Below are 202,625 nucleotides of genomic sequence, written 5' to 3'. Positions count from 1 at the left end.
GGTGTAGGAAAGGGGAACAGTGAATGGATGCCATTTTTCCAATCCTTGCACTATGCCATGTCACTTGCCCCACTTTAGGTTGCTGTGTGATTTCAAAGGCTACTTAAGGCCCTGATACCTACAGAATATCTCAGCAACATAGTCTGTGCATCTGCCACCTTCCTTTCCATCTGCATTGACATTCCCACCATTAAAGTCACTCTCTGGAGGTAACGAAGATGTGGGCAACATCTCCAAGCACAGGCCCTGGTGCATCTTCTCTCGTCTTTTTCCATTATCACCTTCTCATGGATTCATTGTCATCTTGGAGGATGAGTCACAAGGTACAGATTCACTAGGAGCAAGGAGAGGGGAGAAGGAACACAGGTAAGCACAGGGAGCATGACAACAGAGGAGGAGTGAGCTGAATGTCAGTGCCTGGAAAGGGTGACTGAGCAACTGAGGCCTGGTCCAGGGATGGCAGCCCCGGATGGGGAGGGCCTGGGGTGCACACTGTATGCAGGGGATGGAGACATTGCAAGAGCCTGGAAACTCTCTTCTCTGGCTTGGCCATGCTGATTCCCAGTGGCACAACTTCCTGTTGTGACTGCCTTGGGCAGCCACAAAGTCACTTCTCTCAGCCTCAGTTTCCTCATCTGTAACATGATGGGATTGGCCCCCAGGACTCTTAAGATCCTTCCCAGCACCAGAATTTAAAGATTTGAAAACTATTTTGTGAACAGAACAAGGTGAGGGAAAGTCAGATGGAGAACCTGACTTAGAATAAAGGCATCAAGATTTGTGTGCAAATCTTGACCTTGACACTTGGCAACTTGTGATCTTGGACAAGTCTCATAACCCCTCTGAGTCTCAGTTTCCCACAAAATTGAAAATGCCTCCTTCATAGAACTCATGTGAGGATTCTACAAAATAATGTCTACAAATTGCTTATCACAGTGCTTAATACATGACACACAGGCAACGCATGTTGTTTCTCTCTCCCTCCCAGGGAATGCATCACCACTGTGTGCACCCCTAAGAAAGAAAAAGCTGCTGATAAAGAATAACGTCAGACCATTAATTATCAGGCATATCCTGATTTCAAAGGTATTAAATGTAGGGAAAAAATGTGAGTCTGAGAATAGAGGAAGCAAAGTCTTTGGAGTCTAAGAGACCTAACAGCATCCTGAAACCAGGGGAGACACAGGTGGCCACCAACCAGGCTCCCCCAGCCAACCTGTGGTGCTCTGATCTGACAATAAAATTAACAACATGTTTTCCCATAGGAAAAATGTCTGAAGTGTTACATATAATTTTTAAGGTCCAAATCTCATACTTTGGAGGTACAAGCTTTACCCTGCTTCCAAAATTCAATATATTAGTAAATCTTCATAAATACTCCCAAACAATTTCAGTTCTGACCAAGAATGGAGTCCAACTAACTGAACCAACCAAAATGTGCTGAGCACGCACTCCGTTCCACAGGTATGGAGGGCCCCTAGGAACCAAGCTATTTGCTGTGTCGCCTACAATGACCTCTTGAGAGTTTAGAAAAGATGGACATGCTCCGATATGTTTTTCCTCATTGTCCTCTCAGAATACATAACACTCTGTGCAAGCGTCAAATTAATTAGCATTACGCCTCCTGTGGATGAATAGAAAAGCCACAAATGAAGCTATGTGTCTCAAGGAAGTAATAAAGTAGTGATTTTCTGTAAACAGACACAACGAAGTTCAGCTGTGGATTTTACAAAGTTGTGTGCCGCTTTTAATATCCCTTATTTACAGGGAAAAAAAATTTCTGGGCTTATGAATTGAAGATGAATGGTGAAGTCTTGGGAGAAATTAATGTTATTGAAAAATCATTTCGTCTGTTCAAAGCACTGGCTATTCGGGGGACAGCTCCTCATTTTATCAACTTGAAGAGATAACATTTCCTCTAGATGATGGTGCAGTTGCTATGGTAACTTTTTTTTTAACGAGACTAAAAATAATGAAGCCTGTGTCTGATTTACTAGGACAAGTCAAGTCTTTCTCCACAACTGTCTGAAAGAAGTATCTGTCAGTTGTCACAGATTTATTTCAGATTAAGGGGCACATGGCTTAGGCACTGAAGTGGAATGTTTTTATATCCGCCTGACTCTTCCACTTTTGAATGTCATAGCTTTGCAGGGCATGGCAGACACATGCCTAATAGAGAGGAACAGAGAGGAGCTTAATGAGCCACAAAGAAGCATTCTTTATTTCAAGTGCATCCTGTATTCTCATTGGAATGAGTCCACAAAGCTGCTGGGTCCCCAAATCCTTCACTTGTAATTCCCCAGGCAGTCACACAGACAAGGCCAAAGGTGTTGTTAGCTAAGCTTCGAAGCAACAGCACCTCATTTGTTAGCTATTGGCTTTGTTCCAGACAAAGATTCCTGGGATCATGGCCCCAGAGAGTGTGTATGTGTCTGTATATGCCCGTGCTTCTGCGTGAGTGATGGAGCAGGGTGATGGGAGGGTGAAGATGAAGAAAAGGAGAGCTGTTCTACTCTCCAGAGTATTTGTTACATAATTTAACACATTTATTAAGCAACTACTGTGTGCCACACACTGTCCAGCACTGGAGTGACTGGGTTCATTAAAAAAATTAAAAGGTGATGTTTGGAGACACGGGGTGGAATAGCTAACAACTGACAGAAATAATACATTTCTTTCCTCCTTCTGTTTCTTTTCTTTAACCCTTCTTTCTTATTTCTGTCCTTCCATACTTTATTGAGTGTTACCATATGTCAGACACATGCTAAGTACATGTAATACGAATCTGAACACAGCTAAGAACCCGCCCTCAAAGAGTCAATAGTCTAGTGAGGATGATAAATAAGCCAACATATGTATGACCCAGAAATTGCACTTTTTGACATTTATCCCAGACAAATGGAAATTTATGTTCACACAAAAACTTGTACACAAATGCTCATAGCAACTTTATTCATAATAGCCCCAAACTGGAAACAACTCAGGTGTCCTTCAACAGGTAAAACAAACTGGTACATCCATGCCATGGAATACTAGGCAGCAATAAAAGGGAATGAACCCAAAACTTGTAGGAATCTCCAAAGAATCAGTGAAAAAAGCCCATCTTGAAACACTGCATGATTCCACTTATATAACATTCTTCAAATGATAAAATTATAGAAATGGAGAACAGACTAGTGGTTGCCAGGAGCCAAGGAGACTTGTGGGTAGGAGGGAAGTTGGTACAATTACAAGAGGCAACAAGAGGGATGTTCGTGGTGATGGAAGTGTTCTGTCTCTTGACTGTCGTGGTGGTTACATGAAGAAGATGTAATAAGATTGCTTAGAACCAAATATTGCATAGATGTAATAAAATTGCATAGAACCATAGAACTTGTACACGAATACAAGTAAAACTGAGTAAATCTGAACACGACGGGTGATTGTGTCAATGTCAATACCCTGGTTGTGATATTGTACTATAGTTGTAAGTATAAAAAACATTGAGAGAAACTGAGTAAAATGTACACAGGATACCTCTATTATTTCTTCCAACTGCATATGAATCTATAATTACCTCAAAATAAAAAGTTAACTAAAAAACAAATCAACATTTTATTTCGGGGGTGGGTGAAATGGGTGAAGGTGATCAAAAGGGACAAACTTCCAGTTATAAGAAAAATCCGTCATGGGGGTGTAATGTACAGCATGGTGAGTGTGGTTAATAACACTGTATTGTGTGTTTGAAAGCTGCGAAGAGAGTAGATCTTAAAAGTTCTCATCACAAAGAAAAGAATTTGTAACTATGTGTGTGACAGATGTTAACTAAACTTAACCTGGTAATCATTTCACAATATATACATGTATCAAATCATGATATTGTACACCTGAAGCTAACACAATGTTACATGCCAATTATATCTCAATTTTAAACAAAGGATTATTCTGCATTAAGAAAAACAAAATGAAGTTCATTTTTAAGTATTACTGTTGAGAAACTGAATTAAAACAACTAGAATATTTTAAAAAGTAAACATAACACGAAGTAGGATGAGCCTATGATAAAAATGGAGATAGAATGCTATGAGCTTAGATGATGGATGTTGTCAGGAGAAACTTTCTATAGAGATGACTCCAGTGAGTTGGGAGCAAATTAACTCCAGGCAGAGGAAGCCACACATTGACTCCCTTTGGAACTAAGAGCAGAATCTTTGTCTTGTTCACTGCTATTTCCCCAATGCCTAGAACACTGCTTGGCTCACAGTTAATTATCAAAAACTGTTTGTTGAATGAATCACTGAAGACATGGAAGAGGGTGTGGTGAGCTTGGGAAGCTGCAAGGAGGCATCATGGTTGAGCATAGAGTGTGTTGAGGAGGGACAGGGATGAGCATGGTAGCAGGAGATGGGCTATGGGCCGAGTACTCAGAAGGGTTTTCAGCCTTATTCCAGCGTGAAGGAGGAGCCCAGTCTGTGTTTTAAGGATACTGTGGGGATAAGGAGGAGATAGATTGGAGCAAAAACACCAGCTGAGGAGGCTGCTGTGGCGATCCAGGAAAGTCCTTTGCTTACCACCCCAGATGTTGGAAGTCCTTCAGGATAAGTCCTATGTCCAAAGCAGAGGTGTCCAATAGAAATAGAATTCAAAGCACAAATGCAATTTTAAATTTTCTAGTAGCCATATTAAGAAATAAAAGGAAAAAGGTGAAATCAATTTTAACATTAATCCCAGTGTAAGTGCTAAAAGTAAGACTGTATTTAACACAATATTATCCAAAATGTCTACATTTCAACATGTAATCAATAAAAAAAATTATTAATGAAATATTATACACTCTTCATATGTCCTTTTCTTTTACTAAGTCTTTTTACAAAGTCTTTGATCTGTATTCATGCATATAATTGACAGCAAATCTCAATTCAAGCCAGTCACATTTCGAGTGCTCAGAAGCACCAGGCAGCAGCTGCCACACTGGACAGCGCAGGTCTAATGCATAGAGGGTGCTACCCAGTGGCAAGGAGTAATTATTTGAATTCCTTCTGGACCCTTCTCATGTAGCAGGTCTGTTAATTCTCACGACAACAACAATCCTATGACATATTTTTATCTGCCCTTTATGATAAGGAAACTGAGGCCCAAAGAAGTTAAACGAATTGCCATGGCCTTCCAGCGAATCAGTGGTGGAGGCGGGATTCAAATTCGGCTCTGACTGACTGATTTTTCCAACTCCGGCTGCTTCGGCCACTCGGCCAGGCTGTTCCAGTGAGAAACCTTGGCGTCCCGTGAGGGGATGATTAGATGGATCTTAGAGAAATCTTGGAGCCCTCGCCAGCTGAGCCCGTGCAGCTGATACATGTGAAATTTCAAAGCTTAACGCAGCAGAGTCCATAAAAGAGATTTTTTTTTTTTGTATTTCATCAATATGCTTATTTATCCAGAACCTGACTTCTGAGCTGCTGAGCCCCATTACTTGATTTGAGAGTCTCAATCTTTGGAAATGTACTGGTTTGCCTGACTGAATCACTGCTTCTTACCTTAACATCACTGAAGAGCCTGCCTCAAAATAAATCGTGGGGAGAAATTTCTCCTAAGCAGAGATGGCCTCACATTTAGTGAACGATGAAGCCTGAATGGTAATCAGGTCCCAAGCAGAGAAACTAATATAATCAAGGGGATGGGAGAATTTCATAATAAAGGATGGGCTTGAAAAAAATCACCAGCCTAAAGGATGAGCTGACAGGCAGAGGCTCGGAGGAAGGAAAATACAATACCATATCTTGAAGCCATGACAGCTGTGGGGATAGCGAACAGCAATTTTTAGCGCTCCCCTACCACCCGTTTCTCTCTGTAGCTGCGGCCCCTGGGTCCTGGGTGTCTCTTGGAACCCAGTGTCTTGGAACCAGTGACGCACCTTTGCAAAATGCTAGCCAAGGATTAAAGATGTAGTTTGAGACTTTAAGAGCTGAGTAAAGGAAGTCTCAAACCCATGATTTGGAGTTAACAAGCCATGGGTGTAAAGAAAACTAGGCCCAGAACAAAGCGGAAATGGTCGGAAAATTAAGTATATAAGCATCTAATACCATGCGTTGATTTCCTCACGATCTATTTAACCTCTTTACTTGGATGTCACAGAAACACCTCAACCTCATTATGTCCCAAAGTTAGTTATCTTTTTCTCTAGGCTCTTTCCCACGCCTTCATCTGGCATTTCCCATCCCTGTAAATGAAACCCCTTGACATTCATTCTGGGCACCTTCCTCATACCACACACGCACACACACACAGACACACACACACAAAATTCTGTCAGTTCTATTCCTAAACACTTTGTGACTCGGTTTCTAATTCAGAACCCTTGAAGACCCTTCTTACTGCTGCCTCAGACTCCCTCTCTGTTCACTGTAGCTGGAAAGGTCTTTCGTAAATGTCAGTCTAATCCCGATTTGTACGTTCTGGTTGAAACTCTTCGCTGCTCCCCATGGCACCCAAGAATAAGATACAAACTCCTTGACAAATCACCCTCCTTGGCCCCGCTCTCTCTTCTCCTGCTGTTCCCCACTCTCCCTCCGAGCCCCCCTCTCTTTCTCACCTGGACTCCGCGCTTGCCCTTTCCTCTCCCCAGCCCCTCCCTCTGCTTCACCCCCTACTCATCTTTTAGGACTTGCCGTAGCTGCCACTTCCTTCAGGAAGCCTTCTCTGACCCTCAGAGTCTGAGATGAGTGCCCAAGACATGTGCTTTCATTACACCTCCTGCCTATTGCAGCTGCTTTCACATGGCATTGTCATCGACAGCTCACTTGTCTCCAACCCTACTAGATGGTTAGCTCCAAGAAGCTGCCCTATGACTCTCCTCTTCACCCTTACATCCCCAATGCCCACACATAGTAGGCAATAAACACTTAAGTAAGTGAGCAAATGACTGAATGATTGTGGAGAACACCAAATATCACTTATTCTCATTTTCCCCCAACTCAAAACGTTGTCAGTCTCCATTAAAATTTGGCAAATATTTCCCGCAGAGCAAATAGTCAATCCAATCAGACTTGCCTTCCCATATCTAAATGAAAATTTAGTGGGCCATGGCAGGTGTCCTCACAAAATGTCACAAGCTTCAAGTTGGTGCAGTCTGGGGCCCACATGTGGGAGTGTGGACTTACCCAGGCAACCACAGACCTGGATGCATTAGGCCCAGGGAGCAGGGTCCATTCTAACTTCTCCATCGTATTCTTTCCCATACATGACACTAAACCTGATGGCTTCCACCCCCACCAATTTGAGCAGAGTCCCCCATGTGAGTGGTCAGGCAGGACACGCCTGTTTCTTGGTACCCTTGGCACCTTGATCTGGTTGGGTTTTATGACTAACTTCAATTACTCGGAGGGGAAAAAACATTTTCCCTCTTTGCAGCCTGAAATATCGCATCAAAGAAATGTGGAGAGTATGGAAATTAGATTTGATTGGCAGCCAGCTATTTGCTTTAATCACTTCTGCTATTCTGTAGCTCTCTTTGGAAAAAGGAGTGTGGGTTTTTCTGACAGCCTGATGGGCAATGACATAATTTTAATAATCTTCTCCCCTCAGGGGCAAAAGTAAAGCAGGAAACTTCATAATGAAATTAGTGTGCCTCAAAGATGGAGTCACTAGATTTCATCCTTTTTGCATTGTTCGTGTCCAGGACTCTGGAAACAAGATGCGTATTTCAGGCATGCCTAACACTGTTGTTAATGCTCTATTTTCTGAACTCCCTTGAGATCGATGAGGCCTGCAGCAGAGTGCGACAAAAGTGTGAAGTCTTAGAAGTACTATCAGAATACACACCAACACACACGCACACTCAATTCAACTCTGTCCATTACATAAAATTGTGGATCTAATTCCTCAATTTAAAAAAAACTACAAGATCCTTTTTTTAGACTCCATTCTAATCTTTTCAGTCCTATGTTATAATGAGGGTTGGTTGGAGCAAGGAGCACTTAACTCCCATTCTCACTTTTCTGTAGTGGGCAAGAGGGAAATGTATGGATAAAACACTCAGGTTTCTGTCTCCACACTCCCACCCTGACTCTCTTATCTGATTGATGGATGAGATTGGGAAATAAACCTGGTGTCTCAACATCTTGGAGGTTTAGAGGTGGGATAGATTTATCATCTAGGATGGTTTGGGCTGCAAATAACAAGGGCAAGCCACTGAAGGTAGCATAAATGTACTTATGCTGAAGTAACAATAAGCCCAGAGTCAGGGCAATTGGGCATTTGTGTGGCTGTTCAACAATGTCATCAAGGACCCAGGGTCATCCCATCTTTCTGGTCTGCCACCCTCAGTGTATTGACATGCTTTCCTTCATCACCTGCCCCAGCTCCAAACTTAGTGTCCTTAAGCCACAGTGTCCAACAACAAAAAAAGAACAGGAATAAGGAGATGAAAGTATCTTGTCACAAGCATTTATCTTTTAAGAGATGAAAGGTCTTGCAGAATTTCCTGCCGATTTCCTCTTTAATCACATTGCCCAGGATCAGGCCACACGATCATATCCTAGCTGTCTGAAAGGCTGAGAATACATTTGCAGCCTCTGCAATGGAAGATCACCTCTGCTGGCAAGGGAGAAAGGCAGGGGATACCTGTAAGGTCGACAACTATTGGTGCCTTCAAATGGTTAGTTCAATTCAGAGCAAAGGCCATTTGACTACATATCAAATTGTACTCTCTACTTTAACTTCACTCAGGAAGAAAGCCAATATTTTTACCCCCTCTTGTCAGATTCCTCTGTCTTATTTTTCTACTAGTTCCAAGCTCAGAACAAGGAAAGAATCATGACTACTTAGTACCCCCAAACACTAACAATTACCACGAGGAACATTGCTGATTATAGGAAAATCAACCACCACCACACCTTTGGACCTCAGTTTCTTTATCTGGAAAGCAAAGGGGTTGGATGAGAGCATCTCTAAAGCCCCCTTCCAGCCCTGACACTCTGTGGTTCCATGACTGTGCATTCAAATGCCTCCGAGCAGTGAACCAAATCACAAGTAGCCCAAGAAATGTTATGAAAGGATGAAATTTGACTCACATTGACTTACATTGGCCTTGAGGAATCAAAACTAGTAAATAATGATGAACTTTGACGCCAGTGTCAGTTTAATAAAAATAAGAACTTGTGAATGTGCTGCAGGCATGTGATTGAGGGTAGCCACGTAATGGGTTTACAAGAGTTTAGGAAAATTGCTTCTCCCTTGAAATTGAGTTTTATAAGACAAGCAGAATGACAAGGCACTAAAAATGGCTCTCTCCTTCATCTCTGTATTGAAACAATCTCAGTGTCCACAGGGTACAGCTCAAACATCTTGACATAGCTTATAAAAGTTCCTTCCCCGGGCTGGCCACGTGGCTGAGTGGTTAAGTTCGAGCGCTCCGCTGCAGGTGGCCCAGTGTTTCGTTGGTTCAGATCCTGGGTGTGGACATGGCACTGCTCATCAAACCACACTGAGGCAGCGTCCCACATACCACAGCTAGAAGGACCCACAACAAAATATACAACTATGTACCAGGGGGCTTTGGAGAGAAAAAGGAAAAATAAAAATCTTTAAAAAAGTTCCTTCCCAGTCAGTCATCAGCCTACATCTACACAAACTCGATAATAATAATAACTAATATTTTTAAAGTCTTACTCTGTGCTCAATATGTACAAAGCACTTTACACTTCATTGTCTCTTTTAACCCTCACAAGAATGTTGTTATCTCTATTTTGCCTATGGACAAACTGAAGTTCAGTGAATTGCCCAAGGTCACACAGCTAAAGGTGGTGGAGCCAGAATTTGAACTTAGGCAGTCTGTGCCCAGAGCCCATGCCCTTAAGCAGTGATAAGGGCTATGACAGAGATACATAGGGGGCTATGGCTTAGGAGGGACATTTAAGCCAGCCTGGAGGATGAAGGAAAGGCTTCCTGGGATGAGGACTTTGAGCATGTGAAGGACCTAGGAGTGAATATGTTAAGAGAAAGGAAACGGGCATTCTGCATGGAGGAAAGAGCATGAAAAATCCCAGAAGTGAGAGAGAACTCAGAACAGTCAGGGAATCAAAAGTCATTTGGGCATAGGGAAGAGTGATAGGAGATGGAGGGCACATCCAGCGGGGAGCCAGGGTCAGTTTCTGCTGACAGACATTTGGGGATTTTATTCAGAGGAATGATATGATAGGATATGAGTTTCAAATATACCGCTTTGACCTGGAGAACTGAAGTGTGTGTGTGTGGTAGGGGAAGAAGGGGGAGGTTGGAGAAAGGAGACTCTGTGACCTAACATGAGAACATTGAGGTAACGAGAGGAGAAATCTTGAGACTGTGGACAGAGACAATGGAAGAGAGCAACCGAAATCTATTTGAGAGGTTAACTAAATGGACAGCATCTAGTTGTAAAGGAGGATGAAGGAGGGGCGGCATCTCAGACAGCCCAATGGTCTGGCTCTGCTGACTCGGTGGATGGTGGTTCCACTGGCCAGCGGGAACACTGTGGCAATAGGCTTGGGGACAGGAGAGTTCACTTCGTGTTGACTTTGAAATATCTGCCAGGCTTTTGAGTAGAGATGTCTACACATGTAGACATGTAGATCTGCAGTCCAGAGAAAGGTCAGTGCAAGAGAGAAAACAATTGAGTTGTCTGCACACAGAGGTGATGGAAGTCCTCAGGGATGAACAAGATGTCCCAGGAAAGATATGCAGTAAAGAAAATGGGCAAGAAGTCAAGTAAGGAGCCTCACAGCTTAGTGCTCAGCTCATTTGGACCAAAGTATTTATCTCTTCAGGGTTTCCACAGCACCTTGGACCAACTTGAAGGTAGGAATAAAATCTTATTTGATTTAGTAACCCTGGGATCAAATGCACAACTAAGAATATTCCACATGTTCAATAAACGGTTATTAAACAATGATTGTATACTCATATGCTTTATGAAAGAGGCAAACAATAGCAAGTCTGATGTGCTTCAAATTCAGGGAAGCACCAGGCTTTAGCATGTCACTCAAGATGAATTTTTCTTTTATTGAGGACATAGTTTATAACATTGTGAAATTTCATTTGTACATTATTTTCTGTTTGTCACCATATAAGTATGCCCCTTCACCCCTTGTGCCTACCCCTCAACTCCCTTCCCCTTGGTAACCACTAATCTGTTCTCTTTGTCCATCTGTTTGTTTATCTTCCACATATGAGTGAAATCATAGGGTGTTTGTCCCTCTCTGTCTAGCTTATTTCACTTAACATAATACCCTCAAGATCCACCCATGTTGTTGAAAATGGATGGTTTTGTCTTTTTTATGGCTGAGTAGTATTCCATCGTATATATACACACCACATCTTCTTTACCAAATCATTATTTGATGGGCACTTGGGTTGCTTCCACATCTTGGCTATCGTGAATAATGCTGAAATGAACATGGGGGTGCATAAGTCTCTTTGAATTGTTGATTTCATGTACTTTGGAGAAATATCCAGTAGTGAGATAGCTGGGTCATATGGTATTTCTATTTTTAATTTTTTGAGAAATCTCCATACTGTTTTCCACAGTGGCTGCACCAGTTTGCATTCCCACCAGCAGTAGATGAGGGTTCCCTTTTCTCCACAACCTTTCCAACGTTTGTTATTTTTTGTCTTGGTGATTATAGCCGTTCTAATACATGTAAGGTGATATCTTAGTGTAGTTTTGATTTGCATTTCCCTGATGATTAGTGATGTTGAACATTCAAGATGAATTTTAATGTAAGAACACATTTCCTCTTTCTGTGCACCTCCCTTCTATTTACTCACTCAAGAGCAGAAATCTGGTTTCTAGACTCTACCGTTTGCTTCCTTTCATCACCAGAAAAATAGGAGTATTAGTTTCTTCTGGATTGCCTGGGCTCACTTTTAAAACTAAATTTTAAAGCCAAAGAAATGGTTGATTGGCTTCTGCTCTCCAGTTAATCCTTCTCTGAGCCCCCACAGGTGAGGTGAGATCAGTCTTCCTCCTGGAGACACCACCTGTGTGGCAATCCCAGCTTGAGGAAAAGTGAGCATGGTTATTCTCTGTGAGGCTTCTGTAATCAGAGCCTCTCCCTGGGGACAGTTTACTGACATTGGAAATGTGTCATGGTTACAGAGTACTTTGATTTCACAAAAATAAGAGGTCTTCTCTGCTGAGATGGCAAGTAGTATTTGTTTTATACAGATTAACTAGGGAGGAACCACAACTCAGCATCAAAGAGCCAAGACTTTTCTCCCCTCCTTGAGCCAGCTACCAGCCTACTCAGAAGAGAGTGATTTGTGTTTTTAGTCCCTAAACTAGAGAGTTTGAGAAAAAGTAAAAATGGAAGGCATTTTGTCTTTGAAAAGAGGCTACCAGAGGCAGGCTCCTGCTCCATCTGCCTATAGAAGTCCTCATGTTCCCCAACCATTGTGTCCTGGTTGGTAACTAATGAAGCAAACACAGTTAAAACTTTGTGCTTTGCATATTGTAGGAGCTCAATCAACAATAACTAAAAAGCAAAACAAATAAAAACAAAAAGGAGACAAAGTCTGAGTTCCAGGCTTTGGCTTCAGTTGGTACAATGCAGCCATGAGCTGGGGCCAGAGTCCTAGACAAAGTCCAGGAGTAACTCTTCCTACAGCTGAGAAACACCAGCAACTAAATCAACTCTGGAATCTCAGTGGGATGGTCAGCATTTAATGGAAAGTGCTCTCCTCATTCTCCCACCTTTGATACTGGAGACTAAATGTTTGCGGTGCCATTTCATACATACTAACAGAAAAAACATAGACAAATAACCCAATACTGACAAGGATGTTGTGCAAACAAGGTACCCAAATTCTGGAGCCCTCATAAGTTGGTACAATACTTTTGGAAAATAATTTGCCCATACATCTCAAAAGTCATAGAAAGTTTTCTACCCTCCCATTCCTGGGAATTTATTCCAAGGGGGAAAAATTCTAAAATGAGAATACAACTTATGCAAAATACACTTACTGCAGCATTATTTTACAAAAATAGCAACAGGAAATATCCTACTCGTGCAAGGAAAGGAAAGTATTAAATTATGGTTCACCCACACAATGGAAGAGTATTTCTCAAGTAAAATTACTATAAAGACTGTAGCATGTGGAAAAGCATTTGAAATAAAGTTAAGGGGGAAAATCAGAATGCAAAATTGCACATAATAAGTGGTATAACTACATCTGTTTAAAAATTATGGAAGTCTATGGACAAAATTGGAAAGTGTGTGAAAAATAATTTTCAAGGTGAGTAGATTATCTTAACCACAAAACTGAATTATTTCAAATCCTCAAGGAAAGAAAATTCTGACACTATTTAAACAATTCCAGAGAGAGAAGAAAAACACCCCAATTCTTTTTACAAATGCACTAATACTAAAACCAGAACAAGAGAGCACCAGACAAGAAAGGTATAATCTTATTTCTCTTAGGAATACTGATGTAAAAATGATAAATAAAATATTAGCAAATTGAATCCAGTAATGTATTAAGCAAGTAATATACCGTAGCCAGGTTGGGTTTATTCCAGAAACACAAAGATGATTCAGTAACAGGAAATCTGTTTATATAATTCTCCATATTAATAGATCAAAGGAGGAAAAACACATGATGTCATCTCAACAGAGGCTGCAAAAGCATGTGATAAAATAAATACAACAGTTATTCCTGATTTAAAATAATATTTAAATTCTTGGTAAAATAGGTACTTTCTCAATATCATATGTATGGCCACGCACATATATATGTAGTTATACTGAATTTTGGTTATTCGGAGCTATAAAAATGTGGCAACAGTTAGTTGGATCTGATGAGTTCCTTGAAGACTAAATGGATGTGATGACCATTCAAAGACTCAATGACAAACCTCGATATCAAAGTGCCCTGGTATTTACAGATTGTGTCTTCAGGTCCAAGTTACTTTCCCTGTGTACCTATTGTGATGCTTTGAGCCGCAAATAACTCCCATTCTGAGTATTCTCTCATAGCTTCCCATCACACAGACAGGCAATTCCAACTTCCTACCACAGCCTCTAGGAGCCACATGTTCTCACTACTGTCTTCCTCTAATCACCAGTCTCCATCTCTGTCAGCTGGACCAGCCTCCTGGTTTTTTCTAAAACACACCAAACACATTTCTGCCTTGGGACCTTTGAATTTGCTGTCCTCTTACCTGGAAAGTTCTTTCCTCAAATGTTTTAATGGCTCATTCCCTCAATTTATTCACTTCCCTGACCAAATAGCATGCCTCTTAGACATGCAACTCCCCAACAATACTCCCTAACTCCTTACTCTGCTTGATTGCCTGACATCATATTATGTATTCGTATGTGTATTGTTTTCTCTGCTACCAGAAGGTACATTTCATGAAGGTGGGGACGACTCTGACCATATTGTTAACTGCTGCACGGCCAGTACCTAGGACAGCGCCTGGTACATAGTACCTGCTAAGTAGATATGTGTTAAATAAGTTGTTGAAACAAGAGAAAATCTGACTAATATAGATTTAAACAATTAAGGAGTTTATTATCTCACGTAGATAAGTCCCCAAGGTAGGACAGGCTCCACGAAAAAGCAAAGGTTTTTCTCTTTTTCTCTGCAATTCTTTGTTCTTCCCTCTTTAGCATGCCAGCTTTGTCCTCATACAGAGGCTGCCCTTGTGGTCACAAGATGGCTGCAGCAGCAACTGCAGCCATGTGTTTTCTCTTTCATGTCCATTTGAGAGAGAGCAACTCTCTCCCTATATTAGTCAAAGTTCTCTCGAGTTAGTACATAATAACCATCACATCCCCATCATGGAATAAAAGTCATTCCCTTTAGTCTGACTGAGGCTCTTTCGTTCACATGCCCACTCCTGAACCAATCACTGAAGAGGAGGATTGAACTCTAAGATTGGCCCACATGAATTGGGACCCACCCCTGGGGAAAGGCTGGAGTCAGTCTTCACTATAATACGTAGATTGCATGAGGAACGAGTGGTGGATGCTTGTCCTGGATAGACAACCAACCATGATCACTACAATCTCTGACTTCAGAGGAACTCCTTAATCCCAAGGAACGCTTTCTGGTAGAGTAACTGGCCTCTTAGGATCTTTAAACACAATCATTTCCTTGGAATATTTCTTGAGTTAAAGACCACTCTTAGATCGGGGAGCTGCCTCAAATATTTTCCTCCTGGGAGAGCCTGAGCACTGGGAGAAAGGAAGCTAAATACATCCCTTTCTTAGGAGGGAGAAGGAGATGGAAACAGCAATGCAAAACACATTTCACCAGGGAGCATTTTTTGCACATGGGTAACAAAACATGAAGCATCTACAAAATACGATATTCCTCTACGGAAGCTAAAGGTCATTTAACTCATATTCAGGCAATGTGAAAAGAGACAGCAATTCGGCACAGGAGAAAACATTTTGAGAGCAAAATGAGCAGGGTTGTAAATTTCTGAGAACATATCACCAGCCAGATACCCTAAACTAGTAAACAAATGGTTTGACTAAAAGCTTGCTCTGGGCACAACTCTTGCGTTAAGGTGATTTACAAGGAAATAGAGCCTCAAGGAGACATTGAAAACCATCTGAAGTACAGCATTATCTGCCCTTTGAACAATGTTACAAGATTCTATTTCACCTACCGCAAAAGCACAAATTGACTTCTAATGTGTTATCCCTAAAGGATGTTTGATCATTTTTTAACATTGTGACTCCTTCACTGAGATGCTTTAAATCCCAAATAATTATTTTCTTTTTAATTAGCTGTTGTGTTATCTCTTACTATATTACAACGTTTTGAGGTGACTATTTCACATGCCTTGAAAATGCTGCTTTTCTCAACATTAAATACACCAACACTGTTATAAGTTGGCCTCCTTCCCCCACCCCCAATGCTGGAGGCTGCAAGTAATGCATAGCAAAGACAAGCCTTTTGTTTCTAATACAGAAATGATAAGGCTTTGAGTATAACTTTCTTACTTCTTTCTAATTGTCCTGCAAAGCTATCTTCTTCAAAAGGGTTTCTGTTTACTCATGTTGCATAAGCCCAACATTATCCAGAATTTAAAAGCTCTTTCATGAAAAATATCTACTCATTTTGCAATGAAAGAGAGGGAAGAGTAGAAGATTTGAAGATGCAAAATATTGCATTACTAGCCAGGAAAGTAGATACAATTTGCCCCAGAACACACAACCATCCAGGAGGACAGCTGGGAGCAGACTCTAGGATGCCTACTCCCAGGTCAGGGCTCCTTCTACTAGAACAATGCTCCTGCTGTGGGAGGTTCTCCCCACAGCCAGGTGGCCGAGTCTCTTTCTGGTGTGTCTTGCTGTACACACAGTGGGTTCCTGCTTTTGTGCTACAGTAAAGCAGAAATTTAGCCCCGAGGTTTCTTTCATCCAAAGCAAAGGTCTAGTGAAGATTTAAATATCTCTAACTATATATATGTATACATCCATAAGGATATATCTAGATATGTAGATAGATCTGAAATAAACTTGTTGAAAAGAATCATAGCTACCTCGTTCTGAGACCTGAAAGAACTTTCTCCCACCATCTGTTATGAAGCATCTGATACAATGAACAGTGACCCCACACCATCTCCATAGAAAGTACAAGATTAAGTATTTAGGCTGTGTCTCATGCTGTTTCTTTCTTTTTCTTTTCTTCCTTCCTTCCTTCCTTCCTACCTTCCTTGCTTCCTTCCTTCTTCCTTCCTTTCCTTCCTTCTTTCCTTCCTTCCTTCTTCCTTCCTTTCCTTCCTTCCTTCCTTCCTTCCCTCTTTCTTTCTTTCTTTCTTTCTTTCTTTCTTTCTTTTCCTTCTTGTGGTAAGAGTACTTAACATGAGATCTAACCTCTCAACAAATTTTTAAGTGTACAATACAGTATTATCTACAGGTACTATGTTGTACAGCAGATCTCCATAACTTATTCATCTTACATAACTGAAACTTTATACCTATTGAACAACAACTTCCTATTTCTCCCTCCCCTCATCCCCTGGCAATCATCATTGTACTCTCTGCTTCAATGAGTTTGACTATTTAAAATATATCATGTAAGTGGAATCACGCAGTATTTGTCCCTCTGAAACTGGCTTATTTTACTTGCATAATGTCCTCCGGCTTCAGCCATGTTGTTGTGTATGGCAGGATTTTCTTCTTTTTTAAGAGTGAGTAATATTCCGTTGTACATATATACCACATTTTCTTTATCCATTCACTTGTTGGTGGACATTCAGGTTGTTTGCATGTCTTAGCTATTGCAAACAACGCTGCAATGAACATGGGAGTATAAATATCTCTTTGAGATCTTGATTTCAATTCTTTTCAATATACACCCAGAAGTGAAATTGCTAGATCATATGGTAGTTCTATTTTTAATTTTTTGAAGAACCTCCATACTGTTTTCCATAGTGGATGCACCATTTTACATTCCCAAAAAGAGTGCACAAGGGTTGCAATTTCTCCACATCCACTCCAACACTTGCTATCTTGTTTTTTTGACAATAGCCATACTACCATGTGTGAGGTGATATCTCATTGTGGTTTTGGTTTGCATTTCCCTGATGGTTAGTGATCTTGAGCACCTTTCTGTGTACTCATTGGTCATTTGTATGTCTTTTTTGGAGAAATGTCTATTCAAGTTCTTCGTCCATTTTTTAGTTGGGCTGCTTGGTTTTTGCTACTGAGTTGTAGGAGTTCCTCCTATATTTAGAATATTAACCCTTTATCAAACATACAATTTGCAAATATTTTCCCCCATTCTGTAGGTTGCCTTTTCATTTTGTTAGTTGGTTCTTTTGCTGTGCATAAGCTTTTTAATTTAATCTGGTCCCACTTGTTGATTTCTGTTTTTGTTGCCTGTGCTTTTGGTGTCATATCCAAGAAATCCTTGCCAAGACCAATGTCAAGAAGCTTTTCTTCTACGTTTTCTTCTAGAAGTTTTACAGTTTCTGGTCTTACATTTAAGACTTTAATCCATTTTGAGTTGACTTTTGTGTATGATGTAAGGATCCAATTTCATTCTTTTGTATGTGAGTCTCCAGTTTTGCCAGCACCATTTGTTAAAGAAAGTATCCATTTCTCACTGTGTATTCTTTTTTTTTTTTTAAGAATGGTGACAGAGAGGTTTAAACTGAGTAAATAGACAGTCAGGCTGCGAAAAGGACTCAGAAGAGACTGAAACGACACATTAGCAGTGAAACAACCTCTCGGCCTGCATGATTTTGTTCAGCAGCTATCAGTGACCCAGGTCAGCAAAAGTGCAGAAAGCAGAGAGTGGAGGCAAGATTAGGAGGTTTCCAAACTAGCTGAAAGATAAGGGGTTTGAGAGTCTCGTCAACAAAGTGGGTGAAGATGAAGCAGAGGTCTGATCTAAATGGATGAGGGAGTAGGGGCCAAGGAGAGCTGACAGGCCATGGGGTCCTTGCAGCAAGGGTCACGTCACATTCGTCTTTGAATCCAAGCATCCAGCACAGTAGATGCTCAGCACATATTGAATTTATGTATGAATGAATGATATTATACACAACCATGAGTATACACACACACACACAAACAGAATGAGAGAGAGAGAAATCACCTTATATACTAGAAGACCAGGGTCGTCATTAGACAAAATTCACCATTATTATTAGTCCTTGTTACCTCATTTGAGTTCTTTGCTTCTCTTGCTCCACCCTTTCAGTTCTAAGACTGACTCTCAGCCTCTGCATTCCCTGGCGATCCAAGCAAAGGCAGACGAGTCTCCAGGGAGGCTTCTAGGAAAGAATTTCCTCTCTGATGAAGAGACCTATAAGGACAAATTGTTCTCCCTTCTTCTGGATGCAGTAACATGAGACATGATGCCTGGAGCTGTGGCAGCCATCTAGCAAGTAGGAGGAGACAAGTCTGCAAACAAAAGCCAAAGTGATGAAGACAGCAGCGTGATAAAACGGAAAGTCCTTGGATTCCATTGTTCCACTAAATTAACCAACCTTCAGATTTCTTATTATGTGGACTTGTAAATATTTGCATTATTTAAGCCACTGTTAGCCCAATTTTCTGTTAGTTGCAGCCCCATCCCACCCGACACAACGAGACCAACAGAGCGGAATCCCTCACCCGTAGGCTGTAACTCACACGAGGCTGCTGCGATGGGTCGGGAGCACTGAGTTCACTTAAATTGAAATATTCATGTATTTAGGTCAGGAAGTTCAGAAGCCCGATTACTTGGGTGGATTCATAAGTATATTGTTGATAATATTTCTGAGCAACTAATTCGGGAGAGACTGATGGAAACATAGATAAAATCTAAGCCTCATTTCAGCCAATAATTTGACCCTCTTTTTCCCTCAACCAACAAAACTAATTCACATAAAATGGTTTGCAATTCATATTCGTTGATCTTACTTTGTACCAGGCACTGTGTTGAGCACTTTACACATATTATCCCTTTTAATCCTCAGACCAATTCTATGAAGTAGGGAATATTCTCATTCTCATTTTATAAATGAGGACAGGCAAGCTGAAAGTAACCATCGGACTTCCACCTCGCTATAAATTCTTCTCTGCTATAATCTTCATGCTTTGGTGTAAATGTTAATGAGTAATGAAATACACAAATATCAGGAAGAAAGAGAAAGGAGACAGAAAAGCAAGGGACTCCAATAATCCAATGTTAGAATAAATGAGTCAGGGCTAAGGCAAATAAAGCCAACTTATTCAGAACTTAGAATAAGCTAATACGGAAAAACCAGCTTTACATGAGTTTCTTCCAATTCCATTATTCAATTTCTCTCCCGCAGGCTCTCAGTGGGTTTCTATCTCACTTCTCCCATGACTAGATACTGGGAAAGTTTCCTTCAAAAAGGATACCTACCTGTTAAGGAAACATTCTCCAGCCATTTCCAAAGTTTCCCTTAGAGAATTATCTTCTTCCAATTCATGTTCATAAACTGTCGATCAGATGTCCTCGATGGCAATGAAATCCATATCATTACAATATAAAACTTTTAAAAACACATCTGTAAAAAGAAACCACAAAGGCAACAAAAGACATATTTGTTTACTTTAGAATAACATAGTAACTCTGTGCTATTTAGTCAACTCTCCAACTAAACCAGGATTTCTATTATTCATTACCATGACATTTGATCAAAGGAAAACACTAGAAGGACTACATGTGGCTTATTTCTCCATGCTCTTTTCCCTAGTAGTTAAGCCAAACATAAGTTTCATTACCTGGTTTCTAGTCACAATAATGAGCCAGACTTTTCCGAAATCTCAGACTTCACAGCCAAGGATTTTTGAGAGGGGCTGTGAGTGAGTCTGAAGAAACAGAAAATAGTAGTAATTGTAATGGTTTTTACGAATAGTTTGTCAAGTGGAAGAAAAAAGAAAAGGCTGTGAGTAGGAATTTTTCAATGCAGTATCAATTCTGTAATCTCTCCCCTTAGGAACTTGTCACTCAAATTCACTAAGGTTCCAGGATAGCTTTAGGATAATGTGATGTCATAGCAGGTTTTCCAGCTCTCCATAAGGAACATTCTGTAGCTGTCTTCATCACTTTTTCTGTTTAGAAAAGCAACAAAAGTCATTGCTTAGGGGTTACCACTTGAATTCATTCTCTTTATGGGGCATGAAGAAAAATATCTAAAATATTCCTTACATGGAATTTTCATTTGATGAGGAGGAGGAAAGCCATAGGACTGCACATATCATATAGGAATGTGGTAGCAAAGCTACCAGAGAGGAATATAAGACCCAGATAAACTCAACATATATAAGCACGTTTATCCATCTACTTGAAAAACAATAGCCAAGACCATTGAGAGACAAGTGGAATCACGCCACACATTTTGCAGACATCATCTAATTCCAGCAACAACTCCTTGAAATTGGTGATGTTAACCTCATTTTACAGGAAAAGAGAAAATAAACTACCAAGAGTTATATTTAGAATTTTAAGTATCTCGAACATTGTCTATCCTGTGTACATATAAGTTTGTGCTTCACCTCAACTGAGGACTTTGAAATTAAAGACTTTATCATGCAAAATCACTGAGCACAAGAATAATATTGGATGTTCACACAAATGAACATAAACCACTGGTTCTCAAACTCTTTGGTTTCAGGATCCCTTTATTTTCTTAAAAATTATTGAGGACTCCCAAAAGCTTTGTTTATGTAGGTTCTATCCACAGATATTTACCATAGTGGAATTAAAACTGAAAATTTTTTGAACATCTACGTATTAACTTTAAAGTAACAATAATAAGCTTACTACACATTAACGTAAGTAACATTTTTATGTAAAAAAACTATATTTTACAAAAAAATAGTAAGAGAAACTGCTCTGTATCACACATTTACAAATTGCTATAACATCTGGCATATAGAAACGTCTGGATTCTCATAGGTATTTTTTTTTTAAAGATTTTATTTTTTTTTACTTTTTCTCCCCAAAGCCCCCTAGTACATAGTTGTATATTCTTTGTTGTAGGTCCTTCTAGTTGCGGCATATGGGACGCTGCCTCAGCGTGGCTTAATGAGCAGTGCCATGTCCGCACCCAGGATTCGAACCAACGAAACACCTGGCCGCCTGCAGCGGAGCGCACGAACTCAACCACTCGGCCACGGGGCCAGCCCCTCTCATAGGTATTTTTATGTTCAATCTGTTGTGATATGTTGTTTTTGTTGATGTATATGAAGAAAATCCAGCCTCATAATGAGACATAGTTGGGAATAAGAGGAATATTTCAATACTCTTTTCAGATCATGTGTGTTCTTTGATACTAAACCAAAACTCAACAAGTGGTAGTGTATTAAAAGTTGGTTGTAATATAGAATCTGAAACCATGTCAGTAAACTTTTCATGAGTTAACTAAAATCCGTTGCTCTATCTTGCACTTTTAATGGATTGTTTACTCATGTATGATATTGTAACATCCTGCATTGATCATTTAGCAGACATTAGTTCACTGAATTATGCAAATCTTCCATGTGGTCTCACATTTTATCATACAATGTATTAATTTCACCAGCATTCTCATCAGAAAAGTATTTAAGTTTTTAGAAGATGACAAGCTCACAGTAGTGGATACAAGTTTTCCCAAAATTCTAACTTTCCCTTAAAATCTCAAATCTCATTTTGGCAACCAATGCTGTTGTTTACTTTCCTTGAAGTGACAGGTTCACTTGGTTCATCTTCTAGAGAAGATATCTGCCAAATGTTCAATTCTAAATAACCACAGTTTGTCTGTCAGTCATTCTTTCAAGTAAAAATGTTTTCCCGTGACAAATGGTCAGCTCTCAACTCAACCACACAGGTGCTTTTCCTCAAAACAGCCATCATATTTCCATATGCAAAAGAAATGCTTTATGCCTACTTCACGTATCATCATACAAATATTAAAATAATTCAAGGATTGAGATTTAGTAAAATTAATAATTTTTACTGCTTTATCAAGGACATTCTTAATTGAAACTAGCATTATTTTTTAACTAAGAATGTGCGGTGGTGAAAATTTCAGTGACTACTGTTATGGTTTGGTGCCACTGCCTTAATTCCCACTATGGTGCCACACTTTTATCTTCCATTGATTTTACATCACCGGTGGAAATGTCAATACAGTGAAAAGAACAAATGACACTTTAATATTATTTGGAAAATAGTTTTTACCTTACCAATTCCTAAAAAGTTCTTGGGGTCCAAAGGCCACACATTGAGAAGCACCATTCTACCAAAAAGATAGACTAAATGTAAACTAGAAAGATAGAGGGCCGGAGGGGAAAGAGAGAGAGAAATCTGATGTTTGGTGAATTCATTTCTAGTGTTCACTATCATTGTTCACCTAAAGTTTTTCCATGATAGAACTAAAACAAATAAATCTCAATACATTTTCAATAAGGTAATCACCAACTTTCACTAATGGTCATGAAGTCAGTAACATATTGACTGCTACTGATAACGAAGATTTCTTCCTGAATCTCAAAAATCAAATTCCTATAGTTTTTAGGAAAGCCTAATTGAAAGAATGGTCTTTATATTAGGTGATTAGTCTGTTAACAGCGTTGTATTTCATTTAAGCTTCAAAAATTATTTTGCCCTCTAATATGGTCAATTCATGATGATTTGTGATATAGGGAGTTGCAAATCAATTCAGTTCACTCTATCAGTGAAATGGCAAAAAACAATTGAGTAGCAAAAAGTGATATATAGAAATTGTACTTAGTCCTTCCCCTTCTTAAACCCCTTCATTAACTTTGGATTGCTCTTGGAATAAAATCCAAACACTTTAACATGGCCCGCAAAGCTGCGTATGATCTAGCCTCCACCTACCTCACCAGCCTTGCTCCTTGCGCTCTCTTGGCTCTGGACATCCATCTTCTCAAGGCCTTTATTCTAAGTAAAAGATTAAATTGTCAGACTAAATAAAAATTTCTTGATAGATAAGTGATGATGATGATGCTAGATAGATAGATTTTATATATATTGTATATTACATTATATTTGGAGAAAGAGAACCTAAATCTTATTAATTCTTTCCTTCTCTTTAAAAAGTAACATATTTACATTATTTAAAAGCAAAGCAATGCTAAAGTCTTACTCCCACTCTGACCCCATCCACCCTGTTCTACTCTCACCCCCGACAGTAACAATTTATATTAATTTCTTACAGTATTTCATTAGGCAAATACAAGGGAATGCCAAAAAAAAATTCTTTTCCCTCCTTTTCTTTAACAAAAAATGTAAGCATACTTACTATACAAACTCTTTTTAATGCTACTTTTTTCACCCAACAATATATCCTGGAGATCTCAGATTATCAGTTCATAACATCTCCCTCATCCTTTATTACTCGCTGTATGGTAGGCTGTAGAATATTCCATCAGTCTCCTATTGCTTCGTCGTCTCCAATCTTCTGCCACCACAAACCGAGCTGTAATGAATAACTGAACACAGACAAGACTGCTTCTTAAAACTAGCCCTTCACCTCTTGATCAGGAGGAAAGTATAAGCACGCTTTTATTCGAACCCCATGACCAACAAATTAATCCCTTTATCTTATAGTCTTTCATCCTAGAACTCCAAGAAGCTTAATTTGAAACTAAATGCCAGAAAGTTTAATTTGTACAAAATTACACAATTGTGCAAACAAGAGAAACCAACTCTGAGAGACTTAGAAAAGAGAAGAAAGACTGAAGACCAAGCTCAGATATCAAGCAAAGCAGGAACAACCTGGCTAGAGTGACACTAGTCACAGGCCACCACTGGCACCACAGCCACTCGACACTGACCAGCTCTACTTGTGCCTCCTCCACTGGACACTGGATGTGTCCAGTGGAACCCCCATCACTAGATGATGAAAGGATGCATATTCTAGAAACATCACTCTAGATTCTAAAGCCCAAGAAAGGGGTGGGAGATAAGCTCTGTGGATTTTCCCATGCATAGGAAGGGGGTTCAGATGTTGTCAGTCAAAAACCTAACAAATGGGGGCCAGCCCCATGTCCGAGTGGTTAAGTTCATGCACTCCCATTCGGCAGCCCAGGGTTCACTGGTTCAGATCCTAGGCATGAACCTAGCACCGCTCATCAAGCCATGCTGAGGCCACATCCCACAAAGAAGAAGTAGAAGAAACTACAACTAGAATATACAACTATGTACTGTGAGGCTTTGGTGAGGAAAAAAAAAAAGAGGAAGATTGGCAACAGACATTAGCTCAGAGCCAATCTTCCTCACAAAAAAACACCCCTAACAAATGTGTGCCGAACACAAATTAGCAGAGCTGAGATTGGAACCCAGGTCATGTGGACATGAGTAAGTTATTCTCCCCTCCACCTTAATAAGTTGTTCCATTGCCTTGAAGACAGCACCTCCACACACTTGCCCCTGGCTAGAATTCAGATCCTGTACCCGCTCCAGCAGCTCTGATGATATCATTAGTGAAAGTCCATATATCCTCCGTTACAGCTGATCAGGAATGGAGAGTGGCCACTCTTTCTCTTTTCTCTATTAAGATTATCTGTTTTCAATTAATTTTACACTGTAAGAATCTAAAGGCGCCAGAGTTTGTAGGGAGCCCTGGCTGATAAAATGTCAAATAAATCAGCTCTCAACTTCTTTCTCATTAAGTTGTAGCAACTCAGCGCTAAGAGGGACTCTGCCAAGGCTTTAGGCCAGTCTTTCTTTTCTTTTTTTTGGCCCAATTTTTTTCATTATGGTAAAAAACACAGAAGATAAAATTTACCATCTTAACTATTTTTTTTAAAGATTTTATTTTTTTCCTTTTTCTCCCCAAAGCCCCCCGGTACATAGTTGTATATTCTTCATTGTGGGTCCTTCTAGTTGTGGCATGCGGGACGCTGCCTCAGCGTGGCTTGATGAGCAGTGCCATGTCCACGCCAAGGATTCGAACCAACGAAACACTGGGCCTCCTGCAACAGAGCACACGAACTTAACCACTCGTCTTGTAAAACTGAAACTCTATATCCATCAAACCATAACTCCCTTTGCCTCCTTTCACAGCCCCTGGCAACCACCATTACAGTTTCTCTCTCCATGATTTTGACTAGTCTAACTACCTCATCTAAGTGGAATCATACGGTATTCATCTTTTTGTGAATGGCTTATTTCACTTAGCATAACGTCCTTGAAGTTCATCTATATTGTAGCATGCGTCAGAATGTCCTTCCTTTTTGAGGCTGAATACTGTTCCACTGTATGTATAGACCACATTTTGCTCATCCATTCATCTGTCAATGGACACTTGGGTTGCTTCCACATTTTAGGCATTGTGACTAACGCTGCTAAGAACATGGGCATACAAATATGTCTTTGAGACCCTGCTTTCAATTCTTTTGAGTATATACCCAGAAGTGGAATTGCTGGATCATATGGTAATATTTGCAATATTTTGAGGAACCACTATACTAGTTTCCACAGTGTAGGCCAGTGTTTCTTAACACAAATACACCCAGAATGAGCCTGGGTACCTCTTTTCTGACCTGCAGTATTGCCTAGGACAAGACAATCTGTGCAAATCTCCTTATGCTTGGGGAGTCCTGGACTTACCTTCAGCCTTCTCAACCTGAGAACCACAGAGGGCAAGCTCTTGATCATGAAGTGGATTATGTCCCTTCTCTGTTGTATATACACACATGCAGTCTCTCTCCTTCCCAACTGGTGTACCCTTATCCTCTAGGAAAACCCACCCCTCATCACGTGAAAAATGAGGCTGAGGCTTCGGTCCGTATTTGTTTCTGGCAAAGTCTAGTCACATGTTAACAGACATTTTCCTTTCCACAGATCTTTGAGGGCTCCAAAGGGGAGAAGGGTGTATTCCAACCCTCTGAGTGAGAGGAAAATGGTAGTTTCCAATCCCAGTTCAGTCTTTCCACTGGCAATGGCTGTGATCGTTTTCCTCAAAAATCATCTAAGCACAAAAAACTCTCGTCCCAGTAAGTGTTCATTTTCCACCCAGACAGCATGGACCGGTCTCACACAAGAGACGTACAGCCTTTCATCCTCCCTCAGCCAACTGTCTGGTGTTATTGGATCAAGGAGACCTCCATCCCCTGTCTTAATCTCCTTTGATTTCAAAGGCCTTTCAATAGCCATTCTGGAACCATGACACCAGCTCCAAATAACCCTCTGGTCCCCAATTCTCTCTCTTGAAGGGAACCCAGATTATCTCATGATACCAAAATATACTGCAAATAGTAACATCTCACATCCCTGCTGCATTCCCTATGCATTGGTTTCCTAGGGCTGCTATAATGAATTACCAGAAACCAACAATTCCTTCTTTCACAGTTCTGGAGCCCAGAAGTCCAAAATCAAGGTGTTGGCAGAATTAGTCCCTTGTGGAGGCTCTGAGAGAGAATCCATTCCATGCCCGTCTCCTAGATTCTGGTGGCTGCCAGCAATCCATGGTGTTCCTTGGCTTGGAGCTACATAATGCCAACCTTCATCTCTGTCTTCACATCACCTTCTCTATGAGTCTGTGTCTTTGTGTCTGTGTCTCGTCTCCTTCCACCTTTCTCTTCTAAGGGCATCTGACAATGGTTTTAGAACCCACCTTAAATCCAGGATGTCTCATCTCAAGGTCTTTAATTTAACTACACCAGCAAAGACCTATTCCAAATAAGGTCACATTCACAGATTCTGGGGGACATATCTTTTGGGAGGCCGTCATTCCGCTCACTATACCCAAGGAAAAGAAAAGAGAGAAGAGCCCACCTGCTCTTGAGAAGAGGTGGGTAGGGATAAAGAAACAGTGTACTGGCCTCTGCTAAGCCAGCCTATCTTTTGCCTCTGGACAAGTTACACCCCAGGCTTGATGATCAAAAATAATGTGATATAACTTGAGCTGAAGAGGAACCTTCTCCAAAATAGCTAATAAAACAAGAATTACCTTTGTAAGTCCTTTTTCTTAAAGAATTGACATTTTCTACTCAGCAAGAGACTCTAAGACTTCCTGTTTCTCACATCAGCTGAAATTATTGTTACCCAAAGAACCTTGTCCCTGGGAACACTACTTTCTATCCACCCAAAACATGGAAAATAGATAAGAAGTTTTAATTAAAGTTGATGAGAAAGTTGGACAAAGGCTCTTGGGGGTAATTACAAGGCAGGGCCACCCATGATTGAAAGAACTTTCCTAATAGAGAAGAAGTGAAAATAAATCTTTCAAAAAAGAAAGAGAACCTGTCTACTTGACAGTGGAGAACAGGATCCTGGCTAGAACTGAGGAATATATTGACCTAGATGAAATGGAAACACCTATAAGGATGATGCTGCACATGCAGTAGCAATTTCCCATGCAGAAGAATGATTCACTCGGTCAACCGAGATGCAAGGACAACAAGATATAAGAACAAGCCTGTGGCATTCGTGAGATCATGCTGAATTAAGCTCATGTGACACATACCAAGTTAGACAGGCATGATCCTTAGGGCACTCAAATGTCTATAGATTTGCCATTCTGGTATTTGCTATAGAGTAACATTCCAGAGTTGCAGGAATCAAGCATGAATGCCAAGCAGCACTCAAGCTATGGGAGCCCCCAGATGGAACCCCAAGGCTCACCTTCAGGGTGTAACCCCAGAAGTGAACACAGTCATGGAATCTCACTGCCAACTTGGCTTGTTGGAAGCAGAACAGGGTTGCCAGGAGGGCTTTCTAGCCTGAAGCTTGTTTGTCATGTGTCAGGATGCTTGGGTACCCTAGCTGCCACCCCAGGGGACAGCCATCATGGGAACTGCTCATCCTGCTCAAAGGTCAGACTGCTGTAGGAAACATATGGGCAGTGGCCCAACAGTCTGCTGGGGAATCCACGTTTTCAGAGGGGTTTCAGATCACAAAGCACAGCCCCCATCACCAAATGTTCCATCCCTAATGCTCTTCTAAGCCATCCTCACTCAGTGGTGTCCTCCTTGATGCTGATATTTCCCAAAAACCCAGAACATAGAATCCACACCCAGTGGCTTGGCTTCAAGGAAACTTGCCCTACTTACTCAGCAGAGAGAAACTGAACCCCACACACATGTAAATGTGCAGAGCAAAGGAATCTGTCCGTGATGATGGAATAACAGAGTCAGAACAACAGTATCGACCTTGCCTAAAAGGTAACTGCCATCAAATAGTTTTTCTTATGCCTATCATGCTGCTGGGAGTGTGCTTAGCTTTCACTGAACACTTAGGGAGCCAAAGTGGTGGGAGGCACACACACAATCTGTCAATACAGATTTTGGTATGTGGAAGTGGGTGCTACTGTAGCAAATACCCAAAAATATCAGAGTGGCTTTGGAACTGTGTGGAGACTGGACAAATTTTGAGGAGCATGATAGAGAGAAAACCTAAATTGGCTCCAACAGATTGTTAGTAGAAGAGATTTTTGAGGACACTGCTGGTGAAGCCTCAGAAGGAAGCGAAGAACATGTTGGAAACCAGGGAGAAAAGGAGATGCATGCTGTGTAGTGGCAGAAAGCTTAGCAAAGTTGTCTCCTGCAGTTATGTGGAAAGCAGAACACGGAAGGAGTGACGTTGGTTATTTAGCTAAGGAAATTTCCAAGCAAAATGAGGAAGGCACCACTTGGTTTCTTCTTGCTGCTTATAGTAAAATGCACAAGGAGAGAGAAAAATTGAGGGAAAACTCTAAACAGAAAACCAGGACTTAATGATTTTGAAAATTATTAGATTTCCCAGATGGCAAAATACACTAAAATTAAGAAATGGCTTCCTCACAGTCAGGAAAATGTGGCATGGAGAAAAAGCCAAGATTGTGGCTATACAACCTTTTGTTAAAATCTCAAGAGAGATGAGAGGAGCAGAGCAGTATTCAGTCCCATAAAGGGTCCTCTCAAGGCAGTAATGTCGTGTCTCACAGGTCTTAATCAAAGCAAAGGGCAGGGCCAGTGGGAAGCTTAGGAGCCTTGTCCCTCAGCCATCTCAGCAGAAAAAGAAGAAGAATCATTCAGAGGATGGAACCAAGAACCCAAAGGACAGAGCCAAGGAGAATTATTCCCAGCACTCATTTATACCTCCCATTTCCCCCTTTTTGAACTGAAATGTCTATAGCTATTATTCTATCCTACCCCACAATTGCAGGTTGCAGGGGCAAGGGATGGACAACTTGTCTCTCTAGTTTTAAAAATTGATAAATATAGAGGAATTTCACCCAAAGAGTACACTTTCTGATTTATGTGAGGTTCTGGACTTTGAACAGATGCTGTAACAGGATGAGATCCTTGGCTCCTTTTGGAAGGAGATGAATGTATTTGGTGTGTGTGAGGGACGTGCGGGAGGGGGTGAATCATTGGGAACTAGAAAGTGGACAACGGTGAGCAGATTCTAACATGGCCCCCAGAGATCCATGTTTCCTGGTATTCACACCCCGTGCTGTCATCTCCTCCCCCAGGGTGCAGCCTGGATCCGTGACTAGCTTTAGACTAGAATAAGGCAAAAGTAATGAGATGTCACTTCTGTGATGACATTACATACGATGATAATGTCCATCTTGCTAGCAGACTCTCTCCCTTGCTTCTTTGTTGTAGCAAGCAGCCATGTTGGGGAGGTCCACGTAGCAAGGAACTAAGGATATCTTCGCGCCAACAATCAACCAGAAACTGAGGACAGCACCCAGCTGGCGGCCAGCCAGAAACTGAGGTCCTCCGTCTTACAATTGCAAGGAACTGGGTTCTACCAGCACCCACGTGAGCTTGGAAGTAGATCTTTCCCTGATCAGTCCTTGAGATCAGACCACAACCCTGGCCTGCACCCTGAGGATGGCCTCAGAAGAGACCGTGAACAGAGGACCCAGCTACGCCCAGACTCCTAGTCCACAGAAACCGTGAGATAATAAACGTGTTTTAAGTTGCTAAATTCGTGGTAAATTGTTATGCAGCAATGGATAACTAATAGAGATTTTAGTAACCTAGCCTGGGCTTTCCGGGAGTCTCCATGTTGAGCATGGCACTCAGACTTCTGTGCTCAAGGCCCTCTGGGGCTTCCAAAGAAGGAAATGGGCTCACTCCCTGCAGGTACCTTAGCCTAGTGATGTGTTTATTATGCATATTATTCACTCATTCATTTACTCATTTATTCAGTACATACTTAACTGAGCATCAACTATGTGCCAAGCACTTATTCTAGGGGCTGATTTATATAGCCATTAGTGAGACAGATAAAGTCTTTGCCCTTACAGAATTGACATTCTAGAAAGGGGAGGTAGTCAAGAGACAACTGAAAAAATAAACAAACAAATGAAAGGTAGTTTCAAGCTCTGGTAAGCTATTCAGTGAATAAATAGGATGATAAGATGGGAGTGATTCAGAAGAAGGGATTCTTCTATTTAGGTAGGACCAGTCAGGGAAGTCCACTGAAGAGGTGACATCCAAGTAGAGAACTGAAAGGTGAGAAGCAGCCAACAATACAAAGTTCCTAGGGCAGTGGAAACAGCAAGTACAAAGGCCCTGAGGCATGGCCAAGGAACAGGATGGCAGCTGGTGGAGTTATGATCACTGAGTAAAGGAGGGGAGCAGCAGGAGAGAAGGTCTGAGAGTTGGGTAATGCCAGATAACTTGGTGCCTTGTAGACCATGGTTGGGAGTCTAGTTTTTATTCCTAGTGTATCCAGTAGTGACAGAAAGGCTTTTGGAAGAGAAGTGACGTGATCTGATATTCAAAGCTACCCACTGCCTCTCCTTCAGGCTTCCTTTCACTTATCTGAATCAGTGGTGAGTCATGGACTGAAAACAAACCATGAGTTTCCCGGAAAAACCGTGGCAGGGTCTTTGTATTTATTTCCTTACTTGCTCATAGTCCTATTTCTTTTATAGCCTGCACCTGAAGACTTTTACTTTCTTCCCACAAAGTAGGTTGCTTGGTGCAACCAGGAAGCTGGCAGGACGGTGGATGCTGTGGGCATCCCCACAGGGGGTCAGGCCTCAGGCAACCCAGATTGGTCCTTCCAGGAGTGGAAACAATTCCAGGGAGATTTGCAGCCACACCTGGCCATCAGGTGTACACCGGAACATCAAGCCACTTGTCACTAGGTAGTGACAGAGCAGACTACAGCCTCTCCCACTGTTTCTACTTCTCACTCTGGTTTCTTGTTTTTATCTTTAAAAAGAAATCAGTAAACACTCAGTGAGCTGTTCATGTATGACGTGTGCACTTCTCTGCAAGAGTATTATATTTCCATAAACAGCAAAAGGAAAGGATACATGCGATTTCATAATGAAAATAAAGCCTGCAAAATTGATGTGCTTTTTATTCAGGAGATTTTTAAACGATTCTCCCCAGCGCTTCTCTTTCCTCTTCCATTGTTGTAATCTAGCTAAACTGTGCATGCAGCGTTGTATGAATCTTCAGAGCTTTCTCTCTGTGATAATTCCTCATCAAATTCCGAATAAGAAGAGCACAGGTCTACACCCGCACAAGAATACCTTGTGACCTGGGCCCTCAGGTTTTCATGGTCTGCAGAAACAACAGTGAAGGCTTGTCTCCCTGTCCTGACTGCTCCTCTCAGACCCTTCCTGGCTCACTGGACCTCCTGCAGCCAGCAGTGGGCTTTCTAAAGATACAGTGCTGCTCCAGAGTTCTAACAAGGAAGTCGGCCTGCCTTTGAGATTCCACAAGCTTGGTTCGTTTAATCACACTCATTTGACACTTCAGATTGCTCATAATGTGAATCCACCATTGTCTGAGACACTCCAGGTGCTGGAGAGCACTGGGGAACAGTGATAATGTCCTTTTTGTGTCCGTGAAATAGCCTGTAAACGCCTAATTGACACCATCTGATGTTCACATTTCCTCATTCAAGCAAACTAGAACGCTATTTGCGCCAGGTTTCTTTCTAATCTGGGATACAATAAACAGGGGCACAGGTCCATTCCTTGACCCCTGCATCCTCAAAATCTCAAAAACATAGTTATTTATTTGGGGGGCCGTCAGCTTGACCTGTTACTTCCTAATGCTTGAACTGGATCTGCTTTATCCTTATATTTGTAACCACTCAGGGCTCAAAGAAAACCTCTTTTATGCCAACAGGCATGTCTCAATCTGCTGCTGAGATCAGCTAAGGTCTGTTCCACTGAGCTTTGGAAAAAAGAATGCACACTATTGATTTGACCTATTTCTCAGGCACTGAGACCTTGGTAAAAGATAGTTATACCTCCTTTGCATGATCACTCCCTTCTCTCCCCTTTTGACTACTTTTAGCTAATTTTAGCTCCATGAGCTGTCAGTTGTTGCTACCACATTTCCCATTACTTATGCTGTTATCTGTTGATTTAGCAACTCTACAGACACTGTCGATTAAGGATTTAGCTTAATTTTGCACAAACTATGGCTCCCCTCTCCCATCCTACTAACATAGTTCTATCATCATTTTAATTAAATCAATAATCAGAGATTGTCTTAATACGACTATGTGGATATTCTCTGCAAACTAATAATATACAGGGCCATCACGTGCCCCCTGATGTCATACACTGAGAGAGAAGGATCATCTCTGAAGCACCCTTCCAAATGATGCCTAACATCAGTCTAATCATGAGAAAATATCAGAAAACCCAAATTGAGGGACATTCTAAAAAATAACTGACCAATGCTATTCAAAAGTGTCAGTCAAGAAAGATAAGGAAAGATTGAGGAACAATTATTACATACTGGAAAAGACTAAGAAGACGTAACAAGTAAATATAATATGGAGACCTGGATTAGATGCTGGAAGAGAAAAAGGACATTGATGGAAAAACTGAGGAAATCTGAATAAATTCTTTATTTTCGTTGATAGTAGTGTATCCAAGATAATATAGCAAGGATAAATGTTCCATGGTTACAGAAGATGTTAACATAAAGAGAAACTGGGAGAAGGGTACCTGGGAATACGTGGTACTATTTTTCAACTCTTGTATAAGTCTAAAATAATCTCAAAATAAAAATTTTAAAAAGCAAATAAATAAAATTGGACAAAAATACGTCATTTAAAAAATAAGCTAAAAAATTACACATAATATTACAAGTGGCAAAATTCATGACAATGATATGTAAATGACTGATGTGTGGGAAACTAAGCTTGACTTAGCACAATGCCTGATACGTAGAATAAACGTCCTTTGGGGTTGGGGGGAGAGAATCGCGGGTCTCCACAAGATAGCCCTCAGGGAAGATGTGCTTTCAGAATATCTGATTGAACAGGGTGATGTCAGAGACATGGCAGAATATCTGATTAAAATCCTACTAGACCTCCTCCTGCATATAAAAATGATGAAATCCAGAAAAAATACAGAGAAAGTGAGAGAGAGAGAAAGGAAGGACGGAAAGAAGGGAGGAAGGAAGGAAGGAAGACAACTGGGAAGTACCAAAAGGCGTTTTCCAGAGGGAAGTCAATCCTTGGGGGAAAAAATGACACAGAAAGTTTACGAGCTTTAGGCTAAAGGTTAACACTATGTGAAGCAGGAGAACACAAATAGAAAGATTGTCTTTCTGGACTGAAAAACCAGAGGATAGAGTTGAGGGCAACCACAGTCAATGGAAAGTGAACAAGTATCACAGAGAGGAGAGAACCAGAGAGGAGGAACCCAAATCTTGTGTATAACTCAGCCCAAATCTATGACCCTCACATGCGTGGAACAAACTCCTTGGAAGAATAAAAGAATTGGCCTGAGATTTGAATTATTACCAAGAGAAGGAGTTTGAAGTTTGAATCCCTCCAAGTTATTTTTTGCTAAAACAGAATAATTAATACTCTTTAGAGGAATGTTACATAATCCAGAGTTCCCATAATATAACATTCCAAATATCCAGGACAAAAATCCAAATGTACTCAAGGTAGGATAAAAACAGAAAGATGTAGGACTGTCCCCATGGCCAAGTGGTTAAGTTTGTATGCTCTGCTTTGACAGCCCGGGGTTTCACCGGTTCAGATCCCAGGTGCAGACATGGCACTGCTCAACAGGCCATGCTGAGGTGGTATCCCACATAGCACAACTAGAGGCACTCACAACTAGAATATACAGCTATGTACTGGGGGGCTTTGCGTAGAAGCAGAAGAAAAAAGAAAAATAAGGTTGGCAACAGATGTTGGATGAGGTGCCAATGTTTAAAAAAAAAAAAAAAAGAAAGATGTGACAAGTTCTCAAGAAAAAGACCATTAAAACAGACAGATTCTGGGATGACTCAGATGTTGGAATTTGCAAACAAAAATTTTATGAAAGCTACTATAATTATGTTCAATGATATTAAGAAAAACATAGTCATAATGAATAAAGAGATAGGAAATCTTAACAGAGAAGGAGAAACTATAAAATGAACCAAGTGGAAGTTCTAAAACCAAAAAATGCAAGAGAAACATATTTACTGTACAGGCATAACAGTTAATACATGTGATAGAGGAAAGAGCCAGTGAACTTGAAGGTAGATCGAGAAAAGTTATCCAATTTAAAGAATATTAAAAAAAACTTTTAAAAAATATTAGAAAATGAACAGCACGTCCACTAGGATGACTATAATAAAAAAAATAGCAGAAAATAACAAGTGTTAGTAAGGTTGTGGAGAAATTGGAACCCTTGTACATTTGCTAGCAGGAATGTAAAATAGTGCAGCTGCTGTGGGAAACAGTTTTACAGTGCCTCAAAATTTTAAACATAGCATTACCATATGACCCAGCAATTCCACTCCTACCTATATAACAAAATAATTGAAAATAGGTATTTAAACCAAAACTTACAATGAATGTTCATTCCAGCACTGTTCACAATAGCCATAGGTGAAAACAACCTAAATGTCCATCAACTGATGAGTGGATAAATAAAATGTGGTATATCATACAATGGAATATTATTCAGCCATAAAAAGAAAAGAAGTATTGATATATGCTACAACATGAATGAACTTCAAAAGCGTTATGCTAAGTGAAAGAAGCCAGACACAAAAGGTTACATATCCAGAATAGGCAAATCCATGAAGACAGAAAGCTGGTTAGTGGTTACCAGGGGTTGGGGAGGGAGGAATGGGGAGTGACTGTTTAATGAGCATGGCATTTCCTTTTGGGGTGATGAAAATATTTTCAAACTATATATAAATGACAGCTGTACAATATTGTGAATATACTAAACGTCACTCAATTGTATACTTTAAAATGGCTAATTTTATGTGAATTTTTCTCAATAAAAAGATAATTTAAAAAAAAAAATGAACAATACCTCGGTGATCTATGATACAATAACCAAAGTTTAAGTACATGTAATTAGTGTTACAGAAGAAGACAATAGAGACAATCAGGCAGGAAAACATATCTGGAGGAAGAATGACCAGAAATTTACCAAATCTGGTGATAGATATAAATTTAGAGATTTAAAAAGCCCAATGAGCTCCAAGCATGATAAATACGAAGAAAACCATTAGGCACATCAGAAGCAAACTGAAAACACAAAAGCTAAGGAAAATATTGAAAATAGCCAGAGGGAAATGTCACATTATATTCAGGGGAATATCAAGTTGAAAAGCCTCTGTATTGTCGGCAGAAACTATATATACAATGATATAAATATAGGAGAATACAAATAATGATCTATATATATAGTTTATGTTATATATTTTCTATAGTTATATATCATTTATCTCAGAAACTCAATGTAATTCACCATGTTAACAGAATAAAGGCAAATAATTATATGATCATTTCAAAAGATGCCAAAAAAATATGACAAACGTCAGCACTCATTCATGATAAAAAAAACTCTCAGCAAAGTAGAAATAGAAGGGAAATTCCTCAATCTGATAAGGGGCATCTACAAAAAACCTACAACTAACATCATATTTAATGGAGAAATAATGAACACTTTCCTTCTAAGATCAGGAAAAGGCAAGGATGCCCACTCTCACCACTTCTGTTCAGTATTATACTAGAAGTCTTAACCATTGCTATGAGGAAATAAAAAGACATTTAGACATCAGAAATAAAGAAGTAAAACTGTTTCTATTTGCAGATAACATGATTGTTTATGTAGAGAATTCTAAAGAATCTATAAAACAACTAATTGAACTAAGTGCTTTTGGCAAGGTTAAGGATGCCACAAAACCCAATTGTTTTTATATACTAATAGCAAACAATTGAAAAAGGAAATTAAAAAACAATTCTATTTATAATAGCTTCACAAAACATAAAATACTTAGTAGCTTAACAAAAGATGTGCAAGACCTCTACACTGAAAATTATAAAATGTTGCTGAGAGGAACTAAAGACTCAACAAGAGCTATACCATGTGCGTGGACTATGTCTCAATATTACGAAGATGCCAATTCTTCCCAAAATTATCTGTACACTCAATGCAATGCCAATCATAATCCCACCAGGGTTATTTTTTCTTTCATAGAAATTGACAGGCTTCTTCTAAATTTTATGTGAGAATACAAAAGACCTATAACATTGCAGAGAAATCTTGAAAAAGAAATAAAAAATTGAAGGATTTAACTTAATTCAAGACTATTTTAAAGCTACAGTAATAATGGCAGTGTGGTCTGGCCTAATGATCAACAAGTCAACATTTGAAGCAGAATAGCCCGCATTTAGATCCACATTTTTAAAGTAGCTTTATTTTATTTATTTATTTATCTTGGTGAGGAATATTGTCCTTGAGCTAACATCTGTTACCAATCCTCCTCTTTTTGCTTGAGGAAGATTGTCCCTGCGCTAACATTTGTGCCAATCTTCCTCTATTTTGTATGTGGGATGCTGCCACAGCACGGCTTGATGAGCATGTATGTCCAGGCCCAGGATCCAAACCTGTGAACCCTGGGCCACCAAAGCGGAGCACATGATCTTAACCACTACGCCACGGCACCAGCCCCAGAGGGTAACTTTATCTTTGACAAAAACACCAAAGCAATTCTTTGGGGAGATTTTTCAAAAATTGGTCCTGCAATAACTTGATATCCCTACAGGGAAAAAATGAATCTAAATTTCCATCTTACAACCTACACACACACACAAAATAATCCAAAGTGAATCATTGACCTAAACACAAAAGCAAAAATGCAGGAAACCATAAGAGAGTATACTTCAGCCTGGGGGGCAGGGGCGTAAGAGGTAGCAAGGAGAGAGAAAGATTTCTCAGGTCACCAAAAAAATAATCGTAAAAGAAAAAAATGTTAAAGTAGATTTTATTCTGCTTATCAGACAGGGAGAACATACTCACAAAACATATATCTGACGAAAAACTATTATCCAGGATAAACAAAGAGCCCCTACAATTCAATAATAAAAAGGCCAACAACACTATAAAGCAAAATGGGCAAATGATTTGAACAGATATCACAAAAGAACATACACAAATCATCAAAAACATATGAAAAAGTCTTCAATATAGTTAATCATCAGGAGAATACAACTTAAAACCACAATACAATACCACTATATACAATCATCAGAATGGCTAAAATTATAAAGAATGACACCACTAAAAATTGGCAAGAATGTGCAGCAACTGGAATTCACATGCATTGTTGGTAAGAGTGTGAAAAGCTATATCCACTGTGGAAAATGGTTCGGTAGTCTTTTTTTTATTACTATGGCAAAACACACATAACATTAAATTTACCATCTTAACCATTTTTAAGTGTACAGGTCAGTGGTATTAAATACATTCTCACCGTTGAGCAACCATCACCACGATCGATCCATCCTCATAACTCTTTTCATCTTATAATACTGAAACTATATACCTATTAAACAATAACTCCCCATTCTCTTCTCTCCTCAGCCCCTGGCAGCCACCATTACACTTTCTGACACTATAATTCTGACTACTCTAAGTACCTCATCTAAGTGGCATTATGCAGTATTTGTCTGTTACTGGCTTATTTCACTTAACATAATGTCCTCAAGGTCCATCCATGTTGTGGCATATTTCAGAATTTCCTGCCTTTTTGAAGCTGAATAATATTCCATTGTATGTATATACCATGGTTTACTTATCCATTCATTGGTCTATGGACACTTGGGTCACTTCCACATTTCAGCTGTTATAAATAACTATGCTACGAATATAGGAGTACTAATATCTCTTTGAGATCCTGCTTTCACTTATTTTGGGTATATACCCAGAAGTGGAATTGTCAGATCATATGGTAACTCTATTTTTAATTTTTTGTGGAACTACCGTACTGTTTTCCACAGCTGTGCCATTTTACATTCCTACCAACAGTGCACAGGAGATCCAGTTTCTCCACGTACTCGTCAACACTTGTTGCTTTCTGGTTTTTTTGACAGTAGCCATTCGAATGGGTGTGAGGGAGTAACCCACTGAAGTTTTGATTTGCATTTTCCTAATGATTAGTGATGTTGAGCATCTTTTCATGTGCTTACTGGCCTTTCATACATCTTCTTTGGAGAAATGTCTATCCAACTCCTTTGTCCAGTTTTGAATTGGGTTGTTTGGTTGTTTTTGTTGTTGAGTTTTAGAAGTTCTCTATATATTCTGGTTATTAGCCCTTTATTAGATATACAATGTGAAAATATTTTCTCCCATTCTGCGGGTTGCATTTTTACTCTGTGGATAATGTCTTTGGATTCACAAAGTTCTTAAATTTTCATGAAGTTCAATTTGTCTATTTTTTCTTTTGTTACCTGTGACTTTGATGTCATAGCCAACAAACCATTGCCAAATCTAAAGTTCTGAACCTTTTGTCATATGTTTCCTTTTCAGAGTTTTATTGGTTTAGGTCTTACATTTAGGTCCTTGATCCATTTTGAGTTCATTTTTGTATACGGTGTTAGGTAAGGGTACAAATTCATTCTTTGGCATGCGGCTATCCAGTTTTTCCAACACCATTTGTTGAAAAGATTGTCCTCTCCCCATCAAATGGTCTTGGCACACTTGTCAAAAATCATTTGAACATATATGTGAGAGTTTATTTCTGGGCTCTGTATTCTATGCCATTGGTCTATATATCTGTCCTTATGCCAATACCACCACACTGGTTTGATTACTGTAGCTTTTTAGTAAGCTTTGAAATCAGGAAGTGTGAGTCCTCCAGTTTTACTCTTATTTTTCAAGATTGAAAAATATTTGGGGTGTTTTGAGATTGCATGTGAATTTTAGGATAGGTTTTTCTACTTCTGCAAAAACTCTATTGGGATTTTCATAGTTATTGCACTGAATTTGTAGATTGCTTTGGGCAGTATTGACATTTTAACAATAGTAAGTCTTCCAATCCCTGAACATGGAATGTGTTTCCACTTATCTATGTCTTCTTTTTTTATGTGTGAGGAAGATAGGGCCTGAGCTAACATCTATTGCCAATCTTCCTCTTTTTGCTTGAGGAAGATTGTCACTGAGTTAACATCTGTGCCAATCTTCCTCTGTTTTATGTGGGATGCCATACAGCGTGGCAGGTCCATGAAGGTTTATTTCTGGGCTCTGGTTTGGTTCACAGGATCCAAACCTGTGAACCCTGGGCCGCCAAAGTGGAGAGCGTGAACTTAACCACCACCCCACCAGACCAGTGCCTCCATTTATCCATGTCTTCTTTAATTTCTTTCAGCAGCGTTTTTTAGTTTTCATTGAATAAGTCTTTCACCTCCTTCCTCAATTAATTCCTAAGGATTTTATTCTTTTTGATGCCATTGGTATATGAAATTGTTTTCGTAATTTCCTTTCAGATTGTTCATTATGAATAGAAATGCAACTGATTTGGTGTTGACTTTGTATTCTGATACTTTGCTGAATTGATTTATTAGTTATAACAGCTTTTTTGTGGAATCTTTAGGATTTTCTGCTTATAAAATCATATCTGCAAACAGATAATTTTACTTCTTCCTTTTCAGTTTAGCTGCCTTTTATTTCTTTTTATTGCCTAATTTCTCTGGCTAGAACTTCCAGTACTCTGATGAATATAATTAATGAAAGTGGGCATCCTTGCCTTGTTCATGATCTTAGAGGAAAAGCTTTCAGTCTTTCGCCACTGAATATGATGTTCGTTGTGGATTTTTCATATATGATGTATTATATTGAGGTAGTTTCCTTCTATTTCTAATTCATTCAGTGTTTTCATCATAAAAGCACTTGAATTTTGTCAAGTGCTTTTTCTGCATTAATTGAGATGACTGTGTGGGTTTTTTCCCTTCATTTTGTTGATGTGGCATATTACATTGACTGCTTTTGTATGTTGAACCATTCCTGCATTCTAGGACTAAATCCCACTTGATCATGGTGTATAATTCTTTTAATATGCTGCTGAATTCTGTTTGCTTGTATTTTGTTGAGGATTTTTTGCATTAATATTCATAAAGTATATTGGTCTACAGTTTTCTTTCTTGTAATATCTTTGTCTGGCTTTGGTATCAGGGCTATGCTGGCCTGATAGAATGATTTCTTCAATTTTTTGGAAACATTTGAGAAGGATTGGTATTAATTTTTCTTTAAATGTTTCATAGAATTCACCAGTGAAGCCATCAGGACAGGGACTTTTCCTTGTTGGGAGATTTTTTATTTCTGATTCAATCTCTTTACTAGTTATAGGTCTGTTCAGAGTTTCTAGTTCTTTGTGATTTAGTCTTGGTAAATTTTGTGTTTCTAGGAACTTGTGAATTTTATCTGGGTTATCCAATTTTTTGGCATACAGTTGTTCATAGTACTCTCTTATAATCCTTTTTATTTCTGTAGAATTGTAGTAATATCCTCACTTTCACTTCTGATTGTAGTAATTGAGTCTTCTTTTTCCCTTAGTTCATCTGGCTAAAGGTTTGTTAATTTTGTTGAAGTTTTTGAAGAACCAACTTCTGATTTCATTGATTTTCTCTGTTGTTTTTCTATTCTCTATTTCACTTATCTCTGCTCTAATCTTTATTATTTCCTCCTTCTGTAGCTTTGGATTCTGTTTGTTCTTTTTCTAGTTCCTTATTGTAAAGTTAGGTTACTGACTTGAGATTTTTCTTGTTTTTTAATGTCAGTGCTTATAGCTATAAATTTTCCCCTTAGCACTGCTTTTGCTGTGTCCCTTAAGTTTGTGTATGTTGTGTTTTTGTTTTCATGCATCTCTAAGTATTTTCTAATTTTCCTTATGATTTCTTCTTTGATCCATTTGTTGTTTAAAAGTATATTGTTTAATTCCAACAATTTTGTGAATTTTCCAGTTTTACTCTTGTTATTTATTTCTAACTTCATCCCTGTGTGGTCAGAGAGGTTGCTTTGTGTGATATCTATTTTTTAATCTATTGAGACAATTTGTGGCCTAACATATGGTCCATCCTGGAAAATGTCCCATGTGCCCTTGAGAGGAATGTGTATACTCTTGTTGTTGGGCAGAATGTTATGTGCCCGTCTGTTAGATGAATTTATTAAGTCCTCCATTTCCTCACTCATCTCCTGTCTGGTTGCTCTGCCCATTATTGTGAGTGGAGTATTGAAGTCTCCAACAAGTATCTTAGAATTGTCTATTTCTGCCTTCAATTCTGTCAGTTTTTGCTCCATATATTTTGATGGTCTGTCATTAGGTGCAGATATGTTTATAATTGTTATATCTTCTTGAGGTATTGAGCCTTTTATTAATATATAATACCCTTCTTTGTCTCTTGTAAACTTTTTTAAATTTAAAGTCTATTTTGTCTGATGTTAGGGTAGCCACTCCTGCTCTCCCTATTTGCATGGAATATCTTTTTCCATCCTTTCCCTTTTAAACTGTTTGTGTCTTTGGATCTCAAGTGAGTCTCTTGCAGATAGCATATAAGTGAGTCATGTGTTTTCATCCATTCTGACAATTTCTGTCTTTTGATTGGAGAATTCAATCCATTTACATTTAAAGTAATTACTGATAAGGAGGGACTGACTTCTGTCATTATTCTATTTGTTTTCTAAATGCCCTATAGTTATTTTGTCCCTCATTTCCTGCATTATTGTCTTCTTTTGTGTTTAGCTGATTTTTATAATGAAATGTTTACATTCTTTTCTCATTTTCTTTTTGTGTATATTCTATAGCTATTTTCTTTGTGGTTACCATGGGGTTTATACTTAAAATCCTAAAGTTATAACACTCTAATCTGAAATTATACCAGCTTAACTTCAATAACATACAAAAACTCTGCTCCTTTACAGCTCTCTCCTCACCCCTTTTGGTTGCTAACATCACAAAATTACATCTTTATACTGTGTGCCCAAAACCATAAACTAATAATTCTTTTAAATGCATTAGTCTCCTAAGTTATGTAGGAAAACAAGATTTGGAGTTACAAACCAAAGTTACAGTAATACTGGATTTTACACTGGGTTTTTTTTCCTTTAAATGTATTAATCTCTTAAATCATGTAGAAAACAAAGTACAGTTACAAGGCATTGATACAATAATACTAGCTTTTATAATCGCCATGTATTTATCTTTATTGAGATCTTTATTTCCCTATATAGCTTTCAGTTACTGTCTAGCGATCTTTCATGTCACCTTGCAAGACTTCCTTTAGCATTTCTTGGAGGAGAAGTCTAGTGGTCGTAAACTCCCTCAGCTTTTGTGTATCTGGGAATGTCTTAATTTCTCTCTCACTTTTGAAGAATAGTTCTGCCAGATATAGAATTCTTGGTTGATGGGTTTTTCTTTTAGCATTTTGAATATATTGGTCCACTCTTTTCCAGCCTCCAAAGTTTCTGATGAGAAATCCACTGATAACCATATTGAGGATGATTTGTATGTGATGATTTACTTCTCTTTTGCTGCTTTCAAGATTCCCTCTTTGTCTTAGACTTTTTATGGTTTGATTATGTCTCTCAATGTGAATTCCTTTGCATTCATCTAACTTTGAGTTTGTTGAGCTTCTTGGATATTTATATTCATATCTTTCAACAAATTTGGGAAGTTTTCAGCCACTATTTCTTCAAATATTCTCTCTTCCCCTTTCTCTCTCTCTTCTCTTTCTGGCACACCCGTGACGCATATGTTGGTCCACTTGGTGATCGCCCATAGTTCCCTTAGGTTCTGCTCACTTTTCTTCAATCTTTTTTCTTTCTATTCCTCAGCCTCAATAATTTCTGTTGTCTTATCTTCAAGTTCACTGTTTCTTTTGCCTACTCAAATCTATCTTTGAATCCCTCTAGTGAACTTATTATTTCTGTTCAACAAAAATCAACAGAAACTGTCGATTTATTATTTTCTTTTGAATGGGCTATACTTTCCTTTCTTTGTATGCTTTGTGATTTTTTGTTGAACAGGGACACTTGAATCTAATAATATGGCAACTCTGGAAATCAAATTCTCCTTCTCCAGGGTTTGTCATTTTTGCTTTCCTGATTGTTGAAGGCAGTCTCTGTGCCAAGGATCAGCCTGACTTGCAAACTTAATGTCTTCTTAGGTCTTTTCTGAGCCTTTCCCTGGACATTAGTGGTCACTTTCTAATTTCCCCATATATGCAGTGGTTTTTTTTAATGTCCTAGCCTCTAATGCCTGGCTCCTGAAAGGGGAAAAAGCAAAACATGAAAGGGGTATAAATTGGGTCCCAGCCTTTTAAATGCCCTGGAAGTCACTTCAGCCAGAGGGAAAGGGACTTGCAACATTTGGGAGAGGTGCAACAATGGCTGCCCACCTCCTTGTCTGCACCTCTGTGATCAGAAGCTGCAATCAGAGTACAGGTCCTCAAAATTTGGAGGACAGGGTCCCTTTTCCCACACTAGCTCCCAAATATTATGTGCAAGCTGCTCCAGGAATATGCACACAGCTGCCTGACATGTGCCTGGGGGTGGAGGGTGGGTAACTGCTATTGTGCTAAGAGCTGAAACTGACAAAATTAACCATAATTTACCCTCCAAACCTTTTCCTGGAATTTGCAAGCCTTCAATAGACTTCAGAGTTCCAAAATAGTTACATCAGACAGATTTTGCCAATACAATTGTTGTCTATGTGGGGAGACAGATTCCTGGTGCTTCCTACTCTTCCATCTTCCCAGAATCCTAGTGTCTTATAAAACTAATGTCCACTGTCATCTGACCCTGAAATTCCACCTTAGATATTTCTGCAAGAAAACTGAAAACATATGCCCACAAAAAGACTTGTACAAGAATCTTCATAGCAGCTTCATTCACAGAAACCAAAAATTACAAACAGCCCATGTGTTCATCAACAGGAGACTAGATAAGCAAACTGCGGTATATTCATATAATGGAATGCTGCTTACTCAGCAATAAAAAGAAATGAAGAACTGATACATGCGTCAACATGGATCAATCCCAAAAACCTCATAATGTGTGAAAGAAGCCTTACACAAAAGGGTACATGCCACATAATTCCACTTATATGATATTCTGAACACGCACAACTAATCAACAGTGAGAAAAATTCAGAAAAGTTGCTCCCTCAGGTCAGGGAAGGTTAAAGATTAACTGAGAAGGTGCTTAAGAAACTTTCTGGGATGATGGTAATGTTCTATATCTTGATAAGAATTTGGATTATACAGGCGTATGGATTTGTCCAAACTCGTTTCATTGTATGTAAACTTTACCCCAAAAGAAGACAACTGTAAACAAACATTGAATTCTGGTTGATATACATGATGAAGTATTTAGGATAATTACTTATGCCTGTAATTTACCTTGAAATGCATTTTTAAAGATTTTTAAATTTTTTTCCTTTTTCTCCCCAAAGCCCCACGGTACATAGTTGTATATTCTTAGTTGTGGGTCCTTGTAGTTGTGGCATGTGGGATGCCGCCTCAGCGTGGCCTGATGAGTGGTGCCATGTCCGAGCCCAGGATTTGAACTGGCGAAACCCTGGCCCGCCACAGCAGAGTGCGAGAACTTAACCACTCGGCCACCGGGCCGGCCCCTGAAATGTTTTTAAAATAAAATGGATTAATGGGTAGAGGGATGGATAAACAGATACAAATGTGATAAATGCAAATATGGTAAAATGCTAATGGTGAATAAATGATGTTCACTGTAATATTCTTTCACCTATGGCTCTATGGTTGAAATTCTTCAGAATAAAGTGTTGGGGGGGAAAAAAGGCAGAACAGTATGTAATCCCATCAGTATGAAATCCTTTTATAGATTTTAACAAATATATATATGCAGAGACATACATTAACATTTTTCTTGAAGGCTACAAAAAAGAACTTTAAAACAAAATATGGTAAACCCACAAAATGGAGTATTGTTCTGTAATAAAAGAAACGAACTACTGATACACACTACAACATGGATGAACCTTGAAAACATTATGCCAAGTTGAAGCCAGTCACAAACAACCATGTATTGTATGACTCCACTTATATGAAAAGCCCAGGACAGGGAAAACTCTTGAGACAGTAGATTAGTAGTTGCCTGGGGTTAGGGGGTCCAGGGAGGAGGAATGAGGAATGACTACTAATGAGTTTGAGGGTTTTTCTCAGAGTGATGAAAAGTGTTCTAAAATTACATAGTAGTAATGATTTCTAAATGTGAATATAATAAAAAATATTGAATTGTTTAAATAGGTGAGTTTTATGGTATATGAACTACATATCTCAATAAAGTTGGGTTTTTCAACAACAACAAAAAAGAACAAAAAAGAATTCGAGTAGTGGTTACCTTAGGGGAGAATTTAAGGATTTAGAGAAGGAAAGAGATTTGTATTTTATGCCTTTAGATAATGTTTGAATTATTTTCCATGAGAATATCATCTCTTTTTTTTAATATAATCTTAAGAGAATACAATTCATAGTGCACCAGAAAATAAGGAGTGGGATGCAGGGCCCTGTAAGGTGTTAACCAAGATTAGAAGAGACCTCTTCCCAGCGTGTTGGAGAAAAGCCTGTAAGGACAGGTGCTAAGACAGCTAAATTTATGAGTCAGAGGAGAAAGCTGAAAGAGTTTGTAGCTGATGCTCTAATTTTCTGCTCAAGTTAAACTGGGATGTGGTTGCGATGAAGGACTTGAAGAGCATGATAGAGAAGTTTGGGGTAGCTCCTAGGAGAATAAATAGGCTGGTGAGTGGGAATGCAAGGATGAATGAAATAAGGTTCTTTCTTGAAAGAAGGGAGAAAATTTCAGTCTAAGTTACGGGGCACAAAATTTGATGTGTACTCTCAGAAGCAGTCATCCTACTGTAGAGTGATCACTGTTCAAAGTTGGAGTCAGAATCTTGCTTCAATCCTTGGTAGTTGTGTGACCTCAGAAAGATTACTTAACGTCTCTGAGCCTCGATTGTCTTATCCTTATCCATAAATGGGGATAATAACAACTAATAATAATAATAATAATGCTTGTGAAAACTTAATGATGATCTAAAATTCTTAGCGCAAGGCATAGAGTACTTGATAAATGATAATTATAATTATTCATTCATATTTAAGTCACTACCATAAGTAATAGCTAATAAAATAAGCATTTATTGGAGGTAATAATTAATACTAATTGCAGGTTACCATGTGCCAGTTTTTGTGCTAATTGCTTTACATATATTATCTAATGTAACAGAACAACACTATAAAATAAGTACCATTTTACTTGATTTTACCAATGAAACTGAGGCTTAGATCAAGAAATTTTCCCAAAGTCACACAGCTGACGAATAGCAGAACCCAAACGATCCCAAGGGTCTCTGATTTCTAAGTCCACAGCTTCACCTTGGGGGACTCTGGCCAGACAGAGACATCTTGCCTGAAGTGCTTTTGGTGAGGACAAAGGGGGCCATGGCTGATATCCATCGCAGTTCTGAGGCCTCACGTCATCTCGCAGCAGCAAAGTTTGACTCAAAATTGTATGATCAATTCTAACCACGATTTCAAAAGAGGTGAACTAAATTAGAGATTGAAGAGACAGAAAATCTCAACATCAGGGAATGGGCAAGACTACAGACAGAGCCAATCAATAAACACTGGTCCAGTCAACGGACGAACTCATGTCTTACGTTGGACTTTTAAGTATGAGGAGCAGCATGGGAATCATCCAACTTTTTTTTTTTTTCAATCTTCCTTTTCAGGAATAAACTACACAATGAACATGTATCATCATCAGAAAAAAAATCAAATTTTAATTCCCCTTAGCTATCCCATACTTTAGTCCCAGTTAAAAAAAAAAAACAATCTAATATGAATTAGATCTAATAGAAACCACCAGGATGCACCATTATATAAAAACCTGGGAAACAGGAATTGGGCTGCACATTTACTTTGTCTCCATTAATATGAATATTTATTTACGAGCAGGAGGCAATGTTATACAAAGGATTAGATATTCAGTTGAAATCAACTTTTACATTTCTTTGAACCCTAAAATTTTTTGTTACAAGTTTCTTCTCCCTGTAACTTACGAAGAGGGTGATCCTCAGACGTTACGAATGGTTATGCTTTGAAACTCAGAAATGCTGAATTTACAAGGATTTTTCTCTCCCCAGCCCAGCTTAACGGAACATGAAACATTACTGGTTAACTCTACATGGTTCCAAATCTGATGTGATTTAGCCGAGAGACCCAAATGCTTTACAAAGAAAGTATCTCATGGTTGATTAAAGACGACACTCTCTCCTCATGTCACGGGGAGGTCTATGTTCCCTCCACCTGATTCTGAGCAGGCCCTGTGACCACTTGACCAACAAAATATAACTTAAGTGATTCCATGACAGTTTCTGGGCCCAGGCCTCAAAGAATTGGCAGTTGCCACTTGCTGTCTCTTAGAGCAATCATTCTTAGAATCCAGTTGTCATGCTGTGCGGAAGCCCCGTAAGGAAGCCCTATTAAGGAGGCCCATGTCACGAAGAACTGAGGCCTCCGGCTAAACCCCAAGCAACAGCCAGCACCAACTTGCCAGCCATGTGAATGAGCCATTTTGGAAATGGGTTCTCCTGCCTCGCCTGATAAACCCGAGTGGACACTCAAGGAGCAGAGACAAGACGTTCTTGCCAAGTCCTGCACAAACTATAAATTTGTGAACAAAATAAATTACTGGGTTATGCTAGTAAGTTTTGGAGTGGTTTATTACACAGAATAGACACTGGACCACTCCCCAACATTAAAAACCCCTAATCATATGCTGATTTTCTCAAGATGAAGGCCGGAACATAGCAGCCCCATTGCCTCACAGCTAAGTTGATCTAATCTGTTATTTGTATGGTTCAAAAAGGCCATTAAGGTCAGAAAGAAACAAACAAAACAAACACAGCCAGGCACCTGAAAACTCTTCATTGCTTCTTTATTAGGATGCGCCCACAGTACAGAGCCTCTCACACATCTGTGAAAGGGGAAGGTTACATTTCTCTTTGGGAGCACCGTCATTTTTGTTTCTGTTACCACTTTGATGAAAGTAAATCATTTTCAAAGAAAGACATTTTAAATTCCAAGTGTTTAAGACTCAGCTTGCATTTTGTTGTGTTTGAAAAGGAAGTAGCATATTTTAGCCAGAGCTGGAAGATTGTTTTGTGGCATTTTAACTTTGATGTGGATCAGAAGTCTTCGATGTCTGGTTGAACCAGTTTATAATTTTCATATGCAACTTTTCATATCAAAAATGTTTCATTTTTACCTCTACCCACAAACAGATGCTGTTTAAAAAAAAACACACACACAGCTAAATTTAAAACCCATCATGAACCATAGCATTTCTAACAGGGAAAATGAACTTTTGCTGCCCTCTCCTGCTAAAACAACAAAATACTAAAATACCGAAAGATTCATGAAGCTAAAGCGAAATCCTCAAACCAAAGCAATGGACATGTCATTCTCATTATACCTCAATCAAAAATCAGACGACAACCAGAAAATGTATGGGTAATATTTATATTTGAAAGTTCCCCATTGATACATGAGGTTTGGATTACAACTTATTTACAGTAAGTGATTTCAAAAAAAGTAAAGAAAGAGAAGGGAACGAAGGGAGGAAAGAAGGAAGGAAGGAAGGGAGGGAGGAAGGAAGGAAAGGAGGCAGGAAAGAAGGCAGGGAGGAAGGACAGGAGGGAGGGAGGAAGGAAGGGAGGAGAAGAAGGGAAGAGGGGAAGGAGGCAAAGAGGGAGGGAAGAAAAGGAAACCTATATTCATAGACATCATAATATGGGATGTTTATTTCCAAAAGAGATACTACTGCTGCTATCGTGCACAAGAAGCAGCACAAATTAACATTCCACTAGATCAAAACTTGCTCAACTTTCTCTCAAGATGCACAATCCTTTTAGCTTTTCAAAATTAAATACTGAGAAATATAAAATGCATGGCCGATATACCCACTACAAAACTCCTTTGTGGCTCATTTCTTAACTCCACTCAGAGAAGCAGCTGAGCCAGAATATAAAAATAAAAATATTGATGTGCAAATAAAACATCACTGATCATGTCTTTTTGCTATAGATGACTGTCACTTTGTGATAACATTGGTAATAGCATCAAAAGAGAGAATCTCTTCATTTCCTGGGCCAGGTCAGTGCATCCAATTAAAGGGAAAAAACAAAACAGGAGGAAAAAAAAAACCCCAAAAAACTCTGAACACTTAAAAATGCCAATAACATCCATACATCTTCCCTTCCCCACCCCCCGACCCCCACAAAAAAATAAAAAAGCTTTTAAAGCTCTAAATATACTTTTTTTTCTTTCCATAGTGTGATTGAGCCTGCGGCTACACGTTGAAGTATAGCAGGTGCAACTACAAGCAAATCCTGGCTCTGCACCCTGGACTGTCCCACGCACAGAAGGAGGTACGAAATAAATTAAACCCTTCCATTTAGGCAAGCAAGCCCAAGATGAAGGAGCATAACCCTGCTTGTGAGTATCCAACGGCATCGAGGGTATTATTTATTTCTCACTTTTTTTATTTTTTATTTTTATTTTATAAAAAACAGTCAGATGTGAGGGAGAGCAAAATATAATAAAATTTAAGAGGACAAAAACTAGACACTGAAGGAAAACAACTGGGGACACTTGCACAATGAGAAAAGGAATGCATGCTTGATTCAAAGGATGAGATGGGTCATTTCACTCACATGGTTGTTCAGGCCCACAGCCTAAGGCCTCGCATCATCCTAAACCACAGGGTTTTTGTTTGTTTTTTCTTCCAAAGACACTCTGAATCCTACCCCTGAAACCAATATGGTAGGGATAAGGTTGGAGTGATCATCACTCACTAACTACAATATTTGCTATTTAAAAAATATATTTATATATAGTTCTGGAAATTATGAAGCAAACAAAATATAACACAAAGATGCTTTTGTCACAATTAACTCAAGTTGCAGCAACAGCAGAAACGTGGGACGGGACAGAGAGGGCTGCTGCAAATGCAGCAAGTACGTCCTTAAATATGTCACATAGTGCGACAGTCAGATCACCTCAGTTACTCTGCGTCACCGGACACAACATGACAAATGTCACATTGTCACTTTCAGTTAAAAAAGAAAAGACAGTGTTTCTTCTCAGAAGTTGCCCTATGAATTTTAGACATATAGCTGTAATCGCCTCTTTAAATATGTCTAAAATTTGGCTTTATTCTTCTCGATTTGGAATGATCAACATACAAAATTGACATCAAGGATATCTGTGTAGTTCTCACCTAACTCTGAGGATAGGGTAAGACGCAAGAAGGGATCCTGGTCTTTCTCATTTCAAGTGACTGCATTTCATTCTGATTTCATAAACCTATGATTTAAATGTTCTCTAACTAAAAAGATGAATTAATGGCAAACAACAGATTATATTGTCAAAAACAAATGTAATACAGAGTCAAAACTAACAGGCTAAAATCAAAAGGGCTAGAGGAAATGATTTGTTATGAATTTATTTTTTGTCTGTGGTACTTGAACTTGCACCTTTGCTCCAGCACTTTCAAAGTAAGTTCTCTCATCTGTGGCAGCCTCTGCCAACCTTACATGGAATTCTCATTATTGTTCTTTTTTTAAAAAAATCTATTAATTCCATTAAACCATGTTGTGTTTGGCGTTGCATATGACTCTTTTACTGCTGTTTCTTTCTCAGAATTAACAATGCCAAATTTTTCTTTTGTTTTACAAAGTTATTGAGATGACAATATCCATAATTAGCTGGCTTTACACACAAACTGTGACCTGATAATCCTGAAACACTTGATAGGGGAGAAAGGTCCGCGGGTTTTTTTTTCCTTTTTCTTGGAAACAATAAAGCTGCATATTCTACTTTCTATTTAAACGGAAGGAAGAAAATATACAAGCCATATTGATATATTATTTCTATTAAGAGCAACAACAGTTCTTATGTTCATGTTGGCTACTATCACAATTCAACACATGAACACAGAATCAGCTCTCTACCACGAATACTGCTGGAAGTGATGGTTTAGGATTATCAACTCACTGCTGCCATGTCCATAACGAGCAAAAGCATCCTGGAAACAAATCCCAAAACATACATCTTTCAGTACATAATAATGCAACCGCATTAGGTAAGTACACACTGTACACAAGATTTATCAGCATTTTATCTCCCCAAGATGTAACACTCCAACTTTAAATACAAAGCAGAGCGCCAATACAATATATTTATAATACGGCCCTAGATTTTGTTTTGTTTGTTTTTTGTGTTTTTCTTAAACAATTTGGTCACAATGCACCTTTGATATAAAAGCATTTTTAAACTTTATTATTAATACTCAGGACATTAGGAATTTCCAGATTTTTTTCAGTAGCATTTGTAGAACCACTTTTGGTAACAAATACAGTAGTTAGGAATACGCATCCAATTCAGAATGCATAATGCTTATCCTGAATCCTTTCTGGCTAAAAACAGGGCTGGCGCTGGGACGAGATATAGAACGAGAATCTACAAAAAACACTGTAACAGGTTTGTTTTTTCCCAGAGGCTACATCCTCTTTTGCTGGAATACTTTATAAATACGTATTAAAAAGTAAGGCAACAACTCCAAACAGTCCAAGCTGTTTGCTCAACTCTATTCCCAATCAGATCCAAAATCCTGGCCGTCAATTTCATGGTTGTAGTGTTTAGTGTTTCTCTCTCTTATTTCAAAATGGTCCAAAAGGATGTTTTCTGACATTTCTAAAACATCTCTGGTACGTGTGTTCAATGATGTACACTACTAATACTGGTCAGGTACTGAAGCCTAAGATGTCCCAGTGCCTGTTTTCAAAGGATTCAAGACATTGATTTGGATTCACCATAAACTGATAAATGAATCCAACATTCCCTTCCCTACTATGTTTATCACCTCATCTCTTTTACTCCTAATTTTAAAACTAAAGGAGTACCAGGACTACCTGGTTACTGGAGAGATGTTCACTCCAGCAAACAAAACTTCTTATCAGGGACCTTTATAATTCATGGCCCCATTCCATGTGGACATTCAACTCATGAAGATGTGCAAAAGGAAAAGATGTCAAATTACAGTCAAGTTATCCAGAGGAGGATGTTATACACACTTATGAGGAAATGACAGTCTTTTTTTCTTCCTTTACTATAAATACATTTAACAGCTTAGCAGAAAGACAAGCTAAATTTAAGATTGTTCACATTTGAAAATTGTTTCATACTCTCTGCTAGTGATAAATAAGGAACTCTCAATAATGGAATTTTAACATAGCAACTTCATCAACAGATCTTTGAAGACTGCTTTCCTTTTTTTTTTTTTAAAGAGGGTTAGAACAATGATTACGTTTGCAAAGTTCTGAGAAGTTCATCTACTGTCCAAACTTTGGATTGAAGTCCTTATTCTTTTTCCTTTACTTAGAGACAGGTATATACAGTGCTGTTGTAATAATGAAACAAACGTGAAATCTACTGTAAAGTTGCACAATACAGAAAACTGTTGCTCCATCTCCTACTACATAAATGCGTGACTCCACAGGTTAGTAACGTTGTCATCATTATTTCTGTTAAGTTGGAATTATCCCATCAGGTCTAAGACCTCTCTTTAACTCCAGATCCTCCAGTTTTTTCCACAACTCTTCACGCTCCTTTTCTTTCTTTTTCTCACTGGGGAAAAAATAGAATACAAGGTAAACAACTGAGAAGGTTTAAAGATATTATCCAACAATAATTGCCCCTTTGACATACTTTTCCCCAGGTAGGTTTTGAAAAGTTTGGCATTAAGCTTATGGGTGTTTTTCTTTTTGGTTTTTCTCTCTCTTGCTCCTTTTTCTTATTGACATATATAGACATAAACGTAGTATTAATGAACAGAGTAGGAGATGACAAGAATATTGTAAGATTTCACATTAACATTCCTTTATACTTAGCTTAATAAAGAAAACTAACTTCAAAATTACTGAGAAACAAAAATGGGGATCCTTTCTACGTATCTGTTATCCTAAAATCAATGGCACACTAGTAATTTTTACTGGGAGTCTAGTTAAAATCTAATTTCCTCTTTGTCTCCAAATAGTTTCTCAAAGAGGTGCCAGAGATGACACTGATACGGAGAATGTCGTAAGTCAAGAAAATATATTTCCTCTTCATTATTATACATTTTTCCTAAATTATGTACACGGTATATGTAAACTCTTTAGCAGAATCTAATCTCAATATCAATCTGACTAGTGATTTCCAGACTTACAGATTTCCCTCTTTGGTAAAATTTTCCAAAAAACTAGATACCCAAAACAGGGTCAACAAATTTTATTTTGCCAAGGACATTTTTATATCACCATATTTTTATAAAATAAAGGATGTTAATTTTAACATCAACCAAGTATGAAATACATAATCCAAGAATACATGACAATACTGTAAATTAAACAAATTCACAGTGAAAATAATTCACAGCACTGCCCCTAGTTTCCTCATGTTGTGATGAACCAGTAAACTGCAGACCCTGATGACATTTGTGAATCCATAAATTCAGATAATTCCTGAAAACAGGGGCTCTGCCATCTCAGGCGTGGGGGACATGGTCCCTGAGCTACTTACCTAGTAAGGACTGAACTTCAGTTACAGTACATTTACTCGGGGAAATCCACACAGGTTAGGTGAAATTTGTATATAATTCCAGTGTCTCATTTTTTTAATGTCATCATCAATTTTTTTTGTTATACCGATATCTATAGCACCAGAAATTAATCTCCATCCCTCCCCAAAAATCTAAGTAATTTTATATTCTCATTCCATTAGAACCTTGAGGGAACAATTATATAATACGGTAATGAATATTATCATTTCATAATTAATATTTTGGTAATTTAAGCCTTGTTTATACTATAACTACTTTTAGCTATCTCAAATACAATCTGTACAAAACGAATTTCAGTGGGCACAACAGTTTTTCAAACAATTACCTATTTGGTACTTTTGACCCGGAAAAATTACATTTACAGGGTAATAAGCGCAGATGAGATGAGATAATTCACCAATCATTATGGATTCCAGATTCTTAACTGTAAAGCAAGCTGTTTGGTAAATTATCACTTTGGCTTTCTCAATACAGTTTGGGGATAACATTAGGTCAAAATATATGTTATAACAGAACTTTGATTTGAGTACATTTAAAGAAATTCTATAGATCCTGCTCAGTTTCAGGGCACATGATCTTTTTATTTGGAGGAAGAAGGTGGCAAGCAAGGGCTTAGAAACTTTCCTCAACTAACAGACAGCCCAAACACACGTTAGGCTCGTACTGCCCTTAACCTGCAGTTTAAATTAAGTGCTGACATCATTAAAACACTCATCAGCCTGTTACTGAACCGTTTCGCTCACACCTTTGATCGCGGGTGTTCTGGCATTCAGTGCCGGGTCCCGTGGGGCTTTGCTGCCAGATGAACTTTATGCTGAGTTATCATACATTTGTTATACTGACAACTTTATCTTCAAAAATTCTAAATATTTCTGAAATAGTAACTGTCACCCCCATTCTTTCCCACTTTTCTCTCTCCCTGTGGGTGGGAATTTTAAAACTTAACCACATTGTCATGCTAAGGATACTGTCAAATTCTCTTCCAATTCCGATTTTACATGGCACTAATGTTGGCATATGTATCTAACAGTGTCAGTTACTTATTCCACCCACCATTTTCAGATTTTAATACTGAAAAATGTGATCTGACCTGAAACAGTTACTAACTTCCTGCCATCCAGAAGTGAAACCCTCCATTCAGTTCTTCTCTGAGAGTACCAAATAAATCTCTTTATTTTCTTTTCCTATTTCCATATCTAAGGAGAAACCAATGTTTCCATCTATTCAGTACAACTTTCTATTGCTCATTTGACAAAACATTACCCTTGCTTTAAAAAAATCCTTGTCAGAGCCCAGCCCCGTGGCCGAGTGGTTAAAGTTCTGCACGCTCCACTTTGGTGGCCAGGTTTGTGGGTTCAGATCCCAGCCACGCTGTGGAGATGTCCCACATACAAAAAGATAGAGGAGGATTGGCACAAATGTTAGCTCAGGGCTAATATTCCTCAAGCAAAAAACAGAGCATTGGCAAAGAACGTTAGCTCAGGGCAAATCTTCCTCACAAGAAAAAAAATCCTTCTCTCCTTAAGAAAGTCCACTCGCTATAAGTCACTTTAATATACCAGATCATCAGAATGAACTTCACAGTATCTATTCCTGGTCCCCTTGGCTAATTCTTATCTTTTTCAAGGGTTTGGTCTATTTAGTTTAAATAATAAATGATCAGAAAACAGTTTTATTATTGAAGTTCAATAAACATTAATTTAATTCAACCAATTTGAATATTTTAGAAATAAGGTCTTTCTGATACTCTTTTTTTTAGGAAGATTGGCCCTGAGCTAACATCTGTTGCCAATCTTCCTCTTTTTGCTTGAGGAACATTGTCCCTGAGCTAACATCTGTGCCAATCTTCCTCTATTTTGTATGTGGGATGTCACCACAGCACGGCTTAATGAGCAGTGTGTAGGTCCACACCCAGGATCCGAACCCGTGAACCCCAGGCTGCCGAAGCAGAGCACAAGAACTTAACGACTATGCCACTGGGCTGCCCCTAAGGTTTTTAATACTCTTAATGGCATTTCACAGATTTAATCTTTATCCAACTGGGATAATAATAATGGGCTTTCAGTTGCTGTGAAAGGAAGGACATCACGTACAATGCACTCTTTAATGGTACGTCACAGTAAGAAAATGTGCCCTTTATCACTTTTACTTGCAAAAATAAAACTGTTAAAAGATTTTAATTTAAGTTTAGGACAAGGAGTGTTATTACAAATTTAATGATCTGCAACAACTGTAAATATAGTAAATTAAAAGTTCTTTAAATCGGATGGCCAGCCCTGTGGCTGAGTGGTTAAGTTCATGCGCTCTGCTTTGGCAGCCCAGGGTTTTGCCAGTTCAGATCCTGGGCATGGACCTGGCACTGCTCATCAAGCCATGCTGAGGCAGCATCCCACATGCCAAACTAGAAGGACCCACAACTAAAAGTATACATCTATGTACTGGGGGGCTTTGGGGAGAAAAATGAAAAATAAAATCTTTGAAAAACAAAGTTCTTTAAATTGGAAGTGTGGCCCAACATATTCCATAATTGATATTTATTCCAATATTGTATAAAAAGTCTCAGCCTCTTCTGTCTACAGTTAAACACTTAATATTCCCTAATTAAGTGGCTTTTCAATATACTACATCCTGGTAATTTAAAAAAATCATCGAGATGGTCCTTTGCCCCCTGCCACCAAACCTTTCCCCTCATTGCTTTTTATCAGTAAAATGCAAGTAGCATTCAAATTCAGGTAAAGCAAAGAAGCAGGGGAACCACAGATAGCCTTGCTCAGGAGGTTCAGCAAGGTCCTGGGTACGAATACTCTCACACACCTCTGGGATCCTCTAAGGTCCATGGTTTTATAATATACAAAGCTGACATGTGCTTCTGGATGATCAAAGCCAAACCAGGGGCCCACCTACTAACAAGCTCTCTAGATTTTCCCCAATCTCTCTAAGTACTTCAACGTCATGGTCTGAATGCTTGGGCCCCCCCAAACCTCCAAAGGTGACGGTATTAATTGTTGGGGTCTTTGTGAGATGATTAGTTCAAGAGGGTGGAGCCCTCATAAATGGGATTAGTGATCCTATAAGAGATCTCGCAGAGATTCCTTGCTCCTTCCGCCATGCGAGGACACAGTGACAAGGCACCGGCTACGAAGCAGAAAGAGGGCCCTCATCCAACCATGCTGGCACCATGATCTGGGACTTCTTGCCTCCAGAACTGTGAGCAATAAATTCCTGTTGCTATAAGCTACCCATGAAATACCCACATGTGGTATTTTCTTACAGCAGCCCAAAGGGACTAAGACAACATCTTTTGGAAAGTTAGACACACTGAATGAGAAATAACAAAATTGAAGAATCACGTAAATGAAATCAAGAAAGGCTTTACTAAGCCATAAGCATTTACTGTAAAGAGTTCAACTGGCTTTTGCTCCCTTTTGGTCTTAAACATTTGAAGATTTGTATAATATTAGACTCTTCACCTCCATGTTCTTTTCACTGCCCTTTAAATCGTAATGAATTTGTTGGGTCCTAGAGCCCAAAGTAAGTTCTGGGCCAAAGAGCTAAACCAAAATGGTGCCTCATCCCTCTTGCTGCTGGAGTGAAGAACAACATCAGCCCAATTCTAGCTCCGATAGGTTCAGAATGAGAGAGAATCCAGATGGCAAACTACTTGATGGTCCCCTCCAGTGGGCCTAAAATACCAGTTATGTGCCAGGCTCTTTACCCTGAGGCAGAAGAGAAACATCATTGAAGGGAAGGAGGAAAGCAGCCTTTCTCAAATGGCACTTTGTTACCCAGTGGCACACTAAGAAAGACACAGCTAATGAGCATGCAAAAACGAAGATATAAGGAAATAAAGTTATGCTGCTTATGATTTGGGACGCAATTAGACAACTTCAGCAAAGAGCAGGGCAAGAACTCAATAGTTTTATGCACAGCTGACAAAAAAGCTTTAAAAAGTTACCGCTGACGATCTGACTTGTATGTGGCTGTCAGCTCATCAAACATGGCGCTGTTCATTTCCATAAATGCCTTCAACACGTTGTACACTAATGCCACGATAGCCCTGGGAAGCAAGAGAAAAGGAAACATGGTGGTTAGTCTTAAAAAATGGGATGCTGCATGAAGAAAGCAAAAGCACAACCTTTGTCTGAATGAGCTCCTCATATTGCACAGTTGCCATCCCTTTCTTGTTGGAACAACTACAAATGACCTACAGTTCATTTCCACAGCAAGAAAGTTACACTCTTTACTGTTCAAGGCAAGATATCTTTCTGAGGGGTTGGCAGGATTAGAAAAATAAGAATCTAATTTCACCCTTTTAATTACTGGTACTCGGAATAGACTTGCCTGTGGACACTTGCCAACTTCATTTAATAAAAAGGCAGGTATAAATATAAAGCAACTTCACCCTGAAAAGGAGCACCTGTGGTAGGACTAACCTTAGAGACCTGAATTTGCATAGAATTTTATTTTTAAGATAATATGCATAATTCATCAAAATCAAAAGCGTTCCCAGGGAAACAAATAATGTAAATATATAATTCATATTCGAAGGTATGATACCAAACCCCTGTCAGTTGGGCAGCTTAATAAGAGTTATGGTTCTAGTTGTGATGTGCATTAGTCCATCCACTCCTGTTTAGTCCCCTTGCTGATCCAATACGTATGCCTGTAAGGTAACTGGCAAGCTGGTGATGGCTGCTATGAGCTGTGGAACACTAGACAGCTAAACAGCCACAATGGTAGCCCATACTTATTAAATGCAAGGGTAAGCTCTTGGCCAATGTGAGGAGTCTGCCATGATGAGCCTGATATCTTCAGACTAGAGTCTAAAGAGCATTGCCCTTTGCAAAAATATACATTACTTCCATTTTGCAACAAATGTGTTCCAAATACCACTGAAAAAGGCATTGATAAAAGTTAGGCCATATGTTAAATAAGTCATGGGTTTGATGTTTCCAAATCATTTAAAAGAAAGTGTACTAGCTGTGTGGCTTCTGCCCTGCGCACATTAAAAGGAGAACTCAAGCTCTCTTCTGCAGAGGGGAATGACCTCAAATATGATGGGCAGTGATGGAGAAAGGCCAAATACGGTGTACTGAGCAGATACAGACACTTGTTAGAACCAATCTCTAGGGCCTCAAGAAACCATCTACATGATGATACGTACTTGCTTACCAGCTCTTTAATTTTACAAGTTTTAGATATAAAATTTGGCAAATTTGAAAAATGAGAAATGTGGTATTTTACAGTTGTATGCAAAACTTTCAAACAAACATACTATGAAAATACTAAATTGCATCTACTAAATACTAATGCCACATTAAATTTTCTTTCTATTCCATAGAGAAATGCATAGAGCCATTCAAATACAGAATACTTTAACTTTCATAGGACTAGATGTTAAACTTCTCTTTGAAAATTTTAAACTTTTTTTTTTCCTAGAGAACACGTATAATGACTGAGCTGGTTTTTAGGAAACAAATCCTGCTAAAATGCAAATCAATTCAGACCTCTTCGCTCCTTACAGCTCTTCAGTGTTTCCTTTCCATCTACTTAGTGAAGACTCAGGTGGGCCACACACCGCTTTCTAACCTCATCTTCCAGGAACCTCCCCAAAGACTTGGTGCTTTAGTCCTCCCAAACCCACAGGTCTCAGAACTTACGGGTGCTTTTTACATTTTTGGGCCTTTTTATATGATGAATAGACTCACAATCTGAACGGTCTTCACCCATCCCATCCACCTGCCAAATCCCTTCAAGATTCAGTTTGAGCATCACCACCTCATCTATATCCAGAAACCCCTCCTCTCGTTCCAGAGCATCCCCAAAATGTCTGCCACATCACAGACAAGTCAGGACGCCCTCAAATCAACAGAAATTTTAACACAACAGCACTTAAAACACTGTCTTGTAAAACACCTGTTCACTTGTGGGTGTCCCCCATCAGTTGGTGAATTTCTAAAAGGTAGGAATTTTTGTCTTTTCACATATCTGACTCCAGCACCAAGCAGAACATCTGGCACATAATAAGCATTGAAGACATTTTATTAAGCAAAAGAGAAGGTCAAAGGAAGAGAGGGAGAGAGGAAAGAAGGGAGGGAGGGATGGAGGAAAGAAACTGAAAACCTACGGATTCCAATGTTCTTTTGAAATCCTATAAAGACTGGAAAACATGATGGGAAGGATGACATTAGAGTTTTCTTCTATCAAACTCATGATGTATTCATTATTCCAATAATAGAGGGCCCTTTCTGCCACCTTTGAGAAAAGAAAAAGAAAATGTTAAGAGAGAGAAAAAGACAAAGATAAAACAAAATTATAATCTCTCCAAACAAAAGTATTTTAAGACCATTTTTATATCATTTAATCAAATGTAAAATTACACATTAATCACACTTTATACTTTTGTGGCTTAAAATCTTTCAGCAAGTTCCAAAGTGGTTCATTAATTTGGGGAAGGAAAAGAAGTTTTCCTACCTATTTATTTACACTCTCCTTTAATACTGCCCATTTTATCTCACTCCCTATTTTCCCTACACAGCTTGCCAAACTCCAAACACCTTTACCTACTTCTACATACCACACTGTTTTCCCACCACTTTAACCTCCTTCCTGGCTCACCTCTTTCATCTCACACTTCAGATCAACCACAGGGCTCAGCACACAGCTGGCATGCGGTCAAGAGGTGCTGAGGAAAACCCAGTTGCCCATCACAGCAGAGAAGTCACATTCACTAAGCAGCCCCTACGGCCGGGCACTGCGCCTACACTGAGAGAGAATGTACCATTCCCTCCACCATCCAAGGGGTAGGCATCACTGTGCTCGCCGCATAGATGAGGACACTGAGGCTCTGAGAGAGACTGGTAACCTGGCCAAGGTCACAGTGCTAGCAGATGGTCAAAGCTGGGACTCGAGTCGACTGCCCAGACTCTTTCCAGACTTCATTTCTGGTCCCTTCCTTTGAACTGGGTAAACCAGGAGAAAGTCATTTGGTCTCTGGACTCAGGGACACTGGCTGTACATACATCTGCTGGCTATCTCAGATCCCTTTCTCTGACCACCATGCTATCAACTGACTCTATGAATTCAAAGGAAGGCCTCAAAAGAGTAATTTAAAATCTCTAAAAAGTAACCTAAAATAACAATTAAATTAAACCAACATCTCAAAAAAGTAATCTAAAATCTCTAAAATGGGTATACATATATATATAGATAGATGGGGAAAGGGAAAAAGTGTGGCCTCTTTCATTCATACAGATGAAAAAACTATGTTTTAACTTAATAAATTAAATTTACATTAAACTTAAACTTAATAATTTAATAAAATGGTACAAGATGTGCCCACCAATAGACTCTGAGACATCAGAACCTTTCATTTACATTATTCAACTTAGTTCAAAAAAATCCTGGGACTCGTGAGGCACTAGACCCTGAGAGTACAAAGAAAACAATGAATTATTATTCAGTGCGTCCTGTCTGCCAGCCACTGTGCTAAGTATTTCACATACATAGTGTCTCATTTAATCCTCACAACCAACCTACAGAGTAGGTACCATTATTTCTATTTTGCAAATGAGGAAACTGAGGCTCAGAGTAGATAAGCCATTGCCTCAGGGTGACAAGCCTAGCAAGTGGCAGGCTCCACAGTCCTGCTCTTCACCTCTTTACTCTCTTATCCCCACTGAGACATTTCCATTCCATATCTGTTCTATCAGATAAATAATAAAGTGCGAGAGGAAAGAATAGGAAGAACAACCTGGATAGCATGGCAGGGAGGAAGAGTGGCAGGAATGTTACACAGGAGGTGGCATCTGTGCTGGGCTCTGAAGGATGGAGGAAAGAAGGAAAGGGCATTCCAGGCTGAGGGAATTACAGAGAGGAGGGCAGAGGCACCAACATGGGCAGTGTGTCTAGAAACCATGGAGCGCGTGGTGTGGCTGCGGCAGGGAGAGCACAAGGCAAGGAGAGGGAGGGAAGAAGAGGAGGAATGGGGATGAAGCTACTCTGAAACTTACAACTGAAAGGAGGAATCTTAGACCACAGGAGGATGCTAGCAAAGACGTAGGGACCTGGGCTTTTCCTACATCCAGTTATGAGTCTAATGTTGACCTGCTACTTAACGCTAACAAGTTTCCTAATCTCTGCGTCTATCTGTCAATATGTAAAATCACTTACAGAAACAAAGTCAGTATCCAGCAAAGCCCCTTAAAGAGGAAAGGCATTGTTTACGCAGAGTAAAAATTAACGTGTCTGACACTAGGAGAGAACCACTACTTTCCCAGGACTGACTGTCTTCCTGCACACATGGTGGCAGTGCCTCTAATTTGGAGCCTTCTGACCCTAGTGCCACACCTGGGCCAAGTAGTGAGAGGCATTTAGCTACAGAGGGGCATTCGATAAATGTTTGCTGAATGAACCAATGAACACTCACCAAATGAATAAAGAACCTCTGCACTCTTCCTTTCTTCTGTTCTTAGTTTTACTTCTGTCAAATAATTTTAAATTCTTTTTCCTTTCTGCTATGGACTGAATTGTGTTCTGCTCTGCCCCCCTTCCCAGCTAAATTAATATGAAGCCCTAACCCCCCATTATGAGTGTATTTGGAGATGAGAGGTATTTAAGGTTAAATGAGGTCATAAGGAAGGGGTCCTAATCCGATAGGCTTGGTAGCCTTATAAGAAGAGGAATGAGATCACTTTCTCTTTCCACACACACACCAAGCAAAGGCCATGTGAGGACAGTGAGAAGGCGGCCACCTTGCTATCCACTGCATCAAACATCCTGACAGAAACTGAAAACTAAGGTAAACAATTGGGTGTTTGAGCAGCACAGGCCATGTGTGATATGTAAAACATCTACATAGTATCCTGCAACGGGTTTCTTTTTTTTAAATCTAGACATGTGCTACATCACCTGAATGTAATGATTCATGTTAAGGTTTCTACTCTTTTATTTTGGCTTTGTGGTATAATCACAGAACTGTCATAAGATCACTGACTTGACATACTAAGATGTCTTTAGGTGAAACATTAAAACAACAACAACAGCCAGTATCTCTAACTATGCGGCCTAACGACAGCTCAGGGAAAAGTCCACATCAAGTCCACCAGGTCAGCAGTGTGGTTCTGTGCTGCCAACTACGAGCTGAACGATCCCTTCAAATCGATGGGCAGTATAGAGTCACTTCTCTAGGTCTGTGGTCTGGACCTTTGGCGAAACAGCCAAAGGATAAAACCCAATGTGTTTTCACCCCAAATTACCCTCTTCCCTCCCATGTCGCTTCCACTTCACTGCAGCAATGGCCCCAGCTGAGAAAAGGCTGTCCAGGTTCGCTTCTCTGTGTTCTCCCGGAATGGCCACAAGGAGGCAGAGTGGGGCCACGGGAAGGTCACGGGCTTTCGCAAGGAGCTACACCTACTACGTCTACTCCCTATTAACTCGGGATCTCGAGCAAATCATTCTCTGAGTCTCTTTTTTCTTTTTCTAGAAAATGGCCAAAAAAAAAAAAAGAAAAAGCCTCATAGGATAACCTGAAGTAGGAATGTATGCAAAGCATCTAGCACAGTATAGAACATGAATGTTTTCTTTCTCTCTGAAGCTTTACTTAGCATTTTCTCTTACACGAACTCCACCAGCCCACCTCTGATTCAGCTACATTACTTGAGACAAGCGAGTTTACCACTTTGAGCCTCTGTTCACATCTGTAAAAATCCTACCACTCTCCCTGCAGGGTGGTCATGAGAATTAAGTTACTGGACAGAAAGCACCGTCACAGTGGCTGTCATGAAGTAGGTGCTCAAGTCAAAGGTGGCTATTATCAAAATTATTGCTATCATGTGAGAAAATAGCAAATAAAAACAAGTAGCTAGCATCCATTACGTTTCTTTCAATACAAATAAAACTTTACCATAATAATAGATGTTGTATAAGCCACTCTGGCCCATGCCTTCCTTAGTACTAACCTGAAAATGGGGGCTGGAGACACACTTGGCAATTTGCTTAAACAAAGGTTCTTGAATTTTAATAAATTGTGAAGGTTCAATCACATCCAATATTTCCTCCAACTCCCCAAGGAACATGACCTATAAGTACACAGAAAACACAAAATGTCAGGCACTTCATTAAAAAATCCAAATGAACAATGAGGATTCATCAGAGTTTGCAGTGTTCTAAGAATAATTTACACATAAAACCAAATATGAACAAATCAGGCATTAATTCATATTACAGATGTTTGTTTCACAAGGAATTCACCAGAGGGTACTTGCTAACAACAAACTCCCTACAGCATTGAAAATACGATTCTATTTACTTTGGAAAAATTACTCTATGTGGTACATCGATTACATGAAACAGCGGGCACTGACACACAGTGCAGCCGGGCCCCGGGAAAACAGGAAGCTGTGGGGCCTCCTCTCTCTTGCGACCAACCTAGGTATCTCCCCACCACCTGTATTTTTTAAACAACAGGAGAGTGGCCCTCCTGCATGGACGTACGCAAGTCCATCGTGGCACACACAGATATCGCCAACAGTTACAGCCCCTGCTATGGGGAAAGTGCTCCTCTAGGATACGCCAGCTAACAGAACATACAAAGTCAGAGAGACACAAATGAGCAGCTTCAGCCACAGGCAGGTATCACTCTAACACACACCGACCCAATCTCCACACTTGCGCACACTTACATACATAGACAAGGCACGTGCGCACAATTGCTCACTATCGAGCACAGTGAATCTTGTGGCCTCAGCACCATGTGCCTCAAGAAGCAGAGCCTTTAGATGACAAAATGGAGCCAAATCAACTGTATGGTCAATTGTTTTAAATATAACGGAAAACTGACAGAGAAACAAAAACCAGGTACCCATTCAGGCATGAAAAAATAACTACCTTAGAAAAAAATTAGGTATGCAATTAAAATATGAAAAATGACAATGTTTTCCTATCTTGAGATGCAACTGGGTGGCAATGCATACTTTAATTTTACCTAACGGGTATTAAGAAATTAGACGATTTTCTGAAATTGCATACTGTAGGGTTTTGGAGAACTGAAGCTGATTTGAGAAGAAGGATGTTTCTGTTAAGAGCAAAATATAGTAGACTCTTGCCATTTGTCAAGATACATACAGAAGTTCTTCCAAACTACTCCCAAAATGTAAAACTAACAGGTGACCTTTTTGCCTGGGGCCATTTTCCACATGGTTTCTGACCTTGCGGGAAGAGCGGATATGGATCTGGGGTCCAGCTAGGCTCACCTCCAAGCTAAGAGCTCACCCCTCCACAAAAACCTCACAGCGCACATGCCCAGGGAGGTCTTGGCAAAAGTAAAAACGATGGTAGGTTGGAGACTTCCAGAACCACTGTGAACAGCTGAAACTAAAGGTCTGTAACGTATTTTAAGATTGCACATAGTTAAGTTCCCAATTACATGACGCTGTAAAGTGGGTATTTGGGCAAGTTGCTCTAGCATCCGTTATAGTGACAGCAAAACTTCCACACTAGGAAGGTGGTCACTAGGAAAGTGACATCAAGAGAGCTAGACAGTTGGACACACGACCAGGCCCTGACTTGGGCTTCCCTGGGGCTGAGCAGCAGTGTGATAAAAGTTCAGGGTTCAGGAATCAGGGAGGCAGGTTCCGGCCTAATGACTATCCTCAGTGTGCGTGGGCAGGCTATTTACCCTCTCAAAGTGCCAATCTCCTAACTAGTAAAATGAGAATATTTACAGTCCTGCCTTAGAGAGCTACAATGAGGATTAGACGAGATAATGCATTTTTACACACGCTTATGAGCTCAATGCCAGGCCCTCAGCGGAGTATTTAGTAAGCTATTCACATACTGATATGAAGCACTTACCTCTTTTTGACTACATGTTTTGGGCCAAAATTTCATTAACCCCCTAATAACCTAAAATATAAAGGAGAAAAACAAATGGTACTTAATTTTTCATATACACTCCAGGAAAAGTGGTCTTTTCTGAAGTTTTTTGAAATTATGGAAAAAATACTTACTGGTTCTGTGAGTGAAGGATCTTTCTCCAGAAACTGTACTATACAATATGCCAACTAGATAAATAAGAAATAAGAAATGAAAAACAAAATTGGAAATTCTATATACTAAGGGCTCAAAAGACATATTTTTAAAACGTCCTAAAAAGCTTCCAGACTCCAATCTTAGTAACTTCACATTCAATTCACTTTAAAAATAAAATATATATAAGGCAAAATAAAAAGCTACTTTTTCAAGCCAAAGATTAACACTAATAAGGCTCCAGGGGAATTTTTTTTTAAATAATGTTGGGACACGAAGTACCCAGCTAATGAAAAGCAGAGGTGAAATCTCACATTCAGCATATTGAAAGCATCTCATCCACAGTGAGCTAGAGCTCATGGGCCTCCTTTCTCTCTTTGCTACATCAACAGTACTGGCTTCTACTGTGGTTCCAGAAGAATCCGAGATGAGATGATGGCACTTTCTAAAAACTGTGCTGAGTGCCTGAAAAGGCTCATGCAAACTAAAGCAGCTTCATGGAGATAAAACGTTGTACCTGCCACAGTCAGAAGCTGGAGAAATATGACGAGTTCTGCATCAGATGCTAACTCATCTAGGTAAAGATTCTTTTAAGTGATCACGAAATGTGATATCCTATTTCAAAAACTAGAGGCAAGATTTGTAAAAGGGCTCGTGAAGATTCTTGGACAAGAAATCCACTCTTGTGAAACAACACTTAATAGTGTTCTAAATTAGAAGCATATGGACTAATTTTTCCTCGAAATACAGAATTTCACATTTAAAGAGGAACACACTGCTCAGAAAAATGTGTTACATTTTTATGTAAACTCAAAACATTCTCACTGAGGGGAGAGGAGAGTCAGAAATTTGAAATACTAAAATTCAAATGCCACTATCAGTTATGTACCCCGTAGTGACATGTGAGGCAGTGTTAGTATGGAAATTAGAGTGGGGAAAAGACAGGGTAGGCTTTTTAAAGTAACGGAGGATAATAATAAAAAGATCTGAAAATACTGATTGATTTCCTCGTGAGAGTGTTTATTTGTGAATAAACTACAAGAGGGAGCAAAGGGCAGTGGATAGACTAATGCAAAACGAGGAAGACATAAATTATTTAAGAACAGGCAAAAATGGTTACACATGTCCAAAGATCTAAATTTGAAAAGCACACATACATTTTATATTATATGCAACATGTTCAATAGATAATGGTGTGAACTAGGGTGAGTCACCTAAGTTCTGTGTAAAACGAGATGACTACACAAATGCTCCTCCCACTTAAAAAATATTCCCGTGGTTCTCCTATGCATAGAAAAGAATATACACCTTTTTATCCTCCTTGGGGAGTATTTTAAACTTTAACAAGTCTTTTATTTTTTTTTAATTAAGTAAATACGAATAGCAAGAAACAGTGGGTTTGCAAACTTGACTTCCAAAAGCAGTTATACAAAATTCTACCTGGGCATGGAAGAGGGATAAGCTCCTGACAGTGTGTAAAGGGATCAACACTTTCACCAGAAACTGTTTGTGTTCTGCCTTAAGAGGTAAAGCGAAGCCATTGATAATACTGGGAAAAGAAAAGAGACAGGAATTAGCAACGTTACCACAACAAGCTAAACGGAGACAAACTCTTCTTTTGAGATCTCGTTAAATCTTCATCAGTTAACATGTGGTCCAAAACAACCCAAAAGCCACCCTAGTGGCATTCAAGACTTCACAGTTACTCAGAAGAATACACTTAAGTAAAGGGAAGGTTTAAGAGAAGAAAACTGGCTAGTGAAGCCCCAGCAAAGGCTCCTGTAACCTCACACCTCGCTGGACGGTTTCCAAAACCTTGTGTATCTACTCTTTATTTTTCTTTTCCTTTTTTCCTTCCCCAAATAATTGCCTGCCCTGCTCACTTACAACCCTTTCCATTTGCAGACATCATTCCTTCCTATCCTGAAATCTCTGCTCAAACCAAGAATACCCATGGATATGGAGCCTGCCTAGAGGTCACACCTCCCTAGGTGTGACTCTCTCTACGTGACTCCACCTTCTTTTTCTCCTCAGATTAGGAGGAGAGACCAAGTAATCACAATGTCCAGTTACATTAGCCGCCCTTGTGTGTAGAAACCTACACAACAGCTGTCTCTTTCCAATTAATTCCACTACTCTAGGCAGCAGCTGTTCAAGAACTACACCTGGGTACACAGTGCCTTGGAAATGGCAATCTTTCCAATTTATTATAAACTTACTTTCAAAAGATATGCCAAAAGACAAGTAGCTAGAAACTAATAAGAATAAGATGTTTTGGAGTAAATGGCCTGACTGCAATTAGATGTACTGTCTCTATAGCAATGCATAAACTGTTTGCTCTTTCCATCATTCCAGTCAAGTTAGAATTGCGCAATTGGGGAATAAGAAATTGCATCTCGTAGAGTCAGTTGGGAAACACACTGAAAACAGAAATGAGAGTCCCTGATGCAGACACAGCAAGAGATCTAGGTCAGCGTGACCCTGTGCCACCTGAACCTAAATTGCCGAATGACAGTCACCTGAGATTCGCAATTAGATAAAAATGTGCTTACCTTCCTAATATTTCCAGCAGTTCAGCTACACCATTGAAGTGTTCTGTTTCATAAACAAACCTTTAAAAAAAGACAGAAAGAATAAAGTCAGTACACTCTGTTCAAATGTCTGAGGTTTACTTAATACTTCTACAAAACCTCCAACTCTGCTTCTCCTTCTCCCCCACCCTCCACTTACCTTAGGAAAATATTGTTAATCTGTTTTCGGATAAATGCTCTAAGACCAAGAAACTTGCCATAAATTCTGTGTAAGACTGTTTTTAAGTAGTCCCGTTCCCGAGGGTCTTCACTGTCAAATAGCTCCAAAAGCTGTCATAAAAGAAAGACAGATTAGCTGTCAAAAGTGGTTTCAGGAAAGGATTTAGGATTCTGCCACTCGTTATTTAAAACCCCTTCCTTCCTTCCTTAAAAATTTACTGAGTATCTATTATGCGCCAGGCACAGTGCTAGTCTTTGGGAATACAGTGACAAAGTCAGAAAAGGGGCTTATATTCTAGTGAAGAGATGCACAGTAATAACAACAACCAGAACAACAATAATAATAACAGGTAACACACATATAGCACTTAGCATGATCATCAGGCAATTTTCCCATCAGGCAATTTTCTAAGCAATCTACTTTTACATTAACATTTCCCATGAGGTAGTTTTATCCCCATTTTACAAATGAGAAATCGCAGTGTAGAGATGTTAAGCTACTTGCCCATGGTCTCACAGCTAATAAGTGGTAGAGCTGGGATTTGAACCCAAGCAGCTGAGGCCGTAGAGTCCATTATCTCAACCACTGCCCTACTATAACATAAGCTACCTACTGGGCTTATGTTCCAAACATACAGTTAAGATAAGCCTTCAGCTCTACCAGAGCATACAGGCAAATGAAACAACCTAAACCAAAGCAAACGTCACAAAGTCCCCAATGATACTGGCAATGTTCTCCTTCTGCATCTTACTTCTTGTTACATGAGTGTGTTCATTTTCTCAATATTCATTGAGGTGAACATTTACAATTTCTGTATGTATATTATACACGAATAATATTTTTTAAGTTCCCAATCATTTGTAATCTAAAGTCAATAACTGAATCCTGTGAAAATATGTCAACCCAGGGGCTGGCCCCGTGGCCGAGTTGTTAAGTTCGAGCGCTCCGTTGCAGGCGGCCCAGTGTTTCGTTGGTTTGAATCCTGGACGCGGACATGGCACTGCTCATCAAACCACGCTGAGGCAGCGTCCCACATGCCACAACTAGAAGGATATACAACTATGTACCGGGGGGCTTCGGGGAGAAAAAGGAAAAAAATAAAATCTTTAAAAAAAAAGAAAGAAAATATGTCAACCTAAAAACTTGTACATTAATGTTCATAGCAGCATGATTCATAATAGCCAAAAAGTAGAAACAACCCAAATGTCCATTTGCTCCATTTCTTTGGGGGATGATAAAAATGTTCTGCAATTATAGTAGTGATGGTTACACAACTCTGTGAATATACTAAAAAACACTGAATTGTAAACTTCTTTTTTTTTTTGAGTAAGATTAGCCCCAAGCTAAGATCTGCTGCCAATCCTCCTCTTTTTGCTGAGGAAGGCTGCCCTGAGCTAACATTCATGCCCATCTTCCTCTACTTTATATGTGGGATGCCTACCACAGCATGGCTTGCCAAGTGGTGCCATGTCCACACCCGGGATCCGAACCAGTGAACCCTGGGCCACCAAAAAGGAACAGGCGCACTTAACCGCTGTGCCATAGGGCCAGCCCCTGAATTGTAAACTTTAAAAATGTGAATGTTATGGTATATAAATTACATCTCAATAAAACTTTTTTTTAAACGATAATAGGCAGGTTCCTGTGGCTGGAGAACAAACTTGGAGACTGGTTTGAATTTTACTGAGTTCTTCAAACATTCATTATCATCACAATAAAGCAAAACTCATGGTTCTAATGTTGACTTATAGCAAAACATTTCAAGAGCACACAGACAGCATACAAATGCACACAGGCTACCCTAATTATCAAAAAAAGCTATCAAGACACACCTAAGCACGATTTCAGGTGATTAAGACATGAGCTTGAGACTGACAGCAGAAGAATAACTCAGTGGGCAGTAATTAAATAAATTACGTACTTTTGTTTGGTGCTTTTCTTTGAATAAAAGACAGTTACAGAGAAAAAAAACATCGCCCTTTGAATAATGGCAGGAAGCACAAACTGAAGGACAGTCTTCAAAAATAGGCAGTGAGACACAAGCAATTTCTGGCAACACAATGCCATCCATTCATTCATTCAAAAAATAAATATTTCAAATAAGTATGTATACCTATTAAGAGCCAACTGCTGGGCAAGGTGTCAGGGATACAATGATGAGTAAGACAGACACAGTCTGCTTTCACAGAGCCTAGTCTAATGAAGGATACTGATAAATAAATAGCATGATAAGTGGTTCAGGATGTTATATAAACACATAGCAGACATATCTACTCTATTTGGGAGAAGTGGAGTGATCAGGGAAGGCTTCTAGAGGAAGTGACATCCAGGCTGAACATGAAGAAATTAGGAGCTGAGGTGGGGAAGTGTTCATGGCACATACAGTGTTCAATAGCACACACCTTCACCAGCCGCCTATCCAAACAGAAGAGGCTGTTAAAATACCTGCCATCTCTCTGCCCACTTAGCCATGCAATCAATCAACCAACCAATCAATCTTTGTATGTGCCAAGGATTGTCCTCATTGCTGGGCACACACACAGTAGTGAACAAACTTGGAGTCCACAGGGAAAGTAATGAGCAAGTCAACTAGGAATTTCCACAGGAAAGAGTCTAAGAAAGATATGTGAGTCCTATGGGCCAAAAAGGCCCCAGGGGCTCAGTCTCTCTTATCTACTACGTGCATAAAATGACATCAGATCTCTCAGCTAACCATTCCGTGCTAATGGAAATAATTAACCTTTTGAGTTCTATTTTTTTTATTTGGCTTCTATTTTTAAATGTAAAAAACGGCTTAATGAGTAATTTGCAACCAACATAAAAGGTTTGAGGGGGTGTACTGTTAGCAAAACTTGAATCAACTATGCTTACGTAGTGTTAATTTCAAGAGTTTAATGAAACTATAATAATTAAACAAAAATTACTTAACTAATGTTTTCATTAGGCCCTCAAGGAAAATGCATTACAAGGCATCTAACTTGAGTCATTTACAAAGCCACAAGCATTATATATCTATCATGTTCTATGAGAAAGAAAGATGAATGACAGTGTATAAATTCTTTTCTGCTGCTCTATAGAACACACTCAATGATTTTATGATGTATGAGACAACAGTATAATAGTGCACAGGGCAAAATAAGGGGGAGTAGGATGAGCTTTGATTTCCAAAACAGAGTAATATGTGCATGCTTAGTCAAACACTCCCCACAAAAAAGCAATGAGAAATCTAATCCAGCATCTGTAAATGCCTAGGCGCATGGTGCCTCCTACAATATGACAGGCAACTTGTTGTCTAAAAAAGAAGCTGGAGAGTTTCCAAAGTGATTACAGAGCAAAGACAGACCTGGCAATGTGCTGACTCCTAGTTTACAAAACCAGCCTTCCTGAAGCCAACAAACAGGGAGGAACTGTGTAGCGATTTAGCCAAAGAACCCTCCTTTGAACCTCATAACAAACCTACAGTGAAATGAGAAGGGCACATGAAAAAGACAGCAGGGGTCTTCCAGATAGACATGAGGGATTGACCCTCTATCCTCTAGAATCCTCACCGAAATGAAGGTACAGGAATAAAAATGGAAGAAGCCCCAAGGCAGAGAGGATTGGAGGGCAGATTAGACAAAGGTGCACACTTTTCAAAGACAGAAGGTGGATGGCAAGGGGTAATTGTCTTAGGTTTCCTCTTTCTCCACTCTGCTAACTGTTTTTCCATTCTGCCTGCAGGGAGGGAAGCCAACAAGAAGCAAGCCAATTCATACCAGAGAACCCTTAAAAGGCTTACGAATTGAAGGCATCAGATATATTTGGTGGCAAGGGTGTGAGGAGCGAAACACAGGAGGACTGGTTGAAAGTTTGTAGAAGGAGTAACAAGACTTCCCAGATCCCTGTCTCGTGCGGTGTGCTAAAGATCTACAGTCAAAGTCTGGAGAGAATAAACGAGCAAGTCTCTAGTTTTGAAGACATCACACACAGCTAAGTGAAGCACTTACTGAAAATAATGGGATTAAATAAAACCGCATGATGAAGAGTGAGACCTTTGCCAGCCGCCTTCCGTGTCTAAGCTTCCCATTCTGGATGAGGCAGAAGATTAGAAGGTCCCTTTTCAGGGAAACTGACAACCTCAAGAGGAAACACCTACAGACATACTAATATCTGAGGGTATCCAATGAAACAGTAAGGTCTAATGTGCCAAGTGTCTCCCACACACGCATGCATGTACACACACACACACACAGGTTCTAAGAGGCTTTTTGATAACTGACATGTAACTATAAATATGAAGTCAAGGATCACCAGATATTCTAACATAAAAGACAGAGACCAAAACAAACAACTATAAAGAACTCAGAGGAAATGGCCACAACGGAAAGAGGAGGGAAAAAATGCAAAAAAACCCCTATAACATCCTCAGAAATAAATAAATATACTGGATCTCTGAAACAAAAACAGAATGCTATTACAGATGAATATTCAGAAAATACAAAAGAGCTTTTGAAAATTCAAAATGTAACAGAAACAAAAATTTCAGAAGGGGCTGGAACATTAAAATGAGCAAATCTACCCAGAAAGTATAACCAAAAGACAAAGATAATACATAGAAGAAAGAAGATTAAAAAATTTGAGGATCAATTCAGAAGGTCCAACACATGACTAACAGGCATTCCAAACAGGTATGGAGATAGAAAAACAGAAAAAATGAAGAGAAGGAAACTATCTGAGGAAGAATTCAATCCAATTTTCCAGAAAAAAGGACATGAGTTTCAATGTAGACAAGGGCCATTATCTCCTCTGTACAATGAATGAACAAAGACCCACAGCAAAGCACATCCCTTTGAAGTTTCTGGACACAGGGGACAAAGAGTAGATCTCAAAAGCTTACAGAGAAAGCACGTCACTAGAAAGGATAAGGGGTTCAGCTGGCACAGGCCCTCTCAATACCAACACTGGAAGCTAGAAGACAGTGGAGTAATTCCTTAAAACTTCTGAGGGAGTGTGGGTCCCAATCTATGAATCTATATCTAGCCAAAATGTCAGTCAAGTACGTGGGTAGAATAAAGATGTTTTCAGAGAAGCAGGTCTCAAAAACCTTTGTAATTTATAATAAAGAACATATATTTAACCTTCATCCACTGTTTCTGGCACATAGTTCCTAAAACTCTTGGAATTTTCTGAGTGGTAAGAGCAGCAAAGATATCTTTTGTTATGTTAATGAGAGCACCTAAGGATGGAGGCCAACTGCCTGAGAATAAATCATGTGATTAGAGGCTTGGAATTTTCAGTCCCATCCCCTTGACCTCTGGGGAGGGGAGAGGGGCTGGAGGTTGAATCAATCACCATTGGCCAATGATTTAATCAATCACACCTATGTGGGGGTGCCTACACAAAAACCCAAAAGGGTTTAGAGAGCTTCCAGGTTGGAGATTTCCAGGACAGTGGTGAGCTTGGAGAGGGCATGGAAGTGCCCTTTCCCCATACCTTGTCCTATGCATCTCTTCCACCTGGCTGTTCCTGAGTTATATCCTTTTATAATAAACTAGTAATCTAATAAGTAAAATTTGTCTCTGAGTTCTGTGAATTGCTTTAGCAAATTAATTCACCCAAGCAGGGGTGGTGGGGGGAGGCGGCTGACATTGGATCCTCCAATCTATAGCCAGTCACTCAGAAGCACAGGTGATAACCTGGCATAGGGGCGGGGGCGGGGGGGGGGGGGGGGCGGGGGGGGGGGCGCAGGGGAGAGCGGCAGTGTCAGTCTTGCAGGACTGAGCCCTTAACCTATGCATCTGACAATCTGACACTATCTTCAGGTACGTAGTGTCAAAATTGAGTTGAATTGTAGGACACCCAGCTGGTGTCTGAGAACTGCTTGTTGGTATGTGGGAACTCCCACCCTGCACCCTCCTCCACACAGAAATTGAGTCTATAACCCCTTCAAATTTACATTCCATTCACGTTCTTTTAGGAAGCATCTAGAAGATGTATTCCAAAATAAGAGAGGAAACTAAGCAAGTAAAGACAGAGTCCAGTAGAGTGGCAAAGGAAGTCCCTGGATGACCACTGTGGACATAGTCTAGATAAGGCAACTGGTGCCAACCAGAGTAGGATGGCCAGGGCTCAAGGAAGGAGGCCCTACTAGAAAACACTGGAACTGAGAGTCTAGCTGATGCACACAGCCATACTGAGAAGAGCTGTACGGTGCTCTCAGAGGATTAACAGATGAACTAGTGGCCAATACAGAGGAAAGCAAGCAAGTGAAAAATAAGGCAACTATTAATTTCAGGGGTTTAAAAAAGGCACAGAAGAAATGCAATTGTAGCATAATATGTGCCTCAGCTGTGAATAACATGTACACAGTCATACTAATACAAACACTACAAATAGCTAGAAGACCTGAATGTGGTTACTTCTGTGGAATAAGACTCTGGCTGGGAAAGGAAGAGGCAGGGGATTGCTATTTTTAGTTAGAAACCATATAAATATGTTTGAATTTTTTAAATAGAAATTACTTTGTTAATAAAAACTATTTTTAAAAATTAAAAGCAAAAGACTTGAAACAAAAAGCCCAAGTGCCCTCTACTACAACAAAGAAGCAGTTGCCCTGCCCTATTCCACATACAAGAAGATCTTAAAGAATATCAGAAATCCTCAAGTAGACAATCAATGAAATCAGTATTCTAAACACTTTCATCCAAACTCTAATCAGATCTCTACATTTCTGGCTTTGTTTTTAACCTTAGCTATTCTACTACCTGAAAAATTATATCTTCCTAATACCTTCTCCTTGACCAACTAATGCACATGGAGAAAACAGCCCAGAATCAAGAAACAAGAGCCAATGGCAGTCGGACTCCAGTGAACCAACAACTCAAGAGGACCACTCTGGATGCGAAAGGAGCCGACCTAAGGGCAACCACTGAGAAAGCACAGGGGGGCCGAGGGATCAAAAGGTTGCACATCATAAGCTTCTAGCAATTCTGACTTCAAGACTCCCATGGAAATTCAGTATAAAAATTTCAGAGGTGTAAGTCATACAAATATGACAACTCTACCAACTCAACAATCTTTTATTTTCTTCCTAATTTCAGGCATTCTTCTCACAAACCAGAAGTCCCTTCTTTTCTCCCTCAAGCATTCATTCTATCTGATTCAAGAAAACCTTGCAATTTAAATCTTTAAGACAACCAATTTGGTCAGCATTTCAAGAGAAAGCAGTTATGCTACATGATGATGCACTTAGCGGGATGCAGGCAGGGCCTGGCTACAGAATTTGCAGGGCCCAGTGCAAAATGAAAATGCAGTGCTTCCTGGTCACAAATTAGTAAGAATCTCAAGACAGCAAAGCAAAGCGTTAAATCAAGCACAGGGCCCTTCTCAACAGAGGGCCCTGCACCACTGCACGAGCCGCATGCCCACGAAGCTGGCTCTGGATGCAGGAGTCAGAGCAATGAAGACTTTCTTTAAGGTTTTTGAGTTACAAGTTGGACAGGATAGGATGAAGTGATTTACTGTTAATTCATGATTAATTCATGATGGCTATCGGATAAAATTCCTAGTAGAAATAAATTCTCTAACGTATTTGCTACAGACTCTGAGAGAGAAATGTAAACATTCTGACACATTCAAGGAACTTGTTTAGAATAGAGTTCTTTGTATTGAAGCTGAGATTCAGGGCTTCACCGAATTTATTTCAGCTTAAAACAAAATTTTTTAACAGGTTGGTCTGAGTCATATCCACTTTGTCCTGAGTCTTTAAAAACACAATAACAAAAGGTCACTTTTAAGGACAGGCTGACTGATTTCAATAATCTGCATATAATTATGCCACCTTTCAGCTAAATATAACTGCAAATGTGAGGTACAAATTACTAAATAGCGATCTCTAGCAGTACATATGTTTATGGGGATACTTGAATAGTATGTCTCTTAGCAACCACTGACTGCTTTTCAGATTTGCAGAGTGGTTGAAAGCAGTCTCTAGAAATACACTGCTAAACTCTTGCCACAATCATGCACCCAATGAAATAATTCAAGGTTTGGCAATTCATTTTAGTCTGGGCAAGGCAGGGTAGATCATAAAGAAATCGTTTTCTCAACGCTCCTAATACAGATGAACATTATCTCTACTGGGAAAAGACAAAGATGTTCCATAAGCCTGGGCAAGCCTATACACTCAAAGCTATAGAAGGCAGTTACCAAGTTACCTGAGTCTGAAATCAACTACACTACCATAGACAGAACTGCACTATGTAATCAACTGACTATCTTTGATAAATCTCTGACAGCTTTCTTGTATAAAGACTTAGACTAAGTACACAAGAAATGCTAAAAGTTATGTAAATCTAGATTTAATAAAAATTACAACGCGATTTAAACAAGCCAGGCAGACTATTCTTAAATATAAAAGAGCAAATCCTTCACAGGTACAAATCACAGACTGTTTTGTCTGGTCCATACAAAACTCTGAATTTCCAGCTTCTCTTGAAAAAGCAGATCTAGCAACACTGGGCCCACATACCTACTGGCCAACAGTTAACAGGAGCAGAGGCAGCAGGATCCCAGCTCTCTGGGTCACCGCTGTTCCCATCGCTCCTTTTTGTCACATCCAGACTACTTCATTATGTACCACTTGTCTGGCCTCTGTAAAGATGTGAACGAGCCTGGTTCTCACATAACAAAAAGTACATGCTCCTGGCACTAATGAACTTTCACTTCTCACACTGACTGGAAGAAAGCAGCTGGTGAAGGGGAAGTGATGAGAATTCAAGGACATGAGGTACTACATTTAACATTTGAAAACAATCCCAACATAACAAAAGAAAAAATAAACAAGTGGGACTTCATCAGACTAAAGAGCTTCTGGAAGGCAAACGAAACCAAGATCAAAATGAAACAACAACCCAACAACTGGGAGAAAATATTTGCAAACCATATATCCAATAAGGGGTTAATTTCCATAATATATAAAGAGCTCACACAAATGAACCACAAAAAAACAAACAACTCAATCAAAAAGTGGGCAGAAGATATGAACAGACATTTTGCCAAAAAAGATATACAGATGGCCAACAGGCACATGAAAAGATGCTCAACATCACCAATCATCAGAGAAATGCAAATCAAAACTACACTTAGATACCACCTTACACCTGTTAGAATGGCTATAACCACCAAGACAAAAACCAACAAATGTCGGAGAGGTTGTGGACAAAAGGGAACCCTCATCCATTACTGGTGGGAATGCAAACTGCTGCAGCCACTATGGAAAACAGTATGGAGATTTCTCAAAAAATTAAAAATAGAACTACCATATGACCCAGCTCTCTCACTACTGGATATTTACTCAAAGAACTTCAAATCAACAATTCAAAGAGACTTATGCACCCCTATGATCATTGCAGCATTATTCACAATAGCCAAGACGTGGAAGCAACCCAAGTGCCTATCAACAGATGATTGGATAAAGAAGATGTGGTATATATATATATATATATATATATATATATATATACAACGGAATACTACTCAGCCATAAAAAAGACAAAATCGTCCCTTTTCAACAACATGAGTGAACCCTGAGGGCATCATGTTAAGTGAAATAAGCCAGACAGAGAAAGACAAACACCACATGATTTCACTTATATGTGGAATATAAACAAAACTTACAGACAAAGAGAATAAGTTAGTGGTTACTGGGGGAAAGGGGATGGAGGGTGGGCACAAGGGGTCAAAGGGCGTACTTTTATGGTGTATGACAAACAATAATGTACAACTGAAATCTCACTATGTTATAAGCTTTTATGACCACAATAAAAAGAAATTAATGAGAAAAAATTTTTTTAAAAATCCCAACAGCCAGAGAAGAACCATATGAGTGGAGTCCAAAAGGTTATTTTTAGAATGCAAAAAGTCAAAATTTCAAAAACTTCATAACATGCTAGGTAAGACATGACAGACTAACACCATATGACTTCATGGACTGAGCCTATTCTAGAAAATATAGCAAAAGAAGGTTCTCAAAACAAGATATGATTCTAATAAAAACAATAGTGACAGGAGCAGCATAACATTTACTGAACACTTACTCTCTGTGTCAGGAATTGTTCTAAGTGTTTGTATATGTGTTCACTTCGTAAATCTCCATAACCACTTTACAATGGCATTACTATTATATTATGGATGTTTGCATCTACTTTCCAGATGAGGAAACTGAGGCACAGAAGGTTATATAACTTTCCCAAAGTCACACACTAAAAACCGGCAGAGCCTGAATTCACACCAGTCAGGACACTTAACCTCTAATCTATACCACTTCCTGATGAGGAAGAAAAACGAGAGGCACTGAAAAGGGCTCTTGAAGGAACACAAGAAGCTTTCCATCAAGCTTCAGGTTTTAAAGGGACATCATCATACAAACGATGAAAGGAAGGAAACACAGCACATGTTGAGTCTAACAGAATGGCACAGTCTTACAAAAACAGTCTTCGGAAGGCTAATGCGCAGGATCAGCTGAGGTTCATTAAAAACTCAAGGCAACAAAACGAGAATGTACTTGTAACTGAAATATTTTTTACTATTCTTATTGATTCTAACATACACGTTCACTTTTTAACGCAAAAAATAGAGAAAGATAAAATTAGAACGTGACTATCATCACAACACATAATCACCTCCACCAGACAATTAACAACAATTTGCAGTATCTCCTTCCAAAATTTTTAGTGCATACACAAACACTCCTTTTCCCTAAAATAACAGACTCAGGTTCAAAAAATCATACTGTTCTATGATGCTCATGTTTCACTTACAAACAGTTCACGTGTAGCTCTATCTCATTCTCTTCACCAACTGATGAATATCCCATTACATGCATGTCCACAGTTTATTCAACCAATCCCCTACTGAGGGACTTCTAAACTGTTTCCAATTTTCTGATAATTATTGACAATAATGCATTCAATATCCTTGTACATTTATCTTTATAGACATATCTGATAGTTCTCTTGGAATTGCTTAGTCAAAATTTAGGTAGAATACTATCAGATTTCCTCTTCAGAGGATTGTAACAATTTTATATATATATATGCACCTACCTATTTATTGGTACATTTTTTACGGGTTTCTTGGCACAGTAGGAGAGTTTTTTCCACCCAAGCCTCTATTATGTTCTAGTCTCCTATACACAGTGTTTTAAAGTAACTATATAATACGTTTTAATATCTAATAGGTAAAGTATCATATCATTAGTTTTATTTTTCAAAAATTTCTATTTTATGAACTCTGAAATTTTCAAGCAAACTACTGAAATTTTAATTAGAATTACATTAAATATATGAATTAAATTGGAGATTCTATGGATATCTTTACGATGGCAAGTCTTCCCATCTAGGAATGTGTTACATTTCTAAATTTATTCAAGCATTCCTTTGCCAAATTTTATGTTTCATATAAATTCTTAAATTGTTTCAAAAGGTGGAGATTTTAAAATTAATATTGGAATCAAGAAAAATAAGACTCCCTACTAATGTCGGCAGAGAATATAACATGAGGAGGGCATGAAAAGAGGAATTAATATTTAATGAGCAACTACTATGCCCCATGCATGATACCAGCAGAAATTTTTATGTCATATCACAATAAGCCTAATTGTTGTAAGAGAGGTGACTGTTATTGCCATTTTACAGAAGAAAACACTGCAGCTCAGAACAGCCAATAACCTGTCCACGTTTTCCGTACCTGTTTAAGACTGAAGGTAGGGAGCCTGCCTTTGTATCCATAGTGCCAACTCAATTAAGCAGATTTAACAGTTGTTACTTTCGGGGTATATCCTATTTTACTTAACAGTATTTCATTTATCTTGTTATCCTCATGTCATGAATGAGGAAACTTGAGCTTGGGCAGCAAGTGTGTTAACTTGCTGAAAACCATATTGCAAGTAGGGAGAAAAGCCAGGGTTTGAATGCAGTTTCTTCTTACCCCGCAGCTCATATTCTCAGCTCCTACAATACTTAGAGTACATAGGGGAATCAAGATTCAAATCTAGAGCTTTCTAACTCTTTCCACCATATCATGTTAAAATAGCTCCATTCTTATTTTGCCTGTCTTTACTGACAGGGGAATGAGAGTCAGAATAGGGTGTAAAGAATGCAGCTACTGGGGATGGTCCCAGCGCCGAGTGGTTAAGTTTGTGCGCCCTGCTTCAGCGGCCCAGGGTTTCACCGGTTCAGAACCCAGGTGCAGACATGGCACCACTCATCAGGCCACACTGAGGCGGCGTTCCACATGCCACAACTAGAAGGACCCACAACTAAAAGTATACAACTATGTACCAGGGGGCTTTGGGGAGAAGAAGGAAAAAAAAGAATGCAGCTATAGAAAATAAGTTTAAATCTTATGGCTAGAACAAATTATGCCTAACTGAATAAAAATGTTTTGTTAAGATCACAAAAACCCTTTCTGAGATCTTTGAGAATCCACAGAGAATAAGAAATCTGCTCAAAGAAAAGGAATGAGGTAAATGTCATCCTGACTTGCAAAAGGGAAAAGTATGAGGGTTGTCATGTCACAGGAGAACCAGACTTCAGTACAAAACACACCAGCACCAGGTGGCACCATGGGAGCCTGCGGGGTAGAGAAACAAGCAGGGCAAAAGAGCAGGTGTGAAAAATGAATGAGCTGACTACACAGGACAGAAAAGTGAAGGATCTGCCCCCTCAGGACACTTAAGGCATGGCAGCAGGAGGAGGAGGGTGGGGTGGGACCGGGGATAACAGGGTGGAATCTCAGCAATAATGCCTCAAGCTCCAAAAGGTCCAAGCAGGTCTCAAGTCAGGACCAAACCTCCCAGGAAGGGAGCTCAGGAGAAGGAGACAGGAGATGGGCGCCCCACTCTTAGAAGGTGCTGGGATCCCAGTTAAATCATCAGCCGACTAAAGGATAGGAAAAGGGACAGGAGGCCAACTTTATAGGTTACCAGCCTGAATAAACAGGTATTCTGGAAAACGGCAGCTAACTGGTACCCAGGGCTCATCCCCAACATGACAGTTAATGCACTGGTTAGCCATATGATTACATTCAAGCACTACTCAGTGCTCAATGGTGCTGTTGATTCTGCCAATACCCTGCCTGTCCCTTTCAAGACTGACTCAGCAACTAGGGTGAGACCTGGTCTTAAAGTCGAGTTCATTAATAGACCAGCAGAAGAAAGGTAAAGAAGGCAACAGTTGTAAAAATGAGGCAGGGGCTAAAAATATACAGTAAGTGGACTTCACAATTCATACTTTACTTCTTAGCTCCTACAAAACTTGGGACAATCAATCCCATGGTTTGTAAGTACTCAGAGAAACACTACCAATAAATAGCAGTAGCCCCCAGAAGCACTACTGCCCCGTGGCAGACAAATGGCATTCCTTTTTATGATAAAGTTCCAAGGCCCATAGATGAGGGGATGCTGTAAACATGAAGTCCTAGCTTTTACCATAGCATCTGACAGAGTCTCTACACCCTCTTTATGAACAAAATCTAAACGTGCGAGAAGGATGATAACATTCTAAAGTAAATTTCTAACTGGCTCAAGGATGAAATTCAAAAACTGCATGTTGGCCCCGCGGCTGAGTGGTTAAGTTCACGCACTCTGCTTCGGTGGCCCAAGGTTTGGCTGGTTCAGATCCCGGGCGCGGACACGGCACCGCTCGTCAGGCCATGTTGAGGCAGCATCCCAGATGCCACAACTAGAAGGATACACAACTGAAATATACGACTATGTACTGGGGGGATTTGGGGAGAAAAAGCAAAAAAAAAGAAGACGACTGGCAACAGTTGTTAGCTCAGGTGCCAATCTTTAAAAAAAAACTGATTAATGAATCTGTGTTTAAATAAAGGAAAGTTGCTAAAAGCATGCCACAGGCCTCTATCTTCAGTCCTGGCTATTTTAACAATTTTAATCAATGCCATAGATGAGTAATAGTTAGGCCAACATTTAAGAACGTCACAGATGTGATAAAGATGGAAGACACAGTGAATAAGGTAACTGACAGAATCAAGACCCAGAAAGACTTCAAAAGGCTGGGTAGAAATGATATTCCATAGGAATATAGGTCAAATCCTAAGTAAAAAAGCAAACTGCATATAGAACAAGAACAAGGGAAAATATGGCTTTACGACGACATATATAAAGCTAAATTAAAAGTCAGTTAAGACCACAAGCTTAACATAAGTTAGCAGTGTCATGGAACAGAAAGAAAAGCTCATGAAACTTCCCCTTTAAGAAATCCAGCCTCCAGACAAGGGAAGAGAGAATTCAACTGTACACTGCGCTGGCCGGCCCGGGCTCAGGGCACTGTGTTCATAGATGGCATCCTTGAAGACAAACGGACACACGTTGAAGACTTCAAAAGGTGACAAATGAGCCAGGTTGACAGAACCAAGGACTCAGTCTAGAGCAGAGAACGCATATTGACAGCTGGTAGGCTAGGTGCAGAAGGCAGATGGGTTTAGTGCATCCAGAACAGGATTTTAGATCTATCAGAAAATTTCACATAAAAATCTGGATTTCTGTTTTTCTTGGGGGAAAAACAGTCTGGGAATAACTGGAGGAAGAGGGGCAGCCAGAGCTCCTTCAGCAGCAGCTGGTCTCCCTCCTATCGTCTGACCCCCAGACTTTCTAAAAATGAGCCTACAAGCACCTGAATTGCAACCACTATGCTAGAGAAAAAGAACCAAGAGGTAAACACAAAAGCTGTCTTATAAGACCTGAAAGGTTATGTCTGGACTAGTGATTTACTAAGTAAGGGGCTATTCTGGGGAAATAAGGCCAAAGGGTACAAGGTATAAGGAGGGTCAACATAAAAACGACCTTCCTAACAAAAATGAAACAATCTGCCTGTGTATACGGCCCTTCCTCACTGAAAAAGGGCAAGCAGAGGTCACCCCTTATCAGAGTCGCAAAGGAGACCGATTCACTGGGTAAAGAACTAGAACAGAGAACCCAAAATGTCCCTTCCAAGTCTGGGTTTCTCGGATGTTTTAATCTTATGAGCTTTATTATCAAGAGTACCCATCTACCATGGAGAGCACACTGAGCTGGGCCCTGCATGCTTTTCACGTAAGAAAAGCACTGGCTTCATAGCAAGATCGTAGGATTTACTGTTTCCATGTCAACTAAACACAGGCTTTACTACTGAATCATTATCTGATCCTCTTGGGCAATTTAATTTACCGTAAATATAAGAGAACCTTGTTATTTCATTAGTGTTAAGAAGCGACGGCTACTTCTGCCTTGAAATCATTCCAAGCTATAGTGAGGGGATCACAAGGAGGCATCATGGCATAATGGACAGAAAACCAGAATAGGAAATGTGCTTGGGAAAACTGGATAATCTTTTTAGACTTCTGTTTATTCATCCATAAAATGGGCATAACACTGAGCCATGTCTATTCTAGATTGTTGTACAAATCAAATTAAATAATATATGTAAAGATGCTCTGACAACTATACAGTGCTACATAAATGCAAGGACTTTCCAATAGAAAACACAGACCTGTTACGTCTTGCTTTGGTTTTGTCTGAAAAGCATTTTGCCTCCTTAGTATAAGGATCCGGATCAATCTACCTATTTACTCAGTGATCCATGTAGCCACCTCTCTATCCATACCTCCAACCTCACTTCTCCAAACCCTCTCAATCTAACACATCCAGAATTCTAAATTGATTAATTTAATTAAGGACAGGGAATGGCGTCATCATGAAGGTCAACCTTTATTCAGGTAAGGCACAGGAGATCAGTTTCCTGCCCAAATATTGTTTTAAGTTTGAAGTTCTGCTTATTGGCTCACTAGGAAATAGATTCTTATTCTTCTCTACATGAGATGTGCCATTAATCACCTACAAAGGAGCTACAACAGTCCAGACACCAGTTGGCTCAAGTACCCATTTTTATAGATGAATGTTAACAACAAGAGCAAGGAGATGTTACCTATCCATTCAGTGCCATAAAAGCACCCAGGTTGCAGATAAAAAGAAAGATGTGGTATATAGTTTTAAACGTAAAACGACACATCAAGAAAAATACATACCCTGAGTAGTTTCATACAGATAGGTGAGAGCTAATCCCTTTGGGAGAACTCTAAAGGGTTAAGCTGTGCTAATTCCCAGCTGTGAAAGCTCACCAGGACTGCCTGTGACTATCTGGCAAAGGTCACTTATGCTCTAGGCCACACTTACTCGATTGAACAGATCCAGGCAACAGTTCCTTAAGAATCCTTACGGAAATAGAAGTTTGCAAGTTACATAAAGATTCACACAAACTAAGCTTATGTAAATGAAATTCCTTTATAATGAAATTTTAGGAGAGAAAACTGCAGGGATTTAGGCATTAGCATTCCTCACTGTTTAAAATGGAATTAATCTCCAGCACAATAAATTAGAGAGGTGCCTATTACTATTAATGGGCAATAATGGAAACTGACTTATGTAGAAACATTTATTTACAAGGTGATACAACTGTCATTGCAAGATTTTTCAACAAACATCAAGAGAAAATGAGATAAAGTGTTATCAACTGAGTAACAAATACACACACAATCAGAAGAATTTGCTTACCTGTAAGACAAATTTCTGATCTATGTATTTTTTGGCAATGCTGGGTTGGAATTCTTGGCTTTCCAAAAATCGTATGAAAAATTCATATACAAGCTGCAACAAACAGATTATAGTTAATTTTAAAGTACAGTTCACTGAGAATAGTATCCAAAACCATAAAAAGCCTGTAACACTAAAACTGACAGGGCTTACAAAGTTGGGTTTTGATATCAATTGACTGACTATACTACCCTTTCCTGTGGCTCACAGCTGTATGTTTTTTAAACTTTTTAAATTAAAAATCTGAAAATACAGCTACAAAGCATATAAACATCCCCCATAATCTCACCATTCAGAGATAACTACTGTTAACATTTTAATGTATAAACCTCCTAATTTCTCTCCATACTTCTACAGCATATCAATGTACTATATTTTTATATAGTTTTCAAACTACTTTTACCATATAAACAATATATTGTGAGCAATTATGTTAACATCTAAGCCATCATTCTTAGTAGCTACAAGTAGTCCATAATAATTTATAATGAATAATTATTTATTCATAACTAATTTAACCAATCTCCTATACTTAGACATTTAAGCAGTTTCTGAATTACTTCTCTCTCAAATGATGCCACAACGTACCTCATATAACATACATCAGTGGGCACGTCCTCAATTATTTCATGAGGAAATATTTCTGGAAGTGGAATTGTTAAATCAAAAGATATCTAAACATTTCAGGATTTTCCACACTCAGGGCCAAATCTGCTTTCAGAAAGTTTATGGCAATTTACATTCCTCTAAGCAATATGTGATGGTGGAGGAGAATATCCTCATCTGCAGAGCAACCTCAAGTAACTGTGCTGATAAGCAGTGGGGGATCATGTTCATGTTCTTTGCAAAATAAATCTGTGTTAAAGTATACATTAGATCCCAGAGTAGTCTACCACAATGTACCAAAACCAGAACTTTTAAGAGACAGACACTGGCCTGGAAGCCTAGCTCTGTCCCTTACTAACTGTGTAACTCCAGGCAAGTTAATTTCTCTAAAGGTCTGTTTCTTCAAGTGTCTAATGGGGCTGGTAATCCCTAAGATTAAATGTGATAATATATACATAAACCCCTCTATACAGCGACTAACACCTACCACCACTGCCACTACTTAACACTGCGTTCTCAAGCTTTTTAGTCTCACGCCTCTACACTTAAAAATTATTGAATACTCCGAAAAGCTTTTGTTTATATGAGACACATATAATTAGAAATAAAAACTGAGAAAATTTAAATATGTACTTATTTCATTTTTAAACAATAGAATACATGTTAAAAATATTTTTGTGAAAAATAATTTCCGAAAAAATTATTGAGAAGAGCATTGTTTTTTATTTTTGTAAATCTCTTTAATGACATATTAGAAGACAGATTTTTATCTGCTTCTGTATTCAATCTGCTGCACTATATTGTTTTGGTTGACGCATACAAAGAAAACTAAGCCTCACAAAGATCTAGTAGTATGAAAAATGGAGAGTATTTTCACAGACTTTTTACTTAATTGTGGATATTCTTCTTTGATACTACACCAAAACTCAAAGCCATTTCTTAAAAATGCAACGTGGGATCTGAAACCATATCAATGAATGTGTCATACTCTGTCACACTGAATCCAGTCACCTGTCCCGCACTTTGAATGGATTTTTACCCAGGTGGTTTACCAACATCATTCACTGGACAGCTAGAAAATATTGGTTCACTGAGTTACGCAGATTTTTCAAATATGGACACATTTCATTATACAACATCAAAAAAAGTCACATTCCTTAATATCTCCAATTTTACCAAAAAACTCTTTAATCCTTGGGAAGCTATAAAGCTTAAGATGACAGATACAAGACAGTTACATGTTTTCCAAAATTCTAAGTTTTGCTTGAATGCTGTAATTTTATCAGTGGTAACAACTATTCTCTTCGTTTGTTTTAGAGAAAACATCTACCAAATACCCAAGTGGGAACAACCATAGTTTGTCAGGCATTCCTTCAAGTAAAAACGGCATTTCACGAAAAGACAGCTAGTTTGGCTCAGAGCTCAAAGAGTCACACCAGGGCTCCAGCACAAGACAAGCCTTCCACTTCAGGAAGCAGCAGACGCGCTTTATGCCTACTTCCCATAGCGTCATGAAGAATACTTTTTAAAATGTGTACCCTAAGGTCAAGATTTAATAAAACTGATAATTTTTGCTGCTTCTTCAAGAACATTCTTAATTGAAATTGGCTTTTTTTTTTAAATTGTAAGCGCATGACAGTGAAGAATACAACTACTAGGCAGGTTTGGCACAACTGCCTTGATTTGTGCTAACACAACAGCAGTTTCAACCACCATTGCTGTTACAACTATTAGTGCAAATTTCAGCACAACGAAAAGAGCTCAAGTTAGTATTATTGTAAAACCAGATTTGACCTTGCAGGCCACTGAAAATCAGGTCTCAGGAACTCCCTGAGGGTGTACAGACAGCACTAACCTAACGCATCTTCAGATGCTAACTTAACACTTGAATAGGTGTTCACAGTAAGATTTTACATCTTTATAAAACTATGTTTTTCTCTTTGAAACTCTCTGAAATCAGAAAAACTTCTTTCCCAATGATCTGAACATTGTCAAGCTGTACTTCCAGTCATAATGCCTGCATCCCAACACCTCCTAGAAGAATTGTTCTTTTTTCAATACACTAATCTTTCAACTCTTAGTTTTACAAATAGAATGTCAGCCTTATTCAAATAATCCATAAAAGGGGATTTCATCTCTCTTTTGATTCCCACAAAGTGGAGAGATTCTCATCTTTCAGGCCTGACTTGTGGGCTGGCAGGTTTTCCAGTGGAATTGGCAAACTGCTCTCTCTCCTCTGATCCCTTGAAAGCAGTTATGGTTTAAAACAGTTTGGTGGAAACACTTCAGACACATTTATTAATAAGCATAAATATTCTCTACACTTCAGAGACAGATTTTACCTCAGAATCAAAAATCTCCCTGGAGTTTCTGAAAGGAAAGACTGAGGACTGGGGAGGATAAATCGCTTTCCAAGGCCACAGAAGTGAGTTCTCCATGGAGTTTCTGAAAGGAAAGACTGAGGACTGGGGAGGACAAACCGCTTCCCGAGGCCACAGAAGTGAGTTCTCCATGGAGCACGAGTAAAAGACCTTAGCATTCCTGTTCTCAGTCTCAAGCGCAAAGTATTACAGACAATCCCTTAAGTGCAAATGGAAGTCCTGCAAGCTGTATTCTGCTGGGCAGACAGACCCAATTCCAGAAAACACACAAAGAATAACCATGGTAATTATGGGATACCAGTTTAAAAGATACCAGTACAGGTAATAGAAGAGACAAAGTAACACACATACAGTAGCCCCTTTGACATATTTGAACTAAAAATTTGTGGATTTAATACTTCTTCTATTTTTAAATATCCCCAAAGAGCCATGATTTGTTATAATGAGTAATTTTGTATGGGCCACAAATTTAAATCAAAGAAGAGGTGTGCAGGAGTACTCAATTAGCTAGGGAACACACCTAGCCAACCACTATTGTCAGATATTTGGTAAAACCCCTGTGCTTCCTTGTAAAATGTGGTCCAGAAGAGGAGGGGCATGGCTAATGCTGGAGTGAAGAAAAAGTGAAAAGGTCTAAGAAAGTGCTACGTTTCGGTCAGAAAAACAGACTGTTGCATCAATTAAAAAGGGAAGTGTCGGGGCTGGCCCCGTGGCCAAGTGGTTAAGTTTGCACACTCCGCTTTGGTGGCCCAGGATTTAGCTGGTTCGGATCCTGGGTGCAGACATGGCACCACTCACCAGGCCATGCTGAGGCAGCATCCCACATGCCACAACTAGAAGGACCCACAACTAAAAACATACAGCTATGTATTGGGGGACTTTGGGGAGAAAAAGGAAAAATAAAATCTTTAAAAAAAAAGAAAAGGAAGTGTTGAATTGAGCGATGGGTCACTCTGACAAGAAAGACTTACCGTGAACTGAAAAGGAGATTTCTTAAACATTCAATGAGTGCTCTTGCCAATACTAAAACCACCTAGCAGTGAAAACGGAAAAGTGACTAACATGTGGAGTCAGAATACACAACGGAAAGACAGGATTCCTGAGACAAGTCAGTAGCCTATACAAAGACTTCCGTAAAGCAATAGAGGGTGAAGGCAACAGTGTGCCTACTGACTTGACCTTTACTATGAAGGAAGACTGATTTCTGAATTTTAAGAGTAGGTTGACTTGACCTTTACTATGAATGAAGACTGATTTCTGAATTTTAAGAGTAGGTTTCCTTTACCTGATCCAGCATCAGTCATATTTCCCCTTGAGCTAAAGAGAGGACAAGAGGCTTACAGGTTCGAATAGGATGTCTACACAGATGAAATCAGCCCATTTTGGAATACAGTTTGTGACTTTATATTCATAAGGGTAGAGGTCTCATCATCATTCCTGCCTGTTGCTCTGGTTTTAGAATTTCAGATGAACTAATGGTTAATGTTCCTGTAGTAATGACACAGTGTAAGCTAGAGATTTTTGGTGGCAGAATTTAGTTTAAGAGCTTTAGGGGCTGGCCCCATTTCTGAGTGGTTGGGTTCACACACTTCGCTTCAGAGGCCCAGGGTTTCACCGGTTCAGATCCTGGGCATAGACATGGAGGGACACATCAGGCCATGCTGAGGCGGCGTCCCACATGCCACAACTAGAAGAACCCACAACTAAAAATATACAGCTATGTACTGGGGGGATTTGGGGAGAAAAAGCAAAAACAAAAAAAAGGAGCTTTAGAAATTAATTTGGTCCTATATTTTATAGAGTCATTAAGCTTTGGAAGAATTAACCAAAATTCTGAGTTAAACTTTACTGTACTTTAGGAGAAATTCACATCTATGGGGATCACGATTTAGAGAACTCAAAAAGCTTGTGCAAATCGCAAGAGTGGTCTGCTGTCTCTTCTCCGGGGTGTAGAAAAGACAAGTTGAAGCTCTGAAGACATCTCTCTCCCTGTCTTTTCCACTGTAAGATGTGGAACTCTCCTGAGCAGATTATCTTTTTTTGTTTGTTTTGTTTTTCAAATTTCTTCTAGACTACATTGCACTTCTATGAACTGATGCCAAGCATTAAGAATAAGACATGACAAGAAGTCCACCCACTCAAAAGAGTAATTCTTTTTTTGGATTTCTGTCACAATCTGGGATATACCATGAAAAGCACAAATAGTTCTGCAAATTTCTTAGAGTGCAGATAGTATGTCTGGCACCTTAAAAAGTAAAATCAAGCATCTAAGATAGTAAATCAATTACAGTGTTTTAACTAATTTACTCAAACTTGGCTTTGGTAGTAGGAATACATATGTATAACACGCCTGGGTAAGAGTTGAGAACAGAGCCCCTGAAAGCTCTCTACATAACCAGGGGAAATAGCACACACGTACATCTGCAGCAACTTTGAGTTGCCAAAGCAGGACAGGGAAAGTTGCAAATTTATGTCAAAAATTCTAAAGTAGAGGAAAAAAAGAAACTCTTAGAATTATCTTGAGGCTTTATCTCCCCGCTGCACAGTTTTTTGCTCTTCAGAATGTCAGCTGGCAACCGCGAGCACACTTGTGCAAAGATGCAGTGGCTTCTGCCCCAGGGGGAAGAGGCACAAGGTTATATTCCTTCTCTTCCACCCCTTCCTTCCATGCTCACTGTCATCCAGCCTCTGAGAACATTCTGACTCAACGGAAAGACGGCCTTGGGGATCATTACATTCAAATTTCCTTGTTCTATTCTTATGAGAAATGACGACCTTGAAAGAAGGCAACCAGGAAAGGAGGATGGAAAATGACTGGTATGGATAAGTAAATGCAATACAGATGGGCCTGCTGCTGAGAAAGGAGATGCAGGGGTGGCCCTGATTTGTCCCGGCACATGAGTATGACTGGAAAACATGGCCTCTCGGCGCAAGAGAACAAAACTGGCCTTCACACAAGCTTTCTCTCAGCTGTTGCGCTTCCTCACAAAACTGTGAAACAGCTCTCGCAATTTGTTTTTGCCTTTCCAGACTAAAGAAACACATTTGTGGTTATCATGAAGACAGGCATTCAAAGTCCCCGGGGTACCTACTGCTGAAAAGGAGATGCGTACTCTGTGACTTAATCACATCTAACTAATATTAATGTGAAAATAGTTCTGCTCTTGTCTGAGGCTCCAGTAGGGAGGATCAAATAGAAGCTCTAATAAAAGAACAGGAAATGCTAGCTGGACCTGCAAGCCACGAGGGCCCCCACTAAAGCATTACACTGAAACTTATTATTTTATTCCTTTGGCATCCTAATTATCAAGAGTAAGAAACATAAAAAGCATTCTCCAGCTTTCCATTAATGTACACTAATTTGATTTCTTGGTGAACATAGGCCCTTCAAGGAATTCCCATGCTAATCAGCTAATGAGTTAATGGAGCTTTCTTTTCTAACAAATGGTAGTTCAAAGTACCTGTAAGTGTGGCCACGATGCCTCGAGGGTAGGTTCATCTTCTTCTGGATCAAATTCATTGCTGTCACTAGGAGGGAGAGTTCTGAATATATTGCAAGATACCTAAAAATAAACAAGCAGCAGAGTTAGCTGGAAGCACCTCCTGGGCAGCCTTACACAAGGTCTTTGCAGGCAGTCAAAGGAAACCCAGGTGACAGATGACAGGAACATCACCAAACTGGAACGGGGACCTCTTTCTATAGGCTTTGCGACCAGGACCACCTCTAGGCAAAGCTGGGAAGTAGCAGAGCAGCACCTTCTACCCTCTGGAACAGTACTCCTTGATCTCATATGGCCATCCCCACCCCAGGGTCCTGTGCTTTCATACCTTCCATCAAAGGCCGCTCTTGGTTACTTACCAGTTAAGCATGCTTCTGATTAACCACTTTACACTAAGACACAAATAACTGCTAATGGGCTTCATGTAGTTCCCTTCTCAGGCCTATCCACAATTTGCAAATTTACAGTTCAACTAATAGTGAAATTTCAGGCATTCACAAAAAGCCAATCAGAAAAGATATTTCAGAACCTAATATCCTTAAAATCATGTCTAAATATGATTAAAATCATATCTAAATGTCAAAATAGTAACAACACCCTGGGTAAAATCTCTCTGTGAGGCAAACCTCTCTGAACTAGGTATTCCTTTGCCACAGGCAATTTCCAAATTAAATGCTGGTTGTTCAAAGAATGGCCATGAGGTGATAACCGTTGAAACTGGGTGATGAAGAGATGAGGATTCATTACACTATTCAACTATTTCTGCAAGTATTCCAAGATTTCTATAGTAAAATGCTTATTTTTAAAATGCTGTTGCTACTATTCTCAGAGTTCCTTTTCAATTTCTATTCTGTTTCTTGTCCTGCTTACTCATCTATCCTCTCCTAACGACCCAAACATATCCTCAGATCTGAAGAATAAAAGGGGAGTGGGCGGGGGCAGGGGGTGGATATGTGTAGAAGGCAAGAAGGGAAAGGAAAGGAGATACTGCACCAGAAGCCTTTCTGGACTTTCTGTACAACGCAGAAAATACTAAGCTATAATATGCTGCTCTGAAAGAGGGAAGAAGGCTATTGGGGGCCCATAATGTGAACATGTTTATTCATTCAACAAATATCTATTAAGTGTCTATTCTGTACACACACTGTTCTAGGCACTGGGAACATGCAATGAACAAGCAGATAAAAATCTGTGTCCTCCAGGAGCTTATATTCTAGTTAACATCACAATTATCCAAATTTCCTAGCTATGGAAACTGAGCCCAAACGTGTAAGCTATGGAAAGGAGATTCGGTTTTATCTTATGTGCAATGGGAAGTCACCAGTGGATCTTAAAAGAGAAGTGACATGATTCGATTTTTGCTTTTTAAAAAAATCATTCTGGCAGATACGTACAGAACAGACAGGAAGGGGGCAAGTTAGAAGCCTGTGAAAGTGGCAAGAGATGATGATGGTTTGTACTAGGACGGTAGCAGAGAAGACAGAAATAGACTGATTCAAAATATACTCTAGAGGTAGTTTTGCTGCTGGCTTGGACTTATGGGATGAAGGAAAGAAAAGAATCAAGGATGAGTTATAGATGTAAGGTCATTTATCCAAGATAGAGATGACTGGGAAAGGGAAAAGCTTCCTTTGTTTGCTTGTTTTGGTGGGGAGATCCAGTTAGGAATGTGTTAAAGCAGCAATACCTAGGAGGCAACCTGACATATGAATCTGGAGTTCAGGGCCAGACAGGTCCGGACTGGAGACACATAAGGACTCGTGGGCATATAGATGATATTTAAAGCCATGGGACTCATGGATCACCTTGGAAAGGAGTAAACAGAAAAAAGTTTCGGAAAGGACCCTCAGGCATCCAACATTTAGAAATTAGATAGAAAAAGCACAGCCAAGAAAGGCAAATGAAAAGGAGTAGGAGGTAGGAGAAGAAAAGAACTAGAGTTTGGGGTCTCAGGAGCAAACAGAGTCTTAAGCAAGAAGAAGTCAACACTAGCAAATCTTGCTCTGAGGTTGATGAAGAGGAGCATAGAGCAGTATCTATTGCATTCAGCAGCCCTAACAAGTGGGTACCATTATCTCCAATTCCCCCATGAGGCAAAAGCAGCACAGGCTTGTTAACATCAGTGATTACAGTTAGTAACCGGCAGTTACAACTGAACCCATGCTGTCAGGTTATACCCCTGCATTCTAGAAAAGCAGGTAGAGCACCTCTTCTGCTCTATTTAGCTTAGATGACTAAAAAAAATTACCATTTTAGAATGTTTTTGATATGGCTAATGACAGCATACACAGTTCTATTATTTTATTTTTGTCCCTTCCAATGATTATCAGAAATTATGTTCACAAAGAAACTTGTGACTTTTCAGATAACCATCAACCTGACTTCTCTTCAACCAGCCAGCCATACTATAATCAAAAGGGCAAAAGTCTTTTAATTACTTGCTTTTGATTCTTCATTAAATTATACATGTATTTCAGAAACTGGGTTGAGATTTCATCCCAACTAAGTCATTTATATTTACAGTTCTCTCTAACAAGCTTTTCTCTCCCCCAAGACGTGAAAGTAAACCAAGAAAGCTAAAAATAAAAAAACAAAAAACAGCTTCTCTATAGTAAAAACTCTGGGTGAAAAGACTCAGAAACTTCTAGTCCTCTATACTCCTGGTCGTATAAACTCTCTTACAGTGTATATCATATGCTACGGCAATTATGTGTTTACCTCTCCCCACCCATCAGGCATATGTGATGTCATGTTCACATCTGTTTCCCCGGCACGTATGAGGCAACCAGTAAATGTTCGCGAACTCAAAGTCTGAATACATTCATAAAACTGTGTATTTTGGTTCTGCTTTAACCAAATTTATAAATCTAGGTTATTTAGCCTAAGATGTTTAACTCTGTACAGTGTTCTACACCTGTGATTTGGTCAAAGTTTCCTCTCTCACTTACCATATCAAAAGAACATGGAGTTGTGTAAATCTAAACAGCAAACGGTCCTAAAGGCGAGTACATCTCGCTTAGCTACACATTGCCATTTCTTCAGATTTGCCTTCCTTGTAATGCTTTATTTAGTTTACTTCTAAACATTCACCACATGAACAATGAGGAATTGCGGATCTATTGGGCTGGACAATTAAGAGCTGACTCAACTGGTTAAGCAGTTCTCTAGTACATTTGGGAAAATGTCAAAGCACATCAAGTGTCATGGAAATGGTCAAGCCTCTGACCCAGCCTGGCACATAATAGGTGCCTAATAAAAATGACATAAACGAAAGAACCATTGCTCCCATCCTTGAGAATCTGTCCTAAGAAACTAATTCAAGACAAGACTGAAAAAACTAATTAAAACAGTCATTTGCAACACTCTCCAAAAAGTGCAAGCTTGGAAATAACCTTTATGTTCAATATCAGAGAGGTACATTAACTTAGTGTAATATTGTATGGCATTAAAGATGATGCCTTTATGGAAGCACAAAGAAATGTTTATAAATAAAGACGTAGGGAGAAAGACAATCGAAAATGGTGTGACTATACTATAAAGATAAGAATGGAAATGGATAACCAAAGGGAAATTAAGAAAAGCTGTACTGAAGCAAGAGGAATATAGATGATAAACTAGGCAGCTGCTGTCCCTCCTCTTGGGACACACCAAATCAGTCCTAAATCTGTAAGAAGCCTAAGTTAGAGAATACACTCTATGAGTTATGCCTTTAATTTCAAGATGAAAATGGGCTCTTGAATTTGTTTGAACAAGATTATTCCTGTCAGGAGAGAGTTGATCAGAGCCTTGCACAATGCCTATAGCGTAGCTTATGAATGAATGGTGGAAGGATTGAATGAATGGATCAGTTTAGCTGTACAGTTGAGCTCCAAAATCAAAAGTTTAAAACTGGATCATCCATGAATGGGCTTGGGGGCCAGGAGGGTCTCTAAATCCCCTGGTTTTTCTGCAACATTTTGTAGATGTGAGTCCAATTTGGGAAAAGATCCAGTTGTCTTCATCAGATTTTCAAAAGACTTCCAAGATCTAAAAACGGTTAAAAATCACTGTCCAAAATGGTAAATTTGCTTGCATTAAATCTTCCCTCATCACTGGCAGTCACTTCTGATTTATAGCCCAGGTTTTAAACGGATTATTGAATAGGTAACATTAATAAACAGGTAAAGGCAGTTGCATGCTTATGCAAATACATCACGAGCACAAGTAGCCACGAGCATCACTCCCCACCACAGAGCAGTTGTGTACAGCGTCTATGGGGGTACATTAAAATGCACCCAGGTATTTATAAAGTCACAAACTGTCTCTATAATGTATTTAAATATATGAGGCTCTAGCCCTAAGCCTTCTATTTTATTCATTCAGGAATGGATTATCAAAAATGAACAAAAGGAATTTTTGAAGTATACAAGAAGGATTTATTTTTCAACTATTTTATTTTAATCTACGCTGGTGTCGATGCAAAGTAAAATTAGTTTAAGAAATAAGTGTCTTTGAGGTAGTCAATTCATTTTCATTCCAAAGGTATTATAATAAACACTGAATGTTGAGAATCAAACTAAAGGCATGAAGGCACTAGCCTGGCCTCCAGAAAAGTGGCTATAAGGACAGAAAGCAAGGCTGGGGGAATGGGAGGAACAAGTGTTAAAATCTGGACAACCCCTTCTCAAAGATAAAAAACCTGGGATTAGGGATTCCACTGAGTTGTCAGAGACTAGCTCATCCAGCTCCTTCATTTTACAAATAAGAAAAGGGAGGTCCAAAGAACTTGTGAGTTTTTCAAGGCAACACAGCACCATGACATGCACGGAGGGTACTCAAGGTTCTTTCTCTGACACACCCCTCCGCCTCCACCCGTGAAGACCACAGATAGACCTGACTTCTTACATCTCTCTTTTTCCTCTGCTTCCCCCAACCATTTATCATTTTCTTGCTTTCCCATTTTCCCATCTCTCCTTTCCCATCAACTCCTTCCCAAGTTTCTGGCCTGCCAGTGGCTCTCAACAGGACCCATGGGAACTGTTTATCTTCCTGAGGGCATTCAGGTCTAAGCTGATGACATTGCTCAGCATTAACAGAGAAGTAAAATACAACAATCTTCATCCTCACCGTCTGGTTCAGACCCCCATCATCAAACATTTCGCTTACTGCAACAGTTTCCTCTCTGGTGTTCCTGTTTTTCATATCCCTTCCTCACATCTCTCCCATTTAGATTTTGAGCCCCTCAAGGATTTCTTACTAATTTCTGAATTCCTAGCACCTAATACACAATAAATGGAAATAACCCAGGTGCCAGACAAAATACTGGACACCAGTTTAATCTGAATTTCACATAAACAAAAAACTTTTAGGTCAATTACGTCCCATATATTGCATGGAACATAAATGAAAACTATTCCTTGCTTATCTGAAATTCAAATTTAATGAAGCACCCTATATTTTTATTTGCTAAATCTGACAATCCTAAAATCACACTAATATTAGTTAAGAACCTCTATGGTTCCAGCTCAATTGTGACTCAGAACTGGCAGTGCAGCATCCTGAGGGAGAGGAAGGGGACACCGCAGCAGGCAAGGCTGAGGACCTAACAGCTGCCTGCTGGGAGGGGCTGCCTGCTCTCTTAATTTCCTGTTCTTTAGTTTACTGCTGAACACTGTTAACTATGGCACAAAAAAATAAATTTCAAAGTTGGCCAAATGTGAAAGAGACCAAAAGGTTCCCAAGTGCATGGCCCAAAAAGCAAAAGAGGAAGAAGTGGTTAGGTTTATTTTCATCAGATTTTGATTAAACAAACAACTTCTTACTTCTTGACTTGCAATATCAAAATGCAACCATTAATATGTTTAAACAGTTATTTAAATTAGTGCAGACCAAAAAAACCCTCAATGTCCCCAAACTCTCTATCTCCATAGAAACTACTAATTTTACACCACGATTCTGGTTGACATTTTGTTGTTGTTGAATGAAAATGACTGGCACATTATAAAAGAGCAAAATGTGGCTAGCTAGTAGCTACTCACTAAATACCTGCCAAGATTAACCATGAACAAAACTGAAGGTAAGGACAACGCAGTGAGAGTTATTAAACAAATAACTATTTAACAAATACTTTCAATTTCCTTTAGTTATATATTTGTCAGCACTATTAATATTTAAGGCTCAGGTAAAACAGGCACATAGTGTGATCAGGGACCACTTTTACTACAGTATAACAAGTCACCTTACGTCATCTTCTCTGTGCTTTACAAGATACTTGCTAGATGACTAGGTATCAACTTTCTTGGATAAAAGCAGAATAAACTAAATGACTTCAAGAACGTTTCTCCCTCTTTGACCTGGGAAACTACAATTTCATACAATTATGTAACACAGCTGCATATCAACTATAAATGGCAATAATGACATCATAGCTATGGAATAAACTTTCTTGATATTCTACCTAAAAAGTAAATTTTCTAACAAAAAAGGACTATACGAATGATGTTAGAGAATATTCAAGCAAATTAAAAAGGATCTTTTTTTTCTCTAGCACTAGTTATATTAAGACCTCATGCAAGTAACAATTTCAATGATACCTCTGAGTTTTTTCATCGAGTTTATTCATTCATTCATTCCATAATCATTTACTGAAAAGAAATCAAAATGATTTAATCAAGCATTTAGAACCAGAGGGAGGACCTAGTAAATGCAATTTTGAAGCTAGGTCATCATGCATTATTCCCATAGTATTTTGCGTTAGCCCAAAAGATGCATTTAAATAGATATGGTATGGGGCCAGCCACGTGACGGAGTGGTTAAGTTCGCGCACTCTACTTCGGCGGCCCAGGAATTCACCAGTTCGGATCCTGGGCGCAGACATGGCACCCGCTCATCAAGCCATGCTGAGGTGGCATCCCACATGCCACAACTAGAAGGACCCACAACTAAAAATATATAACTATGTACTGGGAGACTTGGGGGAGAAAAAGGAAAAATAAAATCTTAAAAAAAAAAAAGGATATGGTAAAACTGGATCTTGAAAGAAAATAAGAACATCTCATAGTAGTTCATCAACATTTACCACGGATGCAATTTTTTAAAATAATTACATCCAGGCCTAGCCCAGTACAATTTTTAAAAATAATTACATCCAGGGCTGGCCCAGTGGCGTAGCAGTTAAGTCTGCACACTCCACTTCAGCGGCCAGGGGTAAGCAGGTTCAGATCCCAGGTGTGGATTTACACACTGCTCATCAAGCCATGCTGTGGCAGCAGCCCATATACAAAATACAGGAAGACTGGCACTTGATGTTAGCTCAGAGCCAATCTTCCTCACCAAAAAAATAAATTAAAAAATTTACATTCAAAATAAAAAATGTGAACATTAAGCAAGATTTACTTTAAATCTCTAAATCAGATATTTGAACAGAGAAGACTGCTTCTAAACATACTAGAATTTGTATTAAAAATTCAAACTCTAAGAAGAAGAACTAAAATTCTAACAAAATTTGCTAACATAAAAGTAATAAATAATAAACAACATACATATAATGTCAAGTTACTTTTGGTAACACCAAATTTAAGAATTCTTAATGGTCCCAATGATAAAAGACCTTTCAAACCTGACTCTCGACCCTTTTTAAAGTAATTATGGATAAATAATTATCGATAAGCAAAAACAAGGAGAAAAATCCCAAAGCATTTGGAATTATGTTCAAGGGATTGAGTATCAGAGCAGACGAATATCTTTTAAACTGATGCTCTGATTAGCAAACAAATGGCAAAACTTCTAAACTTTCAATTAGCACTTAATCTAATTTTCTGGCAATTTGTTTAATCAGTAATTTGTTTCTAAAGCCAAACTACGTCTTTTAATTACCACAATAAACCTACTATAGTTTTCACTTCAGACTAGGTATAAAGTCTCTTTTTAAACCTCGCCATCTACGTGAATGAACACGGCTGTTTAAAAATTATCTGAACTTGCGAAACCATTAAAATCCCTTATTTTAACATAAAGACATGTCCTTAGCACCAACTCTAGAGAGCAAAATTTAATTAAATCAGTATGACAACTTACTAGATTACACTAGGAAGTCCCGTGCAGGACTAACTTTATTCTCTATCATATTAAATATGTAATGTCACTGCTACATAATATCATCCATACAATTAAAATTTTCAGACAAGAATTTCCAGAAGTTATTATTCCAAACATGTTCACTTGAGTTAAATGTGATTCCTTGAGCCAAAGCAATCTCCCAGTGCCCTTGTCTGTCACAAGCACAGGTCTCAGCAAGGCAGGAGGGACTAAAACCACGGCATACAGGGGTGAGGCCACTCCAGCAAGGTCGTCCACATTTTTAACATAAAACCTTCTTCATGGATAGAACTCTATACTTTTGAGAAAATATTCACGGAACCAGAACCAAAGAGAGTGCGCTGTTTACTTGTGACTAAGAAACACGCACTTGTGACAGTTGTGAGGTCTGTTTTAGAGCATCCGGAAATCCGGAAGAGGATTTAAAAGATTTCTAAAGTCGCTGACTACAACCTTATTATTGTTACACATTCCCGGTCATACTTTAAATCTGTATTAGCAGGGCTTTCAAGGACATAGCAGCTATTTTATGCAACCTGATTTCCTAAATGAGGCAGAAGGAACATCTTAAAATGATAAAAGAAGCTTAACAGTTAAAGAAAGGGAATAACAAACAAATGAACAAAAAAGGAAGTTTAAAAGGTTAAATTGCCCAATTAAAATTTTTAATATGTAGCCAAATTTAAAAGACAAGATTAAAGTAACAGAAATCTCGTGCACCTACTATTTTCCTAACTCACAAGAATGTCACCATTTTTACTTAGATTTCCTTTGTCAATCATTTCTTTCATAATCTATTAGGTATACACTGTTCAGATTTATATAGACTAAAAAAAAATCTGTTTTCATTGCTGTTACTGCTGCTGCTGCTGCTGTCAACAGCAATATTTAGTCGATAATTGTTATGATCAATTGGTGTAAACTGGATTTAACACATACTGATTGTTTCTAAAAATAATTTGATCCTTTTAGATATTTAGTTTCTAGAAGGATCAGAGTATTGACAACTGTATGGAAGAAAAGAAATCTGTCCGTGAGAGATCAAGAACAGAGAATCAATAGAATTTGAACACAGATCAAATACAAATACAAGGTACAGTTTTGAGGAATACATCAACATTTAGTTCTAAGGAGACAAAAGGGAGAAAGTGTGTGAAGGAAAGGACTTTGTTTTTTTTCCACCCTCTCTGACCTATCACTTGCCCATCAGATGACAGAGATGCCACAAAGGCAGAAGAAGATTGAGGGTGGGAGGAGAAAGATGCAAGGGAAAGAGAAAGATATTTGAGCTGAGCCTCCTCCAGGTACATTTGTATCAAGTTCAAAAACCATGGAAAGCTGATTGATAGTCTTAATGTCAGCATAGTGTCAAGAGAGAGGCCACCTCCAGTCGTATTAAGAATGGGAGCTCTGTCTGAGTGGGGCATTCACCTGTCGTGAGAGTGGCTGGGCTAGTTCCTTACCACCATCATCCTTTCACCCTTTAAGAACTCTCCTTACATTGGTGCCTTTCAGTCTTTTCTCTTGGGCTTGTCTGATTCTCCAGAGAAGAATCACCTGTCTCCTGACCAAAGGCATAAGGAACCTGGGAGCTGAGTGGTGAAGAGAGTTGAGGATCTTTCCATTCAACGTGCTCCCCTGCTTTCAGAAAGGTACCCACTGCTCCCAGCTGTGCCTAATCCCGGAGTCCAGGTTCCCCTCAGTTTAGCCTCGCTAGAGAGTAAACCTTCAGCCTGTTGCTGGGTTTGGGGAGAAGCAGTCACCTAGCTGCCTGGTCTGGACGGAGTGGGGTAGGACTGTGAGTTCCAGCTACTTATACAGATTTCCACCAAGTCCCCTGTTTTTGCCCCCATGTACCCTTACTTTGAAAAGTATCTTTCTGAACCTTCCTGGAGTTAACGTGCTGTGAGCTGGCTACTTCCAGACTTTTCTTGCTGCTGTTTGGGGTTCAGCTACCTCAGACCAGCCAAGATAGTGACCACCAGTTCATTTGCTTTCTAGGTTCCAAAGTGTTGATTCTGAGCTCTCCTCTCTATTTTACTTTGTCCATGTGAGTTTCATTTCTTTTCAGTAATTTTTGTGTGATTTTAGGAGGTAAAGGAAGTAAACACGTGAACGTGTTTAACTCCCTCATTTACACAAAAACCAATGATTATTTCCTATTAAATTATTCTTTCCATTCTCCAGTAACTTCTGCTAATTCAAGTAATTTAACTTTCTTACGCGAATGTCAACCCCCTTTTAGTGGGAAAGAATCCAGCAGAACTGCAAGAAAACCAAATGGCAGCTGCTCTAACGTTAGCCAAGATCAAGTTAGAGATCCCACACCAGTTTTCTTTCTCAGAATTAGCACCAACCACCTTGGTAGGTCTTCGTGTGAAGCGAAACAGAAAGTAAAACACATTCTGAATCTCGGAACGACTTGAATATAGAAGTCAGATGAATGCCTCAAAGTCATCATTTTATCCAGTGAACAAGTACACAAATTTCAAAAAAACAAAATACCAGCACTAGAGCTCAAGGTAGAGCCAAGCTGAATCCTTGGCACAATGCTCTTCTCTCAATACTCAGTTCTCGGTCACCCTTTCTACTATGACTTCTGTTCCCAGGACACTAGGATGTCTTAATTCCAATATTTCCAGTTACATACAGAGTAGTTCTGACATCTCACTAGATCTCAAATTCAATCTGGACAAAGCCAATCTCATCCTCATTGACCTCTGCCCCCCCTAAAACAGAATTCTCTGCTCACCTTCTACATTCTGTCTAACCCTTTGGAATTTTCTTTAACTCTTCCTCTCCTTTATCTGCTTTATGCAACTTACCAACAAGTCATTTTATTAATTCCTTCACAAGGTCTCTTTGTGTTAATAGTGGTGTTACTTTTAATAGTAGAAATACGGAAACAGTTTAAATGTCTCAAAATGGAAAACAGCTAAGTAAACAATGATATATCCATATAATGGAAAGTTAGGCAGCCATTAAAATGATGTTTTTAGAAGATATCTAAGCCCCAGTGGTCTAGTGGTTAAGTTAGCATGCTCCGTTTTGGCGGCCCAGGTTCGGTTCCCGGTACAGACCTACAGTGTTCTGTCAGTGGCCATGCCGTGCTGATGGCCCACAGACTGAAAAAGAAAAGAGGAAGATTGGCACAGATGTTAGCTCAGGGCAAATCTTCCTCAGCAAATAAATAAATAAATAAAAATAATGAAAGATATCTAATCACATGAAAGCACATTTATATCATAATGCTAAAGAAATTTTTTAAAAAAGAATTCAAAATTATACATATAATGAGATTGCAAAAAATATATTTAACAAGGAAAAACAGGAAAAGGCACAAGGAAATTTTCTTGATTGACGGCAAGGTTCTAGATCTGGGATTATGGTTACATGCATACATATAATTGTCAAATCTGTTGAACATTCACTGCCTAAGACCTGTTCTTAAAATTGTATTGCATGTTAAGTATATCTAATTTTTTTTTTAATTTAAGGGAAAAACATCATAAAAAATAGACTAGGAGAAAATTGGCAAAAATGTGACCAACAACTGAATTTAAATAATGAAACTAAGGGTAATTTTTTTCTCTGATTTCCAAATTTCCTTTGATGAGCACAGGGAAAAAATATAGGAGATGGGAGTTCTCTTACATATTCTCCATTTCCTCTTCTTTTGTCACTATCTGACTAGATTAGGACAATGGCCCTCTGCCATTAGCCATCCTGGCTTAAACCTGCCAGCCCAAACCTCCTTAAAGGAGCTGGCAGAAGGGTACAGACTTTCTTTGTGGGGCTGGAGAAAGAAAACTAAGCATATCATTTACATTTCACCTCCTGTTCAAAACTCTTAGCAACTCCCTGCTTGCTGTCTACAAGATTGTCTAACCTCCTCTACCTAGCTTGCCAAGACCTCTGTAATCTAGACCCACCCCTGCCTCTCACCTTATCACCCACACATTCCAAACAGGAATCCTCCGCTCCCATTCGGCTTCTATTTCAAGATTAAACTCTGCTCAAAATAAGAGGCAACGTTTTACCTGCTGAAATGGTGACAGTAATGTTAAACTACCTTTCTCTAGGGTGTGTTATCCCCATACAAAAACCATCACAGGGAAACGATATTTCACACACACAGACAATTATATTGCACTGTCTCCAAAACTGGAAATGTAGCAGTGAATCCAAAAGTAAAGATTGTTGATATTAAATCTTGGAATCCAAAAATAGAGGTGTAAACACTGCAACAGTCATCGTGCTTACTGCGTATAAACGCGGAGCACGCCCTCCTACTGCTGGCTCTCGCAGTCAGCTGTTCTCGCCCCACACAGGCCGGCCATGTGATTCCAGGGTTTTGCTACATTTTCCTGTGTGGACTATGGGTCCTAAATCCCAAGAAGGTACTAAAACTGGTAAATTAAGTGATTTCTGTAAGCACACGAGTTTATAAAATAACAACACGGGGCTTTTCTGAGGATACATACATTCTAACATCTGCTTTGAACACTTTATGGTTCAAAATCAGCTGACGCTAAAAGAAAAATTAAACCTGTTGAATTCCAAATTTTAAAAAACACAAAACACCAGAGGCTCCTGATGTACATTTCTGGCTACTGACAACGTGCTCTGATTTGAAATCACTAAAAATAAACAGGAAACACTGCCCAAACTGTCACTGTCCCTTCCTCTGTGTCTGTGTGTATGCCTCTCTCCGTCTCTGTGACCCTTCATTAACAGAACAAAGCCCTGAGCTAGGTGGTGAGTAAGGAAAACAGAAACACACCAGAACCACAGCTGACCACAGATCAGTATCGCCCTCTCCCCAGTACTACTGCTTCATCATGAAGTGAGTAAGGCCACTCCAAGGGGGGCACACAGACAGCCCTCCCTCAAGGGCCTCATCTGGGGGTGGGGGGTGGAACACAGGAGTGTGGGTGTAAGTTCCTCAGAAGGAAACCAAGAGAGGGCTCGAGGGGCAGGAACTGCCCCTCAACCCTGCTCGTTTCCATCCTAAATGTACAGTTAAAGAACATCGCCTTCCAATCATTTCACCCGGCAAATAACTACTCTTCCTTTCCAGAACAGAGCATAACAGACTCCCCACTGTGTACCTGATGACAGCACAAATACAAAACTCAATTTTCCAGCACCTTCTCTATTGTCTAAGCTTAACAAATTTTTCTAACTTTTCTAAGAGAAAAGAACAAAAGTTCCACAAAAGGAAGAGGCTTGCATTATTCCAGAGTGTTCTACCCTTTGGCTTTAACTTTTTCAGGAAGGGAAATTCCACCGTATTTCAAAGCAGCCCATTTAGTACCTAACACTATCTGCCCTGCCCCCACTCCTGTTTGTTTCCGACATTTCTGAAGGGTCAGGAAACATCAGATTCTCCAATATAGCTTGCTTACCTATTTTATTAAAAAATAAGCTTGCTCTCCAACCTCCCAGTTACAACCAGTCCTATTTTTATTCAGCAACATCCTCTCTTCTATTGAGTCACCCCTCGCCCTCCCAGCCATGCTCCTCCTTGCTCCGGACCTGCTCCTGGCCTTAGGCCCTGGTCTTTCCAGTTTTCCCTTCTCCACTGCCCAGTCAACCCCCACCTTTCTCTATTCATCATTGTAATTGCATTTTTACTCTACAAGTCCCTTATCTTATCCGAACTTTCCAGAGGCAACTTCCTCTGCAGAAGTCACTGGATAGCATATTTCTTCTTGTTTTCATCTACAGATCAAGTCTGGCTTTTAATATTGATCAGTAGCCAACTACCTCCTGGAAATGACCTGTTCATTGTTTTCTTGCCAAATTCTCGTCTCAAGTATTTCTGTCTCTGAGAATTCCATAATGAGGACACTCATTTTCTCCATTTTTTCCTCCTAATAATACACCACTGTGGTGTAAACCAGCTTTTTCCTTAGAGAATCAACCAATAAATCCCTTCCTCTCATTTCTCTCTCCTCAGTGGAGATGCCTGAACCATATAAACTAACACCAAGTGCTAGAATTATCCAAGGCCCACTTATATTTTGAATCTTTTTGTGTGTGTGAGGAAGACTGGCAATAGACATTAGCTCAGGGCCAATCTTCCTATTTTTGCTTGAAGAAGACTGTCTCTGAGCTAACATCTCTTCCAATCTTCCTCTAATTTTGTATGTGGGATGCCACCACAGCACGGCTTGATGAGCAGAGTGTAGGTCCACGCCTGGGATCCAAACCCACAGACCCCAGGCCACCAAAGCAGAGTACATGAACTTAACCACTATGCCACCAGGCTGGCCGCTCTAAATCATTTCATCATTCATTTTCTTGGCAGATTTTTCCAGAAGTATTGCTTATACTTCTAACCATACTTTCAGTTTCAAGGTTAAATTAAAAGGTGGGAGAAAAGAGAAACCAAAACTTGAATGCAGTACTGTAATCTACCCTGCAAAATCCTGTGGCCAACTTGGGGGGAGGGGAGGGGGGTTCTCATTACAGTGAAATGATAGTACTGGATGCTTCCGTGCTAGACAAGTCACAGCTGTCAAACGATTTTAAGTATATTGAAAACTCCAAACAATCTGTAAAGCAGTTAAGCCAAAAGGACTACAGCTTGTAAATGAAGCAAATAGCAATCATGAGTAGCTCAGAAGCTTCCTGAGTAAAAATCTGCTCCTTAGCACATTTAAATTAAAACTAAGTACATTAAAATCCCTGTCAGATTCCTTAAGAGAGAATGTTTGCTGGAGAGAAATGGTAAATTATTAATATAGTACAAACATGAATATGGAAATATATGAGGAAAAATTTGACTTAGGTGGACTAAGGGCAGTATACATACACATGAATATATAATTACACACACACGGGCACATGAAGATTTACACGGTCCTCCAAAAAAACAGACCTGAAATTAAAATTTCCCAGAGAGAAGTAAAGTTTAAAGTCAACAATCAGAGAAAAGATATGGAAAGCCACCTTAAAAAGATAAACAGCTTTCAGGCTAGCAGACTTCATTGCAACCCGAAAAAGTGATTAATTCATCTAAAGAAACAGGTAAGTCTAGCAGAGGCTGTAGAGGTGGGGCCATGAATGATAATAACAACCATGACATCACAACAACCCTACAAAGTTACAGTGGGGTAACAAGCTTAAGAGGGTTAAGGTATGTCCAAGATCACACAGCTAAGTAAACGGCAGGACCGGGCCCAGGTCTGTCTGTCTATACCACTGACCTGGGAAGGACAACCAAAAGGGAAAGTGGGCTGTACACACCTAAGTGCTTCCAAGGCTTAGGGGCCATCATGGAGACGGAGGGACGTTCCAATCATCTAACTCCCTTGCTCCAAATCCAGGCTAAACACGCGATGTCAGGATGCCTTGGCTGCCGCCAGAGCTTGCCTGCTTCCAGTGGGGGGACAGAGAGAAGCGGCATGCAGGGAGGACATGGACTCAGGGGACAGGATCATCTCAAGGACTGTAGTTTGGGTGGAACAGAGGAGAGTTCTGAACTACAGCCCTCCTCCCCGCCCCCAGTCACCATGCACTCTTACATGCTGGGAAGGGGTGGTAGGCAGGAAAAAAGGTTCAGAAGCACTGTTCCTTCAAGAATAACACAAAGGCAGTGTGGTTATTACACAGGGGAGTGAGGTAGTGGGGGGAGAGGGAGTGAAAGGGAAGCTGTTTCTTAAGCAAAAAATGAACATTTAACCTGAGGCCTTGTCAGAGGCAGCAAAAGAGACAGGGATGAGCTAATCAGAAGCCTTATTACCTAATTAGAAGAGCTCAAGGAAAAGAACACAGGACAGAGGCAAGAGTCCAGTCTTAGGGGGTTTAGTCCCCACTCCCATTGGAAAGAATGATTCCTGGAAAGCATTAGGCACAACAGCTATGAACATGGCTCTGGAGCCAGACAGCCTGGATTCGAATCTCAGCTCTGCCAGTGACCCAGGTGTTTCTTGGGCAAGTTTCTTAACCTCTCTCCACTTCCTTTACATCATCTATAAAATAACACACATAATAATGCTACCCACCTCAAAGCGTTGCTGTGAAGACTGAATTAACTCAGATGTTGTAGTTGCTGCAGATTATTATGCTGCAAACAACGAAAGGCGTACAGGTGTGGGCGATCTTCTTTCATTAGTGCACAGCTTTGTGAAGAACCTCTAAGGATTAAGCATTTGACTACAACTCTAAACTACATAACTATTATAACAACCTAGCAAACTGACACAAGATGAAACAGAAAAATCTGAAGAGTCAGATGTGTTTTTAGGAAACTGAATTCACTACCAGAAACCTTCCCACAGAGAAAACTCCAGGCCCAGATGGTTTCCTTGGTGAAATCATTCCAACAACTTCATCTTTCATCTTTAGTTACTGCATAAATGGGAAGATCCTACTCCCTTCCAATCTCATATTTTCCAGCAGAGCAGCATCCAGCAGAACACTGCACATGTGGTAAAATCAAGCTTAAACCATTTTGAAGTCAGACATGTCTTTGAAAATTTAATCAAAAGCTACAGATCTTCTACCACAAAACACACAAAATTTTGCAGTCAACATCAGAGGGTTCATTGACCCCATGAAACCAACCTATGGACACCCTGAGATGCTAAATGCATATTGTTAAGTGAGCATTAACTAAAGAAGCATGACGTGATAGTTTAAGACGGTAATTGAGGAAAGAAAGTGCCTGCCAGTTCCTTTGATATATTATAAATGGTACAATCTACTCCTAACCTTGAGCAGTGGACTCTTCTTGATCTCATTCTAAAAATGTCTTCCGGTAAGCTTCATTATCATAAGCTTAAACTCTTTTCTAAGAACTAAGGAATTCTTTACATTCAATTAACTCTCAAGTCCTATCTTTCAGACTTATCCTACCATCAAAATTTACCAATAACTTCAGTTCCTAAATGCCGTTTCCCAGATACCCCTCAATTCTCTTCTATTTATATTTCCAGTTGCGTAAGCAGCCCACCTCCTATAGATCTTATCTCCTCATACCTACAGATCTTAACTCCTTTGGGTCTGAAAAGTCACCTCCAAGGCAAATTCTGGCCAGGATGTGTACTTATATTCCTTATCAGATGAAGGAAGACGAAAAATGGAAATTCCATATTTCCCCCCGGTAGTTATTATTCCCAAGGCTACTTTTAGATAGCTGTTATTTTATAAAAAGAAACTCTGTCCTTTAGCCAATAGAGTACGTAGTGGAGTTAAAGCACCCCTGAGAGTCTGTGTAGGCACACTCTGAGGCCCTTCATTGCCATTTTATAATTTTCTACAAAGCCATATTATTCTATTAAGAGGCTAACAAGAGCTGTGACTTCCAGTTAAATCAAAAAATGTATGAAAGATAACGCACTTAGATAACCAAATGACAGGGTATAATTTGAGAGTGGGGAAAAACAAAGCTAACGGTAGCCAAGAAACAATATAAAGGACTCAAGGAAAGACTGCAATAGAAAAGAAGAAAAAATTGTTCAACACATTTTATCTTAAAACTACTTTAGCTTTGGAAAATCACATATTCTACAATTTGAAGTACACAGAGATTGAACCACATATTAGGAATGGGGCAGACTTTGGAACCAAAAAAGCCAAGTCATAAAGACAAAATATGAACATAACAGAAAACAAGCAGGGCGACAAGGTCTACTTTCTGCTGGAGAGAAGTGACAGGATTTTACCCTAATGAAGACAGTACAGGGTACATGCAATCATTATCTATAGTCAGTATCTCAACTGCCTCATATTTCATGCACCCGTCAACCTACCAGCTCCCACCTGTACCTCTGCACTGAAGCGTGATGATTCCCTGGTATCGCCTGAAGGCCCATCACTGTTCTTTTTCTCCCCTGTCCTGCTCCCATGCTGATAATTACCAATCTCCATCTCCAGCTTTCCACAACTAGGGCTCCCATAAACTCAAAGTAAACACATCAAAAATCAACTCCTCAGCTTCCATTCAAAACCTACTCTCCCTTCTACTGTACCTTTCTCAAAACGGCAGCACCACAAACTACCTAATTCCCAAAGCTATCCTAGACCCCTTCCTCTCGCACATTCCAAACCTTCACACAAATCCTAAGTGGCTTCAATTTTACCTCCTAAGTGAGTCCCATCCTTTCCTCTCCTTTTCTACTCCCCAACCTGTGCTTGGTTTAGGCCCTCCACAACTTCTCTAACACAACTGTCCCCTAAGTGATTCCTCTCTGTCTTCAATTTCGGTCCCCTCCAATCTATCTGTCCCCCTGCCATGATAATATAAATCCAACCGTGACACTCAACTGCTTAAAACTTTTCAACGGCTATCCATTGTTTGTGAGCTTCTTGGAGGATCTGGCCCACATCTACATCTTCAACAGCCACCATTCTCCTCCTCCCACTCCCCAACACACACACACACACACTCTTAATGCTCTAACACAGCACTATTTGTGTTTCTCTGAATATATCATGGAGTTTGGGGATTCCTTTGCATCATGTAATTCTCTTTTTCATTTCAACACTATTTCAGCCACCTAGAAAACACGTATTCACCTTTTAATACCCTGCCGAGGCTTTACTCACTTTGTAAAGCCTTCCTTGACCACCCCTCCCTACCTCTGATTAATCACTCTTTTTCTCTATTCTGCCTTGTTCATACTTTTACTAATGTATGTATGACATTATCTTTATTATTCGTTCACATGAGTATCCTCTCTACCTGACTGTGAGTTTGTTGACAGAGCAGATCCCTGCCTTTATTTATCATCAAGATGTAAAAGTGTGGTTGTAAGTCATTCAATAAACAATACCTGGAGTTAACTAAAACAATGTCTTCACCAGTGAGATTTCATCTCACATTGAACTATCCCCAAGAGACATTTTTGCAAAGGAAGATGTGCAAATATAAAGAATAGAAAATATGCACAGATCAAGTTCAGGTAAAAAACATTAGCACAAGATCACTGGGAAAGCCAGAAATTCTAAGAAATCTTTCAAATGGATGCACGGTAACAGAACCAAAAAGGAAACACTAGCATAATGTGGTAAAAACACTGCCTCAAGGACAGAAGCCTGACACTCAAGACAATACAGAGCAGAATGTGCCAAAGCCTAAAGAAGTAACAGTGCTGATTCCCGTTTTTCCATCAGATATGGCCCCACGAGAAATACATGAAAGAAACCACTGAGCTCAGCAACTCCTTTGGACAATGGTTCGTAAACTTTAAGAATGGCAGAATCCATTGTAAATTTCTTAAACTTTGTTGACCAAAACTGTTGGTCAACTGGAAGGCTGTGAGAGATCATCAACTCCTTCCATTTACAATAGGAGAAACAGCCTTAGAGAGGAAATTACTCACCCAAGATCTCACCACTAGCTAAGTGGAAGATGAGAAATGAGGACGGTGACTTCCACATTCTCTGTCTGGGGCTCTTTCCACCACCCGACACTACCCTTCTGCGGGTAAGTTAGGTGCTGTATTGTTTTGTTTTGTTTACACATAAAAAGTTGTTTTTCTTTCTTAATTCTAGCAGTCTGAGGGGGTATCCAGACTTCATCCAAATGCTAAAAATGGTTTCCACAACTCATAGATTACTTTCATCTGTCACTCTTTTCTTCCCCTAACAGGAATAGCATCTCTCAAAGTATAGGTCCCATCAGGTTGGATCAAAGGCTTTTGGTAATAATGCTGACACCTGAACATGCCATCCTAAGTCATCACTCATCTCGGTTTGTAAAACCTAGTTATCACTTCATTGATATTTCATTGAAAGCATTACCATTTCCCTCACTAATCCTACTGAGGCAGTTTCATTTTGCAGTATTAAGGAAGAGGAACAGGTGGAGACAGTGACTGTTCAACAGGCAGGATTGAAATTATAGCATCTGAGAATGACTGAGTCAATGGACACAACACATCTAGCTGATAGAGCATTTTAAGTCCACAAACAGGTTCTACCAGTGACTGTAAAATCAACTATCTAATAACAAAATCATCAAAATACAATAATAATATTATTGACTGCCTGATATGCGTTAGGGACTGGTCTAAGAGCTTTATCCACGTCATCACCAATCCTCACAAAATAGCCAAAAGGCAAGTACAGTACAGATTAGAAAAGTGAGCAGTGGTAGCACCAGAATTTCTATATACAAGGAGCTCACAGGTGGCAAAATGGAAGGGAGCAGAGGGCACCAAGTGGGGACTTGGTTCCAACCCTTCTTACAGAGCACTTAGCACCCCGGTCACTAGATCGTACGTGTACCTGAGGTGGTAAGAACCTTGATGTACAAACAAGCACAACAATTGTCCTTGGGTGGACTATTTATGGAGCAGGGTAGGAGGCATTATGACCACCCTTCCCTGATTGTACGTACCTCTTAGCACCACACGAAAACTGAGGGCCCCAAAGATGGAGGGCTCCAGGAAGGTGATGGAGCAAAGAAGAGTGGCCAGACCTGGCACCTGAACCCAGGTGTGTGTGGTTCCAAAGTCCTATCTCCTTCTACTCTACCACACTACCTCCTTTTCTGTAAATGCCCCAGATTGTCTAAGAACCATGTAAAATCAGTAGTTAGCAATTTAACAAATCACAAGATATGAAAAATAAATTACGCTTCTGACAACCCTAAACTATCATCTAGAAAGTTAATTTTCTAATACCCTAGAATAGCATGCATGCTACAGACCCAACACCTCCTAAGGTAGGACTCAAGTATATTTTCAAACACACATTCACACACACACAACAGGAGTCTTTTTTAATTTTTTTGGTTGAGGGGGAACATAAGGGAAGGTGGTAAGGAAGAAGAGACAACGGTCTCCTTTAAGAGACTAAAGCTGGTTTAAGACCAAGCTGGTTCATAGGAATAAAAGAACTTTTGGATTAAGCCAAATACTGGGTCTAAAAACGGACTACAACCCAATGACATCCAATACATTCACTGTAATTTGAGAGCCTGAAATGCCCACATTTTAAGTGGGAATCCATTCACTCGTTCAACAATCTCCAGGTAGGCCTGGGCTAGGAGGCCTCAGAGAGGCCTCAGAGACGTGCAGGGCACAGCTCCCGCCTAGAGGTGCTTATGGTCTAATTAGAAAAATTAGATAAATGTGTGAAAGGAGAAAAAAGCAGCAAATGAACAAATTCCAGAAGGGTAGGTTACCAAGAAGCAGAGGAAACTAAAGAAAGGAGAAAACTCTGGGCTTTTCAGAAAACAGTGATAGCATTTTTAAGCCAGGTCTTGAAAGGAATGGGAGAATCAGAATTAGAGGCTGGGGGCAGGGAATACATGAAGGTCCAGAAACAGGGAAAAGATATAGGCTATTAAAAAATAAATCAACAAATACACAGATGCTCTCACACAAGGGCAAAGTGATGTGTGTACAAGGATATTCACAGGGCATCGGTTAAATAAATTATGGTACATCCACATTATGAAATATTATGCAGCTATAAAAATTAACAAGGCAGCTTTATATGTACCAATATACATTATATATTGCTAAGTGAAAAAAGCAAGGTACAGAGAGTATGTACAGTATGCCAGCATCTGTGTGTTTACAAAAAATAATATTTATACGTATATGCTTGTATATGCTTACATATTCATAGACTATTCATGGAAAGATACAGAAGAAAGTTATTAACAGTGGATACCTCTGTTGGCTTAGGACGTGAGTAGGCTAACACCAAAGGACCGTGCTCTGCAGAAGGCAGGTGGACTAGAGAAGATCCTAAGTATCAGGTTAAGAGGTTTAGACAGCATGCAAACTCTAGAGCAGGGTTTCTCAACAGTGGCATTATTCACATTTGGGATATTCACAATTGACACTGGGGCTGTAACTCTGTTATAAGAGTTGTCCTGCGCATTATAAGATGTTTAACAGCATTCCTGGCCTCTACTTGCCAGACGGTGGTAAGCACCCCGCTCCCACTTCTGGTTGTGACTACCAAAAACGTCTCTAGACATTGCTAAAGTGCCCTGGGAGGCAAAATCGCCCCTCGTTGAGAACCACTGCTCAAGAGCCACAATGTTAATAGTTAATCTACAAAACACTCTAGCACACTACATCCCTGTAAATTAACAACAAATGCAACAACGCTCAGATATGGACCTGAGGAATCCACTGGACATTGTTTTGAAATGAGCTTCATATATCAGTCATAGTTTCTCAAGTTGTGATAATTCAGGTCTCTTCCCAAATATGAACTATTCATTTTTAACCATATCTACTCCATCACAGGGGTCTCCTTTCTTTATTTGTTGAATACAAATGGTAAGAGTTAAATAGAAAAGTTAGATATATTTTCAGCAGTACACAGAGAGTGGGCCAAATTCCCCAACGGGCTTCCCAGTAGCACTCTGAGCCCTCTGGATCTCTGCAGCACAATTGCAGGAGTTCGCAGACCAGCCCTGCCTCTTCGAATGGCATGCCCTCTCTAGATCCAAGATCTTCTAGGATGCCAAGGAAAGCAACCCTCCCACAGAAATCTAACAGAAAATCATATTTTGGCTTGGCTTTTGAAAAACTAATATAATTATTGACACAATAAGAACATAATTGCTTACATTATGCTAATAATATTTCTTCTCATAACTCCTAACAACCGCAAAAAGTGCAAGACACTGTTCAAAAATAACGAAAGACATCACCCCTGATTTTCAGATTCTAAAGATAATAATTAGTTTATAAAGCCACGAGAGGCTTTAACTGGATTCTACAAATCACAATTTTATTAAGCTTAAAGCCATTTCTAATATACCACAACGAATAGGGAGAAAAAAAAATCAAGATATCCAACAGGCTTGATTATTTTTCGAACACAGATCTAAAACTTTGGTTGATTCTCCTGTGTCTTTTCTTTTCCCAATGCCAGAAATCCAGTAACACCCTGGCAATCTTGGCTTCACATTTTGAAGTCACTGATTCCTCCAGTACTGCCGTAGGTGAAAAGTTCTGGATTTCATTCTCATGAAATCATGCTCTTCACATTCCGTATTGCGCCGACTACTTATGCTTAGCTCTCAGAAGGTTGGCTCCTATTTGCGGAGGGGACCTCCAGTGACCTGACTCGGCAATAAATACACCTGTGAGTCGCTATGGAAGGTGCTTAAAAGTGTCCGCGGCGAAAAAAAGAAACTCACCATTCTAACTACTTCAGGGTAAGTCTGCTCTGTCAAACAGCCTCTGCTTATTGTAATGTAGTCCACCAGTTCATTAAGAGTGGAGCGCTTGTATTCTTTCATTTTAAGATCAGATAGCGTGTCCATGAAGTCAAAAATGACACAGCACTGCTGAAGTTTCTTTAGGAACAGTTCAGGCTGCTCTGAGGATGGAACGTCTAAGAAAAAAAAAGGAAATGGTGTAAGTCTGTCATCAATTTCTAGGTAACAGGAATTCTCTGTGAAACTTACTTCAAAAACAAGCTCAAAAAAATAAGAATTCACATGACAACAGTGTTCTTTTTAACAGTCACACATGGGTGGGAGGGGATACAACATCCACTACTTTAGAGACCTTGTGTTTGAAAACTACATGGTACCAACACAATTGACAGCATTTGCTAGTCCACAACCAAAGATTGACCAAAATCCCAAGAGCCATTAGCGAGTTGAAGCAATTTTAACCAAAACCACCTCAATGTCAACACCCTTAAGCCAAAAGCACTGAAAAAGGTCACACTGTCCATTACAAGGTAAAGGCAGAAGTTTTCACTGTTGGTTTAAATTAGTTTTACTAAAAAATTTCGAAGCAGAAATGTCAATCGATTCATTTTAATTTCATGCTGACATCCTTGGTATTTAAAGCAACTGTTGTGTCTATGTGTTTATATTTTTTGTTTTGTTTTGGCTTGATATCTATGAAGTTTCTTTGTCAAAGAAACTTGGAAAATCAACAAAACGAAGCAATACCAATTCTCTCAAAAAGAGCACATCAGTAATGGACAATAAAAGCAAACTCCACTTAAATCTATGTTCCCTCTTTTGACCCATCTTCTTTCGTTATGGTGCAAAAAAAACCACTAACATCTTCATTAATATGGTCTCAGAATAAACACCTGTTCTTTTCCCACAAACAGCAAATCAGACATTTGGTTTGGTGTCATTTCTAAAAAATATGTAGAAATTTTAGGTTAAAATTCCCCAGCTACAACAGAAATCTGATCTATAGTTAGACCTGAAACACGCCAACTAAATTGGAGATAGCCCATTCCATTCCTATTTTCCTTCTACTCTTTTACTCCCCCAAACTGGAGCTTTCCTGGAAAGGGAATGAGATTATGACCAGAGTAGGGTCTGCTGCCTTCATCAAAGGCAATTAGCTCATTAATCCTCAGAACACTCTTAGAGGTAAGCAGGTGACATTATATTGTTATTCTCCATTTTTCAACAGGAAAATTAGAGACAATCATTGAGATCTCACAGTGATTAAGTTATGGAGCTGGGAACAGCTCCTGGGTCTCTAACCACATTCCCATATTCCCTTTGTACTATTCAAGAGGGACTTGAACAATGTTTGGCCAGTCACTCACAACCAGCCTCAGCTGCCTGACTCCCAGTAAAAGCTTTACTGCAGCCTCACAGTGTGGGCCACCTGCTCCCTGGAGGTAAGTGCAACAGCCAATGGCACCCACCTTATAGCCACCAGCAGCCCCAGCAGAAGGGAATGAGGGTTAGATTCCTATTCACAGGATCCACACAACTCCTCTCCACAACCCTCTTCTCCTCCTCATATCCCACAACCCAAGTGCTAGCCCAAACACCCAGAGCCTCATGGATAATTCCCCCAGAACACTGCCTACGGACATCGACTTTGGGGTCAGCCTAGAGGAGAGTGGACAAGATATCTGAAAATACAGGATTTCTCTGCCAGATATAAGGGGTCAAGAAGTAGTCAGTATTTTTGAAGGTATATAGCATCACTGCAACTCTCAGCAAAAACAAGTTGTAAATTTAGAAATTATTCTTAACCAATGAGTTTCCCCTCCCACCACCACCCCCATAGGTCCCCAAAGGCCTAATGTATCTTACAGTCAAAGACTTTGGGATTTGAGTTAAGCCATGAGATAAGTCTTATTCTATGCCCCTAGACTTAATCACTTTCAAAGTATTCAGCTTTAGACTACAAGAACTAAATTTCTTGGGGCTGGCCCCGTGGCCGAGTGGTTAAGTTCGCGTGCTCCATTGCAGGCGGCCCAGTGTTTCGTTGGTTTGAATCCTGGGCGCAGCCATGGCACTGCTCATCAAACCACCCTGAGGCAGCGTCCCACATGCCACAACTAGAAGGACCCACAACGAGGAATATAGAACTATGTACTGGGGGGCTTTGGGGAGAAAAAGGAAAAAAATAAAATCTTTAAAAAAAAAAAAAAGAACTAAATTTCTTATAGTCAGACCAAGCTTTCTCTTTAATTGCTTCCTGCTTCAGGTGTTTAAAATAAATATATAAACAAATGAAAAGTAAACAAGGTTGCTTATGCATATGACTATGTATCCTTAACCAACGGCTAATTACATGCTCAGGACCACCACGGTTAATTACTTAAGTCTTCTAAGTTCTAAATCAGACCCCATACCTTGAAGCTGAATGGGAGTTTTGATGCTACACAGGGAACCAGAAAAGGCTTGTTAATGTAACATTAAAGTTAAAATCTTCAGGAAAAATTTGAATTAATCCAATTTTTGATATAGTAACTTTAATAAAGCTTAAAAATCAGACAATCTACACGGAGAACGCCTTAATTCAGCACATATGAATTATGAAAGCATCTATAAATGACAGCCTTTCCTCCAAAAAGCAAACAATCATTTAAGCAGTGACAACAACTATTAATCTTTGTGGTCACTGCAACAATACTCAAGAGATCCATATATTTGGCTATTTAAAAAAATTCAGGCAGTTAACATTTAGTCCTTTTTTTTTTTAATGTTCGGCAATTGAAATTTAGTCTTTATTTATCCAAATTGATAGAATGTCATAGCTAAATGTGAAGCAGACTATCCATCTGCCAATAGCTTACATTTATTGAGTACTACTGGGTACATTTATTGGGTACTATTCTAAGCACTTTACATATATTATGTCTTATTTAATCCTGACAACAAGCCTATGTGGTAGGTACTATTTCTAATTTAACAGATGAGGAAACCAAGACACAGAGAGATTCAGTGACTTGCCCAGAGTCTTAGAGCTAATAAGTAGTGGAGACAGAATCCAAACCCAGGCAGACTGGCTTCAGAGTCTGAACTCTTCACCACCATGCAACATTCCAACTCAGTGAAAGCCAAGAATAATACCATTTCCCATAAAACAGGGTATGTGCATAGAGAAAAGAGCAAGAACACAGAAATAAATCAACAAATTAATTTCCAACATACCCCATTCATAAAGGATCATGCAGGACCCTTCTAGCCCATTCCCCAGAGATTAACACATAGAGCAACAAGTTGTGCTTTATCCTTTATCACAGACCAAATTCTTCTAACATGATCTCCTTTCCTAAAATTAAAGAATTTAAGTAGTCAAGACTAACCAAAAGGGGGGGGAGGGTCCTCAAATAGCTAATTCCTTTATAGCAACAATTTTTTAAAAATTACTTTTTTCATTCATGCTGAAGGATCACCTAACTAGCAACAGTCCAAGCAAAGGGCTCTTCCTCTAATGTCTAGCCCTCAGACTGCCCCACATAGCTATGCTGCTCCCAACCTCCTCATCTTCATCTCCCTAGTCCCCGTGGGATATGAAAAGATAGAATATGAAAACGTAGTACAGGCCAGGATCAAAGAAGGAACACACTCTGAGTAGTGGAGAAGGTTTCAGTGATATAAATATAATGTCTATGGAACCAGTGCCAGAAGCAGACACAAACATTCTTTTTAAAGAAACATTTATAAAAAGTATCAGGTACTAGACCATAAAGAAAATCTCATAAATGTCACAAAGAAGAAATCAGACAAGCAATAGTTTGACTACAATGCAGTAACATCAGATTTTAACAACTCGAAGCTACCCACCTCCCAAATTCCAAGCCACCTGAAAATCTAAGCACTTAGTAACTTAAAGAAAAAAAAAAACAAATTATAAACATTTAGAAATAAATCTAAACTAGAAAAATTAAAGATCATCTCTGAATCCCAAAGTGGACCAGGCAGCAGATGCTTGTGTCGTCTCTCTTCTAATGGAAACCTCTGGCCTGCACAGGCTGTCTCTGCCCCTAGGAGAGGGATCCCACAGAATCACAACCATAAAAAATGAGGAATCAATAAGTGGTTATGTAATACCATGAAGGTCATTAGCACAACCACCAAACCATCCAATGTTAGTATTTGTTTAAAGGGAGAATAACTGATCCAATTATCATAGCTTGATAAGATTCCATAAGGTCAGATTCCATTGCTCTGGAACTGTTTCTCACCCAAGAAAATAACGTAGTGACCAGCTAGCTAAGTGCTGAATCCACTTGGCAGCTATACTTCTCTCTGCATTGTCCTTCTCTTTCTTTTTGAGCATTAGTCATTTTCTCCCATGTGTCTTTTCTATAACCATCTCCCAGCCTCCTCCCATACATTTTCATCAATAAGCTCGGGAAAATAACTACTCCCAACCTCCAAGGTGTTCATACCCAAATAATTTTAAAATTTACAAGAGTAACAAGTAATGGAAAAATGGGCAAAAAAATTCAACAGTAGAGGGAGGATGCAAGTTCAGATTAAGAGACAAAAGATTCTTATTCTATCTAAAGAACAGTCACTGGAAAGTATATATATTTTAGCCACAGTGCCCCTCCATCACATGCACATGCACACATGCACACACACACACACACAAAACTCCCCTCCCTATCACTATGATCTCAAGGGCAGGTTCTTTATTTATTATTTGTTTATTTGTTTGTTTATAATTGGCCAAAGCAGCTGATTCCTCCCCAGTCAAAAGCTTCCATTATTCCATCCCATCTGATGTGTGGGGCACAGGATCATGGGTCCAATATCAGCCCATCTTCCCTTGGGGCCTGACTCAGTCAAGACTTTGCAAAGCAAAAAGTAGCAAAGGTAGAGAAAATAAAACACGAGCCCTGTGCCCTTTGGATTTGGTGCTCTGGGACTCTAGTCAATTGAAGTTGTACCAGAATGTTAAATTCACACTTGCAAATATGCCAACCAAATAAATAAAGAAGGCCCACATCACGATATTTATTAGCCACAATATCACAGGAAGAAGGCAGATTGGTTTAAAAAAAGATGGGGCTGGTAACTTATTTACACATATGCTGTTAAAACATATGTGGAAATACAGTCAATAAATATTTCTATAAAACCCTCAAGTTTGCATTGAAAGCTAAGCAGTAACATTATTTGAGCTCCTAATGAACAATATTTATAACCAGTTACATCAATTCAAAAGATCTGAAATAAAATCTTTCTAAAGTAACGCTTTTCACCTGAAACAGTCCTAAGATATTACCCTTTTCTATCCATTTCTCCAATTCTCACAAAAAATAAAGGTACCCATAGTTTGAGGATGTAAATGTGGTTTTGGACCCCCTCTACCTCATCCCTTAGAACATTCACTAAGGTATACAAATCCCCAACCACGTATGCTGTCAGTCCCTCACACACAACCCTCCAGAACTTCAGCAAAGTCAGTGAGAGTTCTACTTGCATAAGGCAATGAGCCTAGATTTAAAGAAAACTAGTCTCAGTGCTAAGGGGAGCTTAGTACTAAAATATTAAGTTGACTTAGCCTCAAAGGACTAAAGCATGGTATGCAAGCACATATGGTAAAATGCCTAACTTCTTGGCCATGGGGTCTATCCAAATCCTGGCCACCAACTTTACTTCTAAACACAGATATCGGCAGCATTCCCTTTTTGTAGCACATATTTCCGGAAAACTAAAAAGAATCCTATTTTATTAGTAGAACTATGCTTCCATTAGGAATTGCTTTTGACACCCAAAAAATCACAGATGTAACCAATATTTCAACAAAACAAGGAGACAACATAAATCTTTATGATGAATCAAATAATTAGGTTTCACATCATATGAACTGCATCCAAGTATAACACACTGATTACACAAGATACTTCAATGTAAATAAACAAATATTAAGAAACTAACCCAAGACTAACCACGTTAGCTGAAAGAAGTATTAAACACTGGACCATTCCAATTACTTTATTACTATACTCAAAGTCGTGGGTTCAAAACCATTTGTTGTTGATGGTGGTGGTGCTGCTGGTGGCGTGCTGCTTCCACCACTAGGTATCGGTATTTCATAAAGCATCTCAGGTGAATTCAATGTGTGGCCATGGTTGAAAAGCACTGTATTTAAAGTAATAACTGTAAAATCCTTCTTTCATCTTCTCTACCTTTCAAATTCTTTCTCTCTCAGTTTATTTAAAGCTAACAGTGAAACCTTTCCGTTTCCAAGCAAAGGAAGGTTCCTGGAAACAGCCACCAGACTGCAAACATTCCTCTTGGCCTCAGCTATAAATAAGAGAATGTACAGTTGGCTGCATTCAGAACTCCTTCCAATCTATCAGGAAGATCGAGATACACTTCATTGATGATTAGCACACACATCTTTTATAGGTGCAAAACATGTCTCATAGAATGGCAACATAGATAAAATAGTGTATCAAAAGAATGAGACCAAGGCGTGAGTATTAATTAAACAACACACTGAAAGGCAGAGAAGGCCAGCACTGATATTTCAAGGTACAAAGAAGGACGACAATGATAATGAACATTTACTATTGGAGAGCACTGCACTAAGCTCCTGACATACATCATCCCGCTTAATCCTCAGAAGGCTTTAGGAGTTGCCGCTATTAACATCCCGGTTTTTCAGATGAAAAAACTGGGGCCCAGAACAGCTAAGTCACTTGCCAACACCGCCTGCTAGAAAGGGCTACAGCTGGTATCCAAACCCAGGTAGTCTTAGTCCAGAGCCCACCCAATAACAATGATGATTGTGATAAACAACAGCAACTGATAACCACTGCCACCACTGGAGCTATGGATAAACTGTCATTGTTAGTTATTGTTTAAGAAAAGCTGTAATCTAAAGATAAAGGAAAACTTGACAGACTTTTCTACCAGTATTTACATGTTTTAAACTTAAACAGCATAAAATCAGCCTTAAACTACTGAACAATGGTAGCTGGGTAAATTAAAGTTTTAAATAATATCAACATATTAATTATTCTTCCCAGCTTGGACAATCAACATGTATTTATTAATATTCTTTCATGGATCTCTCCAGTTTTCCTTTCCCCAAAATGGATAAATACGTGCTTTCCGATTTTTTTTTAAGAGGAATTCTTTTTTTTTTAAAGATTGGCCCTGAACTAACATCTGTTGCCAATCTTCCTCCTTTTCTTTTCTCTTCTCCCCAAAGCCTGTGGACACAGAAACATGTAAGCTAAACGACAATGAATTCAAAATAGCTATCATCAAAAAACTCAATGAGGTAAAAGAGAATATAGAGAAACTATTCAACACATTCAGGAGCTACTTCACAAAAGAGATTGAAACTATAAACAAGAATCAATGTGTGTAGACATCACAAAGGAGCAAATCAGCATAATCGAAAATGGACATGTTAAAATGCTCCAGAGGAGGAGAACTAAGACTAAAAAGAAATGAAGAACGTCTCCGAGAAATATCTGACTCAATGAGGAAATGCAACGTAAGAATTATAGGTATTCAAGAAGGTGAAGAGAAAGAGAATGAAGCAGAAAGCATGTTCAAAGAAATAATAGCAGAGAACTTCCCAAATCTAGGGAAAGACAGGGAAATATGTGTGGAAAAAGCTTCCAGATCTCCTAGATTTGTCAATGTAAAAAGACCTACTGCAGGGCCGGCCCCATGGCCAAGTGGTTAAGTTCACATGCTCTGCTTCAGCAGCCAGGGTTTCACCGGTTCAGATCCTGGGCACGGACATGGCACCGCACATCAAGCCATGCTGAGGGAGTGTCCCACATGCCACAACTAGAAGGACCCACAACTAAAATACAACTATGTACCGGGGCGGGAGGCTTTGGAGAGAAAAAGGAAAAATAAAATCTTTAAAAAAAAACAAAACAAAAGACCTACTGCAAGGCATATAGTAGTAAAACTGGCAAAAAGGAAAGAAAAAGAAAGACTACTCAGGGCAGCAAAGCAGAAGAAAATAACCTACAAAGGAACCCCTATTAGGCTTTCAGCAGATTTCTCTGCAGAAACCTTACAAGCTAGGAGAGAATGGAACGACATATTCAAAACCGTAAAAGATAAAAATCTTCAGCCAAGAATACCTATCCAGCAAAAATATCCTTTAGATATGAGGGAGAAATTAAATCTTTCCCAGACAAACAAAAGCTAAGGGACTTCATGGAACAGAATTGAAAGCCCAGAGATAAAACCACACATCTATGGACAGCTAATCTTCGACAAAGGAGCAGAGGGCCTACAATGGAGAAAAGAAAGTCTCTTCAACAAATGGTGCTGGGAAAACTGGACAGCCACATGCAAAAGATTGAAAATCGACCATTCTTTTTCACCACACACCAAAATAAACTCAAAATGGATCAAAGACCTAAAGATTAGGCCTGAGACAATAAGTCTTTTGGAAGAGAATATAGGCAGTACACTCTTTGACATCAGTTTCAAAAGAATCTTCTCGGACACTGTAACTCCTCAGTTGAGGGAAACAATAGAAAGAATAAACAAATGGGACTTCATCAGACTAAAGAGCTTCTTCAAGGCAAGGGAAAACAGAATTGAAACAAAAAAACAGCTCACTAATTGGGAAAAAATATTTACAAGCCACTTATCCGACAAAGGGTTAATCTCCATAATATACAAAGAACTCACACTGCTTAACAACAAAAAAACAAACAACCCGATCAAAAAATGGGCAGAGGACATGAACAGACATTTCTCAAAAGAAGATATGAATATGGCCAATAGACACATGAAAAGATGTTCATCATCGCTAATCATCAGGGAAATGCAAATCAAAACTACACTAAGATATCACCTTACCCCCGTTAGATTGGCAAAAACATCCAAAACCAAGAACGACAAATGTTGGAGAGGTTGTGGAGAAAGAGGAACCCTCATACACTGTTGGTGGGAATGCAAACTGGTACAGCCACTATGGAAAACAGTATGGAGATTTCTCAAAAAGTTAAAAATAGAAATACCCTATGACCCAGCCATCCCATTACTGGGTATCTATCCTAAGAACCTGATATCAGATATCTCAAGAGTCCGTTGCACCCCTATGTTCATCGCAGCATTATTTACAATAGCCAAGACGTGGAACCAGCCTACATGCCCAGAAACTGATGATTGGATAAAGAAGATGTGGTATATATACACAATGGAATACTACTCAGCCATAAAAAAAGACGAAATTGGCCCATTCACAACAATGTGGATGGACCTCGAGGGCATTATGTTAAGCGAAATAAGTCAGTCAGAGAAAGACGAACTCTATATGACTCCACTCATAGGTGGAAATTAGTATATTGAGAAGGAGATCTGATCGGTGGTTACCAGGGAAAAGGGGGGGTGGGGGGAGGGTACGGAGGGGGAAGTGGTGTACCCACAACATGACTAACAAAAATGTACAACTGAAATTTCACAAGCTTGTAATCCATCATAACATTAATAAAAAAAAAAAAAGCTAAGGGACTTCGTAGCCACGAGACCACCCCCTCTCCAACAAGAAATCCTCAAGAAGGCCCTCATACCTGAAAAAAGAAAAAAAGGGAAGAAGGGGTCACAAAACACAGAGTAAAGAGATAAATAGGTAGACAGAATCAGAATAGGATATCAAATATTCAACTAAAGCATTAGGCCAAAAGGAAGGAAAACACCAAAAACAAAGACAATCTTGTCACTTTAACCACAAACTCACAACACAAGTTGGAATAAGATAGAAATACAACTTAGAAGGGGAGGAGGGAAGGGACTGAATCAGTTTAGACTAAGGAAATAAGAGGCCATCAGAAAATGGACTATCTTATACATGAGATTCTGAATACAAACTGTATTAGCCACTAAACTAAAAAGCAGAACAGAGACACAAAAAATAAACAAGGAAAAAACAAAGAAATACATCATAAAAAACTACATAATTCAATGGGTAGACCAAAACACAAAGGACGAGAAACAAAGGAAATGCAGGAAAACCGGAAAACAAGGATATAATGACAGCATTAAGCCCTCATACATCAATAATCACCCTCAATTTAAAGGGATTGAATTCTCCAATAAAAAGACACAGAGTGACAAGATGGATTAAAGAACAAGATCCAACAATTTGCTGCTTCCAGGAAAGAGATTTCAGCTCCAATGACAAACACAGGCTCAGAGTGAAGGGGTGGAAGATGATACTCCAAGCTAATGGCAAACAAAAGAAAGCAGGTGTCGCAATACTTATATTAGACAAAGTAGACTTCAAAATAAGGCAGGTAAAGACAGACAAAGAAGGGCAGTATATAATGATCAAAGGGACACTCCATCAAGAAGAAATAATGTTTATAAGTATCTATGCACCCAACACAGGAGCACCAAAGTTCATAAAGCAACTATTAACAAACCTAAAAGAAGATATCAAAAATAACACAATAGGGGCCGGCCCCGTGGCCGAGTGGTTAAATTCATGCGCTCCACTGCAGGTGGCCCAGTGTTTCGTCACTTCGGATCCTGGGCGTGGACATGGTACCACTCATCAAGCCACGCTGAGGTGGTGTCCCACATGCCACAACTAGAAGGACCCACGACTAAGAATATACAACTATGTACTGAGGGCTTTGGGGAGAAAAAGGGAAAAAAATAACATCTTTAAAAGAAAAACCCACAATAATAGTAGGGGACCTCAACACCGCAATCACATCAATGGATAGATCATCCAGACAGAAAATCAACATGGAAACAGTGGAACTAAACAAAAAGCTAAACCAGTTGGACTTAATAGACATATACAGAACACTCCATCCAAAAAAGCAGAATACACATTCTTCTCAAGTGCACACAGAACATTCTCAAGGATAGACCATATGTTGGGAAACAAGGCAAGCCTCTACAAATTTTAAAAAATTGAAATAACAACAAGCATCTTCTCTGATCATAATGCTATAAAGCTAGAAATTAATTACAAGAAAAAGCTGAGAAAGGGACAAAGATGTAGAGACTAAACAATATGCTATTGAACAAGCAATGGATCATTGAAGAAATTCAAGGAGAAATCAAAAAGTATCTGCAGAAAAATGAAAATGATAACATACCATACCAACTCATATGGGATGCAGCAAATCTGTATTAAGAGGGAAATTCATCGCAATACATGCACACCTTAACAACAAGAAAAATCCCGAATAAGCAATCTCAAATTACACCTAACTGAATTAGAAAAAGAACAAAGCCCAAAGTCAGCAGAAGGAGAGAATTAATAAAAATCAGAGCAGAAATAAGTGCTACTGAAACAAAAAAGGCAGTAGAAAGGATCAAAGAAACAAAGAACTGATGCTTTGAGAAGATAAATAAAATTGACAAACCCCTAGCCAGACTTACAAAGAAAAAAAGAAAGCTAAAATAAACAAAATCAGAAATGAAAGAGGAGAAATAACAACAGACTCCATAGAAATACAATGGATTATAAGAGAATACTAAGAAAAACTATATGCCAAAAAAATGGATAACCTACAGGAAATGGATAAATTCTTATACTCTTACAACCTCCCAAAGATGAGTCAAGAAGAAACAGACAATCTGAATAGACCAATCACAAAGAAAGAGATTGAAACAGCAATCAAAAGCATCCCAAAGAATAAAACCCCAGGACCAGATGGCTTTCCTGGGGAATTCTACCAAACTTACAGACAGGATTTAATACCTATACTTTTCAAGCTATTCCAAACAATTAGGGAGGATGGAACATTTCCTAACACATTCTACAAGGCCAACATCACTCTGATACCAAAGCCTGACAAGGACAACACAAAAAAGGAGAACTAAAGGCCAATATGGCTGATGAACATAGATGCAAAAATTCTCAACAAAATTTTGACAACCCGAATTCAGCAATACATCAAAAGGATCATACATCACAATCAAATGGGATTCATACCAGGGACACAGGGATGGTTCAACATCCACAAATCAATCAACGGGATACACCACATCAACAAATTGAGGAATAAAAACCACACAATCATCTCAATAGGTGTAGAGAAAGCATTTGACAAGATCCAACAGCCATTTGTGATAAAAACTCTTAAGAAAATGGGGATAGAAGGAAATTACCTCAACATAATAAAGGCCACATATGACAAACCCACAGCCAACATCATACTCAATGGGCAAAAAGTGAACACCAGCCCCCTGAGAACAGGAACAAGATAAGGATGCCCACTATCACCACTCTTATTCAACACAGTACTGGAGGTTTTAAAGGCCAGAACAATTAGGCAAGAGAAAGGAATAAAAGGAATCCAAATAGGGAGTGAAGAAGTGAAACTCGCGCTGTTTGCAGGCGACATGATCTTATATATAGAAAACCCCAGAAAGTCCTTCGGAAAACTAATAGAAATAATAAACAACTACAGTAAAGTTGCAGGGTACAGAATCAACTTACAAAAATCAGTTGCTTTTCTATACCCCAATACCGAACTTACAGAAAGAGAACTCAAGAATACAATTCCATTTGCAATCACAACTAAAAGAATCAAGTAGCTAGAAATAAATTTAACCAAGGAGGTGAAGGACTTATACAACGAAAACTATAAGACATTACTGAGAGAAATTGATAATGACTTAAAGAGATGGAAAGAGATTCTTTGCTCATGGATTGGAAGAACAGACATAGTTAAAATGTTCATACTACCCAAAGCAATCTACAGATTCAATGCAATCCCTATCAGAATCCCAATGACATTCTTCATGGAAATAGAGTAAAGAATACTAAAATTCATAGGAGGCAATCAAAGACCCTGAATTGCTAAAGCAATCCTGAGAAAAACAGAACAAAGCTGGAGGTATCACAATCCCTGACTTCAAAATGTACTACAAAGCCATAGTGACCAAAATGGCATGGTACTGGTACAAATCAGGCACACAGATCAATGGGACAGAACTGAAAGCCCAGAAATAAAACCACACATCTATGGACAGCTGATCTTCGACAAAGATGCCAAGAACATACAATGGAGAAAAGATAGTCTCTTCAATAAATGGTGCTGGGAAAACTGGACAGCCACATGCCAAAGAATGAAGGTAGACCACTATCTCACACCATACACAAAAATAAACTCAAAATGGATCAAAGACTTGAAGATACGTCCTGAAACTACATAACTCCTGGAAGATAATATTGGTAGTACACTCTTTGACATCGAACTAAAAAGGATCTTTTCAAATACTATGGCCTCTCAGACAAAGGAAACAAAAACAAAAATAAACAAGTGGGAATTCATCAGACTAACAAGCTTCTGCAAGGCGAAAGAAATTAGGATCGAAACAAAGAGACAACCCACCAACTGGGAGAAAATATATGCAAATCATATATCTGACAAAGGGTTAATCTCCATAATATATAAGGAACTCACACATCTGAACAATAAGAAAGCAAACAACCTGATCAAAAAGTGGGCAGAGGAGATGAATAGACATTTTTCCAAAGAAGATATACAGGTGGCCAACAAGCACATGAAAAGACGTTGAACATCACTAATCATCAGGGAAATGCAAGTCAAAACTACACCAAGATACCACCTTACGCCTGTTAAAATGGCTATAATGACTAAGACTAAAAATAAGAAATGTTGGAGAGGGTGTGGAGAGAAGGGAACCCTCATACACTGATGGTGGGAATGCAAATTGCTGCAGCCACTATGGAAAACAGTATGGAGATACCTCAAAAGACTAAAAATAGAAATACCATATGACCCAGCCATCCCACTACTGGGTATCTACCCAAACAATTTGAAATCAACAATCCAAAGTAACGTATGCACCCCTATGTTCACTGCAGCACTATTCACAATAGCCAAGACATGGAAGCAATCCAAGTGCCCATCAACTGATGACTGGATAAAGATGTGGTATATACATACAATGGAATACTACTCAGTCAGAAAAAAAGACAAATTCATCCCATTTGCAATAACATGCAAGGAGCTACAGGGAATTATGCTAAGCAAAATAAGCCAGTCTGAGAAAGACAAATACCAGATGATTTCACTCACATGTGGAAACATAAACAAGTACTTGGACAAAAAAAACAGTTCAGAGGTTACCAGGGAAAGGGGGTTGGGGGTTGGGCACAGGGGGTGAAGGGGAGCACTTATGTGGTGACAGTCAAGAAATAATGTACAACTGAAATCTCACATTGATGTAAACGATTATGAACTCCATTGGAGAAAAAAAAAAAAGATTGGCCCTGAGCTAACATCTCTTGCCAATCTTCTTCCTTTTTTTCGCTTCTCCCCAAAGCCCCCCCAGCACATAGTGGTATATTCTAGTTGTAGGTCCTTCCAGTTCTGCCATGTGGGATGCCACCTCAGCATGGCTTGATGAACAGCGCTAGGTCTGTGCCCAGGAACTGAACCGGCAAAACCCTGGGCCACGGAACCAGAGCACATTAACTTAACCACTCTGCCACGAGGCCAGCCCCCATGCTCTCCAATTTATAAGCAAAACCCAAAGGTCAAAACTGAGGCAGACTAGTGGCCTAAGCAGCAAAATTACAGGAATCAGGGCTTTCACATTATTTTGACAAAATGTTCCAATCAGAATAAACAGAAACACGTGCAAGTGAACACCCCCCCCACACACATCTAATAAATATTTCTGTTTCCAATCCTTCATTAGCTATCCCTCATGCTTTATCTTCTAATGCCAAGGCAGTCACTGAAACTTGTCGGGACCAGAAATAAAACATTTTAAAATTGATCAGTTTATAATTGATCTAATTATAGGTGTAGATTACTTTCCTGCCACCAAACTCACCCCCAGGCCAGAAGCCACCAAAGCCTCTGACTGACATAGTCAATCTCTCTATTATTAATTCATTTCCTAAGGGCTTATTTCCAGAGATGGAGACACCACGAGGATAGAGACCAGGGCCTTTTGAATACAACTAATTCCTGAAGCATGCTGGACTATACCAAAAAAGGGGGCTGCAAGATTTACAGAGTGTTCTACAGTACCTCTGTCAGTGGTTCCCTCTTTTGAGGATTTTACATACCAGTAAAACTACAAAAAAGAACAGGTTGACTTTTTTTTCCTTCAGGTAAAGGCACTAAAATAATAACTAGCCATCATTTATTTTCACCATAATTTCATACAGAAAAAAGGATCTTCTGAATAATAAAAGAAGAGAAACGGTAGCCTCAGAACAACAGACAATCCTTCCTTAAAAAGGAGCATGGCAGTCCTATACACACGCACGCACACACATGCGTGCATATACACACACAGAGTCATGCATTCTCTTCCTCGATATTCTTTCTCTTCTACTTATTTTTCACTTTGCCCAGTACCAGTAACAACTTTTCCATGGGCCTCTATTTGGGAATCTCTGGGCCATATGAGTCCTTTGTTTCAACATTTTTCCATTAGCACAGAAAACAGAATTCTAGCCTTAAAGACAGTACTAGTTCCAATTGTACTTAGATGACCATTAAAGCTGAGAAGATAATCACATACCCTGCAATAGTAGAGGAATATCTCACTTTACAGCACCACGTAGTGAAAAACTAAATTAAAAAACTAGGATGGGGGGCCGGCCCAGTGGTGCACCGGTTAAGTGTGCGCGTTCTGCTTCAGCGGCCCGGGGTTGGCAGGTTTGGATCCCAGGTGCGGACATGGCACCACTTGGCACACCATGCTGTGGCAGGCGTCCCACATATAAAGTAGAGGAAGATGGGCATGGATGTTAGCTCAGGGCCAGTCTTTCTCAGCAAAAAGAGGAGGATTGGCAGCAGACGTTAGCTCAGGGCTAATCTTGCTCAAAAAAAAAAAAAGAGAAGAAAAGTAGGATGGGCTAAGGAAATAAGTCAGAGAGAGAAAGAGAGATACCGTAGGCTATCACTTCTATGTCAAATCTAAAAAAGCTGAACTCATAGAAACAGAGACAGGAATGGTGGTTACCAGGGGCTGGCAGTGGGGGGCGGGGGGGGGAATAGAAAGATGATGGTCAAAGAATATAAACCTCCAGTTACAAGACGAGTAAGTTTTGGGGATCTAAAGTACAGCATGGTGATTACGTCCATACTACTATTTTATGTACTCGAAAGTTGCTAAGAGAGTAGCTCTTAAATGTTCTCACCACAAAAAAGAAATGGTAATTACGTGACATGATGGCGGTGTAAGCTAAGGCTGCATGGTAATCATTCTGCAACACAGACACACATCAAATCAGCACCTTGTACACCTTAAACCTACACAATGTTCTATGGCAATTAAATCTCAAAAAAGCTGGAAATAAATAAACAAAAATAAAAAACTAGGATGGTTTTTAATGATACATTTATGAATTTAAAAAGAAAAAAAAGGCCAGCTTACTTGACAAAAACCCAACTTAAAAATGCACAGTTCCTTAGTTCCTTGAACTATTTCCCCCATTAATATCCAATAAAACAATGCGTTATTGTCTAAGACTTTATTTTAAAAATGTAGCTGACTTTTAAAAATAAATAAAATGGGGCCGGCCCCGCGGCGAAGTGGTTAAGTTAATACGCTCCACTTTGGAGGCCCAGGGTTTCGCTGGTTTGGATCCTGGGCACAGACATGGCACCACTCGTCAGGCCACGCTGAGGCAGCGTCCCACGTAGCAGAACTAGAAGGACCACAACTAGAATATACAACTGTGTACTGGGGGGCTTTGAGGAGAAGAGGAAGAAAAAAAAAATGGAGAAGATTGGCAACAGATGTTAGCTCAGCTGTCAATCTTTAAAAAAAAATAATAAAATAAATAAATAAAATGGCTTCTAGTCAAGAATGAGAGAACAATACAACAGAGGAAAATATTCAAAATGAAGATGAAGCAGTCTAACTTGGAATGCCCTCCACAGCAAAACTAACCTGATACTTTTGTCAAGTATACCATTAATAAATGAAAAGTGGGCAAGTCTAGGGCAAAGGCTCTGCATTCATTTATTCATTCCTTCACCAACTAGTCACTGAACACCCACTGAGGTCCAAGCACTGCTGGGATACCACAATGAAGAAAAGAGACAAAAATCTCTTCTCTCACAGAGCTTTCCTTCTAGCAGGAGACAAATATTGCAACTAAAGATAATAAATAAATACATTATATGTTATGTGCTATGGGGGAAAATAGTATGCAGGGCAAGGACTAGGCATGCCGGGGTTGGAAAGTATGATTTCAAACAGAGTATTCACCTGGAAGATGGAATTTGAGCAAATTCTTGAAGGAGGTGAAGCAGTCAGCCAAGGGGTGTCTGGGGGAAAAGTGCCTGAGCAGAGGGGTAGATAGTAAGTGCCATGGTACTGTGGCAGCAGAGAGCGTGCTGGTGAATGTGAGGATCAGCAAGGACACGAACATGGCAGGAAGCTGAGTGGAAAGTGGGGAGATGGGTCAGAAGGGCGAGGGACGAGGAGCTGCAGGAGATCGTCTTGGGCCTTGTGACACACTTGGAAGGACTTTGGCTTTGACTTTGGTTCTCAACTAGAATTGCACCTTTACTGGGTGACACTGGACAAGCCACTTAGTCCTCTGAGCATTAGTTTCCTTACCTGTGAAACTGATAAAATGTACTTCAAAGGGTTGAGTGAGGATTAAACAAGAAAGCCATTTGCAGGGTGGAAACTGCTTTTCACCAACAGTTATCACTCATTTGACAAACATCTATCAAGTATCTACAAGAGATGGTATGGAATCAGTTCCCTATTTTATACTCTTATTAAAACTATTTTCTGTGTAGCAAATACTTACATTTACTATTTTTGGCACACCTTTAAAAAATTATTTTAAAACCATTTAAAAAATAAATTCTCAGGGCCAGCCTGGCTGCGTAGTGGTTAAGTTCACCCACTCCGCTTTGGCAGCCCAGGGTTTCGCGGGTTCGGATGCTGGGCACAGACCTACACACCACTTACCAAGCCGTGCTGTGGTGGCATCCCACATACAAAATGAGAGGAGGACTGGTTCAAGGCCAATTTTCTTCAAGCAAAAAAAGAAGAAGATTGGCAACAGATGTTTGCTCAGGGTCAATCTTCCTCATCAAAAAATAAGTAAATAAATTCTGAAGTTTCTAGAAACATTAAATTTTTGTTGAAATTTTATTCTAATAATATCAAACTCCAATTAAACAAAGGCCATCTATTTAAAACTCTCAAATAACCATAATTTGTCTTCTCTTCTGTACTTGGCTTTTAAGACAAGAAGTAAACCATAAAATCATAATCTGATAAAAAGGAATTAATAGAACAAACTTCCAGGATGTGCTCGAGAGTCAGCACTGTTGAAGCCCAATTTTCAGCCAGGTTCAAAAAGTATGAACAACAAAAATCTTCAAAAAGACTATTTTTACTTACGCAATGGTTATAAGGTAAAGAAATAAATTAATGGACTTACAGATTTTCAGCAAGCGCTTACCCTCTGGTTGACCCCCCCCACCAAAAAAAAAAAAACCTGCAATAAGAGAACACATTATTTTCAAGTATTTCAGTTAATTAAGGGTTCTGCTCTCCTCCAGAGATTACCTCTACAAGGGATAAAAATGGCCTGTCTACTTTCCATTTGTTTTGAGGATTAACATCAATGTGAATCAGTTCAGAATGGGATGAACCTGCAGCCATTTTAATAGCATGATATGAGGTTTAAAAACAAATTAGATAGATAGATATCACATTAACATCACTGTCTGTTACTTCACAACTCACGGTTGACACCAAAGACAGCATTAAACTGTTTTTTTTTTTAAAGATTTAAAGTACAAAAAAGAGTCAATCCAACATTGCAATGCCAGCTTAGAGATGCTATTTCTGAACCTCAGTCGGGAGTTTTAAATATGAGACCTTAAGCTCCTGAGAGTGACACAGGACTGGGGGAGTATAGTGGAATAGCCTCTAATCCCAAGAGTAATAAAGAAAGTACATTTATAATTAAAATCATAATCTGGGCTATAAAATCCAGTGATGGCATGTAGTACACCCCAGTGATTGTAGAACTCGCCCACGCTTCATACAAAGGATACTATCTACTTGATATAAACTAAATATAAATATAAGGGTTGAGGAAATCCAAAATTCAAATTTGAAACACCATACTAAGAATGAAATTCACTCTAAAACTTATTTCCTAGTGTGTATAAAAACAGTACTGTCAAGCATAAAACAACAGAGAACAGAAACTTACATGTGTATTTATGTATGCATGTAAACAAGTATGTCCAATTGTGAGCGCATGACTTCAAAATTAAAACAAAGAACAGTAATACAAAGATTTTCAAAAAGACAAAGAACGTGTCTGGAAAACTTAACACCTTCAGAGCAGAAATGCATTTTAAAACACTGAATAGTAAGCTATGATAGCAGTTTGAGTCAGAATATTTACAACATAAGTCCCTTCTTTGCTACTGATTTCCTGCCACAAACGTCTGTCATCAAGGTAGGAAGAATCACTGAGACCTAAAGATATGCGTGCTAATGATGCAATTCTAAGCACAAGCCTTTTTTCTGAATCTGGACATAATTCAGCATTCTACACCCAATGTGGTACCCTAGGGCTTAGGGAGACCCGCCACTGGGTAGTACAAACATCCTCTCTTCAGTTATACTAAAAATGACTTTTCCTGTCAGAAGACATGTTATATAACTGTATCTTCCACTTAAAAAGCCAGCCAAATTTGAGAAATAAGATTTGGCGTTATAAGAGCAATAACATTAAAACTAAGCTGGGCAACTAAGTCCACTATCTCAAAAGCCTGTCAGTTGTAATTCTGGAGCAACATCACAGAAACACTTACAATGCCAAATTCAATTTCTTTCAGCACAATTGAGAACTTGAAAAAAATGTAAACCCATTTGGCATTCTTCCAGGGGGCTGAGGGTGTCCTTCGGGCCACAGAGGCCCAGACGTTGAAGTCAAAGGGCCTGGGTTCCTAGCAGGCTCCACCGTGTACCAGCTGGGCAACTGGGGGCATTGTGGTGCGGCAGCCAAGACAATGGGCTACGGAATCAGACTGCCTGGATTCCACGCCTGGCTCTGCTACTTCCTAGTTGGGAAAGCACAGGTGAGTTTCTGTGCCGCAGCCTTCTCATAGGTAAATTGGAGCATAATAACAGTATCAACTTCATATGGTTGACTTAAGGATTAAGTGAGTGAATAAAAACACACAGAACAATGTCTGGAACACTTCAGGTGCTCAACAAACTTTAGCTGCTAAATTGTTGTTGTTAAAAAACATTGCTGGGCCTTAGTACCCTTTGCAAAATGAGTCGACGAATAGCTCTGTCACAGTGATAGCTCGGGAATTTCATGAGATAACACACAAAATGTCTCACACAACAGCTGGCACAGGGAAAATGTTCGACAAACGTCAGCTTTTAAACAAATACTTAACAAATGAACAACATAAACAGCTGGCACATATAGGGTTTCTTTTCTTCCCTTTTGTGCCATTTGTGTGTGTGTCCAGTTGTATAGGCCATATTTGAATAAAATAATATTGAACTTAGCCTACTAATATCCAGTGAGATTAGTTCAAAATAAGACTGTAATGTGATTAGGGGAAAGGTGGAAGGTGCTGCCTCGGTTCAACACGTAAAGTGACTCCGCCGTTAAGACACACAACCCTGCAGGGCCAAGAGGCTGAGCATTTGGAGGAATGAGTGACAGAGCAGAGTATTTGGGACAGAAAGGTAAGAATTTATGAAGAGTTCAACAATCTGGACGGGAACTGCCAAGACCAGGACACACCCAGATCTCACCCGTCCCCAAAGTTCCTTCCGATACCATCAGGTTTACGCAAAGTTTGCAAAGGAAAGAAAAAGAAGCAATGTTTGACAACTTTGTCCTTCGAGTCTAAATTTTAAATTAATAATTATATTCACAGATGTTAATATTGATAAATACTAGCTAAAAGCAATAGTAACTTACACTTAAAAAGTTATTTACAATAACATATTCATAACACTATTGACCTCCCACTAAACTAACATTAAGTGCTGAACCACTTCAAAGTATTCCGTGAACCCTTTTTCTCTTCCACACACCCTGCTATTTAAAGATCTAAGGTCTTAGGTAAATTTTTGCAAACGTTTTATAGCGTCCTACAAGGCTTCAGGCTAAGTCTGGAAGGAATATGATAGGGAGTTTCAACCTTCCCAGAACAAGTGTTTGCTTAGAACCTACTATGTTTAACTTAACCATCAATCATTCATTCATTCATTCCACAAATATTTACAGAACACTTTTTACATGGCAGGCACTAGTCTAGGTCTTAAATATACATTTCTGAGAAAAATCAAACAAGATCCTAGCCTTCATGAAGCTTACAGACCAAAAGGGAAGAAAACCTAATTAACTTGTCATATAAATAAATACAAAAGTAAAACAGGTTGCACTATGAAGAAAAGGTATAAGGTACTATAAGAGCAGATACTGCAGAGAATGAAAGAAACGGTACTTGTTCGTAAATTTAGTCTGGTGGGAAGCAAGACTAACATATATAAACAAAAGCAAAAAATTCAAGAAAAATGGAATTAAGTACCCAAGCTTCATGGACCAAGTTAAGAGACAGGAAAGGAAAAAGCACTTGGTGAGGCCCTACGACATTTCAGCCAGGGCCCTTCCACATGTTCTCTCATTAAAGCCTTGCAAAAATCCTGCAAGGTAGGCATTAATATTCCTATTTTACTGATAACAAAATTGAGGCTGTAAGATATTCCATTTTATTAGCATGGCTCAATAACTATGGTGTAGAAACAGCTTCCTTACACAGAAGCAGAAGGTATGATAATTTTACAACAAAATGGAATCTTTACTTGATATTAACCTGGAGAGATGAATGCGGCAGCAGGAATGTGGAGATCAGAGCAATGAATGTGTCCTCCTCAGCCTCTACTTCCCTTTTTTACTGCCCGCCTCCAATCTCCAAGGCACACAGTATTTTCACCATGATCACATCTTGTGCTCGTGACCTTTCCAGACCCACAAAAGTCTGCCTTTCCCTCTGAAAATGTGGTGGTCGATTACCTTAGCTGTTAAAGGGCTAAGTTTACCCCCACGAAGAAACATATGTATACTATTGCAAAGACTTCGCAGAAACAATAACAAAATGGCTTCATTCAACGGCCTAATTTTAACAACAGGAATTTCAGACATAAAATGGGCAAATCATTTGGAGCCCCTTCAGCCACATCTTATTCTATTTTCACAGCATAACAAGGCAAGCATTTATCAACAGGTCTTGAAAAAGAAAGCTCATCTTGATAAAAAGAGAAAATACCTTACTGTGAAGTTCCAACTATTTACATTGCTTGCTTGTACCATTAGTGCACCCTGATACCACAAAGTTGACCAAGCGATAGTTTCTGAGCCACTTCTTGACCCTCCCTGAAGTCCAAAGGCTTGAGAGTTACCAAGCATGGCATGTGAATGACAATGTCTCTTCAAAAAGGGCCAAGGGTAGCAAGCTCAGGAGAGTCCGTATTAAATAACATTCCTCTAGATGTCAGAAATTCTCCCATTACATAAACCTGGAAAAATATGCACCAGACTCTCTGTGGGAATGGAGAGCACAGATAAAAATGCGTATGTTTCAAACTTCCAATGAAACCAGGTACCTTATCTAGAGATTGTTCATAGATCCAGATGGGCCAAGAGAACCTCATTCACACAACCCTCACCAGAGTATTTTTCACCATCTATTGTCTACTGAAAATACCATGATCTCCCAGAGACAATCTGCCCTTTTAGGATCTGCAACACTATAAACAATGTCAAAAGATAGCTGTTAATGAACAAACAAACCAAAATAAGCAAGAGTAACCAAGGATAGATCAGGTATGAAGAAAAAGATACACATTCAGAAGCGCCATTTCCTGTTTCACAATAATTAGTTCTTTCTGAAAAATCTGGAATGAGTCATCCCTTCCCAGTCACATCATGCATACATAATAAAACTAAAAACTTAGTAAGCACCAACTCTGAGACAGTCACTGATCTAAGCAGTTTACGTGTATGAACTTATTTAATCCTCTCCACAATGCTGTGCACTAGGCATTATTATCCTTATTTTACATACAGGAAATTGAGTCCCAGAGATATTTAGTAACTTGCTCTCAGTCACACAGCTAGAACAGGGCCTTGCTGAGCTTCAGGCCTGGGCAATCTGGCACCTGTACTCTGTGTCACCTGTGCTAAAGAGTAATATGAACTGGCTTATCACTAACCACTTCTATTTTTTCATCCAATACCTACAACATACACTAGAGGGACCACCTGGAAGGGTTAATCTTCCTAACAGAGTATTTAATGTAGAATGAGGCCGACACAAGTTCAGTCATCTATCTCCACCTTGTACCAAGCAAAGTGCAACTACCCGGGGTTACACAGATTCTCTAACTGGCTTGCTACTTCTGTTAATATTTAAAAGACCCCATTATGTTGGTATCAAGTCTCTAAAATGATGATTCCAAGTCTTCTCTGACCTTCCAACATTCTCGTTTACACGTAAGCTGCCTCACTTTAAAGACTTCAACATTTTTTCTGTTTGGATTTAATTTAATTTTCAGGGAAATGTAATGACACAGAGGTCTCGCTGTTTCATTTTGTTCTGCAACACCTGACATTGGCTGCTCCCTCAAATGTTTTGATGAGTTAAATTGACTGTTCAACCTCATGTTATCACCGGCACAGCCTAAGGTCAAAAAGACATCCAGTGGGCTGAACTACTCCCAGGTGGCAATGGGACCTGGGAAAGCATGAATAGGACAAGTAATAAAGAAAAGATAAGGAGACATTTAGACAGAAATGGCATGGAAGTAAGAGTAAGCACATTATAGGAGAAATATGAGAAGATATGCACGGCTGGGCAGAGGAGACAGTTGGCTGCAAGAAGTAGGAAACCAGAGTGAAGAAGTGGAACAAATCTAGCCACGAAGGACTTTAAAAAATGCAAGTAATCTGGGTTTCATGTAGCTGACAAAAGAGATACGTTGGGTAGGAACAAACATACTAAGTATTTTAGAGAGGTATGGAGGGAGGCAATCAAATCAGCCAAAACACTGTCACCAAACCAAGCATGAAGAGTTATGAGGGCCCACACTAAGCTGATGGCAGTAGAACGGAAGAAGAGAAGTCTGAGATACATTTAGAAGACGGGAATAAAGGAATTTTTTTGTCATACTAGATGTAAGGGAAAGGAAAGACAGTCAAAGATTACTAATGTTTCCAGGTTGAGAAGATGATGACACTGCCGGTAAAAATGGAATCACCAGACAGAAGTTAGTTTATCAAGGAAGATCACGCATTTTAGTGTTGGGGACAATGGAGAGTGAGATAACTCCAGGGCATCCAAGGGAGGATGGATTCGAGATAATACTGGAAACACGGCCTAACCTAGAGAATAGAGATTTCAGAATTTTCCCATAAAAGAGAAACTCAGAGGAAAAGATAAGCTCAATGACAGAGCAAATGGAGAACTAAGAACAGAAGGTTAAAAATGGAACCATGGGCAGCTGGTGACAAGATAAAGAAAACTCAACGATGAGGCAGAAAGCTCAGTGTGGGACAGGACAGAGAACCAAGAAGGTGAAGTGTCACCAAAAACAAGAAGTAAAGCTTCTAAGCCACTTCCAATGCTGTGTACAACAGACACATGAGTGGAAAAACCGCTCCTGTAGCCTTAAAGGAAGTCTCCCGATGCTAATGAAACAACCCAAACAGTTCTTTCTCAAAGAGGTCTGAGAGGTCTCTAACGAAACCAAAGACTTGGGGGCCTGGGATACAGCTAGTTGTGATTTGGTTTTGGTGTAGATTTTATTAAATAAAGAGAAGGAATGAGAGGAAAAAGGAACAAGATAAAGGGGGGGAAATCAAGTCCATTCAAGTTTTTAGAAGCAGGGGAGTTTTAACCCATAGCCATTTGATTTTAATATTAAATTTTAAGTAGTAATGTCAGAAAGATTACGTGAAAAAAGCTAAGATGAGAAGAGAATACTGAAAGGCAAAGGTAAGGAATTTGGATTGAATCCCAGATGCAGTGAGAAACCATGGCAGTGTTGAGCCTGAGGGAGAGATGTAGCATATGATTTGCGTTTTTAAAAGATCACTCTAGTCACTATGAGTTGAATGAATGGAAAGAGGCAAAAGAAGTGGGGAAACCAGTTAAGAGACCACTGTTACACAGGAGGCTACTGCTGTGATGACTGGAGATAAAGTGAACAAATGAGAGACATATACTAGAGGCAGAAGCAACAGTACTTACTGATAGCAGCTACTATGGGGGAAGGGTATGAAGGTGAAAAGAGAGTAAGAAATAGAGAGGAATCAAAGATGACTACTGGTTGTCTGGTTTGAACAGCTAGGTGAATAGAGGAGTCATTAAGTAAAAGAGAAGAAATAGTTTGGTGGGGGAAATCAAGTATTCCACTGAGAATGTGGTAACTTACAGATGTTTGGGAGACACACACCTGGAGATGTCCAGTCAGCAACTGTACATACAAGACCAAAGTTTACAAGAAAGTCAGAATTGGAGACAGAAATGTGGGAGCCAACAGTATATAAATGGTCTTAAAGCCAATGGGATAGATGAGATTACCAATGACAAACGTACAGAAAGTAAAGCACAAGGAGCCCTAAAAAACATCCAACAAATACAAGGTTGAGTAGAGGGGGAAGAACCAGCAAAAAGAATGAGAACAAACAGCCAGAGGTAGGAAGAAAACCTGAGTGGTGCACAAGCTAAAGAAGAGTATGTTTCCAAAAGGAGCAATGTGGACAAGTATCAAATGCTGCTGATAAACACATGTCCATCAGATTTGGAGGTGGCCTTGACAAGAGTAAAGCATTGTTAAAGGCAGAACCACACAACAGCAAGAATTTATGGAATCCTACTCTACGGCCCCACCATTAACATGACTCTTTTTCTTTCTTGCGTCTTCAGTTTCCATTTCTGCCTTCAACTGCTCTGCGTCAAATTCAAGCTTAAAGCTTCTGATTGGTACACCAAGTCACTATCATCTCTGTTGGGTAGAGCCTTTCGGCCAGATTACCTCCTAGGCCAAAGGCCTGCCTATCGACTGGATGGTCTTGGGTCAGGTGGCCACTCAATCCAGTCATCTGAGACCAGAACACAAGGTTCTGCATGATATCCTCTAAGGGTCAGCCTAAGTCTTGGCCTGTCTCTAAAACAATTTACCAAAATTCAAAACAAAGACCAACGAATAGTTTCACTGATGAAGGTCAAAGAAAGCTTACAAATTATAAGCAGTTTACTTTTTCTTAATTTGGGAGAGGTATCCAGATGTTCAAGATACCATTGTTCTTTATGTCTTATAACTTGCTTATAAAAATGATTTACATTCTTTTAACTTGGAAAATAGATTTTAAAAAAAAGGATCAGTTTAAGAGGAAAAACTACAACAGCAAAGGAAAACTTTATGAGTAGGGACTCACAATATCTAATACATTTTTTAATCACTAAAGAAAGAAAAAATACATGTATTTTTTAAAACTCATGATAAAATGTTATAAAATGCAAGAAAAGACAGTTTTTAATAGCATACATTCATTCCCTATTAAAAAAAGAAGAAAAGTTTCCATCCAAAAACATTCAGGCCCTATAATTTTATCCCACAGGAAAGCCAAGCTCAATGAAAAAACATCCAAAGAGAAGTTTACAGTGGAAACTCTGACAAATGCTTAAGTATAGCGTCATGAACAGCACTGCTATCATATGCATATGTCCATAGAGTCAAACACAAATGCACACATTCTTCACTTCAATTAGTGGTCAAAAAAAGAGAGGATTATGATACTTAAAGCTTATACTTGCCATTGATGAACCTAAACAATAAAATTAAAACCATAAACCCAAGCTGGAGCCAAAACACTCCCCAAACAATGCCCTTGCATTTGAAAGTAGAACTAGTGTAGTTTACATTTGTACAGCACTCAAGTTTTTCAAGGCATTCTCAAAATGTATTATCTCACTTAATGATCCTAACAAACCTATGAGCTGGGCTGGCTAGGTTTGACAGTCATTTTGCAATTGAGGAGTCTGAGTTGCACCAAAGATGCATGATTTGGTCAAAATTATACACATAGTAAGGAACAGGGACCACATTTAAATCTATGTCTCGTAGGCTACAAGAAGCCCACTGCTCCTCCCACTAAAGCTTATATTAATATCCTTTGATAAGGGAGCTTCAAATCTCTGCTGGAACTTATTCAAATATCACATATCATACTCTGACTTCTAAAACATACTCAACTATTCACCCAAGTAATATTAATATTAATCATGTTATGATTATCAGTTCTAAGGCATTCAATGTCCTATACTGGTATATTTACTAGAAAGCGAATTTTGACAATTCATTCATTACGTCACTGTATTATTTTTCTTTATGAGCATACAGAACTCAACACAACAGTGCTGGTGGTCACTGTGTTTCCAGCTTTTCTTAGAAGTTCCACTGATTTCAAACTCATGAATAATTAGTAGTCATAAAGTATTCATGAATAAGATCATATATTTAACGCAAATCTAACTGAATAAGACGCTACTTTGTTATACCTAATCAGTGTCCACTAATAGCTGAAAATTAAAGAACAAAGATAATCATTTAGACTGTAAATTAGAGTCTGTTTTATGACTTTACTACACACACCAAAAAAAATCCAATACATCTCCATTTTTAAATGCTTATTTACAAGCACCAAATCTTCTCTCCACTTCCCATTTAATTCCATGGGCTGCTCTCAGGAGTCTCCTTTATGAGGTCCACAATATCTACTAAATATCTGGATCACAGCCATGGAGTACCAACATCTGCACCATTTCATAGAAGAAAACCATTCTCATTTAGAAATTAAGGCCGCATGTAAGAATACTACTACTTCACATCTGCCTCGGCCAAACTCAATGCATCATCTAAAAGCAAATACACAATGCAATAATATTAAATAATATGAATAACTACCATTTAGTGAGCACTCAATACATCCCAGGAACTGCCAATCTGCTTTAACGATAACAAAAAAAAGAGCAGCTAATATTTACTGAGCCTGTATAGAGAGCTAGGCGGTTCTACGTGGTTTACAGAAGTCATCTCACAACTCCCCACTTAACAAATAGAGAAACTAAGATGCAAAGAGACTGAGTATTTTGCCCAAGGTCACACTGGCAGTGAGGGAGAAAGCCAGCCCCAGAGCCCCTGCTCTTTCTTCATCGTGTGTGGGCGAAATTGGCTAATCGAGGCAAAGCACTTAGAACAACTCTGGCACATGATAAACACTCCATAAATGCTGGCAGTTATTACTGTTATTCAATCTTTACAATAATCAAGGAAAAAGAATGAGGAAAAGAAGAATGAGGAAAGCAAGAGGACAGAGGAAGAAAGAAGGAAATAGATCAACAGATGAAAGCTCCAGAAGAAAAGGAAAGTTGAAGCTTTCTGAAAGAATGGTCTAGTTACATGATAGCTGCCCAAAGGTTTGCTTTATAATCTTTGTGATAACATGTCTTTTCTATCATTTTACTGATTCATTTACGTAAAAGAAAAAAACTGCAGTGACAGAAAATGGAGATGGGAAGGCGAGAAAAAGGAATGAGGAAAAAGAGGGAAAGAGAAGTTAGACGCATTATCTGTAAAAATCAATGCCAAATAAGTGCAAATCGTCATTTTAAGGCAGGCCCTTTCAAAGAAAAGTATAAATGTAGAGTAGACATAAGGCTAAGAGTCTCTGTCTATCCACTACCGAATCCCATTGAAAAGCGCTTAATAAACACGTACACTGGAATTAAAGCCCAAAAGTCTACACAAGAGAAACAACGAATTCCAACTGATCCTGCTCTTAAGCAAAACTTGGGCAAAAGAATCAATATGATTTAGCTTTGGGATCCTTCAAATATTCACTTGAGGCTGCTTTCCCACCTCAAATGTGGAAACAATAACAACAAAAAAGACATAGCTCAGTTTCATTTAACATTTGGTTCATTCAACATTTGGTCATCTGTTGAAACTACTAATAAGAAAACCAAAGAAAGGGCAAATTGAATGAAGGTTTTTATGATGTAGATACCTATCTTGTAGAACTGAACACTAAGACTACCATTTTCAAACAACTTGCTCAACATCAAATGAAAACTGCTGATCCCCAGCCACTGAACAGTCAACATCCAACCTTTTTTTCTTTTCAAGAATGAGGAAATTGGAACCCAGAGAGGTTAAGGTGAAGAAGGAAGCAGAATGTCCAATGGAAAGCAAATGCATACTGGAATCAGACACATTTGGAGTAGCATCCTGGTTCCCTCACTGACTAAATGTTGTCTCAGTTTCCTCAACCAATGGGAAAATTATACCACTCTACCAGCAAGCTGTGATGAGAAACAGAGAACAGAATGTGCAACACTTACCAAGTAACAGGCGTGCAGTTAAGTGGTAGCTATTGGCATTCATTTTACTACAATCTTCCTGTGGGTGACTCGGTGACAGTTATTATTGTTAATTGTTGTTATTATGAATATAACCTTCTAGGGGGCACGAACTGTACCTGCCTGAGGCAGTCAGTACAGGGTCTGGCCCTCCTCTTTTTGCTGGGGAAGACTGGCCCTGAGCTAACATCCATGCCCATCTTCCTCTACGTTATATGTGGGACGCCTACCACAGCATGGCTTTTGCCAAGCGGTGCCGTGTCCGTACCCAGGATCCGAACCAGCAAACCCTGAGCCGCCGAGAAGCAGAACGTGCGCACTTAACCGCTGCGCCACCAGGCCGGCCCTGAGAGTAACCCTTAAATACTGGAGGCATGGAGGAAAGAAAGAAAGATTATACAAGTCATTAATGGGAGAAGTGATATTTCTCCAAAATTCCTTCTAGAAGGCACTTACGCCATATGTACAGTCTTATTTCATTGTTTTTTCAAACTCAATTTAGAGGATTCTAACACCAGATTTTTTAAAATGAGACAGACTAGAACATAATAGAAACAAGAGTACCTAACACAGTAAGTATAAGTTCTGCTTAATTTAACTTTTATATTGGCTACATATGCACTCTTGCATTAATGTGTGTGTATGTGTGTGTGTACTGGGGTCAGGATGTGAAATGAATTCCTTACTATAGGTAGCAAAAAAATCAGAAAAATACTCTCCTAGATTTTCCAGGACAGTTCTATTTTTGTGTAATCTTGTACTTTTCAATAAAGGTAAAATTAATATATTAACTAAATGGGACCTGAGTTTTATACATATGTGTATCACAAATCATGAAGGAAAAAAGAAAAATCTTTGCCAGAACCCAAATTCCATCTATTAGTTTGGAAAACACAAACATGGTACCTACATGAAACCTATAGCTTGAAACCCACTCCAGAAGTGACCAAGGAAGTCAATCCACAAAGCTCAGGTGAAACTAAAATCATAAGGCTTAGTGTTCTAAACCATGGAAGCTTTCTTTTTCCCATTCAAAACATAAAAATTACTATGAATTCAAGGTCACTTCTGAGCATCATAATTCTTTTGTGAGTTACCACAAAATAATCATACCATATTTCTGAGATTCTCTATAGTGAGGCAGAAGTATATCAAAGCAAATTGTACCATGGGCAAAGCTCTTTACTAAGCTGTCCAAAAGGGAAATTCAGAGGCTAGTTTGATATATCACAAAAGCCAGAGTGGTAATTGATAGCATATGATACCTAACTAGACAAAAATACATTAAATGCTTAATATCCTCTGTTAAATGAAAATATATAAAATTAACACATATAACTAGAAGGCCAGGAAACTGGGTGACGACAGCCCCGCTGGCTCGGGCAGCACCCTTTGAGAAGGACTGGTCTAGGGCACGGAGCCTGCACTGAGCAGTCACTGAGAATCCACGAGAACTCGTCTCCACAGCTGATTTACCATGACGGCAGATTCAACCTCTTCCCTTCTCTAGATCTAAAGAAAACATTAAGAACGGTATCTGCCTCCAGTCTGTTCTTCTCATACTTCACAATAAAGACACAAACACACAGAGACACACTCTGGGCTCTTTAGAAGATTAACTGCTCTCTAAAGTCAACTTGCCAAGTACTGTTCAGGTGACAGCTCCACGTGTCTGGGCCCCAACATTCTCTTCTTTTCACTCAGCACCTCACTAAATGAACTGACCAGTCTGTTTGCCCACACTTAGGAATAAAGAGTTGAACAAAGCATAACTGCTGTCTTTGGTACAATAAGCTAACAAGTGGCTGCATGTTTAATTCAGCCTATATAGCACCTAGCACCAAATTGACAGCAAATGAAAATTCTTTTTGACAAATCCTACGAAAGATAGTGTTTAAGGATTAAAAAGCCTAAAACAAACTCTACCTGAGCCACCAAGGTCTTTTCCAATTAGTGAAATGAAAGTGATTTGGAGGGAAAACCAATACATACAGTCAAATAGGTTAAATCATATGAAACTGTCATTTTTATAGGTCAAAAATGGACATATATTGGCAATTTCATTTGGTTCAACCTGAGAGGATGCCTTATTTTGTTAAGAGCACTACGGCTAATGGTGTTAGTAGCATCAAAGAACAGTGGTCTCAGGGCTGCCACCGTGGTTAAGGCTGGCGCCGAGTGGTTAAGTTCGCGCACTCCGTTTCTGGTGGCCCAGTGTTTCACCGGTTCGAATCCTGGGCATGGACATGGCACTGCTCATCAGGCCATGCTGAGGCGGCATCCCACATAGCACAACCAGGAGGACCCATAACTAAAAATACACAACTATGTACCAGGGGGCATTGGGGAGAAAAAGGAAAAGTAAAATCTTTAAAAAAAAAAAAAAAAGAACTGTGGTCTCAAACCAGAATATACATATGGGAATACTTTTTAGAGAATTTTTGCTTTGTCTTGGTTTACTTTTTGTTATGTAAATATTAAAATATACTCAAAAGTAGAAAGAACAGTATAATAAACTCCCATGTACCCATCACCCAGCTTCTTTCCAGCATTCTCTAAATGTCAATATTTACAATATCCTGGAAATTATCCACTATGTAATTATCTAAACATACAAGGAAAACTTCTCAGAATCAATGCAAAAATTCACGGTTTCACAAAATTCTTTCAAGCTAATATGACCAAAAATGTTTGAAAACTGCTGCCATGCAACATGTCTGATTTGGGACTCTATATTGACGGTATTCTGAAAGCATGAGCTTTGTGAAATATTTTCTTAGTTGTTTTGTTGTTGTGTTATCGTTTATATAAGAAAGGGGGGTAATATAAGAGGGCACAAAACACAGCTAGCTGACTGGGACATCTGAAACTAATAAACAGAGAGAGTAATAAATATAGAGATATATAGAATATAATTCGTTACAAAGGGACAAACTTATTTGAGTGCATAAAAATCCTAAAAAGTACTTAATTATATTTACTTCTAAGTACCAGACAAGGGCACAGGAATACAGCCCCTAGAAAGTCTACCAGAATAAACTATTCATCAACAGTCTATCCAATGCCTGCTGTGAGCTAGGCCCTGGCATACAAGTACATATTCCTTCAATAAATATTTCTGAGTATTCCCTACCTATCAGACACTGTTGCGCACACTGATGATACAGCAGTGAACCAAAGAGACCAAGATCCCCTCTCTGGCGGAGTTTATGTCCTAGCATGAGGGCACAGGCAAAATTATAAATAAGAACATTATATAGTATGTTAAAGGCGACAAGTGCAACAGGAAAAAGAAAAAGCAGAGCAAGGAAAGGGAAAAGGGGAGGGGGCAGGGTTACAATTTTGAATAGGGTGAGCTCACAGACTTGTGGAGAAGACAGACATTTACCTAATTATGACATCAATGTGATAAGTACCACACGAGATTTGATCAAGGCTCAGCAGGAAGGAGGAGAAGGCACTTAATTCTCCCTCCCCGAGGAAAAATATCTGAGCCAGCTGTTGAGAGAGCAAGAAGAGTGGGCCAGAAGCACAAGAAGACGGAAGCCCCTCACGCCCAGAGAACAGCATGTGCCAGGGCACCAAGGAGCAACAACCCTGAGCATTGGGGACAGGCAGCTCCCCGTGGCTAGCGCCCACTGTATGTGAAGGGGAGGCAGGCAGGGGTCAGATCAGAGGGTTTCCATTTTCTATGAGGAGAGCCACTGGAGCTTTCTACAGAGGGCTGTGATACAGAAAGCTCACACAGGCAGCTCTGAAAGGCAGCTTCGCATGGCGCCAGGCAAGAAATGAAAGAGCAGAGCAGTGATGGAGAAAGGAGAGGACAGGACAGACTCAAAAAACCAGTAAGCAGCTAGAAGCAGAAAGACTCCGGAGCCCAAATGGGGAAACTTGAAAGAGGAGATCCTGGAGATTTGGGGCACGCTGAATTTGAAGTGCCTGTGAAAGGCCCCAAGGAGTAACCAGAAATGCAGGTCTAGATCGGAGGAAATCCTAGCCTGGAAACACTGCCTCAAGAGTCTGCGAGGGACAACTGAAGGCATCCGAAGGGATAAGATCTCCCTCCCCTCCCCTCTCTTTCACATACACACACACACACACAAGTATAAAGAAGAACACCAAGAACTTCTAATTATTCCCTTTTCCAGGAAGATCTAGCCTGCATCAACACAACCATTAATATTTTTTCTCCTGTCCTAAGCATGTACTGCGTCAAACACCCACAATTACCCAAAAGCAAAAAGCAGCTTCTTAAGAATGAGGCAATGACGAGAATGAGGCTATTACAGATAGTTTTCAGAACCACAAGAAACAATGTTATAATTCAAACCAAAGAGAAGAATTCAGAACCTACTCAAAAGATGGAGAAGGCCAGACACAACAAGGTTCTAAATCTAAGCCAAGTATTTTTGCTAAATCCTTCACAATTTTCTCAGGCCAGTAAAAGAGGTTTAAAAACACGACCAGGGCACCACGAAGTTCACTTTTTTTTAATCCTAATATTTCAGTAATGCACAATGAAACCATATAAGCCAATCATTTCTTTTAAATTTGCAGGAGACCGAGGCAGCAAAGATGAGCTGCCCACAGCAAACTGAGCACGTTTGCTCATCTCTCCACAGAGGGTGCACTTTGACAGCACTCCCATATGAAGGAACGATGCAAAAGCACTTATTTTAAAAATAAATAACCTTTCAGAACTTTAAGAGAATGGAAAAAAACCTTTCTCCTGAAGCAATTATTATGTCCAAACTCAACAGTTCGTTTTTTAAATAGCCTTTTCACCTGCCTTGTTTTTATAAAAGTAAATGTTCCAACCAAATGAAGCATCAATTCCTTTTGTACAATTTTGGCCTGATTATCTCTCTGATTCACAGAAAAGCTGGGACTGTTATGGCATTCAAATAAAAATATACAGGCAACAAGATGAACTATGAAATACAAATGCTCTTTTCCATGTTTTTCTTACCTTTTTTTAAGGTAGGAAAAAAATATAACCTACAGGTGTTTTCATTTTTAGTAATGTATAACTTGGAATTAATTTGTTGCAGTCTGTGTGGTTGTACACACACTGACAAACCTCTGTGGTGGCGAACCCCCTCAAAGGCATTTCCTCTGAAAAACGGGCCCTAATTACATTTAGTTCCAGCCCTACTCGTCCCAACCCACTTTTCACTTTTCTCCTCTCCTCTTCACCTTTCTCCTCCTCGCCCTCTCCTCGCTCTCTCACCCTCTCTCTCACACACACACATACAAACACACACACCGATTCTTTAAACGTTTCCACCAGGAAGCAATTTTTTTCCATGACGCTCGTAAGTGGAAACATTTGCACAAATGATAGGTTCTCTAAGAAATGCCAGAAGAAACACTCTTTTCGAGCATGAGTTACACACACACACTCATACATAAAGATCGATATAAGCCAATATTCCTATTTTGAGATGTATACTAAATTACACACTGCAAAATCTCATCACAAAGTATTTACCAACACCATTGTTTGGGTTATATCAAAATATAAAACTGCAAAGAAAATCTGAGATCCACAGTACTCCAATTCCCTGTCCTCCCATCTTCCTTCCTATCCTATTTCTGATTTCCTGGCTCCTCCTTCCCCACCATCCCATATAAACTCTAAGCCCCATCAAATTGTTACCTGTGTTTCAGCTAAAGGACTCCACATAAGCCTTCACTCCCTCAGATCTGGCCTCCTCAAACATCCCTTGCCCTCCAGCCTCTATCTCCGTCCATCCTCAGAGGTCCCTCTCAAATGTCACTTCTTTCATGAAGCCTTTCCTGGTGATTCTCTCAGCCTGATGTGATCTCTCCCTTTCTTTGAACTGCAAGGGCCCCTCGCTCGTACCTCTCTTACTGCACTTAACTAGATTACATGATGCAATAATATCTGCCTTCTTGGAATTATATTTAATTATATTTGTGTCCCTGTAGCACCTCTGAGACCAGTACATAACATGAATAGAGCCGAGCTGTCTCAAACCCACGTGTTTCTGTAACAAATAATTGATTTTAAATACAGCTGCCCAGTAAGCCACACCTGTACCCAGACCCTTTAAGAAGCACAGTTTCTACCTTAGGAAGAATCAGCGAAAGCCATTTGTCCAGAAAAGTAATACAAAACCAGTATCCTAGAATTTTAACACACTGCCTCAGTTTCCATCATGCCACCAACTAAACACATTACTTGAAAGTGAAAATAAATGTTAACTCAAGTTGTTAAAAGATATTTTAAAATAAGAGAAAAGTGACATATTCCACTAGGAAATCAGACTTGGAATTAAAACAATTTATCCTGCCCTTCTTTTAAATTCCTCTGTCTGGTCTTTCGCCAGAGCAACAGATGTTTTTCTTCTTCAGCTTAGTCGTTTGAAGAAAAAAAGGAGCTTGAAAATGATGAAAAAGCACAAGGGAAGCACAGTGGTGAGTGTGCATAAACGGACAGGACTGGTGCCAACGATGTGGGCATTTGGAAATCAATCCAACGGTTTCTGAAAAGCATTTCAGAGACTGCTATATAAACCTGGGAGAAATATCTATGTTTCCAGAGTCTTAACAAATTCCTCATTTTAATCCTTTTTACTTCACAAATTGGTCATTCAGCTTTCAAAACATCTCTAAACCCAGTAATAAACTTAACTGCATACCCTCTATATATTTACTATGTCAAAGAATCCTTCCTGTTATTTCTAAAACTCAAGCTTAATTTCAGGGTTCCATCCGCACATTGGTTATCTCAACACAATCACTTTTTCTTAATTCTTCTCACAAATTCAGCCCAAATATTCTTTTCTTAGATTATCCCAAATACTGCTTTATTACAGTACTCTCAGGGTTTTGTTACAATCATTTGTCTTTCATAGGCTCCCAACTACCCCCTTATATACTCCCTCATGTCTCCAAAATATTAAATGGCAGTAAATGGGATACTAAACAGGAAAACATCTTTCAAATTACACAGCACCATGTACATACTCACTTAATTTCTATTATTCATTCTCATCTTTTTGCTTCATTCCTTCTTTCCACCCCCATCTCAATCCCCACTCCTTTTTAGGACAATTTTTTCCAAACCCTTTAGAACTAAATAAAGGACACTGCCTGGCACTTAGCAGGCGTTTACTAGATACTCATCAGAGTATGATTTCAGGAGAAGCTCCTAGACTCTCTTCAGGCTACATATGCCTTCTAAAAGCTTCCCCAAAGTCCTACAGGAAAACTGTCATGGAATTCTAGAACCAAAAAGACCTAAAGAACCTAAACAACTTTAATTTCTGGTGTTACAGTTGAAGAAATGGAGACCCAGAGATGTTAACTGACTTGCCCAAAATCATGTAGATGGTTAATGACAGAACCAGGATTAGAATCCAGGTTTTCAAACCTCTTCACTTTTGTGTACAACTGGTGGTTTTTTGATGTTGTGCTTCTTTTTTCTTTTAGTTTTTTTCTTTAATTTTTGAGGGTGAGTTTATTTCTGATTATAAAAATAGTATAGGCTCACTGCAGAATATTTAGAAAGTAAAAAATTGGGGCCGGCTCTGTGGCCGAGTGGTTAAGTTCGCGCGCTCCGCTGCAGCGGCCCAGGGTTCGGATCCTGGGCACGGACACAGCACCGCTTGTCAGGCCACGTTGAGGCGGCGTCCCACATCCCACAACTAGAAGGACCTGCAACTAGGAAATACAACTATGTGGGGAGGCGGGGAGGTGTTGGGAAATAAAGCAGGAAAAAAAAAAAAGATTGGCAACACTTGTTAGGCCAGGTGCCAATCCTTAAAAAAAAAAGAAAGATTGGCAACACTTGTTAGCCCAGGTGCCAATCTTTAAAAAAAGAACGTAAAAAATTAGCATAAAATATTGTTGATTCTCTTTTAAAGTGTCACTGCCTCTCAGATACCCTCACCCAGACTATATTTGTCTCAAAACTCAGAGTTTCATTTACTGAAGTTTAAGTTTAAATCCAACTTAATCCTATCTTCAATCTGTAAAGTCTTAAAGTAGAGCCCATTTTCTTCTTCATGGATTCATACAGCAGCACGCGCCACATTGGTCACCAAATGCCAAAATTCTTCATTTCAATTATCAACAAGCTTCCTGATGACAGTGAAGTTTAGAATGTTTCCATTAGAGTATATAAAAATTTAACTCAAGTAAAAGTCATTTTCTTTGTCCTTGGATGACCTTTTCTCAGCTATATGACTGTTTTTTACGGAATACATGTCAGTGGAAAACTGGCATGTGCACAGCCACAAATACAGTGAAGTTCAGGCCAATTCACAACTACAATGCTGAAACACAACAGATTTTGACTATCTTAAACAACAATGGTTGAGGTTATCAACCATGAAAATATTTTTTCTTAAATTATATGTATTAGTGTATGAACACCTTTGTCTGAATGTCCTATAACTAGTTAAATAGTAAAAATTCTTGCAGAATTACAACAGACCAATTAAGACGGTGCTGTCCAGGGGGGATGGAGGAAATGGGGAGACGTTGGTCAAAGAAAACAAACTTTCAGCTATAAAACGAGTAATTTCTGGAGACCTAATGTACAGTATGCTGACTATAATTAAAAATAAGGTATACCTGAAATTTGCTAAGAAAGTAGATCGCAAGTGTTCTCATCACCAAAAAAAATGGTAACCATGTAAGGTGACAGATACGTTAATTAGTTTGATTGTGGAAATTTCACAAAGAAGACGTATATCAAAACATCACGTTGTATACTTTAAATATATACAATTTTTAGTTTCCAATCATACTTTAATAAAGCTAAGGAAAATAACACTGTGCTGTCCAACATGGTAGCCACCAGCCCCCATGGGGCCATTGAGCACTTGAAATATGATTAGTCTTAACTGAGATGTTCTATACATACAAAATACACATGAGATTTCAGAGAATTAGTATAAAAAAAAGAATGTAAAATAACTCATTTTTATATTGGTTACATATTGAAATTATAATATTTTAGATATATGAAGTTAAATAAAACATTATTAAAATTAATTTTATCTGTTTCTTTTTACTTTTTTTTATTCTGGCTACTAGAAAACTTTAAATTACACATGTGGCTTACACTGAGGTTTGCATCACATATTGGGAGGAGCACTAACCTAAGACAACGAAAGAAACAAAGGAGAAAAAGGAAGACAACAGAACACAAAGGGGAGACTTCCCATTCCCTCAGACCTGGACTAGTGCAGACGATCTACTCTGTGGTCATAAAAGAAACTCCATCATTCTCTATTCTTCAAGATCAACTTACAACCTACTACCTCTGAACAAGAAGTACAAGTGTATCTTAAAGAGCACACTAAATTTTTACATCTTGATATACACTTCGTCGGCTTAGCCTAAACCTAAATTGTCAGGGAAAAGGAAGAAAGAAGAAGAATATACCTTGTTTTCCAATGGGAGAATTCCTTCTTACTCAAAGGGAAACTTACTTCACGAGACTCTCTGCCCCAAGCAGCTGTGCTTCCCTGTTAAGGGCCCAAAAATTTCTGTCTCTTTTTCTCTGACATGATGGTTGATAATATAAGAAATGTAGCCAAACAGAAAGGTGCCCTTTAGAAAGGCTTCCACTAAACAAGCGGGATGCCACGTTATGATGGCTCTGAGGCCTCCTGTGAAGATTTCTGAAGGGTCACAATAGGTTTAAATTAGCCCCACGGAAAGAATCTGGCATTTTAAAAGTATCTGATGACTCAAAATGTTCTTTTGGACTCTCCCAGCCTCTTCACTGGAAATGCGCTCAGGACAGACCCGTCAGTTTCCTTTCATGCCAGCCCAGGTCAGGCGCAAAGCTGACGCGGGGAAGAAGGATAACTACCGTGGACTCTCCTCTTCACCAGGTGGTTTGTTTTTGTTTGTTTGTTTTGGGGGGAAGGAGGTAAGTGTTTGTTTTACTTCTCTATTTGAGTGGGAACGTACTTACTAGCAAAATAATAATAGCCACTTCTTGTGGGCCAGAAATTACCAGAATCCTTACCAGAACTTGGAAGTTGGGTCTTTACACCAGGCTTTACTTTCCCAAGCTCTACCTAACTCTGCCTGTCTCTACCTGTGAGCAAAACATGAGAAAAGTTGGAAATTGTAACAACACAGTTCTCAAAGGTAGCCGAAATTAGCCAGAATCACCTGCCAGCCACTCTAGGTAAGGAATCCTTCTATATTAAAGATAGGCCTGCCATGTAGCTGCAAGAAGTGAAGCAGAATCGGTTTAAGTAAAAGAATTAGATAGCTGTAAGGCTGAACACCCTGACTTCTTTGTGTAGAGCTGGGTTTCTCAACCTCAGCATTACTGATATGTGGGGCCAGGTAATTCTTTGCTGTGGGCAGATGTTCTGTGAATTGCAGGATACTTAGCAGCATCCTTGGCCTCTCTGACCACTAGATGCCAGTAGTAACCACCTCCATTCCTGCCCTCCCCCCCAGAGTTGTGACAACTAAAAAGGTCTCCAGACATTGCCAAATGTCCCAGTGGGGAGCGCAAAAAAATGCCTCTGGTGGAGAATCACTGGTATTCAGAGCAAAAGCACCTGAAAAAAGTTGCAGCGGCAGCCAACTCAAAGTCAGCTTTCTCTGTATGCAGGGTGGCAAGTTGTACGCAAGCAGCTGGCCTTGCTCGCTGGAAAGAAATACTGCTAACAATGAAGTAGCAGAAAGAGAAATTAAGAATACAATCCCATTTACAATTGCAACAAAAAGAATAAAATATATAGGAATAAACTTAACCAAAGAGGCGAAAGATCTGTACACTGAAAACTATAAAACACTGTTGAAAGAAACTGAAGAAGACACAAAGAAATGGAAAGATATTCCCTGCTCTTGGATTGGAAGAATTAACATAGTTAAAATGTCCATACTTCCTAAAGCAATCTACAGATTCAATGCAACCCCTCTCAAAGTTCCAACAACATTTTTTACGAAACAGAACAAAGAATCCTAAAATTTATATGGTACAACAAAAGACGCCAAATAGCCAAAGGAATCCTGAGAAAAAAGAACAAAGCTGGAGGTATCACACTCCCTGATTTCAAAATATACTACAAAGCTATGGTAACAAAAACAGCACGGTACTGGCACAAAAACAGACACACAGATCAACGAAACAGAATCAAGAGTCCAGAAATAAACCCACACATCCATGGACAGCTAATTTTCAACAAGGCAGCCAAGAGATTACAATGGAGAAAGGAGAGTCTCCTCAATAAAGGGTGTTGGGAAAACTGGACAGCCACACACAAAAGAATGAAAGTAGACCAAGTATGGTTATCTTAGACCATACACAAAAATTAACTCAAAATGGATTAAAGACTTGAATGTAAGACCTGGAACCATTAAACTTCTGGAAGAAAACAGGCAATACACACTTCAACATGGGTCTTAGCAGCATATCTTCAAGTACCATGTCTGACCAAGGGAAACAATAGAAAAAATAAACAAGTGGACTACATCAAACTAAAAAGCTTCTGCACAGCAAAGCAAACCATCAACAAAACAAAAAGACAACCTAACAATTGGGAGAAGATATTCACAAACCATATATCTGATAAGGGGTTAATATCCAAAATATACAAAGAACTCATACAGCTCAACAAGAAAAAATTTAACCCAATTAAAAAATGGGCAAAAGATCTGAGCAGACATTTCTCCAGAGAAGATATACAGATAGCCAATAGGCACATAAAAAGATGCTCAACATCATTAACTAACAGAGAAATGCAAATCAAAACATAATGAGATATCACCTCACTCCCATCAGAATGGCTATAATTAACAAGACAGGAAACAGTAAGTGTTGGAGAGGATGCAGAGAGAAGGGAACCTTCATACACTGCTGGTGGGAATGCAAACTGGTGCAGCTACTATGGAAAACAGTATGGAGATTCCCCAAAAAATTAAGAATAGATCTACCATCTGATCCAGCTATTCTACTGCTGGGTATTTATCCAAAGAATATGAAAACACGAACGCATAAAGATATATGCACCCCTATGTTCATCGCAGCATTATTCACAATAGCCAAGGCTTGGAAGCAACTATGAAGGGACGAATGGATAAAGAAGATGTGGTATATATACACATTGAAATACTACTCAGCCATAAGAAAGGATGAAATCTGGCCATTTGTGACAACATGGATGGGTCTTGAGGGTATTACGCTAAGTGAAATAAGTCAGAGGGAGAAAGTCAAATACCATATGATCTCACTCATAAGTAGAAGATAAAAACAATGATAAACAAACACAGAGAAACAGAGATTGGATTGATGGTTACCAGAGGGGAAGGGGGGAGAGGGGAGAGCGAAAGGGGTGACTAAGCACCTGTGTGTGGTGATGGATGGTAATTAGTCTCTGGGTGGTGAACATGATGTAGTATACACAGAAATCAAAATATATAACAATGTACACCTGAGATTTACATAATGTTATAAACCAATGTCACCACAATTAAAAAAAAGAAAGAAAGAAATACTTCTGCCATCACCAAACATGAAGGGTAACAACATCATAAAGTCCTCTAGGGATCTGAACCAGCCAAGCATGACATAAGGTTCTTCAACTATGGTGAAAGCAAAGCTTATGGTCTCACTAACTAATGTGGCTTTTTTTTTAATTTTCCTCTATCAGATTAACCAAAAATGATGGTCAACTATTCAGAAGACATGAGGTTCCAACTCCTAAACTCAGGTTGTTATTTTTAAAAACTATAGTTTTAAAAAGAAAAATAAGATACCACTTTCTGACTCACATAATTAGCAAAAAATTAACAGGACTGAGAACATTCAGGGACTGTGGGGAAACAGATATTCTCCAATACCCTCGCTAGGAATGTACATTGTTACTTGTAAAGCAATTTGGCAGCATCTACCAAACTTCTTACTTTTTACTCAAAATTCCACTGCTAGGAATCTATCCCACAGATACACTCACCTATGCGCAAGGAGAGAGATATGTTAAGCAGTTCCCATGGCATATTTACAACGGCAACAAACTGGAAATACTTCAAATGTTATCAATAAGGAAATGCTTTCAAGTAAGTTACTGTACATTCACACCTTGGAAGACTGTACAGCCATTAAAAAAAGTAACAGTATGACAAAAGTGGGACATAAATGTTCAAATATACATATATATATAGTGAGAGAGTATGATCCCATTTTTGTAAAAATAAACATGTATATACATATGTAGATGCAGACAAAGAAAAAAGTGTGGAAGAACATACAACGGCTTGTTTTCATTCTTTCGACAAGCACGTTTTTTTTAAGCAGTTAAGACACAGACCTAAATTTAGACTTGGGCTGGCTTCATTTTCCCAATTTCAGGCTTCAAATCTTTCTTTTGTGAATGTCACCTTTTCCGTAAATCAAGCTGTGTGGATACTTCTACAGCACACACTGGGAATTACTGGTGTGTACCACATGTCCACCAACATTATACCGACATTGCTGAGACTTTGAGCCAGTCACTTAAGGCTTAGTTTGATTTGCCAAACCAACTTCAAAGGGGCGGGAAACCTCACCCAGCTGTCCCCTGAACCATTAACCAATCAACAACCAAGAACATAGCCAGAGAAAAGTGGTTTAATGTAGTAGAAGGTTTATTAGTATCTGATCATATGCAGTCAAATTTAAATGATTCTAATTTTCCTTTTCAATTTATTGATCTGAATGGTCAAACCTACTGCTACAGCTCTTCCTCTCCCACTTAAATCTTGAATGAATAACCAAAGAAGTCAACGTCTGAAAAGCTGACAGACTGACAATAAAAATTAAAATCTCAATTCTAGATTTGGAAGAACAAACTATCCTATCTGGGTGCACAGTAAAAAAGGTAGTTTTCCAAGAAATTTTTTCTGGTTCTAAAATAAATGAGCAAACACTTCAAAATCAAATGTCTGGCACTCACCATAGTGGCTGCAGCCTTTCACCACCCCAGCACCCCTCCCCCGCCCGCAGCTCCAGCCAGTTTAACTGCTTTTAAACGGAACATTCTAAATTACTAAATACAAACTATATCTATTTCCTCCTGCTTAAGTTTTCCCATTTTTCCATGACATTTTAACCTTTATTCAAGGCAGTTATCGCAAATATACAACACACAGAAGATACCATTTCCAAACATTTTATACAGAGATGCATAAATGCGAGTGTAACAGTAGTTCCTTTCCCTTGAAAGAAGAATAAGACTAAAGAACCTTGGTCTTCATTCAGTTAGAACCCTGGATCTGAAGACCAGCTCCATGGGATTTCAGAAAGCTTGGCTCCACATCAAAAGGCCACAAGCCTTTTCTATCTCGACAAACACCATCTCCGGATAACCCACATCCCTCCCCGGCAAAGGTAACTAAGAGGATACGGGCTAAGTACCTGGGCATAAACACATAAGCCTGCTCCAAGTTTACCTGGAAACTGGAAAGGTAACTGGCTGGCAGCTAAGGCTGTCCTAGAACCCGGCTCCTGCCACAGCCAGAAACGCACTCACGTCAGCACCGTCACCTCGGACCACACTTCTCTTGTTCAATATTTCTTTAGTCACAAATATCAATCCATCTCATTTTCTTATTCACTTAGGAGAAGATAATACATTCAGTGAATGTTTGCCAATAAATGAATTCAGTTTCTGTAGTTTATTTTAAGCATGATGGCAATTCAGTCAACAAAACTAATCATCTTGTCAGGAATGAAGGTTAGTATCTTCCTTACAAGTTAGATCACTTTTTAAGTTAGAATCAACCAAATCTTGAGGGCTTTTTTGACTGTCTTTTTGTCTTAAGACTCACTGCCCTAAATCCATTAAAGAGACAAATAATGTGGTTTTTATTAAGTGAAAACACAAAGATTGCTTAAATTCCTTAAGTTTTACTTAAAACAGAAAATACTTAATATATTCATGCTTCTAAACAAATGTATACTATCAAGTAGCTTCTCTGACCATATCGCTAACCTCTTGGCATAGTCGTAGAGAATGTTTTCTAAGCTTCACATACACGAACCTTTGGAAGGTAAGTGTTCTTGGACCTTTACATGGTAGTAATTGTATCATTGATATCATTTTTTAAAATATAACGACAAAAGATTTTTATGAACTCAGTAAATGCTTTTAAATAAATCTGTGCTTTATTAATCACAAGAACCAACATACATTTGAAAAACCTTAGTACATTTACATCCAAAGCCTATTATTTATTTAGTCTGCAGCTTAGGGGTTCATAAATTGACTGAACCCCTTATAATAATTTCATATATGTCTCCAGCTTTTGGAGCCCACAATTGGGAACCACTGATAGAGAATACGAAATATAAAACTGCCTAGTTACAAATAGAATGGCTCTTTAAAGTAAATATTTGGAATCTTAAGCAAAAATTTATTGTGTGTCAGATACCAATGTTTTTCCCCTATAAAACTACAATTCTAAATTTAAAATCAAAGTTAGTCACAAAAATAATTTATAAACAAGCATTTATCTTCATAGGCAATTTGTTAAGAAATGCAATTACTCATAAAAAGGCCTCAGGACACACTGGAACACAGGACATGCCAGCTTCCATTTCCACCACCACAGAGGGAACGCTGATTTTAGTCCTGAGCTCCACTGCCCAGCCAAGCACCTGTAACTAAAATCTTAATAAGATTTTGAAGGTATCACAGGTCAGAGCTGCCTTTAAAAGAGATGAATACATGTAGCAGAAATGCAAAAATACAAATCATAAAATAGCCACCTCACTGTGAAACTAGAAGGGCAATGGCAATAATAAGAAGAATGGGAAAAAGAGCAGCAAAAACACAAATTTAGAGATTTCTCTTCCATTTCCTTCCCTTAGTAACGCACAGAGAATTGATCCACGTTTGCTAGTACCTCGTTTGTTGTTATGAGACATAAAGAATTTTCACTCTGGATAAGCCTTAAGAGACTAACAGTTCTAGTCCCATAGTCTCATTTTACAGATGAGGAAACTGTGGCCCAAAGAACAGAAGTGGCACGTTCCAGATCATCCAACTGACTGGCTGCAAGTCCTGGTCCCAGAACTTCTGGTTCCTCGCCCAGCGTCTCCAGTGTCTTACTTGGTATTTCACAACCTTCTCATATGGCCTAATCTAGATTTGATTTGCATTTAGGTAGAAAATTGTTTTGACAATGATAACTCTTTGAAACAGACATTTCTCACGCTTCACTTTGCTATCCTGCAGATCATTTAAATAGACCCTCAGAGTTTTCCCATTTATGGAGGTGGTGGTGGTGAACATGTTTTGGGCACTGAATTTTTCTTATAGGCACATATCCCCTCTTTGATCTTGGAAGGCTATGAGAAATAAAGGTGTTAAAAAAAATCAGTTTCAAATGCAACTTTTTAAAAAACAAACTGACTTTAATGAAAGTATAACTTGGTTTTCAGAAATCAATGTCTCAGATTTCTCTTTAACTAAATAAGATAGCTGCACTATCTCTCATTCAAATAAATAAACCCAGGTACCAAACGAAGATGCATAATTACACTGCCAAATGCTGCAGTTATCTTTCACCAAGTCATTGTGACAGGAAATAGTTTACAAGACTAAATTCTAAATTCAGGATTTAGGACACAATACTAACAGTGACCTGAGTAACGTTTAGAAACTTATAAGGTTAGCTGTTAACAATGCAGAAACAATAAATACCCCAATATGGAAAACTACAAAATGAATTAATTAGACTATGACAGATCCTGGTACAGTAACAGCTAAAATTTAGACAGCACTTATCAGGGACAGATACAATTTTAAGCGCTTTCCACCCGTTAACTCATTTAATTCTTACAACCCCAAATGTAGATACCATTATTATCCCCCACTTTACAAACTAGGAAACCAAGGCAGAGACAAATAAACGACAAGTGCACAGTCAGACCCTTGTAAGGGGGAGAGCCAGGATGTAAACCCAGGCAGTGTGGCTCCAGGTCTGCATAGAAAATGCTAACGAGATACAAAGATGGTGGGAAATTTACAAGAAATGTCCAGAATAATCAAATACAGAGAGACAGAAAGTAGATTAGTGGTTGCCTGGGCCTGGGGGAAAGGGGTACAGAGAGGAACGAGGGAGTGACTACTAACAGGTATGGGGTTTCTTTTTGAGGTGAGAAAAGTGTTCTAAAATTAGACTATGGTGATGACTACACAAATCTGTGAATATACTAAAAACTAATGAATTGTACACTTTAAGTGGGTGAACTGCATGGTATGTGAATTATATCTCAAGAAATATGTTTTTAAAAAAGGATGGTGGCGAAAAATATTCAAAACTGAACCATACTCAACAGAAAAAAAAAAAATGGAGGTGGTGGTTATGTAAATTGTTAGTATTAGGGGAAGCAGTTTGAATTCTCTGACTATTTTTGCAACTGTAAGTCTAAAATTATTTTTTTTAAGTTTTGCTTTATTTTTAATGGAACCATCAACACAACATAAAGTAGAGGCCACAGGATCCAGAGACAGGAAGTACTGGCCCACCTCCCACCACCCATATCTTCCCTCATGTAAATAATGAGGGTGATAAAACATCCTCCTCACTCCCTCACTTGCCATGAGGACCAAGTGAAATGTGATGTAACAAAAATGCTTCTAAAACAATCAAATACCATCTGGAGGAAGGATAAACGTTACCATGTTGAGATTTTATAAAATCAAAATTATCAGTAGAAGATTATCAGCAGAAGGCACCTGATGCTTATGAAATATAGTAACAGTAATAATAATAAAGAGCTAATTCATAGTGAGCAATCACTGTGCGCCACAAGGTTCATAGCACTACTCATCTACTGGGTCACTTAATTCTCACAACAACCCTAAAAAATAAATACTATTATTATTAGCCCCATTTGAGAGAAGAAACAACTGAGGCACTTGCCAGAGGGCACATGCTTAACAAGTGGCTGAGTATGAATTTGAGCAGTCTGGCCCCAGAGTCCATAATCTTAATCCACTTTAGATACTGTTTCTAAAATGAAAATGACTAACATTTTTTTAAAGCTATTCACTCACCACTCATCCCACTCATTCAACTCATTCACCTGGGCCCTAAGCAAGGCAAACAAGATACAGTCCTGGCCCTGGGGGAGCTTACCCTGTAGTGAGGAAACCAGGAAAATAAACCCCAAACGCCACTGTGAGAAGAGTGCCATCAGAGTGCCACGGATACTGTGAGAGTACAGAGGAGGGGCACCTCCCTGAGGCCAGGGAAGTCGGAGGCTCCCTGCAGGTGACATCTGAGCCACACCTTGTCAGTTCACCAAGAAAAGGAAGAGGAAGAAGAGACCCAGGATAACAGAAGGGATGACCAATGGAGCAGGGACTAGGAGCACCAGAGATAAATCCAGGACACAGACAGAAAAATGAATTTGCTGAACAGGAAGACGAACAGCTTCTCCGACAAACTAAGAGTAAAATGTACAGGGATGCATACAAGATGAGAGTCGGGGCAGGAAGCTCAGGATGATTCCTGCCTGTGGCCATCACTAAGGAGGCACCTTCATGGTGGGGCATGGAGAAGTAGGGAATGAAACCGGGTGGCCTGGGGACTGGAGGAGAAAGTGGTTATCTCATTTATCTGTCAAATTAATCTTTCCTGTCTGGGTTTCTTCACATTTTTACAGATGAACTGTGACTCAAAGGGGCTGAAGTCTCATTAAGTGACACACACAGGTAGAAAGCAGCCAGTCTCCAAGGCCTGTTCTCTGCCACTCCAGCATCCTCCTTCTGTGAACACAAGCAGTCTTTGTATTGGCAAGAGCCAGCAGTTATCTGAATTTTCTGCCTGGAAGGATGAGACGGGAACTGGAGAAATGTACACGTTACATCACACACCATCCTTCTCCAAAACGCAAAGAAGCTGAACATGAACACTCTCCTTCCTCAAACTACAAGCAAAAATGTTCTGGCTCAGTTTTCAACATAAAGGAAAAAAAAAGTGGTTCCAAAAATGGATATGTGGTTTCCTGAAGCAGAAGCAGTACTACCTGATACCCTAGTAGCTCTGCTCTGTATTCTTTATATTTCTGTCTTGTGGTTTGACAAGCACTGATCCGACCAGGAGAAGCACTCCGAACTGGATAAGCCAATAACTCAATTTGACTTGATAAAAAGGCAAGTTAATATAAATTTTTCATAGTGATGACTTGTTAAACTTTTACTAGATTAGTTACAATAATAATAGATTAGATAGAATAGAATTAGTCCTTAGAAACCCTTCCAAAAAAAGTTTTTTTGGTCTATTTACCAATAAATTTAGAATTATTTTCAAGACCATGAGCCCATACAAATATAGCCACCATCACCTCACGGGAAAAAAAAAGCTTGAAGAATACACCCCAAAATGTTGGAAACGGTAATCACCTCTGGAGCTGAGAGGAGGGATGATATTTATGTCCTTTTGTAATCGTTCATCTGTATTTTCTACAACAATAAATACATGACTTTTGAAACTTTAAAAAAGTTTCCTGGCCTCTTTTTTTAGAAAAAGACTAAAAAACACATTCAACTATTCAGATGTGAACAATCTATACATTTTTGGGGGCAAGATTCAGAAAAACTTAGCCCAAGGTTTCTAACTGGAATCTTTACATGAAAATCTCCTTTAGCAACCATATATTCCATAAGATGATATTCAACCAGTAGTACTTTAATTTCAATGGTTATTAAAACATTACTTGTCACAAACTTACTAAAGTATAATGTAAATAAAGCACTAGTAGAAAAAGAACTCTAAAAATTAGAAAAGAACATTCATTAAACTTAAGACTGTAGCTAATCTTAAATCATTTCTGCTGGTATAGATCTTTTCCTAATAAAAGATGAAATAGGGGACCGGCCCCATGGCCGAGTAGTTAAGTTCATGCGCTCCACTTCGGTGGCCCAGGGTTTCGCTGGTTCAGATCCCGGGCGCAGACACGGCACAGCTCATCAGGCCACACTGAGGCAGCATCCCACATGCCAGAACTAGAAGGACCCACAACTAAAACATACAACTATGTACTGGGGGGGATTTGGGGAGAAAAAGCAGAAAAAAAAGAAGATAAAATAGTACACTATATTTTTCTATTATATGAAATTGATAAAAAAATTAGAAGACATAAGTTGAATATAAATAGTTACTTGGTGTTAAGGAGAACACAAACACCTAACATTATTTCTACTTTCAAGGCACTTAAAATCTTATTGAGAGAAATGAATTGTTTTTTACATTAAAAGACAGAGAGAGGGCTAGCCCATAATATTATGCAGGTAGCTGTGAAGCTGTACATGGGGGCCTTGAAAGATATACTAGTGAAGCAGGGAAACATACGAGAATGGTCCAACGAACAATATGAACCATAAATCAAGAACTATATACTCAATACCCACAAGAGCCAAATAGGTAAAGTTTACAAGTAAAACCAGCTCAATGAAAATAAGGCAGTAGCACAAACGTGAAGATAAAATGACCCTTGTCCAGAATTAAGGAAATAACAGGAATGGGAGAGACTTGCAAACTAGAAAGTAACAAATGCTGCTAATCAGTTCCAACCAATAGTTATCATGAAGGAATACTGGCCCAGTTTGTTAGAAACCCAGATTTTTATGAGCAGCTCCTGATATTCAAATATTGGCAATTTTTTGGAAAAACTTCCACATATACAGAGGAGTATAGAGGAAGGCACCATCAGGGTGGGCGAGACTAGCAGAGACAGCCTCTCGGGAAGCCCACCTCTTGAGCTGAGCCCTAAAGAGACAGGAGATGCATTTCCATGTTGAGGGAATGAGCAGAGCAGCGGTGCTGAGGCCACTGAAGACCATGCGGTACGAGGCAGGAGGCTGGGAAGAGGCCAGCTGGCCTGTGCTGGGGGAGTGCTCAGAAAAGAGGTTAGAAAGGAACATTGTGAAGCTTCCAAATCAATGTCCGGTCTGCGGCTCACGGCATCCAAATCATCTGGCCTGCACATCCCCAGGCAAGATCCACTGATCAGAACCACTGGGGTGTGCAGACGAGAATCGACGGTGGAGCCAGCTCCTCAGGTGATTCTCAGGCACAGCGAAGTTTGAAAACAACTGTTCCAGAGCAAGGAGGGGACATCGTGAAAGTACTTAAGGCAAAAAACAGCACATTTAAATCACATTTGAAACGATGCAAGGAAGACAATTGTTTTACACGATGTTCTGTTTCAATACTCCCTACTACTATTCTTCCCCAAAAGTGTTTTAATGCATTACATATTTTAATGAGTTTCACAGCTGAAAATCATAAATTGTCTCTCTCCTCTCAGGTATAATGAAACCATAAGAATTGCATAAGGGCTTTGAAAGCCCTTATTAAAAAGGTTCAGACAGCAGAATGTGAGAAAAACCCTTTGGAAAAAAACCCAATCAACTCAAACAAACAAACAAAAATCTGCTTTACTAAGAAGGGCATAGCCCTGGTTTTAAAAGCAAAGCAAAACAAAACAGAAAAACTCTTTGAAGTTCTGATTAAGCATGCAGTACCAAAATCACATGCCAGTGTCCTGAGTCCAAAATTTGAATACATAAATTCATTATTCAAAATAAAATCTGTTTAAAGAGCTAGAGAGTATGAGAAGTTCTGAAAAACTCTTCCAAATTTTTCCTCCAAATGAAAAATCAGCCACAGCGGGCCAGCCCTGTGGCCGAGCAGTTAAGTTCGCGCGCTCCACTTTGATGACCCAGGGTTTCACAGGTTCGGATCCTGGGCACAGACATGGGACCACTCATAAGGCCATGCTGAGGCAGTGTCCCACATGCCACAACTAGCAGGACCCACAACTAAAATACACAACGATGTACTGGGTGGATTTGGGGAGAAAAAGCAGAAAGAAAAAAAAAAAAGATTGGCAATGGTTGTTAGCTCAGGTGCCAATCTTTAAAAAAAAAAAACCAAATTAGCCACAGGCACAGATTATTCCTACCACACTACCTGAGACCGGCACACATTGTGTAGATTATAAACTTCGAAGTTCTGACTTCACCAAACAGCCCTCATGTTTTCTTGGCAATCAAAAGAACCCCATGCAAGAAGTCAATCAAGTAATTCTTGAGAACTATTTATTTGCTGTATTAAGATGACGGGGGAATGAAATACAAAAAGCATACCTTACAGACTAATTAGGGAGAGAAAACCAACACCCCTTGAAAAGCAAGAACCTGTCTAACGCAAGAGCCTTGCCTGTGTTAGTCACACTTCATCCCCCGGGCGTAGCACAAAACAGGTGTTCAAGAAATGCTGTTTGAGTCATCTTTGTCACTTCAGCATCTAGCAAGTTCCTAGTACAGTGTTTGCTGAATGAATAAATGATATGCTGCGGTACACATAAATATGTCTCTCACGACTTAGGTTAAGAAGATCAAGATTATTGAGGACTAAAGTAATCAGGAAATATTTCATGGGGAAGACAAAGTCTTAAACCATGAAATCTTAGAGGTGGAAGAAATCCTATAGCATTAGTAGGATCATGTAATCGGGTAACGCTCAAGGAAGTTCCCAAAGATACCAAAAGGAGCTGTACACCTCTAAGATAAAGGAGACAATTAAACTTGGTAGCAATGACTTTAAAATTGAGGAAATCCACATAAACCGTGGGTATTATGGAATAGTAATAATCACGACCTGCTCACACACTCAACCCTGCGCCATTCGCTCTGCTCTCCCGACTCCTTCCCCACACTCAAAACACAGGGAAGGGGGGCCAGCCCGGTGGCGCAGTGGTTAAGTTCACATGTTCCACTTCAGCGGCCTGGGGATCGCCAGTTCAGATCCCGGGTGCGGACTTACGCCGCACTTATCAAGCCATGCTGTGGGAGGCGTCCCACATATAAAGTAGAGGAAGATGGGCATGGATGTTAGCTCAGGGCCAGTCTTCCTCACCAAAAAGAGGAGGATTGGCAGATGTTAACTCAGGGCTAATCTTCCCAAAATTTAAAAGAAAAAAATAGGGCAAGGGAGGCTGTGTTCGTGGAGCCAGCCTGTCTCTGAAGAGTCTCTGTCAGTTTGGACTGCAAGGTGGACGATAACTTTCTCTGAGGACTTAACTCCTCATGTCCTTCTGCATACACGCTACAATCTTAACCTAAAGTGGCTCAGGAAAGCTGAGAACCAGCAATCCAGACCTGACACATCCCCTCTTTCACCTTACAGACCCTCTCAAGAAATTCATCCATTCACAGGCAACATTCACTGACCCCATACTACTACCCTACTGCACATGCCAGAAACTCAGCTTGGAACACAGTGGACACAGCACCTGCCTCCTAGGGTATCACTGGGTGAGGGAGAAAGATATTACAAATAAATTACAAAACAGTATAGGAGTTTTATGACAGATTCGAAGAGTACACACTCTAGGAAGCCAAGAGAGGAGACAAGAACTTTGTATAAAAAGCCCAGCAAGGCTTTCAACAAAAGGTAGTGTTTCATTCATTTATTCATTTAATAAATATTTATTGAGCATGTACTGTGTGCCAGGCACTGCATGGGCACAACAAGGAACATTTGCCTAGATCTTCAAAGAGGAAGCAGGGAGTTTACTACATAAAGAAGAGCAGGGGATGGAGAAGGCATTCTTAGTCAAGGCAAAGCCCACGAGAGTCATGAAGTAGGAAAAGGGTATGACAGATTGAAAGGAGGCAAGAGAGTCAGCACAGGTTTAGACATTGCTGAGATACTCCGCATGTCTAGAGGGGAGGTGCTAAAGAAATCAAGTGGGCCAGCTCGCGAGACAGCTTCAAATTCCAAACTTAAGTGTTCACATTTTACCCTTTATGGACAATAGGAAACCGATGGATGGTCATTTGCGAAGAGGGAAGTGACATGATCAGCTTGGATTTTCTAGGACAAGATCTCTTTTGTGGAGGACAGACTGGTGTAGGAGGGGCAAAGAGACAGTGACTTGCCCACTGTCAACCAGTTCATTAGTGGCGAAACTGACTAAAACCCAGGTTCTCTTGCTCCTAGCCTAGCATTCTGCAAAATAGCTAGGGATTAAAACACAGTAAGAAAAGCAAAAGCAATAAAATAAAAAATAGATAAATGGGACTTCATCGAGATCAAAAACTATTCTCCTTCAAAGGACACTATAAGAAAGCGAAAACTCAGGCAACCCACTGAATGGGAGAAAATATTTACAAATCATATATCTGATAAGAGACTTGTAGTAAGAATTTAAAAAGAACCCTTGTAACTCAACAAAAAGATAAATCAAAAATGGGCGAATGAACAAATACCCTATGACCCAGCCATCCCATTACTGGGTATCTACCCTAAGAACCTGAAATCAGAAATCCCAAGAGTCCCTTGCACCCCTATGTTCATTGCAGCATTATTTACAATAGCCAAGACGTGGAACCAACCTACATGCCCAGAAACTGATGACTGGATAAAGAAGATATGGTATATATACACAATGGAATACTACTCAGCCATAAAAAAAGACAAAATTGGCCCATTCACAGCAACGTGGATGGACCTCGAGGGTATTATGTTAAGTGAAATAAGCCAGTCAGAGAAAGACGAACTCTATATGACTCCACTCATAGGTGGAAGTTAACATATTGACAAGGAGATCTGATCGGTGGTTACCAGGGAAAAGGGGGGGTGGGGGGAGGGCACAAAGGGGGAAGAGGTGTACCCACAACATGACTAACAATAATCTACAACTGAAATCTCACAAGGTTGTAATCTATCATAACATTAATTAAAAAAAAAAAAAAATGGGCGAATGATTTGAAGAGACATTTCCCCAAAGAAGATATCCAAATGGCCAATAAGCACATGAAAACATGCTCAACATCATGAGCCATCACGGAAATGCAAATCACACCCAATAGGAAGTCTACAATCAAAAAGACAAAAAGAACAAGTGTTGGCAAAGATGTAGAGAAACTGGATTCCTTATACATCACTAGTGGGAATACAAAACGGTACAGCCACTTTGCAAAACAGTTTGGCAGTTCCTTAAAAAGTTAAACATAGAGTTATCATATGACCTGGCAATTCCACTCTGAAAGTATTTACCCAAGAAAACTGAAAACATGCCCACACAAAAACAAAGTAGCATTATTCATAATAGCCAAAAAGTGAAAACCCAAATGTTAATCAACTGTTGAATGGATAAACAAAAATGTGGTGCAGGGGCCAGCCCTGTGATGTAGCGGTTAAGTTTGGCATGTTCTGCTTCGGCGGCCTGAGTTTGTGGGTTCAGATCCTGAGTGTAGACCTACACCACTTGTCAGCCATGCCATGGTGGCAACCCACATACAAAGTGGAGGAAGATAGGCACAGATGTTAGCTCAGGGTTAATCTTCCTAAAGCAAAAAAAAGAGGAAGATTGGCAACAGATGTTAGCTCAGGACAAATCTCCCTCAGCAAAAACAAAAAAAAACAAAAAACAAGTGCTGCGATGGAATACTACTGGACCATGAAAAAGATTGAAGCACTGATTCATGCCACAATACTGGCAAATGTTGAACACATCATGCTGAGTGAAAGAAGTCAGTCACAAAGGACCACATATTGTATGGTTCCACTTACAAAAACGTCCAGAATAGGCAAATCTATACACAGAAAGGAAATGACAGTTGCCTAGGGCTAGGGGTGGCAGGGGTGGGGAGTAGGAGAATAAGAGATGACGGACAACGGGTACAGAGTTTGGAGGAACGAAAATGTTCTAAAATTTGACAGTGGTAATGTTTGCACAACCTGTGACTATACTAAACACTGAATTGAACACTTTAAATGGGAGAATTGTATGATACATAAATTACACCTCAATAAAACTGTTTAAAGAAAAAGCAGTAACAGAAGTTGGGGATCTTAGGCCACGGGAAAAGAAAGAAAAGATGGGAAGCAGTGAGCACTACAGGACTGTCAGTGGGCTTTCAGAAACTCCCAAGATGCCTCACAGAAAGGATTGGGGCCTATAAGGCCTGGAAGAAGCGTAATGAGGGGCACCATGGGCTCCTGCAGGCTGCCTGCGGGCTGTGGCTAGGAGCCCCTTCCCAAGCCCCTCTGCCGAGGCAGTCCCATTACCCTACTTGCTAATCACCCTGCTCCCAGATTAATCCAAGGAGGACAGCGCAAGTGCCTTCCAGAAGCCATACAATAAATATGACACACCTCCCAAGAGCCATTAACTTTACTAAAAACATCAATTTTTAGAATGAAAAGAAGTTAATATATTAAGAAACGCAAAAATCTCTGAATTCTTAAAGTAAAAAACAAGACTTCAAAGAAACTGCAGGATTGTGGCAAGGGTAATTATCTCATGCCTAGGGGCACCTGAGTGGATAATCTGCGCATTACCCCAGGGATCTGTCCTACACCAACAGGAAGATCTCTATTCTTCCAGAGCCTTCGTTTGTATCATGGCCCCTTGGCGAGGCCTAGCTTGAGTGGCTCCCAGTTGCCTTCGGAATCACATGTGACTGCCGAAGTGAAGCCCGACAGCCGTCATTCCACCCTGCTCCAGTGTCCCCCACAGGTTCCTATACACACCAGTGGTCTCTTCCTGCCCCGGGGGCTCTCAGCCCCACTACCAGCTACGTGCTGCTCCCTCCCACACACCTCACACTCCTCTCTTTGGAGCCACTGTGCACACGTGAATGCCCCTGCCCACCGTTCGCCAAACCACCCCACTCACTACCACTCCAGCCGCTATATGGCATCTCCATCCCTCTGCCCGTCACCCTTCATCTGTCCCTCTCACAAAGCAACTGCGTGTATTCAACATTTTCACAGGGGCCAAAACGTCACACAAGACTGTGCCCAGGGCCCATTTCAGCCCTTCTGGTACCATCATTTTTCTAGATTCTTGAGAAGGCGTGCCTTCTCTCTGTATTACCTAACATCTGAGGAGCATATACTATGTGCCTTTTCTAGTACTAAGGCTTTCCCACACACAACTTCATTTCTGCCTTAAAACAACCCTAAGAAACAGACTCTATCAGCACCCTCTTCTTTAATCGCAAAGATGAGATGTAGTGAGGTTAAATAACTTAAGATCACTCAAACAGTAAATGGCCAAAACTAGACTTAAATCGTAGCCTGTCTGCCTCCAAAGTACATGTTCTTGACCCTGCCTCTTCCTGCCAAAAGAAGCCAGAGTCCAGAACAGTTCCACAATCCCTGCTGTCATTTATCAGCACTCTCTTTCCAGTCAATTATTTAAAACCCCCTCATGTTTTGCTTCCCAGCTTTCCAACTCAACCAGCTTTGGGGTAACAAAAATTAACACATATCCATCCACTTTCTGGGATGGGAGAAGATGTTTCCAAAGAGGATTACCTGAACGGGCCAGAAGGATGGAAGCCAGGGCGATAAAACCTCACATCTCAGCTCCTTTCCTTTTTTTTTGGGGGGGGGGGGGCTGGGGGGCGGGTGTGAGGAAGAGTGGCCCTGAGCTAACAGCTGTTGCCGATCTTCCTCTTTTTGCATGAGGAATATTGTCCCTGAGCTAACATCTGTGCCCATCTTTCTCTACTTTATGTGGGATGCCGCCACAGCACGGCTTGACGAGCAGTGCTAGGTCCACTCCCAGGATCCGAACCTGTGACCCTCAGCCACCAAAGCAGAGCATGTGAACTTAACCACTATACCACCAGGCAGGCCCTGAAATTTCCATTTTAAACTTGAAGAATGTGACTCTAACCAAGTACAAGTCAATCTGCACCTGCACATTTTTAGGTACTTACAAACTGGGAGAATTTAATATAAAAGTCACTAACATTTTCAAATCAAAAGTTTCAAGAAACTGATTCCTAGGTTCTTTGGATTAGCCTCCAAATTCTGAGTCAAATAATCCTTACATAGACTTTGCTGCTTAAAATTCGTAGCTTATTCTGTAGACCTGTTGTGAATTGTAAATATTTCCATCACTGCTGCCTTAGTTTACACGACTCATTATGTCCCAGTTACATCCTAGCCCATCACATGCACTATAATTTAAAAATCATATAATTGCCTCTATGTTTAAATATTCCGTGATTCAGAAGTTTCACTAAGCCAGACTGCCCTTCCTCCTACTCACTCCCATCCCAGCTCATTCTTCCAAATTAGAGGTTTGACTACATGCTACAAACACATACCTGCACACGGTAAACTCCTGTGGACTAAGAGAATCCAGATTCAAAGCCTGAGAAGCAGCTGGTATAGGAAAGCCACTGGAGAGACCAGTTACACTTGGAGGACAGTAACTCTACACCAAGGTGAGCTGAAGCTCAGAGGACGCCTTGCTCAGTGGGACCTGAGAAACTGGGTACACAGTTCTGAGAAGAAGAGGCTGGGGGACTGAAGGAATTTCAAGAGTACAAGAAGAAGGTATTACCACCACAGCAACTACCTGAGCCTCCATGTCAAGCCTGGACGGTTTCCTCTGTGTGCCACCCTCTGCGAAAAACGTGTACGCATATTGATGCATTTACATAAACCATCAGCATATGATAGAATGATTATATTTCTAAATCCCCGAAGATAGGTATTTAAAAAGAAAAATGATCCCCAAATCATTGAATTAAAATCATTTAAACTTTTTTAAGAGGAATAAGATGAACACTTCATTAAATATCCTCACACTAGTCCAGCTGAGCATCAGGCAAAGGGCAGAGACAGGCTGCCTCTAGGCAGCAGTGATGGGACACAGGCCCCACTGACTCTCGGGAAGAGCCCCCACTCAGAACAGGTGATGAACTGCACAGAGCAGTCACTCCCCTGAGGCTGAGGGAGCATCTACGCTGCAGCAGGCACCGTTCCAGGCACTGGAGATAAACCCTCAGAGTCACTGCCCTCAGGGAGCTTACGTTCTAACCCGAGGAAACAGAAAAGAAACAAACGTCAGGCAGTGGTTAGCACTGTGGAGCCATCTAAAGGCAGCCAGAGACTGCTAGGAAAGATGGTTATTTTATGTATAGACTGCCATGAAGGCCTCTCTAAGAAGGTGATATACAAAGAGGGACCGAACAGAAGCGGAGGAGGGAGGCATGCTAAATATCTGGCAGAGAAAACCACAAATGCAAAGCCCCGAAGCAGCAGCATGCTTGGTGTGTGCAAGAAACAGGAAGGAGGGAAATGCAGCTGGAACAAGGTGAGCGAGGAGCAGAGCGATACAAGGCCAGAGGAGGGGCTGTATCACGTAAAGTCCTACAGTCTCAGTAGGGAATTTAAATTTGATTCTGAATGAGACTGGAAGCCAATGGAAGATTTTGAACAGAGAAGGGCCATGATCTGACTTCTGTTTTGAAGTTTGCTCTGGCTGGTGTACAGAGCACAGGGGCAAGCATGTAAGCAGGGAACCCATTAGGAGGCAAAGGTAATAGTGGTTTGGACTATGAGGCAAAGGAGGAAGCAGTGAGCAGTGGCTGGACTCTAGATATACTCCAAAAGAGAGACAACATCCATTGAGCCAATATTTGGAGTCCTCAGAATATCTGCGGCAGACTGTAAAAATAGCCCTCAATTCTTTCCCTCCTTGAATTCATGCCAGTGTAGCATAATTTCAGAGCCCCTCCCACAAAGAAGTGGAGTCTTTCTTCACCCTTGGAATTTCAGCTAGCCTTGTAACTTGCTTTGGCCAACGGGATAACAGCAAGCACACTGCAAGCAGATTTGAAAAGTACTTAAGCATTTGCGCTTGCCATCTCTTTCTGTTCTAGAGAACCCCACGACCCACCACGTAGAGAAGCCCAGGCTAACCTGCTGGGGGATGGGACTCACACAGCCCAGACACTCCTGCAGCCACAGCCAAATGACAGTCAAATCAAATGCCAGCTGACTGCAGGTGCAAGAGCGAGTCCACCGGAGACCAGGACCACCACACAGCTGCAACCAGTGTGAATTGCCAAACCACAGAATGGTGAGCTAAATAAACGGCTGTTGTTTTAAACCCCCAAGTTTTGGAATGGTTTGTTAAGCAGCAAAAGCTGATTCAATATCTTTTCATCCCCTAAATCGAATGCAAACCACTAAGCTCTCTTGGTTTCTCTAACGGCATTACACAAATACAAAATTTCAATTCTAAAGCAAACTGATACAGAATGGGCATGATATTGATGAGCTGATGAGCTGATCAGAACAGGAGAGAGCCCAAGCCACAAATTACTGTGGCTCGTTAAAGTGTGGTACGACAGGCAGGGAGCTGAGTTCTTTGTGCAATGAAATCACCATGATAAGAATCTCAGAAAAGAGTGAGAATAAAAGATTTCACACCAACAGAATTTATCTTTTCAATGTCCCACACCCCATTTCTGAAAATTACTCAGCACTTTACCCTCCTGCTGAACATCAAAAATAATGCTTTTACAAGGTTATCTAGACAGATGAGCAATTAAAGCTCTTTCTTCACAGAAAAGAACCCAATGATACTGAAGCGATCACAAGTTGGACTTCTCTTCCTTGGCTGATACAGACAGTTGGGTAGATGGATGACAGGTGGATGAAGGGACAGAAGGACAAACATATATACAGCAAACAATACTTTGATTATTAATCTGATTACTAATTTGGTTATTAATTACTTGAAGTATGAGCATTTATGCCACATGGAAAGAGTCCTACATATATTTCCTCATGTTACAACTGATTATGCAAAGGTTAACCTAATGATCACCAATGTTCAACGGATCATTTTATTCCCAGTAGTGCTTACCTTCTATTAGTCTGGAAAACAGACACAGGACTACCTTTCTATTTTTCAATTAACTTTTTTTCACATCAAGGTAGAAAGTGAAACCCTCCATTCCTATGCCCCAAAGACAACCACTGTTTACAGTTTCTTTGTACATCCCTCTAGACCATTTCTCTTTTAAAGTTATATGTCTGACACTGCAATTTTTAAAACTAAAACATTTATAATTCTTTCCAGCTACCCCTATGAATTAAGCAGAATCCTCCCCACATACATGTTCTCAGAGCTTTCCAAATTCTATAAAAATCTAACATTAGGATTTATTGCATGCCAACTGGTTTGATTTACGAAATAGCTCATCTATTATCAACAAAGAGAACTCAACAGCAGTGAATGACCCCACTCTCCCTCAAAAAAAAAAAAACGAAAGAAAACCTAAGCATTTAATGGGTGGGGGAAAAATTACCTTTTCTGGAACTGAAACAGAAACTGTTTGGATGGTTAAATGAAAGCACTGGCCAGAGTTTATGGGCCTAGTTTATATTTGACATGTGGAAATGAGTCTTTGGGAAGAAAGAAAATTCCTGGAGACAGATCCTGATTACCTCTGTTTCTGAAGATATGCTCCCGTACAAAAGGCCCCCAGGGTCACACACTGTCTATCCAGAATATACACTGCGTCTCCTCCAAGTACAAAGGACAAGGACAGAGAGAGAGATGGAGTCTTATCAAATTATGCACAGTAAAATGAAAAGCCCAGAAAATAGGCTTCTAGTAAAAGAAAATCTTCCCAAATACTGCACAAAGATTTTCAAAACTATGAACCACTAAGCGTGTTTCTCATGTTACTTAAAAATTTAGCAAACCACATCAAATCCTTGCACCTCTTAATTATACTCACTAATGAAGGGACGGAAAAATGGATAACCTAAAATTCACTTCTTCCTGAGTATTAAAAAAAAGTACCGATTGGAGGGGTGGAAGATGGGAGTGGGACGGGGGAAGGCTTCCTGCAACAGCAAACAGAAACTTTTCCTTTTTAATTATGTTTGCTTAAGGCTAGAATTAAAATAAGCTTTTTAAATTTCCTGCAACACACATCAAACAAAAGTAAAGACAGACTGGGTGAAGAGAAGAGTCCATCTAAGAGGAAAGAGAGACTACAGAGGACCAGAGGAGTACCTTTTACAGCACTTCTCTTTCATTAATCATGATGAGCTGGAACCAGCGCCTCTGAGCTGACATAAATCCCTACAAGGCCAGAGGGGCCAGAGCGGGAGAAAGGACTAGAACATCACACTCTCTCCCACAGCTCCCTCTCCCACTCATGTAGGTCCACATATGCACACAGAGGACACTAGACAAAGGTAATGCTTTTCACGTCCTGGCTTCCAGCCTGGTGAAAAGTTTCTCTTATTTTCAAGGAGAGCAGCAAAGCTCCAGGTTAGTGCCAGCAGCAACTCTTGTGAACCAGCAGATCTGTCTCTTCTAAACCCGAGATGTGACAGGAAACTGAGTTGGTTTAACTGTCAAGACTGCACTAAAATTCACTTAATGTTTGCACGCTATTTCCTCTCTCCAAAGCTGATCAAATAAATACTACCCAATACAGACTCAAATTCTGATATGTGAACAATCACCATATTCATTCATTCAGTCATTCATTCATTCAGTAAGTACTCACTGGAATGGACGTCTACACGCCAGCCATTGCCAGCTCTCGGTCACAGCTAAAGAGACTGAGGATAAAGGAAAGAAAACTTCGGCCCAGAGCCGTTCATGCCGCTTGGCAACCTTTGATAATGATGGCCTTTCAGATACTTTGCCCTGTCCAAGGCAGCACCTTGTTGGCTCACCAGAGCAGTGATAATCATAAACCTTTGTCTTTAAAGCTACATTCAGTTTATTACACAATGACATGACACAAATTCTCTTCATTTAAAAAAAATTCCTTAAAAGAACATTGAAGATACAAATCAGAAAAGAAAAAGGAATGAGTAAGAAGTGATAATTTAAGTCAGCCCTGCTTTACATACGTGAAGAATTCCCTTCCCACCTGAAAGGATGGTTTCACTCAACAGGTACTCCCCAAGCAGAGAAGAGGCGAGGGGGGCACCTAGACAATGGGAATACAACCAGGAATGGACTTGGTCCCTGACCATAAGGATGCAAATATTATGACAACCGTCAATTACCAAGCGCCCACCATGTGTCAGTACTGAGCTAGGCATTCAGACATTGCCTCTCAAGCCAATACTGCAAGGCAGACAATATTATCACCCTTATACAGATGGGCAAACTGAGGCTCTGAGAAGGTCTTTTGTCTAAGGTCACCCGGCCTGCAAGGAAAACTGGATGGAATTCTAAGACTGGCTGGCTGACTCACAAACCTATCATCTTCCCATAACTCTACCCTGCTGGACGTGCGACATCTGTGTGGCATAATCGTCAGTCTCCCTAGTGTCTCACACCACCTCTGGATTTCTGACCTGGCCGTAGCTCTATATGGCCCTAAGTAAACCCACCTGCAAAACAGCTAAGGGAAGGATAAAAACAGAGAGAAGAAAAAATAAATTGTTTTTTAAAAAAATTTTGAACAGATGGGAGAGGAAAAAAAGATGAACCATAGGGGAATGCTTCAATAAAGCAGAAGTCAAACAGTATAAACACCTAAAGCGCTCGGCCTTCACTGAAGCTTTCATTGGTCAGTCTTTGAGTCTGTATTTAAAATCTTTAGGATAAAAAGTAAGAACTCGAGATAGAACAGAAACATCAGCATCCACCAGCTCAAGGAGATAAGCTGGGAGAGAGAGTTCTGATTGACATACCAATTCAACCACGCTTACTGCACTCTGCACAGCCAGTGATTTCTTGGCACCTTGGCTCCCTCCCCTCATCATACACCTACTTCAAATACACAGACATGCTGCGTTTGTGAGTATTTTCACTCACGGTCACTTATTTTATTTGATTTCATTATGAAAGGAAAAAATCCACTAGGGTTGAATACATTTTCTTGTCGCGATAGAAACTGAAGACATGGCAATAACGACACTCATTATCTTGAGGTAAGTATGAGAAATGAGTAGTTTGGACATTGTAATAACCATAACTTCGCATGAGGGACAAAAAGGAAAAATAAAACCTTTCTAGGTCGGAACAAAGACTACCGGTTTCACTATTAATCAAAATGACATGAGCACAACAAATCCATAATTTCACTTGGTAAAAATAGCTTTAGGTAAAAACTCACAAAGAAAAAATTTCTAACATATGAAATTCATATTCTAAGCCACCTGGTTGAAAGATACTTTCATAAAATTCCTGGCAACCTCTTTGGATTTTTTTTTTTAAGATTTTTCAATGCTCCCATTTAATGAAAGATTGTTAGGTTGACAGCTATTTCCTCTCTGTCCAGGTAGCATCTACCAATCTCTTAACTATGTTTATCAACCACCACCAGTCCCTCCCGATGTTTCACAGTGACAGCATTCAGTGTCACCACACACATCCGACTCCCCAGTCTCCCCCAGTGCAGCACACACACCAGCTGGGGGAGCCAGGCGAACACAATGCCTTAACAGCTGTCACAAAGCAATGCAGCTCAGACTTGGTTGGACTAGTTCTTGGGTTCAGTAAGTACTGACTTTGACAGCTTCCAAATGTTACTCTTGCAAAAATTCTTTTTAAGTGCTTTTTAAAGTTCATTAGCAAATGTACTACAGAGAACATATTGTTTTACTTAAACAATTTAGTCTGTGGACAGACTTAACGGATTTTCAAACACAAACACCCACTTCCATAAACATAGTACACAAAAAATAGATCATCTTTACAGGATCCGCTTGAAACCCAAGTCTTAAAATACAGACAATAAGTAGTATTTATAGATAAGTAATAATAACAGCAGCAACAATGACAAAGACAGCTAACATTTACATAACACCACGATCTAGGCCCTGCCCTAAGCGTTAGCTACATATTAACTCATTTAATCCTCAAAATCGCCCTGTGGAAAGCTTCTTGATCTCTCATCTTCTCCAAATGAGTCAAGCAAAACTTCACAGCTACCTCACTGAGAAAAAGGAAAATAACTGCTCAATTATCCTTGCATGTATGGAGAGAAATGAGAACCAATTATTACCTATCATACACTAATGTGAAGAAATTATTCTCTTCTGAAATACAGAATTATAAACAGCCTTGCTCAAAGGAAAAAGGAAGGGCATGTCTTTGTAGCCAAGAAATGCAGGTGTAGTGTCCTACCTACGTTAACAAACAAAAGAAAATTAATATTCCATTAAGTAAAACTGTAAAGAATGATAATTTCGCCAAGATTATGTTAATATTAAATATAGATTTGTACTCACAGGAATGCACATTATTTGACTAACAATGAAATGATTCTAAAATGATTCTGAAGTTCATTAACCATTGAGGTACAAGAATGGTCATTTAAGAACTGACTGTCAAAAACTCCAAACTCTATAGTCCTTTTATTTATTATGCTGGACTCTTCCTACAAGTCAGAGTCTGAGATAATCATAGATGATACTCTTCTCCTTCTGTAAACCATCACAAATCCAGTTCTGCTTCAAGCACTGGTACTGAAAAGCACTCACTCCACTCAATTTTCACCACCCACAGAATGCAACACAGATAACGCTCAGTAATTTAAATCATAATAGCTCGAGAAATTTTAAAATTAGCAAGTGACAAGGAGGTGGATTCAATTTTTAACTTCATTCAATTTGTCAAATTTAAAATACTTTCAATTATTTATTTTTCTAATCTTCACAGTAACCATAACATCGCCAATGTTAATTGCTTTGCCTAACTGTGGTTTTACTGTTGCTTGCATTCCCATTTAATCAACTTCAGTTGGTACTCACAGTAATTCTAGCTCTAATCTTCTAAACCTTTATTCTCTTAATGAATTAAATCTATTGTATTACGTCCCCCACTATTCCAAGCAGCAGTTCATGAACAGTAAATTAAAACATATGAAAACTTAAGACCACGCACTTTATCATCACAGCGCCATCTACAGAGCATACAGCTAGACCAACAGACAGATTTCACTTAGTTTTAAAAGGACTTGATGTTTTTTACATTTTGCACATTTCATGTATAGTCTGAAAGTAAACTGGTAATTTTTTTTTAAAGCAAGCAATGATTAAGTGATTTGTCTTCAAAGAAACCTCAGTATCATAAAATAACAAGAACGATGTTACCCTGAAAAGAAAGAAGAACTTTTTAAAAAACTCCAACTCCAACAATAAGACTATCTCAAGGTAATCTCCCAGTAATCTTCAAAGAAAGCTCAGTATCATGAAATGACAAGCACCATGTTACCAGGACAAGAGAACTTTTTTAAATTCCAACTCTAATCATAAGACTATCTCAAAGTAATTTTAAAGCTATTAATCATCACAGAGAAAAAAAGTTTAAGCATAACACAAAAATATATATAAACATGAGGGAAAATATCATTCCTCATGACTAGGTAGGGGCGATGGGTGATTTATACAGTATATTATGGAGATGTACAAATGCCTAGGGATCAAGGTCAGACTTGAACCCCGCCTGAATGACTTGGCCCCAACAACCTAAACAGCCCCATCAGGCTCTGACCTCCAACGACAACAGCCTTTTGAGCAGAAGAACCTCGTCCACCTTTTTGTTTTGCTCATCACTGTGTTTCCAGGGCAGCGCCTGGTGCATCATACTGCTCAGTACAAATCTGACGAATGAATGGACTGAATTACACAGCCCACAGAACAATTACAAAAATGAGAATTTAAGGCCCTTGGAGGAGACTATTCAGGTAGGTCATATGCAGACTCCTTTCATAGCTGTTTGCTTTCTACATACAAATGCTGAAAAACATTTGCACACAATTTATTTCATTCAAGCCTCACCATAATTCAGGAGTGCGAGTACAAGGTCTACCACTCCAAGGCCCAAGCGTGTCTAAAGCATACACCATTTCTAGAACATCCCACCAAACCAGAAAGCCTAAATCAAGTCCACCATTAATTGAAATTCCTTCTACAATGTTAAGATAGAAATCTAAATACAACAAAATATGGCTCTGTGCAAAAATCTTTAAGGAATAACTAAATCTAGGTAGTAAAGTGCAAAGCTTTCTCAGCAGCCCAAGCTTATGTCGAAGTTTCTCAGACCTGAAACCTTACAGACGGATCTCCCCTAGATCCAGCCACATCGCAGGTAAGTTTTAGAACTTCATCTTAACTGTTTTTGATTAAAACAACTTTAGGCTTTCTTAAAGGGAAATGAACATTATCTCCAGATGACAGGCTACCATTAGAAACACCAGTCAGTCATATCACTTGCAGACGGAGTTGAAGAAGCAAATGTAGATGGATGCACAGAAGACAGGGAAGACTAGAGTACCTTCCTTTTACTTTTGAAAAGTCCCTTGTATCAATCTGCTTTCAAGTCCCTTTGACTTTTGCTCACAAATTAGGGAAAAACACCAGCCCTTTTGATGGATTGCTATCTTTCTGAAAAATTAACTTCATGAAACAAAGGTTGAAGTAGCCTTCTGACCCTCAAAAGAAACTTCATTTTTGCTACAAATGTCCCTGATTTCAAAATACTCATTCATTCAAAAAGAAAAGTGTTCTACGTCCACAATGTGCAAGGCATGCAAAAGCTGTGGTGTCCAAACTGCTAATGGAAGAGAGCTGCGTAGGGCCTGAACTCCCTGGATCCTCACTGTGCTTCCTTATAAGGCATGGCAGAGGAGCATCCCTTCCGTCTCCACACATTGTCTCCTGGGGGCACTTCAGTCAAAGGCTAATTCCCAAGCCTATATCTTCCTTCTTAGAAAACAGTGCTTTTCCTGAAATGGTGCCAAGTCCCAATTTTCTCCATGTTCTTTTTAATGTTTTAACATTTTACTTTAACAGTGTTCCAGGCACGAGCAACCACGAATTAATTAAATTAAAACGTAACATCACCGTAAGATGAAAGTCTTCCATGGTGCCTACACAAATGGATGAACTCTTGCCAGACCTTGTCCCTCACAACACTGTGTATGTAATCTGAAACAGGTCCACAGGAGTGACTGAGAGAAAGACCAATGACAGAAAGATACGGAAAGGAATATTTATTAAGCAACCGACCACACGTTAAGCAGCTCACCCATAGAATCTCACTCCTCACCACCACCTTGCGAAGCACAAGTCCCACTTTACAAAAGCGGGAACTGAAGCTCCAAAGAGGATAAATAACCGACCTCAGCTCACAAAGCTAACACTGTCACCCAGACTTGAATAAGCTTTCCTACAATAAGAGAGTTCCCGAGTTGGAAAGACGAATGGGAAAGGACACCACTGCCAGAACACCACCACTTTACCAAACCCTAACTCCCCCAGGGCGGCCGTGCCTTTACTATGACAGCATCTGAGTCCCACAGGAGTCCAGAGCTGCATCTTGCCCCGCCCTACCGTTGTGAGGTGCCTGCTCCCCCTCCTGCCTGCTGCTGGAGGCACGGCCTGGCCCCAAAGAGGAGCTGAGTCCGAGGCGTGCCGCTCGGCCAGGCCTCTCCCCATCACCACCCAGAGCGCTGCTGCCAGCCTGGTGGCTCCCCCCCTTCTCTTTCTCATCACTTCAGTCTCCTCACAGTTTTCAGAGTTCCTACAAGAGGCAGTAAGATTTAGTAAATCATCCCAGCACACCACGAGCAAGATGGCCATTAGCTCCAGCGCTCCCCTGTATTCATCTACTGCTAACGCGCATGACAGGGAAGACGCTGGCTTCAGAACCAGCTGCGCCTGGGGTCCCAACCCCGGCTCTCTCTGCTGGAGTGGGAGAGTAACTTGGCCGTCAGTTAACAGCAAACATCCTTTGCCCTTGGTGTTATTAAGAAGCTTCAACATGACACCATGTAGTCCATCGCCTGGCACACAGCAAAACCAACAGACGCCGCTTCTCTTCTCCTTCATTAGTTGCTAAATTATTTCTTCACGAGCAAAGATAACCTAAGATTCTCCTCCTGACTTCTTCCAGGTCCATAGCTATTCCAGAAAAAAAGCTTTTTGATAGGCATGCTCAGTTTTACCACTGGTAGTCCTATTACCCTAGCTTAATTTTTCAAATGATACTGATCAAAAACTTCCAAACCACCACACTGGAGTCATGTAGTAACTTCTACCGTCAAAGGCCTCTTAAAACTCTGTTTGGTATCAAAAAGAACTAAAAATCAGGAGAGACATGCAGAAGAAACCTCTTGCCATGAGCTCTCCCTTCTACAGAAAGGGAATGTATGACAAATTTTCTCGCCCTGCTATGAGTGACGGAACTGACGCCCACAACCCAAGGCAGCGGTTCCTAGCCTGTGCGGACACCACTTTGAGAACCTGATGAAGGCTCTAAATGCCCCGCCCAGAAAAATGGCAATCTCACAGAGACACAAAACACTGCCTGGAATCTCAAGAGGGTCAAGGGCCCTCTGAAACCCACCCATCGACAGTAAGATAAGACACCTCAACCAAGAACCATCTAGATACTCCTCAAACCGGCAAAATTCTCAATTCAGATTTTGCTTCTTTAAGGAGCAATACATTAAAAAGCCTGGACAAAAACTCAAGAAGGTAAAGAAAGTTTTCTCATTCAACTCTTCACACCTCTCTCTGCCTTGATACAAAATGCTACAAAAACTAACACGGCTCAAAACCTGAAGAGAAGGTTCTCTCTTGGAAGCAAAATCTGAAAATAAAGATGTGCTCAGCGCCAATGCATGCGTTGGGAGCATGGGCAAGGCAAAAGGAGGTACAAAAATTAAGCATTAGAATATCTAGACATTTTGTTTTTCAGTCACCCTTTTTAACTTTCTCTGTGTATGTTCTTTTTTTTTTTTTTTTTTTACGGTGGCCTTCCGGAAAAAACCGGAAGACCTACTAGACAAATTCTAAAAGAGCTGTAACACTCTCTGTGTATGTTCTTAATGTGCATTATATATTTGTATAATTGCACATGTATACAATGTATACACAGATATGTATGTTACTTTTACAGACTGGAGTAAATTACAAAAAATGGAGATCCTGTCCTAGTAGACGACTTCCAAAATAAGTTTATCTAACCATAATTTTAGCTGGTAACTCTCCACAAATGAAATATCCCTTGAAAATAATTAACTTAGCCACTTGAAGCTCTTATACCTGAAATGAGAAGTCAGTTTGCAACTGACGTTAACTAAACAGTAGGGCTGAGATTGTTCTCTAGGAACTAGTTCTCCTTTTTGCTCTAAAAGTTTAATTCTCAAAGCTCCACATACTCCATATTTTTCTTCCTTAAATGGAAATAATCCATGTAATGTATTAAAGGAATAAAAATCAACTGAAAAACACTGGTAAGCATTTTCCATTATACAGTTTTTTTCCTATAATTAAGAGTTAATATTCTTCAACTCCTAAATATACTCAGCACTGAGCTAAATGCTTTACCTGCTCTGTGGCACTTACTCTGACTCTGGGAGGTGGGTTCTAATACTCGTCCAATTCTGGAGACAAAAACCCAAAATGCTTAGCAGTCACACAGATGTGAGTGAATCCAGAATTCAAACACAAGTGTGTGTGACCCCAGGGCCTCCACTCTTACTGCAGGGAGGCCACCTACCTCCCTTAAGTAACATATGTCATATACATGAGGTATATACTGTTGTATATTAGGTAATAATATAATAACCATAATAATATTGTTCAATTAATACATTTGTTATTGCTTAATTTTACTGTAACATAAAAATAAGATCCCATATTTGTTCTCATAAAATCTTCAAGCATAAAGGGTAGAAAAGTATTTTTAAGTAGTAAAAGAGGATGTCATTATTTGCATACAAAACAAAGAACTACCTTAGTTAGCACATTTGAAATATCTAGAAACTTTACTGTTCTTTTTCAAGCACTGCAAAATCTAATTCAGAGAAAACATTATTATAAAAGTTTTAAAGACAAGAGAAAATTTGACCATAAAAACCCTGCTCTGAAAGCCCATTAAAATATTCAGATATGCTCTCCTCTCTTCAACTATAAAAAGAAAGAAATCTGACGATCGGAAGAGCCCATGATTCAGTCCCCAAACAGCAGAAAAAAGGGATTTCACTGACTTAACATCTTAACTTCTGCAAAGCGAAAGTGATGAATCCCCCAAGTAAAAGGAATCCCTCTTAGTATGTCACACACAAAACCCACTCCATCCTCCCTCCGCAGGACAGGGCTCCTGCTAACCGGAAACGCGCAGAGTTCCCAGAACACAAAGCTACTCTCAAGATGTTAAGTGAACACTCAGCAATTTGATCCTTTAAAAATAAAATCGTCATTAAACAAGCTTATAATTTTGTGTAAATTAAAGTTAAAATTTGCATAGTCTGGATTTGGGGGGAAAAAATTTTTAATATTTAGAAAGAAAAAATAAGCGCCTATACTACTATTACTAATAACCTAGAGGTTAACTAACAATGTGCATTAATTTACTAACAAATATCTATTGAAAGCCTACTAAGTACAAGACACTGATGGAGGCCCTAAAGATAAGAGAACAAGGTCTCTACACTGAAGACTACATTCTAAAGGAGGAGGAGAAACAGATAACATACAGGTAAACAAAGATAGAACTGTTTCAGATTATAAATACAACGCAAGAAACGAGTGACAGTGAACTTCAAAGAAGGCTATTTTTAAAAGTCATGAGGGATGGTCCCTAAGAAGGGCCCATTTGAGCTGAAACTTGAAGAATAATACGAAGTCAGAGGAAGAAAGTTCTAGGTAGGAAAGGACCTCACCTTATGAGAAGATTCACCTGGCACTTTGACATTTGTACGCCCTGGTTGGGTGACATCCTGCTGAGACCCACACTATGATGACTTCTGTTTATAGCTGACAGTGTTCACCGTGAAGTGTCCAACACATATGTGCACACACACGGCTAACATGCTACTCAGAAAATAATAATAGCAATAACCATTCCCAGTCTCTCACTCCAAGCCAAACACTCTTAACCATGGGGAAAGAACAGGAATGGCAGGGCTAAATCTCTGAGAATCCGATGAAAGCAATGAACTCAAAAAACAAAACCAAACCCACATATACAGAAACATAACATAATTTTAGGAGGTTCTGAGAAGCCTGCAGTCCACCCACGATGCACACACCCTATCCCCAATCAGAAATCCGTGAACCTTGGTGAAGAACTAAGCAGGAATTATCACACTCAGACGGGATGGGATACGAATACACATGGCTACCCTACTTTAAATGATTAAAAAAATCAGGAACGCAGACTCTCAACATCTTTTGGCCCACATAAGACTCTGTATGGAAATTTTCTCTCTGCTATAGAGACAAACTATTAGGCTATATAAAGGAAAAATATTCCCGCCTAAAAGTGAATGAAATACCTCTTCACTACAACTGAGTATAATCTTTCACACATGAAAATGCTGTAACTTGACACTTGGTTTTGTGCAAGATCTTATAATTTCCTTCCATAAAGAAAAATACTGCCACATTGTTTCAAAGGCTGTGAAGCTGAATGTTCACAGCTATTAACTTAGGGGTGTTCTTCCAGTTCAAAAGCAAAGCTTATGATTAATTTTTAAAACCACAAAAACAATAAATAAATACAAATAAAACTACACACACACACTCAGATTACAATTTAGTTGTCTAAAGAACATACATCATGAATCTAAGCTACAAACTAGATCGATGGTTCTTAACTTTTTTTGATTCAGACACCCCTTAGAGAATCTGAAAAACGCTATGAAAATTCTCCCATTTAAAAAATGAACATACACATACAAAATGTACACTTAATTTCAGGCTGCTCAATGCATCTCAAGTTCAATCAAGGACTTAAGAATGTCTCTATCTTCTATATAAGATGATTCTGACCAGTTGCTTCCAGGAAGGGGAACTAGGGGAACTGGGTCGGGAGGAAGATTTTTCACTATACATCCTTTCACATCTTTCGAAATTTAAACAATATAACTGCATTCGCTATTCAAAAAACAAATGTTAAGGGGCTGGCCCCGTGGCCGAGTGGTTGAGTTCTCGCGCTCCGCTGCAGGCGGCCCAGTGTTTCGTTGGTTTGAATCCTGGGCGCGAACATGGCACTGCTCATCAGACCACGCTGAGGCAGCGTCCCACGTGCCACAACTAGAAGGACCCACAACGAAATATACAACTATGTACCGGGGGGCTTTGGGGAGAAAAAGGAAAAAATAAAATCTTTAAAAAAAAAAAAAAAAAATGTTAAAAATAAAAAGCACTACACTAAAAAATGTGGCAGGATACCAATGCAGTAGGTGAAAATCTCCTTTAAATAAAGATGTCGAAGAGTCTACTAAACTCAATACATTTGCAAACTGTTTCTTTGAATTTTTGGTTGAAAAAGGTTCATGACTGCAAAACTAGGCTTGTTTCATAATTTTCAGAGAAATTTCCAATTTCAACTTTTTGCTGAGAAAATATAAAAGTGAATAATTCCACATTACTCACATTCTAACTTCTGAAATCCCAGTTAAATAGCAATAGCCAGTATTTACTGAATGTGGCACTGCCACACCTATTGATTATTATTATCATCCTCATGTGATAGACAAGGAAACCAAGGCCTTCTGACCTTAGCTCACTTGCCCCTGGGAACCACAGCTAGTGAGTGAGCTAGGTCTCCTGCAGGCAACAAAGTCCATGTACTTGCCCCACGCGACACTTCATCACAACCTACAAGGAGGATGGTAAGCAGTAAAATAGAGAAGATCATTCCTTAAGAGACTAGCATCATTAGAAACACACTTTAGAGCACTAGGCCATTATAAAAATTGGCAATTATATCTGTATATTTCTTCTTTACACTACACAAAACGGATATAGATGAAAGAGAAGAATTATCCCATCCGGTAATTAGAAAAGCACAAAAACTAGTTTTAAATTGGAATTTTTAAAGTTCTCACACACTGTCATCCTAAAAAATAAAAATGTAAGTTGAATCATAAGCCTAGAGCTTAAAAAACAAATGTTTTCCTTAGAGAAGGCATGTGATAGAAACACAATGTTACTGATCTAAAGGTTTCAACACCACGAGGCAGTGTCTTTCTGCTGAATGGCAGGTACCTCCAGTCACCAGAGTCTAGGGACTGTTTAGTACCAAATGTCTACACTATCGGCAAAATGCCTCAGAAATATGTAAGGAATTGTGAGGCTAAAGATAATGATGCCACTTTCACTATAATCCCATCTTCAAACAGCTGGTCATTTTCAAAAACATATCACTGAAACCTAAACGTATAGAATCTTTTAAAGTTAAAGAAAGAAGGAAATATGGCACAGGAGGGTGGGGTGCGGAGAGAACATAAACCACCTAACCAGACACCATTACTACCACTACTACACCACAACTACTATCACTACTACCACTACTACACCACTACTACTACCACTACCACCACTACTACCACCACTACTACCACTACTACACTACTACTACTACTACCACCACCACTCACTATTAGTAGTATTATTAGTATTATAATAAATGTGTGTCTATTTGCCTAAGTGTTTAGTTCGATGGTCCTGATTCGGGCCTCACCCACATCACTGCCGCAGTCGGCTCGTGTCCCGCTGTGTGGGCACAAGGCAAGCACCCACGTCTTTAGCTTGTGACCAAGCACAGAAGGCGCTAAACTTCTACTGGATTTTGTTCATCAGTAAAACGAGTACGAGTCTTTTAAGCTCAAAAACTTTAGGACTCTTTGAAAACATTTTCAGAAGTATATAAAGATGGAGAAGATTTCAACGTCTATATTTCAAGGTTTATCCTGCAATTTCATATACATACACAGCTGAGGAAAAGCCAGGTCACTCACCGTATATTTACACAGAACTACCCGCTGGTGTTGCTTTCTACAGAAAATAACATTGGTACAAATCTCAAAACCCCACCTATTAGAAAAAGGTCAAAATAGATGAAATTTTCCTTTCACTTTATTACAGTTCTGCAAGTGAAGACACTTTTAAAATGCTAAGTATTACTTATAAGTCAGTCAAATATGACGATGCATATAATAAACATTTTGATCGTGCACACACAGAAAATAAGTGATCATTAATGAATACCTACTTCCAGATTAAAAAGAGGAGTTACATAATCACGAAGGTTATACAATTTCCATTTTCAAACTCCTCTAAAATTAAAGATCTTGAGGACATATCTTTTACTTTATTCTTTAAAGCAACCCACAAAATTCAACTACAATTTATATTGTACCCCCCAAATAAAATTAACTCAAACCTTCCCATTTAGTCAAAGAAATACTACAGAAGTTCAATCAATATCCATTATCATGTATATATAATTGATTCTGGTTTCTCCCAAGGAAATGACAAAAAGAAAAACAAGAACTTGCTCCTGTATGTTCTTCACATTCCATAAATTACTTCCTAAAGTTGGTGAGAGGCAACATACAACTAAAAGTCAACCCATTATAAGGAAAACAGGTGTCATTCAACAAACTCTTCCCAGTCACTAGAAAAATCAAGAGCAAATACACACTTCTGAAGTTTATAACTGATTGTACTTGTTATTCTACAGATTTAGAAACCTAATTTATGGAATACTTTGCAGAATATTTTTCCAGAACGTGCTTACTACACAAGAATCACTTTAGTCCGTCTGGAATTAAGCTTGTGTATATATGTAGTATTATATGGTCCTGTTGCTCTCCAATTCTCCCATGCTGGCAAAATACACAAGTTCACAAATATCGTATTCTTGGAGACCAGAATTCTTGGAAATTTTTCAATACTACCACACTTCACTAAAAAATGAGAAAAGGATATACAAATGGCCAATAAGCATGTGAAAAGATGCTCAACATCACTAATCATTAGGGAAATGCAAATCAAAACTACAATGAAATACCACTTCACATACATTATGATGATGGCTATTACCAAAAAAACAGAAAAGAACAAGTGCTGGTGAAGATGGGGAAAAACTGGAACCCCTGTGCACTGCTGGCAGGAACGTAATAAATGGTGCTGCTGCTGTGGCAAACAGTATGGCAATTCTTCAAAAAATTAAACATATGATCCAGCAAATCCACTGCTGGGTATACACCCAAAAGAAGTGAAAGCAGGGACTTGAACATATAATTTGTACACCTATGTTCACAGCACCATTATTCACAATAATCAAAAGGTAGAAGCGACTCAAGTGCCCATTGACAGACAAACAGTATGTGATACATACATACAGCAGAATATTATTCAACCTAAAAAAAGGAAAGAAATTCTGACACATGCTACAACATAGATGAACCTTGAGGACATCATGCTAAGTGAAATATGCAAGTCACAAAAGGGCAAATATTGTAAGATTCCACTTATATGCAGTACCTAGAGCAGTCAAATTCACAGAGACGGCAAGTAGAAGGGTAGCTGTCAAGGGGCTGTGGTAGGGGGCAATGGGGAATTGGTGTTTAACGAAGAGAGTTTCAGCTGGGGAAGATTAAAAAGTTCTGGAGATGGGTGGTGGTAATGGATGCACAACATTGTGAATGTACTTAATGCTACACTTAATGCACACTTAAAAATGGTTAAAATGGTCAATTTTTTGTTATGCATATTTTATCACAATAAAAAAAATGAGATAAGGAAAAACAAAATATTAAAACATGTGCCAAATTCTTCTCATGCATGCCTCTTTTACTACCCACAAAACCAATACCCTGGCGATGAGTGGTCAGTTAAGTTCTAATTTAAATGTTTACCATGAGCACCAAGAAATTAATATAACAAAAAAGTTTAAAATTCTTTCTAACTCTAAAAAAGTTTAATCTGCTTACTCAGAATAAAGTCCTTTGCCAGATATAGATGCTAATAGCTATTATATGTCTAGTTCAGATTAAATAAATTACTAAAAAACTCAATATGCCTCCCAACTTTGTATTTCAAGCATGGTTAGTTTTATCCCTAGAGTTTTTCCTTCATTATTCTTTCAAAGCCTCATAAAGACTATTTTCATTTTTACCAGAAAAATAGCTTTAGCCAAAATTTTCTCCCCCCAAATCATAAGAGCTAATCTTTACTAACCAGTAGATATACCATCCTTACAGTAATCAGTATTCACTTAGTTTCCACTAATTTCAAGTATAAACATTGGAATCTCATTTATGAATCTCTCTCCCCTAAAACGAAAAAAGTTCACACGGGAAAAATAAAAGCTTGAAATATCCTAGGTTAAATTTTGAGGATCTTTTCTAGTCAAGCTCCAGTTTTTCTTATAATGTCTTTTTATTTCATAAACTGTCACAGAAAGAAATGTTCATTAACGAACTAGTAAACCAGGTTTTCCAATTTCCTCTGAGCCACTAAAGTGCATTGTGTTGTTCAAGCCCCCATTCTCCTTACTCTAAAGTATTTAGCAGACAAAAATCTACCCTCACAGTTTCCATGCTACAAATGCTATGATCCGATACATTTCAAAAAAATGCCTGTTCATAGAGCAAAATAGATGAAAATTAAAAGGAACAAAAAGTATCTACATACCCAAACAAAGTTGAAAGGTCTAATTTAGAAAAAAGTTCTTATATTAAGACCTTGTCCTTAATTCAGTCCAAAGGAAAGAGAAGAGTAGTATTAAACATGTATAATCATATATGTTTTCTATTTGTACTATCTGAAAACAAGGATGCATGTAATCAATTACTAACTCACTATTTTTTCTTGATTTTTAAAAATGAATTCTTTCAAACATCATTTTCCATATGTAAGTTAATGGCACCATCGCTTCGACTAGCTCTACTTCCTGTGACTAAGTCTGTACAATTTGTGGTGGTTGTTGCATACAAAGTATATATCGAAACGACAACAGGAGGAAAAATGAAAAACAGACCCACACATCTTAAAGTTTCTCTAGCATTCAGTTTTTCTACTTATCAGTGTGAGAGATTCTCTTGATACTAAGTTTCTCTTCATTCGTCCACAGCAACTTATATTAAACTGAGCCCTTTAAAAAGGAAAAGTGGGTGTATCTGGTCACACACCTCTAACATCAACATGTCTGAAATCTCCCATCCTTTCAATTTGCAATACAGAATTTTAACAAATAGGAAACTCTACAAAAAGGAACTTATATAGAGATATAAAAAGATCAACTGAAAAGGAATCTATCACCTGGTTACGAGCCTTACCTTTTAGCAGCGGCAGAGGTGTTAACTCAATAGGCTTGCCTTGAGACCTAAACTGTGAGGAACTTTGTGACCTCTTCTGTCTGGCTTTTCTGACGGACTTCCGAGAAAATCCGTCTACTTTATCCACTGATGGAGGAGTAGTTGGTGCTGAGGACATATCCCTACTGAAGAGAAAGAGGTATCATAAACACAGTCCCCAGCTGGAAGCATACGTGTGAGTTACACAAATTCTAAATTTCCTATATACAACATTCATGAAGACGGAATATGTGATAAAGAAAGCAAATAAAAGTCAGTCAAGAAAAGCCACATCTTAGGGCCAGCCTGGTGGTGGAGCTGCTAAGTTTGCGCGCTCTGCTTCGGCAGCCCAGGGTTCGCAGGTTCGGAACCCCAGGCACAGACCTACACACCACTCATCAAGCCATGCTGTGCTGGATCACACATACAAAATAGGGGAAGGTTGGCACAGATGTTAGCCCAGGGTCAATCTTCCTCATCAAAAAATAAGAAAGAAAGAAAGAAAAAAAAATCATATGTTCAATGGGAAAACACAAAAATTTGGTGAAAAATAGAATATAACTACCATATAAGCAATATTGTAATTCTAATGTATTGTACTGCTCTTGCTATGAGAAGCATTAAAGATGCTCATTTAGACTTGAAGAACTCTTTTAAGCCATCTACTTATTTTCTAACTGCAAAGCTCTTCTCAACTTGAGATTCCTAAAGTAATTTTGGAGCTATCCTGCTGCTGGAAAAGTTCCATTGATACATTTTCCCAAGATATTTAATATTATGAATGGCTCTAGAGTTGAAACCCTTACTGTACTTCAAGAATCTACACCAGTGTATCACAGCAAGGTGAAATCTACAATTACTGAAACTATCTAGACATGACTTTTAATGCAATGGGCTGTGTTAGTTATGATAAACCACACCACACCGCAAATGAGGACAGGGTAGATTACTTTAAACAGAACACATAAAAGGCATAATTAAAATCATTTCAAAGAAGTCTCCTTTTTGAACGGAGCCGTCTTAAGTTATTAAATCTTTAATAAACAAAACTGTGATGAAATCGTGCACCAAAGTTGAAATGAAAACATAAATTCACAGCCTACTTAGACAACCAAGTTGAGTTCCCTTGAAGTTCATCATCAAAAATTAACTTTCATTCCATCAAACTGATGGAACTGAACAGTTCTTTTGGATTTTTTTAACCCTCTCAAATTATTGAAATGAAGGCTACTTCCTAAAAGTAAGAAGCACTAAGCTCAAATTCATTCACCAATTTAAACAGATGCCATCATTTTCATGGCATTGAGGCTCCAGGCAAGATTAATGGCAGACTCAAATAGAAATAATGCATATGGGGGAAACGCTGAAATGCAATTACTCACCTGTCATTCCAATACATAAGACAAGTGTTTTTCAATCTCTAAATAAAAGAGTAAGAGTTTCTTTCTGAACGTGTAAGAACAAAAAGTTACCTGGATTACCTGAATTCTAACAAAGTAAAAATAACAAAAAACATAAACAAAAAACAAACAACACCACATGATGTTGAGGTTTGGAATTTTGAAGTCTTCCTTGCTTCTTTTTTTGAAAAAAAGTTTTTAGAAATATACCTAATTTAGCCTTAAAATGTGACAGATTCAAAATGAAATTGCAAACTATGAATAGCTATAGAAGAAGTAAGATCACTTAAAATTTTTCATAAGGCTGCATCAGCAAGCAGCTCCACATCACATTTGTATGTTGTAAATTTAGGGGCTGCTTTTCCAATTTGGTATGTGAATTATTCAGATTTCATTTAACCCTAACAACACAAGATTTCAGTAAGTCCTATTCCTCCATCACACTTTCTGTCTCTTCTTTATTCCCCATCTCCCATTTCTAAAGATGATTTATCGGTACTAACTTTTAAAAAAAAAATCATTTGCCCCTTATGCCCGCGGCCCAGAACAAACGTCAAGGATCTCAACCCCAAAGCGCTGCAGAACTGAACGTGCAGGAGCAGCGGGTCCGTGCAAAGCCCGGGGAAACAGGTTTCGCCCTGAACCAGGGCGCCCGAAGCTTTATCATCCTCTGAGCAGCGGGCACGGGGCATTTCCAAGGCTCAGGATAATCCAAAGAGGGTACTGGGGTGGAGGAGAAAGGCAGGGAAGCGGTTTGTCTGTAGGGATGCTCAGATACTCCCTTTGCCTCCACCCCAGCCCCCACCCCAAGCCCTGGAGAAGATAAGCCGCTAAAGAATCCTCCTCACTACACCAATCCCCCTTTTTCCCCCGCCCCCGTCAGTGGATAAAGGGGGACAAGAATAGGCCTCCAATGCTGGAAGGTGGAGAAAAAGGGGGGAGGGGGACAGAGTGAACGAGAGGCATCATCAGAAGCATTTGCAGGTAAATCAGACAAGTGGGACGGGCGCTCCCTCTCCTGCACCCCACCCCACCGCACCCCTCGCCTGCCCGGGCCAGGCCTTCCCAGGGCCGGTGCCCTGCAGGTTCCCCAGGAGAATGGGGAGGAGGAGGGAAGCGGGCGAGCCGTGGTGCTGGAGGGACGAAGTTACCTTGAAGCTTCTGGGGAAAAATCCGAAGATGATCTGTGGTTTCGAGGGGCGGGAGGCCAGAGACAGGGCCGCAGCGGGGGCGGGTGGCGGGACTGGGACGTGCGGGGGGAGGTCCGGACAGCGGTAGGGAGCCCGGGGCGACGGCTGTCCGGCGCGGCGTCCCTCCGGTTCCGCGGCGGCGGCGCCTCTAGGCCTCACGGCCGGACCTGAACCTCAGCGCTGCGGCGGCGGCGTCCTCACGATCCTCCCCCGCGGGCCCGTCCCATCAAATCGGCACCGACCCCGCTGCGGCTCCGCCGGTGGCTCCTCGCTCACATTCCCGGCGGGCGGCGCCTCTGCTCGTAGCCCCGGACCCGGCGGCGACGGCGACGACGTGGGGAGGGGGGGAAGGGAGGGAGGAAGACTGGATCTGCAGCGGCAGCAGGAGGAGAAGGAAGGAGAAGGAGGAGGAGCCGCTGGAGCTGAAACCGCCGCTGCCAGAGCCGCCGTTCGGTACCCGCGGTGGGTTTCCGTCAATGCCCCTTTCTCTCTCCTATTGTCAATATCACCGGGCGGCTGAGTCCATGGCACACGCGCAACCGAACCTTCTGGCCAGCAGCGCCCGCCCCCGGCGCCCACTCACTGGCGGCTTCAAACGGGAAGCGAGGCCTCATTGGCCGGTGCCCGCCTTCACTCCCATGCCAGCATGTTCGGCTGAGAGCCGATCAGGGATTGGCGGCGGGGGGGCGGAGAAACAGGAGGGTGGGAAGAGAGGAGGCCGAGGATTGGGCTGAGGCGAGAGGGACCCGGATGCAGCCGCGCTCTCTGGCCGCGATACTGCCGCTTCCGCCGGGCGCCTAGGTGGGCTAGAGAGGAGAGCCGCCGGGGCCGGCAGGCCCGAGAGGAGCTCCTGAAATCCGAAGTGTGTGCCACTGGCAGATCGTTGGGCTGGGTTCCCGCGCAGTGCGGATTCTCTGGGCGTCGGTCGTCTTCAGCTAGAGGATTGCAAGGGCAAGGGTCGGCTAGGGGTGGGGGCGCCCCCTGGGCCCTGATGCCGCTCCGTTCGGCTGCTAGGGCGGCCCTTCTGGACCGGAGGAGTCCAGCTCAGGTCCGGAACCAGCGCCCCCGCCCGCACCCGGGCGCCACTGCGTGTGCAGACGGGCTCTGCAGCCCGCTGTGCAAGCCCAGCAGCCGCTCTCCGCTCAACCTCGTGGGAGGCCTGGCACCGAAATCTGAACCCTTGGGGCCCGGCCAAGGGCTGGGTGTCGCTTCGAATTCTCTGTCACCTCGTCTCCGTTTCCCTCAACCTCTGTTTTGAGTATCAGCTCCCTGAAGCTCCTGCAAGCCTTGGCTGAGGCCAGCTCAGTGTGGCTAATGCGGGTGGGAACGCTGTCTGCGCTGCTCAATCAGCTATTGAGATCAACCGCATCCGCTCTCCTCTCCACGGAGCTCAGGGAGGCCCAACTCCGAACTGCGAGCTTGGCAGCTTTTAATTTGCAAGTTGGATACGAAAGAGTTTATGGAAAAGACCTCACTTAACTGTAGCTAGAATTGATCAAATATTTAGAGGTGTGTTTGCGTCCTTGGTGAGCACTAGTCCAAATGGTGCATTTCCAGAGAATATTCCTGGACTGTTGCTCTGTTTGAAAGCACGCTACTTGGCCTAGAACAGTGGTGGTCCTTTTGAAGGGGGAAAAAAAGGAGGAAAGAAATTCTTAATGCTAACTACAAAAGTGAAGAATACCAATTGTTCAAAACTTGGAAAATGAAACAAAAAAGACAAAAAATTAACATTCATAATCCCTTAACTCAAAGAGAGTCACTGTTAGTATTTTGGTGCACTTCCCTCTAACGTTTTGTTTTTTAATATTATGTATGTCATTCTGTGGCCTAGTTTTTGCCATCAGCATTATATCATGTTTTCTATACAGTTAGGAAATAGAACTATATATAAATAAAACTAATTACCATATGTACAAGCGACAACAAAAAAATGCATTGCATTTTTCCTGTTTGTGGTAACACTCAAGTATTGCAAATTTCTGTGTGCACTACCAGAAATGGTTCTTAAATGGGAAAAAATTTTTTGATGTCATGAAAGATAAAAAAATATTCTTGTTTTGAACTGAAATGAAAAACAGGAAAAGGTGGCTTTCTTAGATGGTAGCAGGCTCCCCCTACTGACTCAAGATGATTGGCCACTGTACAGATAGTACCCATTTTTGCTCTGAAAAGTTTATCACCTGTAAAACTGGCTAGAATACCCATCTATTTCCTACCTTCAAGAAACTTATGGTGCAGCTCTGATGGCCTACTGGTTACAGTTTGGCACACTCTGCTTCGTCAGCAGCCTGGGTTAGGTTCCCCAGTTGGGAACCATGCCACGCGTCTGTCAGTAGCCGTGCTGTGGTGGTGGCTCACATAGAATCACTAGAAGGACCTGCAACTAGAACATACAACTATGTACTGGGGCTTTGGGGAGGGAGAAAACAAGAGAGAGGAAGACTGGCAACAGATGTTAGCTCGGGGTGAATTTTTCCCAGCAAGAAAAAAAGAAACTTACATTTACACATCTCAATTTCCCATACCAGTCTTCATGAAAAGTTCAGTGCCCCAGCCGTGCAGAAATTGTTTGCTCAATCTTAATTGACAGTAAATGCAGAATTAAAACCAAGGAAGATTTTAAAGCCAACTCAATTTCCCTTGGCAACAGTTGAACCGTTAAAGAGTAGTGCACATTTGAAATGCTCACAGCTGTTGCTTAGAACATTTCACATTTTGTAGAGTGGGGATTTTGCTTGCAAATTATGCATCTCTATAAGGACAATTCATTTCAAAACTATTTCACTTTCTATAAAATGGCTGAGTAACTGAAATGAGCAGGTCTTCTTAAATGGAAACATCCTTGCCTTTGTGAGAAATTATTCCTGGGACCAATAGTTTCTATAGGACCTCCATGCATCCCAAGGGTATTTATATTCCAGGAATAGTGCAAGGCAACCCAGTTGGGACGTAAGAGAAGAAAATTTGAGGACATCTATTTATGCTTAATTCTAATCAAAAAAGAAAGGCATTAAGGTCAACTAATAATTTATATACGGAATGAGTGATCCTGCACTCAGAACATGGAATGATCCCTTGGCCTAGAACAGCATAGGAGATGTCCTCAAGGAAAAGTGGGAGTTACATATTTCCAAGAGTTGGCAGTGGTGCCAGTCCTATCAACATGTAGTGACTTATTGCAATTGCTGGGTTCAATTAAGTGGATTTACTGATTATATTATCTAGGTTTAATTAAACTAACTCATAGAAAAGGGACAAGTGACTTTGCCAGAGTCCTTTGCAAAGAAACCACAGGAAAACAAGCAAATGACTGAACTGATGATTCTCGTGGTATCAGATCTTTGACAGCCACATTTCAAAGTTAACATAATCTAATCAACTAAATTTTGCCTAAAAAATAATCAATTTAATCAAGAAGATTATTTGAATGTGGATTTATATCCACTGTCATTAACTATGAACTTCACCCTAGGTATGTATTGTGATTGTTATAAGCTTATCATGGTAGCTTGTGTATAAGCTTTATAAATAAATATACACATATTTGGTTAAGAATTGCTCCTAAAAAGTATACTGATGGGAATGAATAATCAAAAATTTCAGAGACCACTACTCTAGATAATACGAAAAGAAATACATTATAGCCTTCTGGGAAGCCATTTTAGTGACAAAACACTGTCCGTTGCTATCAATGGACAGCACTGATAGCATTCACTTCCCAGGTATCAAGAGTGCGCTTATTATGAATCTACTGGCAGGCTGGCCATGTGATCAGACTACAAGACATAGACTATCGAATGGTGCCTGACTGGTGAAAGGAGAAGGGCTAAGAAAATAAGCAGAAGCATCATCAAACCAATTACCAATAGAGGAGGAAAAGACCTATGCTAATAAGACATCATCCTCAGCGGTAGACCAGCCCAACTTGTGGGTGGGAGGTAGAGGGGACGCGGAGCTGGTTGTGTACCAAGAGGGAAGAACAGTGAAAGAACCTGAATGACAGCTGCTCTCTTAGGAAAAACAATAAAGGGAGTATACACTCAGCTAATGTGGACAAAGGACTTTGGTGTAACATTTCTTTGGGCCACATTTATCAACACAGGAAACACCCTGAGAAGTGACATTTTCTTGGGTCACAATTTAAAGGTGCAGTTACATTTTCAGAGGCGCCTCAAGGGTAATAGGTTATTCATGGCTTTTCATGTTATTAATGTGTATAATGACTGCTTGAGAGTTAAAAGTTTTAGGTGCTCCAGCTCTCTACCTACCAGTGAGTGGCCCCAGGTCACTGATGGGTCAAGGTAGGAAGAGGGGCCCTATGTCACTCATGGGGAAGGAGAATTGAAAACAGAAAACAAAAAACAGAGGAAGGAGAAAGCCAGCTTCAAGTGCATTTTATTTCACCCAGGATAAAACACACAATAATGTACCACAAGCAATAATTTTGCTTGTAAAATAGTCAAATTACACCATTAAGTGAACTAAAGCTATCATTCATCGTACTTAAGCTCAATGAGGAGAACACAGACTCTGGAATCAGATATACTGCAGGTGGAATCCCAGCTCTGACAGCAGGAGTTGGGGCAAGTACTCCCCCATCACAGCCGTGGTCTCCTGGCCCGTCAATAAGCCCACCGACACTTCCTCAGGATGTCATCAGATTGAAATGAGGCTATGCTTTACTACGATGTCTGGCTCATGTCAACTGCTCCATAAATACTAGTTATTACCACAATCATCCACTTGCTTCTTATTTTAATAGTTTTTATCCATCTAGAAACTTTTCTTTAAGACGTTCTCTGCCTTTTTTTCCTTGAAATTTTATTCTGGCATACCCCACTGTGACAGGAAGAAAACAAGGAGCAAGGACACGAGAAGCATGTCTTTCAATCCACCTCCACACTAAATTATGGGATGTGTGTGGCAGCATTGATTAGCAACAACAAGGATTTGCATTCTACAATATTCATATACTTCTGAAAGTAAAAAAAAAAAAGGTCATCTGACAACATTTCAGAGCTTTATCTTCGCTTCTAATTTGTATTCCTTTAAAAGAGACTCTATTTTTGCTCTAAGCTGACCTATTTCTCTTCCTCACTGTAACCTCCAGAACTGCAGTAGGACTGAGGCCCTGAGTTCGAGGCCTTGCCCTGCCTTTGGTACTGGCCTAGCCTGGGGCGGTGCACATATGCTTCCCACCCATGCCCTTTTCCTTTGAGGACCACACCCCTCACTTTATGAGATCCTGGTGGGACTGTTAACCATGCTGCTTGCCTTTTCCGTCCCCCAAAAGAGAAGGGCACGTGACCCCAAGGGGTCAGTTGGACCTTCCCCAAGATTTGCTCTGCGAATGCTGGGAGAGGGTGCCTTTCTTCCCCTTGGATCATAAACCATAGGAGTGATGTCAGCTGGAGCTACTTATGACCGTCTCCCTCCCACTCCTCCATCATGGAGGAAGCCAGTAGGGTGGAAGAAACTTTGGCAAATGCCAAGTTTTAACAACATGATTGGAGCTACTGGCTTCAGCTATGTCCAAGGCTAGTTTTAGTTATATGTGCCAGTAAATTCCGTTTTTTGTTTCAGCTACTTTGAAGTTGAATTTCGATAACTTACACCCAAAAGAATCCTGACTAATAATACACAGACAAGTCACTTACCTCCCCAGGCCTCAGTTACTCTTAGGCTGTGAGTCTGGGGTTTCCTAAGGGTTGAACGAAATGAAATCTTTAGATGAAATCTAATCTTAAGCATGAAAGAAAGTCATTTAAAGAGACCCTGCCAAGAATTCTTTCCTAATGTAATTCATCAAGTCGAATTTATTTGTTGGGTTTTTTTTAAGACGTGAAGCAGACGTTCTTGAGAATTACACTTGCAGAGTTAAGTGCCCCGGAACACACCTACGTGAGGAAAGAGAGGGCAGTGACCTACCAAACATGAAAATAAGCTTTATTCTTAGCATGCTGCAGCACTCTTCCATAGGTTATTTTTACTGTGTCTCTCCAAACACTAAGGCCATATTTTAGAAAATGCAGTCTATGGTTGAATGTTGTTATCTAGGGTTCTTATCTATCGTAGAGGGAGAACACTGTTTTTAAAGTATCAATGAAATTGGGTAAAATCTATGAACATAGGGTAAATCACTGCTAAAATGTCCTAAAGGGGGAAGAAAACCCAAAATGGGTGAAAACTTAAATCTGAGCACAGTGTTACTACAACAAAATAAACCAGTAGGGACAACATATACAATCTTATGCTGGTGGTAATAACTACAAACATGCGCAGGGCAATTTAGATCACTTTCAGATGCATTATTTCATCTGAACCTTAATTCTGTAGAGATGTATTATTCCCAATTTATAAATAAGAAAAGTGAGGATCAGGGAAGTTGTCCAGTGTCACGTAGCTAGTAACTAGTAGAGCCACAATTTGAACCCAGTTCTTCCAATTCACGCTGTACGAAGTTACCTCTGTCTTTCAGTCTTTGTTTGCTAATGATATGTACAAGTAACTGAATATAAGATTACTATTTTCTCCATGTTACAGAAGACTAATAAGATTAACTTATTAATTAACTAGTAAGAGGTTAAATGTCTTATACAAGGTCATAAAGAAAATAGAAACAATGGGCCAAGCCTTCCATCACCATCACTATGATCTCCCCACTCATTGAACACTATGAGCCAGGAACCGTGGCAGACATTTTCCATGTGTTATCTTGTTTAATCCTCAAAACAACCCACTGATGTAGGTGCTTTTATCCCCTTCACGGATGCAGAAACTAAGATACGGATAGCTTCAGTTTCTTTTCCAAGTCATACATGTCATAAGTGCAGAACTTGGGCCAAAGTCAAGATTAGAACACACGCTCTGCAATTCTGATCTGTTTTATTGTGTATTTTACCCCTGGAAATGTTCTCCGCAATCTGGTTTGTATATAGTGCTGTGAAAAATATTTAGAAAACATAAAGCCTTTCCTGCTCATTTCCCTTAATATTTCTCTCTTCCCAAAATAAGAAAGAACCCCTATTCTGTCTTTGGTGAGAAGCGCACTTTGCTGTAGAGTTAGGGTGCACTGTGGATCCAAATCAACCTTCTTAGTGAAGAGTGTTTTTTTTTTTTTGGAGAATTTAGGTTTACAGAGCTTTGAAAACAAGGATAATGGCAGTAATCACTTCCCATTTTTTAAAATGTTCTGG

General features: G+C 39.6%; 1 protein-coding gene and 1 non-coding gene across 3 annotated transcripts; both read right to left on the bottom strand.

Moving 5' to 3' along the window:
* Positions 1 to 51,350: 51,350 nt before the first annotated feature.
* Positions 51,351 to 195,976, bottom strand: LOC124233789 (serine/threonine-protein phosphatase 2A 56 kDa regulatory subunit epsilon isoform). 2 transcript variants are annotated; one of them, XM_046650991.1, is made up of 14 exons: positions 195,388 to 195,976; positions 192,819 to 192,982; positions 115,448 to 115,644; positions 92,209 to 92,310; positions 85,722 to 85,814; positions 69,110 to 69,240; positions 68,932 to 68,991; positions 67,820 to 67,928; positions 66,361 to 66,414; positions 66,206 to 66,256; positions 64,312 to 64,431; positions 60,480 to 60,607; positions 58,308 to 58,409; positions 51,351 to 53,379 (listed from the first exon to the last, which is right to left on the bottom strand). In XM_046650991.1, the coding sequence occupies exons 2-14, from the start codon at positions 192,973 to 192,975 to the stop codon at positions 53,280 to 53,282; spliced, it is 1,404 nt and encodes a 467-aa protein (XP_046506947.1). In that variant the 5' UTR covers positions 192,976 to 192,982; positions 195,388 to 195,976; the 3' UTR covers positions 51,351 to 53,279. The 2 variants fall into 2 exon arrangements, with proteins under 2 accessions (XP_046506947.1, XP_046506948.1); XM_046650992.1 differs by having other exon boundaries at positions 192,819 to 192,979.
* Positions 184,491 to 184,552, bottom strand: LOC124233794 (U7 small nuclear RNA). Its single transcript, XR_006887144.1, has one exon. It is a non-coding gene; the product is annotated as a U7 small nuclear RNA (small nuclear RNA).
* Positions 195,977 to 202,625: the final 6,649 nt, after the last annotated feature.

This window comes from Equus quagga, unplaced genomic scaffold (genome assembly GCF_021613505.1).
Source record: "Equus quagga isolate Etosha38 unplaced genomic scaffold, UCLA_HA_Equagga_1.0 226_RagTag, whole genome shotgun sequence".
Taxonomy (NCBI): Eukaryota; Metazoa; Chordata; class Mammalia; order Perissodactyla; family Equidae; genus Equus; species Equus quagga.
This window is presented reverse-complemented; position numbering and strand designations above follow the sequence as displayed.

Bases quoted from the DNA above. Each gene is read 5' to 3' on its own strand.
- LOC124233789 (XM_046650991.1), bottom strand. From the start codon at position 192,975: ATGTCCTCAGCACCAACTACTCCTCCATCAGTGGATAAAGTAGACGGA. The intron at 66,415-67,819 runs GTAGAATTTTGT...TTATTTATCTAG, and splicing joins TATCCCTCTTCCATGCCCAG to TTGGCATATTGTATAGTACA. The intron at 64,432-66,205 runs GTAAGTGCTTCA...GTGTACTTATAG, and splicing joins AAACATGTAGTCAAAAAGAG to GTCATGTTCCTTGGGGAGTT.